A 288358-nucleotide genomic window follows, 5' to 3' on the forward strand; every position below is an offset into this window, starting at 1 on the left:
ACCACAGGAAATGGTGAATATGAATGGGCAGGGCTGGGCTAAATTTCATGGTGGAAACTTTCTACCAAAATACTTTCCATATAAATTCACTTTCTTTAGTTTTGATGACTACCCACTGGATAATTGTGGCCAGCTGCTATCGACCAACCAGGAAACTGGAAAATAAATAAATAAACTGTAATAAACTATTTCATATGGCCTTTTAGGAACTCTGGGTCTGGGTCCTTTTTTTGGTGGAAGCATAGAAAAGTGGTACTCCAATCTAAACTGAGCAAATGGAAGACTTTGGAGGTCAGCATACACACGCACACACACACATATATACACAAATATATACGTATATATATATACACAAATATATATGTATATATATATATACACATATATGTATATATATACACACACATATATATGTATATATATACACATATATGTATATATATACACACATATATATGTATATATATACACACATATATATGTATATATATATACACACATATACACATATATATATGTGCATATATTTTTATTTTATTTTGAGACAAGGTCTCCTTCTGTTGCCCAGGCTGAAGTACAGTGGTGCAATCTCAGCTCATTGCACCCTCAACCTCCCAGACTCAAGCAATCCTTCCACCTCAGCCTCTTGGGTGGCTGGGACTACAGGTATGTGCCACCATGCCGGACTAATTTTTAAATTTTTTATAGAGATGGGGGTCTCACTATGTTGCCCAAGCTGGTCTCGAACTTATGGGCTCAAGTGATCCTCCCACCTTGGCCTCCTAAAGTGCTGGGATTACAGGTGTGAGGCACCCTACCTGGGCTATATATATATATATATATATATATATATTCAACCAGACCCTACTCAGAATAGTAAAGCATATTTAATTACAAAAACTCTTTATTATTTCATAAGAATAGTAGAGAAAATCTGACAGAAAGGGAAAGGAAGGTAGGTAATTAACATTTAGGGACACCTATTCCATGCCAGCACTTTGCTAGGACTATGATATAAAGAATGCTATATAACTCTCACAACCATCTCATAAGGTATTATTACCTGCTCTCCATTCTCCTCCTTTTTAGGTTAGGAACAGGTTCACTGAGGTTAGTAACTTGCTCATGGTCACCCACTTATAGTGACAAAGCAGAATTCAAATGTGGTTCTTTTTTCACTTTCCCCTGGTGTCCTAAAGAGAAAGCTTGTATAGAGTTTGAATCCATACGGATCTCCATTATATTTAAGGCAGCCTAGTTGTTAAAGTAAGTAGCACCATTCAATAAGAAAAACCTATGTTATACATCTATAGAGGTATATACTCATTTCTAGTTATATTGTGCTATTCGTTTTCACACTAATTCAGAAGAACAGATAATAGGGTCTGTAGTAGTTGTAAGCAGCCCTTGAATGTGAAAGTGTCAACAATTTTAATCCAACTCCAAGAGGACCAGAACTTGGCATTCCTTAGATGCAGCATTTAAAATTGTTCCCAGTGCCCTTTGAATGCTATTTTTCCCAGCCAAGGCAGGCTTATGTGGAGGAGATAAAGATGATAGCTTGAGGACAAAGGGTCCAACCCTACATAAATTACTTAATTTAGGTCTTTGAAGCTCAGAGTCTCTGACTGATATTTTGGGTAGGTTTCAACCCTCTGCATTCTCTTCTATTTGTTTCTAGAGAAAACTGTGGGAGAGGCCTTAGTGAATCCCAGAGTCAAGATCTATCATCACCTTTTAGCAGGTAAGCTAGGCAAACTTTGAGTTTGGAATGGGTAAGGAAAATGTGGTCCCTCACGATGAGCCTCCCTACCCCTTACTTTGCTAGAGGGACTGAAAACCCTTTAAAGACTTGGCCTTGGAAACAGAAGATCCAGGGACAGGTAAGGTGGAAAAAGGAGGTGAACCAATACCCCAAAGGGCTAGAAGTAACACCTTGACTATTTGCACCACGCCAGCAAATAAAGCTGAGAATCAGCTCAGCCCAAGGCCTGGAAAGGAAGCACAAATGCGTGAAAAATAACTTGAACCTCATGGTTCTTTCAAAAGTCTCTTCCGCCAAAGTGTGAGTTGAAGAGTCGCATATCATTTGAGGCTCTCTACTCATGCTCGCTGTTCCGAGGTTTGACTTTACACAAATCCAGCTCAGCTGCAGAAGCAAGCCACAATGGGGACCTCAGAGTGAGCCTGAAGACTCCCCACACCGCCTCCTTGAGGTCCCTTCCAGGTTCCCCACCCGATGTCCTCTAGCTCCTTTGAGCCTCGTCGCCCTTTATGCTATTCTTCCGATATGGGTCGTAATTCCGTCTATTTAGCGTTCTTCCTGCGCGTGCCTTAGAGGCCAGAAGACCCTGACTCATGTGCGTGTCCTCAAAGCCCCCAACCCCAAGCGTGGCTGCTGGTGGGCGCATCAGTAAACGCGGGTGGAACGGAACAGGCTCCTCCAACCTCTTTTCCACCTCTGATTTCCGTTAGATATTTGCTCCGCACGGCGGCCTCCGCGAGGCAGCGTTGGACACTGAGAGGACAGCCGCAGAGGCCCAGGGCGCACTTCCTGCCGGGCGGGGGCGGGGCCGCGCCTCCTCCCTCTCTCCCTTCCTCCCTCCTTCCCCACGTGCCCCCTCCCCTCCCTCCCCGCCCTCCCCGCCCCCTCCCGGGCGGCCGCGGCGCCTCGGGGGCGGGGCCGGAGCGGGTGGGCGGCGTGGCTGTGTGGGCTGGGCGCCGCGGCCGTGCTGCCAGCGGACCTGCGGCGGGCCCTGGCGCGGAGCGGGGGCGCGCGGCGCGGAGCGGAGCGTCTGAGCGCCCGCAGAGACTAGCCGGCGGGTGGCGGCGGCTCCCAGCACGGCCGGTGCAAGGCCTCGGGCTAAGCGGCGGCCGAGCAGGGCTCGGCCCTGGGTGCTCGGGGAGCTCGCCGCGGCGGGTAGCAGGAGGAAGCGGCGGCGGCGCGTCCCGAGCGGTGCGCGCCATGGCGGGCGGGCCCCCCAAGGCCCTGCCGTCCACGGGGCCCCACTCCCTGCGCGACATGCCGCACCCGCTGGCCGGCTCCAGCAGCGAGGAGGCCGTGGGTGGTGATAGCACGCCCAGCCCGGACCTGCTGATGGCCCGCAGCTTCGGTGACAAGGTGGGGCGCCTGGGGCCGGGGAGTGGGAGGCTTATTTCGCTCCCCGTGTGGGGGATGATGGATCCGGAGCCTTCTTGGGCCTGGGGCCGCGCCCACCCTGCCGCCCCTTCTCGGGGGACGGGCGTGTCCTGGCCCCGGAGCCCTCGGCGAAAGCGTCTCCTCTGCCGCCTCCGCGGGGTCGCAGCCGCAGAGGGACGGGCTTCGCTGCCTGTGACTGGTCGCGAGCACCGGTGACAGCTGGTGGGGAGGGGTCCAGCCTGTGTGTTGGGGCGGGAGGCGTGTGTGCAGGGCAGGGCGCCTGTGTCCTCGGATGGGGTTCCGAGTTCCTCCAGGTGCATCCCTGCAGGCTGAGCTGCTGCATAACTTGTAGCTCCTCCAGTTTCCCAAGACTGCACGGAAAGCAGGAGTTCCTGGCTTTCCGTGCTGGGACCGGGCAGCCCTGGGCTTACAGCGAGAGTCTTCTTCCCCCACAGTCAGTCATGTGGGGAGTGATCTTTCTTTAGGTTTGCTGTTTGTCCTGAGGAGTCACCTGACTCAGACCCCAGCCGGCGGCGGGAGGAGAGCCTCGTGGTTTTCTGTCTGGGACTCCATTCACCTCCGACGTCCTACCACTCTGTTTAGGTTTGGCAGAGGCTGGTTTTGTGGTTGATGGAAAGAAAGCTCGCCCTTTGACCTTCTTTGTACGGAAGAAGGCTTCAGATTTTCTTAGAGCAGCACAACCCTCCTGCTGCTTGGAGACAGCAGACTCCAGGCAGGGGTAAGGGACGGCCTCCTCCCTACCCCCATGGCCATTTCAGCTGTGAAGGAGACTTGAGCAGTGTTGTATCCGCGCTCCTGCCGTCACTTAGTCACTAATTGCAGAAATTAGAATTGTTCTCAGGCCTTGTGATCAAAATTTTCTCTCCCTAGTAACATACTAAATGAATTCTCCCTTGTCCCAATATTAATGGGAGCAAGGGACCTACCTAACTTTCTTCTCCCGTTAGAGGGGACACCATGTGGTACAGTAAAAAAGGAGTATGAGAAAATATAACCTGCCCGCCTTGCAGTCAGAAGGGCACTGAGCACTTAAAATCACTAGAGAGTGGGACTTGATGTACCTTCTGCAGAGGGTTTGTGAAAGCAGGGAGTGAAGTTCCAAAGCATTAGGAACAGGAAAATTAAAAAAGCTACCGGAGGCCAGGTGCAGTGGCTCACACCTGTAATACCAGCACTTTGGGAGGCTGAGGTGGGATGATTGCTCTGGACCAAAAGTTTGAGACCAGCCTGGGCAACATGTCGAGACCCCATCTCCACATACACACACGGCATGGTGGCATGCACCTGTAATCCAGGCTACTTAGGAGGCTGAGGCGGGAGGATTGCTTGAGCCCGGGAGTTCAAGGCTGCAGTGAGCTATGATTGCACCACTGTACTCCAGCCTGGGCAAGAGAGTGAGACCCTGTTTCCAAAAAATGTTGAATGACTGAATAAATTTGCTTTCTTGTCGACAAAAATTGGTCTTAAAATAGTGTAGGAACTGGGGGTTAGACCTCATTTCCTTCTCAGTTCTGTGTGGGACACTGAATTAATTATCTATTGCTGTGTAGCAAATTACCCCAAAACTTACCACCTGGAAATAGTGTCTGTGGGACAATCTGAGTGGTTCTGAATTAGGCCTTTCTTGAGGTTGCAGTCAAGTTGTTGGCTTGAACTGCAGTCATCTGAAGGCTGGATTAGGGGAGGATCCAGTTCTAAGCTCACTCACATGGCTGTTGGCAGGTCTTAGTTACTCTCCATAGGGCTGTTTGATGTGGCAACTGGTTTTTCCCCCCAGAGCAAGTGATCCAAGAGAGCTCAAGACTCTAGCCAGTCTTGTATAACTTATCTTGGAAATGACATGCCTCTGCTGTATTCTGTTGGTCACACAGATTGGCACTGGTACAATGTGGGGAGAGAGTGTGAATACCAGGGTGTGCATACCAAGAGATGGGGATCATTGGGCCATCTTGAAGACTGGCTACTACAGATAGCTATTTAAAGTATTTACTTAACGATTCACTCGTGGATGATACCTGACTCAGAAGTATGCGCATTTTACTAATAAGCACTTGGAAGACAAATTCCCCGTACCACCAAGATCTGGTTAGTGGTCAAGAAGTCAGTCTCAAGTCCAATTACTGATGGCTTCCTTTAAAGGGTCTGTTCTATGTAGAAGGGAGAGTCTTGAAGGCATTATTAATTATTGAATATATATGTATTTTTTGAGCAGAGACTCACTCTGTCACCCAGGCTGGAGCACAGTGGCCTGATCCTGACTCACTGCAACCTCCACCTCCCTGGTCAAAGTGATTCTCGTGCCTCAGCTCCCGTGTAGGTGTGATTACAGGCGTGTGCTACCTTAACCGGGTAATTTGTGTATTTTTAGTAGAGACAAGGTTTCGCCATGTTGGCCAGGCTAGTCTCGAACTCCCGGCCTCAAGTGATCCACCCGCCTCGGCCTCCCAAAGTGCTGGGATTACAGACGTGAGCCACTGTGCCTGGCCTAATTATTGAATATTTAATAAATTTCAACAGCTGTGGGGAGCATCTAAATGACACCATTCTCAAGGGCCTGATTTATAGTAAGCCACTTTTCCTTAGAGGCTAAGCATTGTAATTTCTTTCTCTGACTAGGAGTAACACTTTCCTTGAATCTTGGCATACACGTATGGTCTTATAACTCTGAAGACATTTCTGTAGAGAGAAGCTAGCAAGCCACAGAGGTGAGTCAGAGCCAGAAGAAGGAAGCCTTCCCTGTGGCTGGCTTTCTCCTGCCTCAGCAGCATGAGGGTCATCAGAGGGGTGTTAGGACAGTTCAGTGCTATGGTCTGTCTTTGAAAAGAAGCCAGTTTTGTCTTGTTAGATACTGGGGTTGTGATCCTGGATGACAGGGATTCTGCGTCAGTTCTGGGCCAGGGGAATGAAGGTTTGACAGGCTGATCATAGTACAGGGTTATTATGCAGAGGGGAATTGCTTTCTGAGGGCCCAAGATGGTGCGATGAACAGGGTAGACTGGTGTCTTGGTCCAGGTGACACTTGTGAATGAACTCTGTAGTGCTTGGATAGAAGAGAAAGACTAAATATGATGGACTCTCCACCAGTTTCTCAAATTGTTCAAATCATGGTGTGATGCCTCCCTTCATAGGCTCCCAAAGGAGGAATCCTTTCTATCTACCAGAAGTTGCCAGGACTCATTCTTTTGATGCCTGCTAAACTCACTGGGCCTTTTTTTTTTTTGTTTTTTGAGATGGAGTCTCACTCTGTTGCCCAGGCTAGAGTGCAGTGGCGCAATCTCACTGCAACCTTTGCCTCCTGGGTTCATGTGATTCTCCTGCCTCAGCCTCCTGAGTAGCTGAGATTACAAGTGACCGCCACCACAGCTGGCTAATTTTTGTATTTTTAGTAGAGATGGGGTTTTACCATGTTAGCCTGGCTGGTCTCGAACTTCTGACCTCAGATGATCTGGCCACCTCCGCCTCCCAAAGTTCTGGGATTCCAGGCATGAGCCTCACTGGACCTTATATGGCTATCTCCATCTAAAATGTAAATACATCACTTAGCCTTACTCTCCTTTTTTAACTTTCATCGGCAAATAGCTCCAGGCTGCTTCTCCTCTGACTCAGCTTCTAACTTCTGTGCCCCTCCCAAAATTTAATACTGGATTCTTAAGCCCTATTGTGTGGCTAACACCTCCTCCCACATCCTCAATCTCTTCTCTGAACTCTTTATCTACTTCCTGCCTCCTTAGGTCACTTAGACATCCTCTGAAGTCTTCAAAATAGAGAAGGCTTTTCCTCCATCACCTTTTACAAACCAGGCTCTGCTCCTTTGAGGCTCCTGTCATTCTTTTTGTTCATTTGATACATGTTTGAGGGCCTACTATGAGCCAGGCACTGTTCTAGGAACTTGAATAAATTGGCAGAAAACCCTGCCCTCACTGGATACATTTCAGGGAGTTTGTACTGTATTACTAAATGCCATGGAAGGAGGAAAAAGGAGAACTGGCCACGAGGAAGAGGATTTGGCAGGCCATGTTGAGAACTTGACATTTGAGCAGACTGGAAGGAGGTGAGGGAGTTAGTGGGTGAGTATCTGGAGAAGAGTGTCCGGGGAGGGACTGGCCCAAGCAGAGGCCGGAAGGCACAGGGCTGGTGTGTCAGGGAGCAGCCTAGAGGCCATTGTGTCCGGGCAGAGTGAGCATTGGAGAGTTAGAGGCTGGGGGCAGAGAAGGGAGGGGTCAGATTATATTGAGTGTGGCCAGTCACCCTGAGGACTTTGGCCTTTACTGCTAGGGCCATGGGGTGGGAAGTTAGCATGGGCAGGGGACATTTCAGGGTCTTGAGCAGGAGGGGGGCATAGTTGGATTATGTATTGAAAAGGATCACATAGGCTGTTCAATTGAGACTACCTTGAGCATTGCCCTGAATTAGTTAGGATTCTTTATTAGTTAAAAAGACATGAGCTGAATGCAAACTGGATACAGGAAAAAAAAAATCTACTGGCTCACGTTGCTGAAAAGGCCCAGGTATTTTGGCTTCAGGAGTAGCTAGAGCAAGGTATTCCAGTGATGTTGGGGATCTGTCACTTTCCATCTCTTGGCTCTGCTTTCTTCTGTGTCAGCCTTGTTCTCATGCCAGTGAAGGGATATGTTCTATAAACAAGCTTCCCAGCTCCAGCAGAAGGAGAGCACTCCTTTCCTGATAGTTCTGGCCAAAGCTCTGGGCTGGTGTCTCATTGGTCTAAATTGGGTCAGGCGCCTAAACCAGTCTCTGATTCTGATTGCGCAGACCTGAATCGGGTACTTATCTTTGGAATGAGGAAAGGATTTTTTTTTTAAATTGGGGAATATATACATGAAGTTTATAACAATGTGTGTATATAAAGAGTAAAAGTTATCTGTACAGTTGAAAGAATAATAAAATGTTCCTACCCCCAGATTAAGATACAGAATATTACAAATATTTTGGAAGCCCCCTCTGTGCCTGGGAAGGGAGGAGGTGGTTTCCAGAGCAAAATCAAGAAATAGATGTTAGATAAGCAGGAAACAAATATCCACTACAGACCTTCCACTACTGTTTTCTTTGTCATTTTCCAACTTCACAGATTCTCACTCTCATTCATTAAATCTTTAGATCCCAACTTACTGTCTTCTGAAATCATGTCCTCACCACAGGGCTTTAATCATTCACATGGCTGATCTGTCCACCTCTCCAAAATTACCAGTTTCTTGATCTCCTTATCTTTAATCACTTTCTTTTTTTTTTTTTTTTTTTGAGACGGAGTCTTGCTCTGTTGCCCAGGCTGTAGTGCAGTGGCACGATCTCAGCTCACTGTAACCTCTGCCTTTGGGGTTCAAGCAATTTTCCTGCCTCAGCCTCCTGAGTAGCTGGGACTACAGGCGCCCGCCACCATGCCCAGCTAATTTTTGTATTTTTAGTAGAGACGGGGTTTCACCATATTGGCCAGGCTGGTCTTGAACTCCTGACCTCAGGTGATCTGCCTGCCTCGGCCTCCCAAAATGCTGGGATCACAGGCGTGAGCCACTGCCCCTGGCACCTTCACCTTTTTAACAGTTCATCTGCTCTCTCCCACGGCCGCACCCTGCGTTGTAATACCTAGAAGCATTCCAGCTTTGAAATAGTGCCACTGGATATTATCACATTTTATTGTGTTTATTTAAGGTATACAACTTGATGTTATGGGATACACATAGATAGTAAAAGTTTACTATAGTGGAGCAAATGAACACAGTCATCATCTCATAGTTACTCATTTTTTGTGGCAAGAACATCTAAATCGACTCATTTAGCGTGATTGTCAAGTACAGTACAATTTTGTTATTAATAACTCTAGTCCTCATGTTCTACATTAGATCTCCAGACTTGTACACTCCTTCATATCTGCTATTATGTATCTGTTTACCTACATCTTCCCATTTCCTCTCCCGCTTGCCCTTGGTAGCCACTATTTTGTGTTCTATCTCTATATATTTGAATTTTTTTAAAGATTCCATATATAAGTGAGATCATTTAATGTTTTTTTCCTTCTGTGTCCAGCTTATTGCACTTAGCATAATTTTCTTCAGGCTTACTCATGTTATGGCAAATGACAAGATGTCATTCTTTTTTAGGGCTGAATAATATTCGGTTTTGTGTGTACACACACAGTACAGTTTATCTGTTCGTCCATTGAGGCCTGCTTAGGTTGTTTCTATATCTTGGCTATTGTGAATAATGCTGCAGTGAACGTGGGAGTGCAGATATCTTTATGAGGTGTTGATTTCAGTTCCTTTGGGTATGTGCCCAGAAGATGGATTGCTGGGTCATATGGTGGTTCTATTTTTAATGTCTTTAGAAACCTCCATACTGTTTTCCATAATGGCTGTACCAATCTACATTCCTACCAGCATTGTACAAAGGTTCCCTTTTCCGCGCATATATCATTTTGTCTTGCTTTCCCCTCCTGGCTTTCCGGGTCTCTGAGTCATTAACAACTGACTATACCTGTTCTGTTCTGTGACCTCTTGGATTCCCCTACCTCCTTTCGATTCTGTGGCCCATCTCCATGGTTGCTTCTGCCTGTATATTCAGTTCCCTTGCTCTCTTCTTTTTATACCCAGCTTGGTTCATTCCATTTGTTCATGTCTTTCATCTACAACCAGGGTGCTCAGGAAGCTCAAGCGTTGCTGCCAATATAAGTTCACAGGTTTCAGCCACAGCTGGGGCTTCAGTGTTCCTGGACACTCCTTCTTTTCCACAGACCCTCTGTCTGCACAGTGGCTTATCTGAAACTTTTCTCTGCTCCTCATACCCTCCACCCTTCTACTCCACCCTTCCTTCTGCTGATTGCCTCACCTTCCACCTTAGAGAAGATAGAAGCCACCAGAAAGGAACTTCCCTTCTTCAAATTTCAGAATGATCTGACTCCATAGCCATGTTTTCTTTCTGGCTCTCATTCCATGGAGAGAGTCTAAGGCTGATTGAGGGTATAGACCCACCCGCCACCCCCCATCCTCTTGGAGACCCTGCTCTGTTTGGCCTCCTGACTTACCCCAGTATCTTTGGACTCCCTCTCAACCAGCTCACTCCCATCAATATTTAAACACACTCAAGTTGCGCTCTCTTTTTTTTTTTTTTTTTTGAGACAGTGTCTGGCTTTGTCACCCACGCTGGAGTGCAGTGGCACGGTCTTGGCTCACTGCAACCTCCGCCTCCTGTTGCTCAAGAGATTCTCCTGCCTCGGCCTCCTGAGTAGCTGGGACCACAGACGCGCACCACCACACCTGGCTAATTTTTGTGTTTTTGGTAGAGATGGGGTTTCCCCATGTTGGCCAGGCTGATCTTGAACTCCTGCACGCCTGGCTAATTTTTGTGTTTTTGGTAGACACGGGGTTTCGCCATGTTGGCCAGGCTGGTCTTGAATTCCTGCACGCCTGGCTAATTTTTGTGTTTTTGGTAGAGACGGGGTTTCGCCATGTTGGCCAGGCTGGTCTTGAACTCCTGAGCTCGAGCCATCTGCCTGCATCAGCCTCTCAAAAGGCTGGGGTTACAGGTGTGAGCCACTATGCTTGGACAACTTGCTCTCATTTTTAAAACACAAAGAGTGGCTGGGCGTGGTGGCTCTTGCCTATAATCCCAGCACTTTGGGAGGCCAAGGCAGGAACACTGCTGGAGGCCAGGAGTTTGAGACTAGCCTGGGCAATATAGTGAGACCTTGTCTCTGTTAAACACACACACACACACAAAAGCACACGCACGTGCACACGCACACACAGAGAGAAAGAATAAAGGAAGCTCTGCCATGATTTTCTTTTCTCCTCCATCTGGTGCCTTTTTTTGGGGGGGGGGCGGTGTGGAGATAAGGTCTTGCTTTTGTTGCCCAGGCTGGTCTCGAACTCCTGACCTCAAGTGATCCTCCTGCCTCAACTTCCCAAAGTGCTTGGATTATAGGCCTGAGCCACCATGCCTGGCCTTGTGCCCTATTTTGTGGTTCCTCTTTACAATACACTTTCCGAAGAGAAGGTTTGCGGCCCTTGCTTCCACTTCCTGACCTCTGACGTACTCCTCAGCCTCCTGCTGCCTGGTTTCTGACTCTGTTCTTCAGGGTCTTCAGTGACCTCATTATTGCTAAATCCAGTAGATGCTTTATAGTCCTTATTTTGCCTGACCCCTTGGTAGGTAGCACTTGATCCTATTGATAACCTCCTGCTTGAAACGCTTCCCCTCCACTTCCTGTTTTAAGGTGTGCACGCAGGCCAGGCACGGTGGCTTATGCCTGTAATCCTAGCACTTTGGGAGGCCAAGGCAGGCAGATCACGAGGTCAAGAGATCAAGACCATCCTGGCCAACATGGCGAAACCCTGTCTCTACTAAAAATACAAAAAATTAGCTGGGCATAGTGGCATGCACCTGTAGGCCCAGCTACTTGGGAGGCTGAGGCAGGAGAATTGCTTGAACCAGGGAGGTGGAGGTTGCAGTGAGCTGAGATTGCGCCACTGCACTCTAGCCTGGCGACAGAGCAAGACTCCATCTCAAAAAAAAAAAAAAAAAAAAGTGTTCATGCTGGAATCATGCTGTCTGGATTTGAGTCTCAGCCCCACCACTTAGAGTCTTGGTAACAGCAAATTGTTTAACGTCTCTGAGCCTCAGTTTTCTCATTTGTGAAAAGGGGATAACAGACGTGCCCACATCACTGGGTTGATAGGAAGACCCAGCGAGTTTGTAGAGTAGTGGGTGATGTATACAGCAAACCTTTAAGAAATGGGAGGTGATGGTGGTGGTTGTTCCTTGATATTGTACTCTCCACATTTCTTTCTACATTTTGGCCTATGCATTGTCAATTTCTATATCAGCTGAGGTCTGATCAGGGAATAAAAGCCAGTGAAGGTATTTCAGACAGAGAGACTATAATGCAAGGAGTTAGTTGCATAGGTGATGGATGGTAAGTTGACCCAGAGAGTAGCAATAGCAGGAAGTTGCTGTTACCCTCAGGACTGGAGGGTTAGGGGAAGAGGCGATGTTAAGTAGAACCCAGGAGCTTCTGTGAGAACTAGACCTGTGGCGGGGTCATTGAGCAGGAGCTGGGACCTCAGAGGAAGGGGGCCCTGCAGGGGAGGCAGCCGCTGCCAGGGACACGATCTGAGGCAGAGAGCAGGGGTCGGGCTGGTACAGAAATACCCCAGCTTCTCTCCTCATCCTTCCCATTCTGGTCTAATATCAATATCTTATATTGGCCAAAATAGCATCCCTGGTGGATGTGTGACCCTAAAGAGAGCCAGGCAATCTTTCCTGAGATTTACAAGATGGATGATGGGGGAAAGAATGTCTGTCTTTCTACTGGATTGTGAATGGTTGTGTCCTTCAACGCAGAGAGTGCTTGACTTAAGAATGAAGCCAGAGGGAAGTAGAGCTAGGAGAGGAAGAGGGGCAAGATCATTTGAGTTCAGGATCTGACTGTGCCAGCTGTGCCTGAAGTTAGCACGGTTTCCTGGTTATAGGGCGTCATAAATTCCCTTTTGTTAATATTGTTTTCAATTTGGTTTGCCACTTGAAACTTAAATTACCAATACCGTGACCTTAAAATATGACTTGAAAATTGGGTTTTACCTGAGGAGTAGGGAGAAGGGGGTGTTTATTCCTATTGGCAGCCCCACTAGCTGGGGGTATGTCTGCAGATCAGCTGAGGTCGCAGAGGTTGTGTTTTCACCAGGTCCATGAAGTTGGAGGGGGCTTTCAGATGTGGGGTGGGAAAAGCCCCAAGGTGAAGGGCAGAGACAGGAAAGATCTGTGGCCACTGGGGGAGGACTGAATTGGGTCATGCGTTGGGAGTGGGTTTTGAGAGTCTAGAGGTGGAGATTAGTGAGAGAGGAGATGGGTACACAGGTCAGGAGGAGATTGAGACTGTTTTGAGTGCTGTGATGTGGAGGTTAGCTTCTATTCTTTCAGCAGTAGCTAGTCCTAGAGGGTTTGGGTTTTTTTTGTTTGTTTGTTTGTTTGTTTTTGAGACGGAGTCTCGCTCTGTCGTCCAGGCTGGAGTGCAGTGGTGTTATCTTGACTCACTGCAACCTCCATCTCCTGCGTTCAAGCAATTCTCCTGCCTCAGCCTCCCGAGTAGCTGGGATTACAGGTGCATGCCACCACGCCAGGCTAATTTTAGTATTTTTAGTAGAGACGGGGTTTCACCATGTTGGCTAGGCTGGTCTCAAACTCCTGACTTCAGGTGATCCACCCTCCTCGGCCTCCCAGAGTGCTAGGATTACAGGTGTGAGCCACTGCTCCCAGCCCCAAGAGGGTTTTTGAGCAGGGGGATGTGTGATCAGGGCTTGGGAGGAGGAGAGACCAGCAGTGAAAGAGGTAAGATAGGAAGAATTAACCTGGTTTTGGTTGGACTTGTTGCCTGGGAAGAGAAAGATTAGAAAATATAAAGATGACAGATTTTGGTGTAGTGGGGGTGACTGAATAGAAAGTCCAGGAGATTGATGCTGAATAGTGGTGCCCTCTTTGAAAGGGGGAACGCAGACCGGGAAGCACATGTGCGAGTGAAGTGTAAAGATGACGTGGACACGATTTCAAGTCAGGCATTCAGGACAGAGGGTGCCTGAAGGCCACTGTTGCAAGCGTACTCAAACTTCAAGGCTCAAACAAATGCTGCCTCCAGGAAGCTCTTTTTTATTAAATAGATGTGTAATCCCAGTAGATCCAAATAGAGATTGGAATAGAAGATGGAGAGGTTTGAGGTCAGAATTTAGACAAAGTGCATATTGACAATAAAATAGGGGGTAGGATGTCATCGCAGTTTGAAAATCAAGTGTTAGTGAAGGCCACTGGGAGGGGAAGGCAGGTGTTCCACGATAAATGAGAGCCTCTCAAAGTAAAATAAGTACATAAACAACAGTCTGGCCAACAGGCACTGATTCATGTATGAGCAATTGGGTTTGTTTACTAGACATTAGAGGACTCATATGCTGTCTTATGTCTGCCTTGCCCCATAGAATTCTTAATTTTGGCAGCCAGCGCAGGGATCAGGAATTGTCATTTGTGTGAATTTTTGTGTGTGTGTTGGTGGGGGGAAGTGGGATAGTGGAAAAGGTGTTTGGTGGTTCCTGCTTGAGAAGGGGCACAGAGGCGGGAAAAGCATACAGCGTGTTTGGGTGGCCGAGTGCAGGTGCTTTTCAAAACCCCTATAGCTCGTGAGCATCTGCTACGTACTTGGCTCTGTGCTACATGCTGGGGCTGTAGAGAAAGATAAAAAAGATCTCTCCCCTGAGACGTTAATGGTCCAGCGAAGAAGAGAGACACATCAACAGATGGTTGCAGTAGCATTTGAAAAATGCTGCATGTATTTACTTAGCTCTGTGGCCTTGGGCAAGTTTCTTAACCTTGTAATGCCTCTGTTTCCCCTATCTAAAATTTGGATTATCTTACAGGGGGATTCTGAAGCTTAGTTGAGTGTTTAGTGTCTGGGACACAGTAAAGACCACAGCAATGCTAAGTTTTGTTATTGCCTTAGAAGCAGACCCTGAGAAAGCATTTAATCGCCCATAGTTCGTTTGAGAGGTGAAGGAACTGGCATTAGAGGAGCAAGGCAGTGAGACAGGGAAGGGAAGGCAATCAGCAGAGGCGACGTTACCAAGCCAATTTGCACTGAGCAGAGCTGGAGCTTTACCCCACAGGGGAAGCCGTTGGGAGCCAGCATGGAACACGAGCCTCGGTTATTCCCACTCCAGGTGAGGTAGCTGGGGCCTTCAAACAGCAGCTCTCTTTACTCATTGGTTGACGGCTGCTTGGGTGGGTTGTTTAGACGTGAATTACCAGGTGCTTTCTAGCCTGCCCCATGGGTGGGCAAAGCAGGTTCAGTGGCCAGGGGAAGCGGTCAGGCCAAGACATGCAGATGCTGGTAGGTGGGAGTCAGACCAGTGGGCACTGAAGTGTGATCAGGGTGAGGGGATGTATGGGTGGGGCACTGACAGCATCTGCTACAGTTTATATATGTATATATATATATATTTTAGAGATGGGGCCTTGCTCTGTTGCCCAGGCTGGAGTATAGTGCCACAATCTTGGCTCCTACAGCCTCAAACTCCTCCTGGGCTTAAGTGATCCTTCTGCCTCAGCCTCCTGAGTAGTCCTCAGCTCCTGACCAGTCTTAGCTCCTAGTGGTGTACCAGTGTGCCTTGCTATTTAATTTTTTTTTTTTTTTTTTTTGTAGAGGAGTCTCACTATGTTGTCCAGGCTGGTCTTGAGCTTCTGGCTTCAAGTGATCCTGCTACTTCGGCCTCCCAAAGTGCTGGGATTATAGGTGTGAGCCACTATACCTGGCCCAGTTATTATGTTTTTTAAAAGATTATTTGTTAAACCTGAGTGGCAGGTCGGGCACCGTGGCTCATGCCTGTAATCCCAGCATTTTGGGAGGCCAAGGAGGGTGGATCACGAGGTCAGGAGATTGAGACCATCCTGGCCAACATGGTGAAACCCCGTCTTTACTAAAAATACAAAAATTAGCTGGGCGTAGTAGTGCATGCCTGTAATCCCAGCTACTTGGGAGGCTGAGGCAGGAGAATTGCTTGAACCAGGGAGTTGGAGATTGCAGTGAGCCGAGATCGTGCCACTGCACTCCAGCCTAGTGACAGAGTGAGACTCTGACTTAAAAAAAAAAAAAATTTGTTTAAATGTATGGGGTACATATGTAATTTTGTTACATGGATAGATTGTGTAGTGAAATCCAGTGCTTTTAGGGTACCCATCACCCAAATAATGTACATTGTACTCAATAATTTCACATCACCCACCCCTCTTCCATTCCCTCCACCTTTTTCGAGTCTCCTTTGTTTATCATTCCACGCCCTATGTCCATGTAGTTATGATGAAAGTTATGTATAGGGAATAAAGTAGGGTGAGACCTTGCTTTGGAGGATGGTCGCTTTTCCAAAGAAGATGATGTTTGAGCTGGAGAATGAAGGAATACATGTCTTACAAATGGACAGAAGGAAGAGCAACTCAGGCAGAAGAACCAGCACATACCAAAGCTTAGCAGTGTCAAGTGATGCAGGCACAGCGAGCAAGGGGATTGATGAGGCTGGAAAGGTTGGTAGGGTCCTGGCTGTGGTCTGTAGTGGCAAATAGTAAGGACTTTAACCTGAGCAATTGGGAGACCACTTAAATGTTTGTCGTTGTTGTTTAAAGAGATAGGGTCTCACTCTGTTGGCCAGGGTGGAGGAGGGCAGTGGCACAATCATATTTGACTAGAACTCCAGGGCTTAAGCAATCCTCCCACCTCAGCCTACTGAGTAGCTTGGACTATGGGCATGTGCCACTGTGCCTGGCTAATCTTTTCATTCCAATCAAGTGTTTTAAGCAGGAGAGGAGCAGGGCCGTGTTTGGGTTTAGAGTCACTGATCGAGACCTAGCTGGGATTGGGTGGGTGGAGCCTGGAGGCAAGGAGTCCAAGAAGAAGGCTGTTGCAGTGGGAGGTTGGAGGAGGCAGTTTCAGTAGAGCTTTGGCTCACTGGATTCAGAGAGTGTACTGGTTAGTGGTTTTGCTTGCAAATAATATCTAGTTTGCATTAACTTAGCAAAAAGGTGAGCCTATAGACAGGCTTGCTTTAACGTAGGAGTGAGCTGGAACCAGGGGTCTGAATGCTACTGAGAGTCGGCTTTATTCTCTCAGACCAACATCATCCACGTAGGGGGAATTGTGGCAGCGTGCCCCCCCCTCACATTGCACAGCTGTGCCTCCAGAAAGGGAGTGAGTCTATCTTCCCGGGGAAAAGGTCAGGGAGACCTGGCTTGGGTCACATGCCTGCCTTTAGGCTGATCAACTGAGCTCAACCTGGGCCAATCAACAGTGGCTGGGGGAGGAGACTGAAACAGTAAGGCAGTCCCAATTCCAGCTGCCGGGTTCAGAAGCAGCCGTGAGGTATGCAGGCCAAACAGTGAAAGATCACTGCAGAAGAGACTCTAGGGTCACTGGCTTTAGGAACTGGCTGAATGATGGCAAGAATAGAACAGGAATTTGAGGAAAAGTAGGTCAAAAATTATAGATTTTCTAAGGCATATATGCTTTTTACAAATTGTGATATACTTCACATACCATAAAATTCACCCTTTTAAAGCATACACTTTAGTGGTTTTGAATATATTCACAAGATAATGCAACGGTCACTGCTATCTAATTCCAGAACATTTTCATAATCTCAAAAAGACACCCCATACCTATGAGCAAACACTCTCCATTTTCCCTATTCCCAGCCCCTGGCAACTGCTAATCTGCCATCTGTCTCTGGAGTTTTCCTATTCTGGACATTTCCTATAAACGGAATCATACAATATGTGTGGCCTTTCGTGCCTGGCTTCTTTCAGTTAATCTAATGTCTTAAAGCCTTCTCCATGTTGTATGTATCAGTACTTCATTCCTTTCCGTTTCCAGCTTTATTGAAGTATGATTGACAAATAAAAATTGTATAGACTTAAGATGTACAACATGTTTTGATACACTTAAATATTGTGAAATGATTACCACAATTAAGCTAACTAAACATATCCATCACCTCACATAATTTCCTTTTTGTGGTGAGAACACTTTAGATCTATTTTCTTTTCTTTTCTTTTTTTTTTTTTGAAATGGAGTCTCACTCTGTTGCCCAGGCTGGAGTGCAGTGGCGTGATCTCAGCTCACTGCAACCTCTGCCTCCTGGGTTCAAGCGATTCTCATGCCTCAGCTTCCCGAGTAGCTGGGAATACAGGTGCACGCCACCATGTCCGGCTAATTTTTGTATTTTTAGTAGAGATGGGGTTTCACCGTGTTAGCTAGGATGGTCTCAATCTCCTGACCTCATGATCCACCCGCCTTGGCCTCCCAAAGTGCTGGGATTACAGGTGTGAGCCACCACGCCCAGCCTAGATCTATTTTCTTAGCAGATTTTAAGTATAAAATACATTATAGTCACCATGCTGTATATTAGGTCTCCAGAACTTATTCATCCGGTCATGGAAAATTCACACTTCTTGACCAATATCTCTCCTTTTCTTCCACCCCTCCAGCATTACTTCATTCCTTTTTTATGGGTGAATAATACTTCATTTTATGGATATACCACATTTTGTTTATTCATCCATTGATGGACATTGGGTTGTTTCCTAAGCATGTGTACTTTTTTTTTCCCAAAGAAAAGACATTAAATACAATTTATGACTTTTGTACAATGATTTTGACATTTGAGGTTAATGGTAATTTTAGATATGAATGTATAATAAGATGGCGTTAAGTACCCCAGCTTGTTTTTAATCATCTTAACCATTTTTAAGTATACAGTTGAGTAGTAGTGTTAAGTATATTCACATTGTTGTGCAACAGATCTCCAGAACTTTTTCATCTTGCAAAACTGAAATTCTATACCCATTAAATGACTGCTGCCATTCTCTGTCTTCCCCAGCCCCAGGTCACTACCTTTCCACTTTGTTTCTATTGATTTGAATACTTTAAATTCCTCCTGTAAATAGAATTGTCAATATTTGTCTTTTTGTGACTGGCTTATTTCACTTAGCATAACATCCTTAAGGCTCATCCATGCTGCATCATGTGACAGGATTTCCATCTTTTTAAAGGCTGAATAGTATTTCATTGTGTATATGTATCACATTTTCTTAACTCGTTTTTCTGATGGACATTAGGTTGCTTTTGCCTCTTGGCTATTGTGAACAATGCTGCAATGAACATGGTTATGCAAATATCTCTTTGAGACCTTCTTTTGGATATGGATATATACCTAGAAGGGGATTGGCAGATCATGTGATAACCTGTTTTTAATTTTTTTGAGGACTCATCATGCTATTTTCCAAAGCAGTTGCACCATTTTACAATCCTGCCAACAGTGTATACAAGGGTACTGTTTTCTCCATGTCTTTGCCAACACTAATTATTTTCTTTCTTTTTTTTTTGATAGTAGTTATTCTAGAAAGTGTGGGGTTATATCTCATTGCAGTTTTGGTTTGCAGCTTTCTGATGTTCAATATATCTTCATATGCTTATTGGCCATTTATATGTCGTCTTTGGAGAAGTGTCCATTCAAGTCTCTTGCCCATTTTAAAATTGGGTCTTTTAAAACTGTTATTGAAGTTGTTTATATATTCTCAGTATTAGCCCCTTATCAGATATATGTTTTGCAAGCATTTTCTCCCATTCTGTAAGTGCCTTTTTACTCTGTTGGTTGTGTCCTTTGGACAAAACATAAGTTTTTAGGTTTGCCTGTTTTTGCTTTTGCTGTCTGTGCTTTTGGTATCATATCTATTGCCAACTTCAATGTCATAAAGCTTTTCCCCTATGATTTTTTTCCTAGGAGTTTTATGGTTTTGGGTCTGATGTTTAGGTCTTTATTTTGAGTTACTTTTTATTTTATTTTTTATTTTTTTGAGACAGTCTCACTTTGTCACTCAGGCTGGAGTGCAGTGATGTGATCTCGGCTCACTGCAGCCTCAGCCTCCCAGGCTCAAGTGATCCTCCCATCTCAGCCTCCTGAGTAGCTGGGACCACAGGCGCATGCCACCGTATCCAGCTAATTTTATTTATTTATTTATGTGTTTTTTGTAGAGACAGGGTTTCCCTGTGTTGTCCATGCTGGTCTCAAACTCCTGAACTCAAGCAATCCTCCCACCTTGGCCTCCCAAAGTATTGAGATTACAGACGTGAGCCATTTTGTCTCGCCAGCCACTGTTCTTTAATGTCGCTCTTCATTTCTGTTGTTGATATCCTAATTGGATGTATGATTATCTAAATGGTTTTCTTGGCTTTCATTCAGTCAGGCCCTCCTCTCCCATCCAGTCTGTTCTGAGTACTGTAGCCAGAATCCACCTTCATAAAATGCTGCCTTGTATGCATCATTCCCATCTTTGGAGATCTGCATTGACTCCCCATTGCTTACACAGTAATGGTCCAAGTCCTTAGCCTGGCCTTCTGTGATCAGGTACCTGTTTACCTCCCTGGTCCCCTCCTGGGAAGTTACGTCTCTGCCAAGTGATTTTCCACATGAGCTGCCTGGAATGTCATGCGAATTCTTGCTTGCCTACCTGTGCTAAGCTCATCCTCCTCTTGATATGTTTCCAGCCGACATCTATTGCTTTAGAACCTCGCTACTTAATGTGTGGCCCATAGATGAGTGGCATTGACATCACCTGAGTGCTAATAGAAACTGCAGACTCTCAGACCTAATTCCAGACACAGAGATTCAGAATCTGCATTTTGACATGATCCCTAAGTGATTTGTATGCACATTAAACATTGAGAAACACTGTCTTAGAACAAGGTTATCAGTCTTGGCTAAGCATTCAGATCCTCCAAAGATCTTTTAGACAATACTGATGCCTGGTCCCTACCTCAAGAAATTTAGATCTAATAGGATGGCCCAGGGAGCAGTATATATATATATTTTTGTAAAGTTTCTCTAGATAATTCTTTCTTCTTCTTTTATTATTATTATTATTTTTGAGACGGTCTTGCTCTTGTCGCCTAGGCTAGAGTGCAATCTTGGCTCGCTGCAGCCTCCGTCTCCCAGGTTCAAGTGATTCTCCTGCCTCAGCCTCCCAAGTAGCTGGGATTACAGGCACCCGCCACCATGCCGGCTAATTTTTTTGTATTTTTAGTAGAGATGAGTTTCACCATGTTGGCCAGGCTGGTCTTGAACTCCCAACCTCGTGATCCACCCACTTCAGCCTCCCAAAGTCCTGGGACTACAGGCGTGAGCCACCATGATAATTCTAATGGGCAGCCAAGATTGAGCTCAGTTGACTTAGGAGAATTCTCTAATTCACTCAGAGGAAGTTCACTATCAGACAAGCATGCCTTCAGCTTTTCTCATTCAGCCTTGCCCAGTAGGTGTAGTTTCATATATGACTAATGGTACAAACACCTGTGGAGGCAATGTGGCAACATCTATCAAAATTATAAATATGTATGTTTCTTTTGATTCAACAAGTTCTTTTCTGTTTCTGTCTGTCCTGCGGATAAACTAGCACATGAAGGGAGAAGGCTTTCTTTCCTCTCCACCTCTAGTTAACATCATTAAAGACCTCTACATTGAGGTCGTTTCTGTCTTTTGATCCTCCCTTCACTTGCAGAAGTGCTTGGCCACATAGCATCCTGGGCTGTGGGGCTGGCACTTGGCATCACTTCTCCATCACTGCGATGCCGTCCTGCAGGAAAATGTCCACTTCCCCAAGAGCTTGATGCCAGGAGTCTCCACTACTGTGGGTGCAGCCATGTCCATGCGGTCATCCTGAGGGCATAACTAAGGCATCTCTGTAGCTTGGCATGGACCAGGCACCACCCTGGCACAGACAGGAAGAGCTGAATCTTCACTTGGCTTCTGGGATTCCACTCACTGTTGGTTCCTTTTGTACCTTACTGGCTGTTCCTCCTCTGTCTCCTTAGCTGGTTTCTTCTCATCTCCCCAGCTCTAAATGTTGGAATGCTCTAGGACTCCATGCTGATATGGCCTCTCTTCATCTGCATGGTGTCCCTAAGCAATCTCATCCAGCCTCACACATCTATACACTGATAACTCCAGGCCAGAAACCTCTCTCCTGAATTCCACATTCCTGTCTCCCACTGCCTTCTTGATGTTTAGCCCTGCATCTCCAACAGGCATGTCAAGCTAGTTATCTAGCCCACTCTTAATTCCAAGGATAAGCCTTGGAATTAGCCTTGGCTCTTCCCTTTTTCATCCCATACCTAAGCCATCAGCAAGTCCTTCTGAAATACCATATCCAGAATCTCATCACTTCTCACTCTCTCCACTGCTGCTACCCTGACTGCTGTCATCCCCTCTTGCCTGCATTACTGTACCAACCGCCTGACTAGTCTTCCTGCTTCCACCTTCCCACCTTCAGTCATTTATCCAGGCAGCATCCGGAGGGATTATTTAAAACATAAGAAACATCAGTCGCATCATGTCTCTTGCTTTTTAAATTTAATTAATTAATTATTTTTGAGATGGAGTCTCTATTGGCCAGGCTGGAGTGTTGTAGCATGGTTTCGACTCACTGCAACCTCTGTCTCCTGGGTGCAAGCAATTCTCCTGCCTCAGCCTCCCTGTAATGGGATTACAGGCACCTGCCACCACACCCGACTAACTTTTTGTATTTTTAGTAGAGATGGAGTTTCACCATGTTGGCCAGGCTGGTCTCGAACTCCTGACCTTGTGATCTGCCCACCTCGGCCCCCCCGCAAAGTGCTGGGATTACAGGCATGAGCCACCATGCCTGGCCTCTTTTTTGCTTTTGCTTGAAACCATCCAGAGACTTCTCAGTTCTCACACATTCCCCTCAAATCCTCCATGGGCTCCAAGTACATGTGTAATCCGGCTCTGCTGCTTCTCTGTCCTCTGTCCACTTCTCTCTCCCTGCCCACTCCCTTGCCTCAGGCCTTTTGGCCCAGACAGCCTGCAGGCTTGTTCATCTATTTCATTCAGGCCTCCTCCAACCTCCCTGTATAAACTAGTAGCAGCCCCTAGCCGGGCACTGTGGCTCACGCCTGTAATCCCAGCACTTTGGGAGGCCAAGGCAGGCAGATCACGAGATCAAGAGATCGAGACCATCCTGGCCAACATGGTGAAATCTCATCTCTACTAAAAATACAAAAATTAGCTGGGCATGGTGGTACGTGCCTGTAGTCCCAGCTACTTGGGAGGCTGAGGCAGGGGAATCTCTTGAACCTGGGAGGCAGAAGTTGCAGTGAGCCGAGATCGGGCCACTGCACTCCATCCAGCCTGGTGACAGAGTGAGACTCCGTGTCAAAAACAAACAAACAAATGAAAAACAAACTAGTAGCAGCCCCCTCCCTGCCCAGTTATTCTCCCTCTTTACTTGGCTTTAATCTTGCTTCACAGAACTTAAACCACCAGACATACTTGGTTTACTTTCTCCAGTACTGTGCTGTAAACTTCTTGAAGGCAAGGGGCCTGATCTGGTTTGCTTATTGCTAAATTTCCATGCATGAACCAAACCTGGTATGGGTGGAGTATACAGACATTTGGTGACTCAATAAATGGACCTGTGCTAAATGCTGTGTGTTTAAGGATACCTGTTGCAGTATTATTTTTAATAGCAAGAGATAAAAGCTTATATGGCTATTAGTAGGGTGCTGGTTTTGTAAACTATGGTAATTTTTGAAATGCAGTATTAAAAGGAATAAGTCAGCCCTGTATATACTTACATGCAACAATGGAAAAAAATGTTAAGTTGAAAAAATGTATAAGTCGTGTATAGTCTATCTTGCGTGTGTGTGAAAGAATTTATGTCAGTGTGTCTGCCAGCCTTGGAAGGATGCAGCATTGCTGTGTCAGAAGGGTCCTTCTCGCAGCCTTCAAGAGTATAGTCTCCCCGAGTGGCTATTTGACCAAATTAGGGAGAAAGAATCTTCCCTCTCTCTTGGTTAATAATGGTTGATACCGAACAACTCTGATCATGCTTCAAAAAAAGGGGCCGGTGAGGGCTCTCACTCATAGTCCTGTTGAGCAGATATGACTGTTTTTGAGAAGGGGTAACAGCCACATTGTCATAACTGCTCAAAACCCCAAAGAGATAAGGCTAAACTGTGACAAGGGGAAGAAGGAGACAGTGCTTTTCTGGTAGTTTTTCAAATCTGTTCAGGTCAAATATGGGTGAATGTTGGCTTGTGGTGAGTTTTACCCTTTCTCTCTGTGGTCGATTTTGTGAACTTTTTGTTCTGGCTTGAGACATTCTTTTCTTTCCTGGTTCAAGTCATGGAGCAGGGGCAAACCTTCGGTTGTTTCACAGTTGTCCAGACTTTATTGGACCTCATTTCATGCCCTTGCCCCCATCCTTCCTGGCAGAGGACATTCCTTGCCTAGAACATTGCCAGTCTCCTTGAAAGAGGAAGAGGTGTTTTCAGCCCAGTGACATTAGCTCTGTTCTGGTTTCCTTCAGAACAATCCTTATTCTAGTGAGGCGTTACTCTAGCTTCATTTCAGTTTCTCCCCAGAGAGAGGAACGACCAACTTGTCAACAAGTGGAAATGGAAGAAGTGTTTCTGGGAGGTGGCTCTGTTGGGGATTAGACTGACACCTCTTTGTAAGAGGATGCAGTTGAGTTGCCTTCACTCTTCTGCTGTAACCAGATCCTCCTCTCCAGGTGTGCTGGGAGACCTGGCACATTATTTTAGGTATTCTTGAAGCTTTTTGAGTAACCTAGAAAGTATCTCATATAGTATGATAGGCCAGACATTGTTGAGATTTGTGGATTGACAGGTGTGGGGCTGTGGTACTTGTGTGTGCATGTGGAGATATCTAGGCGTGTCTCCCCTGCCATGGTTTGAGCAAAATGGTCACATCTTCACTTCCAGTCTGATTCTGAAGAACAAGGTAGCCACTGTATTTTGCTTTTCTCAAATCATTCAAATTCTCTTAGATTTTGCTGTACCCAGTACTGAGTGTGAGTAGAAAGGGTAATGTTTATTAAAGACACATTGCAGTATTCCAAGATTGTAAGTTATGAAAGCAATGTTTGCATTTCACATAAACCAGTTTTGTTATTACATAAACGAATATGTCTTCAAGTGTTGATCCTGGCGTGTTTGCTCCTTGATTTAAACAAAAACACATTTTCCATTTTAAATTTTCCTTGTGTTTAAATTACGAAAAGCCTACTTGAAAAGTCTTGCTATTGATTTATTCATGACTCAAGGAACTTCTCAGCTGTCTGTAGATTTGTGGTGTTGCAGTAAATGGGTCAAGAGAATCTGTTAATCTGTTAATTGTGAGAAACAATGTTGCCAGAAGCTAAATGAATAAAGTATACTTACCACCTCTTGTTCCAAAGCAAGGAAGCACACTGTGTAAAGAAGTTTAGAATTGTTAGAGAGGTTGGTTAGAGCAATGTAGGTGTGAGGTCATTGCAGCTGTGTAGAGAGAATAGAGCCTTTAGAGTTGGCCGAGGTAGTTCTAATATAATCACTGGCTGGCAATCACTTACTTCCTCTGAACCCTGTTGTCCCATCCATAAAATGGGGATAATAATAGTACCTGTCTCATAAGGTTGTTTTGATAACTTAATGAGGTTATGTACAATAGGGTCCAAAAGCTCTTCTCATAACTGATAGTCATAACTCATATGAACAACATACTTTATATGACTACGAAGAAGATTATTTGCTTTTTTTTTTTTTTAAGAGATAGAATCTCGCTCTGTCGTTCAAGCTGGAGTGCAGTGGTGTGATTGTGGCTCACTGCAGCTTTGAACTCCTGGGCTCAAGCAATCTTCCCAAGTAGCTAAGACTACATATATTTAGATAGATACTGATAGTAGGAACAGGTGCATGTTGAGGTGTGTGGTGTACCTTAAATATTCAGAAAGTAAAAGATGAAAGAAAAGGAAAAATGCTTTCTAGACTAGTAAGATTATATGGTGAGACTATGATAAACCTCAAGGCATATGGGGAAGGGGAAGCAACTAGTTCTGCAGAAAGAGTACATAAACTGTGGAGAAGAAAATCCTGAGTGAGCTAGGATTCATTTACTATAAATTATGACTTCAAGGCCGAATTACAGATAGCCTTAACAAATAAGCAGCTCACAATAAATATTCACAATTATGTTATATTTATATTACCATGGATCTGATTATAGTAGAAATGTTCATGTCTTCTCCTTAATTTGATTTTCATTTTGTTTCAATAAGAGTAAATTACTCTTGGCTCATTCAACATGATGATGCTGAAAAGAAAAGAGAAGTCTTTCTATGTGACCTGTACATCTTCAGAAGAAAGGTTTATTTCAACTGGCCAGAGAACAGAATTCTCTCCTGGAGGAAACGGATGAGAGAAACTGGACTTAGGAAGTTCATATTCCATTCATTTATTCATCAAATATTTATCAAGTGTCGGGCACTGTGCTAGATGCTGCTAGCCAAATCCCCACTGGAGAGTCTGTTGCATTTCAGGGCTTTTCAGGTTTCTGTTTCTCTTCTTCTACCCCAAGATTAAAAAGATAGCAGTCTAAAACAATGGAGAAAAACCCAAAACCAAAATTTGGCTCGTTGAAAAAGAAATCAAGAAAAATGACAGACCTTTAGCTAGATTGACTAAGAAAAAAAGGTTCAATTTACTAAAATGAGAAATGAAAGAGTGGGTCTGTAAGGTCATGTCACATGACCTTACATTGCAAGGAGGACTGTGAACCTGTGCCAATAAATTATGTAATTTAGACAGAATGGACAAATTCCTAGAAAGACACAAATAAAGCTGCCATGATCATTCATGTGCAAGTCTTTGGTTGACGTATTTTCATTTCTCTTGAGTAAATATCTGAGAGTCAAGTTACAATGTGTGAGAGTTGGGTAGCTCCACATTCTTGCCAAGACTTGGTATTGTCAACTTTTTTTAGTTTTAGCCATTCTAGTGAATATGTAGCGATATCTCATTGTGGTTATAATTTGTGTTTACATGATTACTAATGATGCTGAGCCTCTTTCACATGCAAATTGGCTATTCGTATATCCTCTTTTGTGAAGTCTTTGTTCAAATCTTTTGCCTTTGGGTTGTTTTTGTTACTCAGTTCTATATATATATATTCTATATATAGATATAGATATCTATATAATGTATATTATATATAATATATATCTATAGTATATATAGATATAGATATCTATAGATAGATATCTATATCTATATATAATGGATATAATATATATCCGTATATAATACATATAATATATCATATATAATATATATCATATATATTATATCATATATATCTATATGATATATATCATATATAGTATATAGATATATTATATATCTATATATAATATAGATATCTATATATAATATATCATACATATAATATATCATATATAATATATATGTATCTATATATTATATTATAATATATCTTATATATCTATATATAAGATATCTTATATATATCTATATATAATATATAGATATATATATATACTGAGTTATTTATATGGTTTTTTTTTTTTTTTTTTGAGACAGTGTCTTGCTGTGTTGCCCAGGCAGGAGTGCAGTGGTGCCATCTCGACTCACTGCAACCTCTGCCTCCTGGGTTCAAGTGATTCTCATGTCTCAGCCTCCCCAGTAGCTGGTTACAGACGTGCGCCACCACACCTGGCTCATTTTTTGTATTTTTAGTAGAGACGGGGTTTCACTGTGTTGGTCAGCCTGGTCTCAAACTCCTGACCTCAAATGATATGCCTGCCTCCCAAAGTGCTGTGATTACAGGCATGAGCCACTGCACCCAGCCTAAATATTCTTTTTTTTTTTGAGACGGAGTTTTACTCTTGTTGCCCAGGCTGGAGTGCAATGGTGTGATCTCAGCTCACTGCAACCTCCACCTCCCAGGTTCAAGTGATTCTCCTGCCTCAGCCTCCCAAGTGGCTGGGATTACAGGCATGTGCCACCACACTTGACTAATTTTGTCTTTTTAGTAGAGATGGGGTTTCTCCTTGTTGGTCAGGCTGGTCTTGACCTCCCAACCTCAGGCCCACCTTGGCCTCCCAAAGCGCTGGGATTACAGGCGTGAGCCACTGTGCCCAGCCTACATTTTCTTTATATATTCTTATTAAGAGTTCTTGTCTGGATATTGTATATTCTCCCATTCTGTGGCTTGTCCTTTTTATTTTAAATTTGTGTGTGTGTGTGTGTGAGCAATGCATTCTCTTCACACAAAATTCTGGTGAAAAATCTCCCTTTTGCCCAGGGCCTAGCATCCCCTTCCTCTGTCAGCAGGTTTCCCTCCTCAGAGGCAACCAGTGTTACCAATTTCTGGGGAAATTTTATAAAGATATGCTATGCATAAATATAAAAATGCCTATGTGTAGTTGTTGTTGTTTTTTTTTTTTTTTTAAAGATGGTAGCATACTTTACTTTTTTTTTTTTTACCATGCTTTACACATAACCTTAGTTCTTGGCGATTGATCCATATTGGCACATAGAGACCTTCCTTCCCACTAGTTGCCTCCACACTCTTCCTTTCTTTTTAATGATTACATAGTATTCCATTGTTTCAATTAGTTCAGCACTTACTGTTCCAGATGAGAAGTCTGTGCAAGTGAGTCTTTTTCTTCTTCATGTAGTCTTCTACATATCCTTAGATTTTTCTTCTTAAATTTAGAAATCTCACCATTCTTCTGGTATTTTAGGTTTTTTTTTTTTTTTAATCCCCACTTGAAATCCAGTGGACCCTTTCAGTTTTACTGCTTCATCTGCATCCTTTTTTGTTCTTGATTCTCTTTTTCTGGAGAAAGCACTTATGGATATCTGAGTTTTGGTCTGTCCTTTTTTAGCTTCACCTTTTCTTGTCTCATTTTATTGCATTTTATTTTCACTGTGTCTCTTGAGAGAATTCCTTGGTTTGATGTTCTATATGATGCATTTATTTTTCATTTCATTCTATCCTGGTATTTCTACTTTTCTGGTTAATTTAAAGTTAAACCCTCTTATGTTTGTTTAGTGTTCCCATGTTTTTGGACCTCCTCTGACTGTGATATCTAGATGATGATCTTGGCCTAGGACAAGAGCTGATTCCCTTTAGACTTGAGCATGATGAGTTTCCAGTCTGCAGATGTGCGGATCTTCTGCTTCTACCTTCTTGGAGATGCACATGCTGTTCCTCCTGCCCAGCACTGAGACTTGCTCTTCTGCTACCACTGGGGTGCATATTTGTGTAGCCACACATTCATGTCTATGTGTGTGTAAACACGTACATGTATGTATAGGCAGTGCACAGAGACTCTGCAGTCAGCCTTTGCCCTGGCTGTGGTGAGTGGATAGGGGTGGGGTAAGTCTGAGATGGGAGAGGATAGAGTCTAGGTCTTTGGAACTGCTCCTAGGCAGGCCTCCTTTCAGGTTGTCTGGCTGATAAGAGGACAGCAGGCTGGATGGACCCTTCTGAACTAAGGAAGTGGGGAAGAGTTTACCCTGCAGGTAGAGAATTTCATGTTCTTCCCACCATACTCTTCCTCTTTTCCTTCTTCCAGTTGCGTTAGCAACTCGGCACTCCACAGTCCTTTGCTCACCGCCCCCTGCCTTCCCAGCGCCTACTTCTGTTCTCAGTCACTGTGGTCTCCGATTTTGAGTATTTTTCCAGACCCTATATAGCAAATCCCATGTCTTCCCAGATTTAGCATTTCCCACTGACCTATTTAGGTTTTGGTTCCTCAACTCTGGCTAAATCTGATTTTTCTGTAAATTTGATCCTGTTTGCTGTATCTCTTCCAGAAATTCCTCAAAATTTCTTATTGATTGATGGCATCCGTCCCTGTTTTCTGGCTTTTTAATGGGTTTATTCTTATTTTTGTATTCCTTTTGTCATTCCCTTGGAATTTGGAGTGACACAAGAATCAAACATTGGGCTCAGCCTGTCACTATTGTGGACTCAGTGTATCTCATTACTTTTCACTGGCGGGATTCTGTAACACCCTCTTTAACCAGTTTCCTAGTTTGTTTGTCTTCCATGTAATCTTTTTAAAGATATTTATTTATTTATTTATTTATTTATTTAGAGATAGAGTCTTGCTCTGTTGCTCAGGCTGGAGTACAGTGGTGCAATCATGGCTCACTGCAGCCTCAAACTCCTGGGATCAAGCAGTCATCCCATCTCGGTTTCCCAAGTAGCTGGGACTACAGGTGCATACCACCACACCCAGCTAGTTTTTAATTTGTGTGTGTGTGTGTGTGTGTGTGTGTGTGTGTGTGTGTGGAGATGGGTCTCACTATGTTGCCCAGACTGGTCTTAATACTCCTAGCCTCAAGCGATCCTCCCGCCTCAACCTCCCAAAGCTTTGAGATTACAGGTGTGAGCCACCACACTTGGCCTCCATGTAATCTTAATAGTGTTAATAGCAACAGCTTTTAAACTGAGTAGTTGCTATGTGCCATGCATTGTATCATACCCAATTTAATTGTTCCTTTATTTTTTACCCCTCATTTGCTAGGCAGACATTGTTTTGGTTATGTACTGTTGCTTAACCACCCCAAAACTAAGTAGGTTAAAACAAATGTACTGTGATCTTTTAGGCTTCTGTGGGTTGACTACCCTCAAGTATGTGTTTTTTGCTCTAGGTGTCTGATGCATTTGGAGTCAGAAGTTGGCTGGGGCTGTAGTCAATTGGAGGTTCATTGGACTGGTTGCCTAAGGTGACTCACTTGTGGCCACAGTTGACTGGAGTGCCTGTGTGTGACATCACCATGTGGCTTGGGCTACTCAAAGCATTGTAGATGGGTACCTGGAGGGCATGTCCCAAGAATGAGCATTCTAAGATCAGGAAGTGGAAATTGCTGGGCCATATAAGGGCTATGCCTGGAATTGGCACAGGATCAGTTTGGCCATATTCCTTTTTTTTTTTTTTTTTTTTTTGAGATGGAGTCTTGCTCTGTCGCCCAGGCCGGAGTACAGTGGTGCGATCCCGGCTCACTGCAACCTCTGCCTCCCAGGTTCAAGTGATTCTCCTGCCTCAGCCTCTCGAGTAGCTGGGATTTCAGGCACCTGCCACCAGCCCAGCACATTTTTGTATTTTTAGTAGAGAGGGAGTTTTGCCATGTTGGCCAGGCTGGTCTCGAACTCCTGACCTTAGGTGATCTGCCAGCCTCGGCCTCCCAAAGTGCTGGGATTATAGGCATGAACCACTGAGCCCGGCCCGGCCATATTCTTTTGGTCAAAGTAGTCAGAGGGTCTACCCAGATTCACCAGGATGGGTTGATAGACACCATCTCTTGATGGGGAAGTGGCCAGGTCACATGACAGATAAGCATGTAAGACCAGAGATATAGTTATGACCTTCCTTTAAAAAATACCAACTGCCACAGATACCATGCTGGAGATAGAATAACAGCTACCAGGTCCATGCTTTCTCACACCTTATGGTTCAGTGCCAGAGGCAGGTGGATGAACAGGCAGTGACAGCACAGATCATAAGTGTTATGAAAGGGCTAGGTACAGGGCTGTGATGAGAGAACTTGGGGGGGTGGGATTTGCACAGCCCAGACTGGGCAAGTGCTGGTGGGTGGGGAGGTTTGTTGAGAAAGAACACATCTTAGAGGGGGTATCTTTGGAGCTGAGTCTTGAAGCACAAATGGGCATTAGCTAGGTGAGTAAGGCATCCCATACAAAGTGTTCGTGGCACTTGGGGGAATTGCTGATGGTCTGAGGATTGGCAGGGAATTGGGTGCTGCTGGCACGTCTGATGGGAGGTGGCGAAGGTGTGTTCTCCCTTTAGATTCTCTGCATCTGTGGCCTTGCCTGTGAGGGCTCTAGCTGGTCCTGCGTGCAGTGTATTAGCGGGATGTTTAGGTGTCTCCTTAGGAGGTGATGAATAGACTGTGTGAGTGGGAAGAGAAGAGTGAGCCTCATTAGCTTCACTGTGGGGAGCTTTTTGTGGATTCCCTTCACTCTCCGCCATTCATCTCTCCTTCTGTTTCATATTGTCTTTTTTTCCTTCCCAGTCTGTTGGCTCAAGTGAACACAAAGAAGAGCGTTATGTTGGGCCCGGCTTGGTGGCACACGCCTGTAATCCCAGCACTTTGGGAGGCCAAGGCGGGCAGATCACTTGAGGTTAGGTGTTTGAGACCAGCTGGCCAACATGGTGAAACCCATCTCTACTAAAAATAGAAAAATTAGCCAGGCATGGTGGGAGGTGCCTGTAGTCCCAGCTACTTAAGAGACTGAGGCAGGAGAATTGCTTGAACCTGGGAGGCGGAGATTGCAATGAGCCAAGATTGTGCCACTGCACTCTAGCCTGGGCGACACAGTGAGACTGTGTCTCAAAAAACAAACAAGAGAGTTACATTCATTGCTGAAGGATAAGGGCAGGTGAGGAAAGGGAGCTGGCGTTGGAGAAGCTACTCCATGCAGGGCGCGCTTGGCGGAGCACTCCACTAGTTTTCTCTCATTCATACTGTACGAGGCAGGCACTTTTTACACGTGAGGAAATGGGAGCTCTGAGGGGACGCGGAGAATTTCTCAGCTGGTGAGGAGCAACGGCAGGCTGTCACTGTACCCCGCCAATGCTTTTGACACATGCACGTCTCAGGATATGTGTGCAAGGGTGAGGATCTTGGCCTAGGATGGGGCTGACTGCTGTTAGACTAGAGTGCACTCAGATTCCAGTCTGCAACTGTGGGGACCAACCCGCTGCTTCTACCTTCTGGAGGAGGCACCTGCTGTTCTCCTAAGCAGTGAGCTTTGTTCTGGTGCCACTACTGGGGTGCATGTTTTTGTGGCCATGCGTACATGTCTGTATTTTTCTGTTTAAACATGAACATGTATGTATATGAGTAGGCAGAATTAGGGTGAGAGGGCAAACCCAATCACAGCCAAAATCCCTTGGTTAAAAAGGGCATGAACAGAGTTTTGGAGATTGTTTCCTTCAACACTGTGAATGTATTTAACACTAGTGAACTGTATACTTAAAAATCGTTAAGATGGTAAGTTTTATTTTATATGTATTTTACTACGGTTAAAAAAGAGAGAAAGAAAGTTGTAATTCCTGCTTGGCACAGCCTAAGGAAATCATTCTAGAGTCCTCAAAATTCTTGATGTGGATTTGCTGATGGCACCTGGAAGGGGATCTCTAAGCCTTCTATTTGCACTTCTGGAAGCTATTTTCCTTGCACCAAAATCCAAGAAGAATGGGTTTTTTGCTTTCTCTATGTGGGCTCCTCCCTTGGTGTGGTAGCGCCATCATGCATAGAATTTAAAATGTTCCTAACCGGTGAGCAAGATGCGAATAGAACAGTCCGGTCTCCACTCCAGCCCAGCACAGAAGACGGGTGATTTCTGCATTTCTGCTTGAGGTACCGGTTTCATCTCACTAGGGAGTGCCTAACAGTGGGTGCAGGACAGTCGGTGAAGCGCACTGTGCGCGAGCCGAAGCAGGGCGAGGCATTGCCTCACTCGGGAAGCGCAAGGGGTAAGGGAGTTCCCTTTCCTCGTCAAAGAAAGGGGAAGCAGACGGCACCTGGAATATCGGGTCAGTCCCATCCTAATACTGCGCTTTTCCAATGGGCCTGGAAAACGGCACACTAGGAGATTGTGTCCCGCACCTGGCTCGGAGGGTCCTATGCCCACGGAGTCTCGCTAATTGCTAGCACAGCAGTCTGAGATCAAGCTGCGAGGCGGCAGCGAGGCTGGGGGAGGGGCGCCCGCCATTGCCCAGGATTGCTTAGGTAAACAAAGCAGCCAGGAAGCTCGAACTGGGTGGAGCCCACCACAGCTCAAGGAGGCCTGCCTACCTCTGTAGGCTCCACCTCTGGGGGCAGGGCACAAACAAACAAAAACTCTGCAAGAACTTCCACAGACTTAAATGTCCCTGTCTGACGGACAGCTTTGAAGAGAGTAGTGGTTCTCCCAGCATGCAGCTGGAGATCTGAGAACGGTCAGACTGCCTCCTAAAGTGGGTCCCTCACCCCTGAGCAGCCTAACTGGGAGGCACCCCCCCAGTAGGGACAGACTGACACCTCATTCAACCCGGTACTTCTCTGAGACAAAACTTTCAGAGGAACTATCAGACAGCTGAATTTGTGGTCTCACGAAAATCCGCTGTTCTGCAGCCACCACTGCTGACACCCAGCCAAACAGGGTCTGGAGTGCACCTCTAGTAAACTCCAACAGACCTGCAGCTGAGGGTCCTGTCTGGTAGAAGGAAAACTAACAAACAGAAAGGACATCCACACCAAAAACCCATCTGTACATCACCATCATCAAAGACAAAAAGTAGATAAAACCACAAAGATGGGGAAAAAACAGACCAAAAAAACTGGAAACTCTAAAAAACAGAGCACCTCTCCTCCTCCAAAGGAACGCAGTTCCTCACCAGCAACGGAACAAAGCTGGATGGAGGATGACTTTGATGAGCTGAGAGAAGAAGGCTTCAGACGATCAAACTACTCTGAGCTACGAGAGGAAATTCAAAACAACAGGAAAGAAGTTAAAAACTTTGAAAAAAAATTAGAAGAATGGATAACTAGAATAACCAATGGAGAGAAGGGCTTCAAGGAGCCGATGGAGCTGAAAGCCAAGTTTCGAGAACTACGCGAAGATTGCAGAAGCCTCAGTAGCAGATGCGATCAACTGGAAGAAAGGGTATCGCTGATGGAAGATGAAATGAATGAAATGAAGAGAGAAGGGAAGTTTAGAGAAAAAAGGATAAAAAGAAATGAACAAAGCCTCCAAGAAATTTGGGACTATGTGAAAAGACCAAACCTACGTCTGATTGGTGTACCTGAAAATGATGGGGAGAATGGAACCAAGTTGGAAAACACTCTGCAAGATATTATCCAGGAGAACTTCCCCAATCTAGCAAGGCAGGCCAGCATTCAGATTCAGGAAATACAGAGAACGCCACAAAGATACTCCTCGAGAAGGGCAACTCCAAGACACATTATTGTCAGATTCACCAAAGTTGAAATGAAAGAAAAAATGTTAAGGGCAGCCAGAGAGAAAGGTCGGGTTACCCACAAAGGGAAGCCCATCAGACTAACAGCTGATCTCTCAGCAGAAACTCTACAAGCCAGAAGAGAGTGGGGGCCGATATTCAACATTCTTAAAGAAAAGAATTTTCAACCCAGAATCTCCTATCCCGCCAAACTAAGCTTCATAAGTGAAGGAGAAATAAAACACTTTACAGACAAGCAAACGCTGAGTGATTTTGTCACCACCAGGCCTGCCCTAAAAGAGCTCCTGAAGGAAGCACTAAACATGGAAAGGAACAACCGGTACCAGCCACTGCAAAAACATGCCAAATTGTAAAGACCATCGAGACTAGGAAGAAACTATAGCAACTAACGAGCAAAATAACCAACTAACATCATAATGACAGGATCAGATTCACACATAACAATATTAACGTTAAATGTAAATGGGCTAAATGCTCCAATCAAAAGACACAGACTGGCAAACTGGATAAGGAGTCAGGACCCATCAGTGTGCTGTATTCAGGAAACCCATCTCACGTGCAGAGACACACATAGACTCAAAATAAAGGGATGGAGGAAGATCTATCAAGCAACTGGAAAACAAAAAAAGGCAGGGGTTGCAATCCTAGTCTCTGATAAAATAGACTTTAAACCAACAAAGATCAAAAGAGACAAAGAAGGCCATTACATAATGGTAAAGGGATCAATTCAACAAGAAGAGCTAACTATCCTAAATATATATGCACCCAACACAGGAGCACCCAGATTCATAAAGCAAGTCCTGAGTGACCTACAAAGGGACTTAAACTCCCACACAATAATAATGGGAGATTTTAACACCCCACTGTCAGCATTAGACAGATCAACGAGACAGAAAGTTAACAAGGATATCCAGGAATTGAACTCAGCTCTACATAAAGTGGACCTAATAGACATCTACAGAACTCTCCACACCAAGTCAACAGAATATACATTTTTTTCAGCACCACACCACACCTATTCCAAAATTGACCACATAGTTGGAAGTAAAGCTCTCCTCAGCAAATGTAAAAGAACAGAAATTATAACAAACTGTCTCTCAGACCACAGTGCAATCAAACTAGAACTCAGGATTAAGAAACTCACTCAAAACCGCTCTACTACATGGAAACTGAACAACCTGCTCCTGAATGACTATTGGGTACATAATGAAATGAAGGCAGAAATAAAGATGTTCTTTGAAACCAACGAGAACAAAGACACAACATACCAGAATCTCTGGGACACATTCAAAGCAGTGTGTAGAGGGAAATTTATAGCACTAAATGCCCACAAGAGAAAGCAGGAAAGATCCAAAATTGACTCCCTAACATCACAATTAAAAGAACTAGAAAAGCAAGAGCAAACACATTCAAAAGCTAGCAGAAGGCTAGAAATAACTAAAATCAGAGCAGAACTGAAGGAAATAGAGACACAAAAAACCCTTCAAAAAATTAATGAATCCAGGAGCTGGTTTTTTGAAAGGATCAACAAAATTGATGGACCGCTAGCAAGACTAATAAAGAAGAAAAGAGAGAAGAATCAAATAGATGCAATAAAAAACGAAAAAGGGGATATCACCACCAATCCCACAGAAATACAATCTACCATCAGAGAATACTACAAACACCTCTATGCAAATAAACTAGAAAATCTAGAAGAAATGGATAAATTCCTCGACAAATACACCCTCCCAAGACTAAACCAGGAAGAAGTTGAATCTCTGAATAGACCAATAACAGGTTCTGAAATTGTGGCAATAATCAATAGTTTACCAACCAAAAAGAGTCCAGGACCTGATGGATTCACAGCTGAATTCTACCAGAGGTACAAGGAGGAACTGGTACCATTCCTTCTGAAACTATTCCAATCGATAGAAAAAGAGGGAATCCTCCCTAACACATTTTATGAAGCCAGCATCGTCCTGATACCAAAACCTGGCAGAGACATAACCAAAAAAGAGAATTTCAGACCAATATCCTTGATGAACATTGATGCAAAAATCCTCAATAAAATACTGGCAAACCGAATCCAGCAGCACATCAAAAAGCTTATCCACCATGATCAAGTGGGCTTCATCCCTGGGATGCAAGGCTGGTTCAACATATGCAAATCAATAAATGTAATCCAGCATATAAACAGAACCAAAGACAAAAACCACATGATTATCTCAATAGATGCAGAAAAGGCCTTTGACAAAATTCAACAACCCTTCATGCTAAAAACTCTCAATAAATTAGGTATTGATGGGATGTATCTCAAAATAATAAGAGCTATCTACGACAAACCCACAGCCAATATCATACTGAATGGGCAAAAACTGGAAGCATTCCCTCTGAAAACTGGCACAAGACAGGGATGCCCTCTCTCACCGCTCCTATTCAACATAGTGCTGGAAGTTCTGGCCAGAGCAATCAGGCAGGAGAAGGAAATAAAGGGTATTCAATTAGGAAAGGAGGAAGTCAAATTGTCCCTGTTTGCAGATGACATGATTGTATATCTAGAAAACCCCATTGTCTCAGCCCAAAATCTCCTTAAGCTGATTAGCAACTTCAGCGAAGTCTCAGGATACAAAATTAATGTACAAAAATCACAAGCATGCTTGTACACCAATAACAGACAAACAGAGAGCCAAATCATGAGTGAACTCCCATTCACAATGGCTTCAAAGAGAATAAAATACCTAGGAATCCAACTTACAAGGGATGTGAAGGACCTCTTCAAGGTGAACTACAAACCACTGCTCAATGAAATAAAAGAGGATACAAACAAATGGAAGAACATTCCATGCTCATGGGTTGGAAGAATCAATATCGTGAAAATGGCCATACTGCCCAAGGTAATTTATAGATTCAATGCCATCCCCATCAAGCTACCAATGACTTTCTTCACAGAATTGGAAAAAACTACTTGAAAGTTCATATGGAACCAAAAAAGAGCCCGCATCGCCAAGTCAATCCTAAGCCAAAAGAACAAAGCTGGAGGCATCACGCTACCTGACTTTAAACTATACTACAAGGCTACAGTAACCAAAACAGCATGGTACTGGTACCACAACAGAGACATAGATCAATGGAACAGAACAGAGCCCTCAGAAATGATGCCGCATAGCTACAACTATCTGATCTTTGACAAACCTGACAAAAACAAGAAATGGGGAAAGGATTCCCTATTTAATAAATGGTGCTGGGAAAACTGGCTAGCCATATGTAGAAAGCTGCAACTGGATCCCTTCCTTACACCTTATACAAAAATTAATTCAAGATGGATTAAAGACTTATATGTTAGACCTAAAACCATTAAAATCCTACAAGAAAACCTAGGCAATACCATTCAGGACATAGGCGTGGGCAAGGACTTCATGTCTAAAACACCAAAAGCAATGGCAACAAAAGCCAAAATCGACAAATGGGATCTCATTAAACTAAAGAGCTTCTGCACAGCAAAAGAAACTATCATCAGAATGAACAGGCAACCTACAGAATGGGAGAAAATTTTTGCAACCTACTCATCTGACAAAGGGCTAATATCCAGAATCTACAATGAACTCAAACAAATTTACAAGAAAAAAACAAACAACCCCATCAAAAAGTGGGCAGAGGACATGAACAAACACTTCTCAAAAGAAGACATTTATGCAGCCAGAAAACACATGAAGAAATGCTCATCATCACTGGCCATCAGAGAAATGCAAATCAAAACCACAGTGAGATACCATCTCACACCAGTTAGAATGGCCATCATTAAAAAATCAGGAAACAACAGGTGCTGGAGAGGATGTGGAGAAATAGGAACACTTTTACACTGTTGGTGGGACTGTAAACTAGTTCAACCATTGTGGAAGTCAGTGTGGCGATTCCTCAGGGATCTCGAACTAGAAATACCATTTGACCCAGCCATCCCATTACTGGGTATATACCCAAAGGACTATAAATCATGCTGCTATAAAGACACATGCACACGTATGTTTATTGCGGCACTATTCACAATAGCAAAGAGTTGGAACCAACCCAAATGTCCAACAACGATAGACTGGATTAAGAAAATGTGGCACATATACACCATGGAATACTATGCAGCCATAAAAAATGATGAGTTCGTGTCCTTTGTAGGGACATGGATGAAACTGGAAAACATCATTCTCAGTAAACTATCACAAGGACAAAAAACCAAACACCGCATGTTCTCTCTCATAGGTGGGAATTGAACAATGAGAACTCATGGACACAGGAAGGGGAACATCACACTCCAGGGACTGTTGTGGGGTGGGGGGAGGGGGAGGGACAGCATTAGGAGATACACCTAATGCTAAATGACGAGTTAATGGGTGCAGGAAATCAACATGGCACATGGATACATATGTAACAAACCTGCACATTGTGCACATGTACCCTAAAACCCTAAAGTATAATAAAAAAAAAAAAAAAAAAAAAAAAATAAATAAAATAAATGTTCCTTACACCTACCATCCGCACAGCATTTGTCTGACTGCCACTTGTGTCTTCTGCTACCTTGGGTGATTTTGAGGACTGTCTGCTTTCCCGGGGCTTGAATTTCATAGTAAGATGAAATTCACTAGGTATAAATATTACCATCTGTCATTAGTCACCACTGACAGAGGAAAAGCACTTGGGTCATTGCAAGCAAATGGAGGTGGTAATGTGTTCTGAATCTTTGTACCCGGCTTAGACATTGATAACACTTAGCCATGGCTGAAAATTGAAGGAGGGGATGCCAGTTCTGTTATCAACATTTTCTCTTTAGCCAAGACGATTCATCCCATCACAGAGTCCCATAACCATAGTATTGTCATCCAGCCTATATTCTCTCTTGTTTGCAAAGTCCTTCCTTGCTCTTTTGGCACTGAATGGAGCTTTGAAAAAGCCATTTTATTTTGGTGGTGGTGTCCTGAATATTTTTTTAGTGTGTTGTAGTAGAAACAATGTGGCTTTGCAATCAGAGGTAATCTTTTTAATCTTTGTTACTTTGGTGGGAGAAACGATATCTTGTTTTCATTTTCATTTTGTTTACTATTGATGATGAATGATTGTTTATTGGCTATATTTACATAATTTGTTCATTTTTGTACTGGAATCTGCCTTTTAAATACTGATTTTTTTTTTTTTTTTTTTTTTTTTGAGACGGAGTCTTGCTCTGTCACCCAGGCTGGAGTGCAGTGGCGCCATCTCGGCTCACTGCAAGCTCCGCCTCCCGGGTTCACGCCACTCTCCTGCCTCAGCCTTTCCAAGTAGCTGGGACTACAGGTGCCTGCCACCACGCCTGGCTAATTTTTTGTATTTTTAGTAGAGACGGGGTTTCACCGTGGTCTCGATCTCCTGACCTCGTGATCCGCCCGCCTCGGCCTCCCAAAGTGCTGGGATTACAAGCGTGAGCCACCGCGCCCAGCTAAATACTGATTTTTCAAAACCCTTAATATGTTAAAGCAAACAACCTATTTTCATGTATGTTCAAATCCTTTCCCCAATTTGTTATTTATGTTTTAATCTTTATGTCTTCTTGACATAGAAAAAAATTGCTGTCTATTATGCTTTTCCTTTATGGATTCTGCTTTTTGTTGGGGTTTAGAAAGCCTTTCCAACCACAAGATTTTATATATTGTTCATCGAGATCAGAAATTGATTGGCAGGCTAAGGCCAAAAGGGTATATCTGTCCAGCTGCCTGTTTTTGTATAGCCCATGGGTTAAGAATGCTTTTTTATTGTCTTGTTTAATTTTATTAAAACTGTTTGTTTTTTTTTTAAAGACAGATTCTTGCTCTGTTGCCCAGGCTGGAGTGCAGTGACGTGATCTGGGCTCACTGTAATGTCCATCTCTTGGGTTCAAGAGATTCTCATGCCTCAGCCTCCTGAGTAGCTGGGATTACAGGTGCCCACCACCACGCCTGGCTAAGTTTTTTTTTTTTTTTTTTTTGGTATATTTAGTAGAGACGGGGTTTCACCGTGTTGGTCAGGCTGGTCTTAAACTCCTGAAATCAGGTGATCCACCCCCCTCAGCCTCCCAAAGTGCTGGGATTACAGGCATGAGCCACTGCGCCCTGCCCACCATTAGTCTTAAAAGTGATTTTTACATTTCTAAGTGGCTGATAAAATAAAAAGAATTATATTCTGTGCCATGTGAAAATTAGTGAAATTAAAATTTCAGTCTTAGTAAAGGTTTTTTATTTTTATTTTTTTTGAGACGGAGTTTTGCTCTTGTTGCCCAGGCTGGAGTGCAATGGTGCAATCTTGGCTCACTGCATCCTGTGCCTTCCGGGTTCAAGAGATTCTCCTGCCTCAGCCTCCCGAGTAGCTGGGATTACAGGCATGTGCCACCATGCCCGTTTAATTTTGTATTTTTAGTAGAGATGGGGTTTCACCATGTTGGTCAGGCTGGTCTCTAACTCCTGACCTCAGGTGGTCCACCTGCCTCGGCTTCCCAAAGTGCTGGGATTGTAGATGTGAGCCACCGCGCCCTGCCATAAAGTTTTATTAGAACATAACCATGCTCATTTGTTCACCTATTCTCTATAGCTGCCTCTGCACTACAACAGCTGACTTGAGTTGTTGCAGGAGAGACACTGTGGCCACAAACTCTTCCTTAACAAAAAAGTTTGCTGACCCCGATATAAATCATCAAGTAGTACTCATTTTTTTAAACCTTTAAATGACCTGACATTTATTTTTGCATTTAGCATTAGAGAAGCTGTTTTCTAAATAGTTAACTGAAAAATCCATCAGCATTTATTGAATAATCTATTCTCTCTTCACTCTTTGAAGTTCCATAGTTATCATGTATTAAAACTCAGATCTGTTCCATCAGTTTAGGGATTGACATGGTGAGTCATCAAGCTATTTGGTTGAGAGAGATGTTACTCAAGAGTTCCCTGGGGATGAGATTCCCCTTACCTCCTGCATTAACACTGAATGTTCAAGTCAGATGTGCCCCTGCACAATGCTGTCTGACCACCCACACTTATTTATATAATAAGAGCAGACACTGGTGGGTCTCGCTTTATTTTTCTGGATTCTGTTGGGGATTGTTGATGGCTAAGTGGAGCTGTGTGTTAATGGTTTCTGGTACTTTGGGTTGGATCTTCTCTGGAGTCGGCTGACTCTTCAACTCCCTTGAGAAGAGAAGTGGCTTGATTTATTTTTCTGCCACTGGTGGTTCAGGAGTTTCATTGTTTTAAGAAACACTAATGAATAATTGCTTACCACCAGGCACTTCTCCAGATGCCACAGATGCAAAGGTGAATGTGGTGGTAGTTGGGGGTTTCTTCTCCAGTAGGTAACCATTTAATGAAATCTCTGGCACCATGGAGGCAGACGGTGGAGGGCTGCTAGCCTCTGCTCTGGAGTCTCCAGGCTGGGTTGTGCCTCTGCTTCTTACTAGCTGAGTGACTTCTTGTCTTTTAACTTTCCTGGTCTGTAACCTATTCTCTTAATAAAACAAGGATAATAAAATTCCTCCCCTCTGCCACCAAGTTATTTTAAGGGTTAAGTGAGACATTTAATATGTAAAGTGACTTACACAATACCTGCCAGAGAGTGTGAACTTAAACATTTAATTTATCTTCCCTTCCCTTGATTTAGAGCTATATGTATAGACTGCTGTGAAAGGATGGATTTTGTCCCCAAGTCCATCTTAGCCCCAAGACTTTGCTTTCTATTTTGGGGTTTTGTTGTGGTTTTGAGTCAACTCATAGTCCAGGTTCCCGGGCAATCAGCTGTCCACCTTTTGCCCTCTGCCAGGGGTGGGTCCATATGTCCTAAGGAGAACACTCAGGCCAGGTGTCAGAGCCAGGTTGCGATGACGGTCTGTGGGCTGTTTGTGCAGCTGGCCTCCTTAAATGGACTATGGTCAAGATTCCCCATGTCAGTTTCTGTGCTGAGGGCTGCTGGCTTGGGAGAGTGGAAAAAATGGTTTGAATCAGGTATCACTGAAGCAAATTACTGAAGGTGAGTGACCTGTGAGAGGCAGCTGTCACGTGGGTAAGAATATGTTAAGGTGTACCTAGTGACCTTGGCTTGAGCCTTTGCTGAACGCAGTTGTTTCAGTAGGACTTGCCCTCATATCCTAAGGATGGGCTCTGTAGATGGCACACAGGGCTGTTGAACTGGGGTTTATTCAATTTTGCTAGAATAATAGCAGTTTCTAATCCTCTGTAATTTACCTGTATTTGAAACATGATTCCTCCTGGTGTGGCCAGACTGCTTTTTTCCACCTAGGAAACATTCGTCAGAGTATCCCAGGCCATATGACCTTAGCATTGACAACACCTCTCATCTGCCCTTGCCTCTCCTGGCACCTACCCGCTAGGTCAGGTACTACTGGGAGAGGGGTACCTGGATGGTTGGCAGCTCCCCAACTGCTCCCTCTCGTGTCTCCTGTATTTCCCTCTTTATTTTTTCTGCATGCTTTTTTTCTGAAGTCTTTTTGTAAAATGTGTCCATGATTGCCACTTGCTGCTTAACAGCCGTTACCTGTAGGGTGCACCTCGGATTGTTAAGCCTGTTATTTAAGATTCCCTAGGATTCTGGAGCTAATCCACTTTCCAGGCCTTATTTCCTGCTGCTTCCCCTGGAGCAGCTCAGGTCCATTCAGGATGACTGGTCCCCTGCCTGTGCCTTCTTTTTTGCCTTCTGCACTTTACCCCTTGGCGATTTTGCTGATGTGGTGTCAGCAACACCTTTCTCCGTGTCAGGAACACCTTTCTCTTCCATTGAGCAGCTCTTAGAGTTTATAGAGGACTTTCACACACTTCCCAATAATCTCCATGCAGCCTAGCCTGGACCAGGTTTTGCTGTTTTCCAGTGAACGTCAGTAGGTTTAAGTGGTTTTCTTATGACCTCATAGCTGGTAGGAGAACTAGAATTTAAACCCAGGTCTTCTGCCATCCTGCCAAGCCCAGGTCAAACCTCCCTCTGTGAAGCCTTCCTCGGAGAACAGAATTATTCTGGCTTTCTTCTGGGCTCTAGTACACAGGTCACCTAAACTAGGTTCCTCAAGTAAATTCCTTACTGGCTCCCTTTCTTCCACATCTAGAATAACACCTAGCAGTCCGTGGGAACTTGATAAGTGTTTGGATGAATACATGAGTGAATAGATTTTGCTTTCCATATCTTCTAATGCGTGGTTTGGGGGAGTACAGCACCATGTTAATTAGGCTGCTTAAAACTCCTGTGTGTTGGAAAACATCTATGTTTTGGTCTATAGAATAAATAGGGAGTGATTATTTTGTCCCACTCTTTCTGCCATCTCATAGAAACATAATCAAGTATTTCGTTACTTGAAGAAGGTTGCTTACAACACATTTAACTGTATATATATTTTAGTAATGTAATTTTTTTTTTTTTTTGAGACGTGACCTCACTGTGTCACCCAGGGTGGAGTATAGTAGTGTGATCACTGCTCCCTGCAGCCTCGACCTCCTGGGCTTAAGCGATCCTCCCACCTCATCCTCCCGAGTAGCTGGGACTACAGGTGTGTACTACCATGCCTGGCTAAGTTTTTTTTTTTTTTGGAGATAGAATCTCGCTCTGTCACCCAGGCTGGTGTGCAGTGGCACAATCTCGGCTCACTGCAACCTCTGCCTCCCTGGTTCAAGCGATTCTCATGCCTCAGCCTCCTGAGTAGCTGGGATTACAGGCATTTGCCACCACGCCTGGCTAATTTTTGTATTTTTTGTAGAGATGGGGTTTTGCCATCTTGACCTGGCTGGTCTCAAACTCCTGGCCTCAAGTGATCTGCCTGCCTCGGCCTCCCAAAATGCTGGGATTACAGGCATGTGCCACCACGCCTGGCCATGCCTGGCTAAGTTTTTAATTTTTTTGTAGAGACAGGATTTCACTAGGTTGCCTAGGTTGTTGGTCTTGAACTCCTGGGCTCAAGCAATCCTCCCACCTTGGCCTCCCAAAGTGCTAGGATTACTTGCCAGCCTAGGAATGTAATTTTTAGCTAAATTTTAACAACACTACACCTAGGAGAAGCTTTGAGGAAAGCCACCTCTCCCTTAATCCATCAGCACCCTTTTCCACAATAACCTTAACTAAATAATAATAATATTCTTCAGCTGATGGTTTTCTGTATCATATGTGAAGTGGAAATAAAAGCATCTTTAGAAGTCCTTACAGCTTATTGATCTCTTGCGTATTGGCTTCAAGATAAGCCCCCAAGCCTCTCCATACAGTTGGATACCCTGTAGTTACTGCTGTACCAACATGTAGGAGCTGTCTCCTTTTTTTTTTTTTTTTGAGACAAGATCTCACCCCGTCACCCAGGCTGGAATGCAGTGGCACCATCTTGGCTCACCACAGCCTTGATCTCCTGGGCTTAGGTGATCCTCCCACGTCAGCCTCCTGAGTAGCTGGAACTATAGCCGTGCACCACCACACTCTGCTAATCTTTTGTATTTTTTTTGTAGAGACAGGGTTTTGTTGTGTTGCCCAGGCTGGTCTCGAACTCCTGGACTCAAGTGATCTGCCTGCTGTAGCCTCCCAAAGTGCTGGAATTACGGGCCTGAGCCACCCTGCCTGGCCTCTTGTCTCTTTTCTGACTTCATTTTACACCTCATAGTTTACAGCTAAGTAAGGATGTAAGAGGTTTTTTTTCCCTCATTCATTCCTTCATCTGTGTCTGTCCCTCTCCTAGTAGTGCAAGGCCCTTGTTTACAGAGCTCATTTCTGTCTCTGAACTCAGAATGCCCATGTGAGAGGGCAAGACTGTGTGACCAGTATTAAATTTAAGGCCCCTTTACATCTGTCCTTGACTTTTTTTTTTTTTTTTAAACTTTTGAGATGGGGGTCCACCATGTTGCCCAGGCTCATCTCGAACTTGTGGGCTCAAGCAATCCGCCCACCATGGCCTCCCAAAGTACTAGGATTACAGGTGTGCGCCACCACGCCTGGCCCCTTCTTGCCTTTTTAAAATTTTCCTTACCTCTCCTTGTCTGGTTACTTAGGTGTGAAACTCCTTGAGCCGTTTTGATTTAGAATACCCTCTTCCTGTTTTTTCTCTTATTCTTTGATGTTTTGACTATGATCAGACTCTTGGTTCAGGGCCTTTTTCTTTTCCAGTGAATACACTAACCATGGGAATAGAAATCACCCACATTTGGTCTGAGTCATGTCAGTGGGAATGTGGGAATTCGATCTGGGGCAGCCAGGTAGCCAGTCAGGTGGCGCTTCAGCCTGGAAGGCCATCTGTACTTTTGGGTTGTAGGTGAGCACACTTCAGGATTCTAAAAAGATGCTCTGGGGAAACTGTGTCTCAGGCCTTGAAAAGTTCCACAGAAAAACATCTCTTCTAGCTGCTTTGTGGTGAGATGCAGATCTGAATCAATACAACATTATCGAGTGCCACAAAACTAGTACCGTACAGGGAGAACCTGTTCTGTATGAGGAGAAAAAAATGAAGTGAAGACACTGTGGAAGGAAGTATGACCTATTTGAATGTAGTCACACGTTTTCTTCTCATTTAGCACATCCTCTTGTGTTCATTTTAGGTTTAGGTTGAGGATTTAAGGACAGCCCCCGGCCCCATAGGTAGGGTATAGGTGTCACAAATCATTAAATGTGGAAGTACTGTACTAGAGGGCAGTTTGAATTTGGGTAGCTCAGAGAGGTCGAAATGTATTTCTGTTTCCTCTTTTTAGTTTAGAGAGACAGTTTAGAATCTGTGGTGATTTTTTTTTACCTCCCTAGGTATTTTTGAGGCTCTAATAATTATAGGTTCTCTCCTGAGAAGCTTAGATGTAACATCTAAGCTCCCAAAGAAGGTTGACATTTGCATGTGCACATGCAAATGTTGGTGCATAATTTTTGGTCCCCAAGGTGCCTGTGGGTTTCAGAGAGACAGTCCCTATTGTAGAGGAATGGTGAGTTTTCGGTAATTTTTGAGGCAGGGACACTTTTTTTTTTTTTTAAAGATAGAGTCTCACTCTGTCGCTCAGAGTAGAGTGCAGTGGCGCGATCTCGGCTCACTGCAACCTCTGCCTCCCGGGTTCAAGCAGTTCTTCTGTCTCAGCCTCCCGAGTAGCTGGGACTACAGACACATGCCACCACACCTGGCTAATTTTTTTTTTTTTTTGTATGTTTAGTAGAAACATGGTTTTACCATATTGATCAGGCTGGTCTTGAACTCCTGACCTCAGGGGATCCACCCAAGGCAAGGACACTTTTAGTCTTGCTAAAAGTGCAAGGCTTTTGCAGCACATCTGAGAAGTGTGGGCTGTAAGAGTGGATTAACAGTAACCACTTGGCACCTGCTATTGGTAGTTGAGTCCTGCCCTGTTCCTCACTTGAGTGTTTTTTTTTGTCCTTGAGAAGGTTTGGACTGGGGTGATGATTAATCAACAAGCACATACTCAGCTCTGTATATTTTGTTTCCTCTAGGCCTTTGTTCTGAAAACTCAAAATGCCCTTTTCTTGGACTTTCCTTAGGCACCTGACTTGTTAGGTCACATGCCGAGTGCGCTCCGCATGTGTAGTACCATGTCAGATGGTAGCACAGAAACATGTCGATGAGAACCAGGCTTTGTAAGATGAACAGATGGTACAGTTAAGAGGAATTGGGCAAAGGGTAGGAAAGGAACTATTGTTTATGAAGGGGTCGTTCCAGGCACCTTCTTCCTACCTAAGGAACACCTGGATTGTGGTGTAGCACAGCCCTACCTGGGCTCCTCACACACCACTCGAGGGACCTCATGCTTGTTACGTATAAGACTTTTCCTTATGTGTAATAGAGACAACTTGGATGATCTCTGGGGGCTTCTACACCCTAGACCCTTGTGTGATTTTGGTGCAGAAGTTTCAGTGGAGGAATGCCTTCCTTAGCCTTATAAGTTTTCAGTTGGCAAGATCCTGAGAATGAGGGTCAAAGTGGGCAGAAAAGAGAGCAGGATTGCAGGATTTTTTTTTTTTCTTTCTTGAGGCAGGGTCTTGCTCTGTGACTCACGCTGGAGTGCAGTGGCACGATCTTGGCCCACCACAGCCTCAACCTCCTGGGCTTAGGTGATCCTCCCACCTCAGCCTCCCCAGTAGATGGGACCACAGGCATGCGCCGCCACGCCCAGCTAATTTTTGTATTTTTTGTAGAGATAGTTTCACTATGTTGCCCAGGCTGGTCTTAACTCCTGGGCTCAAGCAGTCCTCCTGGCTTGGCCTCCCAAAATGCTGGGATTACATGAGTGCGCCACTGCACCTGGCCCCGAGAGCAGGATTTTAGGTCGAGTTGTGTTCTCTCTGTCTGTGCCCTCTGGAAAGGTGAATTCTGTCTTTGTAGAAAGCTGTCTGCTTGGACTGTTGAGTCCTCCAGGCGGCATGCACATTGTTGATCAGCAGCAGAGGCAGAATTTTTGTGTTGGGGATCTGAGTTATTGTTAGGAACAGGCTCTCGGAAATGCCTCTCACCCTTGATTGTTGGGGATTTCTCAGCCTGGAATGTCGTGGCCAAGCTCTCCCCCAGCCTTGTTTTTCCATTTGGCAAGTCTACTTATTCTTCTTAGGTTGCCCCCATCCATTCATGGAGCTCTGTTCATAACCACTATTGCATTGCATCAGAGTTAGAGGTCTTGTGTCCATATCCCCAACTAAAGTTATTTAAACACAGATGCTATATTCTGTTTTGTTTGGTAGCACTGCATTGGGATTTTGGCCTTGTGTATTCGGTGTTTAGTATGTGCTTGAAATACTGGATCTTCCTTAGAAGGAATGAACAGGAATCATATATGGTAAATGCAGCTGAGAGTTGGGGAAAATCTTGGCTCCTAAGAATCATAAGAATGTCTGGAGAAGTGAATGTTAGTCTGGAGATTCTTAGAAAAATCTATTAACAGACTCGGGTAACTTTGCCAAGGAATGTGGACCTGGGCTCTTTCATTTTGACTTTATGATCTTGTTAAGAGGTGTTCTTTTGCATCAGGCCAATGGGTGGAATTTGCTTGAAGGGCAGATTTTCTAATAGAAAATCTATGAAAAACATTTTCAGTTTCTAAACAACTTTAGCAACAAAGCTTTGAAACAGGTGATCTCTTAAACTATGTCTAAAGAAAACGCCTTGCCTTATAAAAAATGGTCCTGAATCCAAAGTAGAAACACGTAAAACTGTTCGGGGGGATACTAACTTAGAAACCATAGGCTATGGGCCTTGGGAACTTGGAGATACTTGGACAAGCAACCTTGGAGTTTTTGGAGAATATTTGAAATGGGAATTCCTGGGCTGTGTGGCAAGGGAAACTGAACTTCCTACTAATAAGCAAGTAGCAGTGCAGAACTTGAGACTTACTATCAATAGTTAAGATACATTTGAATAACTCTCCAAAAAACAAGATAAATCTCTATGTGTTAATATTCCCTACTTTTTATATCACTGTGTCCTATCTACATTGTTAAAAATTATACAGACATTTTAATGATTATATGTACTAGTCAGCTTTGCTGTGGTAATAACTCCAAAAATGCAAAGGTGTGCAACAAACATGTATTTCTAGGTCATGTTGTGTGTCAATGGCTGTGAGTCAGCTTCTCTGGCCCTCTCCTGCAAGTCTTCCCATTCCAAAGGAGCAGCCCCTGTTTGGGACACACTACTTTCAAAATCGAGGAGCAAGGGATCTGGTGGCAGCATGCGTTGGCCCTTAAAGGATCTGCTGTAATACGATGTACATTCATGTACCATGTACCAGTGGCCGCAGCAAGTCACGTGTCCAAGGCCAAAGTCAGTGTGGTGGGAATGTGTCTTCCTGTGGGAAGTCACTTGGCAATAAGAAGAATATATGATCGTTTTAGAGGAAGGGAAGTTCATAATTATGAACACTAATGCAATCTACCATATAGTCTTTGTCCTCCACTTCTTTCCCAGAACACTTAGTAAATATAGCAGTTCATGTTTACCATTTAAAAATGCTTTAAACACATTTGCTGCCTATTGTGTGTATTAAAAATTTTAGATAATTTAGGAGGAGCCTGACCTATTGGCATGAACTGATGTGGCAGATCACTGTATGAGTTCAAGTATTCTTCTCTATATTATTGCAGTACCTAGACTTTCCAGAATGGTTTTGAATTATGGCAAATACTTTATATCTGAATGTAGTGGACATGCCTTTGTGATTTAAAAGGTCTTCATTTTTAAAATATGTCCACTACATTTTTGACTGTTTTATTGTTACTAGAGATAATTTACAGAGCATGAAATTCACCATTTTAAAGTATATAATTGAATGTATATTCACAGTGTTGTGCAACCATCATCGCTATCTAATTTTAGAATATTTTGTCACCCCAAAAAGAAATTTGGTCTTTATTAAGCTGGCTCTCCCCATTCCCCCTACCTGTAGCCCCTGGCAACCATGTCTGCTTTCTATCTCTCAGGATTTGCCTGTTCTGACATTTCATATAAATGGAATTGTATAGCATGTGGCTTTTCTCATCTGGCTTCGTTCACTTAGAATAATGTCTTCAAGATTAATTGCTGATGTTTTCTGATAAATACTTTTAAACATATTTAGGAACTTTTTTTTTTTTTTTTTTTGAGACGGAGCCTTGCTCTGTCACCAGGCCGGAGTGCAGTGGCGCAAATGCGCTGCTCACTGCAACCTCCGCCTCCTGGGTTCAAGCGATTTTCCTGCCTTAGTCTCCCAAGTAGCTGAGACTACAGGTGCGTGCCACCACGCCCAGCTAATTTTTGTATTTTTAGTAGAGATGGGGTTTCACCATGTTGGCCAGGATGGTTTCAGTCTTTGACCTCGTGATCCACCCACCTTGGCCTCTCAAAGTACTGGGATTACAGGCATGAGCCACTGCACCTGGCCGGGAACTTTCTTTTTACTTCTTAATTTTACTTAGAGATTTAAATGGAATGGCTGATATGAGTGATACCAGTAAATATTTTGGTAGTTTTGGACATGAGTATCTTCAACAATGGTTATATATAGAATCAGTTAATGTAATAAATTGTATTGATAAATTTCCTAATGTTAAATTATTCTTGCTTCCCTGGAATACATTTGACTTGATCGTGGTATATATTTTTTTTCCAAAAATTCTTTTAGTGTACTGTTAGCTGTTACTTTATTAATGATGTTTACACTTGTTCTCAGTTTTCTTTTTTGTCCTAATATTTTGATACCGGATATAGATAGTCATCATGAAATGATTTGAAAGGTTTCTCCATTTTAAAATTATGTCTTAGAATATTTGAATAAAGTAGGACTTACTCTTTGAAGGTTCATGACTGCTCACCGTAAAACACTTGGGACCCAACTTACCTCTTAGTGGATGTTCTCTGACAATAGTTTTGTGGTTATTTATCTGTTTAGGTTTTTTATCTCTATTTAATTTCACCTTGATCACATAATTTTTCCTAGAAAGCCAGCTAGCTCATAAAGATGTCCAAATTTGTTGGCACAGTTATTCACATCACAACCTTTTAATTTACAATCATACATAGACACAAGTTCTAAATAGTTATTTCCTGTTCCCTTTTTCCATTTTCCTCTTTTTATTTTTTACTGAGACAGCATGTTGCTCTGTCACCCAGCCTGGAGTGCAATGGCGCGATCTCTGCTCACTGCAACCCCTGCCTCCTAGATTCAAGCAATTCTCATGCCTCAGCCTCCCGAGTAGCTGTGACTACAGGCTTGAGGCACCATGCCTGGCTAACTTTTTGTATTTTTACTAGAGACAGTTTCCCCATGCTGCCCAGGCTGGTCTTGAGCTCCTGGGCTCAAGCAATCTACCTGCCTCGGTCTCTCAAAGTGCTGGGATTATACGTTTGAGGCCACTACACCTGGGCCATTTTCCTTTTTCTGTATTGTTCAGATTTCCTAAGTTTTAGTTTATCTGATTCATCTTTTAGAAGATTAAATTTTGCTTTTGTGTATAACTTTTGTTCTTTTCTGTTTTAATTTATGCTTTCATTTTTAGATTCTCTTTCCACTTTCTTTAGGCTTTTTTTTTTTCTTTTTCTTTTATTGGGACCACAGAGTAAGTCTGGCCTAAAGGGTTCTGTTTTAAGGGCTTCATCTTTTTCAAATGCATGTTTATCTGTTACTGAGGACTCTTGCTTTTTTTGTGTTTCGGTTTTCTTGGGTCTGAGTGATGAGCTAATGCCATTTTGACTTGTTTTTATGGTTTACTTGCCTCTGGTGAGGTAATAATTCAGGCCTGCTATTTGCCCCCATCAGAACAAGTGGATTATATTGGATCCCCTGTGTTTCTACTTGATGTTGTTAGCATTGTTTAGATCCATAGATTACTAGTTATCTGTCAGATGGGAAAGAAGCCTGGCTTTCTTTGTGTTTCAGCTGCTCCCCCCATCTCAGTAGAGCCCAGTCCCCCCAGCATTTGCAGTCTGGCCTGCTTTGGGCTTGTTGGACACACCCCGGGGCAGCCAACCCAGATGCCTTCATGTTCCTATGAGCTGCTGCTTCCATCTCTACCCATCATGGCGGGGGGAGAAGGCCATGTGGGCAGGGTGCCCTCTGCTGGTGGCCCACACTTGGTGTATTTGCCTGTGCTTGGCATCCCCTTGGTCACAGTCACAGCAGCCAACACCTTGGTGGTCCTGGTTTGCCCCACTGCCGAACCTTCCGTGTCCTCTATTCCCCACTGACAATCACACTTTCAAATTAGGGTGCGTGTAAAGGGGGATCAAGGACATTTTCTACTTATTAAGTAACCTTGATAACCTGAAGTAACTTCAGTGACATGGGTTAGATTCCTCTGGGTTCTTTTTTCAGTTGAGGCCCAGGTAGAGCCAGCAGACAGCCAGCCTTTGACACCTTTGGCATTTGGATGGCACCCTTTCCTCGTTTCCAGTATTGACATGACTCCAGTCACTGTTTTTCATGTTCTTTTTACCTCCACTGTTTTTTTTTTTTTTTCTTCTCTGGGTTAAATTAGTATCTGGAGGGTGGAAAAAGGGAGAAAGCAGAGGCTTGTGTTCAACTCACTGAGTTTATCTAGAGGTCTGGCTTTCTAATTTTTTAAACGAGTGTGTCACATTACACATACAAACATGATTGCTTCCTGGTTATTGAGCCTTTGGGATTTTTCTAGGTTTCACTCTGTGCTCTTTGTGTCATGAACATCTTTGAACAGAACATTTTTGAGATTGTCCCTTTGAGTTTATTCTCCAAAGTGGGCTTAGCTTTAGTTTTACAACAAAATCAACAATCAAGAATATTCAGTTTGTATAGAACACATTCATTCATTCTTTTTTTTTTTTTGAGATGGAGTCTTGCTCTTGTCGTATAGGTTGGAGTGCTGTGGCGTGATCTCAGCTCACTGCAACCTCCGCCTCCCAAGTTCGAGCAGTTCTCCTGCCTCAGCCTCCTGAGTAGCTGGGATTACAGACATGTGCCACCACCCCCGGCTAATTTTTGTATTTTTAGTAGAGATGGGGTTTTACCATATTGGTCAGGCTGGTCTTGACCCCCTGACCTCATGATCCACCCGCCTCAACATCCAAAAGTGCTGGGATTACAGGTGTGAGCCACTGTATGCGGCCAACACATTCTTTAAGCATCTGCTGTGTACCTGGCACGAGGGAGGTAAATTAAGACAAGTAATATGCAGTCTGTGTATTCAGAGAGCCATCATTTTACCCTTAACGTAAAGATGCCTTTGAGAGGCTTTGTCAGGCTCCTCTGAGACTAGATCATTCACTTGCCCATATTCCTCCAATAGAATCAAAAAGAAAAATTAGATTGTTTTAGCGTGACTTATTTTTATTAAAACTGTATTGGCTCCTAGTCTATACCACTCTCTTTTCATAAATCATATGTTTAATGTAATATAAAATTTTGCCAGTGATTTATGTTAATTTAATATTCTGTCTTGTGGTTGGCTGACCATAACGGTGTATCTTAAAATTGAAATTCTTTGAACCAAAGGAGTTTGTAAAGCAACCTCACTCTACATCTGTCTTCCTAGGGTAAAGTAAAAGTGGGAAGGAGGAAGAAATGCTCTTATAATGGAGACCTACATAGTGAAAATTGGTATTTTGCAGCAATGGGGAGTTTTCCTTATTAATCAACTATGTAGTTGTAACTCTTCACAAAGGCTATTCTGGATATCCTTTGTTATAATAAAATCATTAAGAAAATATTGAGACTGCGGGTCTCAATGCAGTTTTTATTTTCAGCAACATTTATTTTGTGTCTGCTATGAACCCAGCCTCATAGTTTATAAGAGGATGCAAGAATACTTACAAGCACGTGTGTGTGTGTGTGTGTGTGTGTGAGAGAGAGAGAGAGAGAGAGAATAGTGATACAGCACCAACCATGTACCAGACACTATTCCAACTACTTCCATATACTAACTCAATCCCACTATATCCATTTTATAAGTGAGAACACTGGGGCTTAGAGAGATTAAGAAGCTTGCTTAAGTTGCACTGGTAGTAATTAGTGGTACTGGGATTCAGAACTGGGCAGTCTGGCTTAGGTTAGCCTCAGTTGCTTGTCCTTCCACAGACATTTATTGAATACTTTTGATAGGCAAGGGATTGAATTTGGTCATTTCGAAGATTCATTCATTCATGAAATACTTACTGAGTACCTACCATGGGCCAGGGTAGCATAGGAGGGAAGAATCTGCAGTATGTGGCAAGATCTGATTGACTGACTCTCCCCTCCCTCACTCCCAACAACTGATTCGAGAACTAACTTCATACTGTCTGGCCCAGGACATTTCAGATCTTTATGTGGGCTGTTCCTGGAAGGTTATTGGCTGAGGTTCCCAGGGCAAATGTTAGGGGAGTTGGCTTGAAGTCACTACCCGACCTGGGGAGACAGGAAGATAATCACACACACACTTACAATACAGTCACACACACACATGCACGCACACACATGATGAGCAAGGCACAGTTGCAGTCACTGGGGACTTACAGTGTTTGTGGATATGTTTGATGTATAAATAAGTGATTAAAACTACGAAATGCCTCAGTGGAGGTGTCTTCAAAGTATTGAGAAGGGTGTGAGTAATTCTACCAGGGAGTGGGTCAAGGAAAGCATTAAAGGAGAGGGGATTCAAGCAGATTCCTGGAAGATATTTGGAGATTATGATGTACAACAGGGGAGCTTTTCCAGCAAAGATAAGGGGCATGAAACATGAGTGGTTCTTGGGAACTGGTCCCTCGGATGTGGAAGGAGGTGATAAGAAAGGAGGCTGCTGAGATCAAGCCAGGCTGGATTGTGGGAAACCACTGTTTGAGCTGCTTTTGGCATCTCTGCCTTAAGATTGTGAATTCTTTTTCTTTTGTACAGTGTCTGTCCACTGACAGAGCTGTTCCGAGGCCCAGTGTGCTAGTGTTGATAAAATGTAAGGGAGGGCCCCTGTGATGCCTAGCATGGCATCCTGCCTGAGGTCAGTGTTTAAATGTTTACTGAAATGACCAAGACATGATGTTTATCCTGGAGTTCCAGAGAAGATGTTGTCCCCCTACAACTCCTCAGACACTGGGGTGTGGACACTGTGTGTCCCGTGGTACCAGTACATTGAAAAGGCAGTCCCATCAGTGGCCGCTGCTGTAGTTGGACTCTGCAGTCATGTCCACACTGAGAGGGGCTGTTGAAGGTGTGACGTCCCAGCTGATGAGCTTGTCCATCTGCCCTGTAGTCAGAAGCACAGCGGGAGAGAAGTGGAGGGGGGAGGTCTATTGCCATGAGTACCTTCTGTGAAAATGGTACCCTTTTAGTAATTACAGTTTTTTTGATACTGCATAAGTAAGTATGTGATTAAATGATCTGTGGTCAGCAGAAATAGGAGTTGAAGGTGCCTTTTCTGTGTACTTTCCGTTACCCCCCAAGTTGGGTGACATTGCCCTTGACCCCAGGCCACGCTTCTTCACTCCACTGTGTTCCATTGCTCTTCCCAGATGTCCCATCATCAGCTAGAGCTCATGGATGTGACTGCTAGGTTAACCTCTAATTTCCTGTACGTTCTCTTACCTGGGGGCTAGGTCATAACTCACCTGCAGAGCTCCAAGAGGAGAGAATATGGGGAAAGCACCCCCTGCTCCCCAGCCTGTGATCTGATGGCCCACAGGTCACCAAGGCTCTTCCCATGGTGTCTTGTCACTTTCTTGCCATATTCTTTAGTCTCTGTCTCCCAGTTATTCCAAAGTGACATTCAGAGGCCTTCACATCTGCTGCTAGGCAGGGCTCTGCTCTGTTACCAAACCTTCAAACCAAACAAGATAACTAACTAGGCCTTCTCAGTTTCACAGCCATTTTTTGAATACTGTAGGGACATAATTTATTCACTGGCTTCCTACCAAGACCTAAAGAGTGAGGTCTGTAATTTTAAAAATCCATCTTTCCCTTCCTTTCCTGGCATTTGCCCACTGACTACCTTCCTACCCACTACTCTCTTTTAAGAACGTCATGGAAAATTTTAAGCATATAGAAAAGGGAAGAGAATTGTATAATGAACCTGCAGGTACCAGCTTCAATGGTGATCAACTTGGGCATCTTACATCATTTATATCCCCACCTACTCATCCTTAATTATTTTGAAGCAAATGCCAGACATTTTACTTTATTCATAAATATTTTAGTATATAATTTTAAAAGATGAAGATTTTGTAAAATCATACTTCCATTATCATACCCCATGATTCCTTACTATCAATATTCAAATTTCCCTAAATATCTCAAAATCTTTATCTTTTTGTATCTTGTTTTAATGGAATTGGTTGATCTCTTAAGTTTCTTTACATCTATAGGTGCTTGCACTCTCTCTTGTTTTCCTTTTTCTTTTTTTTGAGATGGAGTCTTGCTCTGTCACCCAGGCTGGAGTGCAGTGGCATGATCCCGGCTCACTGCAACCTCTGCCTCCCGGGGTTCAAGCAATTCTCCTGCCTCAGCCCCCCGAGTAGCTGGGATTACAGGCACACGCCACCATGCCCAGCTAATATTTGTATATTTTTTTTTTTTAGTAGAGACAGGATTTCACCATGTTGGCCAGGCTGGTCTTGAACTCCTGACCTCAAGTGATCTGCTCGTCTTGGCCTCCCAAAGTGCTGGAATTACAGGCATGAGGTACTGTGCCCAGCCAGGTTTCTTAACGTTTACCTGAGCCCACGTGGTGGTCTTGACAAAGTGGGAAAAACGGAGTATGCTCACAGGGAGCTTTCTTTGTTGAGGTTTTTTGTTTGTTTGTTTGTTTTGACGGAGTTTTGCTCTTGTCGCCCAGGTTGGAGTGCAATGGTGCAGTCTCAGCTCACTGCAACCTCTGCCTCCTAGGTTCAAGCGATTCTCCTGCCTCAGCTTCCCAAGTAGCTGGGATCACAGGCGTGCGCCACCATGTCCAGCTAATTTTTGTATATTTAGTAGAGACGGGGTTTCACCATGTTGGCCAGGCTGGTCTCGAACTCGTGACCTCAGTTGAGCCACCCGTCTCGGCCTCCAAAAGTGCTGGGATCACAGGCGTGAGCCACCGCGCCCAGCCCCTTGTTGAGGTTTGATGATGGTGGGGCCATTATGTTCTCTGCCCTTGAACTGCTTACTTATGTTGGTTTCTCCAGCACTTCCTAAAAGCCGAATTGGCATGAAGATTCAAAGCACTACCCCAGTTTGTTTCTCTTGGTCGTAAAAGATTTGTTCCCTCAAGAAACACTGAGTAAGGAGAGGCTCAGGTGTTTCGAAAGTTATTTTTGGATTTTTTTGCGGATATTCTCCAGTATGTGTTTTCATTTAATTTTAAGGTACTCTTTTCTTCTTTTAGGATCTCATTTTGCCCAACGGTGGTACTCCAGCAGGTACTTCAAGTCCAGCTTCTTCATCTTCCCTTCTCAACAGACTTCAGCTTGATGATGATATTGATGGTGAGACTAGAGATCTCTTCGTTATAGTCGATGATCCCAAGAAGCATGTGTGTACAATGGAGACTTACATCACCTATAGGATCACCACCAAAGTAGGTCCCTGTGTTATAGAATGCCCGTGTTGAGTGGTCTCAGGGAATTAGGGTCTACCTCAGTGCATTTTGCCTTTGCTCTCCCCCTCATTGTACAACTCTGTTCACCTTGATTACAATTGTGGGTGTGGCTTTTTGAGAGAATAGATGTAATTCAGATGAAAAGGATTATATATAATAGTTTTTTAAATCTTAGAATGAGGAAGAAATTGTGACTAGGATTTTTCAAATAAACAATCCCTATACGTGCGCTTATTTTTTTTTACCATGATACTATTTAACATGTTAATATCATATTGCTTCTGAAATTTATGAATCATTGTATCAACCCAAATCACTGTGATGAGACCATGAATAAAATTTGGCCTAGGTGGGGTTGATGGTAGCAGGAGGAGGAATAATGGGAGGATAGAAACTAATACTGTCTTTCTGGTATGTGTCAGATAGGTAGTGGGCAGGTGTTGAGATTTAATTGATTAATTAAATAACTTTTAAGATCATAACAATTTTTTATTTTGAGACAGAGTCTTGCTCTGTTGCCCAGGCTGGAGTGCAGTGGTATGATCTCAGCTCACTGCAACTTCCACCTCCCTGGTTCAAGCAATTCTCTTGCCTCAGCCTCCTGAGTAGCTGGGATTATAGGCCTGTGCCACAATGCCCAGCTAATCTTTGTATTTTTAGTAGAGACAGGGTTTCACCTTATTGGCCAGGCTGGTCTCGAACTCCTGACCTCAGGTGATCCACCCCCCCCTCGGCCTCCCAAAGTGCTGGGATTACAGGCATGAGCCACCACGCCCAGCCAAGTTCATAACAATCTTAAAATTTATATCCGGCCGGGCCCGGTGGCTCACGCTTGTAATCCCAGCACTTTGGGAGACCGAGGCGGGCGGATCACGAGGTCAGGAGATCGAGACCATGGTGAAACCCCGTCTCTACTAAAAATACAAAAAAATTAGCCAGGCGTGGTGGCGGGCGCCTGTAGTCCCAGCTACTTGGAGTGTCTCAAAATAAATAAATAAATAAATAAATAAATAAATAAATAAATAAATAAATAAAATAAAAATAAAACATATCCTTTAGTTACAATTTTTCAGATGAGGAAATGGAGGTGGAAAGTTCAAATAACTCGCTCAGAGTTACAAAGTTGGTAACCAGGATTCTAATTTGAATTTGTAGGACTATACAGCCTATATTTTAATTTTTTAAAACCATACTCTTTACATAATTCCACTTATAAAAGAATAATTTTAATGTATCATTTGTTACTTATGAAAATTATTTTTTGAATATTTAAAATAGTATTAAAGTTTTAGTCTTGGAACAAGGTTTCCCAATCTTGGCAGTATTAACCTTTTGGACTGAAGAGTTATTTGCTGTGGGGGGGCTGTCCTATAGAGTGTTTATCAGCAGCCCTGTCCTCTACCCATGAGATGGCAGGAGTGTTCTTCCCTTAGTCCCCAGTTGTGACAACCAAAAATGTCTCCAGACATTGCCAAATGTTCCCTGGGGGACAGGATTGCCACCCCACCCCCGACCAGTTGAAAGCTACATATTTAGAGGAAGAATGACAATATTGACATTATTAGGGAGAGAATTCACATTATCACTTTATATTTTGGGACAAAAAGTGTTTAGTCCGGAAGCTATCCTATTTCTTGGTACCCCACCCCCACCAAGTCACATAACAATGATTTGCAGATATTTTTGGAACCTTTAATAGAAGATGTCTTTATGGAAGGCATTAAGAGAAGCTGTGATGAGCATGTCTCTCGTCTTTTACTGTGTCTTTTTTCTTCTTCATTGTAGAAAAAAATTATTTTGAAAGTTTTGTAAGTTCTGTACCTTTTAAAATTCTTTGGAAAGACAAACAGGGAATAGAATACTCAAGTTTTTTGAATATTCTGTATATATTGAATATTCTCTATATATATATCCAAGTTTCTTGAATATTCTATATATATTGAGAAACACTCAAGTGTTTCTTCATCTCTTATTGGAGGAAAATTTTATATTTGTAAAAAAATAAAAGAAGCAATGCTGAAGGCCACATACTGAGTGGAAGCAGGAAGCCTCCCTCAGCCCTTCTTACTTACCTTGTCCTTCTTGCCGAAAGCAACCATGGCTAAAATTTGCTCTGTGTCCTTCTAGTCGTTTTTCTTTGCGTTTACATTTGCACACATGTATAGTTAGAACGCATATGATTTAGATTTCAGTGTAATATTGCTTTCCAATGTTCCCTTCCATTTTATAGTATTTTTGAAGACCTTTCCATGTTCATATGACCATGTCTAGCTTACTCTTTCAATCTCTGCCTAATTATTTATGCAATAATTATATAATATCTTTTCTCTATGGACATTTAAGCCTGCTCCAGTTTTTTGATGTTACTACTCTGTCTTTTCTTTTCTTTCTTTCTTTTTTTTTTTTTTTTTGAGACAGAGGCTCCCTCTGTTGTCCAGGCTGGAGTGTAGTGGCGTGATCTCAGTTCACTGCAACCTCCGCCCTCTGGGTTCAAGGGGATTCTCCTGCCTCAGCCTCCCGAGTAGCTGGTACTACAGGTGTGTGCCACCATGCCTGGCTAATTTTTGTATTTTTAGTAGAGATGAGGTTTTACTGTGTTGTCCAGCCTGGTCTTGAACTCCTGGTGTCAGGTGATCTGCCTGCCTGGGCCTCCCAAAGTGCTGGGATTATAAGCGTGAGCCACTATGTCTGGCTGCTATGCTGTGTTTTCTGCACCAGGTTCACATGTAAAGATATGTCTATGTATGTACGTGTGCACATGCACAGTCTTAGCCCACTACACCACTGGGCGCCTAGCCCAGACATTGGGCTAGATGCTTACATATGTTATTTCTTCAGGGGACCTAGATTAATATACATATTTCCAGGAATTATATCCATTTATTTATTTTTTTCTAGGGTGACCTTATTTTTTACCCTGTAGTCAGTGAAAGGTAAGCCTGTTTTTCTTGAGTTGGTGCTGTAAACAGCTAAATGACAAAGTGACCGCCTTGCTGGCACAGCAGTGCTTGCCCACCGTGACATTTTCCCTCGGCTTCTTGATTCTTCTGCCCCAAAATGCAAATACTGCAGGACTGCCGTTAACTGATTCACAGGCTAACGCGCAGCTGCAACTCGCCAGTCCTTCCTGTGCTGCTTCTCTTTCCTTCCCTGCCTTTTTCCCTCTGCGTTCTTATTTCTATCCCTTCTCTTGGGCTTGATTTCCTATAAGTCATTAAATGCCTTAGAGTAACGTTTTCCAAGTTCTAGCAGCACATTTTCACTTGGCTGTGATGCCAGCACCTCAAGATAATCTTGTTGCAGAACTGAGTTTTTTTTTTTTTTTTTTTTTTTTTTTTTTTTTTTTTTTGAGACAGAGTTCTGTGCCAGCTGAGTATCGATCTCAGCTTGTTTCACCATTTCTTTCACGGCTCTGATCCCCAAATAACCAGAGGTTGTCTTCTTTTCCTGTTTCTAATAGTGACACTGGGTTTATATTTTGGTGGTGCATTCAGAGGCTTCTTTCTGAAGTTGTATTGAAGGATATGGTGGGGGGGGTGTGAGAATGAGAGAAATAGAACAACAGGAGGAACACGGGATCCTAACACCTGACCCCGTCCTGGGAGTTCCACTTCTGCAGAGGTCCTGAAACAAAGTTAATGGTCAGAGGACAAGGTTGTTCAAATGCTTTGCTTTATTACCTTAAGGCTTTGATGCTCTAGTCCTAATTCAGATTCCTGATGACCAGGGCTGGACAAAGTACAGAGCTCTTTTCACCTGAGCTAAAATGAGTTGAGGGCTGACAGCCAATGTAGGCAAAGAATTATCCACCCAAATCTAAGGTACCAGTATATTCTCTCCCCAGTGGTGGAGAGCCAGTTTTGGCCTTCTTAGGGCAGGCAGCTTCTGGCTCTTTTTTTCTGCAGACTCCAAGAAAGTAACATCATAACAGCAGCTAGTTATTGGACACTTACCATGCACTTTTTTGCAATTGAAACCCTTTTATTTTTATGTCCTATAAGTAATGTATGTTGTAGAAAAAAAAGAAAGTTCAAGTAAGCTAAAACATTAAAGAATGCCTATATGCTCACCAGCCAGAAATAATTCTTGGTGACTTTCTATACTACTTTTCTTCATCCAGTTACAAAAACGAGTATTTTGTATACTGCCAATTCACTTAATACATTGTGAACATCTTTCTATGCTAGGAAATGCCAGTAAGCATGCTTTTATGCTATTGTTTATAAGACTGCAATAGTGTTTCATTGTATGGATGTGCCCTCATTTATTTTGTGCTAAATGCTTTACATATATTATCAGTTAATATTCACACTCAATGAAGTAGATATAAATACCGTTGTCTTACAAATGAGAAAATTCAGAGACAGAGATGTTAGGAAAATTGCTCAAAGACATGCAACTCATGGGTGGTGGAGCTAGAACCTGAGTCCAGGTCTCTCTGATTCTAAAGATAATAAATTTTAATAATCTTGCCCAAAAAACATGATTTTCTTTTTTTCTTTTTTTTTCTTTTTTAACAGAGTCTTGCTCTGTTGCCCAGGCTGGAGTGCAGTGGTCTGACCTCGGCTCGCTGCAGCCTCTGCCTCCCAGGTTCAAGCGATTCTCCTGCCTCAGCATCCTGAGTAGCTGGGATTACAGCACTGTGCCTGGCTAATTTTTGTATTTTTAGTGGAGTTAGGGTTTCATCATTTTGGACAGGCTGGTCTCAAACTCCTGACCTCAGGTGATCTGCCCACGTCAGTTTACCAAAGTACTGGGATTATAGGCATGAGCCACTGCGCCTGGCCCAAAAGACATGATTTTCAAGAGAGGGATGGCCCTGATGCCCAGCACTGTGGTCTAGTAGCATGGTCTGTGTGGTTGAAACTGACAATAGACTTGAGGGTGAGGAAACAGAGGCAAGCCTTCAACTCCCTTCAGGGGTTATTATTTTCTTGTGTCTAGCCTCATTACCAGTGGTGTGTAAAAAAAATAAATAAATCAAAGAGTCATAACACCCCGACTAGTTCCTCTTTCTAAATGCCTCAGTGGTCAACAGAGTCTAAACGCTGCTCAGAGGCTGAATTATGTGCAATGCAAAGTGGACGTTAGTTTAATGACACAGTTACTGCTGACTGTGGTGTGAGCAGTTTCATTGGTGTAGTGATGCAGAACCCAAGTGGGTTAGAGTGCGTGAGGGGTAAGAGAGAGAAGAGTGTTAGAATTTTGGCAATGAAAGCAAGCATAGAGAGCAGTGGTCAGAAGTGGGTGTGGGTTTGCGGGAGAGGGAGGCTGTTTTTTTTTTTTTGGTGGGGGGTGGGGGGCTGCTGCTGTTTTTAAGGATGAAAGAGACTTGTTTAAGTGCCAGTTGCCCAGTATTGGTAGAGAAGAAGGCATTAGGTTGAAGATTGGAGAGTAGGATGGAGGCTTCTGGGAAGACGGAGGAAGCTAGAATTGCCACTGAAGGGGCGGTGTACTTTTTCCATTGTTTGTGGAGAAGGAAGGGAAGTTTGTTTTGTGGCAGGAAGTTAAGGGGTTCTTTGCTTATATCTGCAGTTTTCTCTCTGAATAGATGATGAAGTCTTCTAAGGGTGGGGGTGGTTTGAAGTGGGGATTAGAAATTTTCAAAACTTTTATGGGCTTTTTGATAAATGATTTGGACAATGTGAGAGTGAGCTGACATAAAGGAGTATGAAAAGGGTGCCTGGCAATGTTGGAGGGTCTGGTTGTGCTCACATGCCCAGGTCTGGTAGAGCAAGTGGGTTTTTACGAGTTGGGTGAATGGGCGGTGGGGAGGGAACATTTAGATATTGTTGTAAGTAAGTGATTGAAGTTCTGGGCCATGGAATGGATGCTGAGTAAAGAAGGAAGGAAGTAAAGACATGAATGGATGGAATGTCAAGGAACTTAGGTCCCAAGAGGCTGAGAAACCAGGGATGTTGGGAAGAGAAAGAGTCTGAAATATAGGGGATGTCATTTAGAGGGAGATGTGTGGGTTTCTCCCTGGTGACGATTTGGGAGAGGCTGTGGAATGGAAGGAGACATTGCTTGCCTAGAGGCTGGTGTTGTGTGTGTGAGCCACCTAGATCTCGAGGGCACCTAGGTTGCGGAAGGGCTTGGAAAAGAAGCCTGAGAGCCAGCTGCTTGAACCTTCAGGGCATCAGGAGAAATGGCAGAGCTGTCAGTGGATGACAGCTGTGCGGGAGAGATAGACGATGTATGTCACTGGATGGCACGAGCCTCAGAAGGGTTTTCACAGGGTGGTGGAGGAGTGGTGGTCAGGGGCTGTGTGGAAAGAGGAGCATGTCAGCAGCAGCTCCTGGCCTTGGGCCAGGTGAGGCTTGTGGAATGCGAGCAGCTCACAGAGGGACTGATGGCAGGGAAGCCCCATTCTCAGGGAGAGCCAGGTTTCAGAATTTGAATGGGCAGAAGAACGCCAAGACTTTATTAACTATGGCATGGGTCTTCCAGAGAGCTTGGCAGAAAGATCTGAGAGGAACGAGATAAGTGGAAGTCCATGTCGGAAGAAAGGAAGGCAGAGGAGCATGAGGATGAAAGGCTGGAAGCCTCTGTAATTGTCATTCTCAGGGCAGTGGGGTTTTGAGGCAGAATGGGACTAGCTGGTTTTTCTTTGATAAGGGAAGAGATCCCTTTGTTGGGAGATGGGGGTTGCCTAGAAATCTTAAGACCCAGCTGTGGCCTGGACAGATGGCACTTGTGATAAAGACCACGTCTCTCTGGAGTGACTCAGTTGTAAATTTTGGATCAAATGGACGTTCTTCGGAATGGCCCTGGGCCACAGTTGTTGGGCACGTCAGCTCTTGGGGCATAAGGGGAGACCTTATGTGGTAGGGTGAGTGAGGCCCAGTAGGTGGAGTGCCCTGCTGGGTGACCGATTAGACTGTGATTCTGTGCTGGGTCTTCTAAAATGTTGAACTTCCAAAGGAAAAAAAAATTGCCAGGGATGTCTGGAGATGACCAGAGATGTATTCACGTGGAGTGATGGTGTTACACTTCTAGCATAGCAAAAATGAGTCTTCTTGACTATGATTCTTGTGCCTGGTCACCTGTTCTTAGACCTGACTGTACCTGTGCGCCCGTGACCTTGTGATCTTTGGACATTCTGCATTGTGGACACACGATGTGGAAGGACATAGAACAAAGTGATGTAGTGGTTGTCTCTGATTATGGAATTGTGCGTGTATGCTTTTCGTTCTTTTTTAAAAATTGTTTACTATAGCTATTCAAAAATAGAGATAAATGTATATTTTTAAATTTTCCTAAGTTAGATCCTGAATTTCACGGAGGAAAAATTTACTACAAACTTATCTTTGGAGTTTTACTGGTCTGCCTGTTTTATGAATACTGTGAGTCCTATAAATGTATTTCTATCCAGAAATTCCAAGTAGTGTCTCTGGCCCAGTTTTAGCTGGTGTGCAGTGTTTCATTGTGAGTGTGTTTTGCTAGCCTCATTCCTGGCTCTACTTTTTCCCTCTGTCCTTGTTTTTTCTTTATCTTTTTCACCTACTTCTAATTTATTTCATTTGATTGTATTTTACCTATCACTATATCTTTTCTAGAACAAATTGTGGTAAAAATAAGTAAAATAAATACTGGGTCAGAGAGTGTGCAAGCATCCATTTATTTATTTATTTTTTGAGATGGAGTCGTCCTGTGTCACCCAGGCTGGAGTGTAGTGACGCGATCTCGGCTCACTGCAACCTCCGCCTCCTAGATTCAAGCAATTCTCCTGCCTCAGCCTCCCGAGTAGCTGGGACTACAGGCATGGACCACCGCACCCGGCTAATTTTTGTATTTTTAGTAGAGATGGCATTTCACTATGTTGGCCAGGCTGGTCTTGAACTCTTGCCCAAGTGATCTGCCCACCTTGGCCTCCCAAAGTGCTGGGATTACAGGTGTGAGCCAACACGCCTGACCTTGAGCATCCATTTCATGATAACTTCTTACCTTATTGCTTTCCAAAGCATCAAACAAGTTTTTCTTGCCGTATTAAGTTCCCGATGTCCTTAAAGGAGCTTTTAAAAAATGAGCATTGTGTGTGTGTGAGACTATAAAAATATTGTATGAGAATGGTGTAAAATTTGGAAATAAGGGTGAATATAAAGAGGACAGTTCTCATTATCAGCTTTAAATTTTTCTTCTAAATTTTTAAATATCCAGATATTAATGTAAATGAAATCCTTACGTACAATTAATTTTGTATCCTCCCATTTTCCCTTAAAACAACAGGCTGGGCATAGTGCCTCATGCATATAATCCCAGCACTTTGGGAAGCTGAGGTGGGTGGATCACTTGAGGTCAGGAATTTGAGACCAGCCTGGTCAACATGTTGAAACCCCATCTCTACTAAAAATACAAAAATTATCTGGGTGTGGTGGCGCACGCCTGTAGTCCCAGCTACTTGGGAAGCTGAGGCAAGAGAATCACCTGAACCTGGGAGGTGTGGAGGTTGCAGTGAGCCGACATCACGCCACTATACTCCAGCCTGGTCGACAGAGTGAGACTCCGTCTCAAAAAAAACCCCTCAAAACAACAGTGTCTTACACCCTGGTTGTGGTGGCTCATGCTTGTAATCCCATCACTTTGGAAGGCTGAGACAGAGGATTGCTTAAGGTCAGGAGTTAGAGACCAGCCTGGGCAACATAGTGAGACCCCTATCTCTAGAAAACAACAACAACAACAACAACAAAACCACCAAAAATCAGCCAGATATGGTGGCATGTGCCTGTAGTCCAGGTACTTGGGAGGCTGAGGTGGGAGGATTGCCTGAGCCCAGGAGTTTGAGGCTACAGTGAGCTATGATTGTGCCACTGCCTTCCAGCCTGGGGGACTGTATTGAATTTTTTTTTTTTTTTTTTTGCAAGACAAAGTCTCGCTGTGTTGCCCAGGCTGGAGTGCAGTGGCACAATCTTGGCTCGCTGTAACCTCTGCCTCCCAGGTTCAAGCAGTTCTCCTTCCTCAGCCTCCCGAGTACAGTAGCTGAGACTACAGGTATGCACCACCATGCCTGGCTAATTTTTGTATTTTTAGTAGAGACAGGGTTTCACCGTGTTGGCCAGACTGGTCTTGAACTCCTGACTTCAAGTGATCCGCCTGCCTTGGCCTCCCGAAGTGTTGGGATTGCAGGCATGAGCCACCACTCCTGGCTCTTATCTAAATTAAAAAAAAAAAAAAAAGTCTTACCAACAAAATTACTGACAACCATAGAATAAATATGCCATAATTTCATTAATAGTTTTTTATTGTTGAATATTTAGGTTGCTTTGATTCTTTGTTGATTTAAATAATATTGCAATGAAGATCATTATGCAAATATCCTTGCCACAGTTTAGACATTATTTTCCAATGGTAGATTCCTAGAAGTAGAAAAGCAGTGATTAGACATAACTAGAAAAGAAAATCATAGAGACTATAGGTGAATATTTTTATAAGCTTGCAGTGGGGATGGCCTTCTTATTGAAGACCCCAAAAATAGCATAAAGGGCAAATATGGATGAAATCAACAATAAAACAATGGAAAGATTCTGTATCAGACAAACCATTTGGAAATCATGATAGGCAAATGGTAATAAAGAACTTACACAAATGAAAAAGACTTGACTCACAATTTTTATTTTTATTTATTTTTTTGAGTTGAGGTCTTACTCTGTGGCTCACGTTGGAGTGCAGTGGTGCAGTCTTGGCTAGCTGTAACCTCTGCCTCCCAGGCTTAGGCGATCCTCCCACCTCAGCGTCCTGAGTAGCAGGGACTACAGGTGCATGCCACCATGCCCGGCTAATTTTTGCATTTTTTGTAGAGATAGGGTTTTGCCATGTTGCTCAGGCTGGTCTCGAACTCCTGGACTCAAGCTATCTGCCTGCCTTGGCCTCCCAAAGTGCTAAGATTACGGGCATGAGCCACTGCACCTGGCTGGACTTATAATTTTTAAAAAGACCCCTGATAAAAGAAGAAAAATACTTTTCTTCTTTTGGCCAATAAACATTTGAAAGGATGTTCAATCCCAATAGTAATTAAAGAAACAACTGTAAACAAAGATGATGTATTATTTTTCATTTATCGGTCCACCAAAGATAACTAGTTCCTGCGAATATGTGGTAAGAATATAAATTGCTATATTTCTGAAAGCAGTTTGTCAATTAAAAAGTGTATGTACACTTTTGTCCAGCAATTCTATCTTTAGGAATTTATTTTAAGGGAATTATCAGGTGCTCAATGATGTTTACAAAAGCATTGTTTATTGATGGAAACATTGGAAACAACTTAAATGGGGATTTGGTTTAATTATCGTGTAACCATTCAGTGGAATACTATGTATATGTTAAAAATGACTATGTACATCTGAACTTACTGCTGTAGAAAGATGTCCAAGATGTACTAAAAGAGATACAGACAATGAGTAAATGAATGAATATGCATAGAAAAATATGGAAACATATAAACCATGTTAATTGTGTCTTTCTCTATTTAGAGGGATTATGGCTGATCTTTTATTTTCTATTTATTTTTCTTGAAGTTTTAAAATAAGTATATAACCTGAATAAATAGAAGGAAAAAAAAAAGCCTGTTCCCCAAAAGTGAAATTGGTTGTGGCAAAAATAAAACGTGTGTTCTATTGTGCTGTCTTTTGTAGTTACCAAAAGTGATTTCAAAGTTAGAGTAGAAATATTAAATAAACTGTAGTTTATGAAATGGATCTGAAAAACATAAGAGGAAATGATCAGTTAATCGTGTAACTTTTTTTTTTTTTTTTTTTTTTTTTTTGAGACAGAGTCTCTTGCTCTATTGCCCAGGCTGGAGTGCAATGGCGCAGTCTTGACTCACTGCAACCTCCACCTCTGGGGTTCAAGCAATTCTTGTGCCTCAGCCTCCTGAGTAGCTGGGATTACAGGCACCCGCCACCGTAACTGGCTAATTTTTGTATTTTTAATAAAGACGGGGTTTCACTGTGTTGGCCAGGCTGATCTTGAACTCCTGACCCCAAATGATCAGCCCGCCTCGGCCTCCCAAAGTGCTGGGATTACAGGCGTGAGCCACTGCGCCCAGCCAATAATCGTGTAACATTTAAGAAGGCAAAAAATAGAGCCTTGCATCAGTTTGGTTTACAATGAGAACGAGTTGCTTTAATTTGTCACCTTTCAAAGTATGCCTTTCATTAGCCCATAATCATTGGCAAGTTCTCACATGGAGCCTGTTGGGGGGAGATGGGAGGTCTTGAACTTCCCTTCCAACTCTGTTTTTGTTTTTTTGAGACAAGATCTCACTCTGTCATCCAGGCTGAAGTGCAGTGGCACAGTCAGCTCACTGCAGTTGTCTCGACCTCCTGGGCTCAGACGATCGTCCTGCCTCAGCCTCTGAGTAGTAGGGACTGCAAGTATGCACTTACCACACCTGGCTAATTTAAAACTTTTTTTTGCAGAGATGGGGTCTCGCTATGTTGCCCAGGCTGGTCTCAAACTCTAGGGCTCAAGCTGATCCTTCCTTTTTGGCCTCTTAAAGGGCTGGGATTACAGGCATGAGCCACCACGCCCTGCCCTAACTCTCTTCTTACTGTTGAACCTAGGGCTCAAAGAGGCTTAGTGACATGTTAGGGATCTGGTAGGGATGCAAGAACTGCATAGGCGCAGAGTCCTTCCCACTCTGCCTGTGTGGGCGGTGTGAGGGTGGGAGTATCAGGCCACTTGTTCCCAATATTTCTGTCATGCTGTGCTTGAAAATTTGTCAACAATGACTTGCTCTCTGGATTTAAGTGTTGTCTTTTATTTTTCTCTCTCCAATCCTACAATGCTAGTTCCTTTGGGAAAATCGTCTGATAAGTCACAAATACCTACATTGAGTGAATTTTCCCCACATCTTCACCCTTGCAAACACAGGGGAAGGTCGGTTTCATAGGCATATGCTGGTATGTGGGACTTGAAGAGGGGAAACAGTGCAGTTAGTTGGGGGTCAGTCCAAGAACAAGTCCTTGAACTTCACCATTTTGCTAAGACTGTGAACACAGGTTTTGGGGAGGATGAAATCATAATTTTTGATGCTAGAGCTGTTCACAGCTTTTTCTTTGATGAATGACTCTCGTTCATGTGCTTAAAGATTTTCTTGGTGCTGTGAATTAAAACAGACTTTTGGCTTGAAAGAGTAAATTTATGAGATGTAGCTTGACCCATTTTTATCTTGTACTTTAATTTCTGAGAACCATGACAGTCATATAGTGTGTATCCTCATAGGGAAAAATGGCTTATGTGAGACACGGTTTAATTTGTGCCAGTAAATGAGTAAAAATCTTGTTTTGGTATAAATCAACTTAATTTTATTTAACATTGATTTTCATTATTAAAGTGCTGCAATCACATTTCAGAAAACTTTAAAAATTGAGAAAAAGGGGTGAGATTATTAATATTTTTCTGCAATGCAATGGCATTTTTGTATTATTTCTAGATTTTTTCTTATCCATCTAAAATATAACAGTTCCAGGGTTGTGGTTCTGGCAGAATGTGGCAGATTAAGCAAAACCTTTTCTATTTTCATCTAATCTGCCCCCGAAATGAGCAGTGATCTATTATCTTTACTTTTTATTTCTTCTGGCAAAACTTGTCAGCATATTTAGCAGAAGGTGGAGACAATTTCTTTTCACAGATTTGGATTTAGTAGCAATATCCTAAGTGGATTTTTTCTGCTAAAAGAAATTGTTAGAGTTAAGCTTGGAGGAAATGAATCAAATGTTTCTAAACAATTCTGGGGGTTAGTTGAATTCTATTTCCTGAGGGTAGGGAAAAAAAAAGTTTTTTTTTTTTTTTTGAGACGGAGTCTCGCTCTGTCACCCAGGCTGGAGTGCAGTGGCGCAATCTCAGAAAACTGGCATTTTTATTCCAGCTCCTTGAATTTTTAACTGGGCTCAGTGTCCTAGACTGGTCTATTCTGTGTTGGTAAACTCTGCCATTTGGCTGGTGTGTTTGGTGGAAGGAAAATGTGATCTTGCCTAGTTTGGTTATTCTAAGAGAGCTTTTTTCCTTCCCTTCAGCCAAGATATGCTATTCCCTTATGCTTATTTTTTTTCCATTCTCTTCTTTGCAGAGTACTCGGGTGGAGTTTGACCTGCCAGAATATTCTGTTCGTCGAAGATACCAGGATTTTGACTGGTTGAGGAGCAAACTGGAAGAATCCCAGCCCACTCATCTCATTCCCGTAGGTAGTAAGTCACTACAGCTTGTTCTCACTTGTCCTGTGTTGTCTTTCCTGAAGGGGTTCACTCAACTCTCATCCCTTAAGTTATACAGACTCACCCAGCAAACGTATGTAAAACATGCTAATGGACACTGTATATAATACTTCACCTATTAGGTTTTAGTTTCTGATTTGCTATATTGAAAGCCAGTTTTTCACTGGGTGTATACCTAAAGGATTATAAATCATGCTGCTATAAAGACATATGCACACATATGTTTATAGCGGCACTATTCACAATAGCAAAGACTTGGAACCAACCCAAATGTCCAACAACGATAGACTGGATTAAGAAAATGTGGCACATATACACCATTGAATACTATGCAGCCATAAAAAATGATGAGTTCATGTCCTTTGTAGGGACATGGATGAAACTGGAAACCATCATTCTCAGCAAACTATCGCAAGGACAAAAAACCAAACACCGCATGTTCTCACACATAGGTGGGAATTGAACAATGAGAACATGTGGACACAGGAAGGGGAACATCACACACCAGGGACTGTTGTGGGGTGGGGGGAGGGGGGAGGGACAGCATTAGGAGATATACCTAATGCTAAATGATGAGTTAATGGGTGCAGCACACCAACATGGCACATGTATACAAATGTAACCTGCACGTTGTGCACATGTACCCTACAACTTAAAGTATAATAATAATGAAATGAAAAAAAATAGCCAGTTTTGCGGCTGGCTGGGCTTTCTTTAGCCACAGCGGTAGAAATCTATCACAGAATCCATTGCCACAGTTTTTCATGTAAAAAACAAGGAAACCACCTAACACTATTTATTGAAGCAACGTGACATTTATCTACTCCAGTGCTTCCATCTGCACAGTTTTTAAAAAACAGAACCAGAGCAAAAGAAATTTAAATCTTTTTTTTTTTTTTTTTTTGAGACAGAGTTGCACTTTCTTGCCCAGGCAGGTGCGCAGTGGCATGATCTCAGCTCACTGCACCCTCCACCTCCCAGGTTCAGGTGGATCACCTGTCCCAGCCTCCTGGGTAGCTGGGATTACAGGCACATGCCACCACGCTCAGCTAGTTTTTGTATTTTTAGTAGAGATGGGTTTTGCCGTGTTGGCCAGGCTGGTCTCGAACTTCTGATCTCAGGTAATCCACCAATCTCGGCCCCCTAAAGTGCTGGGATTACAGGTGTGAGCCACCGCGCCTGGCCTCAACATTTATATTGAGTACTTTTCTGACTACTTTTGTTAAAAGTAGAAATAATAACAGTTTGGACACCAGATGTTTCTTTGGGCCTTGGGGGCTTTAGAGCAGTTTGAGTCATAAAACTCCTCAGAGTGGCTGATTTATCTTTCAGCAAAAACCTTTGTTGAGTGATAACTTCCTAGCACTACCAACTTTCTGTTACCACTGCATCTCCCAGCCTTTTCCCCCCATGGTTAGAAGAGGCTGTGTATGTTGTGAATGCACTGGCAGTTTTCTCGGTTTTCAAGGTGAAAAGAGCCACGTTGCTAGTACTGTGATAGGAATGATGGCTCTCACCTGGGGCTCAGTTCTTTCTCAGGGTATCTCCTTTTTCCCCACGTACCCATTCTGTTCTCCGAGCCTGAAGTTCTGCTTTTTCTGTCTTCTAACCACTTAAAAACATGCCTGAAGAGGAAACAGTAGTTTTTAAACAGTTGGGAATATTCCTTAAAATAGAATCGTAAGGTGGCAAAATAGGCAGCTAGTGAATAATTTTTTAAAAATAAACTGCATTTTAGAACATTATCAGAATTACAGAATTATTGTGAAGGTAGTAGAGAGAATTCTCAAGCCTCACATCCGGTATTAACATTTTATATTAGTGTGGCACATTTGTCACAATGAACCAGTCGTTATGAAATAAACACCATTATTAACTAAAAGTCTTTTATTCCAAGTTCCTTTTTGTTTTTCTTTCTTTTTTTTTTTTTTCTTTTTTGAGATGAAGTTTAGCTCTGTCACCCAGGCTGGAGTGCAGTGGCGTGATCTCAGCTCACTGCAGCCTCCACCTTCAGGGTTCAAGCGATTCTCCTGCCTCAGCCTCCTGAGTAGCTGGGATTACAGGTGCACACCATCACACCCAGCTAATTTTTGTATTTTTAGTAGAGATGAGATTTCAGCATGTTGGCCAGGCTGGTCTCAAACTCCTGACCTCAGGTGATCCTCCCACCTCGGCCTCCCAAAGTGCTAGGATTACAGGCGTGAGCCACCACGCCCGGCCCAAGTTCCTTTTTTCTGTTCCAGGATCCTACCCAGGATCCCACATTTTATTTAGCAGTCATGTCTCCTTAGGCTCTTCTTGGTTGTAACGGTTTCTCAGGCTTTCCCTTTTTTGGATGACCATGACTGTTTTGAGGAGTACTAGTCAGGAATTTTGTAGACTTGTCCCTCAGTTGACATTTGTCTGATGGCTTTCCCGATCGGGGTAATGTGTTTGGGGAGGAAACCACAGAGGTGAGCTGCCACCCTCATCACCTGTCCAGGGCACGTGCTGTCAACAGTGTGCCTCACCATTGATGTGAACCTCCATCACCTGACTTGAGGTAGTGCTGGTCAGCTTTCTTCACTGTACAATTAATTACTCTTTCTCCCTGCCTTTCTGTACTGTACTCTTTGGAAGAAAGTCAGTGTTTATTTATAGCCCACACCATGCATCAGGGAGCTGCCCTCCTGGCAGCTGGTGCCTGTGAGGTTGATACTGGAAGCTCAAAGGTAAGACAGTGACACCTGCTGGTGAAATATAGTGTCTACTCTACTCTTCCATAGACACTAGAAGAGAATGGAAGAGTTTCCAGAATGCCCAAGGTGGATACAGAATATCTTTTATCTTTAAGTGTGGTTTCCGATGGTCTGGATAGAAGCAGTTGGTAGGAAGCTACTTTAGAAACAAGCAGAAACTTAATTTTTCTTCATAAATTCTTGGTACTCACATATCTGGAGTGGAGAGAGATTTAATATAGGAGAGGCTCTCTGATTTAAGTATGAAAGTCAAACCAGAAACCAACCCCCTCATCTGCTACAAAAAATTTTATAGTAGCTTTGCTAGGAGGTGTCTGTCTGTTATTTAAGCATCATCTTTGGGAGGAAGAGAGGGTGGGATGAGAAGATTATAAGGAAGACAAAGGACCCCTGCCTTAGGGAACTTATTATCAGTTGGAGACCCAGTAAACATGCAGAAATGTTCATTTCCCTTTTTAAAAAAGGATTTGTTGAGATTTAATTTATATAACATACATAATTCACGCATTTAAAATGTACAGTTCAAAGGCTTTTAGTATATTCATAAAATTGGACAACCATCAGCATTATCCATTTTCGAATCTTTTTATCACCCCAAAAAGAAACCTCACATCCCTTAGCTCTCACTTACAAACACTGTATATCCCCCAGCCCCTGGCAACCACTCATGTACTTTCTACAGATTTGCCTATTCTGGACATTTCATGTAAGTGAAATGATACACAACGTGATTTTTTCGTTACTGGGTTTTTTCACTTAGCATATTTTCAGGGTTCATCCATGTAGCATATATTAATATTTAATTCCTTTTTATTGCCATATAATATTCCAGTTTATTGATAATACCACATTTTGTCTATTCACCCTTGATGGACGTTTTGGTTGTTTCCCTTTTTGGCTATTATGAGTAATGCTGCTGTGAACATTCGTGTACAAGTTTTTCTGTGGACATGTTCCCATTTTTGGGGGGGTGTATTCTTAGGAGTGTAATTGTTGAATCATACATAACTCTATAATTGGCCTTTTGAGGAACTGCCAGACTGTTTTCAAAAGCGATGACATCAACTTACATTTCCACATGCGATGTATGGGAGTTTCTGCACATCTCCATCAATGCTGTTACTGTCTGTCTTTTGGATTGTAGCCATCCTACTGGATTTGCAGTGCTAGCTCATTGTGATTTTAATTTGTATTTCCCTAATGATGTTGAGCATCTTTTCATGTGCTTTTGGGCATTTGCATATCTTCCTTGGAGAAATATCAATTAAGATCCATTGCCCATTTAAAAATTGGGGTGCCTTTTCATCCTTAAATTTTCATAGTTCTTTTTAAAAATTTTATCTATATATTTGTATATATGTGTGTGTGTGTGTGTATATATATGTGTGTGTGTGTATATATATATATAATTTTTTTTTTTTGAGGCAGAGTCTCGCTCTGTCGCCCAGGCTGGAGTACAGTGGCGCGATCTCGGCTCACTGCAAGCTCCGCCTCCTGGGTTCACGCCATTCTCCTGCCTCAGCCTCCCTAGTAGCCAGGACTACATGCACCTGCCACCATGCCTGGCTAATATTTTGTATTTTTAGTAGAGACAGGGTTTCACCATGTTAGCCAGGATGGTCTCCATCTCCTGACCTCATGTTCCCCCTGCCTCGGCTTCCCAGAGTGCTGGGATTACAGGCTTGAGCCACTGCGCCCGGCCCCATTATATATATAAAATTTTAAGAGGCAGGATATTGTTTTGGCACCCAGGCTGGAGTGCAGTGGTATGATCACAGCTTACTGCAGCCTCGACCTCCCAGGATCAAGCGATTCTCCCACCTCAACCACCACAGGTACGTGCCACCATGCCTGGCTGATTTTTAAAATTTTTTTGTAGAGACAAGGTGTCACTGTGTTGCCCAGGCTGGTCTTGAACTCTTGGGATCAAGTGATCTTCCCACCTTAGCCTCTAGAATAGCTGGGACTACAGGCACCCTATGCCATCATGCCTGGCTAATTCTTTTTTTGGTAGAGACAGAGTCTTGCTATGTTGCCCAGGCTGGTCTCAAACTCCTGGCCTCAAGGGGATCCTCCTGCCTTTGCCTTTTAAAGTTCTGGGATTACAGGCGTGAGCCACCGGGCCTGGCCAAGAGTAACCATATGTTCTTAAAATGCCATCTTGGAACCAGAAGTATGCTGGGTGTATATGTTTGTCATCTCATAACAGCAGTTCACTGTGTTTTTCTTCATTATGTAATAGTTGGAGCTGCCAGAAAGCATTCATTATCACTTTTTTCCTCTGTTTTTTTTAAAGCTTTTTTGAGATATAATTGATATACAGAATAGCCTTGCACATATTTAATGCATACAATTCAATAGGCTTGTATATACCCCTGATACCATCACCACAATCAAGGTAATAAACAGATCCATCACCTTCACAAGTTTTCTTGTGTCCCTTTGCTGTTTTGTTTTGTTTTGTTTTGTTTTTGTAAGAACCTGTAACATAAGATGTACATAGCGTGTAACATGAACATGTAACATAAGATCTCTCCTCTTATCACATTTTACAGCATGCAACACCATACAGTCGTTCCCCCTTATTTGTGGTTTTGCTTTCCATGGTTTCAGTTACCTTTAGACCAAAAATATGACATGGAAAATTCCAAAAATAAACAGTTCATAAGTTTTCCATTGTTTGCTGTTCTGAATAGTGTGATGAAATCTCATGCAGTCCCGCCTAGGACATAAATTATCTTTGTCCAGTGTATCCACGCTGTAGACACTGCCCAGCTGTGAGTCCCTTAGCCCTCTTGGTCATCAGGCTGGAGATCACAAGAAGAGTGAGTACAGTACCATAAGATGTTTTGAGAGAGAAAGAGAAAGGCCATATCCCCATAACACTTATTACAGAATATTATTAAAATTGTTCTGTTTTATTATTGTGAATCTTTTACCGTGCCTGATTTGGAAACTAAATTTTACTATAGATATGTATAGGAAAAATCATATACATATATAGGTATGTATATACAGGTGGGAAGTTCACTTGGGCCCAAGAGTTCAAGACCAGCCTGGGCAACACAGTGATACCTTGTCGCTAAATTTTATTATAGGTATGTATATATAGGAAAAACATAGTATATACAGGGTTCAGTACCATCCATGGCTTCAGGCATCTGCTGGGGGTCTTGGAATGTATCCCCCTAGGATAAGGGAGGATGACTGTATTGTTAACTGTAGGTACCACTTTGTACAGCAGATATCTGGAACTTATTTATGTTATATGACACTAGCTTTATATCCATTGAACAACTCCCCATTTCCCGCTCTCCGTACCCCCTGGCAACCACCATTCTATTTTCTGCTTCTGTATTTGTTCAGTGGGTTTGACACTTCTTCATTTCCTGGAGCACTAGTTACACAGCAGAGCAATTTCATGATTAGATGGGTGCATGTATTAGATTTGGAAGATGAAGCAGATACATTTAGTAAACACTTGAGTGTTTAATTTTCACTTGGAAATTTAATGTTTACCTCAGTTTTAAGGAAGAAAGCTTTCTGGAAGGATACATTTGTATTATGTCCAAGTTTTCTTTTGAGTAGTAGTAAACTCATAGGAATTAATGAGAATAAATTTGTAATGCAACAATTGTTTTTTTAATATGAAATAATAACTCCATTTTCTAGTGGTTTCTTCTTTTTTGTACTGTTAAAAATATACCTGCGTTTAGCTGACTCAATGGATAAGTTAATAAGTATTGAAACATTGGTTCAACTTCCTAATGCTTTGCATTAAACTGGGCTTGGTGATTATTGTTTTTAATCTCTGTGCTTGGTGACAAGCTTTTAATCTCTATGCTCCTTTATTTATTTGGTAGTAATTTTTGCTTACAAGCAATATTTTCTATTAGTTTGATAAGGGTAGGAGAAATAGGCCTCTGGCATGTAAATATTTAATGTGCACTAAATATTTGTTGAATTGCTTAGAAGAAGCAAGTCAACTGCTGATGAGGAAGTTGGACATTTCAGGATTCAGCAACTGAAAGATTTGTCTAGATTTCCTACCCAGAAATAGCAGCATTCCATTGACAGTCTACAAGAAATATGCTATTTTTTCAGATTATAAAACCGCTTATAAACTAATATGGAATATAGATGAAAGTACTTTACTAAAGTACTAAGTACTATTATCAGTATTTCAAGATTAAACCCTGAAATATTTAATGGATTATTGTAATACTTTGCAAATAGGATTTTTTTTGCAGGATCCAACATATATATGTGTATATTCAATTTTTAAAAATGTTTTCATTGTGGAAAATATTAACCATATTGAAGAGATTCGGTACGATGAGTCCCCTTGAAACTCCATCACTCAGTTTCAACATTTATCAGTTCATGGCCAATCTTGTTTCACCGCCGTCCACTCCCTCACCCCTACACCCAGGTGTTTTTTTTTTAAGTGCCTTAAACAACAGAAATTTATTCTCTTACAGCTCTGGAGGTCAAAAGTCCAAAATGAGTTTTAGTGAGCTAATATCAAGATACAGGCTAGGGCTGCATTCCACCAGAAGGCTCTAGGGGAGAATTTGTTTGCCTACCTTTTCTAGCTCTTGGGGCCATCTGCATTCCTTGGCTCATGGCCTCTTTATCTTCAAAGCCAACAGCATATCTGTCATCATCTCTGCTTCCACCATCACATCTCCTTTTCTTAAAAAATGGAAGTAAAATCCATATTACATATCACCATTTTAACCATTTTGGAGTGTCCAATTCAGTGACTTTTAGTACATTCACAATGTTGTACGACCATCACCACCATTCAGTGTTGTATGACCATCACCACTGTTTAATCCAGAACATTTTCATTACCCCCAAAAGAAACTTTGTATACCCATTAAGGAACCACTCTCAATTCCCTCCTTTTCCCAGCCCGGCTATAATGAAGAATGCTGCTATCAACACTGGTGGTTGTATAAGATTTTGTTTGAGCACTTATTTTCAGTTACCTTGGCTATACAACAAGAAATGGAATTGCAGGAGCATATAGTAATTCTGTGTTTAATTTTTTGAGGAATTGTTCAAACTGTTTTCCACAGTGGCTTATAATTTTATATCCCCACTGGAAATGTATGAGGGCCCAATTTCTCCACATATTTGCCAACATTTGCTATTTTACTTTAAAAATTCTAGTAAGTATGAAGAAGTAGATCCCAAATGACTTGTTTTTTTGAGACAGGATCTCGCTCTGTCACCCAGGCTGGAGTGCAGTGGCATGACCATAGCTTACTGCAGCCTCCAACTCCTGGGCTCAAGCAGTCCTCCCACCTCAGCCTCCATAGTAGCTGGGACTTCAGGTGTGCACCACCATGCCCAGCTAATTTTTTGTTTTTTGTAGAGATGGGGTCTTGCTATGTTGCCCAAGCTGGTCTGGAGCTTCTAGCCTCAAGCAGTCCTTCCAGCTTAACCTCCCAAAGTGCTAGGATTATAGACATGAGCCACTGTGCCTGCTTCCCCCAATCGATTTTTTAAGACATTTTGGCCTAAACGTCATATAGATGTTCTACCTGTAAGTCCACTCCCCTTTTTGCTTTTTGTTCTCAGTGCTTACAAATTAATAAAAATACTTGATATTTGTTAGACATCTGCTTTGTGCTTGGAATTGTGTTGAGCTCTTTTCATTTACATGATGTGATTTACAGACTATAGATGGACGTGATTTCACCAGCAACCCAGATTCCTATGTGTAAACAACCCAGACAGTAATAGAGGTGAGGGTGAGAGTAGGTGTGTCCCATAAGGAATCTTGAAATAGGAAGAAATTTCTGAAGCTACATACATTTGGAAATGATAATGCTTATGACAGGAGGAAATTCTGCTTGCAGAAGGGTTCTCTCTAGGGTTCCTTTAAATAGCAAGTTCCCCCAATTGATGAAACATAAGTTCAATGTGCTAAATCAGAAGAATGGACCCCTATTGTAGAATGTCATCTTTATGTTAAATGAGGCACTCCTAACCACTTACTTGTGCCTCAGGCCATCCTCTCAAGTCTTATTCAGCAGAAGCAAATGAGAGTATCATAACAGGACTCTAAGTAAGAACAGGAAAATATCCACTGGATTTGGTAATTAGAAAGTCATTGGCACTCAATTTTAAAAGGGCCGTTTCTGCACTGGGTGGGGATAGGGCAGAGAAACCCAGCACTGAAGGCAGTATCACAGCTGGTTTTGTTTTGAGGGTTGGGGGAAGGCTGGGGCTTGAGAAATCAATGGGATACAGTGAAGTCAAGGTAAGTGACTCCTTTCAAAAAGATTGAATGAGCCAGGAAGGACAAGGGAGAAGATATAAGGTCAAGGGGTGGTTGGATTCATACTTTTTAGGAAGAAAAACCAACCATATTTTTATAGATTCTGGGAATAGAGCTGGATGAACAGATGTTGAAGATACAGGGAAGAGGTTAATGACAGGTGCTCCCTAATGAACAAATGGGTCAAGGACACAGATGGAATGCTTAGCTTTAGGGGAGGAGGGGTTGTCCACAGGGACTAAGGAAGTGAGGGTGATGCCCAGTGGATGGGCTTCTGCGGAGGAAGCAAAATAGGAAATTTCCATCTGATGCTCTTACATCTGGTTCTCACTTCAGAAAGATAGTAATCTGCTTAGCACGAAAAGCTGGGGTATAAGAATGGCTGCCTAAAGGAACGGGAGAGGGAAGAACTGACCAGAATAAAGGAATTATCCTAAAGGACAGCCATATCCCATTAAGATAACTTCTTGGTGCTTTGGACTGGGCCAGCATTGGGCTGAGTGGCCCGTCCGTCTGATCCAGCACTGCATTTCGAATATTCTACTCAAGTGTAAGCTCTGCTGGGTGTCACACGTGGACATGTTATCCTTGTGTGGCTCTGTAATTTTATTCCTGACTCTATTCCCCTTTCTTCTTTCATTTACAAACCTTTCCACTGTGCCCTTTGGAACTCCTGCTCTGTTATAAAGAATCCCCCAGTATTCTTAGCATCTTCTCTGAATATTCCCACCATGTCAAGGTTTAAATGAACACTGGATGTCCCTGAAGATTAGTAGTCCCCTGAAGCTGCTGCCAGTCTTACAACAAAGACACCCAAACTTGTGTGTGTTTACCCTGTGGTAGGAATCATTCAAAGCACTTTCAGCATATTAACTAATTTAATACTCATGACAACCCTGTGAAGTTGATGCTGTTAGTTTTTACCTAGCACCAACTTCTTGAGGTACCAAGAGATATATAGAACTTGACGGAAGGCAAACAGCTAGTAGGTGGCAAAGTCAAAAGATAAACCCAGGAAGCAAGGCATCAGAATCTTTACTCTTGATAACTAAAACATACTTTCTAAAGCTCTTTCAAGTTGGGGGCACTGAATTTCCTCATACTCCAAATACTTTTTTTCCAGGGGGTGGGGTGTTGGTGTTACCAATTCCTAAATCTTTTCACGGTTTTGTGTTCTAAATCTAGGTTTACTAGGCCTACTCCAGGTGGCCTAGTATTCCACTTTTTTGGGTTGGCTAAGTCCACTAATCCTTGTTGCTATGTCTTATTTCTGTTTGTTTTTGTCCTTCAGGGTTTATAATTTTAAAAAATCCTCTTTATTGCCATATTATGGGGGTTTGAGGAGGTTGTGGAGTTAAACGCTTGTGTTTAATGTCCTACTTTGAACTTGAACTGCTGGGTTGGTTTAACATTAGAAAATATATTAATTTACCACTTACCATATTAAAAGAAAAAGCATGTGATTGTCCTGATAGACCTACTTGGCCAACGTTGTCTTGGTTTATTCCCTAAAGAGGCTTGCATTTTCTAAACACTCATGCATCTGCATGAGTGTTCACAGCAGCATTGTTAGTAGGGCCATAAAACTGTAAACCATTCACATGATCATGCACACGTTCACAGGCAGGAGAGTAGGTGGACAATTTGTCACACAGTCAGTTATATAGTGCATGACTATGGAACAGTAAAATTATTTTCCTGTAGCTAAACATGCATCGATATGGATAAGTTGCAGAAAGACAATGTTGAGTGACAAAAGCGAACTATACAGATGTGTACTGCATAGTGACATTTCTGTCAACGGTGGATGGCATATAGATGGTGGTCCCATAAGATTATAATACTATATTTTTAGTGTACCTTTTCTACGTTTTAATATGTTTAGGTACCCAAGTACTTGCCATTGTGTTACAATTGCCTACAGTAGTCAGCACAGTAACATGCTAGGAGCAATAGCCTATACCGTATCGTCTCGGTGTGTAGTAGCCGCACCATCTAGGTTTGTGTAGGTGCACTCTATGATGTTCACACAATGATGAAATCCCTGACAATGCATTTCTCAGAGTGTATCTCTGTCATTAAGTGACACATTAACTGTAGTTTTATTTTTTATAAAGTTAAACAACAAGTTCAACGAACAGTACATTGTTTTAAAACTGAAACTTAGAGGGGAGCAATGACCAAAAAGTTGAGGACTGTAATTCCCTCATGGGGGCAGGAATAAGTGGAGATCTGATCAGGGATCCGCTGACAGGGAGCTTTGTCAATGGCAGTGTTCTCTCTGTCAAGTTGAGTGGTAGATTAATAAGTGCTGGTTTTATTATTATGCTTTATGACTTTGAGGTATATAATACGCTCTTTTATCATGCTAAAAAACAGCACCATTTTATAATCTACAATTCAGTGACATCAAATACATTCACAATGTTGTGCATCTGTCACCACCTTCTGAAAAGTTTCAGAATCACCTTGGAAGGAAACCCTGTACCCATGAAGCAGTCACATCTCATTTCCCCCGATCTCTCCAGCCCCTGGCAACCACACATCTACTGTCTGTCTCTATGGGTTTGCCTATTCTGGACATTTCACATGAATGGAATCATATATATGGACTTTGGTATCTGGCTGCTTTCATTTACCATAATGTTTCCAGAGTTCTTCCATGATGTAGCATGTTTTAGTACTTAGTTTTTATGACAAACTATTAGTCCATTGCATGGATATGCCACATTTTGTTTGCTCATTCACATGTTGATGGACATTTGGATTGCTTCTGCCTTTTGGTCATTGTAAACAAGGCTATTATGACTATTTGTGTACAAAATTTTGTTTGGGCACCTGCTTTCAATTCTTTTTTTTTTTAAAGCTTTAAAAAATGTTTGTTTGAGATGAAGTCTCACTCTGTAACCCAGGCTGAAGTGCAGTGGCGCAATCTCTGCTCACTGCAACCTCCCCATCTTGCCAGCCTAAGCTATCCTCCCACCTCAGCCTCCTGAATAGTTGGGACTAGAGGTGCAAGCCACCATGCCCAGGTAATTGTTTTTATATTTAATATTTTTGGTAGAGATGTGGTTTCACCATGTTGCCCAGGCTGGTCTCGAACTCCTGAGCTGAGGCAATCCACCTGCCTTGGCCTCCCAAAGTGCTGGGATTACAGGCATGAGCCACCACGCCCAGCCTTGCTTTCAGTTCTTTTGGGCATAAATCTGTGAGTGGAATTGCTGAGTTTTATAGTAATTCTAAATTTAACTTATTGAGGAACCACCAAACTGTTTTCCACAGTGGCTACATGTTTTACATTCCCGCCAGCAATGTATAAAGGTTCTGATTTCTCCACATCCTCACCAACACTTTTTTTTTTTTTTTCTAAGCTTATGGCCATCTTAGCAGGTATGAAATGGCATCTCATGATGGTTTTGACTTGCATTTCCCTGATGACTACTGATGTTAAGCATCTTTTCATGTGCTTCTTAGCCATTTGGGTATCTTCTTTAGAGAAATATCTATTAGATTTAGTTGCCGTTTTTTAAATGTACAATTTTAAAAATATTTCATAGCTCAAATATTTTAAAACGTACATAGCAGATACTTCTTTTCCCTGTGGTAGTAATAATAAAGAAAGCTTTTTAATCAAGCAGTTGATCAAACTACTATGGAAACAGATTAAAAGCTCAAAGATCCCTTGGTGGGCAGGTAGTTTTAAATTGCCCACAGTATTGACTCTAAGTCAGTATATAGAGAAATGTATTTGAATAAGGGGAATAAGGGAAATTACGTTTTAGAGAATTTTTGAGTATAAACCTAAACCAAAAAATTGGCTTATAAAAGGTATTTTTTTTAGATACATGAATTTACCTAATTTATTCATTCACCAAGTATGAATGGGGAATGAAGCACTGGGAGCAGAATCTTAAAACATTTAAATCATAAAACTTTTATGTGGTTGATGCCTGCCTTCCTTTCCTTTCCTTTCCTTTCCTTTCCTTTCCTTTCCTTCCTTCCTTCCTTCTCTTTTTCTTTTTCTTTTTCTTTTCTTTTCTCTTCTTTTCTTCTTGCCATAACTTTTCCATCATATCACGTGTACCTCAAGCAATGTAAAAATTACTGTTGAATTTACTGGATAAATATCTACTTTTCTGTGTTTCAGAGACTGTAATTTAGTGTTTTATTCCTTGCATTATAAAATTGACAGGGTATTTACTCCATGTATATTTTTCAGAAATCTTTATATTAATAACTACATGAAGATCTGCCTGATTAAGAAATACTTTTCTTGGACAGAGGGGTAATAGAACTGTGTGCTAGCTTGGTTGTTTTCCTTGCACCATCTCATCAATTACTCTGATTTTTTTTCTTCATGTCTTCATAGCCTCTTCCCGAGAAGTTTGTGGTAAAAGGTGTTGTGGATCGTTTTTCAGAAGAGTTTGTGGAGACCAGAAGAAAAGCTTTGGATAAATTTCTAAAAAGAATTACGGATCATCCTGTGCTCTCTTTCAATGAACACTTTAATGTTTTCCTTACTGCTAAGGTAAGGGCAGTTTACATACTCTTCCCCCATATTACCATTCTTGGGGCTCTTTCCTAAAAGCTGTCTTGAGCAAGACTCGGTCTCTACAAAAACTTTTAACAAATAGCCAAGTGTGATGTTGTGCGCCTGTAGTCCCAGCTACCTGGGAGGCTAAGGCAGGAGGATAGCTTGAGCCCAGGAGTTTGAGGCTTCAGTGAGCTATGATCGTGCCACTGCACTGCAGCCTGGGTGACAGAGTGATACCCTGTCTCTTTAAAAAAAAAAAAAAAAAAAACTGTTTTGATCTTTCAGAAGCCACCTTCATGAGCGAATGGTTCACTGTAACAGGGTTGTCGTAAAATTGGTCTTTTTTTGGGTGCCTATGTGCATTAGCATGCTTTTTTGCATTAGCAAATCCGTATAGATGGATTCTATGTTAGAATTTAGGAGGTCTATCCCCACCCCATCCGGGGCCCTACCCACTTGCAGCAGTAGAGGAAGTTAGAATATTTGCTCTGCCAAAAGCAGAGCTAAGTGTTTCCTTAAACACTTGGCAGTATTACTGGGTGAGGCCAGTCTGACCAGCAATGGGCATGGAACTGAAGGAACATTTGAGTGTTTGGTGAGGGTGTTCTTCTTAAGGGCGCTTTGAGTGATTACTTGCAGCTGCATTTTACAGACAAACTCAAGTTCCAGGAGCTTGTCCTTGTTCAGGTAGCGTCACTAGGATCTCAAATTGGGTCTTTGTGGCTACTGAGGCCACACCGTCCCTGTGTATCAGACTGCCTGATTGTTACTTAACCTGCAATCATGTTCCTATCAGGTGGACATTTGCCAGATAAAACATTTGGGTCCTACACAGTTGCCAGATTCTGTGTATTCAAACTCAAGTTGGTTGTCCACTGGCCTTTCTCTGCACTTCCCTCTTGGCAGAACTGGCCAGAAAACCTGAGGTGCTGTGCTCTCGCTGTCTGCAGAAATGGGGTCACATGCTCAGACCCTCCTGCTAGCTTCCCTCCAGTCCCATCTGTTTGGTTTCAGGTATCATATTCCCATGTTCAGGCCATATGTACCATGTTCCATGTTGGCAAGGGTATTGTGGTCCAGATACTTTCTAGTTTTTAAATCTGCAAAATTGAGAAATAGTTATAGATAACATTAGTTGACATTAAAGACTTCGGAGAGTGTGCCATTCTTCATTCAATGGAAGCCACATGACAAAGTCCTTTAGTTTTTATAACCTCAGTTGGCATTGAGTCTTATTGATGACATTCCAGTTCGGTGTCTCTTTTTCCCAGAGGCTTTCCCCCACTACAGGTTGGACAGGTACACTTTTTAAAAATAAGTATTTCCTGGCAAACTAATCCTCAGGTATAATTCCTTCAACTCATACTCAAAGTAGAATACATCCTAATTCTCCAAAAGCGCAACGCACTTTCTCCCCCAAGGTCCATTTTCAAGAAAGCCCTCAAGCACATTCATGCTTACTGAACAAAAAAGAAAAGGGAGGGAAAAGCTTGGACCCCTGGTTGTTAGGAATCTGTATGAAGAATAAGTAGGAAAGAGAGAGAGAGAGTGTGTGTGTGTGTGTGTGTGTGTGTGTGTGTGTGTGTGTGTGTGTGAGAGAGAGAGAGAGAGAGAGAGAGAGAAGGAGATTTATCTATCTGTGGGCCAAGCAGTATGAAAATGACTTAAAAAATATAAGGTCCTTGACTGCCTCGATCAAAATCCGACTCCATGTGAGTGAATACAGGAGAGGTGGCTTTAAACAGAACAAATTTTAGCCCTAATTCAGTATCACTTGCTGAACAAAATGTGCTAAATGGCCTTATCTTTTCTTTAAAAATTTTTAAAATTGTGATAAAATACACCTAACATTTACTATCCTAACAGTTTCTAAGTGTACAGTTAAGTAGTGTTAAGTATATTTAAATTAGTTATGCAGCTTATCTTCAGAACGTTTGCATCTTGCAGATCTGAAACTCTATGCCTATTAAATGGCAGCACCCTATTACCCCTCTTCCAGCTGCCTCATTTTTTCCTTTAACATACCTTGAATAACTTGATCTTGTTCTTAGATGAGCCACTTACGTGTTCTGCCTTAGGGAATGCAGAGACACTCTTTGTTTTCTTTGTGATGACATGAGCTTTTCAACAAGTTAGAAGTGTCCTTAAGAAGAAGCCAAAAGGCTGTATGTAATGGCTCATGCCTGTAACACCCAGCGCTTTGGGAGGCCAAGGGGGTAGATCACCTGAGCCCAGGAGTTCATGTTCAGCCGGGGCAACATGGTGAGACCGCATCTCCATATATTAAAAAGAAGAAGCAGTAGCAGCCAGTAGTAATACTGGGAGAAATGGGGACGCTCAATAGCAACTATATTCAAGTCAATATTTTAATCTTTGGTTGAGTGGGTACAGCAATCAGATAGATACTACTGAATAACTTTATTCAACACGTAAATTAACTTGGTTAACTGGGACACCCTTTCAAAGCTCTACTTGAAGCGGAGCCTGTACAGTCCAGCGAGCCCATTTGACTCCAGTCTCACTCGTAAAAACGCTGTCTGCAGAGGTAATTCCAAGAACTCTGAGGCTTCAGTTATAGTCTTGTGAAGGCCTTGTGCCTTTGGGGATGTTTCTTGTCTAGAATGTGGGAGGTCAGAAGGGGAGATGGAATCTTTAGGACACTCTCTCAGGCAGCCTGACTCTGAAGGGAAGGAGAGAGGTGGAGAGGAACTAGAGGAGATTGCTGCTGTTTTTAAGATGAGTCAGCCTTGGGTGTATTTTACATGCTGAAGGATTAGAAATTGAAGATACAGACAGGAGAGGGGATAATTGGTAGGGCAAGGCCCTCGGTTGGGGGAAGGTATGGATAGGTATTCCAGAAAAACTCTCAAACCATGGTTTTCCTCTGCTCTCAGACAACAACAGTTGTCATCAACACAGGAGAAGACTTCTGTGACCAAATTGCGGGGTGGGGGTGGGGGCGAGATTTTCCCCAAACACCAAGCAGCCATTGCCAGCTGGATGTCCACCAGTTTAATTCGCACATTATTTACCTGGACATAGCATCAGATCCCACAGGTTGAGGACTCAGTCCCCAAGTCGGAGAGCTTCCAGATCTCGGACGTTAAGTTCAAGCCTCCAAAACTTCTGACCAGCTAGCTTCAAGTTGGGCTTCCCGTGACCCCTTCTTTGGGTTCCATTAATTTGCTAGAGCAGTTCACAGAACTCAGAGAAACACATTTACCAGTTTATTATAAAGGATATCACAAAGGATACAGATGAAGAGTTGCATTGGGCGAGGCGTGGGGGAAGGGCTGTGGAGCTTCCATGCCCTCCCTGGGTGTACCACCCTTCAGGAGACTCCACATGTTCAGCTCTCCAGAAGTTCTCTAAACCCAGCTCTCTTGGGTTTTTGTGGAAGCTTTGTGACAGCAGCATTCCATCCTGCAGGGTGTGGGGAGGGACCCTAGTCAGAAAGGCTGGGGAAGGTTCGAGTCCTGCCTTGGGGCAGGTGAAAGGAGGGCAGGAGAAAGACAGAGAGATTCTGTTTCCTGAGGCTTAACACACCCAACATTATAGTGAAAAGACTGGAACAAGGTCTGTGGAGGTTATGAGCCAGGAACCGTGGATAAAAACCTATACACACACACACACACACACACACACACACACACACACACAGTGGAGGTTATGAGCCAGGAACCGTGGATAAAAACCTACACACACACACACACACACACACACACACACTCTAACACCTCAATAGGAAAGAGTGGATCAAGAGCAAAAATGAAGGCCTGAAGGAGGAAGCGAAGAAGGAAGTGAATTCACAAGGTGCCTACACTCAGATACTATAGAGACCTCAGCCTGAAATTGTACATCAAATGCGGAGGGGCTGTCGGGCCATGTTAGCTATGAATTCCACATTCTCTGCTCTATCCTCTGCATCAGGCCACATCACCAGAAAGCTGTGTCCTTGTTCTGGGTTCCTTTTTCTCCCTCTAGTCATACCCTTCTAGGTCTGGGAATTAATATTCTGTTAGTATTGAGGGTGGATATGAAGAACAGACACACCTGTACCTTCTGTAAAACCATTTTGGAAGCTACCCTTTCAGTAGGTGACACAGGACAACCTGAAGATGGTATAGATTCCTCTTAGGGTTTGATGATAGGAGGAAGCTTGTTTTATCAGGCAGGCTAATATGCTTTTGTTTTTTGCCCAGGCTGGAGTGCAGTGGCACGATCTCAACTCATTGCAACCTCTGCCTTCCAGGTTCAAGTGATTCTCATGCCTCAGCCTCCTGAGTAGCTGGGACTACAGGTGCATGCCACCACACCCAACTAATTTTTTTTTTTTTTTGTATTTTTAGTAGAGACAGGGTTTCACCATGTTGGCCAGGCTAGTCTTGAACTCCTGACCTCAGGTGATCTGCCCACCTCAGCCTTCCAAAGTACTGGGATTACAGGCATGAGCCACCGTGCCTAGCCTGGCTAATAAGCTTTATATTTAGATACAATGGTTTATGAAACTCGACATATTTCCAGTTTTGCCTTCAAGAAATCCAGGGTTAAAATGTTTTGCTGTTTACAGCATCCATCCTAGGCCTGAGTTTTCTAGCAATGTTTTTCTGTCACTGTTTCCTGCTTTCCACCCTTTACTCCCCTTATATGGCTTTAGTTGGGGTATAAATAGATGAGTGATGGATCTCGGAACCTCTGCTCTTCAGTTTTGCTCCTAAAGACAACATAGGGTACTTTGTATGGGAGAAACAGATACTTAAAAAAAATTATGTTAGAAACAGCATTGTGTTTAAAGGGCAGTGTGCTCAGGTGAGTGAATTTGATTAAGGATTGGAGTTCAGCTCTGCTGAAAGGGATTTAGGTGTCAACCTACGGGAGCCTGAGTCTGGTGGTTATGACGTCCAGGCCAGGGTCCTCGTGTGAACGTTATTAGGGCTTCTAACTTAGCTCCTTGTTTCCCCGAGTCCTCCATTTCCAAACTGAAGCTGCTTTTAGAAGCTGTTTTATTTAGTCCTGCCTGTGTGAGTGAGTGAGTGCTTTGAGCTTATTCACATATCATCCTCAGGACCTGAACGCCTACAAGAAGCAAGGGATAGCATTGCTGACCAGAATGGGTGAGTCAGTCAAGCACGTTACTGGCGGCTACAAGCTGAGGACTCGGCCGCTTGAGTTTGCCGCCGTAGGTGACTACTTAGATACGTTTGCACTCAAACTGGGAACCATTGATCGAATAGCCCAACGGATCATCAAAGAAGAAATAGGTGAGCTGTCTGTTGAGGTCTTGATTATGCCCTGCAGCCACATTGGCAGAAATGCCATTCATGTGTGCTACAGAGAATCAAACTGCAAAATACTGGAGTGACAGAACTAGGCCGTCTTTTGCTTATCAAAGAAATACAAGGAGGGGAGGAGTTAGGTGTGACTGGAATGTCACTTTGCACCCCGTCCTTTGTCCTGCCATATCAGCCTTGTGTTTGCTTTTCCCATGGCCAGCACTGCTGATTCGCCAGGTGTTTCTTCTTTTATGCTCTCTTAACGTTAGCTTTAAAAGTGGAGACATAGACTCAACTGCCCTTCATCCATAGGGAACAATAATTTAGTAAACAAACTTAGATACCTTTTCTGGCAGAAAGATGGTTCAAAAAGACAGCACGGGGACCTGTGTTTGCCAAAGTTATGACCCTGATGAATCTTCAGACTTGTAATTGACTCACCCACCCCACCGTGGTTCATTTTAAACCCACTCCTCCTGCATGGGGGAGTTGCCAGGGCCTGTATTGATCCTTCCTTGTTTTTGCCTCCACTTCCTTCCCACCCCTCTCGGGGCCACCTGCTTTGCCACATCCCAGAATGTTGGGATCTTTTATCTCCTTACATACGTGTGGGGTGGACAGACATGAACAGTGTAAATGATCTCACTGGCATGGGAAGCACGTTGAGAAGGATTCCCCAGCAGTTGCCTTTCATTGGTCACTAAGCCGTGATGACTGTGTTCTGTTGTAACAATGGCAAGACTCCTGGTGACAAATGATGGGCCAGATTTTCTTTATGGGGGAAAAAAATCAACATTTATTTTTTCTCATTTCTTGTACTTGTTCCCTCTACTTAATCCACTGATGATACCATGTGGGGCCCATAGGTTTTGGAGATAGCTTTGGATGCCATCCACACCTAAGGATCATGCGGAGTAAATTCTGATGGGATCCAAGGGGCTGAGGTGACCACCGAGTGATAGAGTGAGTCTGCCAGTGTAAGACCGCATCTCTTGTATCAGAATGTTTCCTAAAATTCCATTGTTTATCCATTGTGACTGATTTTTTTTTTTTTTTTTTTTTTGAGATGGAGTCTCGCTCTGTCGCCCAGGCTGGAGTGCAGTGGCTCCATCTTGGCTCACTGCAAGCTCCGCCTCCCGGGTTCACGCCATTCTCCTGCCTCAGCCTCCCGAGTAGCTGGGACCACAGGCGCCTGCCACCACGCCTGGCTAATTTTTTGTATTTTTAGTAGAGATGGGGTTTCACCGTGTTAGTCAGGATGGTCTCAATCTCCTGACCTCATGATCTGCCTGCCATGGCCTCCTAAAGTGCTGGGATTACAGGCGTGAGCCACCATGCCCGGCCGCTGATTTTATTTTTTAACCTTTAAAAACATCTCCCTAAACTTATGAAACTCTGCCTCCATTGCCTGTTAAAATTCTGCTTCACACTATGGGTAGGAGAGTGGTTCTTTTTTTTTTTCTTTTTTTTTTAATTTTTTTTTTGACGGATTCTTGCTTTGTTGCCCAGGCTGGAGTGCAGTGGAGTGATCTCAGCTCACTGCAATCTCTGCCTCCCGGGTTCAAGCAATTCTCCTGCCTCAGCCTCCTGAGTAGTTGGGACTACAGGCGCCTGCCACCATGCCCGGCTAATTTTTTTGTATTTTTAGTAGAGACGGTTTCACTGTGTTAGCAGGATGGTCTCGATCTCCTGACTTTGTGATCCACCCACCTCGGCCTCCTAAAGTGCTGGGATTACAGGTATGAGCCACTGCCAGGCCAGTGAGTGGTTATTTTCAAAGATGTTTGGTGGATGTGGCTGCTACTGCTTTTCCCCATAAGGCCCATTATCCAGAGGCAATGGCATTCCCATCACGGGATGGAAGGGATTGATGTAGCATGAGCTGTCAGAGGTTTTTAAGCAGTTGTGCTAGAAACAGTGTTGTGTTTAAAGAAGACTGGGATCAGGTGAGTGAATGGCCAAAGAAACACATGTTCATGTAGAGAGCTCTTGGCTGTGGTGATTACTGAGTCAGTAGTAGCAGCAACTGCTACCCAGCCGGATTTTAATTGGTTTCTCTTCCCTGTTCAGAGTACCTTGTGGAGCTGAGAGAATACGGGCCTGTGTACTCCACGTGGAGCACCTTGGAGGGTGAGCTGGCCGAACCCCTGGAGGGTGTGTCAGCTTGCATTGGGAACTGCTCTACAGCCTTAGAAGAGCTGACAGATGACATGACAGAAGACTTCCTACCTGTGCTCAGGGAATATATTTTATACTCTGACTCCATGAAAGTAAGCTGGCTTGCTTCTTGTGTATTTGCATACTTTCTTTGTCATAGCAATTATCAGAAAGTAATGGATTATTGCCTGTTTGCATGTGATATAAGTTTCCTTCTTCCTGGGTGGGCAGGATCAGACATGTGGACTGACATCATGGACATATAAATGGAATACATGGTGAACCAAGTACGTGAATTAAACAAAAAAAAAGTTTGGGAAGAAATTTGAGAGTTCAAGAAGATATAATGCCTATGAAACAAGAACAAAGATGCCATTGAAAAGTAATAGATAATTAGAGTTCTTGGAAGTTAAAACATGATTGCTGAAATAAAACTGAATACTCAAGTTGGAAGGTGAAATTGAAGAAATCTTAAAGTAAGACAAAACAAAAGTTGCTAGAAAATAGAACAAAAATGCAAAAGTACTGAAAATGTGTAAGAAAAGAGACATAGGGGATTAATCCCAAAGGTTCAGCATCTGACTGATAAGAGTTCCTGAAAGAACAGGGAAGACTGAGGGAAGGAAATTGTAAAAGAAATAATACAAGAAAATCCCCCAAAGCTGAAGACATAAATTGTCCGATTAAAAGGACGTGATAATTGCCCAGCAAAAGGATTGAAAAGATCACCAACCCAAAGCATATTATTGTGGAATTTTAGAACAAAAGTGATATGAATTTGAAAGCTTTTTAAAACAGAGGGAGGGGCAGATGATGTATAAAAGGAACAAGAGTGAGAATGGCTTTGGTCTAGCAGCGGTGAATGAGAAGAGGAACTATGAGGACAAAAAAAATCTTTGGCCTCAAATCCTGTGTGCAGAATCCGAGTGGAGTGCAAGAGGAAATGTGCCAGTGCCCACACCGGAAACTTCCCCGGCCTGCACATAGACTGGTTGGAGAACATCGCTTCAGGAGACTCCAACGATGGGGGCACTGATTAGTGGAAAGGCCCAGTCTTTATGACCAATAGAAAAAGATGTGTGGCTCAGTGTTGAACATTCCCACCTCTAAATAGCACCCTCCTACTTTCCAAAGGAGACCTCTGAATGATTAATCTGTTTTTGGGGCAGGTCAAGGGCATCCCATGAGGAAAGACCTGAATAGGGACTGACCTGAATTCCAGAGAGAAACCTGTCAGTCAACATTGGGTTGTAAAAATGTTAAACCAGAAAGATCATAGATCCATGAAAACATTGTACAGCTTGAGAAGAGGAATAAAAAATAATCAACTAGTTATAAAAACAAATTACGATGGAAAACTTTAAGCACATGCCAAAGCAGAGAGAATAGTGATAAACTGCCACATACCCATTCTCCTTATTCCATCTTGTCCCATCAGGTGTGAAGGGTTGATATGTACTAAACTGCGGACAGTGGAAAATGGAGCCTCTGGTGAATCCCATTCTCATGTGTGCACTATAAAGTTGCTAATAAAACACTTTCAAAGGCAGGATTGAATTTGGATCTCTCAGTGACCAGGGAAATGGTTTGAATTTCCTTATCTATAAGTTGGAAATGATGGTGGTGATAGGATAAAGTCACATGTGAGATCATTAGCTTGAGACTACTAGTTGGAAATTATTGGAACTGAGGCTGTGAATTTGCAGCTCATTCTCCTGTATCACATTGACTTTTGTTAAAAAAAAATTGGGATATACACATTGAATTTTTGATCCTATGGCCAAAACAGGTATAGAAAGACATCCTGACTTCCTTAAAATGAACTAGAATATTTCACTTACCAAGTTAATGGTATCTGTTTCGGGTTTTTTTTTTTTTTTTTTTTTTTTGAGATGGAGTCTCACTCTGTCACCAGCCTGGAGTGAGTGCAGTGGCACGATCTCGGCTCACTGCAACCTCCGCCTCTTGGGTTCAAGTGACTCTCGTGCCTCAGCCTCCCGAGTAGCTGGGATTACAGGCACCCACTACCACACCCGGCTAATTTTTGTATTTTTAGTAGAGACGGGGTTTCTCCATGTTGGCCAAGATGGCCTTGATCTCCTGACCTCATGATCTGTCCGCCTTGGCCTCCCAAAGTGCTGGGATTACAGGTGTGAGCCACTGCGCCCGGCTGGTATCTTTTTTTTTTTTTTTTTTGAGATGGAGTCTTGCTCTGTTGCCCAGGCTGGAGTGCAGTGGCACGAACTCGGCTCACCGCAAGATCCACTTCCCAGGTTCACGCCATTCTCCTGCCTCAGCTTCCTGAGCAGCTGGGACCACAGGCGCCCGCCACTACGCCTAGCGAATTTTTTGTATTTTTTTAATAGAGATGGGATTTCACTGTGTCAGCCAGGATGGTCTCGATCTCCTGACCTCATGATCCATCCGCCTCGGCCTCCCAAAGTGCTGGGATTACAGACGTGAGCCACCGCGCCCAGCCCCGGTATCTGGTCTTATAAACAAAAATAAGTTTTTACAATTCCTGGAGTGTCCCTGGATTTGTCTCTTATGTATACACACCCTTCATCAAATACTCTCTTAACCTTGCCAGATGAAATGCATACACAGCACTGGGATACTATAATACAGTTGCTCTGTTTTTGCCTGTGGCAAATATGTTAGTACTTAGTATATATTTGTATTTGAAGCACGATTTTAAAATGTCATATAGCAAGGATTTATCTGGCATCTATAAAACATTACACTGGGAGACATAAGCTTGTGTAATTTAAGTTAGACATCAAAGAAACATTTGTTTGCTCTTTCTTTACCCCCCATGTGTGGGGCATATGTATTGAGTTTCTTGTTTACTGAGCCTGAAAAATCAGGTCAGTCAGGCTGAGCGAATGGGATTAATTATACACAGTCTTGTCTGGGGAAGGGCATGGAAAAGAGGAAGTGTGGACTGGCAGTCTCTGAAACTCAAGCTCTATCCCCGATAGTAGCTGAGCTGAGTCCAATTAATAAGAAACAGGGCCACTGCTCCTCCTCTTTTCACCAGGAAAATGTCTCTGCAGAGTGCCCTGGGCACGATAGGAGTGATTGGATGGCAAAGCAAAGACTATGTCTGGGATTATTGGGGTCTGTGTGGCTGGGACTGAAGACACCAGGAGAATGATAGATGGTCTTAAGTGGCTTCCCCACCTTTTCACATTGCTGCTCTGTAAGAATTTTTAAGTATATTTTCTTCCTCCGAGAGAGTCATACAGTTCCATTTCCAAAATGGCTTTCTGATTTTTGAAACTTAAGTAGGGCGGACTTTGCTGTGCAGTATGGAAACTAACCATGGAGCAGAGGACTTGCCACAGGCCTGGCTGTGGCCCGTTCTTTATTTTTTGGAGATGGAGTCTTGCTCTGTCGCCCAGGCTGGAGTGCAGTGGCATGATCTTGGCTCACTGCAACCTCCACCTCCCGGGTTCAAGTGATTCTCCTGCCTCAGGCTCCCGAGTAGCTGGGATTTCAGGTGCACACCACCATGCCTGGCTAATTTTTGTATTTTTAATAGACACGGGTTTCACCACGTTGGCCAGGCTAGTCTCAAATTCCTGACCTCAAGTGATCTGCCTGCCCTGGCCTCCCAAAATGCTGGGATTACAGGCGTGAGCTCCCACATCAGGCCTGTGGCCCGTTCTTCATCAGCTGCTGAATGGTCCTCGGAGCCGAGAAAGTCCTGGGTTGGTTCTGGTGAGGAGTTACTGGTGTGGTGAGGTTCTGTCAGTCTATCTTCATCATGGCCTTGAGGGAACCTAATGGTGAGTGTTTGTCCTCATCATTTGGAGGTAGTGGCCTGTGCCTTGGGAATTTGAAATGGTGGAGGGCTGGTCCATCCCTGGATGGGAAAATGCCAGGGAAAAGTCCTGTCCTGATGGGACTGTGGTTGGGGTTCCTCTCTGAGTTTGAAAGGGCCTTTAGGATCATTTGTCTCATTTGCTCATTGTTGACATGAAGAAACAGACCCTTGTGGGTAAATCTTTTCTCTGTCCCATGGCCACAGGACTATACTCCTTAGTGACCAGTCAGCTTGTAGCTGTGTGTTTACTACTTGCTAAGAGGCAAACTAGGTGACTTTAGGCTTTTCAAGCCTGGCCTCCAACTGTATCTCTTTCAGGACAATTGTGGCTAGGTATGTTCTGTTCCCTTTGGAGGTAGAGAGCATAGAGAGACAGAGTCATTATCAAGGCACTCGGAACACATGGCACAATGTGAGTTTAAGCAGTGAACAATGAGAACAGCTTGTACTAGAAAGACGGTTGAAGGCATGTGTCACAAGGATGTGTGTGCGGGGGGCAGGAAGGTACAAAAGGTTAGTTACCCTTAAGACCAGACTCAAGTTAAATACCTCGCAGACATCCACAGGTGAGCCCTTATATAGGATTTCACATCCTGTAAACTGTGTGTGTATAATGAAATTAGGGTAGTGATGGGCTGAAAGAGGCCCTCTTGAAGTCCTCACCACTTTTCTGGTAGTGCCTTTTGAGTATTAGCGTTGTCATGATCAGGCCAAATATTGGAGAAGCTTTATTCCTGAAGGTTTGGGCAGGACTGTCTTATTTCCCACACTGCCTTATCCATAGAAGGTGGTCAGCAAGTATGTAATTGAATCGGACAATTTGGTAAATTTGCGACACTTACAAATATACAATGATCGCGCATTGTACATCTTATTTTAAGAGATATGTCAATGCGCATACTTATCTCGGGGGTCTTGGTGAATGACTGGGATGGGGTGAGGGTCTAAAGTAAGAGTGGGTTGTAAGGGAAAGCCACATGGAGAAGGCTGTGGCTGGAGACTTGGAAGACATATGGGAGTGAGCTGCGTAAGGGTCAGAGGATGGAGCATTTTAGGCAGAGAGGAGCAGCCGGTGCAAAGGTCCGAAAGCTGAAATGAGCTCAGAGTCTTTGCAGATCAGAAAGGCTGGTGAGTGGAGCCTGGTGAGCAAAGGAGTAAGTAGTAAGCGGTGAGGTCGAAGAGAGGTAGGAGCCTGGTCCTGCAGTAGCTTTTTTTTTTTTTTTTTTTTTTTGAGACAGAGTCTCACTGTGTTGCCCAGGCTGGGGTGCAGTTGCGTGATCTCAGCTCACTGCAACCTCCGCCTCCCGGTTCAAGCGATTCTCCTGCCTTAGCCTCCTGAGTAGCTGGGATTACAGGCGTGCGCCACCACGCCTGGCTAATTTTTGTATTTTTAGTAGAGATGGGGTTTCACCATGTTTGTCAGGCTGGTCTCGAACTCTTGACCTTGTGATCCACCCACCTCAGCCTCCCAAATGCAGTAGCATCTTAAAGACCATCTTAAAGGCTGGTAAGAGTCTGGACTTTATTCTAAGGACTAGAAGGGAAGCCATTTGGTTTTATGCAGGGAGATGACAGGATGTGATTTTTACTTTAAGAAGACAACTAGTGCTACAGTATGGAGACTAGATTGTAGAGGATGAGAGTGGTGGTTGGGAAGGCCGTTGAGAAGGCTGTCACAGGGAGCCAAGGGCAGAAAACTAGGTGGTGGAGCCTGGACTGCAGTGGTAGAGACGTGGGTAGATTTGGGGTATATTTTGGATGACGGGCCAATTGTACTTGCTACTGTAGTGATGCAAAATAAGAAAGGAATTGGGGTTTTTGGCTTTAGCAGCTGGGTGGATCGCAGTACTGTTTATTGGGATGGGGAGGGTCCAGGGAGGAACAGGTGGAGCAGTTGGGAGTCCACTATTTTGGGCATGTGGAATTCAGAATGCCTCCTAATCATTAAAGTGGAGATGTCATGGCAGTTGGTTATGAGTTAGTCTAGAGTGGGAATAGAAATTTGGGGGTCACAAGTGTATGAATGGTGTTTAAATCTCTGAGAATGATGGAGATCATATGAGGAGATGTGATTGAGGTGCATAGAGTGTGAAGGCCTGTGCCTGTGGCATGGTAATATTTATTGATCTGTCACCTTAAGAGGAAAGAACAAGTAGCAAAGGAGCCCACGAAGGGGAAGGGTTGGTGTGGCAGGAGGGAAGAAGTAGAGGATTGCCTACATGAAGCCAAGATAAATGTTTTAAGAAGGGGCAAAATATATCTGTTGGATTTAATAATATGGACATCGTTGGTGATCGAGATTACAAGTGTGAGATGTGGATGCAGAAGTTTTGGTTTAAAGACAAAGTCTTTGGAGATAACTTCGACAACATTCCGGGGTAGTCCTTTTCAAAAGTCAATTTAAATTGTCAGGCGGTTTCTTCAGCCTGCCCACCTCTTCCCCCACAGGGCCACAAGGTGGCGCTGATGAGTCAAACTCCGGGAACGCTACCAGTTGGTGCTTTAGGTTGGCCATTTCCTGTGCCTTTCCAAAACTGAAATGAAGAGTTTTCTGGAAGATTGAGTGGGCAGGGAAAAAATGTCCCCTTTCCTGAACAAAAGAGATTATACAGAGTGGCTAATTTCTTGCAGCAAAAATAATGTGAAGAAGCAGGATGTGAAATATACATGATTTCAAAGGCTGTAAAAAATAAGAAAAATATTAAAATGAAAACTCTCAGATTCCCAGTAATGGCAGACTGAATACACATTTAAACTTCACCAAAATGACACTAAAAGGATTTTGAAAAAAGTCACAAGCCCACAGACAAGAGCAACAGGCAAGGAGGCAATAGCAGTACGATTTTGGGAACGGATTGAGAGTTAATAAGTACTTTAAATGACTCAAGCTGATTTTGAAACCGACTGTGGGGGAAAAAACTGAGAAGCCACCTGGTTTACACCGTGGAACCCTCCAAAAAGGTCAAGCGTTGGCAGCACCACGCCCCTCTGGGACTGAGGTAGAGCTGAAGAGAAGAATAAATCTAGAGGCTGTTTAAGAATCCTAGCTTCCGATCCTCTCCTCCCTGCTCACACAGGGGCCACTTCCTTCTCCACTTTGGCAGAACTGGGGGCCGATTCTCTGGAGGGGGCCTCTCTGGAGCAAGAGACTCTAGGCACACCTGAGGGTGTTCACTGAAAGATTAGTGATGTTGAGACTCTTCTCCTGCTTGGTTCTCAGCCTTAGATCTTCCATGCAAGGAGGAAAAGAGCCTTTTCTAGAAAATCTGGACGGGCCAAGAGAAGTGACCCACAGATACTTATATTGGCTGGCGATGGAGAACCAGGGTGGTCCCTCAATGAAAGGACCCAGCCAAGTCTCCTATGGAGAATGTCAACAAGCCCTCTGTGCAGAGAGCTTTCAATCTATTTCTGTGGGGTTTCCCTCTTGGATGAGTGGACAGACAAGGGTCACCAGATATGTAGGGAAAGAATTGAATATCAGGAGTAAAAACAAAGAAGAAAAAGCCTATTGAATGAAACACTGTTGGGGAAGAAAATTTCCAAAAAAAAATTGTTAATATTTTCCAAAAGAGAAGATATCACAGCCATAAAACAATAATTTTTAAAAATTCAGAGTACAAAGAGCTCTTGGAAATTAAAACCATAATAGGAATAAAAAAATTAATAGAAGAGTTAGAAGAAAAAGTTAAGCAAGTCACATATGAAAGGAAACCAAAAGAGAATTGGAGAAGAAAATATGAAAATTAGAGGATTAGACAATCTGAATAACAAGTGTGCAGGCAGAGAAACAGAGAAATGGGAAGCATCAAAGAAGCCACTCAAGGAAAAAGACCGGAAGGGAAGAAATAATGTATCACTGATTGTGTCTGTGTGATGAGATTATGTATGACTTCTCCCCCTCCTTTAAATTTTCCAAATTTTGTGTAAAAATATCTTTTAAAATGAGGGGATAACGTGTGGTTTCAGTATTACCAACATTGCCCCAGGACATCTAACTCGCAGGTGCATGTTGAAAGGGGTAACCTGAACTCAGTCATTTAACCAGAGCTAGTGATATCACCAGGACCAAATCAGACTCATTTTCCTGCCTGCAGGAAAGTGCCCTTCTTAGAGGGCTGCCCTAAGCCACAGGGCTATGTGGGTATTTTATTTTTGTTCTCATTTGTTCTTTATTACTGAACAGCCATTACTCTACATGAATTCCACTTGGGTCTTGGGTCATCAGCCCTGGCCTACAGGAATATGAACCATCCCATCCTGCAGTTCTCTGTGGGGGGCTGAGCTGTTCCTGCTGCTTTGGTATCCTCTTCCAGCCCTGCATCCTAGCGCCCCTCTTCCACAAAGCTTTGAAGCTGAAAAACTTGGTGGGCTTAAAAAGGCTTTTTGGTAGGTGCTGACCTTTGGCGCTGGGGCTTTTTTTCTGCCTTTCCCCCTCCCATAGTTTGTGAGCCCACAGCCTTGGCAGGGTCAGACATGTGCATGAGTCTGAGGGTGGAGAAGGGATGCTGTGCTTTCCCGTAGATACCACTGTGGTCTTTTTTGGGACAAATCCAGTGCAGATGTTGAAAGCCAAACCACAGGATGCATCTGTCATCCAACTCTTCCAAACATTTTGTCATTGTAGATAAAGGGTGTTTGATTAGTATTTCATGGATGACATAACTATAGAGCTCTTAATGACTGTTATTAATTTGTTACATTTGGATGACAGATACTATGTTTCTATTGTTTAGCCTTTTTATTATAGGAAAATTCAAACATCACAAAATAGAATGATAACAATAAACCCACATGTATCCCAGCCGTCCCGCGCGTATCCCAGCCATCCCGCGCATATCCCAGCCAGCATCAGCAGTTGCCCACTCATGACTCATCTGGTTCTGTCTCTCTCACGCTGCTCCCAACTCCCATCCTGTGGTTTAATTTTACACGAATCCTGGAATCATATTGTTTCATACAGAAACATTTAGTACCTATCTCTAAAATACAAGCATTCTTTTTTTTTTAAAAAGGACTACCTAATTATGTTTAAATATCCAGTTAGTGTTCAAATTTCCCCAGTTTGTCTCAGACACAGTTTCTGTTTCTTTTTCCAAATTGAGATCCAAACAGGATCTATACATTGATTGGTATGTTTCTTAAATATTAAAAAATCCTTCTTTGTCCATTTATTTTTCCTTGTAATTTATTTGTTAAAGAGTCATTTGTCTTCTCTTCATTGGAAAAGAGAGATAATAAAGTTCCAGATTATTAGGACTACTTGAAATCACAACAAAATGTTCTAATGTTTTAAAAAATAAGTATCCGAGAGGAATTTATTCCATGGCTGTAATTAAAAGTCATCTTGTGAGCGTGAGGCCCTCCTTGGGCACCCTATGTACGATTTTGCCTTCCCCAAACCCTTGGTACTTACCTTCCATTCCTGTTTTATTTTTCCTCCTAATGCCTAGAGCTACCTACTATATATTTTACTTGCTTCTTGTCTGTCTCCCCTCTAGAATGTAAGCTCCACATGGTTTTGTGATTTGTTCTCTGCTGTATCCCCACCCCTGGCTAGATGAATGAAGACGTATGAAGGCAGGGCAGAAGCAGGGTGGGGATGGATGTGTAGAGGAGGGCAGGTGGCACGAGGCGTGAGGAGGAAAGTCTCACTGTGCCCTTTGCCTTTTTGATGTGTCATACCCATGGGATGCAGATCCCTATAAAGTTCCGTGAGAAGTTCAGATGATGACTGTCTTCTGCTTGTCACTCAGTGATGGAGGGGCCTCTCTGCAGACGCCGGCTTGGTCTCGTGGCCTCTTCACCCCACCGCCGGCTCGGGCCTCATCTCACAGCCATAGGCTGGTTTGGCCAATTTTATCAGTAGAGACTGGGCTGGGGGCCCATCCTCTCAGAACATCACCAACAGCGTGCAGAGGTGTCCCAGTGAGGGTGGTGGTCGTCAGCAATTTGTCTTGATTCAGAACACGTTGCCCAATCTTTAGCGTGGTTGGATTATGGGCCAGCTGTGAAGCCACATGCTGGAAGGCAGCAGGAACAGCCTGAATGAGCCACTGCAGTGCCATGAGCCAGGTGTGGCCTTGAACAGGGCCCGCCACCGTCCCTTAGTCTCCTCATCTGTAGAATAGGAATGATGCGCGTTCACTCTGCAGGGTTGCTGGGAGCCTTTTGTGCTGTCCAGCGATGCAGGGCTGTTAGGGTGTATCCTCCAGTCAGCCTGCGCAAGACGGCAGCATTCTGGACACGCCGGATAACACTGAGAGACAGAGACCCTGCCTCTCCTGTGGGCTAGGGCAGGCCCAGGCTAACTGGAGGGAGAGATATGGCTGGATCTGCAGGCTCCCTCTTCTGTTTTGGGCATGGGGAGAGGAGATGCTTTTGCACTGTTGTAGCTGAGTGGGGTTGATGCATTTCCTCCCTACCCCTCACAGTCCCAGGGGTCTTGCAACCCCAGCAGTGCCCCCAGGAGCCCACACGCTGTGCTGGCATTGTTCCAGGGCATTGTCTTACAGCTTTAGTTAGGAAGCTCTTGCCACACTGACAGTGTGTGTCACTGGGACAGCTCATGCTCCTTCCTAGAAGTGCTAGTCTGGATATGTGTTTTTTTTCCCAGTAAGATGCTAGGCATCCTGTGAAGGGAAGTGCACACCAGTGATAAGCATCCCACACGGCCCTCACCCTGCTGTTCCATTGTGCCTTGGGGAACCACATTTGCACGTCCATGGAGAAGAGGATTTTTACTACTGCTGGTACCAGACCAATAGATTTAGATTATTTTCTGGGCTATAGGAAGTCCACAGAGGACTCTTTTTTACTTTATAGATTTATGTCATCCAGTATGGTAGCCACTAGCCATATGTGGCTATTTAAGTTTAAATTCAAATGAGTAACTTTAAATAAAAATGTAAATCCAGTTCCCCAGTCCTGCTAGCTTTGTTTCATGTGCTCTATAGGCACGTGCAGGCAGTGGTTCCTGGATTAGTGCAGATTGTAAAACGTTTCCATTATAGCAGAAAGTTCCATTGAACAGCACTGTAAATATTCCTACTCAAAGATGAATGAGTGTGGGGAGGGAATGTCAGGGTACTTAGGAGACAGCTGAGTGGCAATTGATGAAAAATTATTGCGATTTTAACCTCATTTTCATTTCATGATAAAACACTTCTCAAAGCAAACTTTTCAGAGGAATACTTGAGGTTCCCAGTTTTGACATATTCCATTAGAAGGTTGAACCCACAGCACTCTCAACTCTTCAGTTGTCTGTCACCTTTTAGCACAGGCAGGGATATGGGGTGTCCGTGCTTAGCCAAGGAGTGACTCCTTCCTGCTTTGACTGCACACTCTGCTGGAAGGTCCCCTATGGGGAAAGTGCATGATTAGAAACTTTCATAGCAATTTCTTTCTTTTGAATTAGTGGAAAAGAAAGGTCTCATCACTCTTGGTTTGCCACTTGTGATTCTACTAAAGGAAGAAAAAAGAAACCCGTTGATGAAACAGATACCTTTCTAGAAGGTCTACTGCAAGCTTTTCTGTTTTGCTCAGTGGGTTCATAGCAGCAGAGCTCGGACTAAGTGAGGGGAGCCCCGGGCACAGATTTACGGGGGCATTCACTCTCAGGTGCCAACCTTGTACTCACATGGGCCAAAGAGGGAGTGTCTCCTTACATTTTGCACCCCGGATGCCTGGCTTGCCTCACTCCTGTCCCATCCAGGGCTGGCTCTCTTGGGGCCCATTGAGCCTTCACTCTGGTGGGCTGGCTGCATGGTTCTAGGAATTCTGGACTTGCACAGGTATAGCCCCTTTAGCACATACAGGCGCATACTGTGTCTGAGCCTCTGTCACACTGAACCCCTCAGGTAGGGAGTGCATCTCTCTGCTCTTTCTATACCTGGACCAGAGTAGAGGACTAATAAGTGGCTAATGAATGAATCAATGAACAGATCAGTCCACTAGGGGTCCACTCAGTGAATTAAAGAGTGAAGAGTTCTCTTAGACTTTTCCTTTTAAGATTTCAGAGAACATCCAGCATTGTAGCCTGCAAAGCTCCACATTTCTGCACAGCTGGGCTCTGGCTGCACACAGTGACGCGGAGAGTCCTCCCAGCAGTGTGACAATGGATGGGTGCTGTCTCCTCTACTTGCCTTTCCCTAGAATTTCTTTCCTTTCAGCATCAGGTTTTAGTTACTTTACTAGAAACTCCAGCCTCAGGAGTGGTTCTCCTCTCTTCCCTCCTTTCCCCTGCTTCCTCCAGAGTTTCTGCCATGGCCAGACTGTCCTAGAAGCACATGGCTGGGCCCGGGGTAGGCCTTGATTTGGGGAGGCATGGGGGAAAAGAAGCAATCGCCTGGGGGTGGGAGGCCTTTTTGTGGACTCAGTGTTACATGCTTCTCTCCTCTGCCTCCCACAGAGTGTACTGAAGAAGAGGGACCAAGTTCAAGCAGAGTACGAAGCCAAACTGGAAGCTGTGGCTCTGCGGAAGGAAGACCGCCCCAAGGTCAGGGAAGCCACCTGGGAAGGGCTGCAAAGCTGTAGTCTCCCTGCTGGTGCTAAGTAAATTCTCGTCTCTAGATCTGTATGACTAAGAGTGGTCAGTGCCAGCTGGGCTACGTTGATGATGTTGTCCTTTTTCACTCCCTTTTCTGTCCTATTTCTGCGAGTTCCTAGTGTTCACTTGGGATTGAGTTTTCCACTGTTTCCTGGGCCTAATTTTTTTTTTTTAAAGACTTACAGCTCTGCCATTCATTGACAGTTCCTTGCTCCATAAAATGGCATTGCAGAGAGGAGGAAAGAATAGGCTAGATCTGTGCTTTCAAAGTGTGGTTCATAGGCCCACAAACTGTACAATCCATGATGAGGAAAGTATAGACGCACTTGGAAACTTCTATAGGAATTTGATGTTGCTGTAGAACCAGTTGAACACATTGTGTTGAACACTCAAGACGAGCGTGTTAAACTCACGTGAGGAGTTGCGTGTGGAGCAAGCTGCATGCTGGTTCTGCACAGCAGGACTACAACTTGGTTGAATTGGGGAACAAAAGCCAACAAAAAGTGGCCCTTTACTTCACAGAGTTCAAGCAGCACTAATCTAGCTTGTCTAGGATGCTTTCTGGCTCCAGTGTTTGTAACTGCTCAGTAGGTTCACCTTGCCTGCTGCCTAGACAGAGCTGATTTATCAGGACAAGGGAATTGTATTGGAGAAAGTAATTCATGCAGAACCAGCTGTATGGGACACTGGAGTTTTACTATTATTCAAATCATTCTCCCTGAGCATTTGGGGATCAGAGTTTTTAAAGATGATTTGGTGGGTAGGGCCTTAGGAAGTGAGGAGTGCTGATTGGTCAGGTTGGAGATGGAATCATAGGGGGTGGAAGTGAGGTTTTCTTGCTGTGTCTTCTGCTCCTGGGTGGGATTGCAGAATGGGTTGAGCCAGATTACCACCTTTTTACATTTGTGGGCTAAATGCAAACTTTTAAAATATATACAAACAAATCATCCTGTGTCATCCCTCTAAATCCCTTTGTTGAAAGGAAACTTTTAAAATATACACAAATAAATCATCCTATGTCATCCCTTTAAATGAGACCGAGACATGGCTCAGCAGATGGTACCATGTTCCAGAATATCACAGGCCAGCTCAGAACTCATCAGTGGGGCTGGCTATAGGCAGGCCTCCTCTTACTGGGGAGGTTGAGGTGGGAGGATCCCTTGAGGCCAGGAGTTAGAGGCTGCAGTGTGTTATGATTGCACCTGTGAATGGCCACTTCACCCCAGCCTGGGCAGCATAGGGAGACCCTATCTTAAAAAAAAAAAGGTTTTGGATTTTGGGGCATTTTGGGTTTTCAGATTGGGGACGCCCAACCTGTATAACAATGATTTACAAGGTATTTACGTTATATTAGGTGTTATAAGTAATCTAGAGATGATTTAAAGTATACGGGAGGCTGTGCATCGGTTATATGCAAACACTACGTGATTTTATGTAAGGGACTTGAACATTCACAGATTTTGATATCTCAGAAGTCCTGGAACCGATCCCCACCCCACCCCACCAGATAGCGAGGTGACAACTGTGTGTGTGTATATGTGCATGTATGTGTAAGATCTCATTGATTCCATATCACAACCATGAGGTTTAGGTACCATTATCATCCCCATTTGAGAGATGAGCAAACCAAGGCCCACTGTCACACAGATAGCACTGGCAGAGCTAGGATGGTACCCTGCAGTTTGACTTTAGAATCTTGCCACCTACCATTCCATCACTCTGCCTCTTTTTGGTTTGTAAGTGGAAGGTGTGTTTGTTTTCAAAGAAGGGGGTGAGGGTGGGGAACGTTAGTAAGATAATAGCCGGGACTCGCGTTTCAGGGAAATGGTTTCACATCAGAGCTGCTGGGGTTTTCCTTCTTTGCCATGGTTCCTGCTGCTGCCGCCATGCCAAGACATACCTGGAAAGGAACCAGCTTTGGAATTTGAAACCCACACCTCAGAAATGACACACCTTGGCTTTGTGTAGTGTCTTTAATGTTAATTGCATCACAGGATCACTGCAGTGGTCGTCTGAGGCCCAGAGGGAAGGCATTATTCTTTCCCCGTTTCATGGGTGAGGAAATGAGGCACAAAGGAGCTGGACAAATTGCCTAGCCTCTTTGATGCCGAGTGGCTCTCCATCCTGTGCATGTTTGTTGTGTTGATTCCAGCATCACCCCTAGTGATCTACACCAGAGCATAAAGGCTGCATATATCTGCAGAAAGGCAGATGAAAGATTGGAACTGTGGTCACTGGCCCAGCGTATGGAGCTGGCGCCCTCCCTCTGGTTCCTCCTGCCACAGGCTGTCGGCCTTCTTCCATCCTGTGTGTCTGTCACAAGGGAGGCGACAACAGAAATGCAGAGCCATGTGCACACAGCTGTCCTCTGCCTGCCTATGGCCGGCCCCACTGATGAGTTCTGAGCTGGCCTGTGATATTCTGGAACATGGTGTCATCTGCTGAGCCATGTCTCGGTCTCATTTAAAGGGATGACATAGGACGATTTATTTGTGTGTATTTTAAAAGTTTCCTTTCAACAAAGGGATTTAAAGGGATGACATAGGATGATTTGTTTGTATACATTTTAAAAGTTTGCATTTAGCTCGCAAATGTAAAGATAGAAGTCATTCACAGAAAAACAAATAACTGCATGATCTCACTTATATGTGGAATCTAACAAAGTTGAAGTCATAGAAACAGAGAGTAGAACGGTGGTTGCCAGGACTCAGGATGGCGAAATCGTGGTCAAAAGGTACAAACTTTCAGTTATAAGGTGAACAAAATCCTGGGGATTCCATGCACAGTGTGGGTGGTGATGGATGTGTTCATTAATTGGATTGTGATCATCACTACACGGTGTGTATGTGTATCAAATCATCACGTCATACTCCTGGAATGTATGTAATTTTATGTATCAGTTAAATATTTAAGGAAAAATAGAAGTCACTTTTTCGGCTAGGGAGGGAAGGAGAACCAACAAGTTCTGCCGCTGGCCTAGTTTGGAAACCGAGGATCCTGCATTTTAAAGACGTCATGTATGTAGTTCTGTAAATAGCATCTGTACAAGCTCAGCACTGAATACGAGCTTTCTCAGAGGCTGATGCTGTCATTTAATATGTTCAGCCCTATACAGGACACGTTCCTTTCCAAAGCCAGGAACTGAAGGTTTGGAATAGTAGGCTGAGTTAAGTCTTAACCGTGCCTGGCTTGCTGGCTGCTGGAAGCACACACCAGGCTTGGAGCAGTCTCGAGCAGAGGGAGACTCTGGTTTTGGCACCCTCATACCCCCACAGCTGCCTGCCAGGGCTCCTGGCCTCACATTCCTGCGGGTCTGGGTGATTCCTGTCCACTCCCCATGCTGCGGAAATCTTTGGCTGCTGCTGTTCTCCGCCTTCCCAGACACCACTTACCCGCATGGCTCATCCTCTTGGCCACGGGAATTCTTACCAAAGGCTAAGGATTTCCCCCAGTCCATGAAAATGTCTAGTCAGTCCTGAACACACATCTGCATTCTCTTAGCACACCGTGGCCAGGCCGTCTTCACCTTCCCTCTTCCTGGTGGGATGTTGAGCCATGCCACATTCACTTTGCTGCTTATTTAGCAATTGCGATTTTTAAGACAAAATGGACTGTCCTGGTGGTGTGCCAGAGAATGTAATGTAACAGTGGCAGCAGCAGAAATCCGTTGGTGCCTTTGGGTCTGGGGCAGCAGCTGTGTTGGTGGGCAGAGGAGAGTGCAGCCTGTCCAAGTCTAGCATGGTTGGAGCACAGGATTTAGAATGGGATGGACCTGGGTTCAAAGCCCAGCTGTGCCCCAGCTTGCACTGATCTCCTCAGCCTTTGTGGGCCTCGGTTGCTTCACACACGTGATTGTTGTGATACCATAAAGTGCTCGGCACAGTGTCTGACATAGTGACAGATGCTCCGTTGGAGGAGCCTCCCGTGTCCACACTGGCTGCAGTAGGAATGTGAGCGGAGAACTTTGTTTTCTGGGTTTGCTGTCACATATTTTAAGAAGTCCCTTTTCTGAACACAGCGTTTTAGACATTGTTTCCTGTGTCCTCAAGCTTCCCCTGCCTTCCTAGCCCTCCACACACCTGTCCTCCCCGACAGCCCATCGGGAGGTTTGGTGGATGCCGAGGAAATGAGCAACTTAAGGTTTTGCTGTGCTTTGCCTGATGTGCTTGTGAGCTCATGAAGCCAGAGCTGCTGTTGATGAGATTTTTTTTTTAAAGCCGGGAATTCAGAAGTGGGTTAGGGCTGATTCTATCCCAAGGCCTCGGCCAGGTCTGTTGGGAACTGATGGTAGGAGCGAGGTAGCTCAGGGGACTGTCGCAGGAGTGCCAGGGAGGAGAGGGCCCCTGGTATGGGCATGGCCAACAGAAGATCTGAGGGAGTCTGGGGGCTTACCTCATTGTCAGGTGAAACCTTGAAAAACTTGCGCCGGATAAGGAGGGAAAGTTGATTTCTGTGGAGTCATGGAGTAGCATCAAAATCTGATCACTTTTTTTGTAACCCAGGAGAAGAAAGTGGCCTCACGTGTCTCCACAACCTTCCCTGTGAATTTCAAAGTGGGGTGATCCTCTTAGAGGAGTCCTAGGACGTCTTGGGCTGAAGGAGCGTGTGCTGAGGGCAGAGGGTGCGGAGGCCTCTGGAGCTGGGGAAGAATGGTGGTGTCCTAGAATGCAAAGTTGTGCTTTGTGGTTGGGCTGAGGCTGGAGAAAGCTCAGCAGACACTGGGGTGGTGATTACCAGGCAGATGGAGCTTTGGACTCTGGAGACTTGGCCTTCTCCATGTTAATTGTGAGGTTGGAGAAGCGACATGCACTTATTTAGTAGGGGCTGGCTGCCTTCTGCTGGACCTGTTGGGCCGTAGCCTGGTGTACACCTTAGAATCTAACCCGCTGTGGAAGGTGGGGGGCATCAGAGCTCTTACAGAAGATAAGGAGAAGCTGAGGAATTGCATTTTAAATGGCACCAGGAGCATCCACACCCTCGAATGACAGTGAGGGTAACAGAGAGGGAGCTCTTGCCTTTTCCTGTCTTCCACGTTGGACTCTTTTCAGTGCTAATACACTCGATATAACTAGCTCCAAAAAGAACAAAGAAGGGATGCCAGGGAGAAGGCTTCACAAAATTCCTAGTTATCTTCAAAAGGTAAATAAAAAAAAGCGGGGTGCTGTTTTAGGCCCTGACCCACAGGTAGCCTCATCCTGGGTGTAGTGCCAGCTGAAGAAGTTTAAATGAGTGGTGTTGGAGTGCAGATGAGGAGAGATGGGCCGTGTGGAGGGGACCTGGGGTGTCAGTGTGGGGGGCGATGGGCACGTGGTGTGTGTGGGGGGTGGGTGTGTGATGTGTGTATGGGAAGGGCATGTGGCATGTAGAGAGGGCATGTGGCGTGTAGGGAGGGCACATAGCATGTAGGGAGGGCGTGTGGTGTGTAGGGAGGGCGTGTGGTGTATGTGGGGTATGTGGTGTGTGGGGGCGGGTGTGATGTTTTAGGGGGAGTGTGGGCATGGATAGGAGTGGGGCATAGGTGTGGGAAGAGTGGGTGTGTAGTGTGGAGGTGACTGGGATGGAAAGGTGCACAGAGCTGTTGCCCCTCTGGTTGAGAGAAGAGCAGAGGGAAAGTGGAAATTGGGCTCTCTGGACAAACCTCTTGAAGGCTGTAGACCTTGGACAGCTCTTAGAACCACCAGGATAGTGAATGCTCTAGAATGGGAAAGACGTGGCGGCGGGTAGTGAAGTGAGAATCCCAATTGTAAACTGGCAGCAGGGAGACTTCTACATACCGAGCTTCCGCAGACCGGAGAGTGGGGCCTGGTGTCTGTTGTCTCCAGACCCTTCTGGCAAGTGAGGACCCTCAGCGTGGGGCAGAAGACCAGGTGCCTCCAGCCAGAGCAGGTGGAACTCCCCCATCCCCTCAGCTGACTTAAGTCCCACCGCAGCCACCCTCTGCCAGTGCAGTGGTTCCCATGTGACAGATGGGGGCCCGGGGTCAGGGGAAGCGTGGAACTTAAGTGCCAAAGTCAACAAATGGTGGAGCCAGTATGGGGTCCAGGTGCATCTGGCTCCAAAGCTGGCACCTTTCCCCAGGGCGCGGGCCCCAGCAGCTGTGCTCCCTGAGGGGGCGCCCTGCCTTTCCCGAGGCAGGCATGGAGAGTGCTGTGGCCTTCCCTGGGGCTTCACTCTCGTGTCATCGCTCAGGCAAGCTCGTGGCTCTCTTGCTGTCAGCCTCTCTGCTCCTCATCTCATGCCCTCACCTCTCCCTCCCTCACTCCCCACTGGCCATTCTCTGAAGTTTGTTTTTATCTATTATTAAAAAAGCATTCATTCACAGAGCCAGTGACTTTCTGTTTGCCCAATTCCATGGCCTCTTTTCAAACTTGACCCTGTCTCATTGTTTTCACGTCGCAGCTCAAACAGACACTGAAAACGCAGTTGCTGGAAGCTGGAGGTGACCAGCCTGGGGGCTCTGGCTTCCCAGAGGGCAGAGGACCAATCTCTCTGCCACTCACACATTGCCAGTTAGGGAGCCCTGTCCCCTGCTCACTCAGCAGCATGTGGCTGTCACTGGTCCTGGAGCCTGTCCTACAGCAGCCACAAGCTCCCCTCTCCTCCACGCTTTGGGATTATATCTGTCTTGTGTAGTCTTTGGAGATTTTCCTAACCTACTATCATGAGAGCAGATAATGTGACATCTCCAACCCAGCTCCAAGAAGGAGACTTAGGTTGAGATTTCTGTTCTAGGGCCTGGAAATGCATGGCACGTGGAAGGAGCTCAGTAATGCATCCATCCATCCATCCATCCATCCATCCATCCATCCATCCATCTACTTTCTTTCTGTCTGTCTGTCTGTCTGTCTGTCTGTCTGTCTGTCTGTCTGTCTATCTATCTATCTATCTATCTATCTATCTATCTATCTATATCTGTCTATCTATCTATCTATCTATCTATCTATGAGACCGAGTCTTGCTCTGTTGCCAGGCTGGAGTGCAGTGGCTCAATCTCGGCTCACTGAGTAATGCATTTTTAAATGAATGTTGAGTGAATTTAAGTTACTGTCCCGTTCCCCAGCACACAGAAATGCACAGTCCCATCCACGTGACTCTTCTGTCATTGCACTAACAACCTGTATTCTGTAATGGAAATTCTCATGAGAGATTGAGAACCAATGTGAAAAATGCAATTTTGTCCCCTCTATATAAATTTTTGTCTTTTGAGGTCTTATCTGGTGATATTTTTCCTTGGTGTCATGATAAGCAACACCCAACCATTAGCAGTGCTGTGCCATGTCAACATCCTTCAGATGCATGGTAGCACAACCATAACAATACCTCAGTCATGAAAATTAAAACATTGAAGTAAGAGGAAATGCTGAGGGTGGTGGCCCACACCTGTTATTATCTCAGCACTCTGGGAGGCCAAGACGGGAAGATCGCTTGAGCTCAGGAGTTCGAGACCAGCCTGGGCAAGGTAGCAAGACCTCGCCTCTACTCCAGATAAAAATATTAGCTGGGTGTGATGGTGTGCATCTGTAGTTACAGCTACTCGGGAGGCTGAGGCAGGAGGATTGCTTGAGCTTGGGACATTGAGGCTACAGTGAGCTGTGATTGCACCACTGCACTCCAGCCTGGGCAACAGAGCAAGACCTGTCTCAAAAATAAATAAAATAAAAAATAAAAAGAAAAAGAATGCTTAGTGTTACTGGTCAGTGAATTGATTGTTACAAAGACACTATCCAAAAAGAATCAAAGGCGAGAAGAATACACGCCTGAGTGTGAGTTGCCCGCACTCCTCTTCTTCAAGTTGGGGAACTTCACAAGCTGGTCACAGACAGCTCACCCCAGTTCCTCTTATTTTCTTATTTTTAATCCTTCCATCCTCTTCTAACTCCTGCCACCCCTGGGCTTCTCTGGCTCTATTCTCTCTGATTCACCACCTCCTCCTTCTGTGCCCACCTTTCTGCCTTTCTGAGTGACTTTTGCTGAGTCCTTTATTAACCCTACACATGCTGGCTTCTCTGTGAGTTCAAACCTTGGGCCCTGCCTCCCTCAGCCCCACCTTTCCTTCCATATATTTAAAAAAGATTATATTGTGGTAAAATATACAGAATATAAAATTTGCCATCTTAACCATTTAAAAGTGTACAGCTTAGTCGTGTTAAGCACATTTACATTGTTGTGCAATCGGTATCTGGAACTCTTTTCATCTTACAGAACTGAAACTCTGACCCATTAAACAACTCTCCATTCCCCCTCCTGCCGGACTCTAGAAACTCATGTTCTACTGTCTGTCTCTATGACTTTGACCATTCTAGATACCTCGTATCTAGAATAATATAATATTTGTCCTGTGACTGGCTTATTTCACTCAGTGTAATGTCCTTGGTTTATCCATGTTGTAACGTGTTAGAATTCCCCTCCTTTTTGAGGCTGAATAATATCCCATATATATGAGACATACACACACATACATACACATACATATACATACCACATTTTGTTTATCCATTCATCAGTGGACATCTGTGTTGCTTTCATCTTTAGACTACTGTGAATAATGCTGCTATAAACGTGTGTACAAGTATCTTTGAGACCCTGCTTTCAATTTCTCTGGATATATACTTAGAAGTGGAATCCAGCAGGATCATATGGTAGTTCTATTTTAAAATTTTTGAGGAATCTCCATACTGTTTTCCATAGTGGCTATATTGTTTTACAATCCACCAACAATGTACAAGGGTTCTAGTTTCCCCATGTTCTTACCGACACTTATTTATTCTTTGAGACAGAGTCTTGCTCTGTTACCCAGGCTAGAGTGCAGTGGCGTGATCTTGGCTCACTGCAATCTCTGCCTCCCGGAGACCAGCCAGGCTGGTCTCGAACTCCTGACTTCAGGTGATCCACTTGCCTTGGCCTCCGGAAGTGCTGGGATTACAGGTGTGAGCCGCTGCAACTTGCCTATTTTCTGTTTTTGTTATTTTTTTTGATAGTAGCCATCCTGATGAGTGTGAGGTGCTATCTCATTGTGGCTTTGATTAGCATTTCACTAGTGATGATGATGTTGAGCATCTTTTCATGTCCTCACTGACTGTTTATCTTCTTTATTTTTATTTTTTTGAGATGGAGTCTCGCTCTGTCACCAGGCTGGAGTGCAGTGGCGTGATCTCGGCTCACTGCAACCTCCACCTCCCTGGATCAAGCAATTCTCCTGCCTCAGCCTCCTAAGTAGTTGGGACTACAGGAGCACACCACCATGCCCAGCTAATTTTATTGTATTTTTAGTAGAGACAGGGTTTCACTGTGTTGGCCAGGGTGGTCTCGATCTCTTGACCTTGTGATCTGCCCGCCGCGGCCTCCCAAAGTGCTGGGATTACAGGCGTGAGCCACTGCGCCCAGCCGACTGTTTATCTTCTTTGGAGATATGTTTAAGTCCTTTGCTCATTTTTAAATTTGGTTGTGTATTCTTTTCCATAAGCCTTTATAGAAGAGCTGTGTTTGGTTTTCTTGTTATCTCACCCCGCTTTGTGGAGGGAGGTGTCACTCTTCCCCTGGCTGCAACTCCCTCCTTTCTCTGATCTGTGGACCTGTCCTTCATTCTGAGCCTTTGGTGGCATTAGTGTCACCCAAGTCATCCAGACTAGAAACTTCAGGCTTCTCTCTGACTCCCTGTATTTTATTTCTCATGGGCAGCCAGTTGCCAAATCTGTCAGTTCTGTCTCCACCAGGTTGGTTTACTCCATCCTCTCCCTTCTGGTGTTAGACCCACAACCCCAGTTCCAGGGTGCCCAGTGCAATCTCGTGCTAATAGGTAGTTTGGAGATGATTCATCTCTGGTGTCTAATGAAATCTCAGGGTGGAGTAGCATTGGCAAAGGGTGGCATAATGTTTGGGAGAACATATAATAATATAGTTTGTATTTGGAAGATGAAAACCTGTTTTATAACACGTGGAATAAAGCTTGAGCTGTGCAAGGGATAGATTATCTTTTGTGAACAGCAAATTATAATATTGATACTGATATGAGCTGACAAATGTTTATTGAGCACTTACTATATGCCAGGCACAAGTGTGTCACAGGTGTGCAATGACTATCTGGAACCAGTGTTGCAGGCGTAAGAAGAATTTACCAAGACAATTATAGGTAAAGAAAAACAGATTTATTAGAGAAAGTAGGAAAATACATTGCAAGGGTGCAACAGGCAGATCAGCAAGAAGGGAGCTGACTACCAGGAAACAAAGGCTTGCTGGGGATTTCGTGGAATGGTGCTTGTGCTGTGTACTGAAGAGGGCTTCGTGCAGTGCTGATAACTCCAAGGTTGCAGTGAGCAAACTTGCATTTTTCTATTAACTGAGGGTCTGGTGATAGGTGGGTGCAGGAAGATTGTGTTATTAATATTTGTGCAGGAAGGCTATGTGTCCTGGACCATGAAGAAAAGCAGAAGTATAGCTTAATCTGCCTTCTCTTTTTGCTTTCGCTTGGTCCTGCCAGCCCAACTCCCCCTTCCTAATTAGGACGCCATAAAGCACTTAACACATATTAGCCTGTTTGGCCTCATGACAACCTTGTGAGGTGGAGGATATTATTAGCCAGACAGAGAAGCTGAGGCCAGGTCCCAGGCCACACACCTGGTAAGTGGCAGGTGGGGTGTGCAAGCTAAGCTCTGGAAGTTTGGTTCTAGAGCTGTCCACTGCAGCTGGAGGAAGTGTGGGGCTTTTTCTGTTCTCCAGAAGTGGGCATGAGTTAACTGGGCCTCAGGAAACCGGGCCTTTGGGATAAGCCTCAGGCTCATCCCCTGCCACCCTCTGCCAATCTTGCGAGCTGCGGTTCCCTCTCCATGCCTCTGTGGGCCCTGTGGCCTGTGCACGATTCCTGCGGTGGGTCCTGATGTCTTCTCTCCTCTGTCCCTTGCGTGTACTGCCACTCTGGAGTGCCTTCCGAGTGGTCACACATCTCACATCTGTCATCTTTAAAGAGCTGCCTCAGTGCTGTTTCCTTCGTGAGGCCCGATCTTCCCAGGTTGGCTGCCCTCTCCATCCTCCTCAGCATGCTTATCACGGGGGCTGCAGGGGAAGCGACAACACTTACGATATCTCGCCTCAGTGTCTAGGCATGTTCCTGTTTCTTCCCAACTAGACTGTAGGTTACGGGAGACAAGATTTGCCTGTTGAGACCCGAGCACTTTTGTATTCCTCAGTGCCAAGCACAGAATGTGTTGTGAAACTGAGAAGCCAAATACTTCCCAGACCGAGGCTCAGGCAGTCATAAAACCCACAGCCGTGGTTTAGACCCTGATTTTTATGGGTCAGTCAGAGTTCCCATCTCCAGAACAGTCCTGGGAATCTTTAAACCTGGGAATCTTTCCTCTGTAAAAAGTCCTCCAGTTCAGAGACCCTGGCTGCCCTCTTCTCCACGTGTCCCGGTGAGGTTCTCTTTCCAGGGCTTTCCATTTTCTCCTCACAGCAGAAGTTTCGTTAAGCAAACAGGAAGTTGCTCATAGGCACCCTCCCCCCAATGCAAATGTGAGCAGTGGCCAGGAGACGGGTAAGGGAACTGGCCTGTGCCTGTGGGGAGGTGAGGCCAGCCAGAGACCCTGGCTCGCTGGGTATCTTTCCATTGAGGCTGATTCCTGGAGTGACTCTGGAGAGGCAAGACTGGGATACTCTGGTTTTTGTTTCAGTTTTTCCTGAGGTAACCAGTAGTAATGGGTGGTCTTGGGAGGAGGCAAAAGAGACTTAAATCATGGCATCAGAAGAAAAAGTCAGTCTCTGACCTGGTATGGTGGCTCACACCTGTAATTCCAGTGCTTTGGGGGACCGAGGTGGGAGGATCGGTGGAGGCCAGGAGTTTGAGACCAGCCTGGACAACATAGCACCACCACATCCTACTTATTGTAGAGATGGGGGTCTTACTATGTTGCCCAGGCTGGTCTCAAATTCCTGACCTCCAGCGATCCTCTGCCTTGGCCTCCCAAAGTGCTGGGAGGCATGAACCACTGCACTCAGCCCAGTATTTTTTTTCCCTCTTCCAGAAGCTTATGTGCTTTGTAGAAGGCCTCTTTCTCCATCTTAACAGAAAAATTCCTTGCTTTTAAATTTCCCAGAGTGTCTAGTTATCTCTTTCTCTCCAGCTCATCCTGGTTTCACCCATGTCTAGTTCCCGTGTCAGGCACATTCAAATTTGCTTGCCTTGGCCATGTCTCTTCCCTGACTCCTGTGTTCTACAGCCATCTCCACGTGGTCTGTGGAGAAGATGGCTGAGTACCCTGAAGGTGTCCAGCTCCCTCAGGCCTGTCTTTCTCATTGGCATCATTCTGGGTCAGCTCCTTGCCCACGAGGCTTGGGTATAAACCTCCCCAATTGGTGGAAATGGACTCCCAGTGGTGAGCCATGGCTTGAGGACAGTTTGGTTCATGGGCCCCAGCATACCAAACATACAAGGCCTCACTTGTGGTTGGGATACATTTGGCAGGTCAGGGGTTTGACCTGGCTTTGGGCATGTCAGCTCCCTGGCCACCATCAGGGCCCAGAGGAGTGCTTGAGTTAGGAGAGAGAAGCCAGCTTTGGGAAGCGCTGCAGCCACAAAGCCCAAACTCCGGCTGCACAGGATAGTGAAATTCACCAAAGCAAAGTGAAAGTTGTGAAACTTCAAGTGACTTAGTTCCGTTTTGAGAAAGTCTTCTAAACCTCTTTAAGAAAAACTTGAAATAGCCTGCTGTATATTTCTTCTTTGAATTTCAGATTTTTTTGACATGCATAAATAACTTTCCACCTATTTTCTCAGACTTCTCTAACTCTCCATTTAAAAGTATCTGCTATTGGGAAAAGCATAAACAAGCCTCCAGTTTATTTATAATGTGGGGTTCAGAAGAGGCAGCTGGCCAGTAGTTGTCTTATTGCAATTCTCTGATTAATGAGGAAAGGCATCATCAAATGTCACAGCAATGGAATAGTTCATATGATCTGGGAGAACCTACCTCTTTTCTAGTTCCAATATGGGACACAGGAGAATAGCAGGGCAATACAAATGCTGTGTATTTGCAAAGTCTGCACACACTTTCAAGTGTGGATGAGTAATATCCTAAAAGGAACTGAAGACATATGAGTCTGAATTGCAATGTTTCTTCTTCCTGTGTGTAAATGGGGGTGTTTCCCCCACGAGTCTCTGTTGTGTTTGGATAGGTTTGAAGATTTGGGTTAGGAGAGCCCCTTTTCAGAGCTCCTCCTTAGACTTGAAAACCCAAGGCTTTGCTTTCAAATAAATGCCTCCAGAGGAGGGAGCGTGTTGATGGCATTTTAATGTAGAGCTTTGGCCTTTGACAAATGTGTGCCCAGAGGAGCTCAAGGCAAGAGATGTCAGTTCTTTGTGCAGGGCACCCATGTGTGCCTCCCTTTTCCAGGTACCAGCGGACGTCGAGAAATGTCAGGATCGGATGGAGTGTTTCAATGCTGACCTGAAAGCTGACATGGAGAGGTGGCAGAACAACAAGAGGCAGGACTTCCGGCAGCTACTCATGGGGATGGCTGACAAGAACATCCAGTATTATGAGAAGGTAATCAGCGTGCCCAACAAGACTGGCTTCTAATGGTCAGAGCCTTTCACATGGGCCTACCAGAAATCCCGAAGCTGGGAATCCTGCTAGTCTCATCTCCTTCCCTTATTGTAGCTGCTTAGTCTTGGCTCCCACTTCATGTCCTTGCCCAGCCATGTGGCTGCAGTGCTGGGTTTGGCAGCAGAGGGGGTGCTCACAGGGGTTCCCCTCGCACATGCTGCTGGGGAAGCAGCCCGCTGGTCTTCCATGCTCTCTGGGCCTGGCGCTTCCCAGAGCCAGTCAGACCTTCAGCACAGCGATGCTGCCACCAAATGGAGGCTTTGGGGTTACTTTACTCTGTGTTGGGGTTCTGTACACAGGGGTCCTTCACTTTGGTTGTGCAGTGAACCCCTTTGGTCACCTGGTGAAGCCTATAGACCCCTCACCAAAATACTGTGCATTTTTTTTTAAATAGAGTTCAAAATACTGATTTTAAATACCTAAAATAAAGGGATGTAGGATTACAAAGGAAAGCAATTCTATCAAAAAGTTTTACTCATGGATCCCCTTGACCTGTGGACCCCAGGTTAAGCACTGCACACACACACACACACACACACAGACACACCCCACCACCACCACACCCCCCACACACTACACACACACCACACCCCCCCACACTACATGCCACACATACACCACACACCCCCCACACTACATGCACACCATCCACACCACACATCCCCCACACATACATCCCACATACACACCCCACACACAACCCCCCACACACCCCACACAACCCTCACGCACAACCCCCACACACACCACACACACACACATAGAGATGACTCTTATCAGGCTACAGCCCAGTCCCCTCAATCAAGGTTTGCTTGATTCGTATATCCAGCAAGCCAATGCGAGGCCAGGTGCAGTGGCTCATGCCTGTAATCCCAGCACTTTGAGAGTCCGAGATGCGAGAATCACTTGAGCCCAGGAGTTCAAGACCAGCCTAGGCAATGTAGTGGGACTGTCTCTACAAAAGATACAAAATGAGCCAGGTGTGGTGGCATGTGCCTATAGTTCCAGCTACTCGGGAGGCTGTGGCAGGAGGATGGCTTGAGCCAGGAGTTCAAGGCTACAGTGAGGCATGATTGCGCACTACTGCACTCCAACCTGGGTAACAGAGTTTTTGACCCTGTCACTATATATATATATACACACACACACACACACACACACATACATATACATATATACATACATACATACACACATATATATACACACACACACACACACACACACATACATATATGTACATACATACATACATACACACATATATATACACACACAGATACATTCATGTGTGTATGTGTGTGTGTGTGTGTGTGTGTGTGTATTGCGACAGGGTCAAAAACTCTGTTACCCAGGTTGGAGCACAGTAGTGCACTCTGTTACCAGAGTTCCTTTCTTCTGTAACTCCCACACCTTCCCTCCGCTGTTCAGCGGCCTTCCCACTACTACAAAACCAACTGTGTCAAATGTCTCCATCACTCCCCTTGGTAATTAATCCCAGCATTCCTAAAGTCCTGGTCCCAGGAGGACCTAACCCTGGCCTTAAGTATGTGTTTATCTGTCTTCCCACTATATCACAGGCAGGGCCACCGTCTTGGGGCCTGTTATTGCTTCTATACATATTTAACAAATGCTTTTTGTGCACTTGCTGTGTGCAAGGGGCAGTGTGTACCAAATTGATAAACAGCGGGATTCCTGCCCTGTGGAGGGTATGTGTTCATCAAAGGAGCCCACAGCTTCAGAGTGAGATAAGGAAAAGAACAGGAAACTGGGGGAGAAAATACCAGGGGGCATAATGCAGACTAAGGGTGGGAGGGGCAGGTGGAGTGGGCAGGAAAGGCCAGTCTGAGGAAATAACATTTCATCCGAGTCTCAGAGACAGAGGCTTGGAAAACATATATTCCAGGTAAAGGAGACAACATACGCAAGGTCCCTGGGGTAGGAAAGAGTTTGGTACATTTGAGGACCAATAGAAAACTGGTATGGCCTTGCTTTATCATGGCTGACATACAAAGTCCATTGCAGATCTGAAGAGATGGCCTAGGGAGAGAACAGGACCTAGAATGCCACAGACCCCAGACCATCTTCTGTATATAAGGTGGGCTTCAGAGTTTCGCTTCCTCTCTAACCTCAGAGTCACCAAGGAGGAATCAGGGAGCAATTTCACCACTCCTCTTTCCGGCTTGACCTAGGATGCCTCTCTCCTCCCTCCTCAGAACTTTTCCCACCTCAGAATTCTTCCTCCCTCCTCGGAACTACTCCTCAGAATTCCTTTGTTGTAACCAGCGAATTTAATTAAAACGCCACACTTTTGAGACTAATTAAGAGTTCTTTATTAAGCCAGCGGCCAAAGAGACAGCTAATGCTCAAAATTCTCTCGGCCCCGAGGAAGGGGCTCGATTAACTTTTATACCTGGGTTTAGGAAGGGGAAGGGGACTCAAAAGTAATAATTCTACAGAAGTAAAAACATGCAAGAACAAAAGAATCAAAATGGTTACATAGTCATAAACAACTTAAAAGACAAATGGTTACAAGAAGAGCCACGGTACCAGGTGCAAGGTTTTAAATCTTTCATTATACTTAGATGTAGGGTCTATGCCGGACACGAACTCAGGGTTTTATGTTGTTATCTCTTGGAGAAAGTTTCTGGGAGACTTCATACATGGTTGGTGTTGGTACCTTATCAGTTAATTGGGCTCCTTTGTAATGCTGAAGGTCTGTTTACCCAGGCCAACTCCTCACGAAAGGGGGTTGGGTGAGGAGCCCTAGTGTCTTGTAAATTAAGGGGTCAATTGGAGTTTGTCCAGCTTTCCTAGCTAGAGAGAGAGTCTTACTTACATGAGAAGCAAGGCTAGGTGATTTAAAGAGACAAGCAGGACAAAATTTAAAGTAACGGGTTAAAGTTAAAGCACGGTTAGGCACTTCACCTTCTCCCTCCTCAGAACTCCTCCTCAGAATTCCTGCTCCCCTCACCTCAGGATTCCTCCTCCCTCCTCAGAACTCCTCCTCCCTCCTCAGAACTCCTCCTACCTCAAGATTCCTCCTCCATCCTCAGAACTCTTCCCCCCTCCTCAGAATACCTTCTCCCTCCTCAGAACTCCTACCTCCCCATGATTCCTCTTCCCCCCTCAGAACTCCTCCCACCTCCTCAGGATTCCTTCTCCCTTCTCAGACCTCCTCCCCACCCCTCAGAATTCCTTCCCACTCCTCAGAATTCCTTCTCCCTCCTCAGAACCCCTCCTACCTCCTCAGAATTCCTCCTCCCTCCTCAGAACTCCTCCCACCTCCTCAGAACTCCTCCCACCTCCTCAGGATTCTTCCTCCCTCCTCAGGACTCCTCCTCCCTCCGCAGAATTCCTCCCACCTCCTCAGAACCCGTCCTACCTCCTCAGAATTCCTCCTCCCTCCTCAGAACTCCTCCCACCTCCTCAGAACTCCTCCTCCCTCCTCAGAACTCCTCCCACCTCCTCAGAACTCCTCCCACCTCCTCAGAACTCCTCCCACCTCCTCAGAATTCCTCCTCCCTCCTCAGAACTCTTCCCACCTACTCAGAATTCCTCCTCCCTCCTCAGAACTCCTCCTCCTTCCTCAGAACTCCTCCTCCTTCCTCAGAACTCCTCCCACCTCCTTAGAATTCCTCCTTCCTCCTTCCTCCTCAGAATTCCTCCTGCCTCCTCAGGATTCCTCTTCAGAGCTCTTCCCACCTGCTCAGAACTCCTCCTCCCTCCTCAGAACTCCTTTCACCTTCTCACAATTCCTTCCACCTCTTCAGAACTCCCATTCCTCACAACCTTTCCCACCCCCTCAGAACTCCTCCCCACAACCTCTCCCCACCTCCCCCAAACCCCTCCCCACCTCCCCCAAACCCCTCCCTGCCTTCTCAGAACCCGTCTCCACTTCCCCAAAACCCCTCCTGCCTTCTCAGAACCCCTCTCCACTTCCCCAAAACTCCTCCCACCTCCTCAGGACTCCTCCCTAAATGACTCAGTACAAAGTCCTCCTCCACCCCTGGGCTGCTACTGAGAAGCCTTATGTGATTCACTTGCTCTCTTTATGCAAGAGACTTTCCAAAGGGAGAATCATTTCTGCTCTCAGAGGACAATGCCAGAGTGTTCTGAGTTCTTGGCCTTTCACAAGGATCTGGGATGAAAAGAGGTTGGTGTAGTGGAGAGAACATCAGCGTGGGAATCATGAGCTCTGCCATGGACAAGCTGTGTGTCTGGGCCAGTTATTTAACCTGAGTCTTGTCGTCCCCATCCATGAAATCAGTGTGTACGTGTCAAGTAATAATTCTCCTTCATAGAGGAGCTGTGAGGACTGGTGATAACTAATGTAAAGTATGTCACCATGTTTGGACATAATAAAACTCAATAAACACTGGCTTACCTCTTCCATATTCCCTTTTTGGAGATTCAGGTGTGGCCCAAACAAGCAAACTTGAGGTTGGTGAGGAAGAGTGGGCTTTCCACCTGCTCCAAGTCAGGTGGCTGGCCTGCCCCAACTATGATTTCCATCCTGCACAAGCGCCACCCACACCTGGAGCAGTGTCTCCATCCCTGCCAAGATACTAGGGCCTCTTCAGGGATTTCCTGCTTGGGCTCTTTTCTGCTTTTTTGAAAGGAAAAGAATTTCCTCCAGTAAATCCATTTCCATTCACTGGATATGAGCTTTACAGACTAACATAAATGCATTTAAGCCTTGCAGAGATATTGCTGTCTTTCATAAAGATGGGGTGACACATTCAAAACAAACACTTGTTACCTCCCCGTTCGTAATAGTTATGGATGACACATGCAGGCATCATTAGACAAAGGTAACCCAGCGGGATCGACAACGAAAGAGCAGAATTGAGAAGCTGACCCGAAATCGGAAACTCAAAGCTGATACTGTGTGTGTTGTCGTTCCAGTGCCTCATGGCGTGGGAGTCGATTATTCCACTACTGCAGGAGAAACAAGAGGCCAAGTAAGTTCTTTCTTGGGACGGAGACTCTTCTACCTACACAGGGCCTGGCACCCCATACCGGAATGTCCCTGCAGTGCCAGAGACGCAGCGCTGGGAAAACAACCACAGAAACATCTCTCCTTTGTGTATTTTTCCCTCCCCCACCTTTCACCCCACAGTGGTTTTCAATTAGTATTTATTCCATGGTGGAGTCTGTGAGGCTAGAATCATCTCTCAGCAAGAGCAGCATACCTCCGTGTTGTGAAGGCACCTGTTCAGTGAAGCACTACGAAAATTTGCAACCAAGGGACAAGACAACCTGCAGCTGACGCTCTGACACTTCATGACAGTTTCCTCTTTAGGGACAGCTAAGTTGCCAGTTGTGGGAGAGAACCCGGGGCCTGCTTTTCAAGGATGAGGAGGAGGCAGGAACAGAAGGCAGCTGTTGCTTTCGGTGGAAACCTGGCCCCTCTGGAATTGGCCTCTGTGGGCATTGACTTGTCTTGGACTAGGAGGCATTGGTGCCTCCCTGGCAAGTCCTTAACATACAGTACCTGTAGCTGTGAGTGTGGCCTGCTGCCTGCTTGTGATGAGTGATACCGTCTTACTGTTTGTGTTTCACATAGGGACATTTAAATCAATGTCAACGTGTGTCCATGCTTGAGTGAGCAAGCCAGCGTCCTTGTCCTCCTGCGATGCCTTTGGGAAGCTCAGGGGAATGTTCCCCAAGCTTGTTTCTGACACTAGAATGCAACAGATTGGAAACTTTTTGTGTAAAATGAAAAAAAAAAAAAGTGCTGTTTTTTTTTTTTTTTTTTCCCTGTGACGGTCTTCAGTGTTTTGCTTGTTCACTGTCATCAGAGCAGGCATTAGACCTGTTAGGGAATATCTATTGTCTTGAAGTCAGAGTAGCTCCCCCATTGTTGAGATCAGTGGGCATATACCAAGCTTCACTCCCAGTGTCAGCTTTGTGCAATTTGCCTTTTACCTCACCAAAAATACCTACTTTAACATTTCCTCCTGTGTCCTCTGAATGTCTGGGCAAGCTTTTGGTGAGAGGACTGGTATGTTGTGTTGTTATGATACAGTCGAAATTTGTCAATGCAGTGTGAATGTTCTACATAAAGTGCTTTAACCCTTAACATTTCCTGGTCAGGAAGGAAAGTCAGTACCTGGATGGGCCTCGAAAATGACAAATGCAACAGCGAACCCTTTGTTTCCAGCTAAGCTAAAGTCTCCTCAGTGTGCAGCCAGATTCCTGGGGACTGCTGACTGTGGTTACAGGCTGCATTTCAGACGATGACCAGGTTTACTTTTCAGATCACAAAGCAGTCACCAAGGATCTATCTTCCAACTCATTTTTTTTTTTCTGCTGAAATGAAGCTACGTGTCATGTTTGTGTTCTTTCATCCGTGGCTCATCCCAGTAAAACTACGAATCTGAGCCTCAAATAAGCGGTGGTTTTTTGTTTGTTTTATTTTTAATGAAACAGCTGTGTTAAGGCGCTGCTTCAGATGCAAGTTCACCTGGAAATACTGGTCAGCAGGCAGCACGTCAAGGTCACTGAAGCCCACTTTTAACTGCAGGTCATCCTCGCATCGGCCAAGGCTGTGGTGCTGTAGATGCCGCAGTTGGACAGCGTAGGATGGCTTGGTTCTGTTTCATTGTGTTTGACAATGTTGCAGTTTAAATGATAATGTTTAAATCAGTTGGTACTTGCCTGTAGTGTTAAACCCTATTTGTGCCATTCTCAAGTCCTTTGATGTGAATTTTCAGTTTGGTACAGTTAGAAATGACTCATTGATGCGGAAAGGTAAGAACAACCCATGTACCCCCGAGTGATTCCGTGCTTTATTCTACCTCTAAGCCATCGTGTTGGTGTGGGTATGGACGCCTGGGTCTGACCTGATACTGTGCTGGGAGAATCAGGGTGTGTGTCTAATGGCGAGCTGACAGCCTTCTGCTGATATTTGGTAGAAGACACCAGACCAGCCCAGCAGCAAATGCTCATCTTTGGGAACATAGGAAGCTTTGCCTTGGGGAAGGTATGCTTTACAAATGTCCAGTGTAATGAATGTTTGGAAAAAACTGGAGTTACAGGAAAATGAAATCTGACTATCTGCTAGTTGCCAAAACCCAGAAACATTTCCTGTGTAATGGTTAGTTGGGAAAGAAGGCAACACTTGAAAAAATTTACCAGGTTCCTTACTAGGAGATGTGGGAAGGGGCATGGGATGCACGCGGTCACTCCCTCTCCTAGTGAGAGGCAGATGGCTGGCACTGAAGGGAGGCAGGCACCGTGGGATTTGGTCATGCTCTGTTTGGTCCCCATGTGATGCCCTGTGCTGTAAGACATCAGAAAGACCTGGAACAAGGCAAACTTTCTGTCCTCCTGGCATGTTATTGATAGCAGAGCCAGAAGTCCAGTGTACATTACAGATTTTCTGGGAGAAATAGTCCTTCCAGAGAAAGGATTCCTTCCCAGCCTCCAGGCTGGTGTCTCATGAGGTGAGAAGGCTGGCCCAGAAGGAAGGGGACGTTAGGTGGTAAAGCAGGCTCCCCCAGGCCTCTGAGGGCCAGCAGTCCCAACCATTTGCCTCTTCGTTTTGACCAAGCACAAAAGAGATATTCCCTAGAAGTGTCACACGGAGGCTTCTGTGCCAAAGACTGCCTTGTAGAGGTTTCATCATCCCACCCTTCTTGGCTTCACAAAATTGTGGCCCTGAGATCACTACTCCTCTCTTAAGTATTTATTATTATTATTATTTTTTACTTTACCTCAAGCAGACAGACAGACATAGGTTTTGAGGCTTGAATACATGGCAGTGGAATACAAGGCCCTTCCTAGCAGCTGCCCCAGGCCTGGAAAGTGGTAGATTTCATTCATCCGGGTTAAAAATCCAGAGGAAGACAGAAGAGAGGAGTCCTAGGAACTGAGCAGATTTTAGAGACGCAAATGATGTTTAAGAGAGCCTTGTGATTTGTAGCAAGCATGGACACTGCTTTTTCTTACTAACGTAGATCTATAGGAACATTCTAGGCTGTTCTGCTCAGAGCGAGGAACCACTGCTCCTCAATGGGGAGGGAACATACCACCCAGCCAGGCTTAGCGTTGGGTTTTAACCTTTAATAAAAGTTTTATAATGATTCCTGTTCAACTTAAAGTGTGATTATGGAGATGATTGGCTCCATATTTCACCACGTCATTCCTTCAACTCACCAGACACCTTTCTTTAGTTGAAATAAACCGGCATGACCTGGAGATCATGGTGACTATAAGCTAAGTCTGTTTTCATGCCAGATTTCAGCCCCACCCAAAGTGTGTTCTAGACGTTGTTGATTTGAATGGTTTTCCCAGTTCCCACTTCACATGGGGAAGTTGAATGAATGCACACCTGCTGCTCACTTCGTGTGAGGCTGCCTTTTGTGATCAAATAACAGGAAGTTCTGCTTTAGAGGAGGGCACGATGACCATGTGGCAGTCTGCAAGTGGAATTTCTCTCTTGGGATGGCAGCCCGAGGAACATCCAGAGTTTGTGTGACTTGGTCCTGCCATTGTTAGCTTTGAAATCACAGGCATCGGGCTCTGTTTTGACACCATTCATTGGACTGCGGGACAGTCATTCTTTACGCTCTCTCTTGAGCTGGTGAGAGAGGAGGAAGAGGGAAGTCAAGAGCAACCTCCAAGGTCTGTGTCGGCCTCTTCTCCCTGGGTCTTGGGGTGGGTTAGAACTGGGTTCCAGTCTGGCCAGTTGGGTTGCTGGCTGCACTGAGGGTGATTCCTCTCAGAAGATGGGCTGCCTGTGGTCAGGACAGGGCACACCAGTCTGGACTCCACCTTCCCAGACACCTACTTTAAGGACCTGTGGAAACTGGGTGATCCAATTACGGGGCTGGGGCAACCCTGCTTTGGCCACCCTCATTTACAAACTTAGGTTGGGAGTTTGGATTTCCTGTCTCACTTCCAAAAGCCTTCAAGATGGCAGCAGATGGACACACCCTCTCATTTCTTATGTCTTCTCTGTCAGATGGCAGGAGGCATATATCAGTAAATTTGAGGAAAATGTTCTCTCCTGGGCCAGCCTCACAGCTTGCGTTGTGTGTGTTGGAATTGTTCTCTTCTGCCTTGTTCTGCCTTGTGATTTTTTCAATTCAGTGAATAAACCAGGAATCCATTTTCTCACCAACCCACCCTGTAGATTATCAGCTTTTTGTTTGAGGGATGCCTGGTCTCACAGTTACACGTATCAGAGTGTGTGTAAGTTGTCTGTGTTGGAAAGGTTGGGGTGGGGGCTTTCTTGCAGGGGATCAGACTGTTCTTTCTTCATCATAAAAATTTGAGATACGTCCTGAGTATGACTGTCTAACCCTATGTGGCAGAAAAATATGTTTTCCAGGTAGTTTTTACTACTACAGAGAGTCTGTAAATAAGTGCTTTGAAAAAAATAACAAACCAATAAGATATTTGTCTCCTATATAAACATTCTGTGTATGTAGCCCTTGAAAATCAACAAATCCAGAATTTAAAAAAATGGCACAGACTTTTAAAGCCCAACTCTACTTTTTTGAGAGCTTGTCCGTACCTACTAATATGCCTTATTCTTCTTCAACTAATGTTTTAAAAGTCCTGGGTAGAAAGAGTCTTAGAAATGTAATCAGTTGTTCAGCTTCAATAATATAGAGATCTAACATAGTCAGTCCTCAGGCCCCCTAAAGAAACAAGCAAGAAAGTGAGGGCCATCACTAGGGTTGGCTTTGGGGAGGGGAAAACTAAGGACTGCTTTTGCCAAATAATATTTTTGACAATGTAAGGAAACACAGGGACCACAAAACCTTTTTTTTTTTTAAGTGTGAAAGATTAGTGCCTTTTGGCATACTTTTGATTTTAGAGGATATAGTATCGGCATCGACAAATCACTAGAAACAAAGAATGCTATAGATGACAACAGTATTAAATGTTACTCCTGATTCTGTGGAACAGCTTTTGAAGATACTGGGGGGTATCTTCAAGCCTCAGAGCAGCTTGTTTCAGATAGAAATTCTCCATGGGTTGAAATGCCAAAAACAGAAAACATGATGTTGACTCACATAATTTAGTCCATTTTAGCAGAACCTTAAGTGTTAACACCAGTGGCGAGGAGCATTGCATATTCTCTGTCAGCAGCAGCACCCCCGCACCAGGTGATTTTGGGCTCTCTGTAGGCTGGTCCTAGCAGGTGACACCCAACAACACCCCTGTTGGACAGGATTGTTCACAGTCTTAGACCAACACTTCAGTCAGAAATGACACTGGGAGGAGGAAAGGAAAATCACTTTTTTTCCTCCATGTGGAAGTGAGGAGAGAGGAAAGTGGATTGCAAACCAATATGTGAGTCAGTGTGATGAAGCAGTGGCTCTCTCATCTGGGCCTTTATCCAATAACAAACCAGCATCTCTTAATGGCGCTTTTGGCCTGGACACCCCTGAGGTTTGGGTCCTGTCTGGTGGATTCCCTGTCCGTTGTATTTCTGTGTGCCTGTTCCCTTCATCGCTGTGAGTTGGGAGTGCATTGAGAGATGATGTCCATCTGATATATTCCTGTGAAATAAACTGCCAGCAAACTTTCTAACTTGTATTTTAACTGTTAAAGAAGAGATTAAAAACTTCAGCTTTGGACATGTCCACATTATGGACTGTCACTTCTTATTTTTAAAAGTCATTCTTTACGTTTAAAATTTTAAAATAAAAACCTTCTGAGGTATTGATGTAGTCCGCCGTGTAAATGTTACCTTCTCTCCATGCTGCCATTATGCCAAAACAAAAGCTGTGAAAAAAAAAAAAGTGCTTGAGAGAGTGTGTTGATAAGAAAGTGATTTATTTACAGATGGAAGTCTTTGTTTCATGAAGCTACCAAACTTTAAAAAGAATGTCACCCCTTTTTTTTTGTTTGTTATGGAAACCAGAGATTGTAAAATGGAAAAAGAATCGTTTTTTGTTGACTTTTTGATGCTGGCACGAGGTTTTTGTCCACTTTTTTCATATATCTGTGTATAAAAAATTGTTGTTTACTATGGAATTAGTATTACATTTTGAGGTAAACAAAAGAATTTGTATTGCTTGATAAATATTAGCTTGTAAATTTAAAGTTTCTTTACTTCAATTAACTTAAAGGACCAATAAACCCATAAAAGATGCTTTCTTTATCTTGAGTCATGTCCTCATTTGTACCTTTTTGTAAGGCAGAAAAACGTGTGCCTGTTTTTCTGTTTTCTTATTTTCTCTTTACACGTTTTCAGTTTGCCTATAAGAATCAAGACATATAGAGCGACAGGAAAAAATATATATAATTGAACTATTTTTATTCTTCTTCACTTCTTTGTAGGCCCAATTTACCCTCTTCTGCATCTTCTACATCTGCACCAATCTGGGGAGATGAAGAAACTTCCTAGTGTAGTAGCCATCATGATTGGCAGGCAGGCCGACAGCCAGCCGAGGTATTTACTACATGAAAGATTTCCTGTGTTATCCTATAGCAAAGCACAACATTATATTCTGAGTCAGGGCCAGTTAAGTTGACCTGATGATGGTAATGCATTGAACTTGAGTATACTTAAAATGGTGCTCAACTTGACTTACTGATAGCAGACATCATTAAGACTGCAGTCATACAAAATAAGACAGCAAGGTGAATAAGACATGGATCATGGATCATATCTCAGCTTTCCACTTACTAGGTATGTGGCTTTAGGCAAGTCACACTTGGCTGAACATTTGGTATTATGATCTTTGAGATGAAAACAAGACTTCCACGTGGGGTTGTTGATAGGACTAGCAATATGGTATACAAAGCACTTAAATGTCAGGCAGGTTCTCACTGTGATAGCCCCTTTCTAAAGACTTCCTAATTTAAATATTAAGGCTATTAGGATATTATCCTTAAGGATATGGCCAATTTAAATATTAAGGATAACAATCCTTCATGTATGCTTTGCCAGTTTTTTTAACAGGATATTCCTTTTTTTTTTTCTTTTGCTTTGTCACCCAGGCTGGAGTGCAGTGGCATGATCTCAGCTCACTGCAACCTCTGCCTCCCAGGCTGAAGCAGTCCCCCCACCTCAGTCTCCCGAGTAGCTGGGACTACAGGTGCGTGCCACCATGCCTGGCTAATTTTTGTATTTTTCTCAGAGACGGGGTTTTGCCATGTTGCCCAGGCTGATCTTGAACTCCTGAGCTCAAGCGATTCGCTTGCCTTGGCCTCCCAAAGTGCTGGGATTACAGGCATAAGCCACTGTGCCTGGCCCTGTTTTCTTTTTAAGAAGATGATGGAAATAGAATACTGAAGGACGGTGTCAGATTGAAGGCCTGGAGAATGTGGAGGAATAAATTCCAAAAGCCATGGCAAGAAGTGATAAAAGGAGGTGAAAATAGCCGATTTAAGAAATTGTTTAGGGGAGGAGAATGGACTGGAGATGACTGGAAGATTGCCAGTCTGGGATTTGGGGGTGATGCCATTAGCTAAAATCAGGAGAGAGGCCGGGCGCAGTGGCTCACGCCTGTAATCCTAGCACTTTGGGAAGCCAAGGCGGGTGGATCATGAGGTCAGGAGATCGAGATCACGGTGAAACCCCGTCTCTACTAAAAACACAAAAAATTAGCCGGGCGCGGTGGCAGGCGCCTGTAGTCCCAGCTACTCCGGAGGCTGAGACAGGAGAATGGCATGAACCCAGGAGGCGGAGCTTGCAGTGAGCCAAGATCGCGCCACTGCACTCCAGCCTGGGCGACAGAGCGAGATTCCGTCTCAATAAAAAATAAAAATAAAAATCAGGAGAGAAAGACGAAAGATAGAGGCTGGGCGCGGTGGCTCATTCCTGTAATCCCAGCACTTTGGGAGGCCACAGCATGAGATCACTTGAGCCCAAGAGTTAAAGACCAGCCTAAGAAACATAGACCCCGTCTCTACAAAAATTAAAAATGAAAAAAGATGGAATGAGCTTAGGTGGTGGGGTGGGAGAGGGAGAACTTGGTTTGGCTTGAGGAAATCCAGGTGGAGATGTTGACTTGGCTGTTGGAAATGGAGTTCTGGAGTCCATGGGGATGGACTAGATTGCATGGGAAGAGAACCAAGGACAGGGCCTTGGGGGCTTCAAGAATTAAGGATGCAGGCAGGGCGCAGTGGCTTATGCCTGTAATCCCAGCACTGTGGGAGGTCGAGGCAGATGGATCACTTGAAACCAGAAGTTGGAGACCAGCCTAGCCAACATGGCAAAACCCTGTCTCTACCAAAAATACAAAAATTAGCCAGACATGGTGGTGTGTGCTTGTAATCCCAGCTACTCGGGTGACTGAGGCAGGAGAATTGCTTGAACTCTGGAGGTGGAGGTTGCAGTGAGCTGAGATTGCACCACTGCACTCCAGCCTGGGCAACAGAGTAAGACTGTCAAAAAAAAAAAAAAAATTTAAGGATTCAGGGAGAGAAGGAGGACTCAGGGAAAACTCTTAAGAAAAAATCGGGCCCCATAGGTGAGAATGGTGATTCTTTTTTTTTTTTTTTTTTTTTGAGACGGAATCTCGCTATGTCGCCCAGGCTGGAGTGCAGTGGCTCAATCTCGGCTCACTGCAAGCTCCGCCTCCCGGGTTCACGCCATTCTCCTGCCTCAGCCTCTCCGAGTAGCTGGGACTACAGGCGCCCGCCACCACGCCTGGCTAATTTTTTTTTGTATTTTTAGTAGAGACGGGGTTTCACCATGGTCTTGATCTCCTGACCTCGTGATCCGCCTGCCTCGGCCTCCCAAAGTGCTGGGATTACAAGCGTGAGCCACCGCGCCCGGCCGAGAATGGTGATTCTTAAATGAGGGCTTGTGAGACACCAATTGTTGAGCCCCAGTCCTAGAGTTTGACTTGGGTGAGACTCCAGAATTTTCATTTCTAACCAGTTCCAAGGTGATGCTGCTGCTGCTGGCCCAAGAACCAACCACTGGGTTAGAACATCTGTTGGAAGAAATGATGACCCTGGGAAAGCTGACAAGGTTTGAAACTCCTACCCTGATGACAGCTGGAGTTGAAAAGGAGAACTCAGCTCAGGTTAAAAAACACAAGTTTGTAGCAGGGTCAATGTGGACAAGAAAGGACATTTCTCTAAACAGTAAAAGGCTTTTCAGGAGTAGGAAGGATTAGATTCATTCAGGCTGAGGAGCTGGTCCAGAAGCTGGACCAGAAGGTAAGGAGTTGGGGAATGAGCATATTGATGAATAAGGTTAGAGAGGTTGAACATGATCTTGACCTCATCTTTCCCATCCTATCTGCTCTGCTCATGTTGCCAGACTCTGTGAGGGGGGGCACTACCTTTTTCCCAGTGGCCTGAGCCCCAAATCTGAGTCATTCTGGCCTCCAACTACCTCACCCTCTATCATCCATTCATTAACCAACTCCTGTAGCCTCTAACTCCCAAATATTTTTCCATATCCATCTACTTTTCTCCATGCTTGTAGCTTCCTACCCTACGTCTGCTATTTCATTTTTACTTTAATTTTTTTTTTAGGAGACAATCTTGCTCTCTCACCCAGGCAGGGGTATAGTGGCCCAATCATAGCTCACTGCAGCCTTGAACTCTTGGGCTCAAGCGATCCTGTCGTTTTAGCCTCCTGAGTAGCTGGGATTATAGGTGCACACTACCATACCCAGGTAATTTTAATTTTTTTTGTAGAGATGGTGGTCTCGCTATTTGCTCAGCCTAGTGCTGGATTCCTGGCCTCAAGTGTTCTTCCCAGCTTGGCCTCGCAGAGTGCTGGGATTATTGGCCTGAGCCACCAAGGCTGGCCAGTCAGTCTGCCATTATCCTTCACCTGGTTTACTGCAAGGGCTTCGCAGCTCATCTCCTTCCTTCAAGCTTGCTCACTCCTTCCACCAATTCATTGTCCTCAATGTTGCCAGGGAGCTGTTTCTAAGATGCAAATTTAAGCACTCTGTGTTCCTGCTTAACACCTTCCAACAGCTGTCCCCATTTACTCTGAAGAGAAACATCTTCTTTTGAAAGAATATTTTATGTTATTCGTCCTTACCACCCCAGTCTCATCTTACTGTCCTCTGTAATACTTGTCCTTCTGTCTGCTCCCTTCACACTGAATTCCTAAACCTTTGATATATTTTCACCTTCAGGCCTTCCAGCATGGTGTTCCTTCTGCCTGGAATGTCCCCCAACATCTGGCCTTAGTAATTCCTACTTACCCTTCCAGCCTTATCATAGAAGTCACTTCTGGGATGCCCTCCCTGCTCTCCCAAATCTGGATTCTATGCTCCCTTATATTAGTGAGGTTGGAGAGGTTGAACGTGATCTTGAACTTCTTGAACGCATCTTTCCCATCCCATCTGCTCTGCACATGTTGCCGGACTCAGTGCAAGGGTGCTAGCTCCTTCCCAGTGGAAGGAGACATCCCTATCTGCTGTTCTGTCTGCTTCAACTGTTAGACAGTACGCTCTGCTAGGGTAGACATAGTCACATGCTATTCTTTCTGTATCTCAGCACCTAGCATGGGGCCTGGACCTTATTAGATGTGTCATAGAGTTTTGTTCATTCCCTGCAAGAGGATTAGAGATACAAACTCTGAGCCCAAATACCCTGAGATTTAAATGTATTCTCTAGCCTTGTGTTTTACCCTGTATAAGAACATCAAGTCCGTAGTCACAGACAGAATCTGACCTGGGAAAGAACGATTCACACATTCATACAATGAATGTTAATTTTATTAGGTGAGTTTGCTTTTATAAATCCAAGTAGACGAGGTTATAAAAATGAGTACCTCAAATAAAATAGCTCTTAATGTACCTCCTCTTCCTTCACACCACCCACTTTGGGAAGCACTGTTGATTGGAAGTACTCAATTGAATATCCCATTGAAGAAAGCCTTGTGACATTTGCTTCTTAAAAGCAACAGTAATAATAAAACTACCCAGAAGACAAGGGCCTGAGCTCCATCGCCTTCCTGAATGTTTGTAGCTAAGGAAGACTCAGGAAAGAAAGCTGACTTTTTTCAAGGTTTTATTTTAATTTAAAAGACATTGTTCGTGCAAAACTGTTGGTAGTTCTTACGAAACATCCCTTCCACATTCCCCTCAGGCTGTGATAATGCACGCTTTGAGTTCTCCCATGGGACTTTCAGCACAGCACCCAGGTGACTAGTTAGCTATACCTTGGAGCCCTCAAGACAATCCCTTGAAGAAAAGGGGCAGGCTCGCCGTAGCTGGAGTCTGAAGCCCCTCACAGGGCCTGGGACTGCTATGTGCAGGCTGCCTGTAACCCTTAAGTTCATGCTGTGCTGTCACAGAACCCAGTCTCTGCCTAATAGGGGTGTCTTAAAGCTGAGAATGTTTTTCCATCACCAGGAAAGTGCTTTTCCCCATCCACCAGGGATCCCTGAGCCAGAGCAGGTCATTCTGAGGCCAACTCTGGCTGGAACGCGGGTTTCTTAAGCAGTGGGTTGCTTTGGTCACCAGTTCCCTGGTCCCTTCTTTTGTCTTCTGAGGGCCTGGCCATGGCTGGTGTTTTCAGCTCCTGCAGGTAAGCATCTTCATTTCTCTGTGATGTCTCCATATGGTGACGATGGGACTTGTTTATAGGCCACGATGCTGTAAGAATTGACCACAGAGAGTTACAAGAGAACAGCTGGAATGGGGTAAAGGTGAAACTGCCCTCACAGGGTTAATAAGAATTACAAGCCAGGCTTTAGGCAAAATCATAGGTAGGCATTGACCAAGGTGTGCTGGTGCACTGTGACCCACTTCCCTGCAGCTGCTAGCTAAAAGGAGCATGTTGAACATTTGCTTCCCCATTGTTCCTTTAGATAGAATCTCTGGGGGCCGGGCATGGTGGCTCATGCCTGTAATCCCAGCAGTTTGGGAGGTTGAGGCAGGTGAATCACCTGAAGTCAGGAGTTCGAGACCAGCCTCGCCAGCCTGGTGAAACCCCGACTCTACTAAAAATACAAAAATTAGCTGGGCATGGTGGCAGGTGCCTGTAATCCCAGCTACTCGGGATGCTGAGGCAGGAGAATCACTTGAACCTGGGAGGCGGAGGTTGCAGTGAGCCAAGATCGTGCCATTGCACTCCAGCCTGGGTGACAGACTGAGAGTCTGTCTCAAAAAAAAAAAAAGAATCTCTGATACTGGACCTTTTTACTTAAGAATTGCTTAAGGTGTTTTTCAGATCCTGAATTCCAGCAGAATGGCTGGCGCCAACCAGCCTGAAGACCCTCACCAAGGAACCAACTCAGCACAGGAATGCCGTTTCTTCATCTCCCTGTCCCATGATTTCACCCCTCACTTCTTGACCAATCAGCGATCCCTACACTAGCCCATCACCCATCCAGACCCCTTGGAAGCCCATCCCCAAACCTCTCTGGGAGGTGGGTTTAAGGTTTCCCTCCATCTCCTTGTTCGGGTGCTGTATATCGTTAAACACTTTTTTCTGCTGCAACTCCCGCTGTTTCGGAGTCTGTTACTGTGCAATGGGCAATTGAACTTGGTGGTCCTGTAACAAAGGGTGTGCCTTTTCCTCTCCATCCATTAGGCCATCTCTTTATCACTGGTAGACTGAAATTTTTTTATCCATTTATGGCATCAGAATGGAATTTATGGCACTGAGTGGAGAGAGATTGTCTGAAGGAACTTCTCTTACTCCAGGTTCATTCCAGTCTTTCAAGTACTGAACTTCTCCATTTCCCATAACATCATGAGCCGTTTGCATCCAGATTTTCTTTTTCCTGGAATCTCTTTCCATCTCGCTTCTGCCTGAGGATGAACCCCCATCTATATCTCAAGATCAAGATTAAGCCTTTGCTTGCTAATTGCAAGCAGAATTAGCTGCCTCATTGTCTGCCTTTCCATAGCTCCTTTATCCATTACATTGTTTAAAATTATCTTAATAAATGGATGCACAGCAATTAGGAGGTCTGAAGTGAAGTCCTGGATCAGTGTGACTTAGGCATGTCCTTCAACCTCTGGCACCCTGGGCTTTCTCGTCTGCTTGAGCTCCAGAATCCTCAGGTTCTAAGCTACAGCACAGCACTTCTTGATGGATGAACAACACCTGGAGTTGCTAAAATGGGTTGTGCGCTTAGATCCAAGCCTTTTAAGGGAAACTTTGTAGACACTTCCCAATGCTCAGATTTCCCACCTTCTATGAGTGCTAGTGCACTGCTGGGAGAGGCACTGACTGTACTTAAGACTCATTGTATTACAGGGCTGGCAAGTGGAGAGTGAAGACTTGGAAGCAGCCAGCACGGGGCCACATGACCCTTGACCCCTGCTGTGGACCGCTGCAGCACAGCCACAAGGCGATGGCCAGCATCTGACTTCATGGGTAGCCCCAGGCAGCTCTGGGGTGTGGGCGGTCAGCAGTGCTGACTTATTAGTCAGCATAAGTCAGCGCTCTGAGAGATGCTACACCCTCTGACAGGGCATGCATTCATTAAACAAATTCTTTTTGACTGCTTCTTATATGCTAGGATCTGTGCTGGACACAGAAGATACAGGGAGAGCCAAATAGCCATGGTCTCTGCCCTCAGGGAGCCTTCAGTCTGGTGGGCAAGCGTAATTAAACAGCTAATCATGAAATCATCATCACTGCATTCTACAAAGGAGAATATAGGAAGCTCTGGGAGCATGTAATAGAAGGATCTAATTTAGATTGAGAAGGGTTAGGAAAATTCTCTTCGAGAAAATGGTGTTTCAGTTAAGACCACAACTAGTTGGGTGGGAAAGAGCTGTGGATGGAGAAGGGATAAGAGTGGGAGGGGAGGCGACTGTGGCTGAGGGTTGGGGAGGGTGGTCAATGGCAGGAATAGGGGGTGAGAGAGGGTGGCCAGGCCAGCTTTTGCAGGGCTTTGTCGTCCATATTAAGACATTCGTTTTTTGTTTTTGTTTTTGTTTCTTTTCTGAGACAGAGTCTTGCTCTGTCACCCAGGCTGGAGCACAATGGCGTGATCTTTGCTCATTCCAGCCTCAATCTCCTGGGCTTAGGCAATTCTCCCACATCAGCCTCCCAACTAGCTGGGACTACAGGCATGCACCACCATGCCCGGCTGATTTATTAATTTTTTGTAGAGTTAGGGTCTCACTATATTGCCCAGGCTGGTCTCAAGCTTCTGAGCTCAAGCAATTCCCCCACCTCAGCCTCCCAAAGTGCTGAGATTACAGGTGTGAGCCACTGCACCCAGCCAAACATATGGGTTTTATCCTAAGAGCAATGAAAGCCAAGTGCAGGGCTTTGAGCAGGTGATGACATGACCTGATTGACACTTTAAGGACCTTGCTCTGGCCACCTGCTGGAGAGAGGGTGGGAGTGGAGAACAAGAGTGGATATATGGAGAGTGGTTCAGAGGCTAACTCAGTCATCCAGGTGCTCTGGATTAGGGGGTAGCAGTAGAGATAAAAAGAAAAGCATAAGTTTGAGAGATATTTTGGGGGTAGAATCAATGTATTAGGCCTGATTGATTGGAGGTGGGGGGAGATGAAGGACAGGTTTCTACCCTCGGTGGGTGGTGCCACCATTTAATGAGATCATGAGATTGGAAAGACAGGAGTGTGAGCAGGCTTAGGAGGGTATCAAGAACCCTATTTTGGAAGTGTAAATGGTAGTGTGAACCTTTGGAAGTACTTTAGGTTGCTTAGAAAATGTAAAGTGAGAAGACAGCCCAGAACAGAACCCCAAATAATTCCTACATGGGAGGTTTGTAGAGAAGAAGCTATCAGATAAATGGGAGAAAAGCCAGAAGAATGAGGTGTTTTGAAAGCCATGTGACAAATATCTCCCGAGGAAAGAGTGATCAACAGCATTAGGAGCCGCTGAGAAATCACGTGAGATGAATGTGGCAGCAGGTTAATGGACGCAGCTAAAAAGTCATTAGTGGCTTTAGTGAGAGCAGCGCTGATGGAGTTGAGCAGGGGGAATCAATTGAGTCAGACTGGAGTGAGTAGAAAGTGAATGGGAGTGGGGGAGTGAGACAGCACGTGCAGACCCGCCTTGAGAGAACTTGACTATGAAGAGAAGGAGAGACGGAGGAAGAGCATATGTCAGCCCTGGTAGAAGAATTCAGGAGAGAGTGAAGAAGTGGAATGAGCTTTCTCAGGAGGTAGGAGAGGCCACACCCAGATACCAGGTGCAATGCATGTAGTGGGTGGGAGAGACGGTCTGGCTTCCTTCAAATCCTGTCTCTGCCACTTCCTAGCTGTGTACCCTTTGGCAAGTTATTTAATACCTTGGAGGCTGTTTCCTCACCTGCAAAATAGGGATAATAATAGTAATTACCACGAAGGATTGTTTGGGAAGATTAGTTAAAAAATATGAAATAAAGTAGTGCCTGGCACGTAGGGCTGTTTAAGAGTTTGCTGTTATTATCATTAAAAAAAGGATGCAAATGAACATAGGGCTGTGGATTGGAGAAGACTGGGTTATTCTGTTGGGATAGCTTGGCTTCGCTTTTCTTTAATTTTCTTTTTCTTTTTTTTTTTCTTTTTTTTTTTTTGAGACGGAGTCTAGCTCTGTCACCCAGGCTGGAATGCAGTGGCACGATCTCAGCTCACTGCAACTACCGCCTCCTGGGTTCAAGCGATTCTCCTGCCTCAGCCTCCCGAATAACTGGGACTGCAGTCGCATGCTGCCAAGCCTGGCTAATTTTTGTATTTTATTGGAGACGTGGTTTCACTATGTTGGCCAGGCTGGTCTCAAACTCCTGACCTTATGATCCACCCGCTTTGACCTCCCAAAGTGCTGGGATTACAGGCGTGAGCCATCGTGCCCAGCCTGGCTTCTGTTTATGAAGAATGAGGCATTAGTTAAGTGCATGTATATTGGAGGGCATGAGAGGAGAGGGTTGTAGATAAGCAGAACCTCACAATTATTTCCTCAGCATCTCCCTATTCCATCTAAAGAGCAAACAAGAGAGGGCAAGTTCTTACGGTGGCATGAAATCGGCTCACTTTGGTACCAGGAAGAGGTGCAGCCACAGCCCCCTGGGATTGCAAACAGGCTGGGATCTCTCCTGGCATCGAGGAAGAGGATGCCGACTGTGACCCAGTCCAGCCTCTGCCCTCTGAGTCCTCCCCTGCTCTGGCATGCCTGCCTGGGTTTTTATATCATTGGAATGTAGCTTTTCTTCCTGTGGTTTGAAAGCTGGTCTTTCCTGTTGCTGTCCTTGAAGATTGATGGTACAGCCTTGGCCTCTCCTAGCTGTGAAACTTTTTCAGGATCTCATTTCTTTAGTGATTTTGCGGGAGGGAAAGTAATGGAAACACTCCCTTTACACCAGAGATTCTCAATCTTGGTTGTACATTTGAATCACCTGGACAGCTTTTAAATTTTCCTGTGCCCAGGCTGCACCGCAGATTAATTGAGTCAGAATCTCTGGTGGGTGGGATCCTGATAGCAGCCAATTTAAAATCTGGCTTTGTTTGCACGTGTCTCTCTATTGCTAAATGTCTACAACAGAGGGAAACAGTGTGCCTAAGTGCCTTATCTGCATAAGCACTCAATCGATTGCTTACTTGTATCTTCCCATTGCTTTCATTTGTCTCTTGATGTCTTTATGACACACATGAACTAGTAAGACTCATTTCCTTTTGTTGATTTTCGGGTTTTGTTTAGGTTAAAGAGACTACATTAACCAACTGCCAATAAAATTGGACTGGATAGTTTTCAAGCGGGCAAAAACTACTCATCCTTTACTAATTTGGCCAGAGGCTGGGACTCCTGAGGAGTTTGCAGTGCATGGTAGCTCTAGCTAAAATCCAATCCATTCAGCCAGGACTCATACGAAAACAGGAACACATGAAAAGTCCTTAGGGTCGGACAGTTCGAAGACAGCTGGCTCAGTTTGCACCTTAGGAATGAGACCTGGTCATGCCTGCTGATCCATACATTCTCTCAGCTATTTGGTCTTCCTATCTTATTTTTCTCAATTATGAAATAATGCAAAGAGCCCTAATGATTGACGGCTCCTGTCCTAGGAAGCTCAACTTTCCATTCAGGCCGAGATTTGTAATATGATGTGATGTGAGAATTCCAAAAGGGCTTTGTCACTGTCCCCTTGAACCTGCCTTCCTTTATTTTCTACTCTGCTGCCTATTATACCACCATTACTGATCTGTAGAGTCCTCATGTGCTACTAGGCAGGTCCCTTGAAAATGCAAATCTATATCAAATTCTTGTGCCTTACTGTGGATACATTTATTCTGTGTGTGTGTGTGTGTGTATGTGTGTATATATATTCCTTTCTCATGTGGCAGCAGTGGTAGGAGCATGAGAGAACCTCACTTCAAAGGAAGTGGTAAAAGGGCCTAACAGTCTAAAGAGAACAGTGCTGTCCCATATGGGAACCTCAACCCACATGTGGTTAGTAAATACTTGAAACGTGACTTGTCCAAATCGAGATGTACTGTAAGCATAAAATACATACTGAATTTCAAAGAGTTAGTGTAAAAATGAAGCGAAATATCTCATTGACACATTTTGTAAATGGATTAGATGTGGAGATGATATTGTGCATGTCAAATATATTATTAATATTAAAATTAATTTCACCTGTCACTTTTCTCTTTTTAAAATGTGGCTACTAGAAAATTGAAAATCACACATATGGCTTGCATTTGTGGCTGCTACTGTATTTCTGTGGGACAGGGCTGAAGACAGAACTATTCCGTGCTGTCTTTCCATTTTGTTGATGACCTAGGCTAGTGGTCACCATGGGACCAGCCTTCCTCCTGCCTCTTATCTCCAATACTTGAGTGCTCTGATTTTACAAATGAGACAATTCCCCCAGAGAAGTCAAGGGAATTGTCCGAGGCCCTGTCTGGAGCTCAGATAGTCCAGCGGCCGGGAGATTTCAGCAGCACTGAGCATGGAGCCCTGTGAGGGCACGGGGAAGAAACTGTGCTCTGAAATGAGGTCTGATGACTTTCACCTAAAGGCAGCCGAACAAAAGAGGTCTGATGGTTCATGAAGGTTTCCAATCACAGCCTCTAATTATAAGGAAGTATACGGGACTTATATAAATAGTCATTACAAAACTCCCAAAGAGTGAGCCAGTGCATAATGACCCTGTTTCTTGTGATTTTGAGGAATTCTGAAATGGCCAGATTTTTAGTGTTGGGAAACAAGATGACTTTTTCTTTGTGAGAGAGCCTACTCAGGACCCACTGCATAAATGCTGAAAATAAATAATGCGGTGATGGTGGGCTGGAGAAGGTCCAACATTCCTTGACCTAAGCATCAGGGTCCCAGCCCAAGCAGCAGATGCTAATCCCATCCTACCTAATTGGGATGATGGCCAGGAAGGAGAGAAAGGAGGAGAGAGCAAAGCAGGAGCCCACAAACATGTCCATGGTGAGCTGGTAGATCTTGTTGTACAAGGTGGATGTCACCACGCCGGTCAGAGCCAAGGACAGCTGCAGTATGACGAACACCTTTCCTGTGGAAGGGACAGAGGTTACTCCAGAGTGCCTTGCTGTCCCTGCCTCACTCCCCATTAGCTGAGTCTCTGGAGAGCTCTTAGGGGACCCTTCCTTCTTACTCTCTCTCTCTCTCTCTCTTTTTTTAGAGACAGAGTCTCACTCTGTTGCCCAGGCTGGAGTGTAGTGCCACAATCCTGGCTCATTGCAGCCTTAAACTCCTGGGCTCAGGCAATCCTCCTGCCTCAGCCTCCCGAGTAGCTGGGACTACAGGCATGTGCCACCATGCCCAGCTAATTTTTTAATATTTTTTTGTAGAGATGGGGTCTCACTATGTTGTCCAGGCTGGTCTTGAACTCCCAGCCTCCTGCGATCCTCTCACCTCGGCCTCCCAAAGCACTGGGATTACAGGACTTGAGCCACTGTACCTGGCCCCTTCTCAGTCTTTGTGTGGATCAATTCGCTAAGAATCCTGCCTCTATCTAGTTGAATCTTCCCAAGGCCTGTGGATGATAGAATCCTTCTTTGACTGTAGCTTTTCAGTGCCTGACTTTCTAAGTCACTCCTATACCCCCGTCTCCACTCTCTGTGCTCTGGATGGAAACCAGTGTTTCTAGTGTCTTCAAAGATGCTTCTGGAACTTTGGTCTCAAGTGCCTTCTGCAGGTCTGTGCCTCATGCTTAGCAGCTCTGAAACAGCCCCGGCAGAAGATTCCAGAGAGATTCCTTTCACTACTCACCATAAGAGGAGCCCTTTATGAGTTTGGACATAGCTGATCGGATGGTTGTGACAGGGATGAGAGCAAACAGCATGACGGCTCGAGCTGAAAGAGATCACACAAGAACGCTCCTTGCTGTAGCCCAGCCTGGGCCAAGAAGGAAATTAGCAAAAGCCTCTCTTAGAACCCCCATCTCCCCACAATCTGAATGTGGCTTGACCTGGAGGAAGTCATTTCTCTGCTGGCACACTAGCGCCCTCCCTTGACCATTCTGTGACCCTCTGAGCTCTGATGCTGCTGTGTATGCTGCATACCAGTCTGCAAGGTGGCCGGGCACGGTTGACATGGTGACAGATGGTGAAATGTGTCTTTACTGGTGCAGTTGAGTGATTACTAGGGAAGTGGAACTGGTGCCACCAAAGTGACACAAGGCCCCTTTCTTTGTTTCTCCAGGAGATAAGTGTCTGTCCTTGATGTTAATGAACATCTCTGGGAGATGGTCCCGGGAGCTTTGGCAAATTGCCTCCAGCAATGTGTCCCATGAAGGCACCCACTGCATAGCTCTCAAGCTCTATTGATTATCCAGATGCAGTGTGTGTGTGTGTGTGTGAGAGAGAGAGGGAGGGAGAGAGAGAGAGAGAGAACACACGAGAGAGACAGATACAGACAGAGAGCCAGGCTTGGTGGCTCATGCCTGTAATCCTAGCACTCTGGGAGGCCGAGGTGGGTGGATCATCTGAGGCCAGGAGTTCGAGACCAGCCTGAACAACATGGTGAAACCCCGTCTCTACTAGAAATACAAAATTAGCTGGGCGTGGTGGTGCATGCCTATAATCCCAGCTACTCGGGAGGCTGAGGCACAGGAATCACTTGAACCCAGGAGGTGGAAGTTGCAGTGAGCCGACATCGTACCATCACACTCTAGCCTGGGCCACAGGAGTGAAACTCCATCTCAAAACAAAACGAAACAAAAACCCAAAGAGAGACAGAGAGAGAGGTGGTGGGCAAAAGGGGAAGGGCATACTCTGTCCTATGCTGTTTAATTGAGAACTGACCAGAGGTTAGCTTGCCATTTTGTCAGGTGTTTCTAAGATGTGTGACCTGCCTGGGCCAAGAGCCAGCCTCAGATAACTGTCTGAAGTTGTTTTTCTGATATGATAGCCACTAGCCCCATATGACTATTTAAATTAAATACAATGACATAAAATTTAAAAATCTGTTCTTTAGTTGCACTAGCTACATTTCAACTGCTCAATAGCCACATGGAGCCAGTGGCTTCTGTATTGGACAGAATGGATAGCAACTATTTCCATCATTCTAGAAAGTTCTATTGGAGCATTCATCTCGAGCTTTCTGCTTGTAGTTGTCTGACCTGTGTCCTCAGATGGAAACTTAATGCTGCTTCCTTGGAGAATTTATTACATTGGTTGTGGAAGGCATTTACCGAGTATTTTTACGCATTTTTAAAAAGCCCTTGCTTAACTCCAAATGATTTTAATTAAGAGATCTTTTCAGTAGAATTACTTGAAATTCCACCCCTCCACTTTTTTTTTTTTTTTTTTTGAGACAGAGTCTCGCTCTATTGCCCAGGCTAGAGTGCAGTGGCACAATCTCAGCTCACTACAACCGCTGCCTCTTGGGTTCAAGTGATTCTTGTGCCTTAGCTTCCTGAGTAGCTAGGACTACAGGTGCGCACCACCGCACCTGGCTAATTTTTATATTTTTGGTAGAGATGGGGTTTTGCCATATTGGCCAGGCTGGTCTTGAACTCCTGGCCTCAAGTGATCCTCCCACCTCCTGCCCAAAGTGCTGGGATTACAGGCGAGAGCCTCAGTGCTCAGCCTTTGAAATTCCATCCCTTTAAAATGGGACGGGCAGGTGGGGGAAGAAACCCAACTCCATCTCTGTTGAAGGCCATCCTGAAGCCTCCCCTACTGACTCCAGGTACCACTGACCACACCTTCTTGACTGCTCAGAACCATGAACACCGCTCTGGTAACATTTCATTCTCAATATAGATAATTAACAATACACTACAGATAAACTCAGGGGCATATAATCTTGTGTCCCTTGTGCCTCCTAGGTAGCAGGTTCAATCCCTGGTGCTGAGCTAGGACACCCAGACCATGGCATCCCTGGTGTCAGCCCCATGATGCAGAGGGCCAGCAATGGCCTGCCTCCTCAAGAATGACAGACTCACCAATATAGAACATGTATGTCTCTTTCACAAAAGCCAAGAGGAGGGCTCCTGACCCAAAGGAGACCATCCCAATCATGATCATGGTGGTGTCCCGAAAGCAGCGGGAGAAGACCAGGACGCCCAGGAAGCTGGTGATGAAGATGGTGTACCCTGCAGCCATACCATAGCCCACCTGCACTTGGTTCCAACCGAGAGGCTCCCTCAGCACAAAAAGAGGGATCACGTCCACTGTGCCCACCACCGCCAGGTCATATATGATAGCACCCACAAAGAGCAGGGCAATGGTGGTTTTATGGGGTTTTGCTTTTCCAGGAGATGGAGGGTGCCCCACTGCATACTGTTTGTCCAACTGATCAGGATCCAGGGTGCGGTATGTGCCAACCGTGCCAGACACGGTATCCACGGCGGGGAGCTCCTGGCTGGGTTTGGCCACCGACTCAGGGACCTTTAGCACCAAAAGGCTGTAGAGCAGGGCAAACGAGGCACAGCTCACGCTGCAGGCCGTCAATATCAGGCCCTGCCCAGAGTGCCCAGCCACCTGCTTGAAGAGATGCCCGGAAGCCATGCTCCCGCAGAACCCCGCCAAGCCCAGGATCAGGTCAATAAGGATGAGGCGCACGGAGCGGCGGCCCTCGGAGGAGCCCAGCGATCCCAGCGCCATGACCCCTGACCAGAAGGCGGAGAAGCCGCCGAATAGCCCGTTCAGCGCCGCCGCCCCGTACAGCACCTCCACTGGCCAGTCCAGCAGCACCTTGAGCAGCAGCCCGAGGCGGGAGAGCAGGAAGCCCAGCAGCGACATGCAGATGGAGATCTTGCGGTGGTAGCGGTCGCTGAGCCATCCCAGCCCGTAGGCAGACAGCAGGGGGGCCAGGCCCACCACGAAGTTGTAGATGATGTAGAAATTGGAGATGGCTCTCTGTTGTTGGTCCTCTAGAGCCCCCCGGGGCGACGGGCTGGCGCTGTGGTTGGAGGAGCCTCCGGTTCCGTAGGACGCCTTCACCACGAGAAGTAGCCCCGCGTCGTAGAGGGAGGCAGCCACCTGGGACGAGGCCACCACGGGCTCAACCCAGGTCCTCGGGTGGAAGCGAGGCAGGTGGCCCCTCCACGGGCAGGTGACCTCGGGCCTCATGTGACCTCTCTGATGGGGGATCGAGGGGCTTTCTGGCTGCAGTGACAAGGATATGCTCCCAAATTTGGTTGCTACGGCGGCTCTGGGTTCAGTCCCGGAGCCCGAGTGTGCGCCGTGCGCGGGGGAGCGCGCCGGAGAGTGGCGAGCGGAGCCAAGGCACGCAGCGCCTGTGACAGCAGCCAGCCTAGCAGCCGAGTGACCTCCCGAGTGGCTCCTCCTCAGGCCAGAAAAGGCCGCGCTCCGCCCCGCCCTCGCCACCTCAGGCGGAGTAGGACTGGCGACAGTCCAGGGAAGCCAGGCGCGGGGGAGCGCACGGCGAGTGTCGGCTCCTGGCGCCAGCACCCCCGGGGCCGACGGGTCACGCTGCTCCTGTGAGCGCGGCCGCCTGACGGGGCCGAATTTCCCCACAGCCAGGCGTGCCTGGACCTCCCGCGGATCTCTGGGGACCCCCCACCACCAGGGCAGGGGCTGAGACCTAGCTGGAAGGGAAGCTCCCCCGGACTGGCTCGGGGAGCATTTCCAAATTCTCCCATCCCAAGAAGGCAGGTTTGGGCGAGGGGTGGGACGCCTAGGATTCTGCCTAGGATAAGTATTGGGGTGTGAAGTTTTATTTATAGATTTAATGCAACGGGGACCCAGGTGCTATAGGCAGCTGGGTAGCACTTTGAGAGAAGTAAAAACTCGGGAGCCGCTAGGTCCACGCTCTTCTCCAAGCCAAAGGCCTCTTAGAGAAGAGTCCTGCTTGGTACACCTGCATTGGTGGGCCTAGTGCCTGGGCCTTGTCTAGAAGGCTCCTGCCTCAAACCCCAGGGCCAAGGGAGAGACGGCAAGATCCTGCCAGCCCTAGATGTCCCCCTAGATGATAAAACTGGACTGTTGGGCAGGGGCTTGAGCCCACTGGAAGTGGCAGAGTCACCAGGGTCCTCTTCTGAATCAGGTGCCCAGGTCCCTTTCTGCTTGTTAGTAGTCACTGTTCTTCTGTCTGTGGGCTCACTCCCCTGGGCTGGGACCTCCACTTCCCAGGTGGCCTCGCTTCTTGTTTAGGTACCTACTTCTGCAAAGAAAACCAGGGTGATGGAGAGTGCAGGGGCCAAAATGTACCACGGAGCATGACCTGTTCCATGGTCAGCCCCGGGGATGGAGACTCAAAGCACACAGCCTTCCTGTCCCTCTACCCACAATCCACTGTAGCTGTGGCAGAGTGGGTGATCAGGAACCCAAAGACATGAAAGGGAGACGCAGGTCTGCAGGGAGAGCTTAAAACGCCACATGGATAATATACTTATGTAGGGAGTAGGGACTGGATTCCAAATGATTTAGCGTATCTATGTGCTCTTTTGGTAGTGTTTAGGTGGGCTATAATCTCCTCCCATGCCACCCTCAACCTCCAGCATGGCCCAGCCTCCTTGTGTCTAGGCCCAGACAACTCTGCCTTCTGCAAAGAGAAAGACACACCTAGTCTTGCCCTTCAAGATGTGCCCCGTGGATCTGGCCCAGCAGCCCATTTCCTTCTTCCTCCCCCTCACCTAGGGTCACCTTGGGAGATACATGTTTCACCCAACCCAAGCCTGGCTCTCCCACTCCATTCTTAATTTTTCCAGAGGCTACAGCAAACAGTCCAAACACCTTGATCCTATGAGGGGTGGAGACTCCAGGGAATGAGTAGGTTATGGGGCCAGGTGGTATTCCGCAATCAAATATGGCCATGAGAACAACCTGAACCAGATGGACCACTCTGGCCACTTGATCAAGGAGTCTGTCCATTCTAGGGCTCTAGACTGTAGGGGGCAGCCCTTGTCATCTCTGGGAGGGTCTGTGGTATTTCAGTTCTTCCCATTGTCTTGGGAAACCAGGGACATTGGAAGGGCCTCTGAGAGATTCACATCAGATCTAGAACAGATCTAGTGGGAGCTGGGTTATCAGGATGCTAGCCAGCCCTAGGAACCCCCGGGCTTCTGAGTTCTCTGGCCTGGAAATGAACTAGACTCAGGGTAGTCAGTGTCTGTCCCAGTTTAGGCTACTGTGGGTTGGATTATGTTCTCATCATGTCCCCACTTCTTGCTCCATCTCTGAATGCAGGCCCCAGGTGAGCTAGCACCTGGTCATCCTCTGCAGCCCAGGCTACCAGCAAGTGGAGCCCTGACCTTGCCACTCCAAGATAGAATCTAGTCTCCAGTGCAAGGTTGGCTTCATTAAAGTGCAAGTACTAAATCTCTGATGTTTAGATTGAAAAAATCACACTATTCCAGAAGAAAGGAACTAAGAAAAAAAAAGTAGCAGCTAATAGTTTTTGAGCCCTTATTATGTACTAAGCATTTTACATGAATGAATTTAATCCTCCCAAGAAGTCTGTGAGCTGATCTATCACCCCATTTTTACAGACTGAGATACTGAAACCAGAGAGGTTAAGCAATTTGCACAAGATCACAAGGCCAGTAAATCAAGAAACTAGTATTTGGCATCAGACAGTCTTTGCGAGCCTACAGCTATGGGGAAAATACAGTTGCCAGAAGATTTTATTTGAGGATGTCCTCTTAACCCACATTGGAATGTGGAGAGGAGTAGAAACAACACAATCATGTTGTGATTATTGTTGATCAACAATGTATTGCATAAATAGAGAGGAACAAGAGAGTGGATAGATTATCTGTTGAACCTATATCCCAGGCACTTTACACTCAGGCAAGGAATACTTTTATTTTCTTAACAAAATTCATGGCCCCTAAATTCATCTTAGAAAGGAACAGTCTTTGAAAAACACCTTTGGTCAGTGTTAGAGAGTGAAATCCTCAGGTCTGAGGATTCCAGCTGTGGAAGAGCTTCCAGAGAGGGGGCGGAAACTTTATGCATGAGTCAACGAGAGGGAAGGGTGAGAGAGAGAACCAAGGAGGGAGAAGAGAGGGGAAAGAAGTTCAGGGAGGAAGTAAGATCAGCGGGTATTGGTGAGAAGGGTCAGGACTAGAACTCTTGGTGTCAGGGTGATGTGAAGGAACTTTTGAAGAATAGGAATGTCTACTGTGGATTATAAACATCTTGCTGTATCATGTACATGTGAATCCTTCCTGTGACCTCCCTTTGCTCCTCAGTTCTTAATTTCTTTTTCTTTCCTTTTTTTTTTCTTTTTTTCTTTTTTTTCAGACAGGATCTTGCTTCTGTTGCTCAGGCTGGAGTGCAGTGTTGCGATTGAAGCTCACTAGAACCCCAAATTCCCAGGCTCAGCCAATCCTCCTGCTCCAGCCTCCCAAGTAACTGGGCTATAGGCATGCACCACTGCACCCAGTTAATTTTAATTTTAATTTTTTTTCTGGTAAAAACAGCATGTCACTATGTTGCCCAGGTTGCTCAGATTGGTCTCAAACTCTTGGCTTCAAGCGATCCTCCCACCTCAGCCTCCCAAAGTGCTGGGATTACAGGTGTGAATCACCGCACCTGGCCTTCCGGAGTTCTTTAGAAAAGTTTATTCATAAATGTTTTGTGCAAGTGACATTTTTATTTTTTGTTTTTTATTTTGGTAGAAACTGCTAAAGAAGCTATGATTCATCTCTGGATTGACATAATGCTGAGCAGAGACCACAAGGGAGGAAAAGGGAGCCATGAGAACACAAATCTCCCAAGGATTCACTGAAATCTGGAATAGGCTTTGGACCTTCACAGGCTATGAGATTGGGGAGTTAAGCCATCTGACCCAGATCTTGAGGGGCAGAGAGACCCTTCAGCTGATGTGCAGACTACACTGATGGGGAAGGCCAAGGCAGGAGGATCGCCTGAAGCCAGGAGTTTGAGACCAGCCTAGGTCTGTAGAGACCCTGTCTCTACAGAAAACAACTTAAAAATTAGCTGGGCATAGTGGTGCATACCTGTAGTCCCAGGTATTTGGGAGGCTGGGGTGGAAGGATAGCTTGAGCCCGGGAGTTTGAGGCTCCAGTGCGCTGTGATCGCACCACTTCATTCCAGCCTGGGCAACAGAAAGAGACTCTGTCTCTCTTTATTGTTAATATTTCAGGGGCTGTGGTAAGCTTTTCCCTCAAAAATTGGGAGCAATGAAAATAAGATACCCCCTAAAGCATAAATATATAGTAGAAAAAAGTAAAGATGTACAAACTCTTCAATAGAAGACAGAGACAAATCTTGTCAGTGACCACCAAGGACTTTCTTTCAAGTTTCCCAATGACTGTCCCATCATTACATGCAAGATGTTGCCCAAGTCTCTTTGCCTGACCTTGAGTAACTTTCTAATTGTGGTTTTACTTCCCAATTATAGTTGCAAACAGGGAGAAAATGTGCTAGTTACTTTGATTCTCCAAATAATTTCCCCTGATAAATTAATAAATTAGCATTCTAGTTTATCTATCTGCCTTTCTGGGTCTGTATCTGGGAAATGGCTTCCCTCCCTGTATACTGATGAAATGAAGTATATTACAGTTAGACTGAGAGTCAGGCCCTGTCCATAGTAAATTCGTCAAAATAATGACTGCCACCCATGGATGTTCTTGGAATATTGTTTCATTGGCCTTTTCCCTTAGAGGTGGCACCCTAACATTGCCCAGTTTTACAGAAACTTTGACTTAGGGTAGCTAAATCACTTGCACAAGGTCACACAGAGCCAGGTACTTAGGGTTCTGTGACTTCAGAGTCTATCTATTTTCACAATGCTTCATTTCTGAGGTAATGAGTAGAAGGGGTGCATTTTAAGAAGGTGTTTGGTTGTTGAATGTTTCCCACCAAATATTGTGAGCCTATATTTCTATCTAAGACATTTTCAAACTCAGTGGTTAGTTTGTTCATTTACTCATTCATCATCTGTCCATCCACCTATTTACCCACCCATCATCCATCCGTCTACCCACACATCTATCCATCCATCCACCCACCCATCATCCATCCATCTATCTACCCATCTATCCATCCACCCACCCATCATTCACCCATCGATCCATCTACCCATTCACCCTTCTACCCTTCCATCCATCCACCCACCCATCATCCATCCATCCATCCACCCATCCACACCACCCATCCTCCGTCTATCCATTAACCCACCCATTATCCACCCATCCATCCATCCACCCACCATCATCCATCCATCTACCCATCAACCCTCCCATCATCCATCCATCCATCCATCCATCCACCCACCCACCCACCACCCACCCATCATCCATTCATCTGTCCACCACCCACACATCATCCATCTATCCATCTACCAACCTATCACCCATCCATCCATCCATCCATCCACCCATCATCCATCCAATCCATCATCCATCCATCCCTGTGTTAATCTTTAAGCACTTATTGAGTATCAGGCCCACCAATAGGTATGAGGGATGCAAATTCCTTTGCCCTTAAGGATCTTTTAGTTTGAAGAGTTATCAAAAGGCACTCATGTTAACACTATATGCTCTGTTTTACACACGAAGTCACTGACACCAGGCCATGTCTCCTCTTTTATCAAGGAATTTCTCTCCACCCCAGGCTCTGCTATCAACCTGAATGACCTTACTAGCCTATGTTTTTTTGTGTGGTTTCCCCTCCCTACAAAGGAAATAACTCTGATGCAAATCAGGACACAGATAGAGGAAACTTTGGTTTTCTTTTCTTTTTTTCAATTTCTTACTTTCTTTTTAAACCTCATCCAAGTGGGCTCAAAAGTCTTACCAAAATCCTGCTCTACAAAGTGTTAATGAGGTATAGTGTGTGGTATATGGTATGTGCAAGAGCAGTTTTTTTTTTTTCTGTTTTGTCTGTGGGGTCTTTGTCCACGTTTCAGACTGTTTTTAAAGAGTTCTGAAATGAATTAAAGTTAACTATTTTTGTGGCATAAGTTTTGATACCAGCCCTTTTCTTTAAAGAAAGCATTATGAAATAAAGTCTTGCTTTGTCGCCCAGGCTGGAGTGCAGTGGCACGATCATGGCTCACTGCAGCAACCTTGATCTCCCAGGCTCAAGCAATCCTCCCACTTCAGCCTCTTGAGTAGTTAGGACCACAGAGCATGCCACCATGCCCAGCGAATTTTCAATTTTTTTTTTTATAAAGATAGAGTCTCGCCATGCTGCCCAGGCTGGTTTCAAACTCCTGGCTCAAGCAATTCTCCCACCTTGGCCTCCCAAAGTATTGAGATTACAGGCGTAAGCCACTGCACCTGGTCACTTTTTTTTTTAAACAAGAGAAGTGAAGTCTTTCATGGAGTCAATGATTGATGTGGCCCTATCAGTCTAAATGCCAACAGAGGACCCAAGACAGACCTTTTGTTTCCAAATATGCAGAACAAGTTACTAAATACATCTTGTCTTTCCTTTTTTAGGATAGCCCCTTGAAGCAGAAGTTTTCTTGAATTTATCATCCTTTGTTAATCTTACAAATGCATAAAATTTATTAGCAAAATCTGTTGACTCATCAGCCCAGGTAGAGAAGCTGGTATTTAACAGTTAATTACACAAAACCTCTTCGGCATTATGTATGTCATCAATACATAATTTTATCACACCGTTTGAGAGTAGAAACTTTTCAATTTCTCCTACTGCATTTTGCTCACCGTAAATTCACATGCTGGTATTATTAGGTTCTCAGTTTCCTGAGAACCAAAGGGCTGGAAAAGTGCAGAAGACATGAAAGGACTGATGTATCACCATCGGGATTCTGTATGTACTAAAGAATCCCCCCTTTCAGGAGCTGATACACTTGAGGTCCCTTCATTTGGGGAGTGAGACTCTGAGCTATCCTCCTTACCTAACACATGATCAGCTATTTCAAAGTGAAAATCTCCACTACGTTAAAAAAATGAAGACATGAGAAAAAAATTTCTGAGTACTTGAAGCTTTGTCTCAACAACTGCCCTGTGTAACAAGCAGAGCAAAGGGGATTTTTAGGGCAGTGGAACTCATCTTTCTGATGCTATGATGGCAGATATATGTCATTATGAATTTGCTTTAACCCATATAAAGTGCAACACCAAGAGTGAATGAACTCTGGTGTACACTATGGACTCGGGGTGATAATGATATGTCAATGAAGGTTCATTGATTGTGACGAATGTACCACTCTGGTAGGAGATATTGATAGTGGAGGAGGCTATGTAGGTGTGGGAACCTGGGAAATTTTAACACCTTCTGCTCAATTTTGCTGTGAACCTAGAACTGCACTAAAAAATATGTCTTAAAAAACAAACTGCATTGTGTAAATCAGGGAGCGAAGGAGGCGAGAAAAAAAAGGGCAGCATTTCTACTATTTAAAAACTGAAATATATTTATATGAGTCACCCCAACTCTGTATTTGCTTGTCTGCACATCATTTTATCAGTCACATTTTGCTTTGTGGAACTGAAAAAAAATAGAGCTTGGAGAGATGTCGCTGGCATAGGCCTGAAAACAAATCTGTAATAAGCAAAATAAAGTCAGGCACATAATCACGCTCTGATTTCAGAGAGTGAAAAGTGTCAGGGAAGCACAAACTGTGAAAAAGGCTAAAACTAGGAGGCCAGGAGTTTAAGACCAGCCTAGGCAACATAGTAAGACACTGTATCTACCAATTTTTTTTTTTTTTTTTTTTTTTTTTTTTTTTTTTTTTTTTTTTTTTTTTTTACCGGGCATGATAGCATGCACCTGTAGTTATTGCTATTCAGGAAGCTGAAGTGGGAGGATCGCTTGCGCTCAGGAGGTCAAGGTTGCAGTGAGCTGTGATCACATCATTGTGCTCCAGTGACAGAGGGAGATCTTATCTCAAAAAATCAACAAAACGACAAAAAAATCTAGTGTAGAGGAATAAAAGAAACAGTCAAAGTCACTTTCACATGTAGATATTGCTCAAACTTGTAGAATCACAGAAGGACTGAGGAGAAAACAAAATACATCTGCTTCCCTTTCTGGAAATCAAGTTAATGTTTTGAAGATTTAGATTGTGTCATCATATGTTGGGGCTGGTGTTTACTCCACATCACCTCCCTTTAATAAGGGAGGAGAACAGTGTCATTTCCTCTTTCTTCTGGGTTGTGTTTTGGGACTTCTTGGTTCCATGGATTTCGCCTTCAATCTGATTCTATCTGCATAGCATCTTCCAGAAGTTCGTTGATGGTTCAAATGGAATCATTTGATGGTTCACTGATGGAATCTATCCTGTTTGCCTTTTTTTCAATGCAGTTATTCTTATTTATACTTATTTACATTCCCTCCACATTCAATAATATTTTGAGAAGAAGAAGAGGTACTTCATATATTCACCCACTATCTTGAGATAAAGCCACATTTTATCTGAGTGTGTTGAGGCTCTTAGATAATAAAGATAGTCTGTGGCATAAATCTGCATTTATGATTATAATGCCTAACTCCTAAATCTGGAAATTAAATAAAAAACATAAAATTAATCTAGTCTATTGTGCTCATATTTAATGCATGTAAAATTGTGTCTGTTTGGCTAGCTACTTAGAAAATTATGGTACAAAATATAGTCTATTTTTTTTTTTTTTTGAGACGGAGTCTTGCTCTGTCCCCCAGGCTGGAGTGCAGTGGTGCAATCTCGGCTCACTGCAAGCTCCGCCTCCTGGGTTCACGCCATTCTCCTGCCTCAGCCTCCCGAGTAGCTGGGACTACAGGCGCCCGCCAACACACCCGGCTAATTTTTTGTGTTTTTAGTAGAGACGGGGTTTCACCGTGTTAGCCAGGATGGTCTCGATCTCCTGACCTCGTGATCCTCCCGCCTCGGCCTCCCAAAGTGCTGGGATTACAGGTTTGAGCCACCGCGCCCGGCCAAAATATAGTCTATTGATTATGAATTCTTTTCATGATTATTTACAGACATTGTTAGAATGGAAGATAAAAGTATATAAAATGGAAGACATTGTTCATGCTGGAATTTTTCTAAAAATAAATACATGTAAATGTCATTTCTTTTTTCTGTCTTTATTTTTATTTATTTATTTATTTATTTATTTATTTCAGAGACAGGATCTCGCTCTGTCACCCAGTCTGGAGTGAGCACAATCAGCTCACTCAGCCTCAAACTCCTGGTCTCAAGCGATCTTCCTGCCTCAGCCTCTCAAGTAGCTGGGACTACTGGCATTGAGCCACCTTGCCTGGCTTATAAATGCCATTTCTGAGGTGGAAATACATTTTTAAATAAGCAGCTATTGTTTTACAAAATAAATGTAAAGACAGCGACAAGCTCTGCATCAAGGAGGCATAACCACCATGAACATTTAGCACTTTGTCTTTAAATTTAACCCCCAACCCTTAATATAACATGGGCATTTTCCCATATCATGAAATGACTCTTTCAAATTCTTGACTGAATATGGAAAAGGTATAAAGTGCTCCATAGTACATGGAACTGAAATTTTAAACTCTAAACTGGTTTACTTTTCAAAGTGTTTTAGTTTTTATTTGATAATATTCTGACAACTGATGAAGTTATAAAAGATGTGCTTATCAGTCATGACAGACTTGGTTGTGCTGTGGTAACAACAACAACAACCCAAATTTCAGTGGCTTAAAACAACCAAGAATTAGTTCTCTCTCAGGCTACATGTCTATTATAGGTTGGGGGATGGGGGCTGGAGTCTGCTCACTGTAATCATTCAGGGACCCAAATTGACAAAACTACTGCCATCTTGAACATTTCTGGTCACCAGTTAAAGAGAGAGCTCTAGAAGTCTTACACTGGCAATTACATGCTTCGCCCAGGAAGTGACGTCCACTACTTCTGCTCAAACTCACTGGACAAGTGGACTTCCTCAAAATTAGAAACTTCTGTGGGACAACGGACACCATCAAGAAAGTGACAAAAATAACTCACAGAATGAAAAAAAAATTGCAAATCATAAATATGATAAGGAATTTGTGTCTAGACTACATAAAGAACACTTACAACTCAATAATAAAAGGATAGATAAGCAAATTTAAAAATGGGCAAAGGATATAAATAGACATTTCTCTAGAGAACATATATAAATGATCACTCAGCACAAGAAAAGTTTGCTTGGCATGACTGGGCATCGGAGAAACACAAATCAAAACACAAAACCACTTCCCATCCACTAGGATGGCTAAAATAAAAAAGAAAGACAATAACAAATGTTGCCTTGTACATTGCTGGTGGAATGTAAAATGATGCAGTCACTTTGGAAAACATTCTGACAATTCCTCAAAAGGTTAAACATAGTTATCGTGACCCAGCAATTCCATTCCTGGGTATGCACCCAAGAAAATGGAAACTGTGTGTCCATACAAAAACTTGAGCATGACTGTTCTTAGCAGGCTGCTAAGCCTTATTCCTAATAGCCAAAAAGTGGAAACAACCCAAATATCCATCAATTGATGAATAGATAACAAAATGTGGTATATTCATAAAATGGAATACTATTTCACATATTATTCCATAAAAAGGAATGACATATTGAAACATGTTACAACATGGATGAACTTTGAAAACATCATCCTAGCTGAGAGAAGTCAGACACAAAAGGCTTCATAGTCTATTATTCCATTTCTATGAAATGTGCAGAATAGGCAAATCCATAGAGATAGGAAGTTTATGGTTGCTAAGGGCTTTGGGGATGACCAATTGATGTTTGGGGCTATGTCTGACCGTTCCTTCAGTGTCTTAAAATATTTTTCATCTGGGCTTTAGACTAGAATTAAATCAAGCAATTAGAAGCTCTCTGGTTATCTTCTCTATTTGGGGATTTTATTCCTTGTCATCATGTTTATTTTTTCTTTCTAAGTTTAAAGATAATTCTTCTTTCCCTTGAACACAGTGTAGTGTGGTGGCTAAGAGTGCAGGCTCTGAAATCAGGCTAGAACTTGAGTCCTACCCTGATGCTTACTAGCTGTGTGACCTTAAGGTCTCTCGTATCATATTTTCTCATCTGTAAAACGGGAATCATATTAGGACTTACCTTGAGAATTGTGAAAACTAAATGAGTTAATGCATGCAAGAGTTAATGCATGTAATATGTTTAAAATAGTCTCAATGAACTTTAGTTTCTGTTATTATTAGCCTGATGAAGATGTCAAATGTAAAATTATAATTTTCTAGTTGTCAGGTTGTAGGTTTAACTATTTTTAGTTTGTTTTCATGCTGTAATTATGGCTTTAAAATATCAATCCTATTTTCTGTGTTCATTTTAATCTCCAGGAGCTTTGGTTTATTGAAGGATTTAGTCTTTATTGGCCAACTGAGATTGTCTTGAGAAGGGATGGTGAAGGGAATTCATATACAGGTTATCTGAGATCCTGTTTAAAGACTTGTGCTTTTTAAACCCAAGAAAGGAGGATTAAGTAATGGGGACAAGGTGGGGTAGAGTGGAAGAGGTGGAAGCACAATACATTCCTTTAGCTACTTAAATACTGCCACATTGATGTGGAATTGACTGGTTCTTTGTGGTCCCAGAGCAAAGAGCTGGGACCACTGGATGTAAGTTTTGGTTTGGTATAAGGAAGGAATTTTTAATAGTCAGAGCTTTCCAAACTTACCTTAGTACAAGCCACCAGCTTCTGTCTCCTGCTTCACTACTATCATCTCCTAACTTGTTTGTCACATCCCTAAGGCCCTCTCCAATATGTTAGCCTTATGGCAGCTAAAATGATCTTTTCAAAGCACAGATATGATTCTGTCATTTCTCTGCTTATAATCTTTCAATGACTTCCAGCTACTCTTGGAATAAAGACCAAAATCCGAATTATGATGGGCTTACCGGGTCTGATCCTCCCTAACTCTTCAGCCTCATCTCACATGACATGGCCCCTTGCTCACAATGGTCCACCTACCAGGTCTCCATCATTCACTTCCTCCAACTCCCCTCCGGGCCTTAGAACATGCTTTTATCTCTGTTTATGACGTCCCATTTCCATTTTCTCTAATGAGCGCCCACTCTCCCTTTAGATGTTAGCTCAACCATCCCATTCTCGAAGAAGCCTTCCTTGAACTTCCTGTCTTGGTCTATTAGATGTTCTCATAGCAGCATGTACTTCTCCTGTGTAGCTCTTTCCATTGTTATAATGTAATGATATTTGTATGAATTTTTGATTAATGCCTGAAAGTTCCCTGGGTACAGATATCACATCTTTTCCTTTTATTCCCCACCTGCATCCTCAGTAGGGAGCATCGTGCCTGGCACATAAGTGCTCAATGAATGCCTCTTGGGTGAATACATGAACAAATGACTGAGTAGATAGAGCTGTTTAAGTGAGAATTGTACTCCTTCCACCAGAGATGTTTTACCCCGAGGCTACGAAAACCCAAAGCTTCTTTTAGAATCTGAGTCTATAATTCCAGGGTCCTTGCAATAAAGGTTTACTTAGTTAAGAAAATAGTAGTGAGCTCACTGGATTGCTGTGGTCAACCTCTGAACCACTGCCGCATTGTGTAGTTGAAAAATGCCTGAGCGCCACCTAGCGAGCCGAGGAAATGTTTCTCTTGACCATTCGTCATTGTTCATTCATTCCATCACGTGCGCCACCCAACACTACTCACACAGACTATGATGTCTTTGGGCAACATGGCGTCTCTGTCCCTCAAGGAGGTCACAAGTTTTTGGTGAACACAGATACATAAAGAAAAGCTTACGGGTACATGTGACAAAGTACACTGGAGGTGTGTTTTCAGGAGGAACACTGTTTAACGTGGTTATTGGGAAGGATTTTAGTCTTAGAGAGAAAAGCGAGTAGCAAGGAACTGATTAAATAATGAGGACAGAGAGGCCAGGGGCAGTGGCTCACACCTGTAATCCCAGCACTTTGGGAGGCGGAGGCGGGCAGATCACTTCAGGTCACGAATTTGAGACCTGCCTAGCCAACATGGTGAAACCCCATCTCTACTAAAAATACAAAAATTACAGGCGTGTGCCTGTATTCTCAGCTACTCAGGAGGCTGAGGTGGGAGAATTGCTTGAACCCGATAGGCAGAGGTTGTTGCAGTGAACTGAGATTGTGCCACTGCACTCCAGCCTTGGCGACAGAGTGAGACCCTGTCTCTAAAAAAAAACCAAAAAACCAAAAACAAGAAAACAAAAACAGATTAGGACACACAGAGAGAGAGAGACGGTGAGCAAGTAATGGAACATCATACAGTAAAGAGGAAGAGATGGAGGGCTGGCCTCTCTGAGCTGGAGAAGGCTGCTGGGAAGAAGGTGAGATGGGCCAGATGTAGATGAGCTGTTATATGGGAAAAGGACACCCTAAGAGAGAGCATTGTCTTGTTTTCTGGACAGTTTTGAGCTTTTAAACTACTTAAAGATAAATACTTTTCCACTGAACATATATTGGGAAAATATTATGTGGGGTGAATTTCCTCAAACTTACCAATTTTCACTATGAAAATCGGACCTGCTGTAATTGACATCTGAAAGCAGAGATTATTGACTCTGTCCGTCTGTCATGTAGAAGATCAGCCAAGCACAGGCCTAGACTTTTTTGGGGATTTGGGTCCAGATGACAAATGACTACTTATTCTCTTCCAATGGAGATAGTTCAATCCTCAACTTGTCCACAATTCCTCCTTTTCCAAAACCCCAAGCTCCTAGCACTCTGTTTTGGTAAATTCAGTCCTCAACCCTTTCTAGCTGTGGCCTCAGTTTTGCTGTAGAGGTAGAAGATAGGGCTCAATCTCTCACTCTCTCACTGCCTCTGAGTACTGAGATACTGGAACACCTATTCTGTGCTGAGAAAAGGGATCAGACACTGGAGCCCCTCAGTTCAGGAGTCTGTCACTGACCCCAACTGGAGCCAACAATCTCTTCCATATCCAATATGAACTCTTGGCCAGGCGCGGTAGCTCACACCTGTAATCCCAGCACTTTGGGAGGCCACGGTGGGAGGATCGCTTGAGCCCAGGGGTTTGAGATTAGCCTGGGTAATACAGTGAGACCCTGTCTCTACAAAAAAAAAAACTAAAAAAAAAAAAAAAAAAAAAAAACCCAAATCATGATGTCTTGTCTCAGAAGAGGAAGAGCTACCATTTCTGTGAGGCATAGGGACTGCTGGTCAGATAGGGCAACTGCATGCCACTGTGGCTGCCAGGAAAAGAATAGTGGTGTCTCTCTCTCTCTCTCTGTGTGGGTGTAGGAGTGACAAAAATGTTGAATCTAGGGTTGAAAAAGAGAGTACAGGTGGTTCTCAGGGCCTTAGGATTCCTGCGCGTTAAGGAGCAGGACTCCAGAGCCCTGTAGATTGGGGACTGGGAGGAAATTGGTGCTAAAAGTAGGCCCAGGGTGTAGGTGCACAGACTAGAATCTGCATGGTCACATTGTGAGGAGGTCATTTGTTCCATTGCCTCCTGAGGAGCTGCCCGGGATGAAACACATCTAAGTCTCAGGGAAAGCCCAGCCTGTGTGAACTGCGAACAACCTTTGCATTCCTATCCTGCAGAGAGTTTGTTGCAAGTGCATTGTGGGGCTAATGGGTACTTTCTCCGCAGGCCACTCGCCCAGCGTTTCATAGTCTTAAAATCATCTGATTAGAGTTGACTGTGTCTATTAAAGACTTTTATATGCATGTTTCAACTCATGGGAGCAAAGCTGATAGCAAGGCTGAGATTAGGAATCAGGAAGCTGTTTATTTAAGCCTTTTGCCCCATAAGTCACCCTATGTGCACATAGGTGCTCCCACCTCTTCCTGCCCTACAACAATAGTATGTTCTTTGTTCTACTACCTCATCTACTTAACTTGTTTTGCAAAAATAAAAATAAATTGAGTGACAATTAACCCATACAACATTAAGGGCTAATACAATTTTGAAGTTTAAAACAATCGGCTGGGCACGGTGGCTCACGTCTGTAATTCTAGCACTTTGGGAGGCCGAGGTGGGTGGATCGCTTGAGGTCAGGAGTTCGAGACCAGCCTCACCAACATGGTGAAACCTCGTCTCTACTAAAAATACAAAAATTAGCCGGGCATGGTGGTGGGCACCTGTAATTCCAGCTACTCGGGAGGCTGAGGCAGGAGGATCACTTGAACTTGAAAGGCAGAAGCTGTAGTGAGCCAAGATCGTGCCACTGCACTCCAGCCTGGATGACAAAACAAGATTTTGTCTCAAATAAATAAATAAATAAATATTTAAAAAATCATTAAGAATAAGACAAATATTCCCAGCTTTAAGAAATGGGTGCCTAGGTTGGGCTCCCCGAAAAGCAGACTTAAGAGAAAGATTTGTGTTCAGAAGGTTTATTGTGTAGTGCTTGAAACCACCTTTGCAAGAATTATAACTGAGGAAATTATGACAGTGAGAGAGAGCAGACCTAACTGACTCCATCCTGCTTCTAACCTTTAAGCTGTCCTTGTTCATTCCTGTGTGTAGGCCGAACTAACCTTGGGAAGGAATTCAGTTTATGGTTTGACTCTGAAACAAAATTGATAATAGCCCTTTCCTGAAAAAGACCCCTTTCTTGCCTGGGGACCAGACTGCCTTTGTAAGACTAACAAATTAGCTACAAGATTAGAAATTAAGGTTTAGGGGTCATGCGGCCTCTGCCTGCAAGAGTCTGAACCTCTCCCAGTTGTTCCTGGGGATAACATCATTATTGTAAAACTTAAGATCAGGGCTTGAGATATTTTGCGGACCCTGCACTCAATGATCAGCCGACACCACCCAGACTGGTAATCTGGCTCAGCTAGTTCTGCGATCCCACCCAGGAGCAGAAGACACAGCAAGAAAACCTCATTTTGACCCCCATGAGTTTATCTCCAACATGACCAATCACAGCTCCTTACTTCCTGAGCCCCTACCCACCAAATTATCTTTAAAAACCCTGATCCCCAGATGTGAATGCCCAGGGAGACTGATTTGAGTAATAATAAAACACCAGTCTCCTGCACAGCTGACTCTGTGTGAACTACTCTTTATCCATTGCAATTCCCCTGTCTTGATAAATCAGCTCTGTCTAGGCAGCAGGCAAGGTGAACTCGTTGGGCTATAACATGCTCTGGGGATCAACACCCAGGGGGATGAGAGAAGTGGGATCTGTCAGAGGGAGGTGTTGACTTGTGATGTAGTTGCAACAAAGGCCTCAGCGAATTTAATGGGGGAGCTGACAGGATCCTTCAATGTTGCCCCACCTTGAGGCCAGGGGGCCAAGCCTTTATACTCCCCACCATACAACATTGATCAGCCATTAGATTCAGGCTGCCCTGGAGACAAGGGGGCTTGATTTTGGGCTAGGCAGCTCTCTTCTGCTGAATCCAGTTCCCAGAGATCTTTTAGCCACTGACAGTGAAAGAATGAATGCATCAGCTTTGAAAGGGGAGTCCGGATAGTGCCTCACAGCATCCAGTACAAAGGCCAAGTGACAAGAAGAGATAAACCAAATAGGAAGAAATCATTTTAACAGCGAGAATGTGAAACAAATGTTCAACATTGTTAGTATTACGTGAAAAATTAAAGAATAGATCGCTCTTAGCCTATCAGACTCATGATTTTTTAAAAGAGATTGGCCATGGATAGAGAAAATGATAACCTGTATGCTTTTAGATCCTGGGGTGGTAAAGGGTGATTAATTTAAGGTTTAAAATACTAGTAGTCAATGCCATGAGAATAAATGTCATCACTCAGAAAGAGTGTAGGTAAGGATCCAAATAATGTCATTAGCTCAGAGGAAAATTACTATGAGATACATAGTACAAGGGTATTTGTAGAAAGCTCAATACCGTTGTGCCCGAAAGTTTTCCCCATGGGAACTGGCAGAATTTACTTTACAGCCTGGCTCTAGAGTCCACAGGATGGGCAAGGACATTTGGGTGAAAATTCCTAAATACAGAGTAAGGAAATTGGCTGTTTAGACTACCAGGGAGATGCTTGGAGGGCATAATAGTAGCGATGTTTTTAATTGTGAGGTAAGGTATGCAGTGACCAATTATCTTTGATATCCATCAATGACAAAAGCTGGAGAATATCTCTGACTTTTGGGGTTAAACTATAACTTATGCCAGAGAGAGAGCTAATATTAAACTGCCCAAATCCCAAATCCCACGAAGGAGAACAGTAGAGGATATTGTGCCTATTGGAGAAAGGCTATTCTATCTATAGCAGAGAACTACATAGTTGGGCCTCTGTATCCATGAGTTCCACGTCCATGGATTCAATCAACCACCCATTGAATAAAAGTATCCAGGAAAAATAACTGTATAACAACAAAAATAATACAAATAAAAAACAATGCAGTGCTATAAGTATTCACATAGCATTTACATTGTATTAGGTATTAAGTAATCTGGAGATGATTTAAAGCATACTGGAGGATCATACACAAATACTGCATCATTTTATGTCAGGTACTTGAGCATTCACAGATTCTGATATCTGTGGGATTCTGGGAACTAATCCCACACCTATATGGAGGGATGACTGTACACTATTCAGAAAGCAGTTTCTCCACCATCCTTGTTGGGTCCTGGTGAATATGAAGCAAGTGAGCAAGAGACATCAGATGATCATGCAACCAGAACTGTCCATTATGAGAAGTTTTCTTTCAGACTACCACATCATAAGTTTGGGTGGGCCCAGCAGCAATCTATAAGATGGAAGTGGTACACCAGCAGGACAGGGCACAAGTAGGGTCAGAGGGAACAAGCAAGCCACAAGAGCAGGTGGTCCAGATCCCATGTCCAGTGCTTCTCCTTCAGCACCAGCCACATGGGGGACCTCTTATGACAGCTGATGGAGGGGAAAAAAAGTTGAAGCTTGGTTCACAAATGGGTCAACTCGATATCTCAGTACAAACCAGAGGACAGTGGCTGCATCACAACCCTCACTTAGGTATTGATATGATTTGGATGTTTGTCTCTTGCAAATCTCATGTTGAAATGTGATTCGCAATGTTGGAGATCGGGCCTGGTGGGAGATGATTGGATTATGAGAGTGGATCCCTCATGAATAAGGTTTGGCACTATCCCCTTGGTGATAAGTGAGATTTTGCCCAGTTAATCCACATGACGTCTCGCTGTTTGAAAGAGTTTGGGACCTCTGCTGTCTTTCTCTCTTGATCCTTCTTGCCATGTGATATTCTGGCTCCCCCTTGACCTTCCACCGTGATTGTAAGCTTCCTGAGGCCTCTCCAGAAGCAGATGCCAGCACCATGCTTTCTGTACTGTGAGCCAATTAAACCTCTTTTCTTCATAAATTACCCAGTCTTAGATATTTCTTTATGTCAACACAAAAACAGATGGACATATGTGTGGTACTGAAAGCTAGCAGTGAGAAATCCTACCAATGGAGAAATCTCTAGCAGTTATGTCTGGTCATATAAGTTCCCCAAGGTATGAATATACATAGTTTCATGAGCAGTAGCAAATGGTCTGCTGGTGGGTTTGGAAGGAGATATATTAAACGATCAGGGTTAAGGAGCTCTGAGGAGGAGGCATGTGGGCAAACTTATGGGAGGTGTGAAGATCTTTGTTTCACATGTGCGTTAGCCAGCTGGAGTATCTGTTATAGAAGAGGCATTATCCAACCAATACAGACCAAGTGACTCAGCCGGTTGACATAATTTGGCTTCCGTCAGTAGATACCTGGGTGTTGGAATAATAAGTGCATTTATAGAGTAGCCATAGTGGTAGGGATGGAGACTCTTCAGGGACACAACAGCTAATCTGGCTGTTGCCTCTGCTCAAAGTCCAGCTTATCAGCCCCAGAGACCAGTACTGAAATCCTGATATAGCTCCATCCCCTAGGAAACTAAGCTGCCATTTGGTGGCTATTTGACTGCATTGGATCTCTTGCACAATAGAAGGAGTAGATACCATCCTGACCAGGCTCAACTCATATTCTGTGTATCGGGTTGTCTTTCCTGTTGTGGGGCCTCAGCCAGTACCATGATCTGAGACCGTATGGAGTGTTTGATAACAGCAAAATATCAGAGCTAAGGGTTCTACTTCACAGCAAAAAAAGGTATATAGTGGAAACCTGGCCATAGGACCCACTTCTTCTATCACAAACTTTGTCACCCAGAAGCCACCCTCTTAGAGTGGCAGAATGGCCTTTATCAGACCGTCAAGATCTCAGTTTAGAATTAATACCCTATAAGGATGGGGTACCACCCTCCAGGAGACCCTAGATCAATAACCAGTGCATGGTGCTGTTTTCTGTCCCCAAAAGGTAGACTACATGAGCCTGGAAACTGGGGGATGGAAGTAGGCCTGGCCCCACTTCTCATCTCTCTCAGTGATCTTGGGAAATTTGTGCTTTCCATTCCTGCAGCTTTAGTACTAAAAGGGGCTGCCTCTACCAGGGGAGACAGTAAGAATCCCACTGAAATTTAAGCTATGGCTGTCACTGGGGCACTTCCAGTTCCATGTGTCAAAAGAACAGCAGTAAGAAAGGGAATGCAGTGGCAATTAAGGCTGCTGCTATTCAAGGGGGACAGGAAGAATATGTTTGGTGCCCGGGAGATCCATGAAGCACACTTGGTGTTCCCACACCCAGTGGTAATGGTAAATGGAGAATTGGAGCAGCCACAGTCTGAGAAAGGCATAGTAAATCAAGGCTCAGATACTTAGGGATGAATGGTTTGGGTCACCTCACCAGGTAAGCCACCTAGACCAGCAGAGGTACTAGCCAAAAATGAGCAGAAGACAGGATTGTAAATGGTGGAGGGGATGATGAATATCATTTATGGTGTCAGGATAGCTGCGGCAGTAGAGGCTATAGTTCGTCCTATTAATCTTTCTCTTGTAAGTTTCCCAGCAAACCAAGCCAATCAGAATTATGGGAAAGTCATTCCCAAAGGGATATCAGAGAAATATGAGAGGTGAGCTGCAGTGGATATTGTGGTATTCACTCACGTGCCCCCTTCAGGGCCAATGTACCTAATCCTCAACTTCTGGTAATATCATACTGCCAGCCCACAGCTAAGAATATGAGAATCTCCTTGGACTGGAAACCTGTAGGAAATATTGAGAAAACTTTGAATTTCCATAAACTGTAGGATAGGAGTTTAAGCCAGTGTTTTCTAGAACTTGGGAGAGACCTCACCTGATGACTGGATTATACCAATGCAGAATTGATCTGCCTGGGAAGTTTGAAAACGGAGATTGACTTCAAATTTCTGGCTTGAAAAGAGAATATGGGTATTCAAAGCAAAAGTTTGTAACACTTGAGCATATCTGATCAAAACTATATTGTCCTGGTGAGGGCTGCAAGGTTGAAAGGGCAGTGATCCCAGGTCTGGATAATGTAGTCAATATTTCTTTGGTGATTTCTGAGGTCAGAACTGTCTCCTGGGAGAAAAATGAGATACAGACCATCAAGAAGCTGATACAAATCAGGAATATGAAGTTCTTTTCAAATGCTACTGGGCCTCATGTTCATACTAATGCTCTGTTCTCTGCTAATGATTTTATGGCACCTGCTTCCTAGCTGTTCCTCTTCAAAAACTCTGTGGGAGTAAATGGCATGCCTGAAGTGTCTATGGAAAGTAACCTGTTAATTGGGATATTATCTGTCCCTGAGCTCAAAGGTGCAAAAGAGACAGAGGAGACCTTTCTTTGCCTCTCCTGGGGTGAAAGGGAGGCCTCAAAGTCATATCATACCTCAAAGACTTTATCCTTCTCTCGCATCAAAATAACAAGATCTCATACTCAAGAGAGAACTCCTTTGGAATGCTGTGTCCTTGAGGTTTCTTGGAGCGGTCATTTCTGACTGTGTGACACTTTTGACAACTATGGATGGAGGGTGTGTCTCTTTTGTGACCAGCCGCCCTCTTGGTGTCCACATTGGAGTATTTCCAGAAGAAAGCCTGGGCAATGACCCCTTCCTTCCAGGCCAGTTTTGAACCCAGCTTATGCTCTGTAAAGAACTTTATGACATTGCTCTTATTCCCATTCTTCACACAGAAATATGCTTGGTGTTTGAACCAGTCGGGTATTTGAAATATGTTTAAGATGTGACCTAAATGTGACCAGAAAAGTCTAAATGTATTTAGGAAAGAGGCCACAGAATTGCTAAGTCTAATTTTGTCATGCAAATCATGTGCACACAAAACTTTTTAATGCAATATTTGAGAAAACACTACCCTTAGGTAACTGGCATGACTTCATCTGCTGGTATGTACAAATTCCTTCATGAATTCCCTCATTTAATAAGGACTTGTTGGACACCTGCTTGTGAAAGACACCTGTGATGTCAGGGAGACAGTCCTCAAGACCACCCTTACTTCTGACACTTGCAATTTGGGAGGATTCCCAAGACCACCCTCAGGTTTGATAATTCAGTTGGAGGACTCACAGAACACACTGAAAGCTGTTATACTCACAGTTATGGTTTATTACAGCACGAGGATACAAATTAAAATCAGTCAAGGGAAGAGATGCATAGGGCAGAGTCAGGAAGTTTCCTAGAGCAGAAGCTGTAGTGTCCTCTCTCAGTGGACTTGCGGATAACACTTTCCCGGCAACAATGTGTGACAACATGCACAAAGTATTGTCAACCAGGGATGCCCACGTGAGCCTTCGTGTCCAGAGTTCTTTGTTTTTTCTTTTGAGACAGGGTCTCATTCTGTTGCCCAGGCTGGAGTGCCGTGACACTATTGTGGCTTACTATAACCTTGACCTTTCTGGGCTCAGGTGATCCTCCTACTTCAGCCTACCAAGTAGCTGGGACTACAGGCGTGCGACAATATGCATGGCTAATTTTTGTATTTTTTGTAGAGACAGGGTTTTGCCATGTTGCCCAGGCTGGTTTCCCACTCCTGGGCTCAAGCAATCCACCTGCCTTGGCCTCCCGAAGTGCTGGGATTACAGGCATGAACCACCATGCCCAGCCGGTGTCCAGAGTTTTTATTGGGGCTTCATCCTATAGACATGCTGTGGATAGCCTGTATGGCTGACCTTTAGTCTCCAGCCCCTATGGGCATTAAGCTGATACTGTGTGGCCCAAAATGCTTGTGATAAATCACATGGTTAGACAGTCTAGTGTCTCCCAAGGAGCCTAGGTAAACAAAGACACTCTTATCAGGCAGGACATTCTTTGGGCCTAGAGATCACCTCCCAGTAACTGAGGCAAAGGCCAGACTTCCGTTTGGGTAAGGCTAATTCTTTAATACACAGAAAGATTCCAGGCTCTGGGGATATAGCAGCAAGCAAAATAGATACAAATTCCCACTTTCTTGGAGTCCACTATCATATTCAGAAAGTACCCTTAAGCTACCCATTCCAAGCCCCCACTGGCTTACTAGCCTGAAGTGTACTATTTTCCCTGGAACAGCTCCTTAAATAGACCTAGACATTTCCAGGGACCTTGCAAATATAATCCAAATGTTACTCCTATTGGGATCACTTATTCTTTTGGATCCTGGGATGAAAGAATAGAAGAGAGATGTTTTGCTTTTAAATGGATCCTTCAGATTGGGTTCCTGCAGCTGAGCTCTTGGGCCCCTAGAAATGGAATTCCTTCTTTTGCACTTTAGTTCTCTTCTTTTCATAGCAGTCAAGCCCTGGCCTTCATACCCTGTGCTTGGGATGGCTGCTCATTGCGTACTCTAGGCTGCGTGCTTCCAACTGGCCTGGACTGGCAGTGTTCTTTATCTGTGGTTGCTCTATCATTCCAGTTTAGAATCTATCATTCCACATTCCTCAGGGATCCAGTCAACCTGGCAGATCTGAACATATGTTCTTGGCTATTGGAGACCCAGGGAACTGGCATCTGATTTGTAGCTGAGAAAGCCAAAGTGGCCATGAAATACAGGAGAGTCTGCAATTGGAAAATAAGTGCACTCTCCCACAAAGGCAGAGCAAAGCCCATGAATTCTCAGAAATGATAGCAGAAATGTTGGTCTGGATTAACAAGAATTCTGCCTAGGAAGATGGCCCGCCAGGGGAGATTCTGGGCTGTCCTACAGGAAGATGCTGGGTGGGGTGAATGGTATGGGTAGAAAGAAGGCAGTCGGGGAGCTCTGCCTACAGAATGGGAGTGGTCATCAGAGGAACCTTTCAGGGGAACTTACTTGAGAAAGGGTCAGCTTTAGATACCTGCCAAGTCCAGAGAGCACAAAGCAATATGATATCATCAGGCAAGTTATATACCTTGAGTTTTTCCTCCTCCGTTTTCCTTCTCCCTCCTTGGACTCCAATCCCAGGGAGGCCACAAGCAGCTGTTAGGCATCTGAGAGAGGTGCAATGGGAAAAAGAGAAAAAGACACTTCCCAGAAGCCTGCAGTTTCCCTGCAGTGACTTTACCTGAGAAGAAAGGGCTGGTCACGGTGGCTCATGCCTATAATCCCAGCACTTTGGGAGACTGAGGCAGGCAGATCACAAGGTCAGGAGTTTGAGACCAGCCTGGCCAACATAGTGAAACCCCGTCTCTACTAAAAATATAAAAGTTAGCTAGGTGTGGTGGCCTGTGCCTGTAGTCCCAGCTACTCAGGAGGCTGAGGCAAGAGAGTTGCTTGAACCCGGGAGGCGGAGGTTGCAGCAGTGAGCCGAGATTGTGGCACTGCGCTCCAGCCTGGGTGACAGAGTAAGACTCTGTCAAACAAACAAAACAAAACAAAACAAAAAGGAAGACAAAGAAGAAAGGAGAAGACGTATCTTTACAACAAACATCCAAATGTTGATTAAATATATCATAGTGGACAGCATCATTTCAGAATCAAGACTATGTTTGTGACTTAAAGTAACCCCTGGCATATAAATATGTGCTTTACTAAATAATCCACTATTGATGTGGACTCTATGTACAGACAAAAAAAGAGGAGGAGAGACTCATTTCTCCTTCTCTTCCTCCTCGCGTAATGTTTTGATCTTATCTTCCTTGGCCTGAAGCCAACTCTGTCACTTGGACCAGCAGGCTCAGCATGACCAGCCAGGAGCAACCCACAAGCATTGTCTATTTCCAGCTTGGATAATGTCCCATAAGAATCCACTTTATTTTGGAAGAGTGTGTACTTAAAGTGGAAAGTACGTGTTTATTAACATTTGCACTCTCCTCATACAAGGCCATACCAAAATCTCTCAGTGTTTTGACTTGTCTAGATGTTGTCTACACAGTTAAAATGGTATATAATTTAGTTTTTCACAATCTATTATTATACATCATGAATTCTGTTAAATATAAGGCCTCATTTCCCAGTGAAATACTGGAAATAATAATTTCTCAATTCGCACTTAAACAGGCTAATTAGTTTAAAAGTCTTTTAGATTAAAAACTAATGATCTGAGAATCAACAGAATCATTGCTCAAGTTCAGCATTTCTATGCAAGAGTTCCTTATCTTTGTCATTTAATCACGCCTAATCCAAACATTTAAGGATCTCTGGCATTTTTTAGTAAAGGCCAGCTGTTGAGTTGAATTAATGCAGAACACTATGATATAATAAAGCATCTTCTTAGAGCAACTATTATATACCCGGCACTACCCTGGGCTGTTTCTGCCAGTTCAAGTCCATTTAATACACAGAAGAAAAAGATGGCTATTGAAGTTGTCCATTCCCCTTTGATACAATCACTAAATGATTGATCTTTTTCTCACAAATAGTGGCAATTTGGAGAAATCTCAGAACAGGCAGGCCTTCCAAATCAACAAGGCTAGATAATGTTTTGTTTTATAAATAAGAAGTTGACCCAGGTTGACTGTGGGAGGAGCAACACTGGTTCATTGCATGAAACATTACACAATGTTTGTTGATCTAACTTGACTTGCAAGCTCTCCTGTGAGTTTTATGATAATTTATGCCAATTGGTGGTACGATGCTTGAGTTATCGTACCTTATGATATTGCTTATAAGTAAAATGAAGTATACTCCAATGTAGAAACACCTACAATCTGATGAAATTGTAGGATGCATATAATAAATTGTTTCTACAGTCATACTTAAAGGGGATAGAAAAGCAAAATATATGTCTAAGCAGAAATGTTAAAGGGGAATATTCTGATTACTGAGTTTTCAGCAACCCTTCTGCCCACAATCTTTCCTGAAGTTTGGGTAAATTCATGGCTGGGTCTTCAGCCATAGAAAGTCTGTCCTCACCCTTTCTTTTTTCTTTCTTGAATTTCATTTCATTGTGGTAAGAAGACTTAGTAAGAGATCTACCCTCTTAAAATTTTAAATGTATAATACCTTATTATTGATTAAAGCTGCAATGACTGTAGATATGACAGAGGACTGATAAGCTATAGAGATCTGCCCTTATCCATTCTCTCTGGACTCTCGCATCAGGTTGCAATAGGTCCCCCACATTAAAATTTCCCACTAAACCCAAATGTAATGCATCTAACTAGTTTCCTCCAAGCCAGATGGCAAAAAAAACCCTTCTAGCCTTGTCTTAAAATCCTTAGCATTATATACGTTCTAATTCTGTGACTTTAACAGCTTCTTAGAATCAGTCATGTACTCCTAGCCCTGGTTCCTGGCTGGGGTATTCACTACCTTGACCTTCTAGTGTTGTTTTGGGGATTAGTGGGCAGATGTAGAGGACAGTGATGTCTACACTTTCTACATTCTGCCTCTTGGCTGTCTACTATATCCACATTCACTTCTTTCCATATAATTTTTAAAATATCCCTGCCTGACAATATAACCAGTATAAAAGTGAAAATATACTCATTCTCTTTCCAAGAGAGGGAAAACATGAAACCATATTAATTCATTGTATCGAGACTCCTGTTTAGGCTCTCTATCTAATATCTGTTTCTTTCTAATTCTAGAGATGATCCTCTATTATTTAAAAAATCCATGGCTGATTGATAAACTTGCATTGATAATACCCTGCATTCAATGGTCAAGAAAGGAAGAAAAAAGAAGAGAAATTAGGTATATGATACATAATAAGAAAGGTAGCAGCTGTAATCCTCACTTAAGTATTAGATCCTCAGGTACTACTGATATTTGAGGGGTTTTTTTGCCGTGAATTTTATATTCCTCTTGCCTTTGGCTAATATTTCAGCTAGTCAGGATTCTTTGCTAGATGTTGTATCAGTCAGCGGTTGCCAGAGTAATACCATATATAAAACAATTTCAAGATTTAGGTGACTTACAGTAACAAGTATTTATTTCTCACTCACAGGTCTGTGGGTTAGCTGTGGCTCATCTGATCTAACCTGGGTTTATTTAACTGGGCTTGGCATTAAACTGTGGGTTAGGTCAAAATCCATTCGCCATATATCTCATCCTCTTTCAACAAGTGACTACCAAAGACATATTCTTATTAATTCAAAATGCCAGGATACAAGAGGACAAATTCAACTACACAAGTGTATTTCAAACCTTTGATCACATCATGTTTGATAACATCCATTAGGAAGTCATGTGGTCAAGTCCAAACTCAAGAGACTGAAAAATATCCTTCACACGTCATGAGAAGATATAGAAAATTCTACTTCAGGAGAGTGAAGAATTGAGATCAATAATTTAGTTTATCATAGGAGTTATTGAATACTTATTTCTGAGGACTTTGACCCCTTTTCTGGTCTTGTTTGTAGAAGATTGCATGCTCTTCCATTAACTTTACCACTGGGAGTCTCCTGAACTCTACACATAGGCCTTCTGGCCCCTATTGTGTGGCAGAAACTCTTCTTATGCATGATAATAAGGATAAGTCACCCAGCTAACAATGTGACCCCCTTAAATTGCCTGTCCACCTAATGGTATGAGATTTCTCAGATGGCCAGATGACAATCTCCACTTCAGTAGAATTGATAGAAGCATTCTAACCTTGAATACTAACACCATTAAGCAACCAGATCCCCAAATCCAGATATAAGAGGTAAGCAATTTATGAGTGAGTTATTTAGATATGATCACAAGAGATGTTACTCCTACCTCTACCCCTTGAGTTCTAGACTTATAAATCCTGCATACAGGAGAAACTACATATACTGTATCTTGGAAAACCTTATCCTTGCAGGGTTTTATGTCCAAGGAGGAGTCATAGGTGAGTCCGCAATGAGTCATTCTGCCTTTAGATAAGGCCAGCTGATTCTGAATAAGGAGGCTTGTAAAACCAGTTGATTTATTGAATATCAGCTCATTTCTTCACTACTTTGACACATATTTCTTGGTTAAAAGCAACATAATGGTGATATAAAATATATCATGAGAGCACAGAAGACATTAGTTAAGCTGTGGATGTTGATATGGCAAAGGTATGACAGGAAAGGAGGCAAATAAATGTTTAATTCCCTAGGGACAAATGATTAGCCCTTTTCAGATATGATATGCTGGAGGTGGCAGCCATGCCAGCCTTGGCAAGGGATATATGTGATGTTTAACCCAGGCATAACCTTCCTCACTGTCATCATGGATATTTGGAGCAAGCACTATGCTCACTGGAATAAAGGCCAACCAACATCTACAAACTAGATTATTCTATCTGCCCAACTGAGCCCCTTCAGCACTAGGAGACTTCTGCAGAACACTCAGAGGGCACACATAGATTCTCATAGTCTAGGACCATCAGACAGATCCTTCTGCATATTTCCTCCTCAGTCTTCCTTTTTTTATCCATCATCTTGTGTAATGCCTTTTAAATTCTTGATCATTGGATCTGATTAGACACTAATCAGGGATGGGTTAGATATTGACCTTAGTTTCCCTCCCTCTGAAAGCAAGATAAGACAATAAGATGTGTTAAAAATCCTGCCCCAGGGATGAGGCAGAGGGAGGGAAGCCCTCCTTCTATAAAAAAGTGAAGCAGGGCTGCCAAGGTGATAGAACTGTTCTGTATTTTGACGGCATCAGTGTCAATACTTGGTTGCGATATTGTCCTATATCCAATGTTCTACCCTATGTCCAATACCTGGCTGTAATATTATCCTATAGTTTGGCAAGATATTACCATTGGGGAAAACTGGGTAAAGGATACACGTGATCTCTCTGCACTATTTCTTATAACTGCATATGAGTCCACAATTGGTTTTGAATAAAAAAAATCGAACTAAAAACAAACAAATGAACAAACAAAAATAGGCCTGCCTCAAGGTGGATTGTCTTCCTCTACTGTCTTTCATGGACACTACTGAGTGAGTTATTATACCACTGCAGATTATGAGTGTTACCAGCACTTCATTCAAATCCATTAATAAGCCATATCTAAGAATTTTATAGTTACTGATCTGTAGTTACTAATCATAGGAAGCTCCTCATGAGGCTGCAGCTATGGGTTGAGGTAGGGAGTATAAACTATCTGCTCACGCATCTTATGCCTTTAGGGACTCCTCAGGCCCTGTCCCATTTGAGGATGCATTTCTGGGCACGCTTGTCTATCCTGGGCAGATAGGGTGGCAGCCAGCTTGTGATGGACAGTTTGGATCATGGGGTTATCTGATTAGAGAGTCTCTGTTGGAGCCCAGGAGCAAGTCAGGAAGAGTTTCACAAAAAAAAGAACAATTTCTGGCCGGGCGCGGTGGCTCACGCCTGTAATCCCAGCACTTTGGGAGGCCGAGGTGGGTGGATCACAAGGTCAGGAGATCGAGACCATCCTGGCTAACGCAGTGAAACCCTGTCTCTACTAAAAAACACAAAGAAATTAGCCGGGCGTGGTGGTGGGCGCCTGTAGTCCCAGCTACTCGGGAGGCTGAGGCAGGAGAATGGCGTGAACCCGAGAGACGGAGCTTGCAGTGAGCAGAGATCATGCCACTGCACTCCAGCCTGGGAGACAAAGCAAGACTCTGTCTCAAAAAAAAAAAAAAAAAAAAAGAACAATTTCTTCCCAAAGGGATCGTGGCTTTTCTCCTAAATCCTTGGAACCACCACTGTGATTCTCTCAGTGGGGCCATGGAAACTTCTGGGCTGGGGAAACATTTTACAGCCTCACCAGCTCCACTGATGGAAACTAACAACTTCAGGGTCATCATTTTCAGGAACATATTGGCAGATCTGAGAATCCTGGGTTTAAAGAGTCTCCTGTACCAACCTTGATGCTTACTGGGCCCAGCCACAGGTCATCAACATGTTTTCATTCATTTTTACTCTGTAGTGTTGCTAAAACATCATCTTTGGGCTCATGTGTGGCATGTTGACAAATTGAAATATTCTGTCTTTGGTGCTTGTTCTTTAACGTCTTGTGCTTGTTTTAGGGAAAATGTCTATTTCCTATAACCTGTTCCATTTAAAATCTCTCTCTTCCTCCTGGCTTTCGTATTCTTAGTTCCCTTAATTATGCCTTTACCTGGCCTTTCATCTAAGAAATTTCTGTCATACTTACAGAGCTTTTCTCAGGAAGTCAAAGGACTTCTTGTTTTTCTGCTGGGCAAACTCAGGGAAAGAAACAGGGTTGATCGAAGGTAGTAGGAGGTAGAATATTGGCCCCAGATGAATGTGACCAACCTGAACATGCTGTGAGCTCACTTAGTCCTGAGCTCATCTTCCCCTGGGATCTTTAATTCTTATGCTTTCTTCAATTTGGAAACCTCACCTAAGGTAGGGATTGTCTCTATGTATGTCTTGTTTCTGAAATCTAAATCTCCCTCAACCCCTGCTTCCACAGAAATTCCTTGGGCAGAAGAGGCCTGGAAGCCCTATTCAGATAGCTTCATTGTGCCTTGGTCACTGCATGTTTTACTGGCAACAGCAGGAAATTGAGAAAAGCAGGGCCTTGAGAATGATTCAATCCTTCTCAAAAAGCAGGTATTCTAGCCTTTATTGAAAGGCAAAATTAATTTGGACTGACTCTATGACTAAGTAGCTACCCTAGGGTTCTTAAACATTGCATAGAAGAGGGACCCAGGGGAGGAAAGACCATAATCCTTGATAATCTGCAGAGGGAGGGGTTTGAATGTTGGGCTCTGGGTCACCTCTGTGGGAAGTCATTTCTTATACCCCAGCCTGGAATAAGGGGACTTTTCACATATATCTATGGTGTCCTTTTCAAAGGAAGATTGCATTGAACCAAGGGTTTATTGTTATCTTGGGATGTGTGTGTGTGTGCACGTGTGTGTGTGTGTATGTGTGTACTTTTTTATGGATTGCAGAGGTCTGGCATGAGTTCAGAAATTTCCAGAGACAAAGGCCTGGATCTTTCTTCCTTCTTCCAGTAACACAGATACAATTGGAAGTATCTACCCCCTTAATTGTTGACTTACTGTTTAGGATATAAAGAGGAACCGGAATCTAACCTCCGAAAACTCAAAGGAGCTATTGAAACACAACTAGATATATAAGCTGAAAACCAATTACATTGGATTTAGGGCAATTGAATGTTTGGAATATCTGAGCTATGAGACCTGAGAGACCGTGACATTTTCCCAATAATAAAATGAGGAGTTAGTCCATTGAGGAAGAGCCACACTCACTTAAGTTGAAATACTTGGCTTCTAGCCCCAAGAGACGGCTTCGCAAGATTTCATTCAAGGAATTTTTGCTTGTTGCTGACTTGTCCTTTAACTATACATGCATCATTCAGGAAGGATGTCTAATGAGATTGTAAAGTTAGAGACTGTAGCTCAGGAGCATTATTGAGCCTTAGGATGATGTAGCAAACAACAATTGGAATTGCATGTCTTCTGCAAGAGAAGACCATAACTTTCACAAAGTTCAGAAAAGAGTCGGTTCTTTTGCCTGCTGTTATGCCAAGACTTCCACCTTAAACATATAGATTAAAAACCTCCTACTATAGCAAAGGAGGGCCTTTATTAAACTTCAATGGCCATGAATCAACCCGGACCATCTAAATATCTAGACTCAATCATCAGTCCTTTCTTCTTTCCCAGAAAATGTTGGTAATGATGGTAGAAGACTGATCAAAACAGAAAGCATCCTGCAACCATAGCTATCTATCCTTATCTCCCTTCCCCTCCCCCAAACACACATCAAAGCCTCAGATGCTATCAGATGAATTGCGTACTCTACTTTAGGTTCAAAGCATAAATGGAGGATGGAAATCTAACACTTGTGGAAGCCGAGGGAGATTCTCATTTACAGGAGGCTAAGACTCATCTCCAAGATGATCCAAATTTATTTCATCCTGTATCATGATGAGATTCATAACTGGCTCACAGATTGAAAGGAGGTCCTCTTTCACTACACAGAGGAAGGACTTTTCAGGGAGTCACAGCCTGCAGATCTGCTATCCAGACAGCAGATGTCAGTAAGAGCCTCAGAGTCACCCAGCATACGTTTTCGGAATGCTGGGTTTCTCTTGTCCAACAGGTCAGCCTGAGGGTTTAGCTCACTCAGCCCTTGATATCTAAAGCCACAGCATGTTATCTCAAGGTGCTAGAGCTCAAAGGGAAATGATAACAGTTAGGCCAGATAGTGTGGTCATTACAGGAGTCTTATGCAGAGAATCTTGTCCCATGGCTTCACTTAGTGTAGGTTGGGAAAGCATTAAGAATAGGTTTCTTCATGTTTTGAATGCCAACAACCAATGGAGAATGTGCCTTCCTTTACTGACTGTCCATGTAAGAGGCAATCATGATCTCATTCTCCCCTAAGCTTGCTTTGTCCAAAATGTTATCCCAGAGACTTCCAAGGTTCCTGCTACCAGTGATCTTTGAGTTTCCAGGATGGGATCTCTGAGACAGGAAACTTCTATACCATCTCCACCTCCCTCACACCAGTGTCGACCTTGGATGTGGTGAGATGGAGGCCTTCACACAAGTTTCTCTGTTGACCACTCCTAACCCTGGATCTGGAGTCTCCTCTGCCGATGTCCATAGAGCTTGTGGCCACTTTCCATGTCTGACTATTTCCTTTGACAGGAATTTGACTCTTCAGGAATTTTGTACTTATTACTCGACATCCATTCAAGACCAATTGGCCTAGGCCAATGTTGATGTTAAATGTCCCTAATAATTAAAGACATAGAAGTTACAATTATCATAAGATGGGAGAAAATCAGAATGGCAAAGAATAAAAAGGTGGCCAATAGCCCACTGGCTACAATGAAGCCATGATCACTCATACAGCAGCCGCAGGAGTTTAAACTGATGGCCCCTTTGGAGGCCCAAATTTTGCATTTGTGTGTGTGTGTGTGTAAACACACCTAAGTTTTTTGTGAAGTCCATACTCTTTAACACCTACTTCTACTCCTAGGAATATATTCTACAGAACCATTCATTCAAGTACATAAAGCTGTATATATGGTATATGTACAAGGGTGTTCATTTTTTATAAAAGAGCAAATATTGCAAACTTCTAACAGCTGACTGATAATAGTACTGCTCTACAATGGAATACTATAAAACTGTTAACAATATATGCTGGCTATCTTTTCACATTTTTTTTGAAAATTTTTATTGTGGTAAAAGTGTACTTAACGTAAAATTTGCCATTTTAACCATTTAAAGTGTACAATTCATTGGCATTAATTACATTTACAATACCGTGCAACCATTACCTCTGTTCCCAAAACTCTTTTTCATCACCTCAAATAGAAACTCTGTGACCACAAAGCAATAACTTCCCATTTCCTCACTGTATCCCCAGTCTCTGGTAAGCTTTAATCTACTTTCCATCTCTCTGAATTTGCCTATTCTAGATATTTTATATAAGCTGTCCTATATGCCAGTTTTGATCAAATGTTTTGAAAGAAGAAAGCTTAGTTACAAAAGAAAATAAGCTTAAAAACTAGGAAAATGAATTTTGGTAAGATGCCCTTTAAAAAAAATCAGGGAAGAGATTGAAAAACTGTAGACTATTTCACATTTTTCGTCACCAAAAAATGAAGTGAGTCAAGCTCCCAGTTGGAATCTGGCCGAGTTGAGTTGAGGTCTGGGTGAAGTTTGAGCTGTTGGTGCACCAGCATCAGCTGCTCTGGAAATGTGGACACAAATCACGACAAGAATCATGATTTAATTTTTCTGTTTTAATCAGGAGAAAACACATAAATAGGAAGCAAATAATCACTAGAGGCCTAGCAAGTGGTTGACCCCCCCTGTCTTGGAGAGAAGGGCTGGGATGAAGTTTGGGGGTCTGGACCTGAAGGACAGACTTTGAGTCTTATGTCAAATGATTGTTCTATAGTTTTTAACTTGTAAACTTCTGGGTTACATGCAAACCTCTTGTATTGTCCATTAACTTGGGTCACGGTTAAGTTAGATTATCAATAAATATGTATGGGTTCAAAAAAATTAAATTGTCCTATTATATCTAGCTTATTTCATTTAACATAATGTTTTCAAGGTCCGTCCATGTTGAGTATGGTCAGAACTTTACTCCTTTTTAGGGCTGAATCCATTTCATTGTGTGCTTGCACCTCATTTTGTTTATCCATTCATCTGTTCATGGACACTTGGGTTGTTTCCACATTTTGGCTGCTGTGAACAATGCTGTAATGAACACGAGTGGACCAATACTTGTATGAGTTGCTGTTTTAACTCTTTGGGGTATATACCCTGGAGTAGAATTGCAGGGTCATATTGAAATTCTATGTTGAGCGTTTTGGGGAATTGCCAAATTGTTTTTCACCTTGACTTCACCATTTTACATTCACAGCAGCAATGTGCAAGAGTTTCACTTTCTCTACATCCTCACCAACACTTGTTATTTTCTATTTTTTCCCTTCTGAGGATTGCTAACTTAGAAGGTGTGAAGTCATATTATTTTTTAGATGAAATAAAAATCATGTTTCAGAATAAGATACAGTGGTGTATCCTACCAGAGATGATGTATTATTAGAGATTAAATTTGTAGGGTCCTCTTCCCCCACCAATCTTCTGTTACAATGAACCAATAATTCCACTCCTTGTATTTATTAGAGGCAGCTTCTGAAGAAGCTCCCTAAGAAAGGGTAGGTCCCTTAGAAGAATTACTTAGGGTATCCTTCATTAGAAGGTAAGGGAGGGTTTCCTCTGGAGTCCCTGAGTGTAGCCTCCTTTTGGGGAGGGGGACAGGTGAGTAGCCCCATTGTCTGGGGAAAGGGAAAACAGTCTGGCTCTGTTTTGAGGGCTTAAAGGAAAAAGTGGGTTTCAGGGAAGGAATGGAGACAATTGTTTTGTTTGTGAGGTGACGGCCACTGGGACCAGATCTGATTCCCTGCTCTTCTGGGGCCCATGGAAACCTGGAGATTGCCTGGGATCAGGGGAAGGAAGGGAGGGTGACCATTCAGACCTATACCCTCAGGAGCACTGTGTTACTGTTGCAATCAGCTCTTCTCAATCTTTTCCAAATTATGGGACGAATGTAGTAATCTTATAGATGAAGATATTAAATCAAAGAGAAGTTGACTATTTTTAAACCTTGGAGAGGCTGCTTCTGGCTGAAGTTACTGGGAGAAGCAATGAAAGAAAAGACACCTTACAGTTCTTCACTTCGTCTACCAAAATATGCAGTTCTATTGGCATTTATAGAAACTTCAGGTAATAGATCAGTGATCAACAGTGCCCTGGGAACAGTGCTCCCTCGTTTTTCTACACCCCTGACTTTCGCTTCTATGATACTGACTTTTTAAAGAGACAATTATCTTTTCAAGCACCCCACCTTCTGGATTTGTTTGATAATTTTCTCATAGTGCTTTTTAACCTGTTTCTGTATCCCTTGAATTTCCTGTAAATTGGAGACTAGGGCTAAAGGCTTAAGTTCAAGTTTAACATTTTTAGCAAGAATGTGTCGTAGGCGATGCGGTGGGAGTCATTTTGTATCACATAAGAAGACGCAATGTCAGATTGCCCCACTATTGATGATGCTTAATCATTTGATTTAGATGGTGACCGCCAGATGTCACCATTGTAAAGCATGTTTTCCCTTCTGCCATATCGAGTGACCTGTGTAATCTCTTGAAAAATATTCATGTTGACAAATCCTGTTTAGAATTTTAAAGTACCCGCTGCCCTTCACAACACTTTAATGAATTTGAGACTGTCTTTGTCATCTTGATACACAGTGCTCTGTAATTTATCTTTAAGTGGCTCAAACATGTCAAAATAAAAAAACACAGGATTATGCTAGACACCTAACTTCACAGTGTTCACACCACAGGGAAGGATCACCTTAGTTACTGTGAGAATTCATCATAATGGGCTGGTCGTTATTCTCCCCAGAAAGGGAAGGAAAATGGCTGCCGTTGTAAACTGCGGCGCATAGAAATAAGATCAGCTTTGAGGTGGAATGGTGTTTTCTTCTTTTTAAAGATATTCACATGTCAGCAGGTTTTACTTCTTAGAGGCAAAATGCTTTCTAAATTTCTCCTTGGACTATTCACTATAAAGTTGCTGTTTAATCTTCCTGGAACATAACCTTCAATCTTAAAGAATGCAAAGCTTTGTATTATTTGTTTAATGAATTTATAGCAGTGCTTCCCAGCTTCCCAGTATTTTTCAGACTATTGGCATTTATAGAAAGTGATAATATTGACATGATGCACTGTGATGTGCTAGAGGAGATTTAGGAGCATCATATGGGACTTATTTTTCATTATATAATTCTGATAAATATCAAATGCAAATATTAGAAAATATATTAAATATTTGATTTACAGAAAATTTCCAAAGACAATCTAAGTTTTTTTCAGATGAAAAACTTCAGCTTTCTACTATCAGTTTTTATGCTGGAAATACTGCTGTGAAATTTATGATTAAGAGTTTTAAGTAAAAACCTCTTCAAATTCTTGATAGCTCTCATCACTGAAACTCTACATCAGTAGGTGACCAAGTGTTTAACCATTTTTCTTTACAACCGTTTGAAATTTTCTAAAAGTTAAAATTACAGTTAACATCACTTATTTTCTTTCATTGACAAATGTAATGTTGAAATTTTATGGTAAATTCATTTCAAATCCAATGGAACTTTTTTATATTCAGTATTTCAAAGCAATAGTGAAGTTCTTATTAGCAGATCATCCACACATGGTTGGAAGAGTCGTCTGGAGTTGCCCAGGCAACACTAAAAGGACTTTAGCTGCAAATGGCTAGCCTACATTTGAAGATGGATTTGTCCCCCACCCCACTACCCTCCGGCCCAGTTGCAAATAAATGCATAAAGAATAATTCACCAACCCTCTCTGGGCACACCATTCAGCTTCAGTAATTAACATTTGACAATCTTTTTTTTTTTTTTTGAGATGGAGTCTCGCTCTGTGGCCCAGGCTGGAGTGTAGTGGCCTGATCTCAGCTCACTGCAACCTCTGCCTTCCAGTTCAAGTGATTCTCCTGCCTCAGCATCCTGAGTAGTGGGGATTACAGGCGCATTCCACCATACCTGGTTAATTTTTTGTATTTTTAGTAGAGACGGGGTTTCACCATGTTGGCCAAACTGGTCTCAAACTCCTGACCTCAAGAGATCCGCCCACCTCAGCCTCCCAAAGTGCTGGGATTACAGGTGTGAGTCATTGCACCCCACCAAGACAATCTTAATATATCTATTCTTGCCCCATGTTTAAAAATATTGACCAGAGTAGTATGAAGCAAGAACCAGACATCATGTTGTTTTATTCAGAAATACTTCAGTATGTAAAAACACCTCATCATTAGTACACCTGACAAAAGTCAACATAATTCCCTTTATTAGGTAATATTCAAATTTATCTGTTGTTTCGAAAGAAGTATGTTAGTTGAATTATCTGAATCCAGAGTCCATTCGTGGCATTTCATTGTTTCTTAAGTCTCTGAGTTCTTAAAATGTTCCCACCCTTCTATCCCATTTCTTTCATGGATAACTGGGGTATTTGCACTGTAGACTGTTCAACATGACATTCCAAATTTGCTGGGTGCTTCCTCTGTCTCCCACATTTCCTGAAACGGTTAGTTAGATCAAGAGGTTTGATGAGATTAAGGCTCAATTCCTTTTTAGGTGTGAAGCCCTCACAGCTGGTGCTGAGTGGTTTCGGCTGCCTCACATTAGGAAGCTAGTGTCTGTTGGTTCCACTTTGAGTGATGTCAAGACTAATTAGGAGGTTTACAGTTGACCATCTATTCCACCCATTATAAAGTCGCAATCAACTTTCCTAATGGTCTAGCATCCCTTGATGGTTGTTGCCTAGATACAGAAGTTGCAAATGCCAATTTTTAAATCCTATTATTTCTTCCTTATTTATTTGCTGGAATGTTTCTGTAAATAGAAATTAACCCCATCAGTTCTGAAATACAGATTGTATGGAAAGGCAGATACGTATTTGATTTTTCCCCTTTCTTTGTTGTTTTTCATAGTGTTGAGTTGTTCTAGCACCCTCCCGGGATGATCAATGGGGCTTAAAAATTTCTTTTAACTATCATTATAAGCTCATGTTTTGTGCTTAAATCCATTGTAGTCCATGACACTGGTGCTTGAATTGTCCCATTTTAAGCCAGAGGGAACCTCCTCAAGTTGGTTTCTGGGTGCTTATTGACAAGGCCTTAGTAGTCTTTATGGTTTGTCGTTTGCTTTTTAGCACAACAAGGTGTCCCAGGATCACCTTGGATATGTCCTGCCCCAGAGATCAGCCATTTCGTCAAAGATCCCCAGTTTCTTATAGTGAATTTATGTTCTTTTTACAGTCCCCCCTTTCTATTATATTTGGATTGTTAATGATGGCTATTTAAATTTTCTATATTCTCATTATTTGTTTATCTGATATGTCCTTTTCTGGATTAAAAATTCCATTATGCTTATGATCTTATCCACTTTCATTTATTGTTCTAAGAGATTTTACTAAGACGAAAATAATTTTGGAAGTGAAAACAGCACATGCAAGAAATGTTCAGGAAAATATGGGTTAAATGGTTGATTTTTCAGGGAAAAGCTGTTTTTTTGAGAGGATGGGGGTGGATAGAAGACTTGAGGATGGTGACGCTTGATTGTGGGGACCATTCGTCTCGCAAGAATTCAATTAAAATTTGAGATCACTGAAAAATTGTAAACAGGATTTTCCATTGAATACTGTTGAGGAAATGTATTTTGAGAGGTGAATGAAATGAGGTAGTGAGACTCGCTTGAGGGGTTGCGCTAGGTCAAAGAATTAGTGAGGTGTTTTCCTACTAGCCACTTTCAATCTTTTACATAGATTCTGTGCAACTCTCTTCCAATGCCCCAACTGCTACACAAATAACCTCTTTCAGGATCTTGAATCTCCAGAGGAAATTGTATTTGATTACACCCAAATCCCAGCAGGATCTTGCCCTAGGCATCAAAGAGTGCCACCTTCTGAGATTTATATAAAGCCTTTCTCTGCCAACACTGGGCAAACATACTTCTGCCTGCAGAGACCTGGACAAACATCCAAGTTTGGAGATATGAGTGGAAGAGGTAACAAAAACCAGCATCCCTTTATCTGACTCCCCTGTTGCCATTGGCCCACTCCATTTAGAATCTGAAACTATAATTTAGATTCAGTCTGGGACTCAAAAGAAAGAAGTAGACAGCAAACTAGCTATAGAGCAGGATAAAGAAGAGCATTCCTGCGAGAATGGGGCAGATCTCCAGTGTTCCCGGTGAATGCTGATGGATTTGTTAGGGCTGGGGTGGTCCAGGAGGCCCACAAGATCCAAGTGGCTTCCTATCTGGCAAGGGTGGGAGGGTGGGGAAGTCCAGATGGGGCTCATATGCCTGTGGGCTCTGATTTCATGTGAGCTCTCTGGGTGGGTGTTCTAGACGTGGAAGAATATATTTGACCATAAGGGTCTTGGGCTGGGATAGGGAGGAGCAACCTTGAGACCAGCATGGTGGTGGTGACAGTAATTAGTAGGAGCATCCAAAGGGCTGAGTAGCCTGGACATCCGCCCCCAACTGGAGAATTCCTCTCTGGTGCCAGCGCTAGCCTGGTCTCCTTGCTTCTCATTCAGATGGGGGCAGTGTTGGAGGCCTTGGAAGAGCTGCAGTCTCCAGAAGGCTCTTTCCTACATGTGTCTGCTCTTGAACTACAGCCCCTGGCTCAGCAGTGTACCTGGCTCAGCTTCTCCCCACCCAGCACGGGACTGCAATGGGCTGCCCACATAGCAGGTACTCTGCTTCTTTGGAAGATTGAGACGTTCCTGCCACCAGCCTCCCAGACCTCTGGCCCCCAGGGTTGGCCACTATTCCTGTTGACATCTTTCTGAGGATTTCCAGATGCACTCACAAACAGCAGAATCCAGGGATGCCTTACTTTAGTAAGGCCAAGTCAAAGCTGGACTTTCCTGTCATGGACCATGAAGACACTGGTCACCACAGTAAAAGTGATACTTAGATGAAAAATATTGGGAAAAAATTAACAGTATGTGGTTGATGAGAAAAGTGTTCCCATTTAACAAGACCAGGTTCCCAATGTAAATGAAAAAGATATAAACTGACAATTCACGAAAGAAATTTCCATATCCAAATTAAAAATAATTATTTTGTATTTTACATTTACATGCAAAGGTAGTGTAGAATGGTCCCAACTTTATTTATTTATTTGTTTATTTTTTGAAATGGAGTCTCACTCCGTTGCCCAGGCTGGAGTGCAGTGGTGCAATCTCGGCTTACTGCAACTTCCGCCTCCTGGGTTCAAGCAATTCTCCTGCCTCAGCCTCCCAGGTAGCTGGGATTACAGGCACGCACCACTACACCTGGCTAATTTTTTATTTTTACTTTTAGAAAAGACAGCATTTTGCCATGTTGGCCAGGCTGGTCTCGAACATCTGACCTCAAATGATCTGCCTGCCTTGGCCTCCCAAAGTGCTAGGATTACAGGCATGAGCCACTGTACCTGGCCCCCAACTTTTAAATATATGCCTGTGAAACACATGCTTGGAACAAAGACTGGCAGGATAGTTGTCCAGTGGATACAAGATATATTCAGGGCAGGAATGAGAGATTTTGGGTGCTTTCAGTTTTTTCCTTTGTTCTCTATAATGAACATACATTCCTTTTCCAATTTGAAAAACTCCAACCCATGTTATTTCTTGATTTGTTATCTATTGACTTAAATTACCTTAAGACCTAGTGGCTCAAAACAATAAACATTCATTATCGCAGCTTCTGTGGGTCAGAAATTTGGGAGCAGCTTAGCTGGCAGTTCTGGTTTGAGATCTTTCATGAGCTGGCATTCAAGGCTGCTGCAGTCATTGAGGGGCTTGACTGGGGCTGGATGGTCTTCTTTCTAAGGTGGCTCACTCATATGACCAGCAAGTTGGTGTTAGCTGTGGGCAGGAAATGTCAGTTCCTTGCCACGTGGACCGCTCATAGGGCTGCTTTGAGTGTGCTGACATTGTAGGTGGCTTCCCCAGAGCAAGTTGTTCAAGACAGGGGAATACACAAGGGTAGCTGAGGGTTAGAGGGGGCCACCACATAGGTGTGGCTATCATATTTTTAAAAAGGCAATTCCTTCAATAAATGACTGTGGAATGGTGGTCTGTAAGATAGATAAAGTTAACCTGATCAGGCAGAGAGAGATTCTGATCAGGGAGTATATGATCACTTCAATTCAAATTACACCATTTCTCTCTTAGGTCAGTTTCCCCAAGAAGTCAAAGACAGGTTCAGTCTGTAAGTCGACCTTGTGTGGCATTAGAAAAGTTAAATTTTTTATGTGGTTTAAATTTGTAATGGAAATTAGTTAATTAAGTTCGTAAATGGAGCTAATTATTTGAGGGATTTAATCTGTTAAATGAAGAACTAGGGAGAGTGTTCTTATTCTACAAAATCACTGGATTTGTGAAGAAAATAATAAGAGTTATAGTTGGAGTTTATTAAGAAAAAACTAGATGTTTATGATTTCCAATGTTAATATTTGGATGTTGGTGAAAACCAGTATTCACAAGCACGGATACTTCTCTGAGACAAAGAGCCTCAATTGGACCCTTTTAAATTTGGCCCCTGAGTATCTTGATCCCTAGTGATGGATAAGGGTATTCCAAGCATGGGATTTAAGTTTTAAAATTCTTTTAAAAATGACATTGAGTCTGTTAGTCTTTGTAAACGACAGGCTCATATTTGAAAATACGGGTACAATCAAACATGTTTATATAAATATTTCTGATTATATTTCCCAAAATATAACACTAGTTATTTAAAGTTTTCTTCTTCTGAGTATCATTATGGACTCATTTTTTGAAGACTATTTTAATTAATTATGTTTTAAAATTTCTTTTGACATCCGAATTGTCCCATCTTGGTCAATGCGAGCTGCTTCTACCTGGCCTCTCTCTCTCTTTTTTTTTTTTGAAATGGAGTTTTGCTCTTATTGCCTAGGCTGGAGTGCAATGGTGTGACCTTGGCTCACTGCAACCTCCATCTCCCGGGTTCAAGCGATTCTCCTGCCTCAGCCTCCCAAGTTGCTGGGATTACAGGTGCCTGCCACCATGCCAGGCTAATTTTTTGTATTTTTAGGAGAGACAGAGTTTCACCCCTGACTCAGGTGATCCACCCTCCTCAGCCTCCCAAGGTGTTGGGATTACAGGCGTAAGCCACGGCGCCCAGCTGGTCTCTGTGTTCTTTTAGGCTACACTTCAGAACCTAAGAAAGTATCTTCGCTTTCTGATAATTAGATGTTCCAGGCTCACAAATTTCACCTGTTCCAAGTCAAAGACACAGCTACTTTTCAAGGATCTGTGCTTCCTTCTGGTGCAGGCTGTGTTAGAGACCAACATCAGGGTCATGGGGATGTACCTCCTGACTCCAGATTGTTCTACAGGAGCACTTATGCTAAGGCATCCCAATAAAACCCAGAAACCTAGTTTTTAAAATGGTTTTATATTGATGTTGTCAATTTAGTACTAATATGATTTTACATATTACCTGTGTTTCAGTCCCCATTTAAACCATACTTTTCCACCTCCAAAATTGTGTGAACTTTGCAATCATTTTCTTAACTGAAAATCGTGATTATGTTGCACATAATTTTTTTAATTGTCCACCAACACCAACAACAAAAAACTGAGCAGTTGTACCGTCTCTGAGGGCCCTTGGTATGGAAAAGACAAAGTTATAGTTGGACAAGTTTTTTTCATCGGGTTTTGGTTACACACGGTCAAGCCTAATTCTTACTAATTCAATAAGGTTAATGAATACAAAATCAATGTGAACAATTATTTCTGTCCTTATTCACTGGCTGTAAAGTGTGTTAGTTTTTAAAAAGATACCATGTGTCATCGAAATGGAAGAAAAAGATAAATTATAATAAATCTAATGAAAGATGTTCAAGATCTGCATGAACATCTCAGAGTCTCACTTGTCAGCATGTCCACATGCCAAATATGTGTATAGGATCGTTTATTTAGCATTATTTAGTATTAAAAGACTGAAAAGAACATATATATCAATCAATCCCAGAGTACTGCTAAGTTAAAAAGTGGAGAATTAATTCAATGGACTATCACAGGGCAGAGACTGACACAGTTTTTCTGTAAGGGCTCGATAGTAAATATTTTAGACTTTGTCACAGCAAATCAACACTGCCACTGTAGTGAGTGGGATTTGGTGCTGCTCGGATTTGCCGACCCGTGTTCTAGATTGGTAAAAAAGAAAAAACTAGATTTCATGTATCGACAAAGACGAATGATTCAAATGATTTGAACGAGGAAAATCTGTCGCAGAAGGAAAAGTAGAATGACACCATTGACATAAAGTATTAATTCAAGCAAAACACGTTATGTGTTTTTCAAGGGGTCATGTATATGTAGCAAAAGTCTTAACATATTCATTAGACAAGGAAAAGGGAAACAGAAAACTGATTTTCAAGCTTAAGGTGATTACAATTTAACCTTAGGTACATCAGCATCTTACACAGAGAAACAGAACCATTTTCCTGGCTCCTAAAAGGCTCCTGAAACCAGTCATCCCTTTAAACCCACAGATCAGAGGCTGCTGCTTTCCCTTCCACACAGCTGAAGTCACTGGACCCAGCTTTAGGCTGAAACAGGCTTGGCTCCAGCTGAGAGCTGGCTGAAGGAGAAAAGTATTTAAGTACGTGAGCCCTACCCTCCAGGGACTTCAAAATGCTTGGCCTTAGCACTTTAAGGAACTGAGAGAGTGGACTTCGGGCTGCTGGCAGTGGGATTTCTGGCTTCAAAAGAGACTTCCAGGTAGGTAGCCTCTGTTCTCAGGCTGGAAGAACAGCCGTACTCTCTGTCTCTGTATCTACTAACTGTCAGTCATGGTGCTGAACTGAGGGGCATGTTGAGACCAACCTACAGCACCCAGGACAAATGAGGCCCAGAAACCAGTCTTGTTTAGTTCACATTATTTCAGCATCACGTAAAATCAAGATGGTCTATATACTTCTGTAGGTTCCTGGCTGCTTTCGGAGAAAGTGTGAAGCTGGCAGTCTCCATCCCCAACACTTCCCAGTGGTTGGCGATAGGATGTGGCAGTAGCTGGTTTCCCCTGATAGAGCTGCAGCAAGGAAGCTGGCTTTCCTCCTGTGTTTTATCTTTTCTTTCCTCTATCTACTTCTCAACATAAAAACACAACTAAACACGCTTCTAACTGAAGACTCTTCTTTTCTTCTTAAGGTTTCCAGTTACAGCTGTCCTAAGTTGAGGCCAAAGTGTGCCCACTTGTTTTGGACTCTGTGTTCACAAGTGCCTCTGTCTGGAATGCATTGCTTTACTAACAGAGGATGTGGAAGAGTGATGTCTCTGACCACCTGAGTTGGCAATGGATTGAAGGGATTGTAAGAGTTATGTGCTGGTGTATGTTCCTGGGGGACCCGGAGCTACTTCCTCCCTGTACATAACCCTACACCCCCTCCCTGAGGTGTAGGGTTATATTAGCAACCCCAGGTTCATATTCAGAGGGACCAGAGAACAAAGGTAACTTGCATATAGCTATGATGCTAGGCTAGGAAAGAGCCTCACGCACTTAGGGCAATGGTGGCAGAGTGGAAATGGTAGCAGGGCTCATGAAGGCCAAGAGAAGCCCTGACATAGTCCACTCCCCATCCCCTGCTATATCCCAGGACTCCAGAGTGTCCCAGGAGAACATGAGAAAACTCATTATTGCTTTGGAATGGTGACTCTTCCCATAAAGAGAATTGGCAGGCGGGAATGGCCCACTGTTAGAAGATGAATAGAGACTTGGAGACAGGAGCAGGAGATAGGCTGTGAATGCTTCAGCAATGATGGAAGTGGGTGCAGACTAACTCCGGCAGGGCTGCACTCCTCCAAAGTCAGCCTGAGTGGGTGATGATAGTGGCCCAGGTGCTGCTTCTCCCAAACCAGAATGCCTAAGCCCCCCTGGGAGCTTAAATTATTCTTAGGGAGTAAAGAAGAGCAGGGAAAAGGGAAGAAGTGAAAAAATCCTGAAGCTACTTAGAGACAAAGAGAAACAGTCCCAGGAAGGAAGCGACAAGACTTGACTTGAATCAGATTTTCTGCTGAAGGCAAAAACTGGAGTTTTAGGGATAAAAGCAGGAAGGTAGTAATGCTCTTTCTTTTTTGTTTGAGACAGAGTCTTGCTCTGTCACCCAGTCTGGAGTGCAGGAGTGCAGGAGTGCGATCTTGGCTCACTGCAACCTCTGCCTTCCAGTTTCAAGTGATTTTCCTGCCTCAGCCTCCCGAGTAGCTGGGACTACAGGCGAGTGCCACCACACTTGGCTGATTTTTTTTTTTTTTTGGTAATTTTAGTAGAGATGGGGTTTCTTCATGTTAGCCAGGATGGTCTTGATCTCCTGACCTCGTGATCCACCTGCCTTGGCCTCCAAAAGTGCTGGGATTACAGGTGTGAGCCACTGCACCCGGCCAGTAATGCTCTTTCAAATCTAATGTGATATCATTTAAACTCAGTGCACCTGTATTGAGATCTCATGAAGAACTTGTTTCACAGCAATGCTATACCTTAAAATGCCCATCAAGCTCATCTGAGGATGGACTTATACTACCTCCTTGCAACGTTTCTTGACCTTATGAGCTGGATGATACTGTTTGGGGTGGGGCTGTCCCGTGCAATGTAGGGTGTTCAGCTTCCCTTGCTTTCACCTGCCAGATGCTAGTAGCACCCACCTCCTAGTTAGGACAACCAAAAATGTCTTCACACATTGCCAAATGTCCCCTTGCTGTACAAGACCTACCTCCCCACCCCAGCTGAGAATCTTTGTGCTAAGGCTATCTCCTCTCCTGTGTGTAGGATCCTGGGGCATAAATTAAAACACATGGAGGTAACCTCCCAGGCATTAGCTAGCAATTCCAGCTGTTTCCCATTCCCTTCCTTTCCAGAGGATTCCAGGGAAGCAGGAGCCTTGGCTGGGCAGAACCCAGATTTGCCCACCAAATGCAGAGGAGAATGGCTGGAGGGAACCTGCAAGTTCAGATGACCAGCAGCTCTAAAAGACAAAAGGACTAAGGACATCTCCAAAGAGTTAGTATAATAAGATGAAGTATGACTGCGTACTGTTAAACAGGCACTTGATAAGCTTCACTATCATGGGATATGGGGTTTACGTGCCTTGAGAATGAGGTTAGTCTTTGGTAGGAGACTTAAAGATACTTCATAGTGGGTGGGTCTGTTATGAATGATTGAACCTTAGTCACTCAACATGTATAGGTTTTCAGGAAAAACCATCTTGGAGTGACAACTGTACCTGGAACTTAAACTGTTATGGTGGAATTTGTAATGGTGACAAAAGCCTATGTTTCTTCCAAATCCTAAGTGTCTTCAAACTCTGCCACAGCTTTGATCTTTTGAGAGCTTTTCAAGAAAAACGGATGAAACACAGGCTTGAGCCTAGACCCCAATTAAAATGTCAGGTTATTATTATTATTTGTTTTACATCACCAAACCACCAAATCCACTTTTGCCAGCCCATATCCTAGGCCTGTGGTGCTCTGGTTTCTTCTCTCATCTAACCAGATTTTCCTGACATACCCCAGACTTCAAAGGCCTCAGATCTGTTTTTGAGGAAATTAATACCTGTGAGGACTAGGACTCTGAAGACCGAGGCAAAATCTTCATGTTGAAGGGATGGGAAAAGAACAGTCCTGTCAGAACAAGGTAGGTTCCCAGGTTCTTGCCATTGGAGGCTAGGGAAGGGGAAAATCTAGGAGAGTAGAACAGATAATTCGTTTCTCTATTTGTTTTATAAACTTGGTCCCACTCCCAGCATTGAGCAAGGCAGAGTTAAACCATCAGAAAATAATTACCCATGCAGGAAGGCAGTCCTGTCAGAACTGCATAACAGCTGCTGGTGGTCAAGTCGAGTTCTGGATTTTAGCCACCCAGCCTGAGGGTCTGTGTCCGAGAACACAGCAAGATTTGGGAGGTGGAGCACAAGGAATAGGAGGGCAGTGTCCCTTAATTGCAGGGACAAATCATCTTACCAGAATTAGATTAAGTCATTGAAAACTAGGTTGTCTTCCTGAATATTCTTGGAAGTCTATCTTGATAGGTGTGAAATCAGACATACTAGCAGCTCCTTTGAATGATCGGGGATTGGGGTTCCCTAAGCTTCAAATCCCTCAGCTGTGCCAGAGCTACGCTACTCAAGGCTGCTCCTCAGTGCCATGAGACTTGCACAAGGGAGGCTGGGGGTGGGGGAAATGGACTCAAACACAAAGCTTGTGCCACCTACCAGGCAGTAAGTCAGTCGTTTTTTTCTCTGACCAGGGGTTTCCTGTCTCGGCATCTATAAAACTGTGGCAGGATAACTTGTTAGCTTGAAAATAGGGTAAAATCTTGACTCTTGATGGTTCTTAAGTTTTGGTGATGAGAATGAGACACAAACCTGGATTTCTGCAAGAGAAAGGACAAAGATCCTTTGCAGGCTGGGTCAGGGGAGATGAGAAGCAAGTCCCTTGAGACCCTATGTCTGGTAGTGAACGCTGCTGCCCAGGTGTAAGGGTAAGTCTTCACTGTCCTGGTAATGAGACTAAGGGATGGGAGGTAGGATTGAAACAAGTAGCCCCAGTAGTGCTTTTAGTCATTTGCTTTCTTCTTAGTGGGGAGAAGGAAGGTCAAGGAGTCACTAAAGCTGACACAGGGTGTTGGGTGAACGAAACTGGTTGAGCCATGAGCAGCTGTTTAGAGACTGACAGTAATGGGCCTGGCTTACTGGTGTAAGCTACAATGCCTTGTTGGACTCCTTGGGCATTGGAAAAGGAACAGGTCTGACTTTTGTCAACTGGGGCTTCTGGCAAAGGGAGTCGGCCTCCCACCTGGAGGTGCCATTGGTGTCTTGGAGTTGTGGCCCCTCTGACAGGGCTACCCAGGTAGACCTCTTTTGGAAAGTAGCTCCTGGCTTGCTTCTTGAGTTCCCATTGAAATGAAACACCTCATCTCTAGAGGCTTTGTGACTTAGTCCTGAAATCATCATTTTGGGATGGGTCAGCTTGCACTCAAAGACTAACAAGGTAGAAAGCACCCCAAAAGCCTTGCTTAGAAATAGCCACGACATAGCCAAGAATGAAACAGTCCTTACCCAGTGGTATCTTGGCTTTATGTGGAAAAGTAGCTGTAATTCCTATGGAGAAACTGCATCCTACCTACTCTGCTACTGGGGAGGAAAAGCCACTGGCCCAAGATGCCCTCCTTTGTACTTGCCTGAGCCTGCCTCAATGAGGGTCTGGCTGAGTTGAAACCTCAGTGTCCACTGGGCTGATGCAAGTCCTCAGCCTCAGAGCCAGCCCTGCAGAGCTAAGAGTGAATGTGGTTGCCCCACTCAGAGCAGAATTCAAACTCCTGGGCTATTAATGGCCTAGCTGTTTGCCAGTTCATGTTCTAAGTGGAAGAACAGATCAAAGAGTCCTCTCAAACTGGAAACTATCTGGGTCACTCCCTCAGTTACCCATGGCAAAGGCTGGTTCTGAAACTAACTAGAATCAAGCTGCTGATTGAACTGAAGTGTGTTTTGATGCAGAGGCTACTGTTGCACACCAAACTTCTGACTCCTGCCACAAGTTCATGCCATATCACAAAAGGTAGTTCCCTTTTCCCTGCCTGGAAGATTGACTTTGTCAGCTCTGACCCCCGTCTAAGACTTTCTCCATAGATTCCTCCTCAGGTTACTTATGAGCTTATTTTCCCTAAGCCAAAACGGAGGTCTTGGGGACTCAAACCTGTTAAATCTTAGTGTCCTATCCCGTTCACCTGATCTACAGAAGGTCTGGGTGTGAGCAGGGAATGGTTAGATAATAGCTGGAGTTGTAGCTCCTGGAATGGGACATCAATTTTGTGGAGATGATGGGAGAGCAACAGACAAGCCAGCATCAACTGAGGTGACCTTATACCCTAGGAGGTGAGAAAGAATGAGGGGCATTAGTGACACCCCTCTCAGAACTGTGCTGGAGTCTTGGTACAGAAAGGAAAATCCACAGCATGTCCCCCAAAGTATAGCAATCTGACTGCTGGGTCTGCCATCCTCAGCCAGACAGCTGATGGTTTAAATGCCTGTCTTGCCCCGTCCTCTAGATGATGCATTTGTTGGTCGTCATGGCTTCATCCACAAAGTGGCACTTACCTTTGGTAAACACTGGGAACATTGAAATTCATGTTGAACATGAACGTTGGGTCATTGAACAATGACCCCCTTCTCAGAACTGCCCTGAAGTTTTGGTACAGAAGGAAATTCCATGACATGTCCCTCAAACCACAGCAATCTCACTGCTGGGATTGCCACTCTCAGCCAGACAGCTGATCTATTTTGTCAAGTGGATAAATGCAACCCAGCTGGCATTATCAACAATCTAGACTGACTCTCCTCAGGCAGACCCCCTGAATAGATGGAATCAGGAATTTCCAGGCTTACCAGCTGGCTGGGAGGCTATGCTGGAGCCACTATCAACCTGTGCTAAGCGGTATAGATCTAACTTTGGGTAAGGTAAAATTGTAAACGCTGTGTCCAGGGATGCTCTGTTCTACATAACTGTAGCTTCTACTTAAGCTGTACTTCAGTTTGCCTCTTTCCTAAAACACATTGACTTAGACCCTTAGTGGTGGTCATAGGAGACCTGGAAGTGTTTAGGGAAATTCTACCTGGGTCCTGGCAGACACCCAGGCCAGCCTAGCTCACTGGCCAGGATTGTTACGGATGTGACTCACCCTAGACCTCTTCCTTGTGAGGCAAGGTGCAGTCTGTGCAATTGCTAATACATCTTGTCCACCTGGGTTAATACAGAAACTTAAGGAGCAAGCTACTTGGCTTTCTAAGGTAGATGTTGATGGTTTGAAATCTGTTCAGCTGGAACCCTGCGGGTTACAGCTAAGCTCAATATTACAGGTTGGTCTAATTGTGATGCTTAGAGCACAAACTAGAATTTTTATCTTGGCTCATGTTGGCCATATTAATCATACTGGTTGAATGGCATGCTCACAGAAAAAAATCTGCCGGAAGCCAAGACCCTATAGAAACAAGGGAATGATGCTGTTGCAGGGCAATCCTCAAAGGCGTTTCTACATATCTTGTGATGACTTATGTCCTGGACCAGCTTTTTAAGGACTCTTGTATGGTAAACCAGCAGGGACGGTAGAGATGCGGTCTCTCTGGGGCAGAGGACAGACTAGCTTCCTGACCAGAATAAAGATAATGGCTTACTACTGTCACCTGGCTGTCCAATAGTCATTTCAAACTTAATGTCTAAATCTAAACTCTTGATCTTTCCAAAAAATTGCAACTCTTAGTTTTCAACTAATGTTAACTATTTTCTGTTGCTTGGGCCAGAAATCTAACATGTCATTCTTTCATTTTGAAATCCTGTTGGCTGTATCTCTATATATCCAGAAACTTGCCACTTCTCACCATCTCTATTTCCACACTGGTGTCAGTCTGGGCCGTCTCTGGTCTAGGCTTGCAGCAGAGGCAGGGCTTAAGTGCATTTCTGGCCCATCCATGCAGATATCCCCTTTGCCCTGCTTCTCTCCTGGGCTGGAGCCTCTGCAGAGAGCTGTGCTGGAATACTCTGCACTTCTTGGCTTTCCCTTCTCCTTGGCTGCTGCACTTCCAGCTTTCTCTGCTAACTCAGCCCTAGCACACCTGCTTGCCACCAGTCAAAATGGCATCCCTCCTCCTCTGCTATTTCTCCTTTCACACTTTTTGTCTTTGAATGCTACTTCTGCCCCCTGGACTTCTAACCCCTCCCAACCTTTCAGTTCATGGAGTTTTAGTGGGGTTTCAGGAGGGAGCACAGATAACCATATGCCCAATGTTCCATGTCTAACTGAGCACGAGAGGTAATTTCTTAAATATAACCAGCCTTACCATATAGCTACCATATATTCCTCAAACCACAGGAATCTGATTGGTGGGTCCCTTAACATTAGCTCCAAACAACATCTTATGTGTAAGTATATTACTTCATAAGCTGTGCCTTGAAAGTATTAGGGATATTGCTAGCATTGCTAGAATGTTAAGTTTTAAAATTGTTAAATACATTGAGCAGGTAGCCTGAGGAAAGTTGGAACATTGCCTGGAAGATGGAGGTAATGTTACTAGTGCAGGGAATACCTAAGAATTGTTTAGATGTAAGAACTCAATTTATTGGCAAACTTGTGCTTTGCCCTATTTGCACATCCTGATAGTGTGTTTTCTGTAAGTTTTAATGTGTTATTGAACACCAAGAGCATGATTTCCTACTACATGTAGTGTGTTGAAATTGCATATTACAAAAAGGTCTCTATGCTAGGCATGATGGTTCATGCCTATAATCCTAGCTATTTGGGAGGCTGAGGTTGGCAGATTGCTTGAGGGCAGGAGTTTGAGACCAGCTTGGGCAACATGACAAGACCCAGTCTTTAAAAAAAGCTGGTATGGTGGCACATACCTGTAATCCCAGCCCTTTGGGAGGTTGAGGCAGGCAGATCGCTTGAGTCCAGGAGTTCAAGACCAGCCTGCACAACATGGCAAAACCCTGTTTTTTAAAAGAAGTATACAAACATTAGCTTGCCATGGTGGAGCATGCTTGTAGTTCTACTCTGGAGACTAAGGTGGGAAGGTGGCTTGAGCCCAGGGACTCGAGGCTGTGGTGAGCTATTATCATACAGCTGTACTCCAGCCTGGGCAATAGAGTGAGACCCCATCCCTCCTGTACCCCCAAAAATCCCTACCCCCAACCCCCAGAAGTCCACTTTAATCCAGTTCAATGTATATGAACATGAAATAGCTAATACCTTTTCAAAACAGCTCCTTGTACCTCATCTTAGGTCACTTTGTAACTTATAGTTAGTACATTAAACAGAAGTGTAGATGTTTGAGTGGAACAGCAGCTCCTAGATCTAAAAATTGTAGCACTTCTAAATTAACAAGTGAAAAAATATCAGGTCAGCCACTCTAAGGAACAAAGTAAATTCAGCAAAAATAAATAGGACATACAAGTAGCTAAATGGAAGCAAGATGAATTTTGCCTATTACCAAGTGGACTGTCAGCATGGATTAAAGAGCACAACTGTTTTTAGATTAAGGGAAGGCAGAGATGAAAAAACAGGTGGGGTGATGTTATTGGACAAATGGGAACTTAAGAAAGGTTGAGACTATTAAGCAGGAACAGGACAAACTGGGATTTTATATACTGTAATTGTGACTTAAATTGGAAATATGGTAGTCAAACTTGATCTACCTCTAGCCAACTGTAAAAGCAAAAAAAACCTCCCAAAAAACAAATGAAACTTGATAAGAATAATCTTAGTGGGGCAGTTGAAAATACCTCTTAACAATGACCAGACTATCTAGTAGGCAAAACAAAGTATATGAATAAAGCAACTATGCAAAGAACATACTTTCTGTAGAATATACAGGATATATATTTGTCCACTTAAAATTTTCAAGGGTCTTTTCTGATAAATAAAACTAGGAATGAAATAAAGATGAATTCTTAGTTTGAATTGAGAAATTATGAGAATAGATACCTAGATTCAATAAGAAATCAAGATAAACCATAACAATGAAAAGGGAACATTTTATACCAAAAATAATGGGACACAATTTACGCTGAAATCTGAGGGCATGTGTTTGCATATTTTTAAGACTGAAAAATGAGCTGGATGCTAATTTCAGTAGCTTGGTAAGAAAGAGGAAGAGACACTTATTATAAGTAATATTTGTTGAACATATACAAATGCCAGGCACGGCTTTACATGCAGTAGTCCTTTCAGTGAATTAGGTGCTCTCATACCATTTTACAGAGAAAACAGAAGCAGAAGAGGATCAGCCATGTTCTAGATCACACAGCCTGACACTGACAAGGCTGGGATTCCAATGTAGGGAATTTGGCTCCAAGCCCATGACCTTGACCACCATGCTAGACTTTTTCCTTCATGTTGAAGCTGAATGAACTAGAAACAGCGAAGTTTAAAAGGACCTGGCTCTTTGGAAACTGAAATATATAAATCTCTGGTAAAGTTGATTCAGATAGCAGGAGAGTGAAAATATGATTGAGAACGAGAAAGGCAAACCAATAACATAATTAGAAGAGATTACAAAATACACGAGAACATTGGGTGTAACTCATTGGCAATTCGAAAACCTAAAGAATTTCGCTTTCCTAGCAAAACATGAGTATCCAAGATTGACTTCATGTACTTGGCAGGACAGGCTGTGTTATATTGTAACCTTGAAATTTCAGTGGCTTAACATCACAAAGATTTCTTTCACAGATTAAACTGGACAAACAGGAATTTATTTGTCCTAGATGTTCATCACAGGCTAGCTGAGGACTCCGGGCCTCGGGTCATTGTCCTCTAGGACCAGGCAGGTGGAGTGGCCATTGTGAGCTGGTGATGTGGCAGAGGGTAAAATGGATAAATTGCAAACTGACTTTCAAAACTACTGCCGAGCAGTGACATCTATCACTTCTGCTACCAGCCAGACAAGTCACTTGGTGTCACATAACTTCAAGGGGATGGCATAGGGAGAGCAATTCTCTGTGCCCCAGGGGGGAACCAGAAATAAATCATATGCCACAGAATGTTGTCCCAGTAGAACATCTTCTAATTTTTATTTTAGTTATTTGTTTGTTTTGAGACAGAGTTGTGTTCTTGCTGCCCAGGCTGGAGTACAATAGTGTGATCTTGGCTCACTGCAACCTCCGCCTCCTGGGTTCAAGAGATTTTCCTGCCTCAGCCTCCTGAGTAGCTGGGATTACAGGCGTCTGCCACCACATCCGGCTAATTTTTTTTTTTTTTTTTAGAGACAGAGTCTTGCTCTATCGTCCATGCTGGAGTGCAGTGGCATGATCTTGGCTCACTGCAAGCTCCACCTTCCAGGTTCACGCCATTCTCCTGCCTCAGCCTCCCAAGTAGCTGAGACTACAGGAGCCTACCACCATGCCTGGCTAATTTTTTGTATTTTTAGTAGAGACAGGTTTCACCATTTTGGCCAGGCTGGTCTCAAACTCCTGAACTCAGGTGATCCACCCACCTCGGCCTCCCAAAGTGCTAGGATTACAGGCGTGAGCCACCGTGCCTGGCCTAATTTTTAATACCCATGTTATCATAGAATATTTGTATCTCAATATTTTTTGGGCAGTTTAGGAAAAATTTGCTTACATTTAAAAACTTAGTGCAACACTTTAAACAATCTGTGGGGAAAGTTCATGTTACATTCCACGTAAAGGTAGAACTTCAGAATCCTCAACAAAAGTGATATGTGTCTCTGATGTGCCAAGAAAAGCACCACAGGTTTACTGAATACAAAGCAACTGTATTAATTTTTGGTGATGAAGAAATGTTTTAAGCTTTTTATGTCCCAACATTACAGTTTGCTATTTTCATACAGGCGCTTAATGTGTTTTACTTAGATTTTAGGAAATTGTTGGGAAGTTTTCGGTTCTGTTGTAACACATTACAATTTTTCCCTTTTAAAATTCCAAGTGCAAGCCAGGCATGATGGCTCAAGTCTGTAGTCCCAGCTACTTGGGAGGCTGAGGCAGGAGGATCATTTGAGCCCAGGAATTGGAGGCTAGCCTGGGCTAAAAATAAAAATACCAAATGTTGAAAGAACTGGAAGTCTCCTACGCTGCTAATGGAGATGTAAAATTGTACAACTCTAGAAAAGTTTGTCAGGTTCTTAAAATGTTAAATACCTACTATATGACCCAGCCGTTCCATTCCCACAGAAAAACAAGAGAAATGTACATGACTGTTCATAGTACCTTTATTTGTAATAGCCAAGAATGGGAAATAATCCAAATGTCTACCCGTGGGTGAATGGATAAACAATTTGTGAGATATGCATACAATGGAACATTACTCAGCAATGAAAAGGAAGAATGGGCTATTCACACACATAACTTCGGTGAATCTCAGAATAATTATGCTGAGTGAAAGTAGTCAGATTCCCCCTGCCCAAAGGAAAAGAGTACACACTGATGATTGTGTTCATAGAAATCTCTAGAAAATGCAAACTGTAGTGATGGGATTTGGGTGGCACTGCGGGAGGGTGAGGTCACAAAGGGACATGGGAAAACTTAAGGGAAACAGATATTCTCGCTGTTGACCGTGGTGATGGTTTCAGGGGTCTATCCATATCAAAACTGTTCTGATGTGAAGCAGGAAATGGCTATGTTTGGAAGGTAGAGCTAATGACACCCTACACTGCATTGACTCGTAGGCCTTGGAGATGCTGGGATGAGGCCCTGGGCTGTTAGGGCGCATGTTCCCTTAGTTCCTAGAGGCATTGAGGTCGGCCTCTACTGAAGCTGAGTGTAAGTGAAGGCTCCAAAATAATTCCAAGGTCCAGATTCTGGAGATACCTAGGTGGGCTCTGGCAGGAAAAGGAACTAAGAAATCCTTAGTTTCCAAACACTTTTTGGGGGACTGCCCCTAACTTGCGGGCAGCAAGGAACAACGAACCACCCACTGGCTGCAGATTCTGCCAATGCAGGGCCCCTAGCAGACCCTAATTCCAAGGTCTGCAATCCCTGAGACCAGAGAGGTCTGGTGGCTCCCCAACCAACCCCAAGATTCTAAAAAGCATCTGCACCAGCCCCTACCTTAGCGAGGCGGATGTAGCTTCATCCTTCCCCAATCTCCCTACAGCCCTTCTGAGCTGCCTTCCCCTCCGTGCTCCTCGGCCACCTGGCTTCTCAGATCTGCAGAGAATGGGAGGAAGCCAGCGTGAGCCCCAGGCCTTCTGGAAGAGGCCTTGGGCTGGGCTCTAGACACCCCGCTCTTTCTGAACTGTGCCCTGGGGGCAGCGGCGGGCAGAGCCTGCAATGTGTGCAGGTGGCCACCGGGGGAGCCAGGCATCTGCCCACACGCGGGGTACCTCTCTCCTGCAGGTGAGACGAGCCAGAGCAGGGCGTTGGAGAGGCCCTGAGAGTCGGCCAAGGCATTCTCTAGGGCTCCTCTGGACACCGGGGCGGATCTGAAGGGACCAATCCGCGATCCCCGCACCCAGCGGCCACCTCCCTCATCTCTAAGCTCTGAGGGGGAAAGGAAACAGAGAGGAAAGGAGGCAAGGAGGGTGAGAAACGGAGTCATAAGACTTTGGGAGACCCCTTCCAAGGTGTCCAAACCTTTGTTGGGCTGCCCAGGTACCCCCTCTACAGGGCACTGTATCTGGACTCCAGTCCTAGAGATTCTAGTTACCAACTAGTTCCATCCTTAACTGTTTTTCATCTTTGGCTGCAGTTTCAAATCACTGCTTTGAAAAGTCCTCATGCCCAGAACACTGGGAACTTACCCTCATTTTTCACTGGTCAAAGCAAGTCACAGCCACGTGAGCTTTCAGTGTGCCTAGGAGGACCATGAGTCTTTGGTGGCGTTACAAGAAATACTTGGGACTGTAACGTCCTCCCCCTCACCCCCCAAACTGAGAAGGAGCTGAGAGACCCGAGAATGACTGTGCCAAGTCCACCTAGAGGAGTAGATGAGTTTATTAGGACTTACGTACAGGACACTCCCGGACCGAGGCAGGACAGCTCTAGAGATCCGTGCAGCTTCCAGTGTCTAAACTACTTTTAAGCCAATTTTCTGGCTCTTTGCCTACTGTGTTTGAGTGATGAGGTTGTTTTTCTTGGTAGGTTCTCAGTTTCCAGGATGTTTGGGTTCTCAGGGCTACCTGCTCCTCTGCTGGGCACCATGGCCTCAGCTCACCAACCAGCCTTCAAGGTTCAGGCATTGGACATACAATCAAGTAACCTGATGGGGGAACCCTCATGCTACAGGTGGACAGCACAATAACCACAGTCCAGGAGAAACAGGACACGGGAAAAAAAGTTACCAAAGATAATGGCCTGACAGTTTTACAGATACATTCTCTGTAATTTGAATCATAATCTCTAAAATAGCTCATCCCAAAGCCATTTGAATTATTTTCAGATGGAACGCTCTCATATATTTTATGAATTTAGCATTACTTCAACGTAAAAATGTATATGAATTATACAGAAAATGTACCATGGTGGGTCTCAAAATTATGAAACTAGATATAAAAATTACAATTAAATGAGCAAACTGAAGAAATGTATTACTGGAATAATAGCAAACTCATTAAATAGTGCTTACTGTGTGTCAGGCACTATTCCAAGTGCTTTGGAATATTTAATCTCTGCAACAATCCATTAGGTATTATTTTTATTCCCATTTTACAGATGTGAAAGAAATAGATGGATCTTTATTATACTCCTTGCTTTAGAGCTGAGATGAAAAGGTAAAGTGAAGAAGTATGGAGAGCAGCAACTCAATAGTGGGGAGATATCTTTTCCTGGCTTTAAAGAATGTGAAGATGCAGGCATAGCTGTCAGTTTGGTGAAGAGGTATAGCAATACGTGTTTCATACAAGATGACCACTAAGGTGGTTATCCCCTTGTTTTTGTTGAGCGAAGTCTCATATCTTTATCTGCTGCAAGCCTGTGAATTGATTGGGAAACTGATTTGAGGGAAAGGAAACCAGTAACGTGTAGGTAAAGACTCCCCACATGCTCAGTCCTTTTCTTCTGAACCTTGCAAATCTACTCTTTCATTTCTATCTGCATATTTAGAGATCTCTGGTGCCCTTAACCCCCACTACCCTACCCTGACTGAACTCAGAAGACTGAGTCATATTCCAGAAATACCCATTTCCCTTTATCTGGCCAGTTATGTGTCTACCATTTCATTAGCATCTTGAATCTCAACTTTTATCAAGACCCCCTGGGAGGCAGGACAGAATGGAGAATGAGGTATGTAGCATTGTGGCCAGGGTCGTAGAAGGTGAGGAAGGAGGGCCATGGCCCCCAGTTCTTCTCTTGGGGGCCGATTGCTAGGCCTGCTCTTGTATGTGTAAGGGATAACTGGGCCCCTGTCCCAAGAGCCCAGGTTTTTCTGAAGGCATCTTCTTAGAGTTCTCTCCATCCCACCAGTGGGCAAAATCTGAAAGGGCCCACATTCTTCAGTGTGAACTGAGACACCGTCCTGAAGATATTAGGACAAGAAAAAGAATGGATTTTCTACTCCTGCCTACGTAGGTCATGGACGCCCACTTTTTTTTTTTTTTTTTTTTTTTGACAGTCTCTCTCTCTGTTGCTCAGGCTGGAGTGCAATGGCATGACCATAGCTCACTGCAATCTCTGCCTCTGGGTTCAAGTGATTCTCCTGCCTCAGCCTCCCGAGTACCTTGGACTACAGGCACACACCACGCTTGGCTAATTTTTGTATTTTTAGTAGAGATGGGGTTTTACCACCTTGGCCAGGTTGGTCTTGAACTCCTGACCCCAAGTGATCTGCCAACCTCGGCCTCCCAAAGTGCTGGGATTACAGACATGAGCCACCACACCTGGCAGGAAGCCCACTTATTAAAGCAACAAACACTGAGTGCCTGTGTCACGCTTGGTGTTGTTTCCGGTGCTGATACCACAGTGAACAAATAAAACTCTTGACTTTGTTGCACTTAGAGGGAGTGGGTACAGGCAACAAACAAGTATGAGGGGCCAGGCAAGGAGGCTGAGGAAAGAGTACTCCTTTATTCTTGGGGTTTTGGAGGCTATCCTCTGTGAGGTGACCCTTAGGGGCCAGAAGGTTGTGAGGGAGTGCATCGTGCAGACATCTGGGGGATGAGTATTTCAGGCAAAGGGAATTGCAAGGAGAAGAGTGTAGAGGTGGAATTGTTCTTGGGTTTTTGAGGAAAACTGTGTTCTGGGCTAATGCAGGTTTAACAGGAACATGGGAAAATGAAGGTAGTTGTGTTAGCCTGTGGGAATCCAGGCAGCTGGGTAATGGCTGTTGGTACTGCTGACCAGGTCGGAAGTACAGAGCCAGGCTTTCCAGTCAACCTGACACTCCAGTTCTCTCTTCGCCAAGTGGTTAGCCAGTAATTGTCTCTTGTTCTAATAACCATCATAAACATTTTGAAGCCAGTGGAACAATATTCCTGAAATACTGCTTTTCAAGAACAGCAGCTAGTATTATGGGCCTGTTTCCAGGAACAGACAGTTTCAGTGAAAGATCTGTCTTGGGATAAGAGCACTGAATGACAAAGTCCTCTATGCCAAGAATAGAAATTTGGAGTCTTCATTGTTGTCCTTGAATTCCTGAAATAACCTCAGAATGTCCTGATTTGATATTTACTCTGGAAGTGTATTTGACATTTATCTAATTTTCTTCCATTCGGGCTTAAATTATTCATGATGTTTAAAGAGGAGCAGTAACAGGACTACTTCAAAATAGCTCCTTAACCACACAGTTGTATAATTTCATGCCCATTTTATTAAAGGCATTCTAAGTGGTTCATTTTGACAAACGTGTTTATTTGGGGGGGAAATGCAGCACAAAACTACAGTAAATAACAGTTGGAATGGCCAAGTGTGGTGGCTCATGCTTGTAATCACAGTATTTTGTGAGGCCGAGGTGGGTGAATCACTTGAGCCCAGGAGTTTGAGACCGGCTTGGGCAATACGGTGAAACCCCATCTCTACTAAAATATAAAAATTAGCTGGGTATGGTGGTGCATGCCTGTAGTCCCAGCTACTAGGGAGGCTGAGGTGGGAGGATCACCTGATCCTGAGAGGGTGAGGCTGCAGGAAACCATGATTGCACCACTGCACTCTAGCTTGGGTGACAGAGTGAGACCCTATCTCAAAAAAAAAAAAAAAAAAAAAAAAAACTGTTGGAGTAAAGGCTGATAGAAAGGGGGATCAGCAAAAATTTTCTCCAAAGGGCTAGATAGAAAATATTTTAGGCTTTGAAGGCCAAGAGGCAATCAAGGGTATTATGTAGGTATTTATATAACAGCAAAACACATTTCTACTTTTTCTTTGGTGAAACTCATAATGTTACATACAATGATTTTGAAATACAGGTCTTTTAATGAGAAGGGAATTCTTTTTGGCATAACAGTTTGCTTAATTGGAGCTGAAAGTTAGTGTTTCTAGTATCACATCAATTGCAAATGTTCTTGGCTCATGGGCTATATGAAAACAGGCAGGTGGGCTGGATTTGGCCTATGGGCCATATATTTTCTATCCCAGGGGTTAGAAAATTAGTTTCAGCGTTTAGTCCTGGAGGTTCTGGCCAAAGTTATAAGGAAAAGAGAGAAAAAAGAGAACATGAAACATAAAGATTGGAAGAGATAGTGATATAATTTGCAGATAACATGACCATATACCTGTAAAACCAACAGAATCCACAAAGTATTAGAACTAATTTTATGAGAACTAATCTCATCAAAGTTGCTAGAGAGATCCTATAAAAATCAATAGCAGGCCAGGCACCGTGGCTCACATCTGTAATCCCAGCACTTTGGGAGGCCAAGGCAGGTGGATCACCTGAGGTCAGGCATTCAAGACCAGCCTGGCCAACATGGTGAAACTCTGTCTCTACTAAAAATACAAAAATTAGCCAGGCGTGGTGGCACACACCTGTGATCCCAGCTACTCGGGAGGCTGAGGCAGGAGAATGGCAAGAACCCAGGAGGTGGAGCTTGCAGTAAGCTGAGATCACACCACTGCACTCAGCCTGGGCAATGTGTTTCAAAGAAGGGGTTAACATTTGAACCAGTAGACTAAGTAAAACAGATTTCCCTAGTCAATGTGGCTATAGACCTCATCCAATCCATTGTAGGCCCAAACAGAATAAAAGGCTGAGTAAGAGACTTCTCTCCCTGCCTGTCTTCAAGCTGGGACATTAGTCTTCTGCCTGCCTGCAGACTCGGACTGGAACTTACACCTTCAGTTTTCCTGCCCTTCAGAAGACTCAGGCCTTCAAACTCAGACTAGAGCTTTACCATTGGCTCTCCTGAGTCTCCAGCTTGCTGACTGCAGATCTTGGGCTTCTTATCATCCATTAATGTCCGTGCACATCTCCTTCCTTCCTTTCTCTCTGTCTTCCTTCCATTCCCCCTCTCTCCCTTCTTTCCCTCTTTCCTTTCCTTCCTTTCTTCCTTTCTCTCTTCCCTCCTTTCCTTTCTCTCCCTCTCTCCATTCCTTCTCTTTCTTCTCTCTGGAGAATGCACACTAATACATGTTCATCATCAATATACAATATAAGGGATTTTCTTTCTAACTTTAAAAAAAAGTCACCAATGTATATAGAATTTTATTAAATGATTTTTACAGCATCTATTAAGATAGGTTTTTCTTTATTAATGAAGATTTCTATTTTTGAAATAGTCTAGAAGTTCTAAAATAAACCTTAGTACTGACTTTACTAAACTGCTAGATTTCTTAATGATTGACTTCGAGTATTTAAGTTTCCTTCTATATATATTTATAATCATTTGCTTACTCTTGGATTTTTTGTCCTTTTCCCATCATTCCTACTTGCTAGAAGTTTGTCTATTGCCTTATGAAATCTACCTTTTGTAACTATTTCATTGAGGTGTGGTTTTATCTTTATTAAAGCATTTATTTTCTTTGGGTTTATATTATTCTTTTTCCTTTCTGAATTCAATGTATAATTTTTGTTCTAGTTTTATTGTCTTCTAATAATCATGTTTTTTCTGTACAGATTTATTCTTTAACTCAAATTACTTAGAAACTTATTTTAAATTTCTAAATCATGTTAGGGTGCTACTTTTAGTTGTTTTCATTTCTATTTTTACTGCATTGCACTGAAAAAAAATTAGGGAGGGCCTGAGTATTTCCCTCTGAGAATTTATTGCAATTTTCTTTGTAACCATATATATAGTCCATTAAAAAATATTACATAAATCTTAGAAAATAATACATTGTATCTTTGTGGGAGAAAACATTATTTGTCTATGGCTATTAATGAAATCTGTCCATTTTATTTTCAAACCCTCTATAAAAGTGTTTCTTGAATGCTGAAATATAACATAGGACTTAATAAAAAAGGAATTATATAGAGTGAACAATTTTCATTATCCTACTAAGATTTCTGTGTAATTCAAAAGGCTTTTTTTTATAAGCAAATATATACATTTTAATAAATTATCTCTTAAAATAACTTTCTAAATATGTCTTTAAAAAACAAACCTCAGTTTTGGATGAACACTTCCATTATAACTTTCTCTTTCAATAACACCTTTTTTAGATTATAAGCATAGTCTTTCTTCTCAGTACAAAGAGCATATTAAGTAAATGAGTGTTTTGCCTGAAGATTTTCCTCACATAACAATCCTAGGGTTGCTTGTACTGTGAGTGCTCAGGTGTAAACAATAACCTACGACTGACTGCAGGCTTTCCCGCACTCATTACTCTGCTAAGGTTTCCTTTCTGAAATGAGTTTTCTGATGTCGAATTAAGGATGTACTATGACAAAAGACATGGCCACACTTATTACATTGATAGGGTCTCTCCCTTGTATGTATTCGCTTATGTTTAGTCAGAGCTGAGCTTAAGCTGAAGGATTTCCCACATTCATTACACTGGTAGGGTTTCTCTCCTGTATGCGTCCTCTGATGTCGAATTAGTGAGGTTCTATAGCAAAACAGTTTCTGACATTCATTACATCGATAGGGTTTCACACCAGAATGAATTTTTAGATGTTCAGTAAGGTGTGTACTTCGACTGAAGGTTTTTCCACATTCTTTACAAACATAGGGCTTCTCTCCAGTATGAGTTCTCTGGTGTTCAGTAAGATGTGCACTCCGATTGAAGGCCTTTCCACATGCAGTACACTCATAAGGTTTTTCTCCAGTATGAATTCTTTGATGTTGAATGAAGGCTGGGGTATGGCTGAAAGCTTTCCCACATTCATTACATTCATATGGTTTCGCTCCTGTGTGGGTTCTCTGATGTCGAATTAGTGATGTGCTGTGGCAAAAAACTTTCCGACATTCCTTGCACTGGTAGGATTTTTCCTCAGAATGAATTCCCTGATGTTCAATTAGGTGTGTGCTGCGGCTGAAGGTTTTTCCACATTCAGTACATTCATATGGTTTCTTTCCAGTATGAATTCTATGATGTTGAGTAAGGGCAGAGATATGGCTGAAAGCTTTCCCACATTCATTACAAGGATAGGGTTTTTCTCCAGTATGGATTCTCTCATGATTTCTAAGGGACGACCTATGACTAAAGGTTTTTTCACATTCATTACACTCATAAGGTTTCTCCCCAGTATGGACTCTTTGATGCTGAATAAGATTAGTGCTCTGACTAAAAGCTTTCCCACATTCATTACATTCATAAGGTTTCTCTCCAGTATGTATTCTTTGATGTTGAATAAGATTAGTGTTCCGGGTAAAGGACTTACCACATATTTTACATTCATAAGGTTTCTCTCCAATGTGTGTTTTCTGATGCTGGGTCAGGGATGCAATACAAGTGTAGCCTTTCCCACATTCAGTACAGAGGTATGGGTTCACTGTCATATAAATTTTCTCAGATTCCATCAGTACTGAACTATGCCTTTATTTTTTCATTTTTGTGGGTATGTAATAGGTGTTGGCTTTTCATTTATTTCCAGAATAAGTTTGAGATACAAATGCATCCTTTCTTATATCTAATAAATTTTCATTCATGAGTGTCTTTTGAAAAAATTCACTATAGCAGAATTATGCTTCAGGTTCCTACCATTGATGTCATAGTTACAGTAGTCCTGCCTTATCCACAGTTCCACTTTCCATGGTTTCAGTTATCCATGGGCAATTGTGGTCAAAAATATTATATTGAAAATTCCAGAAATAATTCATAACTTTTAAATGGTGTGGTTTTCTGAGTATTGTGATGAAATCTTGTGCGATCTGCTCTGTCCTGCCTGGGCTGTGAATCATTTCTTTGTCCAGTGTATCTACACTGTATGTACTACCCACCAATTTATCATTTAGTAGCTCATACTAAGAACCTGGTTAGGGTTTGGTACATCAGAGATTTCAGGCATTCTCTGGGGGTCTTGAAATGTATCCCCCCATGAATAAGTGGGGACTAGTTTTCTTATAAAAACTCTCAGTGGTTTAAAAAGCTTTGGTCTTTGATTAAATGTTTCCTTGAAGTTGTTATATTCATGATCTTCCTTTTGACTTGCTTTTTCTTGTAATCTGGTTATACTGGTGTTTCTCAAACTGGTCATCAAATTTGAGTTCTTCTAATGTGAAGTATTAGGAACCATCATTTGAAAAAAAAATTCTAACATCATATGATGACATTTTGTTTTTCAGAAATTCTCTGCTTTGGAGTGGATGCTTTGACTTTGGATATAGTATCCAGGATTAAGTAGAAGATGTTATCTCTTTCCTCTGAAATACAAAGGCAGAAAACAAGGCTCATTCATCAGTTACAGAAAATAAAATAGTGCTATGATAAAATGTAAAATTTTTCAATATAAGTAAGTGCTGATTAATATGGAGTTTAAAGTTGAAATGGATCAATATATATGTCTGGAAAACACTGTTTCTCTACTCACAACATTTCTGACAAATTGTATAGCCACAGCCTATTCTTCTCTATAACTCATACTTAACACACTTCTGTGTGCAAATGTGTGGGGGTTTTTTCCATTCTGACCAATTCTCCAACTCTCTGGACACCAACTAGATATCCTACAATTTAATTCCAACACTACCTACCTGGAGTAAGCATCATATCCCTCAAGTTAAAGGGCTCAGTCCCAAAAGACTGCCTCCACTTCACACAGTAATCACAAGCTGGTCCTCCCATACTTCTGACCAACTGGCTACAAGTTGAGGGTTCCTATAACCCCTCCTCCTCTGGTTCAATAATTTGCTAGAATGGCTCACAGAACTCAGGAAAACACTTTACTTACATTTACCAGTTTATAATAAAGGATACAATTCAGGAAAAGCCATTCAGGAAGAGATGCACAGGGCAAGGTGGGCAGAAGGGAAAGGGGTATAGAGCTTCCACATAGTCTCTGGGCATGCTACACTTCTAGCACCTTGATGTGTACACCAATCTAGAAGCTCATCAAATATCACTGTTTAAGAGTTTGTATAGAGCTTAATCTCCATCCCCATACCTTCCTTGCCAGAGGTTAGTGGGTGGAGTTGAAAGTTCTAACCCTCTAGTTGCTTGGTCTTTTTAGTGATCAGATCCACTATTGAGGTTATTTGGGGCCCTACCCTATTTCACCTCATCAACATAAACTCAAGTATGATTTTTTAAAAAGGTGTATTATGAACAACAAAAGATATTCCTATCACTCAGGAAATTTGGAGGGCTCTCAAAGCTCTGTGACAAGAATTGGAAACAAAGACCAGATATGTTTGGTATGATATCACAATAGGTGTGATCAAAGAAATGGTAGCTTTGAGATAAAGTGCATAATAAAATCAGAGGTAAAGATTCAGTAAAATAAATGTTGTGAATAAAAGACAATGAAACTAATTCAAATGTATGTATGTTTTTGGAAACCAGGGGCAAAAAACCAGAAAAGTGAAATGGGATCAGATAATAAAAAACTCTCACACTTTAAACAGAGAAATTCAATGTCATCTAGCAGGAGACAGGAAAAGTGAAGTTTTCTGTCAGAATATTAACAGGATAAATATATCTTAGATGTGATGTCTTAGATTAAAAGCTTGTTAATTCTGTCTAAAATGAATAAAAGAACAATGGTCAAACTTAGCAAAAAAGCATAATATGAAAGATATGAGCCTGGATTGGGATAATACCAGTAAGAACTTGGTATAAGTGTAGATAAGACATAAAGAAGAAACAAAAAATGCTGAAATAGATTATAGGGAATTTTTACAAAACAAGATTCATAAAGATAGTGTTTTCTAGCCAAGGAGGCTGGAAGAATAGTGGTACTAATGATAGAAAGAGAGGCTACCCAGGGGAAGGTGGTGATTTTGCTTTCACCATATTGAGGTTAAAGTGATTTAAAGTGTAAGTAGGACATTCTAATGGCAATAAACTGTAAGCAGGGGAATATATGGGGATAGAATGTAAGTGAAACACTTAAGTTGAAAAAATATATAAGAAAGTTAACATGGAAGGACTATTTGAGGATATCAGAATGCACTAATTTTTTGAGATAAAAATAAGTAGAAAAATAAACCATAAAGGCACATGCATTCACATTAGGGAGCAAGTGAAGTTAACAAAAAAGCATTTGGAAAGAGATTAGAATGGAAAAGAATCTGGTGATGTCACACAAGGTAAAACAAAATACCAAACACAGCAGAAAGTCTGAACACAGGACTAAGAACACCTTGCTATCAAGAAAGAATTCAAGAATCTCTTCAAAATAATTTTAGAAGACAAGAATCTAACTCCAAAGATTAAAAGAGAATAGGAACTTAGGATATTAGCTACAAGTCTGAAACATTTGATAATGACAGAATAATTTTGAAAGGCCGATAAAAAATTTTTAGGCAACATGTTATTGCAAAAGCAAGAAAACCTTTTTAATGTCAAAGTAGAAGGAAAGGAGCTGGTGAACTGGAGAGACTGAATCATAAAACAGTCATTAAATCAGGCCCTAAAACAAGTCAAAAATAATGGAATCTGAAGTACAGAATGGAAAGATTAACAGTGGAAGGGGCCAATCTTCCTCTGAGATCAAGAGATATGTGAGAAGATAGATAAAGGTATATAGAAATGAAGTTGCTGTTGCTTCTACTAGATGAATGCAGGTTTTTAAAATACAGATGAGGGGCTCTGCATAGAGGACCCTAACCAACATTTCAAAAGCTATCTCCTAGTACCACTTATTGTTACTAGCACCACCATAATGGATAAATGGACTCTTATTTACAAGGATTCCTGTCTTCTTGGTTGTTTTAGTTATCTGATTCTTTCCTGGCTGATATTTTGTGACATTTCTCTATTTTTCCTTTGTTATCTATTTATATGGTTCTTCTTAGTTGGAAGATAACATCAATGGATCCTAGAATTATGTCCTAAGTCTTCAGGAATTCTGCGATAGAGAAATGTTGATATTTCTAAGGTAACAAAGTAAGACTATCTATTTACAAAGTTTTAAAGAAAAGGACTATCATCTGTTTAGTACAGAAATATCTTGTCTCTGGTCCATAAACTCAAAGATCAGTCTCAGATGAACACCTGTAAATCTCATGATCCTACATATTTTGGCATTGGAGAAACTGTACTCACCCAATGAGATGAGGCTGTAACAGTTTTGGAAGATCACATCCATGTGCCATGTCTGACATCTTCCAATGCCACTGGTTCCTAAAACATCAAACAAGTACCTGCTCATTAAGGGATCAGTCCTGCAGACATTTACGAAAGAGAGAGTAAAGCTAACAATTAAAAATGACAAAGTGGAGGACTATTAAGTTGTTCAAAAAGGGTTCAGAGTTCTAGGTTCAAGAGTGGCCACAAGTTTATTATTTGATGTCTACTACTTACCTGTTTAGGATATACAGAAGCAATACTGAAGTTTCCCTATAAATACACCTAAAATTAAAAAATATATATGTGTATATGTATGTATATATACACAAAATATAGGTAAACTATGATCTCAACTTAAGAGATAACAGAAAATATGGAGATATCGTAAGTGGGTAGTGCAAGAAGGTACTTGGTTATAACCCTATTAATGGCAACAATATACATAAAGGAAAAATTGATTATTTAAGTCAAGCAATTATAATAGGGCATAGAAAAATAAGGAGCTAAAGAGAGAGAAACTGACAGAGATGTAGATATACTATTGGTTCTGTTTTTCTGCAGAACACCAACTAACACATCAATATAAAGTAATCCACTTTCTGTTTAACTCATCCATCCTCTGCAAGCTTGTGTGGTGTGAATCCACGTATATACTGATTTCAAGTTTCTGGGACTGCAACTATAAGAAGGATAAGATCCAGATGACGAGGAATTCACCAAGATAAATGCCATAATATGAGATTCCTTGGATGTCAACCAGGCAACCGACTTCCCCAGAAAACTTTATCACTGTCTGCCATTTTTTAAATAATCACAATAGAACCTTCCTTGTGTTACACTCTATGGTTGATAGAAAAGGAATAACAGAAACAGAACTTGCTACTAAAAGATATGTACTGTCTTTGGAAAGAAAAGTCTTATAGAAACTTAGCAGGAAGATGAGGGAGCATAAAAACAAAACAAGCAAAAGAAAGTGTTAAATGGTGAAATGACACTGGGGAAGTACAGCCTCTTTTCACCTCACCTTGGGGGACTACATTCTTACCATTCTGGCCTAAGCTAGAGGCTGAGAATCCAAGCTTGACCTCTTGCAGAAGGTCACTCAAGAGCAGAGAAATTAACATAGATTTTGGCATTTCTAAGTGACTAGAGTAACAAAACTGGGAACTGAAGGGGTTCCAAACACATGACCAGACTCTTCTCAAGAATTGGCTGAATTTTGAAGCTAGGTTGGGAGTCTGAAGAGCTAAGCTGAAAACCTGTGAATGGCAGAAGCAAATCTTCCACAGTTTTTCAAGGTTGTGGAGACAAAGACTTGCCACATTCTCAATTGAATGCCCAGGAGAGCCACCCATAGGAAAAGAAGCAGTGGAGAGGCAGAATAAGTCTTATCAAAACTGCAGCCTAGCCCCAACTCAGCTGGGCTAAGTGAGTATATCTCCTTAGAAAAAAGAGAACCTTTCCTGGTGAAAGATGCCATCAAGTTGAACCTCTATGATGCATTCATATATGATGACAATACATTATATATGTTATACATGTATCATGTGTGTTCAAACATGATATTCACAAAAGATAAATATGTGGTGCTGTATTTCCATATATCATGTGTCTTCAATCAAAACTTACTAGACTGTGGAGCCAAGATGGCCGAATAGGAGAAGCTGTGGTCTACAGCTCCCAGCGTGAACGACGCAGAAGACTGATGATTTCTGCATTTCCATCTGAGGTACCGGGTTCATCTCACTAGGGAGTGCCAAACGGTGGGTGCAGGACAGTTGGTTTAGCGCACCGTGCGCGAGCCGAGCCGAAGCAGGGGGAGGCATTGTCTCACTCGGGAAGCGCAAGTCAGGGAGTTTCCTTTCCTAGTCAAAGAAAGGGGTGACAGACGGCACCTGGAAAATCGGGTCACTCCCACCCTAATACTGCGCTTTTCCAAAAGGCTTGGAAAATGGCACACCAGGAGATTGTGTCCCGCACCTGGCTCGGAGGGTCCTATGCCCACGGAGTCTCACTGATTGCTAGCACAGCAGTCTGAGATCCAACTGCAAGGAGGCAGCGAGGCTGGGGGAGGGGCGCCTGCCATTGCCCAGGCTTGCTTAGGTAAACAAAGCAGCCAGGAAGCTCGAACTGGGTGGAGCCCACCACAGCTCAAGGAGGCCTGCCTGCCTCTGTAGGCTCCACCTCTGGGGGCAGGGCACAGACAAACAGAAAGTCAGCAGGAACCTCTGCAGACTTAAATGTCCCTGTCTGACAGCTTTGAAGAGAGTAGTGGTTCTCCCAGCACGCAGCTGGAGATCTGAGAATGGGCAGACTGCCTCCTACAGTGGGTCCCTGACCCCGAGCAGCCTAACTGGGAGGCACCCCCCCAGTAGGGACAGACTGACACCTCACTCGGCCGGGTACTCCTCTGAGACAAAACTTCCAGAGGAACGATCAGACAGCTGAATTTGCAGTTCACGAAAATCCGTTGTTCTGCAGCCTCCGCTGCTGACATCCAGGCAAACAGCATCTGGAGTGGACCTCTAGCAAACTCCAACAGACCTGCAGCTGAGGGTCCTGTCTGTTAGAAGGAAAACTAACAAATAGAAAGGACACTCACACCAAAAACCCAGCTGTGCATCACCATCATCAAAGACCAAAAGTAGAAAAAACTACAAAGATGGGGAGAAAACAGAGCAGAAAAACTGGAAACTCTAAAAAGCAGAGTGCCTCTCCTCCTCCAAAGGAACGCAGTTCCTCACCAGCACTGGAACAAAGGTGGACGGAGAATGACTTTGACAAGAGAAGAAGGCTTCAGATGATCAAACTACTCCGAGCTACAGGAGGAAATTCAAACCAATGGCAAAGAAGTTAAAAACTTTGAAAAAAAATTAGACGAATGTATAACTAAAATGACCAATGCAGAGAAGTGCTTAAAGGAGCTGATGGAGCTGAAAGCCAAGTTTTGAGAACTATGTGAAGAATACAGAAGCCTCAGTAGCCGATGCGATCAACTGGAAGAAAGGGTATCACTGATGGAAGATGAAATGAATGAAATGAAGTGAGAAGGGAAGTTTAGAGAAAAAAGAATAAAAAGAAATGAACAAAGCCTCCAAGAAATATGGGACTATGTGAAAAGACCAAACCTACGTCTGATTGGTGTACCTGAAAGTGACAGGGAGAATGGAACCAAGTTGGAAAACACTCTGCAAGATATTATCCAGAAGAACTTCCCCAGTCTAGCAAGGCAGGCCAACATTCAGATTCAGGAAATACAGAGAACGCCACAAAGGTACTCCTTGAGAAGAGCAACCCCAAGACACATAATTGTCAGGTTCACCAAAGTTGAAATGAAGGAAAAATGTTAAGGGCGGCCAGAGAGAAAGGTTGGGTTACCCACAAAGGGAAGCCCATCAGACTAACAGCTGATCTCTTGGCAGAAACTCTACAAGCAAGAAGAGAGCGGGGGCCAATATCCAACATTCTTAAGGAAAAGAATTTTCAACCCAGAATTTCATATCCAGCCAAACTAAGCTTCATAAGTGAAGGAGAAATAAAATACTTTACAGACAAGCAAATGCTGAGAGATTTTGTCACCACCAGGCCTGCCCTAAAAGAGCTCCTGCAGGAAGCACTAAACATGGAAAGGAACAACCGGTACCAGCCACTGCAAAAACATGCCAAATTGTAAAGACCGTCAAGGCTAGGAATAAACTGCATCAACTAACGAGCAAAATAACCAGCTAACATCATAATAACAGGATCAAATTCACACATAACAATATTAATTTTAAATGTAAATGGGCTAAATGCTCCAATTAAAAGATACAGACTGGCAAATTGGATAAGGAGTCAAGACCCATCAGTGTGCTGTATTCAGGAAACCCATCTCACATGCAGAGACACATACAGACTCAAAATAAAGGGATGGAGGAGGATCTACCAAGCAAATGGAAAACAAAAAAAGGCAGGGGTTGCAATCCTAGTCTCTGATAAAATAGACTTTAAGCCAGCAAAGATCAAAAGAGACAAAGAAGGCCATTACATAATGGTAAAGGGATCAATTCAACAAGAAGCGCTAACTATCCTAAATATATATGCACCCAATACAGGAGCACCCAGATTCATAAAGCAAGTCCTGAGTGACCTGCAAAGAGACTTAGACTCCCACACAATAATAATGGGAGATTTTAACACCCCAATGTCAACATTAGACAGATCAATGAGACAGAAAGTTAACAAGGATACCCAGGAATTGAACTCAGCTCTGTACCAAGCAGACCTAATAGACATCTACAGAACTCTCCACCCCAAATCAACAGAATATACATGTTTTTCAGCACCACACCACACCTATTCCAAAATTGACCACATAGTTGGAAGTAAAGCTCTCCTCCGCAAATATAAAAGAACAGAAATTATAACAAACTGTCTCTTAGACCACAGTGCAATCAAACTAGAACTCAGGATTAAGAAATTCACTCAAAACTGCTCAACTACATGGAAATTGAACAACCTGCTCCTGAATGACTACTGGGTACATAACCAAATGAAGGCAGAAATAAAATTGTTCTTTGAAACCAATGAGAACAAAGACACAACATACCAGAATCTCTGGGACACATTGAAAGCAGTGTGTATAGGGAAATTTATAGCACTAAATGCCCACAAGAGAAAGCAGGAAAGATCCAAAATTGATGCCCTAACATCACAATTAAAAGAACTAGAAAAGCAAGAGCAAACACATTCAAAAGCTAGCAGAAGGCAAGAAATGACTAAAATCAGAGTGAACTGAAGGAAATAGAGACACGAAAAACCCTTCAAAAAATTAATGAATCCAAGAGCTGGTTTTTTGAAATGATCAACAAAATGATAGACTGCTAGCAAGACTAATAAGGAAGAAAAGAGAGAAGAATCAAACAGATGCAATAAAAAATGATAAAGGGGATATCATCACTGATCCCACAGAAATACAATCTACCATCAGAGAATACTACAAACATCTCTACACAAATAAACTAGAAAATCTAGAAGAAATGGATAAATTTCTCGACAAATACACCCTCCCAAGACTAAATCAGGAAGAAGTTGAATCTCTGAATAGACCAATAACAGGCTCTGAAATTGTGGCAATAATCAATAGCTTACCAACCAAAAAGAGTCCAGGACCTGATGGATTCACAGCCGAATTCTACCAGAGGTACAAGGAGGAACTGGTACCATTTCTTCTGAAACTATTCCAATCAATAGAAAAAGAGGGAATCCTCCCTAACACTTTTTATGAGGCCAGCATCATCCTGATACCAAAGCCTGGCAGAGACACAACCAAAAAGAGAATTTCAGACCAATATCCTTGATGAACATTGATGCAAAAATCCTCAATAAAATACTGGCAAACCAAATCCAGCAGCACATCAAAAAGCTTATCCACCATGATCAAGTGGGCTTCATCCCTGGGATGCAAGGCTGGTTCAACATACGCAAATCAATAAATGTAATCCAGCATATAAACAGAACCAAAGACAAAAACCACATGATTATCTCAATAGATGCAGAAAAGTCCATTGACAAAATTCAACAACCTTCATGCTAAAAACTCTCAATAAATTAGGTATTGATGGGACATATCTCAAAATAATAAGAGCTATCTATGACAAACCCACAGCCAATGTCATACTGAATGGGAAAAAACTGGAAGCATTCCCTTTGAAAACTGGCACAAGACAGGGATGCCCTCTCTCAACACTCCTATTCAACATAGTGTTGGAAGTTCTGGCCAGCGCAATCAGACAGGAGAAGGAAATAAAGGGTATTCAATTAGGAAAAGAGGAAGTCAAATTGTCCCTGTTTGCAGATGACATGATTGTATATCTACAAAACCCCATTATCTCAGCCCAAAATCTCCTTAAGCTGATAAGCAACTTCAGCAAAGTCTCAGGATACAAAATCAATGTACAAAAATCACAAGCATTCTTGTACACCAATAACAGACAAACAGAGAGCCAAATCATGAGTGAACTCCCATTCACAATTGCTTCAAAGAGAATAAAATACCTAGGAATCCAACTTACAAGGGATGTGAAGGACCTCTTCAAGGAGAACTACAAACCACTGCTCAATGAAGTAAAAGAGGACACAAACAAATGGAAGAACATTCCATGCTCATGGGTTGGAAGAATCAGTATCGCAAAAATGGCCATACTGCCCAAGGTAATTTATAGATTCAATGTCATCCCCATCAAGCTACCAATGACTTTCTTCACAGAATTGGAAAAAACTATTTTAAAGTTCATATGGAACCAAAAAAGAGCCCGCATTGCCAAGTCAATCCTAAGCCAAAAGAACAAAGCTGGAGGCATCACACTATCTGACTTCAAACTATACTACAAGGCTACAGTAACCAAAACAGCATGGTACTGGTACCAAAACAGAGACATAGATCAATGGAACAGAACAGAGCCCTCAGAAATAATGCCGCATATCTACAACCATCTGATCTTCAACAAACCTGACAAAAACAAGCAATGGGATAAGGATTCCCTATTTAATAAATGGTGCTGGGAAAACTGGCTAGCCATATGTAGAAAGCTGAAACTGGATCCCTTCCTTACACCTTGTACAAAAATCAATTCAAGATGGATTAAACACTTACACGTTAGACCTAAAACCATAAAAACCCTAGAAGAAAACCTAGGCAATACCATTCAGGACATAGGCATGGGCAAGGACTTCATGTCTAAAACACCAAAAGCAATGGCAACAAAAGCCAAAATTGACAAATGGGATCTAATTAAACTAAAGAGCTTCTGCACAGCAAAAGAAACTACCATCAGAGTGAACAGGCAACCTACAAAATGGGAGAAAATTTTCACAACCTACTCATCTGACAAAGGGCTAATATCCAGAATCTACAATGAACACAAACAAATTTACAAGAAAAAAACAACCCCATCAAAAAGGGGGTGAAGGACATGAACAGGCACTTCTCAAAAGAAGACATTTATGCAGCCAAAAAACACATGAAAAAATGCTCATCATCACTGGCCATCAGAGAAATGCAAATCAAAACCACAATGAGATACCATCTCACACCAGTTAGAATGGCCATCATTCAAAAGTCAGGAAACAACAGGTGCTGGAGAGGATGTGGAGAAATAGGAACACTTTTACACTGTTGGTGGGACTGTAAACTAGTTCAACCATTGTGGAAGTCAGTGTGGCGATTCCTCAGGGATCTAGAACTAGAAATACAATTTGACCCAGCCATCCTATTACTGGGTATATACCCAAAGGATTATAAATCATGCTGCTATAAAGACACATGCACACGTACGTTTATTGCAGCACTATTCACAATAGCAAAGACTTGGAACCAACCCAAATGTCCAATAACAATAGACTGGATTAAGAAAATGTGGCACATATACACCATGGAATACTATGCAGCCATAAAAAATGATGAGTTCATGTCCTTTGTAGGGACATGGATGAAACTGGAAACCATCATTCTCAGTAAACTATCACAAGGACAAAAAACCAAACACTGCATGTTCTCACTCATAGGTGGGAATTGATCAATGAGAACACATGGACACAGGAAGGGGAACATCACACTCCAGGGACTGTTGTGGGGTGGGGGGAGGAGGGAGGGACAGCATTAGGAGAGATACCTAATGCTAAATGACGAGTTAATGGGTGCAGCACACCAACATGGCACATGGATACATATGTAACAAACCTGCACATCATGCACATGTACCCTAAAACTTAAAGTATAATAATAATAAAAAACTTACTAGACATACAGAGTCAATACTACGGGACAGATAAAACAAAATAGAAGGATAGGCAAAATAGAGAAAAGACTGGAAGATTCCAATACCAATTTGGAATCAACCAAAAGGAATCAAATTAGTATGCTAGAACAGAACGCTTGAAATTAGGAACTCAGAGGATGGGTTTAATAACAGATTCAGCCTAAGGGAAACACAGATCAATAAAAATACACAAAATGAAGTACAGAGAGCTAAAAGAAAAGAATAATGGAAATTTTAAAAGCTAAGAAAATATTGCAGCCAATAGAAGCCTAAGGAGAAAATATAACTAAATGTAACATGGTATCTTGAATGAGATCAAAGAGTAGAAAAATGACACTACATAAGTACTAAAAAATTTTTAATGAAATACTATAGTTAATAATAATGTACCAACCTTGGCTAACTGTGACAACTGTACCAAACTAATATAAGATGTTGACAGTAGGGAAAACTGGCTATGGGGATGTGGGAACTCTCTGTAATATATTTGTAAATTTTATGCAAATCTCAAACTATTCTAAAATAAGTTTATTAATAAAAGCAAAAGATACCTTATTTTTAAATTAATCTCCTATTTATTTCAACTATTTTCTTACAGCTTGTTTTTCTTTTAATCATCATTTAGCCATGTGCTATATTCTTTTTCTTTTGTATCTTGAATTTTTTTTTCTCTTTTTTTTTCTTTGTTATGGATCAATGATAATAACTCAATCCTCTATTTGACAAAGAAGAAGGAGAAGGAAGAGGAAGAAAAAGAAAGTGGGATAAAGGATCAGAAAGGGAGGAAAATAGAAAAAATTAGAGTATGACTCCAGGGTAGACCTGTTTTGTTGTCGCTTGGTTCGTTGGTTGGTTTGACAGTTGTATTTTTCATATGTTTCGCCATGTTGGCCAGGCTGGTCTCGAGCTCCTAGCCTCAAGTGATCAACCCGCCTCAGCCTCCCAGAGTACTGGGACTACAGGCATGAGCCACCACATCCAGCCCCCACATTGCTTCTGGCCTCTGTGGTAGACATCCCAGACGGGCGGCCGGGCAGAGGCGCTCCCCATATCCCAGACGGGCTGGCGGCCAGGCAGAGGTGCTCCTCACCTCCCAGACGGGGCGGCCGGGCAGAGACGCTCCTCACATCCCAGACAATGGGTGGCCGGGCAGAGGCACTCCTCACTTCCCAGACAGGGTGGCTGGGCAGAGGTGCCCCTCACTTCCTAGATGGGGTGGCCGGGCAGAGGCGCCCCTCACATCCCAGAAGGGGCGGCCGGGCAGAGGCGCTCCTCACTTCCCAGAGGGGGCGGCCGGGCAGAGGGGCTCCTCACTTCCCAGACGGGGCGGACGCACAGAGGCACTCCTCACTTCTCAGATGGGGCGGCGGGGCAGAGGCACTCCTCACTTCCCAGACGGGGCAGCTGCGCAGAGGCGCTCCTCACTTCCCAGATGGGGCGGCCGGGCAGAGGCGCTCCTCACTTCCCAGACGGGGCAGCCGCGCAGAGGCATTCCTCACTTCCCAGACGGGGCTGCCGGGCAGAGGCGCTCCTCACTTCCCAGACGGGGTGGCCGGGCAGAGGCGCTCCTCACTTCCCAGACAGGGCGGCTGGGCAGAGGTGCCCCTCACTTCCTAGACGGGGCGGCCGGGCAGGGGCGCTCCTCACTTCCCAGACGGGGCAGCCGGGCAGGGGTGCTCCTCACTTCCCAGATGGGGCGGCCGGGCAGAGGCGCTCCTCACTTCCCAGACGGGGCGGCCGGGCAGAGGCACTCATTTCCCAGACGGGGCGGCCGCGCAGAGGCGCTCCTCACTTCCCAGACGGGGTGGCCGGGCAGGGGTGCTCCTCACTTCCCAGACGGGGCGGCCGGGCAGAGGCGCTCCTCACTTTCCAGACGGGGCGGCCGCGCAGGGGCGCTCCTCACATCCCAGAAGGGGCGGCCGGGCAGAGGCGCTCCTCACTTCCCAGATGGGTTGGCCGGGCAGAGGCACCCCTCACATCCCAGAAGGGGTGGCCGGGCAGAGGCGCCCCTCACATCCCAGAAGGGGTGGCCGGACAGAGGCGCTCCTCACTTCCCAGAAGGGGCGGCCGGGCAGAGGCGCTCCTCACTTCCCAGACGGGGCGGCCACACAGAGGCCCTCCTCATTTCCCAGACGGGGCGGCTGGGCAGAGGTGCTCCTCACTTCCCAGACGGGGTGGCTGCGCAGAGGCGCTCCTCACTTCCCAGAAGGGGCGGCCGGGCAGAGGCGCTCCTCACTTCCCAGACGGGGCGGCCAGGCAGAGGCGCTCCTCACTTCCCAGACGGGGCGGCTGCGCAGAGGCACTCCTCACTTCCCAGAAGGGGCGGCCGGGCAGAGGCGCTCCTCACTTCCCAGACGGGGCGGCCGCACAGAGACGCTCCTCACTTCCCAGACGGGGCGGCCGTGCAGAGGTGCTCCTCACATCCCAGAAGGGGCAGCCAGGCAGAGGCGCTCCTCACTTCCCAGACTGGGTGGCCGGGCAGAGGGGCTCCTCACTTCCCAGACGGGGCAGCCAGGCAGAGTCGCTCCTCACATCGCAGACGATAGGGGGCCGGGCAGAGGGGCTCCTCACATCCCAGACGATGGGCGGCCAGGCAGAGACGTTCCTCACTTCCCAGATGGGGTGGCGAACGGGCAGAGGCTGCAATCCCAGCACCCTGGGAGGCCAAGGCAGGTGGCTGGGAGGCGGAGGCCGCAGCGAGCCAAGACCACGCCACCGCACTCCAGCCTGGGCAACACCGAGCACAGAATGAGCGAGCCTCCGTCTGCAGTCCCAGCACCTCGGGAGGCCGAGGCGGGCAGAGCACTGGAGGTCAGGAGCTGGAGACCAGCCAGGCCGACATGGCAAAACCGCGCCTCCAGCCAAAGGAGGAAAACCAGGGAGGGGTGGTGGTGTGCGGTGGCAATCCCAGGCAGCCCGCGGGCCAGGGCAGGAGAATCATGGGAGCCAGACGCTGGGAGTCCACAGCGAGCCGAGTTTACTCCAGCCTGGGCCACAGAGGGAAGGACGAAAGAAAAAGAAAGAGAAGAAGGAAGGAAGGAAGGAAGGAAGGAAGGAAGGAAGGAAGGAAGGAAGGAAGGGAGGGAGGAAGCTTTTTCTCTTTTTTTAATTAATTTTTTTGCACACAAAACAATTCACATTTTCTAAAAATACATACAAACAAAAAGATGCATATCAAACATATTAGGAAGGTTGTACATGGGAAGACAGGGTATAGAAATGGGGGGTGGGAATTAAAGAAAATAAATGAGAGAGGGACTTTGTATGGATCAATGATAATAACTCAATCCTCTATTTGACAAAGAAGAAGGAGAAGGAAGAGGAAGAAAAAGAAAGTGGGATAAAGGATCAGAAAGGGAGGAAAATAGAAAAAATTAGAGTATGACTCCAGGGTAGACCTGTTTTGTTGTCACTGGGTTGGTTGCTTGGTTTGTCTGTTGTATTTTTCATATGTTTCACCATGCTGGCCAGGCTGGTGTCGAACTCCTAGCCTCAAGTGATCAACCCGCCTCAGCCTCCCTGAGTGCTGGGACCACAGGCATGAGCCACCACGTCCATCCCCCACATTGCGTCTGGCCTCCATGGTAGACCTCCCAGATGGGGCCGCTGGGCAGAGGCACTCCCCACATCCCAGATGGGGTGGCCGGGCAGAGGTGCTCCTCACTTCCCAGACGGGGCAGCTGGGCAGAGGCGCTCCTCACTTCCTAGACAGGGCGGCTGGGCAGAGACTCTCCTCACTTCTTCCCAGATGGGGTGGCCGGGCAGAGGCACTTCTCACTTCCCAGATCAGGTGGCAGGCAGAGATGCTCCTCAACTCCCAGACGGGGGGGCCGGGCAGAGACGCTCCTCACTTCTTCCCAGACGGGACGGCCGGGCAGAGGTGCCCCTCACTTCCACCCAGACGGGGCGGCCAGGCAGAGGTGCCCCTCACTTCTTCCCAGATGGGGCAGCCGAGCAGAGGTGCCCCTCACTTCTTCCCAGACGGGGCGGCCGGGCAGAGACGCTCCTCACTTCTTCTCAGACAGGGCAGAGGGGCAGAGGCGCTCCCCACAGCCCAGACGGGGCAGTGGGGCAGAGGTGCTCCTCACTTCTTCCCAGACGGGGCGGCCAGGCAGAGGCACTCCTCACTTCCTCCCAGATGGGGCGGCCAGGCAGAGGCGCTCCTCACTTCTTCCCAGACGGGGTGGCCGGGCAGAGGCGCTCCTCACATCCCAGACGATGGGTGGCCGGGCAGAGGTGCTCCTCACTTCCCAGACAGGGCAGCTGGGCAGAGGTGCTCCTCACTTCCCAGACGGGGTGGCCGGGCAGAGGAGCTCACTTCCGAGACGAGGCGGCTGGGCAGAGGCGCTCCTCACTTCCTAGATGGGGTGGCCGGGCAGAGGCGCTCCTCATTTCCCAGACGGGGCAGCTGGGCAGAGGTGCTCCTCACTTCCCAGATGGGGCGGCCGGGCAGAGGTGCTCCTCTCTTCCCAGACGGGGCGGCCCGGCAGAAGCGCTCCTCACATCCCAGATGATGGGCGGCCGGGCAGAGGTGCTCCTCACATCCCAGATGGGGCGGCCGGGCAGAGGCGCTCCTCACTTCCCAGACGGGGCGGCCTGCCAGAGGTGCTCCTCACATCCCAGATGATGGGCGGCCAGGCAGAGGTGCTCCTCACTTCCCAGACGGGGTGGCCGGGCAGAGGTGCTCCTCACTTCCCAGATGGGGCGGCCGGGCAGAGGTGCTCCTCACTTCCCAGACAGGGCGGCCGGGCAGAGATGCTCCTCACTTCTTCCCAGACAGGGCGGCTGGGCAGAGGCACTTCTCACCTCCCAGACGGGGCAGCCGGGCAGAGTTGCTCCTCACCTCCCAGACGGGGCGTCCGGGCAGAGGCACTCCTCACTTCTTCCCAGAAGGGGCGGCTGGGCAGAGGCGCTCCTCACTTCTTCCCAGATGGGTCGGCCCAGCAGAGGGGCTCCTCAATTCCCAGATGGGGCGGCCGGGCAGAGGCGCTCCTCACTTCCCAGACGGGGTGGCTGGACAGAGGTGCTCCTCACTTCCCAGATGGGGCGGCCGGGCAGAGGCCCTCCTCCCTTCCCAGACGGGGCAGCCGCGCAGAGGCGCTCCTCACTTCCCAGACAGGGTGGCCGGGCAGACGTGCTCCTCACTTCCCAGAGGGGGCGGCCAGGCAGAGGTGCTCCTCACTTCCCAGACGGGGCGGCCGTGCAGAGGTGCTCCTCACCTCCCAGATGGGGCGGAGGCCGGGCAGAGGTGCTCCCCACATCCCAGATGATGGGTGGCCAGGCAGAGGCGCTCCTCACATCCCAGACAATGGGCGGCCAGGCAGAGGTGCTCCTCACTTCCCAGACGATGGGCGGCCAGGCAGAGGCACTCCTCACTTCCCAGACAGGGTGGCCAGGCAGAAACGCTCCTTACCTCTTCCCAGACGGGGCGGCCGGTCAGAGGTGCTCCTCACCTCCCAGACAGGGCGGCCGGGCAGAGGCGCTCCTCACTTCTTCCCAGACGGGGTGGCCAGGCAGAGACGCTCCTCACTTCCCAGATGGGGCGGCCGGGCAGAGGCGCTCCTCACTTCTTCCCAGATGGGGTGGCCAGGCAGAGACGCTCCTCACTTCTTCCCAGACGGGCTGGCCAGGCAGAGGCGCTCCTCACTTCCCAGACGGGGCGGCCGGGCAGAGGCGCTCCTCACTTCCCAGATGGGGCGGCCGGGCAGAGACGCTCCTCACTTCTTCCCAGACGGGGTGGCCGGGCAGAGGCGCTCCTCACATCCCAGATGATAGGTGGCCGAGCAGAGGTGCTCCTCACTTCCCAGACAGGGCAGTCGGGCAGAGGCGCTCCTCACTTCCCAGACGGGGCAGCTGGGCAGAGGTGCTCCTCACTTCCCAGACGGGGCGGCCGGGCAGAGGCGCTCCTCTTCCCAGATGGGGCGGCCTGGCAGAGGCACTCTTCACTTCTTCCCAGATGGGGTGGCTGGGCAGAGGCGCTCCTCACCTCCCAGACGGGGCGGCCGGGCAGAGTTGCTCCTCACTTCCCAGACGGGGCAGCCAGGCAAAGGCGCTCCTCACTTCCCAGACGGGGCGGCCTGCCAGAGGTGCTCCTCACATCCCAGATGATGGGCGGCTGGGCAGAGGTGCTCCTCACTTCCCAGACGGGGTGTCCGGGCAGAGGTGCTCCTCACTTCCCAGACGGGGTGTCCAGGCAGAGGTGCTCCTCACTTCCCAGACGGGGAGGCCGGGCAGAGATGCTCCTCACTTCTTCCCAGACGGGGCGGCTGGGCAGAGGCGCTCCTCGCCTCCCAGATGGGGCGGCCGGGCAGAGTTGCTCCTCACCTCCCAGATGGGGCAGCCGGGCAGAGGCGCTCCTCACTTCTTCCCAGATGGGGCGGCCAGGCAGAGTTGCTCCTCACCTCCCAGATGGGGCGTCCGGGCAGAGGCGCTCCTCACTTCTTCCCAGAAGGGGCGGCCGGGCAGAGGCTCTCCTCACTTCCCAGATGGGGCGGCCGGGCAGAGGCGCTCCTCACTTCCCAGATGGGGCAGCCAGGCAGAGGCGCTCTCCACATCCCAGATGGGGCAGCCGGGCAGAGGCGCTCCTCACTTCCCAGACAGGGCGGCCCGGCAGAGGCACTCCTCACTTCTTCCCAGATGGGGCGGCCGGGCAGAGGCGCTCGTCACTTCCCAGACGGGGCGGCCGGGCAGAGGCACTCCTCACATCCCAGATGATGGGCGGCCGGGCAGAGGTGCTCTTCGCTTCCCAGATGGGGCGGCCGGGCAGAGGCACTCCTCACATCCCAGACGGGGCGGCCGGGCAGAGACGCTCCCCATCTCCCTGATGGGGTGGCGGCCGGGCAGAGGCTGCAATCCCAACACCCTGGGAGGCCAAGGCAGGCGGCTGCGAGGCGGAGGCTGCAGCGAGCCAAGACCACGCCACTGCACTCCAGCCCGGGCAACACCGAGCACCGAGTGAGTGAGACCCCGTCTGCCGTCCCAGCACCTCGGGAGGCCGAGGCGGACAGACCACTAAGGTCAGGAGCTGGAAACCAGCCTGGCCAACATGGTGAAACTGTGCCTCCAGCCAAAGGAGAAAAACCAGGGAGGGGTGGTGGCGTGCACCCACAATCCCAGGCAGGCTGCAGGCCGAGGCAGGAGAATCACGGGAGCCGGAGGCAGGGAGTCTGCAGCGAGCCGAGTACACTCCAGCCTGGGCAACAGAGGGAAGAAAAGAAAAAGAAAGAGGAAGGAAGGAAGGAGGGAGGGAGGGAGGGAGGGAGGGAAGGAAGGAAGGAAGGAAGGAAGGAAGGAAGGAAGGAAGGAAGGAAGCAAGCAAGCCATGTGCTATATTCTAAATGAATCTCCCAAAAGCCACATGTTGAAACTTAATTGCCAATGCAATAATATTAAGAGGTGGAGGCCTTCGGGAGGCGATTAAGTCATGAGTGTAGAGCCTTCATGGAAGGGATTAAGGACCTTATAAAAAGGCTTGAGGGAGTGGGTTTGTTCCCTTCCATGTTTTCTGCCATGTAAGGATACAGCGTTCACTGCAACAAGGCACCATCCTGAAGCAGAGACTGAGCCTTCACTAGACAACAAACCTGTTGGCACCATGATCTTGAACTTCAACCCTCTAAAACTGTGATAAATAAATTTCTGTTCTTTATAAATTGCCCTGTCTCAGGTATTTTGCTATAGCAGCACAAACTAAGACACCTTGCGATATGATTTGGCTGTGTCCCCACCCAAATCTCACTTGGAATTGTCCCCACACATCAAGGATTGAGCCAGATGGAGATAACTGAATCATGGGCACAGTTTCCTGGGGGCAGTTTCCCCCATACTGTTCTCATGGTAGTGAATAACTCTTATGATGGTTTTATAAATGGGAGTTCCTCTGCCTGCATAAGCTCTCTCTTGCCCACCACCATGTAAGAAGTCCCTTTGCTCTTCCTTCATCTTCTGCCATGATTATGAGGCCTCCCCAGCTTACTGAACTATGAGACCATTAAACCTCTTTCCTTGATAAATTACCCAGTCTTGGCTATATTTTTATTAGCAGCAGGAGAATGGACTAATACACCTTGTTTTATGTTTTACTTCCTGATGATGCAGTTTATGTAGTCCTTTTCATATATCAGACATTCAATAAAAGCTTATCTCTTAAAAATGAGTATAGGCGCTTATGAGACTTAAGAGGTCTAACACACATATAAGTGGAGTCTCAAAAAAAAAAAAAAAAGAATGGAAATGATGCTATATTTAAGAGAATAAGGATAGATTTTTCCCAACCAATGACTCACAGATTCCACTGCCCTCAAACCATAAGCAAGCTAAATACAAAGAAAGATACACCCAGGAATAGAATAGTCAAACTCCTGAAAATCAGAGAAAAGGAGAACAATCTTAAAAGTAATTTAACAAAAGGGCAGAGTAACTTCAAAGCAGAAACAATAAGACTGCTGACTTCTCAGCAATTCAAGAGAATCAACTGAAAAGCCATGTTTCTGGATGAGAAGACTTAATATTGTAAAGATGTCAATTCTCCCCTGTTGTGGGTTGAATTGTGTCCCTCCAAAAAGGTATGTTGTAATCCTAACTTCAGTACCTCAGAATGTGACCTTATTTGGAAACAGGATCACTGCAGATGTAATTAGTTAAGGTGAGTTCATACTGGAATGGGGTGGGCTCCTAATCCAGTATGGCTGGTGCCCTTTTAAGAAGACGGTCATGGGAAGACCCACAGACATACAGAGAGAAAGTCACGTGATGAAAGAGCAGAGAACAGAGTTACGCAGCTGCAAGCTGAGGAATACCAAAGATTTCCAGCAAACCACCTGAAGCTAGGAAGAGGCAAAGAATGATTTCCCTACAGGTTTCAGAGGCAGGATGACCTTGCTGACAGCTTGATTTTGGAATTCTAGCCTCAGAACTGTGAGATAATAAATTTATGTTGTTTTAAGTTACCCAATTTGTGGTACATTGCTAGGGCAGTGCTTGGAGACAAATGCATGCCCCAACTTAACTGACTAAACTTTAGCTAAGAACTAAATGTTTGGGTCCTCTCAAAATTCATATGTTGAAATTTTAACCCCTAGGGTGATGGTATTAGGTGAGGCCTTTGGTAGGTAATTAGGTCATGAGGATGGAGGCCTCACCAATGGGATTAGTGCCCTTATAAGAGGAAACATGAGAGAAATGATCTTTCTGCCATGTGAGGAAACAATAAGATGGCCACCTGTAAACCAGGAAGAGGGCTTTCAACAAGAACCTGACCATGATGGCATTCTGATTTTTGATTTCCAGACTCCAGAACTATGAGAAAGAAATGTTTGTTGTTTAAGCCACCCACTCTACAGTATTCTGTTACAGTAGCCCAAACTGTCTAAAACACCTATATAATACATACTTTTCAAAAAGAAAAAAGATGAGGATTGAGGGTGGGGGACTTGCCCATACTAGAGATCCAAACATATTCTATAACTACATTAATTTTAAAACAGGATGGTAGTGGCACAGGGACGGACTGAAAGAATAATAAAACTGAGTCTAGAAATAGGCCCTTTAATTTGCAGGGATTTAATATATGATAAAGGTAGCATTTCAAACTATTTGAGGAAGGATAAAAATTTAATAAATAATCTTAGGACAACTGGTTTATCCACTTAGGGAAAAAAATTCAAAGCTGCTGCCTTATGAAAAATAATTATAGGTGAATTAAAAACTTAAACATAAAACTAGAACTATAAAAGAGCCAGGAAAACTATTGCAAGAATATTTTTTATAATCTTGCAATAGGGAAATCCTTAATAAAATACAAAATCAAGAGGCTATATAGAAAAAGATTCACAGATTTGACCATACAAACATAGAAGGCAATCAACTAAATTAAAAGACAAAAGACATATTGGGAGTAAATATTTGCAACTAATAAAGCAAAAAGGACGATTTTCTGTATTATATAGAGTTTCTACAAATCAAATAGGAAAAATGTATAATGAAATACAAATCTGGGCAAAAGATATGAACAGGAAATTCACAAAAGAAATACAAACAATCAATATACAAAAAGATTTTCAAGCTCACTTCTAATCCCAGAAATACAAATTAAGATATCAATTTTCATTCATCAGATTGGCAAAAAATGTAAAAAACAGGCAGTATTCAGTACTGTTTTAAGTACTGGGGAAATGGCTACTCTCATATACTCTTAGTGGAAAAGGTTTATTTATTTGTATTTATTTATTGTAAAGTCATATTACAATCAGACCAAGTTCATGACAAATTACCTTTGAGTCATAAACATTGTTAATAATAGTTATATTACCTGCAAAAATGAACTCACAGAACCTTGTACTTTTCCTCTCATTACATCATTACATTTATTGTATGTCAATGTTCTACTTCCAATGTCTGTCTGCCTTCCTAGACTATTAGCTTCTTGAGAACAGGACAGTCCTCTTCTGTCCTCAGTGCCATCCACAGAACCTGGTATTCACTATGCATCCAGTAAATATTGTGGGCGGCAAGCCACCCAGATGCCGAGGCAAGAGACCAAGGACACGAGCTGTTCCAGTATAATAAAATATAAAACAAGAATAGTCATACCAGATATAGATCTTAGATATGATTATATATGAATATCATTAATCATTAGTTGGTAGTAATTACTCTTTATTCCAATATTATAATAATCCCTGCTCTATAATCATAACCTAGGAAAAACCAGACCATACAGAGATAGGAGCTGAGAGGACATAGTGAGAAGTGACCAGAAGACAAGAGTGGGAGCCTTCTGTTATGCCTGGACAGGGCCACCAGAGGGCTCCTTGGTCCAGCGGTGACGCCAGCATCTGGGAAGATGCCCATTGCCAGGCGGACCGTGGTCTAGCGGTAGCAAAAAGGTGCCAAGCAACAACACCCACTACTTAGCAGACTGGGAAAGGGAGTCACCCTTTCCCAGGGGGAGTTTAGAGAAGACTCTGCTCCTCCACCTCTTGTGGAAGGCCTGACACCAGTCAGGCTTTCCCGCAGTTATCTGGAGGCCTAACCATCTCCCTGTGATGCTGTGCTTCAATGGTCACGCTCTTAGTCCACCTTCATGTTCCATCCTGTACACCTGGCTCTGCTTTCTAGATAGCAGTAGTAAATTAGTGAAGGTATTAAGTCTGTGATACGTAGAAATAATGGCATAAGCTGTCTTTCGCTTTGTCTTCTCTCTCTCTCTCTGCCTCGGATGCCAGGCAGGGAAGGGCCCCCGTCCAGTGGACATGTGACCCACGTGACCTTACCTATCATTGGAGAAGACTCACATTCTTTACCCTGCCCCTTTTGCTTTGTATACAACAAATAACAGCGAAGCCAGACATTCGGGGCCACTACCAGTCTCCGTGCATTGGTGGTAGTGGTCCCCCAGGCCCAGCTGCCTTTTCTCTTATCTCTTTGTCTTGTGTCTTTATTTCTACACTCTCTCATCGCCACACACGGGGAGAGACCCACCGACCCTGTGGGGCTGGTCCCTACGTCTGGCGCTCTGACGTGGGGCTCTCCCTCGCTGTGTGAAGTTGCACCCTGAGTGCGGGATCAGCGGAGGAGTTCAATGAGAGATTCCTGAGGATTGCGGTCAATAAATTTGGTGGTAAGCTACAGCACTCAGAGTATTCCAGGGACACCATGGGACAGGCCAGTACAAAGTACTCGGCTCATTTAAATTTTATAAAAACTCTTCTTAAAGAAGGAGGTGTTAGGGTTTCTACTGAAAAGTTAATTGAACTATTTGAGGTTGTAGATGTTCTTTGCCCTTGGTTTCCAACTGAGGGAACTTTAGAACTTAAAGATTGGGATGAGATTGGCAAACAATTCAAAATTGCTCATAAAGGGGGACATTTTATCCCACCCACCATTTGGTCAATCTGGGCTTCAGTTCGCTCTGTCTTAGACTCCTTACAGACTCAGGAGGACAAAATGGAGACTGATCCCTCCTACCTCTCCTCTGAGGAGGTCGAGGAAGTTCTCAGTTCTCTTTCCCCTGAGGATACTGCACAAATTGAGAACATAATTTCACAGGAGGACTTTCACTCTGACATGCCTGTGCCACCGCCACCCACACCAGAGGCTACCACACCCCTGTTGTCGCTTTACAATGAGCTTTTAACTGACCTAAATGCACTCATTTCCCCCAACCAGCAAAACTTAGCTGAAACATATCAACAGCCATTGTGGCCAGACCCTCCTGTCTCTCCTCCCTCTTTTAACGCTGCCACTGTGCAAATAGCGGATAAGATCAGGCAGCCTGAAAACGAGTCTATAAATTATGTTCCTATGCAGCCCAGTACAGAGGCTCCGCTATCTCAACAGCCGGGAAAAGAGGCTCCCAATTCTCGGCCCGGTAAGGAGGCCCTCAATCCTATTTCTTCTAATCGGACTCAGAGTCACAGGCTCCCTTGAATCCTGGATCCTTTCCTGCCAATCGGACTCAGTTAGAGTAACAGGCTCCCTTGAAGCCTGGTTCCTTTTCTGAAAATCGGACTCAGAATCCCAGGCTCCCTTGAAGCCTGGATCCTTTCCTGCTAATCGGACTCAGTTAGAGTCACAGGCTCCCTGGAAGCCTGGATCCTTTTCTGAAAATCGGACTCAGTTACAGTCACAGGCTCTCTGGAAGCCTGGATCCTTTTCTGAAAATCGGACTTAGTTACAGTCACAGGCTCCCTTGAAGCCTGGATCCTTTTCTGAAAATCAGACTCAGTTACAGTCACAGGCTCCCTTGAAGCCTGGATCCTTTCCTGAAAATCGGACTCAATTAGAGTCACGGGCTCCCTGGAAGCCTGGATTGTTTCCTGAAAATCGGACTCAGTTACAGTCATGGGCTCCCTTGAAGCCTGGTCCACTTCCTACAAATCGGACTCGGATAGAGTCACAGGCCCCTGTGAAGCCTGGTTTGCAGTTGCTGTGGCAGCCTGGTTTTCAGGCCCATGAAAGACCTGCTCAGCAGGTAATCTGGTCTCAATCTGGCTCTAAGTTTCTCAACTCTCCTTCTATTCAAAATTCTACACCTTTTCCTGCTCCTGGTCTGGTCACAACTGCTGTTGCTAATACTACTATTGCCGCTCATAAGCAACAAATTACATACATCCCTGAAAATGACACTCCGCTTATGAGGGCTATAATTCAGGCAAGGGAATACGGGGATCCTGAAGCCTGGCAATTTCCTGTAATTTTACAACCTCCAGTACCTGCCACCCCAACAATGCAAAACCACCCACAGCCTGTTGTTGATCCTGCCCAGCAGGCGGCTGATCCCGCAGCTCAACAAGATCAAGAGGCTGATAATCAAGCCCCTCAGCCCGAAAATTAGGCTGCTCAGGGAAATAATCAGGCTCCGCAATTGCCTGCTCCTGGGGTACAGCCGATACCTGGCATTCCTGCAGTTCAGGCGGTAGTTCAGCCTGACCCCATATATCCAGGCCAGGTCCAGCTATGCCCTGCTACTTGGGAAAGTTTTTCTTTTAAATTCCTCAAAGATTTTAAGGAATCAGTGAAACAATATGGCACCAACTCTCCTTTTGTCCGTTCCACATTAAAAAGCCTTAGCAGAAGATAAACGTTTGGTACCCTATGATTGGGAACTTTTAGCAAAGTCATTCTTATCTAAATCTCAGTATTTACAATTCAGGACTTGGTGGGTTGATGCTGTCCAGGAACGCATTCGTCTTAATCAGGGCTCTAATCCTCCTGTTAACGTTACGGCTGACCAGTTACTGGGAATGGGTCAATGGGCTGCAATCCGACACCAAACTATACTAAATGATGAGGTTATTGAACAACTGCAAAAATGTTGCTTAGATGCTTGGGACAAAATTCAAGATGATGGTAAAGTATGCCCATCTTTCACAGCCGTCAGCCAGGGACAACATGAGCCCTACCCAGACTTTATTGCTCGTCTTCAAGATGCAGCAGAAAAGGCTATTCCTGATAGCCACGGCCAAAGACTTGTTGTAGAACTTATGGCTTATGAACAAGCAAATCCAGATTGTCAGGCGGCTATTCGCCCCGTCAAAGGCAAAATTCCACCGGGTGGTGATGTGCTCACCTCCTACATTAAAGCCTGTGAAGGGGTGGGAGGAACTCTGCATACAGCAATGATTATGGCACAAGCTATGGCCTCTATTCGAATGCCTGGACAATTCTCTGTCCAATGCTTCATATGTGGCCAGAAGGGACATGCAAAAAGAAATTGCCCTTGGCGTGCAGGTCGCCGTCCCTTACATCACCAAGAACAACAAAAAACTCTTCAGCAGCAGGACACCCCACCTTCTACTGTGTGCCCACGATGCCGAAAAGGCTTTCACTGGGCATCTCAATGCCATTCCAAATTTGATATTAATGGCAATCCTTTATGACTTTCTAAAAATCAGGGAAACCGGATGAGGGGCCGGCCCCAGGCCCCTTTAAACAATGGGGCATTCCTCAACTCTCAGCCCCGGGCGTCCAGCCAGACGGGAGCCTTCCCAGTTCATTCCATTCAATTTCCACCCCAATTCCCACTTCAGCAATTTGTCCCACAGGATCTAATGGCTCAGCCCCAGCATGAATCTCAGTACAATGCTTGTCCCCCGCCACCACAGGCTCAGCAGCAGTAGATCTCTCTTGTACCAGAGATATTTCTTTGTTGCCTGGAGAGCCACCTATTGCTATTCTTACAGGTGTTTTTGGCCCTTTGCTGGCTGGCAGTGTAGGTTTGCTACTACGATGTTCAAGTTTAAATTTAAAAGGTGTTCAAGTACATACTGGTGTAATTGCTTCTGACTATTCAGGTGAAATTCATAGTCATTAGCTCTGCAGTCCCTTGGAATGCAGCAGCAGGGGACTGCATTGCTCAACTCCTGATACTTCCTTACATTCCTTTGGGATCCAGTTCTAGTAAAAGAAAAGGAGGTTTTGGTAGCACAGATTATCAAGGTAAAGCGGCCTGTTGGGCCAGCAAAATTTCTGACACTCGTCCTGTGTGCTCTGTGCATATTCGGGGAAAGAAGTTTGAGGGAATGATTGATATGGGTGCTGATGTTTTTATTATAGCTTTACATCAATGGCCCGGACACCGGCCAAAGGAGCATGCCTCCACAGCATTAGTGGGTGTCGGTCAGGCTTCAGTGGTATATGAAAGCTCCACAATTTTACATTGCACAGGCCCTGAAGGACAGACTGGAACTATTCGCCCCCTTATTACACCCATTCTTGTTAATCTGTGGGGAAGAGATCTTTTATATCAATGGGGGGCTCAGATTACTTTTCCTAAAGGCAATTACAGCCAGCAGAGTAAAGATATGATGACTAAAATGGGATTTGTTCAAGGTATGGGTTTAGGAAAATCAGCACAAGGCATCACTGAGCCTATCATACCTACTCCTAAAGCAGACTCTACAGGACTTGGTTATTCTTTTTAGAAGCAGTCACTATCAAGCCTCCAGACCCCATCCCTTTGATGTGGAAAACTCAAAAACCTGTCTGGGTAGATCAGTGGCCGCTTCCAAAAAATAAGCTGGAGGCACTTCATATTTTGGTTCTTGAACAATTAAAATTGGGACACATTGAACCTTCTTTTTCTCCTTGGAATTCACCTGTTTTTGTTATCCAAAAGAAATCTGGTAAGTGGAGAATGCTTACTGATCTTAGGGTGGTAAATGCTGTCCTTCAGCCTATGGGGACATTACAACCTGGTTTACCCTCCCCCGTATGATTCCTGAGTACTGGCCACTTATCATCATTGACCTTAAAGATTGCTTCTTTACCGTTCCTCTGGCCCCTCAGGATTTTGAAAAATTTGCTTTCACTGTTCCAACCCTTAATATCGCTCCTGCAGCACGTTACCATTGGAAAGTTCTACCTCAAGGTATGCTCAATAGCCCTACTATTTGTCAATATTATGTGGGATGCATATTAAAGCCAGTTAGAGATAAATTTCCCCAATTTTATATTATTCATTACACAGATGATATTCTTTGTGCAGCACCTTCACGTTCTGTATTGATATCTTGTTTTTCTGCATTACGACAAGCAGTCACAGCAGCTGGCTTGGTTATCGCCCCAGAAAAAATTCAGACTTCATCCCCCTATTACTATTTAGGAATGCAACTAGAGGACAAGGTCATTAAGCCTCAAAAAGTTCAACTCAGACGAGACTCCTTAAAAACTCTAAATGATTTCCAAAAATTACTTGGAGATATTAATTGGATTCGTCCCTCCTTAGGCATTCCTACTTATGCTCTGTCTAATCTTTTTGCAACACTACGGGGCAATCCTGATTTATACATTAAAAGGTCTTTGACTCCTGAGGCAGATTCTGAATTACAACTTATAGAAAAATGCATTCAACAGTCTCAGGTTACCAGAGTGAATCCACATTTATCTTGTGAAATACTAATTTTTCCCACTGAACATTCTCCAACAGGACTCATTATTCAGGCACATAATTTAATTGAATGGTGCTTTCTTCCACACAACTCTTTACGGACGCTAACTATATATCTAGATCAAATTTCTACCTCAATTGGTCAGGCTCGTTCTCATCTCCTTCATCTTTCGGGAACAGAGCCCCAAAAAATCATTGTTCCCCTTACCCGATTACAAGTTCAACAGGCTTTTGCTACTTGCATCGCTTGGCAAGTACATTTGGCAGGTTTCCCGGGTATAACTGATAAACACTATCCTAATGTAAAATTATTTCATTTCCTTAAACTCACTTCTTGGATTTTACCTAACATTACTAGAAACACCCCATTACCTGAAGCTGTCACTGTTTTCACTGATGCTTCCTCTAATGGCTGAGCAGCATATACAGGACCAAGAGAACGTGTTCTTAACACACGAGCTATTTCAGCACAATGAGCTGAACTGCTTGCTGTTATGGCTGTCCTTGAAGATTTTCCTGAACCAGTTAACATCGTCTCTGACTCAGCATATGTAGTACATGTTGCTCGCAACATTGAAACTGCCTTAATCAAATTTTTGCCCGATAACCGATTTTTTCTTTTTCAAAAATTTCAGTCTGTGCTCAGAGCAAAGTCTTCTCCTTTCTACATTACTCACATTCGGGCCCACACACCTCTCCCCGGACCCCTCTCGACAGCAAATGCCAGAGCTGATACATTAGTTACTCCCGTTTTTACAGATGCACAAAACTTTCATGCTTTAACCCATGTCAACGCTGCAGGACTCCGAAAAAAGTTCCCCCTTACATGGAAACAAGCTAAAACCATTTTATGTCACTGTCCTACTTGTCAAGTGTTAATTTTACAGCCACTGTCTTCAGGAGTTAATCCTAGAGGACTTTCACAGAATGCTCTCTGGCAAATGGATGTGACTCATTATCCTCCTTTTGGCAAGCTTTCTTTTATACATGTAACTATTGATACCTTTTCTCATTTTATTTGGGCCACTTGTCAAACAGGAGAAAGTACAGCTCATGTTAAATGACATATACTTTCCTGTTTCTCAGTTATGGGCTGTCCTGAAAAACTAAAAACTGATAACGGCCCTGGCTACACTAATGCTGCTTTCAGACAGTTTACTCAGACCTAGGCAATTACTCACACAACTGGCATCCCCTAAAATTCTCAAGGACAGGCTGTTAGGTAACTAGAGTTAGGTAACTAGAGCACCCTAATGGCGCTGGTTCCGGGTTCTTCTTCCTCAATGCAAGCCCGCCAAAGGAAAAACCAATCAGAGAGAGGTGTTTTTCCCGCCTCGCTCTAAGCCCCACCCCAGCCAATCACAAACATCCACGCAGCCCTCCTGGGCATAAAAGAAGCAAACCCCCCACCGCTCTCTCTCTCTCTCTCTCTCTCTCTCTCTCTGTCTCTCTCTCTCTCCTGCCCAGCCCAGCCTGCTGCCTCCAATAAAGATCTCTTGGCCGAGCTGGTATGCCATGGTCTTAAGTCTCAGCGTCACTCTTTCACAGGCTTTAGTTGAACGAACCAATAAAACACTCAAAGATCAACTTCGAAAACAAGCAACTAAATCAAAGGGAGATGCTATTACTCCTCATGCCCAATTAAATCTGGCTCTTTTCACACTAAATTTCTTAAACTTAACAAGAAATCAACCTTTCACAGATGCAGAACAACACTTCACTGGAAATAAATTTGATCCACAAAAAGGAATGCGGGTATGGTGGAAGGACGTAAAAACTAACACATGGGAATTAGGCACGGTCATAACTGGGGGTAGGGGTTTTGCTTGTGTTTCCCCAGGAAAAAGACTACAGCCCGTGTGGGTTCCCTCCCGACAATTAAAATTGCACCATAACTCCAAAGATGAAACGCTGCCAGAAACAAAAGGCAAAGACCCATTGGAAACAAAAGAGTAACTTTCACCGCCTGACACATACACTTCAGGACCTCCACATTGAGGCAAAATCTCGCCGTGTGACCTACAACACCTCTCATTCAACTCCACCAACATGGGGTCAAATAAAAGTTTAATCTCATCAAACAGAAAATTTCTTAACAGATAAAAGAATCCCAAAAACGACCGGTAATATAATTCTGGCTGCCTTTATGGTAGTCAGTGCAGCAGTAAGTATACCACCAGTTGGGGCAATTCAAAATTATACTTATTGGGCATATGTTCCTTTTCCCCCTCTAATTCGGTCTGTCTCCTGGATGGACTCCCCAGTAGAAGTTTACACTAACAATAGTGCATTCATGCCGATCCCTAATGATGATCAGTTCCCAGCTCAACCGGAAGAAGAAGGTATGCACTTAAATCTGTCAATTGGTTATAAATATCCACCACTACGCATTGGGAAGACGCCTGCCTGTTTAGCTTATTCGTACCAGAATTGGAGGTGGACTGTATCGTCCTTTACAAGTGATTCTTATCAATTGCATAATGTGTTCAGTACTAACTCTTTTCAACTTTTCACTGTCAAACGTAATCCACATGAGGGATGGAGAATTCCTCTCACTACCAAAGCTAATAAAACAAAAGGACTGCCAGACTGTCCAAAGAAACCTACAAAGGGTCCTTTTAAAGTGACTTCAATTTTATGGGATGATTGTAATGCTCCTAAGGCCGTTGTACTTCCAACTCTAGCCACGGGTATTGTTATTGATTGGGCTCCAAAAGGATATTATTGGCAAGATTGCTCCGGCAAAACTACCTTATGCTCAGAGTTTATTTATTCCTTAAATTATATAGAGCATGGATGGCAGTCTTACATGCTGAGACAATGGGTGTCTCCTTACCCATTTAAATGGAAGGACGCAGGCACTGCTCCTCCTAGACCAAAAATGATTCATCCCTTTGTCATCCCGGAATATCCTGAACTATGGAAATTAGCTGCAGCCCTGATAGGAATAAGGATATGGAATGCTACCTATCAACTCCTTCGTACTAATACCAAAACACCCACATTCAACATCACCCTCATTTCTGAATGGGTGATACCCATCAGGAGCTGTGTCAAACCCCCTTACATGCTGTTGATTGGAAATATAATTATTACTCCTAATGAGCAAACTGTAGAATGTGATAACTGTAAGCTGTTCACTTGCATTGATGCAACTTTTAACCCCACTACAAGTATTCTCTTAGTAAGGGCTAGGGAGGGGGTATGGATACTAGTTTCTTTACATCGTCCATGGGAATCTTCCCCCTCTATTCACATAGTCAATGAAGTTCTTAAAGGTATCCTCAAAAGAACAAAGAGATTTATTTTTACTCTTATTGCAGTCCTTGCAGGACTAATTGCGGTTACTGCAACAGCAGCAACTGCTGGAGTTGCCATTCACAATTCTGTTCAAACCGCTCACTATGTCAAAGCATGGCAAAAAAACTCCTCCAGACTTTGGAATTATCAGGCTCAAATTGATCAAAAATTAGCTAATCAAATTAATGATCTCCGCCAAAGTGTAACATGGCTGGGAGATAGAGTTATGAATTTGGAACACCGTATGCAATTACAGTGTGATTGGAATACTTCTGATTACTGCATAACGCCTTATGCTTATAATCAAGATCAACATAGCTGGGAAAAGGTCTCAAGACATTTAAAAACCTGGGATGATAACTTAACCTTGGATATTTTACAACTTAAAGAGCAAATTTTTGAGGCTTCACAAGCCCATTTATCCACTGTTCCTGGCTCAGACATATTTGAAGGCATAACTAAACACTTATCTGATTTTAATCCCTTCAAATGGTTCAAACCCTTCGGAGGATCATTGTTGTTATTGGCATTATTAATGTTGGTATGCTTATGTAGTCTCCTTTTAGTCTGCAGATGCCTCCAAGGAGTGCGAAACCAAGTCCGAAGTCAACGACAAGCAATGATGGCAATGGCGATCCTAGTTAATAAAAAGGGGGGAGATGTGGGCGGCAAGCCACCCAGGTGCCGAGGCAAGAGACCGAGGACATGAGCTGTTCCAGTATAATAAAATATAAAACAAGAATAGTCATACCAGATATAGATCTTAGATATGATTATATATGAATATCATTAATCATTAGTTGGTAGTAATTACTCTTTATTCCAATATTATAATAATCCCTGCTCTATAATCATAACCTAGGAAAAACCAGACCATACAGAGATAGGAGCTGAGAGGACATAGTGAGAAGTGACCAGAAGACAAGAGTGGGAGCCTTCTGTTATGCCTGGACAGGGCCACCAGAGGGCTCCTTGGTCCAGCGGTGACGCCAGCATCTGGGAAGATGCCCATTGCCAGGCGGACCGTGGTCTAGCGGTAGCAAAAAGGTGCCAAGCAACACCACCCGCTACTTAGCAGACCAGGAAAGGGAGTCACCCTTTCCCCGGGGGAGTTTAGAGAAGACTCTGCTCCTCCACCTCTTGTGGAGGGCCTGACACCAGTCAGGCTTTCCTGCAGTTATCCGGAGCCCTAACTGTCTCCCTGTGATGCTGTGCTTCAATGGTCACGCTCTTAGTCCACCTTCATGTTCCATCCTGTACACCTGGCTCTGCTTTCTAGATAGCAGTAGTAAATTAGTGAAAGTACTAAAGGTCTCTGATATGTAGAAATAATGGCGTAAGCTGTCTTTCGCTTTGTCTTCTCTCTCTCTCTGCCTCGGATGCCAGGCAGGGAAGGGCCCCCTGTCCAGTGGACACGTGACCCACGTGACCTTACCTATCATTGGAGAAGACTCACATTCTTTACCCTGCCCCTTTTGCTTTGTATACAACAAATAACAGCGAAGCCAGACATTCGGGGCCACTACCGGTCTCCGCGCATTGGTGGTAGTGGTCCCCCGGGCCCAGCTGCCTTTTCTTTTATCTCTTTGTCTTGTGTCTTTATTTCTACACTCTCTCGTCACCGCACACGGGGAGAGACCCGTCGACCCTGTGGGGCTGGTCCCTACAAATATTACTTGAATGAGCGCATGAATAGACTTCTCTTGATTCCCAATTCTGTAGTCTTTGTATCTGAGATAGGAATTCAGCAGGACTAGTTTATAAGACAATGAGTCATATGACACCACTGGTAAGACAGGAGAAAGTAAACAACAGGTAACAAGATCCTGCCAATAAGAGGCATACAGTAAGGAAACCAGCCTATTTCTCTAAAAGTTCAAGCATGAAAAATTAAAAAAAAAAAAAAAGAAACCAGCCTAAACCAGCTAGAACCAAGATGGCAACAAAACTGACCTTCCCTGCTCATTATACACTAATTATAACATATTAGCATGCTAAAAAACATGCCCACCAGAGCCATGACAGTTTACAATTGCCGTGGCAATACCCAAAGTTACCCTGTATGGTTTGGACAGGGAAACCCCCAGTTCCGGAAGCACCCCCTCTTCCCAGAAAACTCATGAGTAATCGACCCCTTGTTTAGCATATAATCATGAAATAGTCATAAAATAGCCAGCTAACAACCCCTGCTCCCCATGCTACTATACATATGGGATGGCCCTGCTCTGCCTATGGAGTAGCCACCCTTTTATTTTACTTTTTAATAAACCTGCTTTCATTTTACTCTGTCAGCTTGCCCTGGAATTCTTTCCTGCACAAAGCCAAGACCCCATTTGGCCTCCCGGGCTAAGCCTCAGTTTTGGAGTTCACCTTGTGATATATCTGTAACATGCTTCTAGTTAAACCTGCTATCTTAAAGAAGTAGGATTCAAGTCATTAGCGTTTTTCCTGTCTCAACAGTCCATGAATCTGTCCAAATTACCTTATTGCCATATAAACTTCAGAATTTGATAGGATTTGGGGTCCCAAAATATCATCTAATCTGTCTCTCTTCTTCTACACAGACCTACCTACAGCTAAGCCATTATTAACTATATTTTTCAAATCAAAATTTATTGAATACCTTCTAACTGCAAAGTAAGGTTAATGCTTCTTATGGCTAGATTTTATCTTTCTGAGCAAAGACTGTGGTCACTTAAAAAAAAAAAAAAAAACTTGGCTGGGCATGGTGGCTCACGCCTGTAATCCCAGCATTTTGGGAGGCTGAGGCAGGCAGATCATGAGGTTAGGAGTTCAAGACTAGCCTGTACAATATGGTGAAACCCTGTCTCTACTAAAAATACAAAAATTAGCCAGGCGTGGTGGTGCATGTCTGTAGTCCTAGCTACTCAGGAGGCTGAGGCAGGAGAATCACTTGAAACTGGGAGGTGGAGGTTGTAGTGAGCCGAGATCGTGCCACTGCACTCCAGCCTGGGCGACAGAGCAAGACTCCATCTCAAAAGAAAAAAATCTCCATGTACTTAGTAGGGTACCCCTGATGGGGTAGATGTTTTAATGAACACTTGACGATTAATGTTCTGCAAGCTATTTATTCTTTCATCAGTTTAGTTTCAGCAGCCTGCCTGTCAGAATTCTAAACTACACTTCTGCTAGTATTGCTGAATCTGTGAGGTTTCTGGGTCACAGTAGCCAGATAGAACTCATGACTAACTCCCCAAAATATGACTGTAGACCCTGTCTTACCTACTTCTTAGTATACTGGTGACCTGACAGCTGTTATTAAAAAACCCTGTGGTTACTATGTTCTCAACTCATAATGATCCCTGTAATCAGCCAGGCAAAATTAGCTGTGAGTATCCTAATCTTTGCCATATCCCTCAGGCCATCCAACTGTGAGTTCCTTGCTCTTTCAAGGCTGACTCTGATGTTGTTAGAACAGTAAAGACAAAAAATAAAAACGGGTGCCAAATGCTAGAGCTTCTTGCACTCTAAGCCTCACAAATGATGTCATAATGTCAGTGCATTTGAGTTAGAAAGAGGTTCAGGAAATATTAAGGCAAATTTCTTTAGCTTGCCTAGGACACATCTCAAGCCAACAGTAATGAACTGACTTGCCTAAGATCACCCAATTAGCCACTGGCAGAGCTAGGACTATAGCCTCTCCCCTATTCTCAAGTTCAGCATCATTTCTCTCCATTTAAAAATGGTCCAAACACTATTTCTGAAAAGAAAAAGAATGAAAAGGAGAAAAATTTCAAATTATTAGTCAAATTCATAGAGGGAAAAATTTTTTGGCATCACTGGGTCAGAATTTTGTACAAAGATTTTCTTGAAAGGTCAATGAGCCGCGGGCCGGGCGTGGTGGCTCACACCTGTAATCCCAGCACTTTGGGAGGCTGAGACAGGTGGATCACAAGGTCAGGAGATCGAGACCATCCTGGCTAACACGTGAAACCCCGTCTCTACTAAAAATACAAAAAATTAGCCGGGCGCAGTGGTGGGCGCCTGTAGTCCCAGCTACTCGGGAGACTGAGGCAGGACAATGGCGTGAAGCTGGGAGGTGGAGCTTGCAGTGAGCTGAGATCGCACCACTGCACTCCAGCCTGGGCAATAGAGCGAGACTCCGTCTCAAAAAACAAGAAAGGGCAATGAGCCATTCAAATCACCCTGAGTCTTTCTAAAGACATAAATTCTTCATAAATTAAAATTTTATGATTATCATAAGAATGTATTAGTTTTTAATCAGGTAGTTAAGTGTAAACATTTTAAGTGGAAAGCCTCATGGTTACACATGCAAATTACTGCCTATAAAGCATATTTTCTTTAATTTACTAATGACACAAGAAAATGTACAAAACTGAAGTGAAATCAAGACACATGTGAATGGTCTAAACTCAAATAGAAAATACAGATACCAGGGCTTTGAGAATTGGCTAAGATGTCCTTTCTTAACATTCTAAAGGCTGGGCGCGGTGGCTCACGCTTGTAATCCCAGCACTTTGGGAGGCCGAGGTGGGCGGATCACGAGGTCAGGAGATCGAGACCATCCTGGCTAACACAGTGAAACCCCGTCTCTACTAAAAATACAAAAAAAATTAGCCGGGTGTGGTGGCGGGTGCCTGTAGTCCCAGCTACTCGGAGAGGCTGAGGCAGGAGAATGGCGTGAACCTGGGAGGCGGAGCTTGCAGTGAGCCGAGATTGCGCCACTGCGCTCCAGCCTGGGTGACAGAGCGAGACTCCGTCTAAAAAAAAAAAAAAAAAAAAAAAAAACTAAGTAATGAAACTGAAAATGAGACAAGGGTTTGGGAAGGAATGGTGCATAGAGTAACAGGAAGAAATATTTATGAAAAGGAAGAAAATCTATGGATTTATGAATAGTTTTGATCCAATGGAATTACACTTGAACTCTTTTAACAGAAGTTCCTTTCAACTCAAGAATGATAGAAGCATTATGTATTTGTGGATTTCTCTCACAGCAAATTAAGTGTTGATGGATATTAGATCATTTATGATTTAAAAATCAAGCATTTTATTTGAATTTTTCTTTTTTTCTGAAAAATTATGTCTACATAGCTAAATAAGCAAAATATATATAAATGACAAAACTATCAGGAATTTTGCCCAATGATTGTCCCAGGCACTGTCCCGGGTAAGTGAGAGAAAGTGGGATCTAGTGTACTGGTAGAGGAGTTGGCCATAAATTAGAGTCCAGGCCATTTCTCCATAGTAACAGGAGGGAAGACAGGTTCCCTCCTGTTACTATGGAGTACAATGGGAATACTTCCTGGAAGGTCAGGGGATGTGGTGGTGAGAGCATTTGGAAGTTCTTTTCTAGTTCTCTTAGTGAAATAGGAAGCATGAGAGTGGAGATGGGGAGAGGAATTGGAAGTTTGGGGTGGATGAAGTGTTGATTGGCTTAAAAAGTCAGACAATGAAGGAAACAGAAAAATCCATCTTTCACCTGGATGATTGCCTTAGCTTCCTAGCCAGTATCCATGTCTGACCTTGGTACCCTATACTCTATTCTCAACAGAGCATCCAAAATGGTTCCTTTAAACTAAGTCAAGTTAAGTCACTTCTCTATTCAAAATCCTCCTATGAAAATTGGTAAATTATATGTAAATCTCAATAGAGCTGAATAAACAATAACACCAAACACCATCACCTCCTACATTTTCTCTTCTCATTCAGCATAAAAGCCAAACTGGCTGTGGCCTATACTAGCCTGTGTGCTGTGTGGCCTGCAACCCCTTACCTCTCTCATCTCAACTCCTACTGTGCTGCTATCACTCACCCCTCTCTGGCCACATGGCCTTCCTGATGCTCCCACGAAGTTTAAGCACATCTGCACCTTGGGCTTTGCATTTGCTGTTGCTTCTGCGGAGGAACTTAATCCCCCTCCTCTCCCCAAATATCTGCAGGGCTCATATTCTTTTTTTTTTTTTTTTTTTTTTTGGAGATGGAGTCTTGCTCTGTAGCCCAGGCTGGAATGCAGTGGTGTGATCTCAGCTCAACGCAACCTCCACCTCCCAGGTTCAAGAGATTCTCCTGCCTCAGCCTCCCGAGTAGCTGGGACTACAGGCATGTGCCACCACGCCCAGCTAATTTTTGTATTTTTAGTAGAGACAGGGTTTCACCATGTTGGCAAGAACGGTCTCAATCTCTTGACCTCGTGATCTGCCCACCTCAGTCTCCCAAAGTGCTGGGATTACAGGCGTGAGCCATCGTGCCCGGCCCATATTCTCAGTTTCTATAAGTCTCTGTTCAATGGCATCTATCAGTGAAGCCTTCTCTCACTCCCCTATATTAAATAACAGCTGTCCTATGCCTTCCCTAGCCCCGTTACTCTGGTATAGTTTCCTCTATTTATCACTACAAATGATGTTCAGTAGGTTACGTGAATTAGTGCATTTTTGAATTAATATTTTCAACTTATACATTTACTGGAATGTAACCCCATGCTAAGCTGAGGAACATCTGTGTTTACATTATTGTCTGTGTGCCCATCCAAGACTGTCAGCTCCACATAGGCAGGGACTTTGTGTTATTCACTGTTATATCCCAATGCTTAGAACATTAGCTGGCAAAAACTAGGCACTCAATGAATATTTATTCAGTGAGTGAAAGAAAGAAAATCTTCCCTCCCTCTGGACAGAGGTGATATTTCAGGAAATAAAAAATACAGCAGAGCTGCATTACAGATACACATGTACATCTCATTTGTACAAATCTGCCCAACAGGCTCAAGAAAGTATGTCATCTAAAGGTAAGAGTGAGATGGGAGAATCTCCTGTTTCCTCAGTCTCAGTTCTCACAGCCCTCTTGTAAGTGAGCATCTTGCTATGCTGAGTTATTTTAATGTTTAAAGAACATAGTTGGGGTACATTTATACATGTATATTATTGCATGGTTGTATACACATTACATGTACATACACATTATGAACTATCATTCATAACAATGTATTGTATTCTTGAAAATTGCTATGAGAGCAGTTTAAGTGCTCTCACCACAAAAAAAATGAAAAGTACATGAGGTGATGCATGTTCATTAGCTTGATTTAGCCATTCTACTATGTATACATATTTCAAAACATGTTACACATGATAAATATATACAATTTTTATTTGTCAGTTATAAAGAAAAATTAGGCTGCGCACGGTGGCTCACACCTGTAATCCCAGCACTTTGGGAGGCTGAGGCAGGCAGATCACGAGGTCAGGAGTTTGAGACCAGGTTGCCCAACATGGTGAAACCCCGTCTCAACTAAAAATACAAAAATTAGCCAGGTGTGGTGGTGCACGCCTGTAATCCCAGCTACTCAGGAGGCTGAGGCAGGAGAATCGCTTGAACCCAGGAGGCAGAGGTTGCAGTGAGCCAAGATCGTGCACTGCACTCCAGCCTGGGCAACTGGGCGAGACCCTGTCTCAAAAAAAAAAAAAAAAAAAAAAAATTGGAAGCAAATAATGAGCAATTCTTAAAAGAGATTATCAAGGAACATTTAATTGCATATGATTTTTCCACACTGCAAGGTGAAACTTTAGAAATTAAACCCAGCTTAAGGTACAAATGCCTTGAAAAGTTTTGCTTACCAAAGACAGGTAGTCAGGGGCCAGTGGTCAGGTCCTTCTTCTTGATACCATCTTATATAAGTCAGTAGAGACCTGAGAAAGCAGAGCTGAAAAAGGAAAGGGGCCCTGAGAACTCAGGGTTGCCTTTATGGGAAGGCTATCTGACCACCTGGATATAACCCACACCCTCTGTAAAAGTCAGAATGAATCTGGGAACAGGTTCTGTCAGGCCTCTGAGCCTAAGCCAAGCCATTGCATCCCCTGTATACATCCAGATGGCCTGAAGTAACTGAAGATCCACAAAAGAAGTAAAAATAGCCTTAACTGATGACATTCCACCACAAAAGAAATGAAAATGGCCTGTTCCTGCCTTAACTAAATGACACTGTCTTGTGAAATTCCTTCTCCTGGCTCATCCTGGCTCAAAAGCTCCCCTACTGAGCACTTTGTGACCCCTACTCTGCCCGCCAGAGAACAACCCCCCTTTGACTGTAATTTTCCTTTACCTACCCAAATCCTATAAAATGACCCCACCAGGCAAGTACCCCTCAACCCCTTCTCCTTCACCCTTAGTGGCAAGTCCTGCTTTTCTAGGGGGCAAGAACCCCCAATCGCTTATTTCTGCACCCCAACCTCTTATCTCTGCACCCCAATCCCTGATTTCCACACCCCAATCTCTTATATCTCTCTGCCCCAATCTCTTATTTCCGTGCCCCAACCCCTTCTCTGCTTTTCTGGAGGGCAATAACCCCCCACCCCTTCTCCGTGTCTCTACTCTTTTCTCTAGGCTTGCCTCCTTCACTATGGGCAAGCTACAACCCCCGACCCCTTCTCAGTGTCTCTACTCTTTTCTCTGGGCTTGCCTCCTTCACTATGGGCAAGCTTCCACCTTCCATTCCTCCTTCTTCTCCCTTAGCCTGTGTTCTTAAGAACTTAAAACCTCTTCAACTCTCACCTGACCTAAAATCTAAGAGTCTTATTTTCTTCTGCAATGTGGCTTGACCCCAATACAAATTTGACAGTAGTTCCAAATAGCCGGAAAACGGCACTTTCAATTTTTCCATCCTATAAGATCTAAATAATTCTTGTCATAAAATGGGCAAATGGTCTGAGATGCCTGACGTCCAGGCATTCTTTTACACATCAGTCCCTTCCTAGTCTCTGTGCCCAGTGCAAATCATCCCAAATCTTCCTTCTTTCCCTCCCACCTGTCCCCTCAGTCCCAACCCCAAGCGTTGCTGAGTCTTTCTAATCTTCCTTTTCTACAGACCCATCTGACCTCTCCCCTCCTCGCCAGGCTGAGCTAGGTCCCAATTCTTCCTCAGCCTCCGCTCCTCCACCCTATAATCCTTTTATCACCTCCCCTCCTCACACGTGGTCCAGCTTACAGTTTCGTTCCGTGACTAGCCCTCCCCCACCTGCTCAGCAATTTATTCTTAAAAAGGTGGCTGGAGCTAAAGGCATAGTCAAGGTTAATGCTCCTTTTTCTTTATCCCAAATCAGATAGTGTTTAGGCTCTTTTTCATCAAATATAAAAATCCAGCCCAGTTCATGGCTCATTTGGCAGCAACGCTGAGACGCTTTACAGCCCTAGACCCTAAAAGGTCAAAAGGCCGTCTTATTCTCAATATACATTTTATTACCTAATCTGCTCCCGACATTAAATAAAACTCCAAAAATTAGAATCTGGCCCTCAAACCCCACAACAGGACTTAATTAACCTCACCTTCAAGGTGTACAATAATAGAAAAAAGTTGCAATTCGTTGCCTCCACTGTGAGAGAAACCCCAGCCACATCTCCAGCACACTAGAATTTCCAAACGCCTGAACCGCAGCAGCCAGGCATTCCTCCAGAACCTCCTCCCCCAGGAGCTTGCTCCGGAAATCTAGCCACTGGGCCAAGGAATGCCTGCATCCCAGGATTCCTCCTAAGCCGTGTCCCATCTGTGCGGGACCCCACTGGAAATCGGACTGTTCAACTCACCTGGCAGCCACTCCCAGAGCCCCTGGAACTCTGGCCCAAGACTCTCTGACTGACTCCTTCCCAGATCTTCTCGGCTTAGTGGCTGAAGACTGACACTGCCCGATTGCCTCGGAAGCCCCCTAGACCATCACGGATGCTGAGCTTCAGGTAACTCACAGTGGAGGGTAAGTCTGTCCCCTTCTTAATCAATACGGAGGCTACCCACTCCACATTACCTTCTTTTCAAAGGCCTGTTTCCCTTGCCTCCATAACTGTTGTGGGTATTGACGGCCAGGCTTCTAAACCTCTTAAAACTCCCCAACTCTGGTGCCAACTTAGACAATACTCTTTTAAGTACTCCTTTTTAGTTATCCCCACCTGCCCAGTTCCTTTATTAGGCCGAGACACTTTAATTATCTGCTTCCCTGACTATTCCTGGAGTACAGCTAAATCTCATTGCTGCCCTTCTTCCCAATCCAAAGCCTCCTTTGCATCCTTCTTTTGTATTCCCCCACCTTAACCCACAAGTATAAAATACCTCTACTCCCTCCTTGGAGACCGATCATGCCCCCCTTACCATCTCATTAAAACCTAATCACCCTTACCCCGTTCAAGGCCAATATCCCATCCCACAGCATGCTTTGAAAGGATTAAAGCCTGTTATCACTCTCCTGCTGCAGCATAGGCTTCTAAAACCTAGAAACTCCCCTTACAATTTCCCCATTTCACCTGTCCTAAAACCAGACAAGGCTTACAGGTTAGTTCAAGATCTGCACCTTATCAACCAAATTGTTTTGCCTATCCACCCCATGGTGCCAAACCCATATACTATCCTATCCTCAATACCTCCCTCCACAATCCATTATTCTGTTCTAGATCTCAAACATGCTTTCCTTACTATTCCTTTGCACCCTTCATCCCAGCCTCTCTTCACTTTCACTTGGACTGACCCTAACACCCATCAGGCTCAGCAAATTACCTGGGCTGTACTGCTGCAAGTCTTCACAGACAGCCCCCATTACTTCAGTCAAGCCCAAATTTCTTCCTCATCTGTTACCTATCTCGGCATAATTCTTATAAAAACACCGTGCTCTCCCTGCTGCTCGTGTCTGATTAATCTCCCAAACCTCAATCCCTTACAAAACAACAACTCCTTTCCTTCCTAGGCATGGTTAGTGCGGTCAGAATAATTACACAAGAGCCAGGACCACACCCAGTAGCCTTTCTGTCCAAACAACTTGACCTTACTGTTTTAGCCTAGCCCTCACGTCTGCGTGCAGCAGCCGCCACTGCTTTAATACTTTTAGAGGCCCTCAAAATCACAAACTATGCTCAACTTACTCTCTATATTTCTCATAACTTCCAAAATCTATTTTCTTCCTCATACCTGATGCATATACTTTCTGCTCCCCAGCTCCTTCAGCTGTACTCACTCTTTGTTAAGTCCCACAATTACCATTGTTCCTGGCCCGGACTTCAATCCAGCCTCCCACGTTATTCCTGATACCACACCTGACCCTCATGATTGTATCTCTCTGATCCACCTGACATTCACCCCATTTCCCCATATTTCCTTCTTTCCTGTTCCTCACCCTGATCATGCTTGATTTATTGATGGCAGTTCCACCAGGCCTAATTGCCACACACCAGCAAAGGCAGGCTATGCTATAGTACAAGCCACTAGCCCGCCTCTTAGAACCTCTCATTTCCTTTCCATCGTGGAAATCTATCCTCAAGGAAATAACTTCTCAGTGTTCCATCTGCTATTCTACTACTCCTCAGGGATTATTCAGGCCCCCTCCCTTCCCTACACATCAAGCTTGAAGATTTGCCACCACCCAGGACTGGCAAATTAGCTTTACTCAACATGCCCCAAGTCAGATAACTAAAATGCCTCTTAGTCTAAGTAGACACTGTCACTAGATAAGTAGAGGCCTTTCCTACAGGGTCTGAGAAGGCCACCGCAGTCATTTCTTCCCTTCTGTCAGACATAATTCCTCAGTTTAGCCTTCCCACCTCTATACAGTCTGATAACAGACCAGCCTTTATTGGTCAAATCAGCCAACGAGTTTTTCAGGCTCTTAGTATTCAGTGAAACCTTTATATCCCTTACGGTCCTCCATCTTCAGGAAAAGTAGAATGGACTAAAGGTCTTTTAAAAACACACCTCACCAAGCTCAGCCACCAACTTTAAAAGGACTGGACAATACTTTTACCACCTTCCCTTCTCAGAAGTCAGACCTGTCCTCAGAATGCTACAAGGTACAGCCCATTTGAGCTCCTGTATAGACGCTCCTTTTTATTAGGCTCCAGTCTCATTCCAGACACCAGACCAACTCAGACTGTGCCCCAAAAAACTTGTCATCCCTACCATCTTCTGTCTAGTCATACTCCTATTCACTGTTCTCAACTACTCATACATGCCCTGCTCTTGTTTACACTGCCAGTTTACAGTTTCTCCAAGCCATCACAGCTGATATCTCCTGGTGCTATCCCCAAACCGCCACTCTAAACTCTTGAAGTAAATAATCTTTGCTGGCAGGACTATGCTGAATCTCCTTAGGCACTCTCTAATCAGATGTCCTGGGTCCTCCCAATTCTTAGACCTTTTATACCTGTTTTTCTCCTTCTCTTATTCCATTTAGTTTTTCAATTCATACAAAACCATATTCAGGCCATCACCAATAATTCTACACGACAAATATTTCTTCTAACAACCCCACAATATCACCCCTTACCACAAAATCTTCCTTCAGCTTAATCTCTCCCACTCTAGGTTCACACGCCGCCCCTAATCCCGCTCGAAGCAGCCCTGAGAAACATCGCCGCCCATTCTCTCTCCATACCACCCCCCAAAAATTTTTGCCGCCCCAACACTTCAACACTATTTTGTTTTATTTTTCTTATTAATATAAGAAGGCAGGAATGTCATGCCTCTGAGCCCAAGCCAAGCCATTGCATCCCCTGTGACTTGCACGTATATATTCAGATGGCCTGAAGTAACTGAAGATCCACAAAAGAAGTAAAAATAGCCTTAACTGATGACATTCCACCACAAAAGAAATGAAAATGGCCTGTTCCTGCCTTAACTGATGACATTGTCTTGTGAAATTCCTTCTCCTGGCTCATCCTGGCTCAAAAGGTCCCCTACTGAGCACCTTGTGACCCCCACTCTGCCTGCCAGAGAACAACCCCCCTTATGACTGTAATTTTCCTTTACCTACCCAAATCCTATAAAACGGCCCCACCCCATCTCCCTTCGCTGACTCTCTTTTCGGACTCAGCCCACCTGCACCCAGGTGAAATAAACAGCCATGTTGCTCACACAAAGCCTGTTTGGTGGTCTCTTCACACGAACGAGCATGAAACTTTCCCTGCAGAGTACAAAGTGAAAGGCCACTTACATTCCTGTCTCTGGTCACTGGTCCAATCTCACAAACCAGAAACTGGGCTAACTTTATCCTCCCATGATGGGTGGCACTGAGTACACCAGCCCCTTTGTTAACAATAATACTTGTAAAGCATATACAATTTTTTGAAGTGCATTCACAAATTCCACCTCAAAGAACAAACAATTGCTCTTCATCGCCCGCAGAGTGTAGGGAATCAATTCCACAGTTCTTAGAGACTTCAGAAATTTACCAGTAAAATGAAACAAACTATCTCTAGAGAGGAGGTGAGTTTCTGAGGAAAGAGCAAGAACTGGATGTCGGGAAACCTAAATTCTAGTTGGCACTAAATACCTATATCACGGTTTTCTTGCAATTCCCAGGTCTACCACCAAGGTCTGGGGTGGTTGCCCCTCCCCAGATAAACTGCCCCCCATCACAGTCAAAGCAAGGCCCAAAAGCTCTGAGCTCTGTTCTCATGACCCTCCAACCCAGAAGAGAACCCAAGCCCCTGACTGTTAAGGCTGGGATGAGCAGACAGGGCTTTGCCTCCTCCTCACCCCGAAGTGGGATGCTGGCCCAGGTCACCACCAACCACCCCTCCACTGCAACGTGAACCAAATACCCAGCCTGAGCTAATCGCCTTTCCTCCGCCCCCGGCCCGGCCAATGCATTCTCAGGCCTCTCCTGACCCGCCCGAATGGTTGTGTTTGAAGCGGACCTCGCTCCTCACCTCCCATACGAGTGCAAAGGTCGGGAAAGAAAAAGCTCACCTGCTCCACGGAAAAATAAAGAGCACGGTCGGGCGATGTGGTTCCCAAGCCAGGAAGTACGCCTGCGCACGCGGCCAACAGGAACTACATTTCCCAGCATCTTCTGCAAAGGGCGCCCGCGAGCTACGTCTTCCACCAGTGTCTTTCTAATGCTTCGCGGGTTGCGAACGTGCATCTTTTCCATCGTTGTTTACATGAAAAGAACAAAAAAACAAGATTTTTTCGTTTGCTATAAACAACTGTAAATCCAAAGAGGTGCAAAGTTTGCGTTAACAACACCCCTGAAACAAAAGTAATACCTATTCACTATATTAATAGATGATTTATAAATAACCCTTTATTCAACAGATACAAAACCAAACTACCCAGATGGATTCATTGCGGAAATATTTATTAAAGCAGTGATTAATATTTTTTAGCATTCTAAAAGTAAATCTGTGATTTATAGCTAGCTTCTTTGTTATGAGTGTGTGTTGAGGGGGCGGGGGGGGTGGGGTGGGGGGTAGGGGCAGAGACAGAGGGCAGAGAGAGAGAGAGAGAGCAAGCAAGCCCCAGAGAGATTCCATCAAAGAATGAGGTCATACTTTTGGGGTAAATTTTTTTCTAGCTTTTTTACTTTCTATTAGGAACTTAGGTTATGATCACTTCAGTGCTACCAAAAATAGTGTACTGATGAACATCCTTGTAGAGTAATCTGTTCCCTCGTCCACATCTGTTCTTGACAAAAACGTCCAAGAAACGAATATAATGAAGAGGGAATATGCATATCTAACTTTTTTCCTAAACAAACGCATGTAGATTGTAGATAACAGAGAACAGAGATAAGGAAAAAGAACAAAATTAAAGTCAGATAAAAGTTCACTCCAAGATACTCCCTATTATATATTTAAATATGTAATTTCTATGCATATATATACAAATTCTGTATAATTACATATTCTCAAGTATAAAACTATACATACTTTAAAAAATTGCTTTATTGGGCTATGATTGATATAAATGTACACAGTTAATATACACAACTTGATGTGTTTGGAGATAAGTATATACCTGTGAAATCATCAAGCCATCATGCCATCCATCCCATAAATTCATCTATCACTTCCAAAAGTTTCCACCCCTTTGATCTTCCCCAGCCTTTTGTGGTAAGAACACTTAATGTAAGATCTACCCTCTTTAATTATTTTTAAGTATGTTATTGTGAATCGTAGGCTCTTTATGGTACAGAAGACATCCAGATCTTATTTATTTTGTATAAATAAATACTGAAACTTTGTACTGTTTGACCAAAACCTGCCCATTTCTCCCTCATCCAGCCCCTCCACCATTTTACTTTCTGTTTCTATGTATTTCTCTATTTTTGATTCCACATATAAGTGAGATTATGCAATATTTGTCTTTCTGCACCTAACTTATTTCATTTAGCATAATATCCTCCAGTTTCATTCACAATGTCATAAATGACAGGATTTCATTATTAATAAGGCTGAATAATATTCCATTATATGTATATACCACATTTTCTTTACTTGTCCACCAATAGATATTTAGGTTGTTTCCGTATCTTGGCTATTGTGAATACTGCTGCAATAAACATGGAAGTGTAGATATCTCTTTGAGATCCAGATTTCCAGTCCTCCGGATATATACCCAAAAGTGAGATTGCTGGATCAAAGGGTAATTCTATATTTACAGGTACATTTATATTGATTTCCATAGTGGCTGGACCAATTTACATTCCTACTAATAGTACACAGGGTTTGTTTCTCTACATCATCTATTATGTATTTATTTTTACAATAGCTATTTTAACAGAAGTATGGTGATATCTCATTGTGGTTTTGATTTGCATTGCCCTGATTACTAGTGATACTGAGCACTTGTTCATATACCTGTTGGCCATTTGTATGTCTTCTTTGGAAAAACGACTATGCAGATGCTTCACCCAATTTTAATTGGGTTATGTGTTTTTTGCCATTGATGTGTAGGAATTCCTTTGTCAGGTGGATATTAACCCTCTGGATATTAACCTCTTAGTAGATATATGGTCTGAAAATATTTTCTCCAATTCTGTTGGTTGCTTTTTTATCTTTTTATTTTGTTGTTTCTTGCTGCGCAGGAGGGTTTTTTGTTGTTGTGGTTGTTTTTTTGTTTGTTTGTTTGTTTACGGAGTCTCACTCTGTTGCCCAGGCTGGAGTGCAGTGGCATGATGATCTCGGCTCACTGCAACATCCGCCTCCGGTTTGAAGCGATTCTTCTGCCTCAGCCACCTGAGTAGCTGGGATTACAGGTGCATGCCACCACACCCGGCTAATTTTTGTATTTTTAGTAGAGATGAGGTTTCACCATGTTGGTCAAGCTGGTCTCGAACTCGTGACCTCGTGATCCACCTGCTTCAGCCTTCCAAAGTGCTGGGATTACAGGCGTGAGCCACTGCACCCGGCCAATGCAGGAGGTTTTTAGTTTGCTGTAATCCCACTTGGTGTAATCCCAATTTAGTGTCATATCCAATAAATCATTAGCCAGTACAATGTCTAGAATATTTTCCCCTATGTTTTCTTCTAAATGTTTTATTGCTTCAGGTTTTATGTTTAAGTCTTTAATCCATTTTGAGTTAACGTTTGCATGTAGTGTAACATAAGGGTCCAGTTTCATTCATGTGGCTATCCAATTTTTCCAACACTATTTATTGAAGAGACTATCTTTTCATCATTGTGGGTTTATTTCTGAGCTCTCTATTCTGTTCCATTAGTCTAGATGTCTGTTTTTATGCTAGTCATATACTGTTTTGATTAATGTAGCTTTGTAATATATTTTGAAATTAGGGAGTGTGATACTTCCAGCTTTGTTAGTCTGGCTCAAATTTTCCTTGGTTATTTGAGTCTTTTGTGGTTCCAAATGAATTTCAGGATTTTTTCTGTAAAAAAGAATGCTATTGGGATTTTGGTAGTGATTGCACTGTATCCATAGGACACTACTGGAAGTATGAACATTGCTATGCTTTGAATCTTTGTCCTCTTCAAAACTCATGTTGAAATTTAATTGCCATTGTGACAGTATTGAGAGGTGGGACTTTAAAGAGGTGGTTAGGTCATGAGAGCTGTGCCCTCATGAATGGACTAATGCCTTTATCTATCAAGAAAGTGCGGTTGCCTTCCTTTTGCTCTTCTCTCTCTCTCTTTGCCCTTTTGTCATGTGATGCCTTGCATCATGTAATGATATAGCAAAAAGGGCCTATCCAGATGCTGAAACTTGGATACTGGACTTTCCATTTTCCAGAACTGCAAGACAACAAATACCTGTTCATTATAAATGACCAAGTCTATGGTATTCTGTTATAGCAGCACAAAATAGGCTAAGATAGATGTTTTAACAGTAGTAATTCTTCCAATCCACAAATACAGGATGTCTTTCCATTTATGTGTCTTTCAAAGTTTCTTTCACCAATGTTTTGTAGTTGTCCGTGTCTATGTCTTTTATTTCCTTGGTTAAGTTTATTCATAAGTATTTTATTCTTTTTGATGTTACTGTAAATGGAATTGTTTTCTTAATTTCCTTTTTGAATAGATTATTGTTAGTGTATAGAAACACAACTGATTTCTGTATGTTGATTTTGTATCCTGCAAATTTTTTTGTATCCTGCAAATTCAGTAAAGAATTTCTTGTTAATTCTAAGAATTTTTTGTAGACTCCTTAGAGTTTTCTATATTTGGGCATACCTTATTTATTGTGCTTCACTTTATTACACTTAGCAGATAATGCATTTTTACAAATTGAAGGTTCGTGGCAACCTGCACTGAGCAAGGCTATTGGTACCATTATTCCAACAGCATGTGCTTGCTTGATGTCTCTGTCACATTTGGGTAATTCTCACCATATTTCAAAGTTCTTCATTATTATTATATCTGTTACGGTGATCTCTGGTCAGCAATTACGGATGTTATTATTGTGATTGTTTTGGAGTGCCACAGACCATGCACATATAAGACAGACAACCTAATCAATGTTGTGTGTGTTCTGACTGCTTCATCTACTGGCCATTCTGCCATCTCTTTCTCTCTCCTTGGGCCTTTCTATTCCCTGAGATAAAATAATATTGAAATTAGGCCAATTAATAACTCTATAATGGCCTCTAAGTGTTCAAGTGAAAGGAAAAGTCACACATCTCTCACTTTAAATCAAAAGCTAAGCCAGGTGTGGTAGCTCATGCCTATAATCCCAGCACTTTGGGAGTCAGAGGCAGGAGGGTCACTTGAGTCCAGAAGTTTGAGACCAGCCTGAACAACATAGTAATATCCTGTCTACAAAAATTGTTAACGATTTTTTTTTTTTTGAGACGGAGTCTCGCTCTGTCGCCCAGGCTGGAGCGCAGTGGCATGATCTCGACTCACTGCAAGCTCCACCTCCCATGTTCACGTCATTCTCCTGCCTCAGCCTCCCAAGTAGCTGAGACTATGGGCGACCGCCACCATGCCTGGCTAATTTTTTTTTTGTATTTTTAGTACAGACGGGGTTTCACCATGTTAGCCAGGATGGTCTCAGTCTCCTGACCTCGTGATCTGCCCACCTCAGCCTCCCGAAGTGCTGGGATTACAGGCGTAAACCACCACGCCTGGCCAACAATTTTTTTAAAAGCTAGCAATGATTAAGCTTGGTGAGGAAGGTATATAAAAAGCCAAGAGCAGCCAAAAGCTAGGTCTCTTGTGCCAAGCCATTAGTCAAGTTGTGAATGCAAGGGAAATGCTCTTGAAGGAAATTAAAGGCGCTCCTCCAGTGAACACACAAATGCTAAGAAAACAAAAAAGCCTTATTGCTGATATAGAGGAAGTTTTAGTGGTCTGCATAGAAGATTAAACCATTCACAACATCCCCTTATGCTAAAGTCTAATCCGGAGCTAGGCTCTGTCTCTCTTCAAGTCTATGAAGCCTGAGAGAGGTGAGGAAGCTGCAGAAGAAAATTTGGAAGCTAGTGGAGATTAGTTCATGAGGTTTAAAGAAAGCAGTGTTCTCTATAACATAAATGTGCAAGATGAAGCAGCAAATGCTGATGTAGAAGCTACAGAAAGTTATCCAGGAGATCTAGCTAAGATGATTGAAGGAGGTTGCTACACCAAACTATAGATTTTCAGTGTGGATGAAATAACCTTATACTGGAAGAAGATGCCCTCTAGGACTTTCTTAGCTAGAGAGAAGTCAATGCCTGGTTTTAAAGCTACAAAGGACAGGCTTACTCTCTTGTTACAGGTTAATGTAGCTGGTAACTTTAAATTGAAGCTGATGCTCATTTAGCATTCTAAAAATCCTAGGGCCCTTAAGAATTTTGCTAACTATACTCTGTGCTCTACAAATGAAGCAAGAAAGCCAGGATGACACTGGTTTATAGCACGGTTTGCTGAATATATTAAGCCCATTGTTGAGAACTGTTGCTCAGAGAAAGATTCCTTTCAAAATATTACTGCTCAGTGACAATGAACCTAGTCACCAGAGTGCATGCCTGTAATCCCAGCTTCTCAGGAGGCTGAGGCAGGAACCCGGGAGGTGGAGGTTGCAGTGAGCCAAGATCACACCATTGCGTTCCAGACTGGGCAACAAGAGCAAAACTCTATCTAGGAAAGAAAAGAAAAGAAAAGAAAAGAAAAGAAAAGAAAAGAAAAGAAAAGAAAAGAAAAGAAAAGAAAATTGTTCTATCGTAAAGACACATGCATGCATATGTTCATTTCAGCACTATAATAGCAAAAGACATGGAATCAACCTAAGTGCCCATCAACAGTAGACTGGATAAAGAAAATGTGGTACATATATGCCATGAAATACTATGCAGCCATGAAAAAGAATGAGGTCATGTCCTTTGCAGGAATACTGATGGAGCTGGAGGCTATCATCCTTAGCAAACTAATGCAGAAACAAAAAAAACAAATATTGCATGTTCTCACCTTTAAGTGGAAACTAAATAATCAGAACACATGAACACATAGAGGGAAACAACACATACTGGGGCCTACTGCAGAGTGGAGGGTGGGAGGAGGGAGAGGATCAAGAAAAATAACTTATGGATACTAGGCTTAATATCTGAGTGATGAAATGATCTGTACAACAAACCCTGATGACATGAGTTTACCTATATAACAAGCCTGCACATGTACCCCTGAACTTAAAATAAAAGTTAAAAAATTTCTCTCAGCAATGTTTTATAGTTTTCAGAGCTTATCTTCATTAATTTACTCCTAAGTATTTTATCATCTAACATGCTGTTGTAATTGGATTGTTAAATTTTATTTTTTAATATTTTATTTTTAATATGTAGAATACAATTACTTTTTTATTTTTTTGAGACAGAGTCTTGCTCTGTTGCTCAGCCTGGAGTGCAGTGGTGCAATCTTGGCTCACTGCAACCTCCCCTTCCTGGGCTCAGTGACTCTCCAGTCTTTTGTTTTGAGACAGAGTCTCGCTCTGTCACCAGGCTGGAGTGCAGTGGCACGATCTCGGCTCACTGCAACCTCCACCTCCTGGGTTCAAGTGATTCTCCTGCCTCAGCCTCCCAAGTAGCTGAGACGACAGGCGTGCACCACCAAGCCCAGCTAATTTTTGTATTTTTGGTAGAGATGGCATTTCACCATGTTGGCCAGGATGGTCTCGATCTCTTGACCTCATGATCCACCCTTCTTGGCCTCCCAAAGTCCTGGGATTACAGGTGTGAGCCACTGTGCCCAGCGACTCTCCAGTCTTAACCCCCTGAGTAGCTGGCACTACAGGTGCAAGCCACCAATGTCTGGCTAATTTTTGTATTTTTTTGTAGACATGGGGTTTTGCCATGTTGCCCAGGCTAGTCTAGAACTCCTGAACGCAAAGCAATCTGCCTGCCTCAGCTTCCCAAAGTGCTGGAATTACAGGTGTGAGCCACCATGTCTGGCTTACAATTGCTTTTTGTATATTGGCCTTTTACCCTGGGAACTTGATGAATTTATTTATTAGTTTTGGTTAATATTTGTAGATTCCTTAGGATTTTATATGTCTATGATCATATCGATGTGAATAAGTAAGTGTTACTTTTTCTTCCTTCTCAACTTGTCTGCTTTTCATTTATTTTTCTTCTCTTACTACACTGGCCAGGATTTATATTACAGTGTTGAATAAAAATGAGAACAGATAATTTTTTTCTGTTTTTGATCTTACATACAAAGCAGTAACCAGAAAACTGATAGGGTAGAAAAAAAACTTACTATCTCTTGTTCATTTGTTCAGAGTTTTCATCATGAATAGATGTTGAATTTTATAAAATGTTTGTATGCCTCTATAGACATAATTGTGTAAGTTTTCGCATTACTTTATTATGCTGAATTACATTATTTTCACAATTAAATTAAAAACTTGCATTTCTGAAATGCCATTCCAATTAATCAGAACAATTCTACATTTTATGTATTAATGGATTCAATATACTAATTAATGTACTAAATTCTGAAGAATTTATAAATCTATAGTCATCCGGGATATTGATTTGGAGGTTTTCCTATTTATGATGACTTTGGTGTTGCTTTCAGGATAATACTGATTCACTAAAATGAGACGAAAAGTATTTAATTCTCTTCTACTTTCTCAAAGAGTTTTTATAGGATTGGTATTATTTCTTCCTTAAGTATTTGACAGAATACTCTAGTGAAGCCATCTAGACCTGGAGTTTTCTTTTGGGGAAGATTTAAAATTACTGCTTCAATTTATTTAATTGTTATTGGGCCACTGAGGCATTCTATTTCTTCTATACCCTGTTTTGGTAAAATATTTTTAAAGAAAATCTTCCATTTCATCTAAGCTGTCAAATTTCATAGTCTATATTGTTTGCTTTGTTTTACATGCCTTCAAAAAATGCAAACATGATTCTTAATTTAAGACTTCTATGAAAACAGGTCACTGGACCAATTCGGCCAGTTGTCTGACCCCTGTTCTACTTCACTCATTTGTGCTCTTATATTTATTACTGATATCCTCCTACTTAATTTTGGTTAAATTTGTTTGCATTTTTCTTTCTTCATATGGTGGAAGCTTACAAAATTGATTTTAGACATTTATTCTCTTCTAACAAAACATATAAAGCTATAATTGTTTTTCTAAGCTGTGCACCAGGGCATCACAATTTTTTTGTTTTTTTATTTCATTTCAGTATTATCCAAACATTTTCTGATTGTCTTGTGATCTTTTGACTCATGAGTGATTCAAAATTGTGATTTTAATTTCCACATATTTGAGGGCACTTCAGTTGTCTTTGGGTTACTGGTTTTCAGCTTAATGCTGTTTGTTCACAGAATAGATTCTGAATCTTTTCAATATTTTAAAATGTATTATGACTTTTAAAAAGTCATTCAGAAAATGGTCTTACTTGTTGAATGTCTCATGTGTACTTGAAATAAGGTATAGTATGCAGATGTTGAGTGGAATATTCTATAAATGTCAATTAAATGCATTTGATTTACCTATCTGGTAAATCACCTTCCTGCTGACTTTTCGTCTACTTGTTCTATCACTATTGGGAAAGAAGTGCTGAGCTCTGTAACTGTAAGTCTGTCTGACTCTAATTTATATTCTGTCATTTTTTTCTCTTTATTTTGAACCTCTTTGATTAGGTGTAATCACCCTTAGTTAGGATTGCTAGCTATGTTTTTATGAATTAACCATTGTCTGTTTTTGTCCCTGGTAATATAGTTTTTTTTAAAAAATAATTACCTTTATTATTGCTTTCTCTCTCAGTCTCTCTCTCTCTCTCTCTCTCTCTGTGTGTGTGTGCATATGCATGAATGTATGCATATAGATTCAAATTTTCAAATTAGTGTTTTGGGTCGCTTGCTTTCAGCCTGAAGAACTTCCTTTATTATTTCTTGTAAGGTGGCTCAGTTAGCAATGAATTATCTCTTGCATTCATTTTTGAAAGATAAATGTTTTATGTTTTGCTGGATATAAAATTCTTTTTTTTTTTTTTTTTTTTGAGACAGAGTCTCGCTCTGTCGCCCAGGCAGGAGTGCAGTGGCGCAATCTCGGCTCACTGCAAGCTCCGCCTCCTGGGTTCATGCCATTCTCCTGCCTCAGCCTCTCCAAGTAGCTGGGACTACAGGCGCCCGCCACCAAGCCCGGCTAATTCTTTTGTATTTTTAGTAGAGACGGGGTTTCACTGTGGTCTCGATCTCCTGACCTCATGATCCGCCCGCCTCAGCCTCCCAAAGTGCTGGGATTACAAGCGTGAGCCACCGCGCCCGGCCGCTGGATATAAAATTCTTAGTTGACAATTTTCTTCATGAGGCAGGGTCTTGCTCTGTTGCCAGGTTGGAGAGCAGTGACATATTCATGGCTCACTGCAGTCTCAATCCCAGGCTCAAGAAATCCTCTCACCTCAGCCTCTCAAGTAGCTGAGACTACAGGTGCACACCACCACATCTGGTTAATTTTTAAAATTTGGGTAGAAATGGGATCTCACCATGTTGCCCAGGCTCAAGCAATCCTCCCATCTCAGCCTTCAGAAGTGTTGGGATTATATGCATGAGCCACCGTTCTTGGCCAACAATTCTTTTAGGACTTTAAATGTGCCATCCCACTGCATCGTAGCCTCCATTTTTTTTCTGATGAGGAGTCAGCTGTTGATTTTATAAGCGCTCCCTTTTAGTGGCAAGTTGTTTTTCTCTTGTTGCTTTCAATATTTTCTCTGTATTTCAACATTTTAATATAATTTACCTGGATGTATTAGTTTTTGCACTGCTATAAAGAACTACCTGAGACTGGGTAATTTATAAAGAGAAGAGATTTGATTGACTCACAGTTCTGCATAGCTGGGGAAGATTCAGGAAACTTACAATCATGGCAAAAAGGTAGAGGGGAGGCCAGGTGTGGTAGCTCATGCCTGTAATCCCAGCACTTTGAGAGGCTGAGGTGGGCAGATCACGAGGTCAGGAGTTCAAGACCAGCTTGGCCAACATGGTGAAACCTTGTCTCTACTAAAAATATAAAAATTAGCCAGGTGTAGCAGTGGATGCCTGTAATCCCAGTTACAGGGGAGGCTGAGGCAGGAGAATTGCTTGAACCTGGGAGGCGGAGGTTGCATTGAGCCAAGATCACAGCACTGTATGCCAGCCTGGGTGACAGAGCAAGACTCTGTCTCCAAAAAAAAAAAGAAGTGAAGGGGAAGCAAGGCATGTCTTATATGGTGGCACAAGAGAGAGAGTGAGGGGGTAAGTGCCACACTTTTAAACCATCAGATCTTATGAGTACTCACTATCACAAGAACAGCATAGGGGAAATCCACCCCATGATCCAATCACCTCCTACGAGGTCCCGCCCTTGACACATGGGGATTACAATTCAAGTTGAGATTTGGGCAAGCCAAACCATATCAATGGGTGTAGTTCTCTTTGCATGTATCCCTTTTGGAGGACATTGAGTTTCTCAGGTATGTATTTTAATGTTTTTCATCAAATTTGGGAAGTTTTCAACCATCATTTTTTTCATATTTTTTCTTTCTCTTCTCTTGTCCTGAAATTTTCATTTTATATATGTTGATGTGCTAAATGATATCCCACTCTTCTCAGGCTGTGTTCATTTACCTTCACTCTTTTTTCCCTCTGTTTTCTGAATTTCATAATCTCTGTCACTCTATCTTCAAGTTCACTGATCCTTTCCTCTGCCAGTTGAAATCTACTGTAATCACAACTAGTGATTTTTTTCATTTAAATTATACTTTTCAACTCTGAAATATTCTGCTTATTTATAATTTTTGTCTCTGTTGATATACTGTATTTGATGAGGTTGTCATAACATCCTTCACTTCTTTAGGTATAATTTCCTTTAACTATTTGAGCATGTTTATAATGGCTGATTTGAAGTCTTTGTGTATTGTCTGACATATGTGTCTTCTCACAGTTTCTATAGCTTGCTTTTCCCCTGTGTATGGGTTACATCATTCTGATTATTTTCATGTCTCATAATTTTTGTCAAAAAGTAGATGATTTAGATAATATGTCACAGCAAGTTTAGATATGGATTCCTCCCAGGGTTTGCTGTTTGCTTGTTTACTTGTTTACCAACTTGGCCAGACAATTTTAGTCAAAATATTTCCCCCATAGTGTGAAGTCTCTGATGTAACTTATCAGAGGGTTCAGCCTTGGGCATAAGTACAGTCACTCTGGGATGACAATGGATTTAGCAGAGTTGTCTCTGTCTTAATCAAATCGCTCTGTTAAGCCATCTGCCTCAGTTGGTATCACATCCAGCTGTTAGGCTCCACAAGTTGCCAGTTGCTGTTCTATTGTTTTCAGCAATGCCCTGAAGCATAAGTTGCTCCAGTCTTTTTAGAGGTAGCTTTTGAGGCCTATCTTTAAGGTTTTTTTCAGACTCCAGGAGGGCCCTTCTAGGTGTCTCTTTCCCTCGTTCTGTCTGGTAAACTAAATGGGTTATAGTTTGGGCTTATTGTCTTCATGGAGCTACTGGATTTCTCTTAAATACTTACTGCCAAAATCTCTGTTGTGTTTGAGAGCACCCTTAGGCTTGAATTTCCCTTCACTCTATTCTAAATGAAGTCAATTCTGGGGGTGGGGGAAAGGTCAGCTTGAGTGCTGTCTGTTCTTATGGTCTGCCTGTCCTCTGGACAGAATCTCTGAGTCGTTGCTTTAGAGCTAGGGTTGGAGGACAGTGGCCCGCTTCTCCTGCAGTAACACTCCTGTTTTGTGAGAAGGTACTGTATGGGTGTGGTGGTTTCTGTTCTCAGCTTGCTTCTCCTGCCACGGAATTTCCTGGATGAGTAAGCTGAAGCAAGGGTGATTGGTGCCCCAGTATTCAATACCTGTCACAGATAGGGTAAAACCTCTGGCTTGTGTAAAGGGGCCAGTGGAAGAAAGAAGCGCTTGACCTCTCAGCTGTATTTGCCTGAAATTTAGCTTTCACAGTGTGGACCTGGTGGTGAGGGGATGAGAAATTTTGGTGGCCTGCCCCTCACGGGGTTGGGAAGGACGTCCTATTACTTGTTTGGAAACTAGAGGAGCCCTATCTTCTTAGCCATTTCCTAGAGTGGAGCTTCCATGAGAGATGAAGTAGGAAAGTGGGAGGGAGAAGATCGGCGGTCATGGCTCACATGCTACAGATTCCCACTGTCCTTAATGAGATTTAGATTTTCTTGAATAAATGTTTGTTCCTTTGCTGTGTTCCCTTAGGACAATTTTGAGTGTCTTTAAATTATAATATTACAAATGTCACCAGTTATGTTTGCTTTACTGGGAAAAAGGAACTCAGACCTCCTACCACCATTCTGGAAGTGGATTTGTGGCTATTTTTTTTTAAGGTCTCTGCCCCGACTGACAAAATTCCACATCTCTTCTGATGGTCTTCATGAATATTCCTCAAGGCATTTTGGGGCAGCTCTGACAGCTTGCAGCTATATTAGGCCAGAGAGGACAGAAAACTCAAGGAAGGAGGAAGAAACAATGACTGATAGGAATGATGAGAGCAAGAATGTCATTTAAGACATTTAAATAAAGCTATTCTTATATGGTCAACATTTCGGTCTTGGCATTTCCCTTTCCACTTCAATCCTATTATGTGGTATTAATTTATTCTATGATTTAAAATATCTTCATTTCCTTTACATCACAAACTAGTATTTTTAAAACACTATAACCATATTAAAAAGACACCTTGCATAGTTACATTTGAATTCAATTGCTTTTTTTAGTTAAACAAGGGAAACAGTCTCAGCCAGGTTCTACAGATCTTTCTTCCTCTGTCTCCCCCAAGCAATTGCAGTTAACCTGCAAAATCAGGAACCATGATTGTTTTACTGCTTTATTGTTTGACACCCACCCCTCCCCCCAACTTTCTGCTAATGTACAAAAATTTTCTACAAACTATTGCTTGGCTGTTTCACCCTAGATAAAATATTGATAAAAGTCATTTTGCGCCGGGCGCGGTGGCTCAAGCCTGTAATCCCAGCACTTTGGGAGGCCGAGGCGGGCAGATCACGAGGTCAGGAGATCGAGACCATCCTGGCTAACACAGTGAAACCCCGTCTCTACTAAAAATACAAAAAATTAGCCGGGTGTGTTGGCGGGCGCCTGTAGTCCCAGCTACTCGGGAGGCTGAGGCAGGAGAATGGCGTGAACCCGGGAGGCGGAGCTTGCAGTGAGCCGAGATCGCGCCACTGCACTCCAGCCTGGGTGACAGAGCAAGACTCCGTCTCAAAAAAAAAAAAAAAAAAGTCATTTTGCATATACATTTTTATTTAGAATGTGCTGTTTTAAGCAAATGTTGCCTTTAGCAAAGTTTTAAACAGCATGATGTAGCCACAAGACATTTTCACTTCTTTATTCATTAAACTTTGTTTCCCTAGATAAGATAAAGCAATTAAGTAAATAATGATGAAATATCTATTTCTCTGTGTCTTAGTGGTATATAAGACAACAAAAATGAATCTTCTGCATAGAAAATCCTCCAAACCTTGAATATCTAGTGCTAAGGAAGATAGCAATTAAGAGTGTGTGTGTCAACACCATAAAGTGATTGAGTCTTGGTCATGAGGTTGGCATGCTTTTTGTTTTTAAGATGCTGCCAAGACCCAATTCTAATCTAATGTCCTCCAAAAAGGAGCCTTGGTAAAGCCTAAAATATTCATGGATGTCTTGCTCATCTGTCTTTTGCCTTTGGATACTACAATATGCCCTGAAATCAGAATGCAAGCAAAGGGGAATTGTTGGTTCTACTTTACTGTTCATAACAATGAATACACTTCTTTGTTGCTTTTTTTTTTTTTTTTTTTGAGACGGAGTCTCGCTCTGTCGCCCAGGCTGGAGTGCAGTGGCGCAATCTCGGCTCACTGCAAGCTCCGCCTCCCGGGTTCACACCATTCTCCTGCCTCAGCCTCTCCGAGTAGCTAGGACTACAGGCGCCCGCCACCACGCCTGGCTCATTTTTTTTTGTATTTTTAGTAGAGACGGGGTTTCACCATGGTCTCGATCTCCTGACCTCGTGATCCGCCCACCTCGGCCTCCCAAAGTGCTGGGATTACAAGCGTGAGCCACTGCGCCCGGCCTTCTTTGTTGCTTTTTAAGTTCCAGGATTTGAGTACTCAGTTTGGTTAGTAGGAACTTTAAAAATGAAATAGGCTGTTTGTAATTCCTCCGTCCAGCTCAGAAGTTATTCTGCAAGAGCCGTACTCTTTTGACTAATCTTTACCTAGGCTACCAAAGGGGTTTTGAAATTCCATTTTCTGCACCTTGTCAGAAAAAAAATAGTCCACAGTGTTACTCCCTCTATCCCATTCACCACACACTTGCATAATTCCATTTCAATCTGTTATACCCTAAGAATGTCTGAAATGGGGTAGATTCAACTGTGAAAATGGTAAGACCTTGAACTAGAATTTTAAATAAATGTAACACCTAAGCGTCAGCATATCTATACACATCAACACATACATTTAAAATAAACATTAGCATCTCATTGGAAGGCATAATTAACTATTTAGTCATTTAATTTGCAAACAATTTTTACCATATTTTTAGCACTAAGGTAGTCTCATTTGTTACAACTTTTAATTCTGCCTGAAATTTTTGAAATATCTGTAAGAGTTTACATATAGTGCAATGTTTCAGAGTCTCTAGGTATGAGCTGTGCTTCCTTGTGTGACTTTAACAAGTTATTTTCTTTGTGACTCAAATCTCAGTTGTTTAAAATAAGAATGGTAACTGACTCAGAGCCCGGTATATAATATAAGTGCTATAATTTGAACAACCTCTACAAAATTCATGTTTAAATTTAATTGCCAATATAATGGTACTAGGAAGTAGAGCCTTTAGCTCCTTTCCTATTTGGAAAAAAAAAAAGTGCAGCTCACTGCCAGTGCTCACTTAATTTTACATAAATATACTCTTTCAAGCTAAAGCAAATCTGACTGATTTTCAATGTGAAAATAAAATACAAAACTGTTATTGGAGTCACTTCTAAACAGAACTAACAGCAGAATCTTCTGAATCATCAGAATCATCTATTTTGGAAAAATCAGATTCATCAAATATATCTTCAGCTAACAACTGTTTGAGAGCAATGTTAACATCACGCATAGGAATGCTACATTTTCTAGGATTTGACCTTTGCAGCGATTGAGAATTACTATATTTTGTAAATGGAAATAGCACTACTAAAAACAGGATGCTATAAATAAAATAATGTCTTTTGTTTCCAAAGTTCATATATGAGGGCAATGTGAAAATATAATAAAAGTGAGATATTTCATGGCAATGTTATCTTGGGGTAAATGCTGCAGCTGCAAGCACTGCTGATGAGTATTCTTGGGGCAAATGGGAAAAGGGATAAGAGGTGATTAGCTCATAATGGCTCTGCTCTCATGAATGGACTAATGCCATTACTATAGAAGTGGGATAGTTTATGAGGAGTCAACTCCCAATAAAAGGATACATTTAGCCCCCACTTTCATCTATCTTTCATGCTCCTTCCTTCTCACCATGTGATACTTTTCCAAGTTAGGATGCAGCAAGAAGGTCTTCACCAGATGTGGACCCTCAATCTTGGACTTCCCAGCCTCCAGAACTATGAGCCAAATAAACTTTGTCAATTACACAGTCTGTGGTATTCTATTATACCAGAGAAAATGGGCTAAGACAATTAGTAATAGTAAAATTACATAAGTAGGAAGGAGACAGTATTTTAAAGAAATGTAAATAAGGCTTAGATGTCAAATATTTTGGGAGGAACATAAAGAGGAAAAGCACAAGAATTTCCAGCCTATTTGATGTTCATTGCAATACTAGCAAGAGACCATGAAGTAGAAGGTAAAATGTTGAAATAAAGATATTGGATATTCTAAGGCTCTGAGACCAGAAATGACTACAGAAGGGGCACAGGCTTTCCTCTTGCTGAAGTCATGCACAGAATTAATAGAAATGATGGTGATATGTGGACTTTGATCTATTAGAAATGGTGGTGATGACTATGTGGGCAGGATAAGGACAAGAAATACAATAAATTCTAATAATAATTGCTTTCTGGAAATATTACTTGGTTTCATATGAAACATAATAGTAAACTGGATCTGAAGGAAATTCTAAAAGACAGGTGTTCCACAAATTATTGGTGTCACTGCATAACCTGCATTATCATTTATTTTCCCAAAATGACAATGTTGAAGGGCAAGACAGACATAGGTATTTTAGTTTGACATGTTTAGAAAACCAGTCTCTTGATTTACAGTCTCATCTCAACATTCATCTTCAAAAATGACTAATACAACCATTACCCAGATCATGACTGCAATGGACTTAGTTAAAAATCATTATTTGAAATATTAATTTTTAAAATTTAAATTAAAAATCATAGTTATTATTCACTATGTTCAATTTAAAAACATTATTTTTAATTTATAAATCTACAAAAGAAAAATTTGATGTAAGAAAAACTGGGTTCAAGTTCAATAGGTTATATAAATTGCATTTTCACTCAAGAAAAGGCTTAAAAGGTTTTTTGATACCAATCTTTCTTTTCATATTACTTGACAATGAATATTTATAACATGTAAGTTTAGGTTATGCTTCAAAAGGCAATCATGACTTAGATAATAACAGAATTTGTAGGAAGAGTTGTGAAAGTAAAATGGCAGCTCAGTGAAGGAAAGATTAATTTTTTCAAACTAAAAGATAATGGTATAACTACCAATGTTCAGGCTGGTCAAAAGGAAATTTATAGAGCAGTAAAACTGACATACCTGAAGCAATATCCCCCAAAATATAACATTTCCAATACCTTCTACATATAAGGAATATGAATCTAATAATGTTTTTAAAATGCATGTTTCTTGTTAACTTGTTGAACAAAATGCAGGGATAGGATACAAAATGCCATGATGTCTGATCAAATTAAATTCAATAATGTTTGGAGTTGAGGTGATGTGGCACCTACCCTTCCATGTGCCCAGTGGAACAGAACAGTGTGGGGGCTAAAAACTTGGTCTGAAGCACCATCTTACACTTACTAGCCATGTGGCCTTAGCGGGGGCAGGGACCCTTCCTGGGCTCCGCTTGCTTCATCTACAAAATGGAGAAAATGCCAGTCTCACAGATTTGCTGTACCTCACAGACCACAGATTTGTAATAATTAAATAAGAAGTATAGGTCACGTGCAGTGGCTCACACCTATGATCCCAGTACTTTGGGAGGATGAGGCAGGAGGACTGCTTGAGCCTAGGTGTTTGAGATCAGCCTGGGCAAAAAAGTGCAACCCCATCTTTACAAAAAAATGTTTAAAAAAATAGCTGGGTGCAGTGATGCACACCTGTGGCCCCAGCTATTTCACAATCTGAGGCTTGAGCCCAAGAGGCTGAGGCAGCAGTGAGCTATGATTGTGCCACCACATTCCAGCCTGGGTGGCAGAGCAAGACCCTGTTTTTAAAATTAAAAAAGTATACGCTAAATTGCTTAACAAAATTCCTGTGTGGCAGAAACATCCAATAAAAGTTTTAAAAAATTCACTGTGATCACCACAAGGAAACAAAGAACTTATGCTATGCATAACAGTATTCGTCTCAATACTATACTGAGTTAAAACTAACAGAAGTGTGTAAACGGGAGTTCCGTGTGCAGAACTACTCAAGTGTGTAGCATGCCAAGCCTGTCAGCTGCCACTTTGCTGCCCTCTTTTGTGTTATTCTGGTGCCCTTCTTACCACTTTATACTTATAGAAAACTACACATTTAAAGCCTACAAATGACTTTGGATTACATAGAAATACGTTAAATTTAACAGACAAACAGCCAAATCATGAATGAACTCTCATTCACAATTGCTTCAAAGAGAATAAAATACCTAGGAATCCAACTTATAAAAGATATGAAGGACCTCTTCAAGGAGAACTACAAACCACTGCTCAATGAAACAAAAGAGGACACAAACAAATGGAAGAACATTCCATGCTCATGGATAGGAAGAATCAATATCATGAAAATGGCCATACTGCCCAAGGTAATTTATAGATTCAATGCCATCCCCATCAAGCTACCAATGACTTTCTTCACAGAATTGGAAAAAAACTACTTTAAAGTTCATATGGAACCAAAAAAGAGCCCACATTGCCAAGACAATCCTAAGCCAAAAGAACAAACCTGGAGGCATCACACTACCTGACTTCAAATTATACTACAAGGCTACAGTAACCAAAACAGCGTGGTACTGGTACCAAAACAGAGATATAGACCAATGGAACAGAACAGAGCCCTCAGAAATAATACCACACATCTACAACCATCTGATCTTTGACAAACCTGACAAAAACAAGAAATGGGGGAAAGGATTCCCTATTTAATAAATGGTGCTGGGAAAACTGGCTAGCCATATGTAGAAAGCTGAAACTGGATCCCTTCCTTACATTTTATACAAAAATTAATTCAAGATGGATTAAAGACTTAAATGTTAGACCTAAAACCATAAAAACCCTAGAAGAAAACCTAGGCAATACCATTCAGGATATAGGCATGGGCAAGGACTTCATGACTAAAACACCAAAAGCAATGGCAACAAAAGCCAAAGTTGACAAACAGGATCTAATTAAACTAAAGAGCTTCTGCACAGCAAAAGAAACTACCACCAGAGTGAACAGGCAACCTACAGGATGAGAGAAAATTTTTACAATCTACCCATCTGACAAAGGGCTAATACCCAGAATTTACAAAGAACTTAAACAAATTTACAAGAAAAAATCAAACAACCCCATCAAAAAGTGGGCAAAGGACATGAACAGACACTTCTCAAAAGAAGACATTTATGCAGCCAACAGACACATGAAAAAATGCTCATCATCACGGGCCAAGCAAATCAAAACCATAATGAGATACCATCTCACACCAGTTAGAATGGTGATCATTAAAAAGTCAGGAAACAACAGGTGCTGGAGAGGATGTGGAGAAATAGGAACACTTTTACACTGTTGGTGGGACTGTAAACTAGTTCAACCATTGTGGAAGACAGTGTGGCGATTCCTCAAGGATCTAGAACTAGGAATACCACTTGACCCAGACATCCCATTACTGGGTATACACCCAAAGGATTATAAATCATGCTGCTATGAAGATACATGCACATGTATGTTTACTCAGCACTATTCACAATAGCAAAGACCCAAATGTCCATCAATGATAGACTGGATTAAGCAAATCTGGCACATATATACCATGGAATACTATGCAGCCATAAAAAAGGATGAGTTCATGTCCTTTGTTGAGACATGGATGAAGCTGGAAACCATCATTCTTAGCAAACTATCACAAGGGGTTCTGGTTCTGGCAGCTGGGAAGTCCAATATTGGATGTCAGCACCTGGTCAGTTTCTGGGGAGATCTTGTGCTGCGTCATAACATGGCAGAGGCGTGGAAGAGGAAATGAGTGCATGTGAAAGGCGCAAACCACAAGGGGAGGTCTTGCTCCATAACAATTGGCTTTAGTGGTTAGTAATTCAGTCCTGTAAGAGTGAGAACTTACTCACTTCAGCAAGAATTAACCCAGTCCTGGGAGAGTGGCATTAATTCCTTTTAACAACCTAATCACCTCTTAAAGGCTTCATCTCCCAACACCTCTACCCGGGGACCAAAATTCCAACACATGAATTTTGAGGGACACATTCAAAATATAACACTTAGATTAGGCAAAAGCATAAAGGAAGAAAGTAGAATGGTTGTTTCCAGGAGTAGGAGGGTGGGGAGGATGAGGAGTTATTTTTTAATGGGTATAGAGTTTCAGTTTTATAAGAGGAAAAGAGTAATGGAGATGGAGAATGGTGATGGTTGTACATTATGAATACATTTAATAACACTGAACTGTACTATTAAAAATGATGAAGATAGTAAATTCTATATTATGTGTATTTTACCACATAAAAAATTGGAAATAAACAAATGCATTCTGGTGAATTTTTAAATGTTACTCCCACTAGTGTATGATGTCTACCTTACTTTAAACAATGAAAGTAATTCTTACTGTCCAAAAACTCCAGGATGATCATGGTGTGGTAGATGTTCTGTTCAGTGTTTCTTTCCACTCCCAGCTAGATATCAGTTGAGAGGAGGCAAGAGTCAGACATTACATGAAAATGGTATTACATGGAAAAGGTATTAAATGGAAATTCCATTACATGAAAATGGTATCATGCATATGAGGAAAAAATATGTATCAAATCTGTTAAAAGAAAACAGCTGAATTAAATTTAAAAGGAGTTTAATTGAGCAGTAAATGGTTCACAAATCAAGCAGCCCCCAGAATCACAGCAGATTCAGAGAGACTCCAAGGATGTCTCGTGGTCAGAACAAATTTACAGACAAAAAAAAGGGAAGGGACATATAGAAACTGGCAGTGAGGTACAAAAATAGCTGGATTGGTTACAGGTTGGCATTTGCCTTATTTGAACACAGTTTGAACACTTAGCAGTCTATGAGTGGTTGAAGTACGGCTGCTGGGATTGGCCAAGACTCAGCTATTGTTACAGGCCCACACTTCTAAGTTAGGTTTTCAATCTTGTCTGCCAATTAAGCTAGGTTACAGTTTATCCACAAGGACTCAAACATAGAAGTACAGAATCCTTCTCAGGCCATATTTAGTTTGCTTTAACAAATCTTATGTGCTGCAGACGTGTGCATATGTGCACTTACTGCAACACAAATGTATTTTGATACCTACTACAATACAAATTTAGAATCCAAATATTTTCTCCAGTCAGTCAAATACAATCAAGACACATCTAAAAGAGGTGATTCTTATAGATTACTATAAACAAGAGATGTAATCAATCAGGAAAACCACACAGACAAGGAAATGCAAGGCACAAAAGATGAAGCCCTAGAAAATACCAACTGGCAAAGGATAAGAAGAGAAAGAGGAGCTGATGAAAGAAATAAAGGAGAAACAGACGGAGCAGAAGATGAAGGAAGGTGGTGTCAAAAGAACAAATGGTAAAATATTTCAAGGAAGAGTGAAGGATTAAATGTTAGATGCAACAAAAAAATCTACTAAGTTAGGGACAAGAAAACAGCCCTTGGATTTGATAACAGCAAGATGGACTTTGTATTGTAGAAGTTGTTTCAGAGTAACGATGAACACAGAAGCTCTACTGAATGATACTCAAGTGTGTATGTGAACTGAGTAAGCAGAAACACCAAGATAGTATCAGTTTTCAAAAGCGTGTGTGTTAAGGGAAAGAAAGATGAGAATGCAGGTTACAAGATGGTATTTTTAATTTCAGAGAATTTAAGCAGGTCAAAGACTCAGGTGGGAAAGCTCAAGATGATTTAAACAGGTCAGGGATTAAGCAAAGAAAACTACAGAAGAAAAGGAGAAGTAAAAGGCCTATAAGAGAGTGAATTCCTAGTGGACAGTGATCCCTGGGTATAAAGGAGGAAGGTTCCAAGCTACACAAGAGATCAAAAACAAGAGAAATCAAGAAAACAAAAATTGACTACATAAACAAATTTTAAATTCACAACGGAACCAAAAACAGTCAAATTTTAAATTATTATTGAAGAAACACATTTCTTCAGAAAATTATAAAGGCATTGATCAAAAACCCAATACAAAAAAGGACCAAGAAAGCCCAAGAGGTCCCTGAGGCTTTCCATGGTGCACCGTGCTTCTGGTTAATCGAGAATGGAGAATGGTGATAACTTTTATCAAGCATACTGCCTGTAAACATTTTGTTAACAAGCCACATCCTGCACAGCCCTAGATCTCTTAAACCTTGATTCCATACAGCACGTTTCTGTGAGCACAGGGTTGGGGCTAAAGTTACAGATTAACAGCATCTCAAGGCAAAACAGTTTCCTTAGTACAGATCAAAATGGAGTTTTTTATGTCTTCCTTTTCTACATAGACACAGTAACAATCTGATCTCTCTTTCTTTTCCCTACAAAAACCTTCCTGCACAATGTATGCATTGAATCAAAGACTTTATATGGTGGTGTGCATCTGCTGGGAAGAATACATCAGTCCACTAACCAAGAGATGAGGGTGGAAGTAGAGCCTATTTACCATCACTGCCAATGCCAATTCTAGTAAGAGGCACTAGTCCCTAAAGGGGGCACATTTTCACCAGAGGACACATTGTTAGTCTCAGTAAATTATAAACTATGGCTACTCCCTGGATACTTTGAGCTCTTTGTGTTCAGGGACCAGGAGGAAAGAGGAGGAGTCACTCTCTTGGTACAGGTAAATAACACTGATTTTGCTAGGAAATGGACTGCTATCGCACAATGTGGGCAGGGAGAAAAACGTGAAATCTAGTGATTAGTATCTCTCGTCTAATTGTGATATGAATGCACTGGCCCAGCAGCTCTGGACTGAGAAGGGCATAATGACCAATGTCTCAGGTCAGCAGAGTTGATAGCTGAGAATGAATAATGAAGAAGGGAGATGATGAGTTACCTATTGTGACCCTGAGATCAGTGTAGCAGCAGGGGCCATGGTTCATCCCACTAATCTCCCTTTTCTAATTCCTCCTCAGGCATAGAGGCATACAGAAATCCTGGAGGAAGTACTTCCCAGATATACACGGATAATTATATCTGAGCCGAGCAAGGAATGGACTGTAATAGACACAGAGTTGCATGCCCAGAGTCTCCTTTAAGGTAGGACTTGTTGCCTAGATGACAGGAGTGCCATCAGAAGACAACTTCTAGCTATCAGCTACTTCACGGTGGGCCTCATCTACAGAGAGCTCCCTTACCTAAAGTTATGACCTTTGCAAGACAGCCTACATCTTGTGAATGAGCAAGGTGGAGGTATAAAGGCTCAAGGCAGGACACTTAGCTGGGGGAAACATTTACTCCAGAGCTCCTCTCCAGGTTGGCAAGGCTTCGTTAGGCTTGCAATAACATTTCAACTTCTTCCTCTGCCCAATCCTCTTTCTCTCCATTCCTTTCATGGGTGTTGATCTCTAATAAATATCTGATACCTCCAACTCTGTTATGATTTGGATATAGTTTGTCCCCACCAAAACTCATGTTGACATTTGATTCTCAATGTTGTGGTGTTGAGAGATGCAGGCTAGAATAGTAGTTGTATGGGTTATGGGGGATGGATCCCTCATGAATGGCTTGGTGCTGTCTTCAAAGTGGTGAGTCCTCACTCTCATGAGACTGGATTAGGTCTCACAGCAATGAATTAGTTCCCATGAGAGTGGGTTGTTTTAAAGCCAGGACACCCCTCAGGTTTTCCCCTTCTCATGTATGCACTTCTCCTTTGACCTCCTCTGCCATGTTGTGACACAGCACAAAAGCACTTGCCAGAAGCCAGGGCCATGTCCTGGAACTTCTCAGCCAGCAGAACCATGAGCTAAATAAACTTCTCTTTATAAGAAGTTCTTTTCTTTCTAAATACCCAGTCTCAGACATTCTTTTACAGCAACACAAAAAGTAGTAAGACAAACTCAATTTCAACACCTGCCTCCAGGGAACTGTAACACAATTTTATTGTGGTCAGATAACATACTCTGTATGATTCCAATTATTTTAAATATATTGAGACTTGTCTTGTGCCCCAATGTGTTTCCTATCTTAGTGCATATGCCCTGAGCACTTGGAAAAAAAGGTATATTCTGCAGTTGCAGGTTCTATAAACATCAGTTAGGTCAAGATCAAGGTTGTTGATAGCGTACTTCAGATAATCATTGTCCTTACTGATTTTTCTAACTGTTCTATCAATTTCTTAAAGAGGGATATTAAAATCTCCGATTGGCCGGGCGTGGTGGCTCATGCCTGTAATCCCAGCACTTTGGGAGGCTGAGGCGGGCGGATCACGAGGTCAGGAGATCGAGACCATCCTGGCTAACACAGTGAAACCCCGTCTCTACTAAAAATACAAAAAATTAGCCAGGCGAGGTGGCAGGCGCCTGCAGTCCCAGCTACGCAGGAGGCTGAGGCAGGAGAATGGCGTGAACCCTGGGGGGCAGAGCCTGCAGTGAGCTGAGATCCCACCACTGCATTCCAGCCTGGGCGACAGTGAGACTCCATCTCAAAAAAAAAAAAAAATCTCCGATTATGATTGTAGAATTGTTAGTATCTCCTTTTAATTCTTCCAATATCTGCTTCATGTACTTTGGAGCTCTGTTTAGGTGCATAGACACTTATGAATGTTATGTCTTTCTGTTGAGTTGATCCCTTTATCTTTTTAAAGTGTTCCTTTTTATCTCTGCTCATACTAACTGTCAAGAAATCTGTTTTGTCTGATATGAATATAGACATTTCAGACATCTTATGCTTACTATTTCAATGGTATATCTTTTTCAATTCATTTACTTTTAACATATCTGTGGTTTTTAAAGTCTGGACGTTATAGAGATTGGGTCTCACTTTGTTAGCCATTGTGAAAATTTTTGTCTTTTAATTGAAATGTTTAGTCCATTAACTTTTAACGTAATTATTGTTAGGGTTGGATTTAGCTCTAACATCTTATTATTTGTATTTTTTGTCCCCTCAGATTTTGTTCCTCCATATCTCTCTTCATACTTCCATTAGGAACTTTTGAATATTTGTAGAGGTTTATTTTAATTTATTTGCTGTGTTTTGGCTATACCTCTTTGCATTACTCCTTAATGGTTTCTCTATAGATTGCTTTATACATCCTTGGCTTTCACAGTCTACTTGAAATTAATATTGTACCATATCACATGAAATTTATTGTAAACTTGCTATAATATAGGTGTGCCCTCCTTTCATTATGTAAACTTGTCATATGTATTGCATTTAATACCTTACATTCCATATAAGATAATAAGTTTTGTTATAAATAATCTGAAATATTTTAAAGAATTTAAAAACAAAAACCAGTCTTTTATATTTATCAACATATTTACCTTTTCTGATACTCATCATTGCTTTCTGAGGTTCAATCTACTATGATTTCCTTTCAACGTGAAGAACCATAGAGTTCTCTGGGTATACATTGTTTTAGTTTTCTTTTATCTGAAAAATGTGATTATTTCACAGTCATTCATGAAGAATACTTTTTGCTGGATATAAATTTTGAGGGTGAAGGTTTTTAAATTCAGTTTTGTTTCTTTCCTATAAGAAGGATACAGATACACTATCCTCTGGCCCTTGTAGTCTTTGATGGTAAGTCACCAGTCATTTTTACTGTGTTTTGAAATACATTTAATGTGTAATTTTTCTTTGTCCTTGATGATTTTCTTTGGGTATTTTGTTGGTTTCTTTTAAGACAGGGCCCCACTCTGTCATCCAGGTTGGAGTGCAGTGGTGTGATTTTGACTCACTGCACCCCCTGCCTCCCAGGCTCAAGTGATCCTCCCACATCAGCCTCCCAAGTAGCTGTAACCACAGGTGTGCACCACCATGCCTGGTTAATTTTTTTGTATTTTTGATAGAGATGGGGTTCCACCACGTTGCCCAGGCTGGTCTTGAACTCGTGAGCTCAAGTGATCCACCCCTCTTGGTCTCCCAAAGTGCTGGGATTTCAGGTGTGAGCCACTGCACCCAGCCCAAGGATTTTCTTTTTATCTTTGTGTTTCAGAAGATTGACTAGGATGTGCCTTATGGGTTTTTTTTTTTTTACACATTTATCCTGATTGGAATTCAGAGATTCTCAAATCTGTACATTTATATTATTCACCAAATTTGGGGAAATTTCAACCACTATATCTTAAAATATTTTGTGTGTCCCATTCTCTCCTCATGAGATTTCAACTACAGTTATGTAAGACATTTTCTTATTGTCCCAAAGGTCACTGAGGTTCTGTTCATTTCTTCTCATTTTTTTTACTCATTTGTTTGGGTAATTTCTACTGATCTATTTCAAGTTAACTGGCTCCCCTGTCATTTTTATTCTGCAGGCAAATTTATTTGGTGATTTTTTAATTTCAGTGTATTTACAGTTGTAGAATTTTCATTTGTATTTCTTTGTAGTTTCTATTTGTTTCATTGAGTTTTTTAAAAACTACATTCCTTGTGAGAATATTTTTAAAATTTATTAAGCATAGTTAAAATATCTACCTTAATATTCTCGGCCAGGCGCGGTGGCTCACGCTTGTAATCCCAGCACTTTGGGAGGCCTAGGCGGGCGGATCACGAGGTCAGGAGATCGAGACCACGGTGAAACCCCGTCTCTACTAAAAAAAATACAAAAAATTAGCCGGGCGTGGTGGCGGGCGCCTGTAGTCCCAGCTACTCGGGAGGCTGAGGCAGGAGAATGGCGTGAACCCAGGAGGCGGAGCTTGCAGTGAGCCGAGATCGCGCCACTGCACTCCAGTCCGGGAGACAGAGCAAGACTCCGTCTCAAAAAAAAAAAAAAAAAAAAAAAAATATTCTCATATGCTCATTCCATCACCTGGATTGTCTATTTTCTTGAAATGGGGGGTTGTATGTTCTTAATTCTTCGAATGTCAGGCAATTTTTAAAAGTTGCGTCCTACATAACATGAATGGTTAAGATGTGGAGATTCTGGACTCTGTTTTGCTCCTCTGCAGAGTGCTAATGTTTTTGCTTCATTAAATAATGAACTTAGTTGAACTCAAACTTCAAATGCTGTCTCTAGGCCAGCAGCACAAATGAAAGCTCAGTTCTTTTGTCCTTAGCATATCCTATGGATGCATAGCTCAGGTGTCATCCAGAGACTTGGGCAGTTTATGCACAGAAATTGGGTTGTCCACTCTTTGAGTTCCTCTTTTCTGAGACTCTTCTCTCACTTTCCAGTGACTGTGGTTGCCCTGAACTTTGTCCTATGGTTTTTCATGTCAAAAATATTTTTCTGTCAAATTATCCCCCTCTGTTACACTAAATTCAGCCAATCTTCAAGCAAACAGCCTTAAAAATGTGATCTAACCCCCTTCCATTCCTTTCTTCCAAGATTCAACTCTTTCACATAATATGCCTGCTTTTGTTCATTCTTCAGTACCACTGGATCATTGGGGTGTGCGTGTGTGTGTGTGTGTGTTTGTGTTTTGTCCAGAGTTTATAGTTATCTGTGGGAGGGCCATGCCCAGTAGGAATCCACTTGGCCATATCAGAAATGTTATTACTAAAAAAAAATTGATTCATGAAAATATAAAAATTGTTTAGAAAAACACAAAACTTACTCTTAAACCCACGATCCCAGAAGAACCACTACCCACATAATGATAATATGCATTTTTCATCATATGTATTAGTGTGTATAAACAATATCTATATTTAAATTAAAATCCTAATGTGCATACAGTTTTGTAATCTGTTTTTTATTCAGTATTTTAGATGCTACAGGTTGGTTTGTACAACATCCATTTTTCAATGCCCATGTCTCTTTACTTCCTTTACTATAAAGGTTAAGAAATTAAAGATTTGGCCAAATGTGGTGGCTCACACTTTTAATCACAGCACTTTGGGAGGCCAAGGTGGGCAGATCACTTGAGCCCAGGAGTTTAAGACCAGCCTGAGTAACATGGCAAAACTCTGTTTCTACCAAAAAAAAAAAAATTAGCTTGGTGGCATGCACCTGTAGTCCCAGCTACTAGGAAGGCTAAGGTGGGAGGAGTGCTCAAGCCTGGGAGGTAGAGATGCAATGAGCCAAGATTGCACTACTGCACACTCCAGTCTGGGTGACAGAGACCTTGTCTCAAAACAAAATAAAACAAAAAAAGAAAGATTCAATTTCCTCAAGCCACCTGAAACTAGGTGTGGTCATGTGACTCATTTCTGGTCAAAAGATGTGAGCACATTCTTCTAGAAGGGGGACTTTGTGGAAAATTTTAATTTTCTTCAATATCGGATTACTCACTTGATGCCTGGAGATGCATCACTCAAACACATTCCTGAGAGTAAAAGTAATAATATAGAATTATTTGTATCTTCTTAAATATAGTTTGAAATTGTGGTTTTTAATGTCATATTACTCAATTTTTGAAGGTATCATGCTTTATTTAATCAATTAATTATCAATGTATATGCTATTTCTCTCTGTTCTGCAATAAATATTATAGTACGCCTTGATTGTGCAACATAGAATAGATTCCTCGATGGACTGCTGACCATCATAAGGCTTTGATGTATACTGTCAGATTTACATTTTGGTAGGTTGTACAAACTTACACAACTACCAAAAGCAGTGTGTGACAGATTGTTTTCCACCTCTCACAAATGTAATTATTTTTTAAAATCTTGATTTAAAAAAAATGTTTCCACTTTTTTTCCTCTTCATGTCAGAGTAGTTTAGCATCTTTCTCTTCCCACACCCTCAGATTCTAAAAGATATATGCCTGGAATGCTCTTCCATCATATATATATACATGGGTTGCTCTTTTTACCCTCTCTGGGTCTTTGCTTTTGTCACCAACTAAGTAAGCTTACTGCCTGCTTCCCATCACTATATTTAAAATTGCATTCCCCAACACTTCCTTCCCCTTCCTTGGTTTGCTTTTTGCCATCTGATGATCTGTTGTTATACTTTATATTGTAGTTGTTTATTTATTGCCTATGTCCTCCTCTAGAATTAAGGTCTATGAGAACAGGGTTTTGTTTTGTTTGTTTGCTTTCTTTTTGTTTTGTAGACTGCTGTATCTCAGGCACTTAGATGATCATATCACTTGAATAAATATATGTTTCAAAACTGTTAATAATAATTTACTTTTATGCCCCTTCATTTTCTTAAAGAGGATCTCAAAAACAGTTTAAAAATAATTTTTAAACTTACTTACACAATGATTTAGATTAGTGGTTCTCAAAGGATGGTTCCCAGACCAGCAGCACAGGAATCCACTGGAAACTTATTAAAATGCAAATTCTCAAGCCCCACCCACAGGGTTTCTGATCCAATACGTCTGGGATGAGGCCCAAGAATTTGCATTCTAAAGTCTGTGTTTTAACAAATCATTTAGGCAATTTTCATGCACACGAAAGTTTACGTATCATTGACTCAGACTTATCTCTGTGTGTCTGTTTTCCTATACTAACCTCCAACTGTATTTAGACATCCTTTCCTCATTCATCGATGCTAACTTTTAATTAATTTTATTACAGCACAAAATGGCTTTCAGCATTCATCTATACCATTCAGGCATACCTATAATTCCCACTGTCTCAGGTGTGGCAATACTATGGGTTCCCCAAGACATGTGGAAATTCAACATAGCCATAACCTGCAACTGTTTCATCCTTCTAAAAAGTGCAGGCTTTCTACAGCTCTAGACAGTGATGACTCATTCTATGCATAGTGCTATATTTCCACTTGTTAAGAAGTTACTGGTAGAAATGGCTTTCATATTGCATTTTCTTCCCATGCGATAAATAAGTTACTTGGAAATGAGGGGATATATTCATGAGTTGAGGTTTCAACCCATGCACGTGTATGCATGTGTGCACATGCACACACACGAACACATATTCCATTCTCAATATATTATATTAACACATTATAATTCTCTGAAATGAGGTCAGGAAGGAAGGAGCTTGAATGATAAATATTTGTAAAGATGGCATTTAAGCACATATTTCTTTAGGGCCTATTATTAATGCTAAATTACTGTCTAGGTGAAATATTTACTCAATAGAATTGAACATAACTAGACAAGTCCTGATTACTGCTCATATGTTAGTTCTGAGGAATAAATGAAATAATGTAGTGATTGTGCTTTAAAAAATATAAAATATAACATGCCAAATTATATTTTATATTATGTAAATTAATATTGTATTAAAATAAAGGTATGATGTTTTTGAAAAACATTTCTGTACTTATGTCTCTGCTTTTAGTGTAACAACTTAGATTTTAAAATAAGTCAGAAGTTTTGTGGGTTTTTTGTTTTCTTTTTTTTGAGACAGAGCCTCACTCTGTTGCCCAGGCTGGAGTGCACTGTAACCTCCACCTCCTGGGTGCAAGCAACTCTCTTGCCTCAGCCACCTAAGTGGCTGGGATTGCAGGGATTACAGCATGCCCAGCTAATTTTTTGTATTTTTAGTAGAGATGGGGTTTCACTGTGTTGGCTAGTCTGGTCTCAAACTCCTGGCCTCAAGTGATCCACCCACCTTGGCCTCCCAAAGTGCTGGAGATTACAGGCATCCACCATGCCTAGCCAGAAGTATTTTTAATCTATGGCTCAAGAGTAAAAAAAAATCCAGGTGTGCAATGGCAAATAGGTCTCCTGTGACAGTCCAAGTTGATGCATAGTACCTTCTAGAATGCATGCTGCACAATGATTCTGAGGCCAACTCTGGGTTCACTCAGAAAGAGTACAGTGATCCAGTAAATAATACCCAATACTGAGTGAGAACAGAGCGGGGTGACATTTGTTTCATTTGAATTCCCTGATTGAGGTGTTTGTGTGTTAGTTCTTTGAATACAAGATAAAATGGGGTGATTATTCAGAAAATCACTTTCATTCACCTGCAATGACAATTCATCATCAGTCTGAAAAAATGTCAAATGTAGAAACATAGTGCTGTTATAATTCACTATGTTAATGAAAGAATTTGTGTTTGATAGAAAAAGGCTTTATGAATTCAACATCAAGTTTCATACTATATACTTTAGATTCATCATCATTCATGAATAAGCATACAAAGATTTTAACTCTGTCAAACAACATCGTGGAGAGGCTCAGTGACAACCTTAAATAATGTTGATTTATGCATATTAAAATATTTTAATTATAAAAATAATACATGTGCATGATTTAAAAATCCAAATATACAAGGAAGTCTTGTTCCTATCCTAGACTCCAATCCTATACTCCTGTGCCCAATGGCAACCACCATGAAGTTTATTCTGTATTTTTTCAAAGTCTATTCACATACAAATACATGTATCTATGCATACAAAGATACATACACATACAGAGATAAGAGACAGAGGTTAAACAAACATACCCTTTTGTACACAAAGGAGAACATACTATATACATGGTTCAGCAACCTGCTTGTTTACACTTCACAATATATCTTGAATATCACTCCCTAACAGCACATTTGTATCCTCAGCTGCTTTATTTTCTCTAGTTTTCCTGTTAACATTTTTTACATATGTAACAACCCTTTTAAAAAGATTTCTGCTGATGCAGAAGCCAACATAGACATTAAGAAAGAGCTGGGTGAAAATGTCAAAGAGGCTTATACAAATGGCCACAATCATTTACATAAGGCAATAAACAGACATGCAAATTCAACTCTAATATATGGTGCTTAAGTACAAAAGAAGAAGAAACACAGGAACTGTCAGCATATATAACTTGTTTCTCCATTGCTTTGAATATTCAAATTATTCACAATTTTTAAAGCTTTCAATTTCAATCTGAACATGTAGATGATTTATAATAATTGAGTATTGTTAAAACAATATTTTTTATAAATGGTTTTGTATCAAGTTTAAACCCTTGTTTCCATCCACTGATTCTATATGAAGATCCATTTTCAAAGTTTCTCATGTACAACAAGGTGTGACATCTTGCTAAAGGCTTTCTAACACTCTTTAAATTCAGCATATTTCCAAGGTTCAACAAAACCTTAAATTTAGTTAACAAATTTCCCACATTAACTTCACTCATGAGATTTCTCTTCTGAATGAGTTTTCACATGTTTGGTTAGGGATGCATTTTGTTTGAAAGTTTTCCCACATTCATTACATTCATAGGGTTTTTCTCCAGTGTGGGATCGCTGATGTATAACAAGCTGTGACTTTGCATTAAAGGCTTTTTCACATTCGTTACATTCATAAGGTTTCTCCCCAGTATGAGTTCTCTGATGTACAATGAGGTGAGACTTTTGGCTAAAGGCTTTCCCACATTCATTACACTCATACGGTTTCTCTCCAGTATGAACTCTCTGATGTTGAGTAAGGCCTTCAATTTGTTTAAAGCCTTTCCCACATTGATTACATTCAAAGGGACTTTCACCTGTATGAGTTCTCATATGGTAAGTAAGAGATGAGCTATGTCCAAAGGCTTTTCCACACTCTTTACATTTATAAGGTTTCTCCTTAGTATGAGTTCTTTGATGTATAATGAGGTGTGACTTCTTGCTGAAAGCTTTCCCACATTCATTACATTCAAAGGGTTTCTCACCTGTATGAATTCTCATGTGTTTAGTAAGGGATGAGCTATACTTAAAGGCTTTTCCACATTCATTGCATTCATATGGTATTTCACCTGTATGTGTTCTCACATGTTCGGTAAGAGATGAGTTATACCTAAAGGACTTCCCACATTCCTTACATTCATATGGCTTCTCACCTGTGTGAGATCTCACATGTTGAATAAGGTTTGAGCTGTGTCTGAAGGTTTTCCCACATTCAGCACATTCATAGGGCTTTTCTCCAGTATGAATTCTTAGATGGTCAGTGAGTGCATGTTTATGACCATGGGCTTTGCCACACTGAATGCATTCATATGGTTTTTCTCCAGTGTGAGTTCTCTGATGTACAACAAGGTGTGACTTTTGGCTAAAGGCTATCCCACATTCATTACATTCATATGGTTTCTCCCCAGTATGAACTCTCTGATGGTCAATGAGTCCTTGTTTATGGCTGAGAACCTTTCCACATTGATTACATTCATAGGGTTTCACACAAGCTTGAGGTTTTTCATGCTTAGTAGACGAGCTAAGGCTGGATGATTTCTCATGTTTCTCTCTAGTTTGAATTTTGTCCTGTTTAATATGGGATGAGCTATGACAGCATAATTTGTCATGTCTTTTGCCAGTTTTGTTACACTTATCAGATGAGCTATGGTTGGATAATTTCTCATGTTTCTTTCCAGTTTGCTTTTTGCCTTTCCTTGTATCAGATAAGCTATGGTTGAATGACTTCTTGTGTTCTTTAGCTGCATCAGATTTCCTTTTTACACAGTTTCTTGAGTGATCAGGTAAATCTAAATTCTGTTTCAAAATTTTTCCACATGACTCAAATTTAAGAAGCCTTTTCTTTGAAGGAACATGTTTTGTATGCAAATTATTTTTTTTCCCCAGTGAACCACAGTCATTGCCATTCTTCTTAGCTTGAGTTTTCTTCTTGACTACAACTTCCCTGAGGAGTTTGTTTTGAGATTTCTGGTTATTTTCAAGCTGGTGATCATCTAGCTGGACTTCTAAAATGGAATTCAGTGAGATATTCTTGTGAATCTTTGTACTCTTATATTTTGGAATAAAACTTGTAAAGAAATGACCTGTTGTAGGGTTAAATTTTTATTCAAGCCTGGTATACTAATGTGAATGAAACAACTAGGGTGAATGGACTTCAGGGGGAAAATGTTGAAGTAAAAAGAGGTGGGAAAAGTGACAGTAGGGATTTTTTAAAGTTTTTGCTGCTTAAAAATATGAGTGTGCAACCTGGGATAGAAGATGAAATAAACACAGGGAGAAGTGAATAGGGAATACATGGAGTTAAAAGAGCTTATGATTGTAGCTGATACTTCCTGAGGTTTCTTATAAGCCCAAGCTGCCCAGTTCTGATAACTCCCAAGCTGGCCATAGTATATTGCTCCTGCAGCCTATACTATATTACCCCAATTCTCCATGGGCACAGTTGGAGACAAATCTGACTCAAACCAAGATGTCCAGCAAGATTCTTTCTTCTAACAAATTTGACTCCAGTTAGTCTCCACTTGGTACTTAAATTTAGAAATTATATAAAGCAGGTATTAGTAAGGCATATTTTCTCTATGTAAACAGAAAGCTCGTTAAATCAAAGTATGAAACATACACACACAGAGAAGCAGAGACATAAGAACTGTGTCTTTAAAGATATCATTTGCACAATTTCAATTCCCAATGGCTTCCTGGTTCCTTTCTAGTTCCTATTTCTAGTCCCTGGTGAGGACTGGCTGAACTATCTTGCCCTTAGCTTGTAAGGGATATACCCACGTCCTTATCACAAATTCCTGCATTTACTGAAGCTAGCTAACGTAAACTTTTGTTATTATATCCAAAAGAGCCAGAAAAGAAAAATAAAGTGAGTCCACCAAGAAGTACTGATGAGCTGATAAGTGGCTGAGAGAACAAATAGGAAGGTTATCCACTTTATACTACTCATGGTGAATTTATCTTGTAGTGCTTAGATCTTTTCCTGCTGACATATCTTTTCCTTTCCATTGCTACCGCTGAAATGACCCCTAAAATGATATTCTTGTACTTTAAAAATCCCTAGTTTCTCTAAATTACCTGATGCTTTCATCGAATGATAAAATTCATAGTAATTAGCTTAGCAAACAAACTTTACTCAATCTGATTTATAGTGTACATCCAAGCTTGTTTTGTTTTCTAATAGTTTGCTATGGAATATATATTTGTTCTTTTCAGGTCATTCTAATTGTCAATTATAAATTTTTAAGTTTATTCCCAGCTCTAAATGGTTGCTCACATTCTTTCTGCCATACATTATACACTTACACATTTTGAGATGTCTTCTTAATCCCTGCTTCCCTTCTCTGAGACCATTACCCACACTGAAAGCTGTGGGCCACTATGTTTGTACTACATAATCCAAATTCTGGCTAAAAACAATTGATTGGACAGTGGTAAACACCAGGTAGTGCAATAATATTCTTTTGCCTAAGAACCTGAAATTGAAATTTATAGACTTCTGTTAGCTAACTATGGATACTACATGTATAAAAACTATAATCTTAAGAGCTGGGGCCACCATTTAGGGGTGTCATTTTTCAGCTACATGCTATAGGCATGGAATAGCAGAAAAAGCTTCAGAGTGAGAATTACACAGTTTTAGAGAGAAGCGGATATAAAAATCCCCATGACTTCAAAGAGAAAGAAGCAGGAAGTGAATAGCCACCTTGACGGTAAAGAAACATTACACTGAGAAAGTGAAAACTGGACTCAAACCGAAAAGAGTTATGGTATCTGAATGGATAGAAAGGAAATATTATTACTTTTATAAAGGATATTAGAGAGATTAATTCCCATGTTGCAGAAGATCAGTTTTTGAAAAATAAAATATCTATCTATATATATAGACAGATATATATCTATATATGTATAGACAGATATATATCTGTAGATACAGACAGAGATATACATATATATATATATTAGGGAGTCTAGAGAAGTGCAGTTGCTGGCTGCTTTTTCATTTAGGAAATTTTAAGTGATGCAGAGAGTATAACAAATTATTAGGTACCATGACAAGGCTGTGTCTTTCTTTTTTTTTTTTTTTTTTTTTAAGACGGAGTCTTGCTCTGTCGCCCAGGCTGGAGTGCAGTGGCGCAATCTCGGCTCACTGCAAGCTCCACCTCCCGGGTTCATGCCATTCTCCTGCCTCAGTCTCCCGAGTAGCTGGGACTATAGGCGCCCGCCACCGTGCCCAGCTAATTTTTTTTTGTATTTTTAGTAGAGATGGGGTTTCACCGTGGTCTCGATCTCCTGACCTCGTGATCCACCCGCCTCAGCCTCCCAAAGTGCTGGGATTACAGGCGTGAGCCACCGTGCCTGGCCAAAGCTGTGTCTTTCAATGCCCAAGGATGATGGAAAACATGGATGAAAAATTTCCTTCTGGAAAGATAGGAATCAAAACTGAAAACTTTCCCCTTGACATGTAATATTATAAGAACCTTTACAATGACGAATTTGGCTGGTCCCAACTGATATCTGCCAGCAGGAAAAGACACAAGGTACTACAAGAAAATATCACCATGAAGGAAAGGAGGAGAATTTGAACAAGTAAATTGGTATAGTAATATGGTAATACCAGAGAAGAGTTGGGTCTGGAAGAGCAATTGACTAAGGCTGGAAGTTTTTCTTGAATTTGAGACAGTAACTAAAACATAAATGCTAAGCTAAAACAACTGTAACTTCAGAAACAAATATGGAGCTCACTTGGCCCAGCAAATTATTGGAGAGAATAGAACAGTCCTTCTTTGAAGAGCCACCTAAGTAATATATAAGAACCTGAACCAGCCGGACGCAGTGGCTTAAGCCTGTAA

General features: G+C 43.3%; 4 protein-coding genes across 9 annotated transcripts in view; 1 reads left to right on the forward strand and 3 right to left on the reverse strand.

Annotated features, from left to right (window-relative positions):
• Nucleotides 1-2728: 2728 nt before the first annotated feature.
• SNX30 (sorting nexin family member 30) lies at nucleotides 2729-128855 on the forward strand. The gene is made up of 9 exons (XM_003264007.3): nucleotides 2729-3121; nucleotides 57335-57526; nucleotides 70617-70727; nucleotides 84161-84319; nucleotides 89391-89586; nucleotides 91669-91868; nucleotides 103995-104081; nucleotides 117518-117670; nucleotides 122639-128855. Exons 1-9 carry the CDS (start codon nucleotides 2966-2968, stop codon nucleotides 122696-122698), a joined length of 1314 nt encoding a protein of 437 aa, XP_003264055.2. The 5' UTR covers nucleotides 2729-2965; the 3' UTR covers nucleotides 122699-128855.
• A 4519-nt stretch (nucleotides 128856-133374) lies between these two features.
• Nucleotides 133375-145339, reverse strand: SLC46A2 (solute carrier family 46 member 2). Its single transcript, XM_003264008.3, has 4 exons — nucleotides 144009-145339; nucleotides 141830-141913; nucleotides 140954-141110; nucleotides 133375-134274 (listed from the first exon to the last, which is right to left on the reverse strand). The coding sequence occupies exons 1-4, from the start codon at nucleotides 145135-145137 to the stop codon at nucleotides 134217-134219; spliced, it is 1428 nt and encodes a 475-aa protein (XP_003264056.2). The 5' UTR covers nucleotides 145138-145339; the 3' UTR covers nucleotides 133375-134216.
• Nucleotides 145340-205131: 59792 nt separating this feature from the next.
• Nucleotides 205132-252541, reverse strand: ZNF883 (zinc finger protein 883). 4 transcript variants are annotated; one of them, XM_030817633.1, is made up of 4 exons: nucleotides 252444-252541; nucleotides 246340-246425; nucleotides 211235-211312; nucleotides 205132-208392 (listed from the first exon to the last, which is right to left on the reverse strand). In XM_030817633.1, the coding sequence occupies exon 4, from the start codon at nucleotides 207547-207549 to the stop codon at nucleotides 206410-206412; it is 1140 nt and encodes a 379-aa protein (XP_030673493.1). In that variant the 5' UTR covers nucleotides 207550-208392; nucleotides 211235-211312; nucleotides 246340-246425; nucleotides 252444-252541; the 3' UTR covers nucleotides 205132-206409. The 4 variants fall into 4 exon arrangements, with proteins under 4 accessions (XP_030673493.1, XP_030673494.1, XP_030673496.1 ...); XM_030817634.1 differs by lacking the exon at nucleotides 246340-246425; XM_030817636.1 differs by lacking the exons at nucleotides 211235-211312; nucleotides 246340-246425.
• A 30563-nt stretch (nucleotides 252542-283104) lies between these two features.
• The window catches only part of ZFP37 (ZFP37 zinc finger protein), a 15732-nt gene continuing 10478 nt past the window's right edge, over nucleotides 283105-288358 (reverse strand). For all 3 annotated transcript variants that reach the window (XM_003264011.4, XM_012508853.2, XM_003264010.4), the window contains exon 4: nucleotides 283105-285511. In XM_003264011.4, the coding sequence (XP_003264059.1) occupies nucleotides 283968-285511 (1544 nt within the window). In that variant the 3' untranslated portion in view covers nucleotides 283105-283967. The remainder of the gene's footprint in view (nucleotides 285512-288358) is intronic.

Source organism: Nomascus leucogenys, chromosome 8 (assembly GCF_006542625.1).
Source record: "Nomascus leucogenys isolate Asia chromosome 8, Asia_NLE_v1, whole genome shotgun sequence".
Taxonomy (NCBI): domain Eukaryota; kingdom Metazoa; phylum Chordata; class Mammalia; order Primates; family Hylobatidae; genus Nomascus; species Nomascus leucogenys.

What these genes read in the sequence shown, in the direction of transcription:
- SLC46A2 (XM_003264008.3), bottom strand. Translation starts at nt 145,137, where the DNA reads ATGAGGCCCGAGGTCACCTGCCCGTGGAGGGGCCACCTGCCTCGCTTC. An exon ending in GACATACATGTTCTATATTG is followed by an intron (nt 141,914 to 144,008) that starts GTGAGTCTGTCA and finishes GATCTCTTTCAG; the next exon opens with CTCGAGCCGTCATGCTGTTT. An exon ending in CATAAAGGGCTCCTCTTATG is followed by an intron (nt 141,111 to 141,829) that starts GTGAGTAGTGAA and finishes TCCCTTCCACAG; the next exon opens with GAAAGGTGTTCGTCATACTG.
- SNX30 (XM_003264007.3), top strand. Translation starts at nt 2,966, where the DNA reads ATGGCGGGCGGGCCCCCCAAGGCCCTGCCGTCCACGGGGCCCCACTCC. An exon ending in AGCCCACTCATCTCATTCCC is followed by an intron (nt 70,728 to 84,160) that starts GTAGGTAGTAAG and finishes ATGTCTTCATAG; the next exon opens with CCTCTTCCCGAGAAGTTTGT. An exon ending in ATGTTTTCCTTACTGCTAAG is followed by an intron (nt 84,320 to 89,390) that starts GTAAGGGCAGTT and finishes TATCATCCTCAG; the next exon opens with GACCTGAACGCCTACAAGAA.
- ZNF883 (XM_030817636.1), bottom strand. Translation starts at nt 207,549, where the DNA reads ATGGAATCTGAGAAAATTTATATGACAGTGAACCCATACCTCTGTACT.